Below are 288,358 nucleotides of genomic sequence, written 5' to 3'. Positions count from 1 at the left end.
GTTGCCCATTGAGAGCTATTGTACAGTGTCCTGTAACTCTGTGAAAGCTTTTTTGTTTTTTAAAAGAGGTACCGTAGTTGGAAGTCCATTTCAGTTTAGTGGATACCATTTATATTAATGAAATGGGAGCCCAATTTTGATTGCTGTCATCGCTAGATGTTACACATATATTTAATATATCCACTAAAAGTTACTAACATGATTTTAATTGAATGGGGAAAAGTGTGTTTGACTTTACTTTTAAATTACCATCACAGACTTCTAATGGATTTCTTAAAAGACATTGTTATTAACATGACTGTCACTGGAATTAAATCAGGCCATTAAACCCTGTGATCACAGTGCTAAAATGCTACTAATATACCTGGAAATAATCCACTGAGATATAAAGTGCTGCCTCCCCTTTCCCATTTAGGATGAGAACAAGGCTAGATTGAAAGAGAGAGAGTGACTGACTGGCAGAGATAATTATAATGATATCAACAAAGTTAATTAATTATCATATTGAAAGAAACAGCAACAGTGAGTTAAATGGGCCAAAATTCAAGTGTGTGTTGTAAAGTATCTGTTGCATTGAATCTGCTCTATGAGTGAAACAGTGGTTAACAGCTGTAAAATAATCTTCTGCATGATCAGCACTTGGTTTGTCAATTATGCATATTAATCATATAGTGGAGTGTACTGACCTGTGACCTATATTATCAGCTTATACTATGAGGGGCATGGATCAGCATTCATGTCACACTCCCTGTCAGTGCCTGGGCCAGGGAAGCCAGTGGACCAAATTCAGAGTTGAATCCTGGTCATGTGCCACCTGAAGCATGTTGCACATAAGCTAAGAAGAAGCAGCTTATTCTATGAAGTCTACATCTATTACCACATAACATACATGCCAACAGCCCCTACTTACTACTAGCACAGATTGCCAGGCATGCTCAGTGAGCCCCAGCCATGGAATAAAGCCACCAACTACTATTGGGCCTGCGCATGCTTTCTTGAAACACATGTACACACCCTATACTAACTCTGTAGTCCACCTCCCTGTGGGCTCAGGTGTGGAAACTCCCCAAGTCTCCTGTGACTCAGACCTGCAAATTCCCACCCCCAAAAATCCCAGAAACCAACATTTTCTTTGGTTTTACAAGCAAAACTTGCACCTCACAACCCGTTGCCTTGATCCATGTGGCTGGGGCCAGTTTGAAAGGAGTGCCAAGAAGATATCGTTCATGTTGCTAACATCTATCTTTCATCCGTCTGTGGAATCAGGGAGGGTTCTCTTGCTGCAGATTACAATAGTTACATACTGAATGAGCAGCAATCACTTTCCTCAGGTAATGTAATTCATTTCTGCTCAATTTTGCATCTATCGTCTTTAACAAGACTTCTGTGGTACCTGGGTAACTACAGTCTCCTCTTAATGGACTGAAGTCATTTAATGAAGCTGTGTAAGTATTGCTGTTGTTCCTCTGGTACCCCATCATTCAGTCTGCTGTGATTTTTGATATTGATGATCAATTGGGTATAAAATGAGGGACTTTTCCTTCATAATGAGGTTCAGCTCAGGAGCGTGATGGGTTCTCTTCAGTCACTTCATTCAGGGATGGGTGAGCTGTTTGAAGCCTTTCCAGTTCTTGTTTGTATCTGAACAGAGCACTAATACAAAGAGAAACCACAGTTCAACCAATTGAGGATGAGGGGAAAACCCTGGTCCTAGCTAACCTCCATCTATTGTTTTCTTAATCCTGCCTGGCTCTAGGGGTGATCCTACCTGTAGGGATGCCCTCCCATTCCTACTCTGCCAGGTCTCAGCATCTTCTGTGAATAAGCAGTATTCTTTCCCCTTGGAGAAGGAATGATCATATTGGAGTCTGAGGGCCTCTATTTATCGACAGACCAAAGTAGTGCATGCTTCCCTATACATCCCCTCCTGAAGAGATCATCTCTTGAGAAGAGTTAAAACTCTGTCCACAGTCATTGGCCTTTGCTGCTAAGAAGGATGCTGTTTTTGTGAAGTGCACATTTAACCTGAGACTACCATGGCATTTCATATAGCATTTTGAAACATCGAATGTCAATAACTTTCAGTTACTACTGCCTTAGGCCAAACCCAAACCAGTGATCTAACAGTGAAAGGCTTTGTACGTATTCCCAATCTCCTGAACCATCCTTTTACCTCCTCATGGTTCAGATGTAACATTAAATGTGTCCCATGCTGTGAACAGGCATTGCCACACTCATCACATTTGCTAAACTGACACCTTTGGAAGAAAAGCGTCTGAGCTGCGGACCAATTCATTTTCAGTTACCCTATCAGAGTGACTGACTGCCCCCTGACATGGCAGTAGCCATTCAGACAGTATATGCCTTTGTTTGATTTAATCTGCTAAATTTCATCTGATGAGCTAAAGTTACTTTTATAGAAATCAATGTATAATGGAGCATGTGAAACTGGTGAGCAATAGCAATAATAGCCTTGTGGTTAGGAGAATTCACACGTTGTTGCTACTGTACCATATTTCTCCTGCTGCTATTGTCTTTCCTAAAAGATATAGATATGCACTGACATGGTTTGACTGATTTCACACCCTTGTAATATTCCCTGTTCTCCTCTATCTGTCTTCTCCACACACGCCTGTTTACCAACCCCCTCCCCTCCTAAAAACACAAAACAAAACAAAAACATCGCCACCCCATAATTTGGTCCCATAGATGTAGCAATTTAGAAGGTTTACAATTTAATACTAAACATTAAACATTTGCGGATAATACTAAAGTGGGAGGAGTGGTTGATACGCTGGAGGGCAGGGATAGGATACAGAGGGACCTAGACAAATTGGAGGATTGGGCCAAAAGAAATCTGATGAGGTTCAATAAGGATAAGTGCAGGGTCCTGCACTTAGGACGGAAGAACCCAATGCACAGCTACAGACTAGGGACCAAATGGCTAGGCAGCAGTTCTGTGGAAAAGGACCTAGGGGTGACAGTGGACGAGAAGCTGGATATGAGTCAGCAGTGTGCCCTTGTTGCCAAGAAGGCCAATGGCATTTTGGGATGTATAAGTAGGGGCATAGCGAGCAGATCGAGGGACGTGATCGTCCCCTTCTATTCGACATTGGTGAGGCGTCATCTGGAGTACTGTGTCCAGTTTTGGGCCCCACACTACAAGAATGATATGGATAAATTGGAGAGAGTCCAGCAAAGGGCAACAAAAATGATTAGGGGTCTGGAACACATGACTTATGAGGAGAGGCTGAGGGAACTGAGATTGTTTAGTTTGCAGAAGAGAAGAATGAGGGGGGATTTGATAGCTGCTTTCAACTACCTGAGAGGTGGTTCCAGAGAGGATGGTTCTAGACTATTCTCAGTGGTAGAAGAGGACAGGACAAGGAGTAATGGTCTCAAGTTGCAGTGGGGGAGGTTTAGGTTGGATATTAGGAAAAACTTTTTCACTAGGAGGGTGGTGAAACACTGGAATGCATTACCTAGGGAGGTGGTAGAATCTCCTTTCTTAGAAGTTTTTAAAGTCAGGCTTGACAAAGCCCTGGCTGGGATGATTTAATTGGGAATTGGTCCTGCTTTGAGCAGGGGGTTGGGCTAGATGACCTCCTGAGGTCCCTTCCAACCCTGATATTCTATGATTGGAAAAATGCAGTGAGCTATGTACTCTGCTTTATATACTGAATTACTGCATGTAATTGCTATATATTATGAGGGACATATTGACAGGTACAAAAGGCACCCCCCACTCCTGTTTAAAATCATTGGGAGTAGTGCCCCTAACTCCCCTTTGTGCCTTTGGAAATTCCCACTGTGCTGATAACTATGTATTTTCTATTCAATGTATCCAGGCTCTTCTCTGGCCCTCATCACCTCCACCAAGCTCAGCAAAACTAATGACCATGATATCGTTTTTCCAAATGAAAAATGTACATTTTGATATAGTTTGAACTTTCTGTGATGAGCACTATGCATCAGATGAACAGTTGGCTGCCATTTTTTTTCTAGAGAGGCAAGATGGGTGAGGTAATATCTTTTACTGGACCAACTTCTGTTAGTGAGAGAGACAAGCTTTTGAGCTTTCACAGAGCTCTTCTTCACATCTAGGAAACTTACTCAGAGTGTAACAGATTATTTAGCATAAGTAGTTAACACATATTTCAAGGGACCATTCAAGGTGAAGTGGCCACAGAGAACTACAACCCATACTCGATGAGAACCCGATCCTAAAAGAAATATTTCCTGAACCTCCACTTCCGGACTTCAAACAACCCCAACCCCCTCCAAGCTCATCAGCAGAAGCAAGCTCCCCACAGACCAGGACACACCAATTCAAAGTGGCACCTGACCCTTCCAGCACAACAGAAGCAAAATCTTCAGACATGTCTCCACTGCTACGATGATCAAACCCCCCACAAAACACATTTCAAGGGTTTCCTTGGGTTCTATACATGCCTATCACAACATGTGGTGTACCTCATCCAGTGCACTAAATGCCTTAATAACAACTATGTAGGTGAAACCAGACAATCACGACATTCTTGAATGAACTCACATAGGAAAATGATTAAAAACAAAAACACCATATCACCTGTGGGGTAAACATTTTTTTCTAAGTTATTACAGTAAAAATTATCGCAATTAAAGCAATTTATTGTGGAGCAAACGTGGCACTCCATTGCTAAACCTTATGTGCACACACCTCACGTAGCTTCTCTGAAAGGAAATCTATCCCTGTTAAGTTCTGAATGTTGTATCTTAGCCCAGGAAAGAGCTTATTTTCTTCTTCTGTTAAGTTTGGTAAAAATCTGAAAATGGCTTTTGAAGTTTGAAGTTTTTGCTTTCTAATTATTTCCCTGTTATTGTGCTGGCCTTGCTGAGAAGTAATATTTACTATTTTGTGGGCCAGGAATGCATGTGTATAAGAAGGTACGGGCACTAGTGAGAGGGAGGATTAAAAATCATAATAAAAGCAGCATTATAATATAATAAAACTCAGTGAGCTAGGCAGAACAAGGGTCAACTAGGGATATAAATAAAAGACACAGGGGTGAAAGTCCTGAGAAGAGCAATAACAATATACATAGGGTGGCCTCCACCAGTTTTCTATTGAATCAGTTCTCCCTACCCAAGCCAAGGCCAGGTAACAAGGAGGAGCTGAGAAACTGATCATTTTGCTCCATTGCTTTAAACAGACAGTAAGGTCTGCCATTGTGTTCTCCTTTGCTAATTATTTTGCTGGGTTCCTGGACATTTTATTGGGACTTCTGTATCTATGTTTATAAAGTTTGGGGAGGCAGCATTAAGGTAGGGTGAGCAAAGATAGTGAGTGATGAAAGAGCATCTGGCTGTGTGGAACAAGCCGGAAACTTTACTGTTCATTTACAGATATGTTAGTATTGTCGCTTTCTGAAGAGTGTCAGGTTTTTTGTAAATAAAGTGGAGTATTATGTTTGGATATTAGCAGGACTATAGTGAAGCATCTGATGTTTGTCACTCTGAATAGATACACTGGACCCCTCCTAAAATGAACTTTTTTTTCTCATATATCAATTCAGCAGGAATTCACTACAACTGGAATTGCACTGCACGCTCTGGTATGGCATCACACTGAAACACTTTGGAACTTTAATTCTACTTCCCTAGAAACTGGGTCATCTAAACTATCAAAAGGATAACATTTGCAGATGGCACAAAAATGTGGGAGGGGTAAATAATGCACAGGACAGATCACTGATACAGAACAAGCTGGATCTCTTGGCAAGCTGGGGGCAAGCAAGCAATATGCATTTTAATATGGCTAACTCTATATATCTAGGAACAAAGAATGTATGACATACCTACAGGATGGGGAAAATCTATCCTGAGAAGCAGTGACTCTGAAAGTTTTCTTTTCTGGGAGCTAGGGGGTGCATAATCAGCTAAACAGGTGTTCCCAGTACAGGGCTGTGGTCAAAAGAGCTAATGCAATCCTTGGACGCATAAACATGGAAATCTTGAGTAGCAATAGAAAATGTATTTTACCTCTGTGTCTGGCACTGGTGAGACCACTGCTGGAATACTGTGTCTAGTTCTGGTATACTCAATTCAAGAAGGATGTTGAAAAATTGAAGATGGTTCAGAGGAGAGCCACAAGAATGATTAAAGATTAGAAAACATTCCTTATAGTCATGGAACTCCTTGTGTCTCTCTCTTTAGATTAGCAAATAGAATGTAAACAGGTAACTTGATTACAGTCTATAAGTACCTACATGGGGAATAAATATTTGATAATGGGCTCTTCAATATAGCAGAGATTTAGTTGGGGTTGGTCCTGCTTTGAGTAGGGGGTTGGACTACATGACCTCCTGAGGTTTCTTCCAACCCTAATCTTCTATGAAAGGTATAACACAATCCCATGGCTGAAATTTGAAGTGAGACAAATTCAGACTGGAAATCAGATGTAAATTTTTAACAGTGATGGTGATTAAGCATTGGAACAATTTACCAAGGGTCGTGGTGACGACCTCCATCACTGGCTATTTTTAAATCAAGATCAGATGCTTTTCTAAAAGACATATTCTAAATATTATTTGGAGCAAGTTTTATAGCCTATGTTATACAGGAGGGCAGACTGGATGATCACAATGGGTCACTTCTGGCCTTGAAATAGTCTAAAATAGAACCACTGAACTTTGATTGGAGTGGGAGGGAAACAGTGAATCTAGATATGAACTGTTGAGAGAGGTGCTATTTCCTAGGTCTGGATTTGGAATCACCAGAGTAGATGTTCTTATCAGATTATGACGGAGACTCTTCCATTTTGGCTGAATGAGAACAGCATCCAAGATTTGAGAGCAATAAAAGGCATAGATGATAGAGCTGCCCATTTCTGATCCAGGTCAGCATCACTGGGAGGCTTAAGCAGTTTCATTTGAAGGGAGTCTGTGAGAAGGAAGGATGCTTTCTACTGCTCATGCCAACAGAGAGTGCCATAACGCTGTTATTTAGGGGAAATCCCTTTTCTAGGTGACTGTCACAGATATAGACTATTTTTGTGAACAACTGCATAAAGGGCGCTCTATGGGAGGGATAGCTCAGTGGTTTGAGCATTGGCCTGCTAAACCCAGGGTTGTGAGTTCAATCCTTGAGGGGGCCATTCAGGGATCTGGGGCAAAAATTGGGGATTGGCCCTGCTTTGAGTAGGGGGTTAGACTAGATGACCTCCTGAGGTCCCTTCCAACCCTATGATTCTATGGTGGGGCTGATTTCAACATTTACCTAGAGATCCACCTTTGTTGCACAGGACTTCTGATGGCATTTTGCAGATTGCATTTTCATACTGAAATCTGCAATGTTACTGTGGGCTTCTAGTGTTCACTCTACTTCCAGTACACAGGCGCTGAATTTCATATTGTTACAAGGAGTTCCTGTGATGCTTTCAAACCAGCATTTAAATAACAGCTTGTTCAGAGATAGCAACCTCATTGGCAGAGTAGTTCATGTGGCAGTAAGAGGAAAAGAGAAATCCTCCATCTTCCAAGTGCACCACATCAGTTATACTGTTTGACAACACAGCCTAATTATATGACTCATTATCCCAAGCAAAAGAACAACTGCAGCCCGAAAATGTGGCAAATGGCCACCAGCTCACTGTAAGAATACTGGCAGCAGCAAAGACATTGCTAGAGGCAGAGTTGTGAAACAATGCAAATCCCTTGCAATCTGCACCCATAGTGGTCTGTCAGCCTGCATGTATTGTGACAGTTGATCTCGGCTCTGACAGCCAAAGCTGAATTGGCATTGAAAAGGAGTGTGGATATTTGCCCAGACCATCAGGAAGAAAACCTCTAAGGGAATCAAAATACAGATGAGGAATAGGATTTTCTGTTTGCATGTGACAAAATTGAGGTAAATCTGATGGTCAGTTGCTCAGGAGGGTACATCTGCCTGTCTGTCAGACATTTAAGCAACATTTTCTGTATTTCAGAGATGATCATGATTTATGACTTCAGTGTCATTGAATGCTGCTGTTCTGTCTGTTTACCAGCATCTACCTAACTACCGTTACTCATAGGTGTTGTGACGTTCACTCCATATGCTTTATGAAAATATGCTTATGCATGTGAATATGATGTAACTGGAATATGCTTTATGCAAAAGGTCTCTTGTAAGGTATCATTAAAAAGCTTATAATCTTCTGAGTGTGTCCATCCTATTTGTTTACATGTATTATTTCTACGTCTGAAGTTAGGAGAATAAGATTTAAACTTGTATCACTGATGTAAACATATTAAGTGGAGGCCATTAAAGGTGCTCCAGAAACAATCAGTTGTAAATGGCCTTAGTTACTTGAAAGCCTTCCTGTGTACATGTGAGCCAGCCCATGGGGAAAGAAGACTAGGGGTCTTAAAGTGACATGTGACCATGTCACCTAATAATGAAATCCATCTTAAATCTGGTACTTTTCCATTTAGAAAGAGGGGTGGGGACCCAGAAAGACAAAAGATTCCAGCTTTGTGCCAAAGCTATAAAATGGGGTGGAGCAGGACAAAGAGGCTGTCACTCATGAGAAAACCCCTGCTTACCACCCAAGATGTCTGCTGGAACTAACAAGGACTGTACCGGGGAAAGGATTGGGCCCAGACTAGGAAGGAGTCTAGTCTGTGAAAAGAAAAGGAGTACTTGTGGCACCTTAGAGACTAACCAATTTATTTGAGCATAAGCTTTCATGAGCTACAGCTCACTTCATGCATCCGATGAAGTGAGCTGTAGCTCACGAAAGCTTATGCTCAAATAAATTGGTTAGTCTCTAAGGTGCCACAAGTACTTCTTTTCTTTTTGCGAATACAGACTAACACGGCTGCTACTCTGTAGTCTGTGAAAGAAGCTTATTGGAACATCTCTGAGGGTGAGATATTACCTGTAATCAGTTTCTTAACGTATTAGGCTTAGACTTGCGTGTTTTTGCTTTATTTTGCTTGGTGACTTACTTTGTTCTGTCTGTTATTACTAGAAACTACTTAAATCCTACTTTTAAACTTAATAAAATCACTTTTGTTTATTAATAAACCCAGAGTAAGTGATTAATACCTGTGAGAGAGATATGCACAGCTCTTTGCTCCATCAGTGTTATAGAGGGTGGGCAATTTATGAATTTACCCTGTATAAGCTTTATACAGAGTAAGACAGATCTGTTTGGGGTTCTGGCTCCCAGAAAGGCTGAAAATTGGGCGCTGGGAAAGTCCTTGTTAACTGAGAAGCTCCTGGGCTAAGTGAATCTCAAGTCCACTCTGAGGTGCAGACCTCATGTCTGACACCCTTCTTGGGCAGTGGGACCCTGTAGTCCAGCTGCCTAGATCCCAAAACCAGTGCTGGAGCCCTCTTGAGGCCCCAATCTTTTTGACACATTCCCCCAGAGTCCATCTGGCTGTGGAAGCTCAAGTTCCCTAGTTATACCCTTTAGAGACTATGTGGCAGTGAAGACAGGAACACATGATTAGTAAATGAATGATTTAATTGGGGATCAGTCCTGCTTTGAGCAGGGGGTTGGACTAGATGACCTCCTGAGGTCCCTTCCAATCCTGACATTCTATGATTCTTATTCACAAACACTTCACTCTTGAAAAAGCACAAAAGAGCTACAGATTTATGCAAAACAACAAGTCAGTCCTCCTCAATCTGACCTCACCATTCCTATCAGTCCTGTGTTTGGTCCAAGCCCTTAGGCCACGTGGTTCTTCTTGCCTGCTTAGCCTGATCTTCTGCATGTGTGATAGAATTGCCTCTCTTGAATATAGAAGCATCCATTTTTAAAAAACAGTCTCAGTCCCTCCTGTTGACCATGTGCTTCTGCCAGGGAAATTCCAGGCTCTTCCTGCTACGCATCAGCTTCTGTGTAGACAGACATTCAAAGTCAGTGGTCCTGCTGGTTCCAATAGGGAAGAATCATTTAGCGTTCATAGCCTGGATTGCTTTGTCACAGCTTCTCAGACAGAGCCTGTCAACTAGAGGTCAAGCCTTTGCTACCCAATGGATGCTTTAACTCATAATGAAGGTTACAATATAAAAGGGCACTCACAAAACAAATTGAAATTCATAAACTGACACTGAAATTTCCCCCAAACTGTCATGGGATGAAGCATGTCCCACTGATGCACATGCCTGACAGCAAAAGCTGATGAGAATATCATACCTGTGACATACAAACAAAAGTTTCCTCCTCATTTGTTTAGAATTTCTAGTGCCTTGCTCCTGACGGATCCATGTCACATAACATACAGAATCACTTGTGTGAGAACCCAACCAGCAGCCACAGAGAGAGATGCCAACTTGGCACCTCTGCTTTATTCCACCATCTTATACTTGTGAACAGGAGAGTGCAATACATCACTTAGAGCTGGAAAGGAAGAGGCAGGAAGGTGCAGTTTGACAAGTCTTGTTAAAGTGACATCAGAACATTCATTACCAGCCAAAGATGCGTGGAACGAGACTGCTGCTACTTCAGCTGGCAGACGCTTTCAGTTCTCAAGGCAATATTCTTCATGCCAGATGCAGCGCCATTGCCTATGACCTAAGAAGCCCTGCACTGAGTGACAGGTGGGTGACAGGCCAACTGTGAGTCCTCTGAAAGATCCATCTGCCCCTTCACAAGGCCAATTCTGAAACAACTGCTAGAAAGGAGCCACAACTCAATCCAAATTACAAAATAAATGACAGTACTAAAAAGTAAGATATAGGCCATCAGTTCTTTTGCTTGACAGAACCTGTGGCTGCATTAACATATGCTTAGCATGCTAGGGGGACAAAAAGACAAATGCAATGAGGCTCTCTGGCACGTCTCCCAGTTGGAAAGTCTCACTTGCTCACATGACCATACTTCATTTATGTTTCATTGGTTTGTATTTTGCTGCTTTTCAAACATGAAAGATTAACTTTTGTATAGATAGGTGACAGTCACCCTATGATTTTCTTTTGAATCAGTTCATTATTATAGATGAAGCTGGTAGCACCACTCATTGTTAAGGTTGCTTGACGCATCTCATTATAATACCCTGATTTCAGTTGCTTAAAACTTTGCCAAATTTCAATTGTTTGGGCTGAAATTTCCATGCTGCGTGTCTGCCTCATGCTCAACTTTTTAAAATAATTCAGCCAAAATGGTTCACCTATTTCTGAGCCCAAGGTTAGGGGAAAATACATTGTCTTAATCATGTTAAAAAAAATCTGATCTTTTTTTTAACCAGCCCTAGTGCCCCCTGCTTTGGAATAGGGACTTGAGTTTTGGTAGTGAGTTACCCTTGTGTCACAAATGTGCCTTTTGTTGTTGCCATGAAAATCCCTCAAATTTTAGCCATGTTATAAGCCTTTGAAAAATCATGGGATTTTTCACTATGAATATGCTCAATAGACACTTGCTAGAGCTTCACTGCTTAATTCCCTGAAGATTCCATTTGCAATGAGTGTGCTCCAACCCAGAGCTGTAGAGAGATGAGCAAGATAGTCCCCGCAATTGCAGTTCCCAACTGATCTGGGCTGTATCAAGTCCAGACATTGGAACTGAGCATCTGTCTGCCCTGTGCTCTCAATACTCCTCTGTTGACATCCAGGCAGTGTGGAGGAGGCCTCTGAATCAAATGAAGGGACAAGAGCCAGACCTGAGGGGCAGGAGGAATAGACAGGGACAAAGACTTTGGAGGAAGCAGAAGAGGAGGCTGGGACTCGGAACCAGTAGGGTGAGCAGAGAAGCACTCGCAGCTGCAACTGAAGTCAATGGAATCTGTGCTTTGAACTCATAAAGTGCTGTATAATGCTAAAAGGCTAATGAAAAATTATGTCCTAAGTGGCTCAAATCAGGCACTACAAAATGGGAATAATACCCCCCTGATCTCACTGGAGTATTGTGAAAACAAATACATCAATGTTTGTGAACCACTCAGATACTATAGTCATGAGTGCCATAGAAGAGCCCATGAGATAATTATTAATTCTGTCTTCAGAGCAGGGTCAGAATAGCATTCAGTAAATAAGTCCTAGGGCCACATACTGAACAGCAAGGAGAAAACAAAATATTGATTAGGCACCAATATCACACAGGCAACCTTAATTCTGATATATCATAACTTTTGAGTGGTTGACTTTGCAATCATAAGATTTCTGTTAATGTAGGGGGTGCAATGTTAATTAGTCTATCCTTCACTATATGTGTTTCTGTCCCTGGCCAGCTGCCCACCTTCACACTTGTGCATATGGGAGCCCAGGTGTAAGAGCCTGTTGATGTTGCTTGTGCATGGGAAGTGCTGCATAATAATTTCTCCAATTTTTTTCTCTCTCTGTTGTTTCAAGTGATGGAATTCCTGGGGGAATTTGAACTCATTATATGTGTATATGCAAGAGATGAGGCTTGTGCCAAAGCAGTGTCTATAGCTTTCATAGCTAGGGGATGGGGTACGCCCTTGAGACCCTCAGGCATTCCAGAGATGGACTCTCACAATGCTGTTGCTTCAGATGCTGTCAGCTGCACTGGCCCTTCCCTCTTTCCGGACTGTTGTCCATCTATCTGCACTGAGCTAGTGTTTGTCCTATTTCCCTGTTCTCCAGCCAGTTAATTCACACTTTCGAGCTCACTCTCTTCCTTGAGAAGTTTGTTGCTTCTTGAACGTCCAGTATCCCCCCATTATGGTACCAACCTACAGAAGTCTGGGGCTTTCAGTGCTCCTTGTAGGCAATCAGGGCAGGCTTTAAGGTCATCAAGATGGCAGATGAAATATTCTCTCCCCCTCGCAAAAAACCTCCCCAGTCTTGCCACCATAGCCTTCCCCACTGCCCCAAACTGAAAGACTAATTTTACATTTAAAAGGGTTGGAGGGGGGACTTCTTCCCCTGCAGCAGATGTAAGTGGAGTCCTACTCAAGTAGTTCAGATACCACAGTGACGGGCACAATATAAGAACCTCAGTAAAATAGCGCTCCATGTGCTACAGACCATGCACAATTGTCAACACTTACATGAGATTTCAAGGAACAATCCTCCAATTAAGCTGGGGCTGTGAGGCCATCACACAGTACAGATCTGGGGGATTTTGGCCATGGATCTGCTGTCTTTGCAGAATTTCAAGGCCATGGCTCTGCTTCCTCAGCCTGGTCACAAGCCCCCTTCCCTGTGCTCGCCTGACTTAGCAGATGACTGTACCATTTATTTATTTTTTAACATATTTTCAATTCTCACAGGCTTCTCTGCAGGCCAAGTACATTTGGCCCAGAGTTTTCACTGTAGTCACCTGAGTTTTGAAACCCAATTATTCTGTGGTCTGAGTCCAGGATTTCAACTGCATTGTGCTTACTGCATTGAAAGTGCAAAGCACTGACAAAGCAATTCTTTTTCTATTTACTTTATGAAATTAAAGGACTGGAAAAAATCAATTTTCTTTCTGTTATAATATGTTTTTGGACAACCAGTGTATTGTAAATATCAAACACACACAGAAATACATTAAGAGCATCATGCTACTGGTGCTGGAGGCTTTCTGAGGGCGTGTTCCTTCATCCCTCATACAGCCAACCCCCTCCCTAACGTTAAGGTACAAGGGCCCAGATCAATGTTAGGTACTTAAAATACCTTTGAGACTCTGGGCCAAAATCTCCAAGGGCACTCTAGGTTGTACACCCAACAAGGACATTTGTTACACGTCTTCAGAGGGCTAGTTGGCATCCCCCACAGAACTGCTTTCCTTGGTGCATGCCAGCGCTCTGAAGACCAGGCCCCCCAACCCAGACCTGCCACCACCAGGATATGTAATGCTTATCGCTGTGCTAAGAGGCACCTAACCCTTATTTCAAGGAGTACAGACTGTTGCACTGTGGGATTGTTTCAGGAGTGAGGTGGGGCTCCCTTGCACCCAGGCAGGAGCAGCCTTCACTTCCTCCAATGCACTGTTTGCTGGGTTCATGTTGCTTTTTATTTATTTGGTTGGCGAATTTTATTGCTTACAAGCATGGGGCCATCCCAAGGATAAATCAGGGCTTCTATTTGCAAAAATCAAGACATAAGTGACCACATCCCTGATGCTTGCCTTCCAGTTCCCAAAGCTGTCTGCTCTCCCAGGAAGTGGCTCCCCAGAAAGCCCCAATTTACTCCATCCATTGGCCTCGGCAGGGGTGAGGGGCAGGGTTTCACTCTAAACTACTTCGTTTGTGCTAAATGAGACTTTTATGAGTCAGCAGCTCTTGGTTTCAGAGAGCTCCATCCAGTTTAGAATGAATGAAGAGGGAATATTACAGGATCCATGCCTATTAATGGAACCGGTGGAGATGCTTATAGCTGAATAAGTAGGTCAATGTGGGACTAACATAAAACAGATGTCCTGTCTTTGCACTCCCTATACATTTTTTTCAAGTAAATTGCAAGTGCAGGGTTTAAGCAAGTTTGTCATTTATCATTTTTTTTAGGAACTGTTCTACAGTTCTCATCTGCCTGTTTTCTTCCAGGATGGTGGGTCTGTTGTGATCCTGTAAAAAAACAACATTGCGTTATCTAGAAGCAGTGTAAAGGCATTTCTTGATTTGTAGGTGATGCTTCAAATTCCATCTGCTAAAAAATTGCATTTAGTGATGTTTTGCTAACTGTGTCGTGGTTTAAGTTGAAAATATTGGAAGGTGTTTTGCACATAATGCAGAATTTACAGAGCCAGAAAATACAGTTGCCTGCTATAAACAGAATGTATGCCAGGAATTTTAAAACGTGAATTGTCTGTGGTATTCTTCCAGCCTGACCTGTCTGTGGTTTTAGGTCTTGAGAAATGCTCTGCATGGACAAATCCAATGAAGTCACTGGGACTTTGTTCTGGTGTGGGGGGTCCACATGCATGGAACAGTTTGTAGGATTAGGACTTTAGGTATTTCTCATCCCTTCACTGTCTAAGCCAGAGGTGTTCTCAAATATTTTAAGCTGTTACAGAGCAATCAAGGGCTATGAACACTGAATTATTTTCCCTATTGGAATCAGCAGGCCACTGACTTTGAATGTCTGTCTCCACAGAAGCTAATGTGAAGCAGGGAGAGCCTGGAATTCAATGGTGTGGACCATACTGTAATATAGATTGACTGGTGATGTGATCCCCAGCCATTCTCCATTATATGGACCATCTTCCCTCACATTCAGGATTGCTTAACATCACCATGGCAACCACAGCAATTGCTGACATGGAAATGCAATATTAGGAAAACCTTTATGTAGTTTCAACTGGTTTTAGAGTGATACGTGTTTTGTCCATTTTGGAAGGCATTAATGATGCTGTTTACCTTTGCTCTTCATTTCATCTGCCCCTCCTAGCTGTTCTGTTTCTTTCTGCTGTAAACAAAAAGGAGAGCCAGCACCGTACAATTAACTAGCTCTCCTCAAGTGCTTAGCTGGCAACCGGTGTTCATTAGATCACTGTTCGGGAACCTTTGATCTAAGTGCTAGCATGCTACCTAGGGAGGTGGTAGAATCTCCTTCCTTAGAAGTTTTTAAGGTCAGGCTTGACAAAGCCCTGGCTGGGATGATTTAACTGGGAATTGGTCCTGCTTCGAGCAGGGGGTTGGACTAGATGACCTTCTGGGGTCCCTTCCAACCCTGATATTCTATGATTCTATGTAAGAATCCATGTGTACCACTGACCTCTATTGGGAATGGGTAACAGGGGATGGATCACTTAATGATTACCTGTTCTGTTCATTCCCTCTGGGGCACCTGGCATTGGCCACTGTCGGGAGACAAGATACTGGGCTAGATGGAAATTTGGTCTGACCCAGTATGGCTATTCTTATGTTATGTTCAGACCAGCTCAGTTCAGGCCTGCGTGAGCAGATTGCCTCCAGAATATAAACCCTAATGCTACCATGTTTACAACTGATAGAGATTATCCATTTTCTCAAGTGATAATGTCAAGGTCCTTACTTCTGTTCCTTCTGCGGCTGTGAAGTCCTGTAGAGAACTGTTACAAAGAACTAGTCGAGTGTTACAGTACATTACTTAATTTTCAGACAAGGTGTCAATTTTTAAATATACAGTATGTGGTTTGGAGGTTTGTTGTTAAAAGTAATTGTTATTATTTTCATATCAAGAGTCCAAGATAAATTTAGGAACTTCTGCCTTGCAGTCCATACCAAAGTCCTAAGTAATATAAAGCAGCTTTGCAGACAACATTACAACAGTCAATTACCGAAAACACATTATAAAATATTAAGTCATTTATATAACCATTTAATGGAAAAGGGAAATTATTAGAAACATGCCCACTAATTTAGAAATATAAAAAAAAATTCAAGGCAGATAACACAGAAATAAGATTTATGATCACTGGCTTCTATTATTTATAAGTAAAATCAAATGTCCCAGAGTTTCAATAGGAGGAGTGCTTTTGGGTGCCTCCATTTTTGGGAGCCCAACTTTAGTCATCTTCCAGGGCCTGATTTTCAGAAACTGCTGAACACACACTCCCTGAAAAGCAGCCCCATTTGGGTGTCTCAAACTGGGAGCCTAAACTTGGGGTACCCAAAATCACCAGTCACTGTCTCAAAATTGGGGCCAATGTATTTAAAAACACCCCCATATAAGTAATGTGTGGGCAACAAGGAAACCTTTTTTGCAGCATATTAGAAAAAAAAAGTCTATTTTGCAAAATCACTATTTCTGCACATGGCTGGGCCCCGAAACACAATTTTGTATTAACATAGGAAAGCCTTTTAGTATCGGGAAAAACCCACTAATTTTTTAACTCTTTGATGCTTTGTATCACTCCTGGCATGTTCCTGTGTGACATAGAGCCATCATAGCAGCTCCTATGCCATGTCCCCTCCACACCCCCATGGTGCTAGGAGTGTGACCAGGAGAAAAAATGGTAGCATGACTACAGTGTCTCCAGATTCTAACTATTCCTGGCTTCAGGGCAGCAGTTGTTCTAACCTCTTCATGGGAATGAATCCCAGAATCAGGAGATGACTTAAATAATCTTTGCCCCATTCCTTCCTGAACTGCACTGAGCACAGCTCTGAGTCAGCCCAGTATCCAGGTCTAATCTGTGCCTTGGCTAAATGAACCAAACTCTTAATTTGTTTTGACCCATTAAGAAGTCAATGGGGCCATTCATGTGATTAAGTGGGAAAAGTAATGGCTACCAAATCAAGCCTTAAGGCTGGTTTTGTGCCATTTAGAGGTGCTCAAAATAACATTTTTTGCTGTAACTATGAGATAACTACAGTGTTCCCTTCAGGAACTTTGGAGAATTCTCAATAGAAAATCTGAGCATGAGAATACAATAGGCCTGTTCTTCTAGGCATTTTTGTTATATTCCAGAAGTTTGCAATCTAAGGACAAGATTATGTGTGGCATATGATAACCTGTAGATCTGAATTAAAATTGTGTGTGGCTGGAATTGGGGTGTGTTTAGTTTGTGTCCTCACTTATCAATGGGATAAACTTTACTACTGGTCGGAAAAGAGAAATTATTTATAGTGGGAATTTTTTATTAAAATTTCCCGTAAACGGGTTTTAGTTTTTCAAAAGAAAGATAAAACAGAAATATTTTGGTTTTCACAAACAATTATTGGTTAAAATATTGTTTTCAGACATCACTTACAATAAAAAAAAACAGATTTCAGTTTCTTGTTTTATTAAACATGTTTTATGCATACATTTTCATTTTGAATGAAAATCTTGTTCAAGAAAACAGTTATGAGCAGCTTTAATGTCTTTGATGTAAAATAAAATTTGAGTCTATTCAGGAGCATTCATACTCAGATTATCTCAAAACAGTTTTCAAAGCAAGGAGTTAGAGCAGAGTTGAGCAAACATCGGGCCCGTGGGACCGTCCTGCCCGGCCCTTGAGCTCCTGGCCGGGGAGGCTAGTCCCCGGCCCCTCCCCCACTGTCCCCCATCCCCTGCAGTCACGCCGCCGTGTGGGCAGTGCGGCTGTCTCCGTCCCGGCAGCGCGGCTGTGAGCTCCTGCCGCTCTGAGCGGCATGGTGAGGGGGCAGCGGGGGGGTTGGGTAGGAGGTCCCGGGGGGCAGTCAGGGGACAGGGAGAAGGGGGTGGTTGGATAGGGGGTGGGGGGGTGGATAGGGGTCCGGGGGGCAGTTAGGGGACAGAGAGCAGGGGGGGTTAGATGGGGATGGGGTTCCGGGGGGTGGTTAGGGACGGGGGGGTGCCAGGAGGGGGCAGTTAGGGGACAAGGAGCGGGGTGGGTGGTTGGATGAGTTGGGGGTTCTGAGGGGGGCAGTCAGGGGGTGGGAAGTGGGTGGGAGAGGATAGGGGGTGGGGGACAGGCTCTTTGGGGGGAAAAGCCTTCTCTACCTGGCCCTCCATATAGTTTCACACCCACAATGTGGCCCTCGGGCCAAAAAGTTTGCCCACCCATGAGTTAGAGGATGCTAGTGTAATAATTATTAAGGCAGATTCAACTGCCATCCCCAATGTGTTTAGAAAGAGGTTAATATTTATTTTTAAATTTTCCAAGATATACTTTGACATATATCAAATCCAAATCAGAGTTCAAATAATGTGAAAGACCAGTCTTTTCTGTAATGGTTCTTCGATTATGTCTTACTTCCTCATGATCTTTGAATATTTTCTCAGATGCTTCCTCTCCTGTCTCGCAAAAAGAGGATTTCAATTCCAAAATGAGCTTTGTTCTTACACCACCTCCTCTTGGAATCTGGGAAAGTCAGAAGAAATAATATAAAGCTGCACACTATAGAACATTGTTTTTAAAGTAACCCAAAAAGAGATCCCGGAAAATATCTACTGTACTTGTATCTCCAACCACTTCCTCTTTTAGAAACAGATTACCAAAGACCCAACTCTCCCACCACTGCATACAAGCTTGGAACTTAATGGGTGTTGCTTGAATGCAATGGTGGGAAAATGGAGACAGAAGGACTCAGTTCAGATCTGTTAATCTTCAGACATTTAGATGTTTGTTTAGGAACATGAAAGTCCAACATGTGCTTTTATCAAGGGAGAAGGGAATTTACATCAGGCACGTACAAAAGCATTTATGCATTTAGGTGCACTTGAGGCTGAAAATTTTAGCATAACTCCCTACCTACTATGGACAGACTTGTGGAATGCATACAGGAACATGCCCTTTTATTTTGAAAAAAGTCAGAGGTGATTTTTTTAGTTATGTCATTTTCCCTGATTTTAACTGAAAAAAGGCTGAAGCTTTGATCAGTGAGTATAAGGATAAAACACAAAAACATATAAATCTGCATCTAGAAACTCAGCTAGTTCTATAAATTGACTTTCACCCTTAATCTGATTCTAATGACCAGGTTAAATACACCTGAAAATTACAGACTTTGATAGAAACACTGATATTGTGTGAAGCTTAACAACAGCAAGGCTACATGGGTTACTGCAATAAACTGCCTTAAGTCAATGGGCTCAATAAAAACAATGGTGCCTTTGGTCTCTTATGGAGATTTCAAAGTTCAGATTCAAAGAAAATGCATTTTTCTGCCTGTTTATGACTGAACTGATGATGAACTAGAGTTCTACACCATTGATGTGTTTATTGTACCTTCTCAGGGTTAGGAATTCAATCCCATTCAAGCTGAGGCTTGTACAAAGAACTGATGCTTAACATGAATAGGAGACCTTCTTATAAAAAGGAGCTTACTGAGGAATGAGCCATAGAATGAGCAAACATCATAATGAAATTGATAAAGCTATGAAACCAATAGCACACTTGCCTTCCAAAATTTCCTGCAGTTTACATGATAAATGTATACACAGCCTGAGAAAAGTAATGAGATGGGACTATGCAATTGTAACTTGATTGTAGCCTCCTAAATAGAGCAATGAAGAGAAAATCATTTCAGCTATTAACTGCAGAAGGGATAAGTGTCATCTGGAGTTTGGAGAATTAAAAAATGTTCACTTGGGGCCTGATCTTATCCCCACTGACTTCAATGGGCTAAACTGTAGGCAGAATTTTAGGCTAGATTGTAGCTTTTGTCACAAACCCTGAGTACGGGGCCATACACAGGGGTGCCACCCCAGGAGAACTACAGGGAAGGAGCTGTGCCTCAGAGGGTACCTCTACACCACCAGTTAAGTATAATTTTAGTACTAGTAAGCCTACCTGTGCTAGCTTTAATCTAGCTAGTGCAAGTGACAACATGAAGTGGCATGGACTTCAGTATGTGCTAGCCACCAAGCATTCACCCGCAGTGGGCTCGTACTGGAGTGGCTAGGCTGTGCTGCCATATCTTAACAGCTGTTGTTACTCATGCTCGGTAGAGCAAGGCATATATGCTTACCTGCACTATAATTACACCTTAATGAGCAGTGTGTAGACATACCCTGAGAGGCACGATTTTCTACCTGCTCCCTCTTGTTGCATGGATAAAGTACCTTTGCTGTTGGACCACACCAACCAGAAATTCTGACAGCCCCCATACCAGCTCAGTTGCTCCAGCTGACCTGCTGGGGGCAGGACCACTCTTCCCTTCAGAGAGGAGTAGCAGGTACACAATGCTTGCTCACTTCTGCATGCTGAGTCTTAAAATCAAGGTTACCCTCCGAGTGTAAGGGAGATTCTTATTCTTATCTAAGTCTTTGCATGTGTGCACAGACAAAGGTGCAGTCTAGAGAAAATATAGGAAAGGTGAAGATGACTTCTGTCAGAAGAGGCTGGAAGGTACCAAGAGCCATAGACTAGTTGGAGAGGGGAGGGAGAAGGCAAGTCAGGGCTCCTTCCCCAGCCCACACTTACCAGCCTGCAGAAAGAGGTACTAGTCTGTGCCCACAGCCTCCAGGTGTTCCAGATCTCTCAAATGTGTACATAGCGCTTAGTGTGTCCCCAGAGGTGGTGTGGTTTCACATTGCAAAGCTATGGCCATAATTGAGCCTGTGTTATGTATCTTAACAACCTACAGAAGTAAAAGAGAAATACCATGCAGATCTGTTTCAAAGCCTGCTATTCAGAGCTAGGATAAGAGGCTTTATGGTGTTATTTTGTTTGTTTTTTGTCTTGTATTGAGTGGAGGGTGACTCCAGAGAATTTCGCTGAAAAACAAAACACAATAACTTACAGAAGGCTAATTTCTTGCATACATTCACATGTAATCATTCCCAAATAAATGAATAGAATGGCAAATGCTAATCGAATAATTTAGTATACCTTCAAAATAATTCATGAAAAGAATAATTTATCTTTTCCACATCGTAGAATGATGTAAAAGAAACATCCAACCTACACAACAAATTCCCATTTCAGCATTCAAATTTGAGTCAAAAAGTGGATAATTCACCAATTTCAACAGCATTAACAGAAATTAATGCAAAATAAGTGTTAGGATAAAGATATTCAGGCCTGTCTGCTAAGGCCTGTACTTTAAGAATTTATGTGTATTCTTATCACTTGGCTAGTTCTAGAGGTATAAAAGAAGAATCACAATCACTGTCTGCTGGTGTAAGGGCCTTCTCTTACTGTGACAATCTGAGGCCCTGTTCTTAGGCTAAGGCTTTTGGCTAAGCAGCAGAGGCAGCCATAAGCTAGGAAGCGAACGGTCACATCCTCACATTCCAAACTAGTCACATTGAAATAAGGTGCTATTGGGCTGTTAGGCACTATCAGGACAGGATTGTATTCCTATCACCAAAGGGAAGTGCCTACAAAATGTAAAAGGAAACTTAGTTTGTTAGCATCCTGTCTGGTAAGAACTCACTTATCAATAGCTGGGATGTGAAATCCTCACTTCTGTATTGTTTTGTCATTATAGTTCCCACTTTGCTGTTGTTTGTCTGTATAATCTCTCTGGTTCTGTGATTGTTCCTGTCTGCTGTATAATTAATTTTGCTGGGTGTAAACTAATTAAGGTGGTGGGATATAATTGGTTACATAATCATGTTACAATATGTTAGGATTGGTTAGTTAAATTTCAGGAAAATGATTGCTAAGCAGAACTCAAGTTTTACTATATAATCTGTAGTCAATGAGGACGTGGGTGTGGGAGTGGGAGATGGGAAAAGGGAATGGGGGTAAGAAAATTGGAATCATGTTTTGCTAAAGGGGGAAATGGGAACAGGGAATGGGAGTAAGGAAGTTGGAATCATGTTTGGCTAAGGGTAGGAATGGGAACAGGGACACAGGTGTAAGGCACTGTGGTGTCAGAGCTGGGAAGGAGGATACTAAGGAAGGAAACTGGAATCATGCTTGCTGGAAGTTCACACCAATAAACATCGAATTGTTTGCACCTTTGGACTTCGGGTATTGTTGCTCTCTGTTCATGCGAGAAGGACCAGGGAAGTAAGTGGGTGAAGGAATAAGCCCTCTAACAATAAGTTCCACGGGAATTCACAAAAATGTCAGATGACAATAATACCTTCGTTAAATGGCAGAGTATATTTTATGCATCCTGCTCATTAGCTGTAAAGCCTATCTGCATGAATATCTTTTGTCGTTACAATTAATCACTTTACATCTTATGAGGATACCCACTGAACCTTCTAGTATATGAAACATTAAGAAGAAAAAAGTTATCATAAATTTCAATTACACATTTATGCAATTGTACTCATTGCTTTTCTTACTGCCATGATGCATTAGACAAAAAGACATTTGAATTTTTCTCATAGATGCACATTTCTAGCCATGTATGCATTCTATATTGTAGGGCTGCTTAGAAAAAGAGACATTACTATTCTTTCGGAAGGCTATTAATTTTTAAATCTAACTTACACAGCAGTAATTCTGCATAAGGTGGTTCATCAAAACATCCGCCAGGAAGTGCATATAGAATGTTCTCTACTTATTCTCAGTGATTTAGCTCTTGATAAGTACTATAGTTCTAGAACCAAAATGTAGAAATGTCAATTAAAATGGCAGGGAGAAGTTTTCAAAGTTTGATGTCTACAATTGGGCAAACCAGGAAAGCAAACATGTGACTGTAAAGTATGAGTACTGCCATTGACTTTGAAAGGACTACACAAGTTTCTTCTCTAATATGATAACCATCCATAAAACTGGTTGCTCACTGCTGACCAATTTACACTGCAGCACATATATAAATAGAGATGATTGGAAAATTGTTTAAAAATTAAATTAAAGTAAAAAATTGTTAAAATTGTTTCCAAAGGAAAATGTAGACAATGGGGGAGGGGAGTCACTCTTTAAAAAAATTTCCAGAGACGATATAAACATTTCAGTGAAAAAAAATGAAAATATTTGCCCCCGAACCAAAAGATTTTGATTCCAAAATGCCTCTATGGTGCCTCATAGGAGTTGAAATTTGTCTTCCTTATGTCCCCATTCTTTTCCATAATACACCAGTCTCCCCACTTGCTGAGCTCCCACTGTGCATCAAGGGAGATGTTGTCTGATGGGAAGAAGAAGGGGGAATGTCCGGGTTCCAGCAATGCGGACACAGGTAACTAACCGCTTTCATGTTCTCTCCACAGGTACCATTGTGGAGAGTGGACCAGATGATATGTCTGAGGGGAGAAAGCAGAAGGAGACGCCGCTGGTTGGAAGGCATGAGATGCACTGTCCTGAGATGGGGGGTTCCACGACCACCACTCCCAAGAGAAGGAGGCGGGTGGTGGTGGTCGGGGACTCTCTCCTCCGGGGGACTGAGTCATCTATCTGCCGCCCTGACCGGGAAAACCGAGAAGTCTGCTGCTTGCCAGGGGCTAAGATTTGTGATGTGATGGAGAGACTGCCGAGACTCATCAAGCCCTCGGATCGCTACCCCTTCCTGCTTCTCCACATGGGCACCAATGATACTGCCAAGAATGACCTTGAGCGGATCACTGTGGACTACGTGGCCCTGGGAAGAAGGATAAAGGAGTTTAAGGCACAAGTGGTGTTCTCGTCCATCCTCCCCGTGGAAGGAAAAGGCCTGGGTAGGAACCGTCGAATCGTGGAAGTCAATGAATGGCTACGCAGGTGGTGTCGGAGAGAAGGCTTTGGATTCTTTGACCATGGGATGGTGTTCCATGAAGGAGGAGTGCTGGGCAGAGACGGGCTCCACCTTACGAAGAGAGGGAAGAGCATCTTTGCGAACAGGCTGGCTAACCTAGTGAGGAGGGCTTTAAACTAGGTTCACCGGGGGAAGGAGACCAAAGCCCTGAGGTAAGTGGGAAAGCGGGATACCGGGAGGAAGCACAGGCAGGAACGTCTGTGAGGGGAGGGCTCCTGCCTCATACTGAGAATGAGGGGCGATCAGCAGGTTATCTCAAGTGCTTATATATGAATGCACAAAGCCTTGGAAACATGCAGGGAGAACTGGAGGTCCTGGTGATGTCAAGGAATTATGACGTGATTGGAATAACAGAGACTTGGTGGGATAACTCACATGACTGGAGTACTGTCATGGATGGTTATGAACTGTTCAGGAAGGACAGGCAGGGCAGAAAAGGTGGGGGAGTAGCACTGTATGTAAGGGAGCAGTATGACTGCTCAGAGCTCCGGTACGAAACTGCAGAAAAACCTGAGTGTCTCTGGATTAAGTTTAGAAGTGTGAGCAACAAGAGTGATGTAGTGGTGGGAGTCTGCTATAGACCACCAGACCAGGAGGATGAGGTGGATGAGGCTTTCTTCCGGCAGCTCGCAGAAGCTACTAGATCACACGCCCTGGTTCTCATGGGTGACTTTAATTTTCCTGATGTCTGCTGGCAGAGCAATACAGCAGTGCATAGACAATCCAGAAAGTTTTTGGAAAGCGTAGGGGACAATTTCCTGGTGCAAGTGCTAGAGGAGCCAACTAGGGGGGGAGCTTTTCTTGACCTGCTGCTCACAAACCGGGAAGAATTAGTGGGGGAAGCAAAAGTGGATGGGAATCTGGGAGGCAGTGACCATGAGTTGGTTGAGTTCAGGATCCTGACACAGGGAAGAAAGGTAAGCAGCAGGATACGGACCCTGGACTTCAGGAAAGCAGACTTCGACTGCCTCAGGGAATGGACGGGTAGGATCCCCTGGGGGACTAACATGAAGGGGAAAGGAGTCCAGGAGAGCTGGCTGTATTTCAAAGAATCCCTGTTGAGGTTACAGGGACAAACCATCCCGATATGTCAAAAGAATAGTAAATATGGCAGGCGACCAGCTTGGCTTAACGGTGAAATCCTAGCAGATCTTAAACATAAAAAAGAAGCTTACAAGAAGTGGAAGTTTGGACATATGACCAGGGAAGAGTATAAAAATATTGCTTGGGCATGTAGGAATGAAATCAGGAGGGCCAAATCGCACCTGGAGCTGCAGCTAGCAAGAGATGTCAAGAGTAACAAGAAGGGTTTCTTCAGGTATGTTGGCAACAAGAAAAAAGCCAAGGAAAGTGTGGGCCCCTTAATGAATGAGGGAGGCAACCTAGTGACAGAGGATGTGGAAAAAGCTAATGTACTCAATGCTTTTTTTGCCTCTGTCTTCATGAACAAGGTCAGCTCCCAGACTGCTGCGCTGGGCATCACAACATGGGGAATAGATGGCCAGCCCTCTGTGGAGAAAGAGGTGGTTAGGGACTATTTAGAAAAGCTGGACGTGCACAAGTCCATGGGGCCGGACAAGTTGCATCCGAGAGTGCTAAAGGAATTGGCGGCTGTTATTGCAGAGCCATTGGCCATTATCTTTGAAAACTCATGGCGAACGGGGGAAGTCCCGGATGACTGGAAAAAGGCTAATGTAGTGCCAATCTTTAAAAAAGGGAAGGAGGAGGATCCTGGGAACTACAGGCTAGTCAGCCTCACCTCAGTCCCCGGAAAAATCATGGAGCAGGTCCTCAAAGAATCAATCCTGAAGCACTTACATGAGAGGAAAGTGATCAGGAACAGTCAGCATGGATTCACCAAGGGAAGGTCATGCCTGACTAATCTAATCGCCTTCTATGATGAGATTACTGGTTCTGTGGATGAAGGGAAAGCAGTGGATGTATTGTTTCTTGACTTTAGCAAAGCTTTTGACACAGTCTCGCACAGTATTCTTGTCAGCAAGTTAAAGAATTATGGGCTGGATGAATGCACTATAAGGTGGGTAGAAAGTTGGCTAGATTGTGGGGCTCAACGGGTAGTGATCAATGGCTCCATGTCTAGTTGGCAGCCGGTGTCAAGTGGAGTGCCCCAGGGGTCGGTCCTGGGGCCGGTTTTGTTCAATATCTTCATAAATGATCTGGAGGATGGTGTGGATTGCACTCTCAGCAAATTTGCGGATGATACTAAACTGGGAGGAGTGGTAGATATGCTGGAGGGCAGGGATAGGATACAGAGGGACCTAGACAAATTGGAGGATTGGGCCAAAAGAAATCTAATGAGGTTCAATAAGGATAAGTGCAGGGTCCTGCACTTAGGACGGAAGAACCCAATGCACAGCTACAGATTAGGGACCGAATGGCTAGGCAGCAGTTCTGCGGAAAAGGACCTAGGGGTGACAGTGGACGAGAAGCTGGATATGAGTCAGCAGTGTGCCCTTGTTGCCAAGAAGACCAATGGCATTTTGGGATGTATAAGTAGGGGCATAGCGAGCAGATCGAGGGACATGATCGTCCCCCTCTATTCAACATTGGTGAGGCCTCATCTGGAGTACTGTGTCCAGTTTTGGGCCCCACACTACAAGAAGGATGTGGATAAATTTGAGAGAGTCCAACAAAGGGCAACAAAAATGATTAGGGGTCTGGAACACATGACTTATGAGGAGAGGCTGAGGGAACTGGGATTGTTTAGTCTGCAGAAGAGAAGAATGAGGGGGGATTTGATAGCTGCTTTCAACTACCTGAGAGGTGGTTCCAGAGAGGATGGTTCTAGACTATTCTCAGCGGTAGAAGAGGACAGGACAAGGAGTAATAGTCTCAAGTTGCAGTGGGGGAGGTTTAGGTTGGATATTAGGAAAAACTTTTTCACTAGGAGGGTGGTGAAACACTGGAATGCGTTACCTAGGGAGGTGGTAGAATCTCCTTCCTTAGAAGTTTTTAAGGTCAGGCTTGACAAAGCCCTGGCTGGGATGATTTAATTGGGGATTGGTCCTGCTTTGAGCAGGGGATTGGACTAGATGACCTCCTGAGGTCCCTTCCAACCCTGATATTCTATGATTCTATGAAATATTTTGTTCAAATTGTGAACAGACCTAGTTTTGAGACGTTCTCTGAAATCAAAGTAACAGTCCAAGAGGAAGGCAGGTCATAGAGCAAGGGAATGTTTCTGTTAAGCCAAACCGATCAAGAAAAAGGAAGAAAGAAGGCACCAGGAGGATATGTTTCAGAGTAGCAGCCGTGTTAGTCTGTATTCGCAAAAAGAAAAGGAGTACTTGTGGCACCTTAGAGACTAACCAATTTATTTGAGCATAAGCTTTCGTGAGCTACAGTCACTTCCTCAAGGAGTTTTGTGAGCATTCTCTGAGGCACTTGTACCTTAGCTTTTATACACAAACCAGACAAACCTTGAAAAACACTACTTGGCAAATGTAACTCTTTTGGGCTGTCAAAATAAAACATAAATAAAATAAACTGTTAATTTCATGCCTTTAATTTTTTTTCTGAGATAAATCAGTCATCAAGAAGAGCATATTCATTCTCCGAGGGCCTGATTCTACCACACTCACTCACTCTGACCAATATCTCACTTTGCAAAGAAGCTTAGATAGAGAGGTAATACCTAACACGTACTCCAGCTGAAGTCAGCTATCAGACAGATGCTGGAGTAGGGGCTTAGCAGATGTGCACAGGGAAAGGTAGGGGTAGGAACATTCCACCTTCTCCAAGCTGCTGTTGCAGTCTATTTCAGTGTGCTATTTACAGAGCAAGGTGCTATGCAAGCTGAGAGGGCAGCAAAATCAGGCTCTAAATGGATAAAATAGCAACTTCAGCATTTTCTTTCCTCATTCATTATTAGTGAATTTTAGAGCTATCAAGTAACCTCCCCCCCGCCCCGCAACTTTGTAAGCACTGAGTCATCTGTCAGCAGAATATTGCCATGCCTTACAAAATCACCCTTATAAATACAGGAGTCCTCAAAGGACAATACCAGTGGTTATGGACTTTGAACCACTCACACAGCAGATAGCATTCACATGGAAGGAGAGATATACAAGGTTAATGCCTTCTTAAGATACACATTTGGCTATTTGGATTAAATTCAGTAAACCATCAGGTATTGATCAGCAGCCCTATTTATAAAGGGTCAGATCTGTACAATGCTAGGCCGTTTTCTATTCCATGCAATTTATTCTCCATTCTCCATGTCAGAGATTTTGAGTAACAGAAATGTTGTCAACTTCCTATTAAAAATGAAACAGAATTTAAGATGATCATAAGAGTCCAACTGTAACAAAGAGGCCAGGAAATATAATATCTATATTGACATGTATCAAAAAGTCATATTTGTAAAAATATAAATTCTTAAATAAAGGACATCATCATCATGTGTGCAGGTACACCTAATCCACTCACAAGACCATGCTCCTCAGTTGCTACTGTAGCCAGAGTGGAGCAGAAGCACCTACAGTTGCTGTGCCCCCTATACAAAGGGGCTAAGGATGCAGGACTACCCATTGAATCCATGACTGTGTGCATCCACTAGCCCCAATACTCCCCCGGACACCAAACTTCTCCTCACTGCTGGGGCTCAGGGACCTTTGTTTCCCAGCACTGCAGCACTGTGAACTGCCTGCAGAGGGTCACAGCCCATAATGTGCAGTGGGATTGGAACGGACGCATAACATGCAAGGCTTTCTGTGTGGTGGGAGGGGCAGGTCTGGGCAGGATTTGTCCCTCCTGTAAATCTCTAAGAGTCTGTATGTGAATGTAAGGCGTACGCGTAATGAACAGGAAGAGTCTGAGGTACTGGAAAACTATCAGAAGAATATGACAGCTTCCACTATCATGGTTGAGAAAACTATTTCTTCACTTTGGAGCAAATCCTGCCCATCACCTGAGCCACAGAAGCTCCCTTGGCAGCTGAATCACTGCAGGAACAGGGCAGGGTCTCTGGAAGGATGCAGAGGGTATTCAATCTCTTCACAGATCCTCCCCACAGTTGCCAACTTTCACTCAGTAAATAAGCACTCGACTTTCACAATAAGCCAAAATTCAAGCTAACCCCATTTCAAAACAAGGCCAAAACATACCAATCCCTAAGAACTGCAGCACTCTATGTGACTAGATCCCCCTGGCATGCAGTCTGGGACTGTGGTGTGCCCGCTGTGCACCCCTGACTCTCTCTCCCCCCCTTGCCCCTGCTTGCTGGGAGCCTATGAAAAAAAAGAAGCAACAAGCTACAAGCCAAAAACTAGCCAACAAGCAACTCACAAGCCAATTAAGTCACAAACATTTTTTTCGCAGGTTTGGCATGTCTGATCCTCCCCCTTTTCCACGAGGGGCTGTGTAAACTTGCAAGGGGCCACAGACCTTACTCCAGCTACTGAGCCATAGCAGCCTCCACAAAATGGTTCCACAGCTATTGCATGGCATGGAAAGGGAGGATTTCTCCCACACCTGCACATCATTCCCGCCCACATGCACATCTACCTACCATTCTCCCCACCCAACTGCACATCAGTCAATCACTCAGCCTGCGATCCAGAGCAAACAATGGAGTATGGATTTGCCCCTAAACAGCTAATAAGAATGAAAGAGTATCTGTTGTGATTTTAAAATAACCCACATGGGTCCATGCTGGCCTTTAAATTCTTCTATTCATCAATATCAAAAAATGTAGGCTAAGAACCCCAGGTTGTGCCATCTTTAGCAGATCCCCTGTGTGCTGCTACCGGTTTAATTGGTGCTGTGGAAGCGTTTGCAGTAAAGATGGCTGCTTTTTTTTAGATAAGAATCATTTTACACTCCAGTTAAGTATGTGATCATCATTGGACTCACTAAAGACAGACTACATTGACAGGTTCAACACAGCTTCTAACCTATTATTTTCCTACACCATATAACTATGGTACTTGTCACCTAGGAAGTGTGTGTGTGTAATCTTGCATTGTAATATTTTGCTATGTATGTATCAATAATGTATGTAAAGTGGATAGATAGATACTATGTTATTGAAGTGCAAGATTGCATCTCTTCAGCTGATTTTATTTTGCAGTAGTGCCTACTTGATCATATGCACCCGCTATTCCTGTATAATTGCTTTAGCGTGTTTGTGCATGCATGCTATAGCGGAGGGTGCAGTACTGTATATTTCCATGCAGCAGAGAGAAAGGAATCAGCATCCTTGAGTAGTTACAAAATCACAAATGTATCACTAGGGGATCAGACTGGAGCCAGGATCTAGCTTTTATTGTACCAAAGCCAACTACCGCTAAATTATACTCTGTTTCACTATTACAAACAACTACTGCAGCAAATCCGGTCCCATATAAATCCCTAGCCAATCAGTTTTCTCCCTTGAGAACCATTCTCAGAATATTTTGAAGTAAAAAGTGCTGATGGATTAGCAGTGCACCCTGGAAAAAAATAATAACAATGCTGTCTTACATCTCTATGAAATGCAGCTTTAGGGCTCATTATTAGCTCTGGACAAGTGCAGAAATTCCTTTTATCACAGAGTCACTGTTTCATAGTGTAGACTTGAGTTCACTCTAAAAAGTGACTCTAAAAATAGCATCATGGGAAAGGGGGCAACATATTAATCATCTCTGTCACTTCCAGGTCAACTGTACCCTGGTTTCAAGTAAACTAAATGACTGCCAAATGCATCTTGGGAGATGAATGCCAAGCTGTATTCTTTTGGTTCGCACCTCATCCTCTGTAGAGCTGACCCAACTGAGGTTGTTGCTCAGAGGTTGGCAGTATAATCATTATAATGTTAAGTATCAGAGGGGTAGCCATGTTTGTATCCACAGAAAAAAAGAGGAGTCCAATGGCACCTTAAAGACTAACAGATTTATTTGGGCATAAGCTTCATAAGCATGGAGTGAAAGTTATAGATGCAGGCGTAAATATACTGACCCATGAAGAGAAGGGAGTTACCTCACAAGTGGAGAACCAGTGCAGACAAGCCATTATAATATTGTTGTTCCTAATAACTAGTACTACCACTGTACTGATAAGTGGAACAAAGGCACAAGGTTTTGCATCAGGGATTTGGTTTACAATTTTGTTGATGCAGCACAAGCTGAAACAGAGCCCAGCTCCTTCTCCCACAGCTGTGTTGACCCTGTGGGGCTAACAAGAATGAGCAGCACTAAATATCAATTTAAACAAAGTAGGGGGCATTAAGTATTGAGGAGGATTTAAGAGACTGCATCGTCAGTTGCCAGCTGGGTCTCATTGCTGCTAATGTGAGCCAAGTGCTCAGGATTCAGGGAGTTAGGTCCAGATCCACAAAGTACTGTGGTAACCAAACCTCAGATTTAGGGACATAGTCCCAGATTTAGGTGCCACTGTGATCCACAAAACTCCTGCTTTGCTGCTGCCAGCTCACCCTGTAGGTGCCTAAGCTCACACAGTGCTTAAATGTTCACTGTAAAAGTCCTCTGAGCACCTGTATTTCTGCCTCAAGGCATGCTCACTGCTGTAGATCTTCTGCCTAAACCCCAATGCAATCCACAAAGCAAGGGAAAATAGCTGTTCCTTCACCTGATTAAGTAAGGGAATGCCAAGTTTACAGTCACATTCCTAACCAAAGCCTCAACCTCCAAAGGCCAGAAAACTGTCTTACTGGCCCTAAGGCAAATCTCTACCTGGCATAGAGCCAGCTCTTTGCCAAACACCCATTTCTCCCCTCTCCACAGTATAGGGGATGGTAGGGGGCATGCTGGGGGCAGGAAACAAGTTATTACAAGGTAACGAAAGTTAGAGAAGCTGCCATCAGGATCATGGGGACAGAAAGATCACAGAAATCTATCTTTGCTCTAGTGCCTTGAGTCCCGTGCCTGAGACTGTCCCTTTAAGTCCGCAGGGAGAATGGTTGGTGGCTCCATTATAGTAATGGATCTACTTCCCACCCCCAGCTCATCTAACATTCACACTAGGACACTCAGAACCCTGCATAGTTCTGCTCAGTGGTAATCACGGGACTCTGCCCAGTACCTCTCCATTTCCACGGTATCCAGGGCTCTCTGTGCTCCTATTTAATGTTTGTGTATTTCCTTAGAGATAAATTCAAATAATTCAGTAAACATGGAGTTAGTTCTAGCAGTAAGTCTAAGCAGCATCTGCATTTCTATCATTGGATATACTGGAAATAAAGCCAATAGAAGAAGGTACCAGCCACCAGTTACAATTTACCTCTTTTTCATTGCACTCAAGTGAAACTAAGGAAGATTTCATTCACATGTCCTAAAGATTCCCACTGATGCTCTCCCATTATAAAAAACAACAGATGAGAAAAAAGAATCTGGTGCTTTAAGCCAACGTAGTAATGCAGCCTTTGAACCTCATTAATATTTGCCACCTATCATTTCCTCAACAAGTTTTCATAACCTCAACAAGTTTTATAGCTGTTTAACAGGTCTATATTAAAAGTCACTGACAACAGAAAACAATATGACTGAGGCACTATACAAAATTTAACATTGATCCATGTTTCACTTCATTAAGTGTTTTTTTACAAGGTTTGAAGTGTGCTACTTTCAAACTGTTTCACAACTTGTGGTTCCATGATCATTTCTACAGAGGCAAATGATGAGACTGTGTCCACTGGTGGTAGCTCTGCTAGTTTTTTTTTTTATATAGACCAGTAGCTATTTGATTAGCACATTTTGAGGGGGTTATACCTTGTTCACCTATACACACCACAAATTGCTATGCTATTAATGTATATCAATAATTCACCCATGAAGTTGCCTTGGAACTTATTGTATTTTTTTTAAAAATGAATTTTTAATACAAACATTTAATTAAAATAGAATGGAGATGCTGATGCAACCCAAGAGAAGCTATGGAAATCCTGCCATCCTTAACAGGCCTGGCATGCATAGGCAGTGCAGCCCATATGGCCAGGACGGGCACAAGATTTTACACATCTCACATGATGCCCACTACCCATTACAATTCATGCCCATTTCCCCAGAAATTCAATAGGTACCTGTGATTTGGCCTGAATATCCCGCACTGGGCAAAAAGGGCTTAACTCCACATGATAGGCAGAGGAAGTCCCACCCCCTAGACCATACTGGACATGATCCAAGTGCTGTGCTAGTATAAAAGGGAGCAGCCCAGCTCAATCTGGGTGGACTGCTGGAGAAGAAGTACCTTTGGTTGAGGCTCTGGCTGAGGAGCCATCTCAGCCTTTGCTGGCAGGAGCCAGAGATCCTGATGTCCAAAACAGAGATCTGTCACCACTAGCATCACAAGGAGTTACCTGCGCTGAGGAGCCCAGAGACCCCGATGCCCCATGGACTGCAGCTTCAGGAAGCTCAATAGGAAGTGACCCAGGGAGGGTGATCGAGTGGTATCTCCTATCCGTGTGAAGTCAGTGTGTTTGTTTCAGTGGGATTCCCCGCTGACCCATTGTCAGGGCCCTGAATCAGGGCCTGGTGTAGTTGGGTGGGCCTCGGCCACCACCCCCATGGCGATGGCCCCCTGGGTATTGGCCACTAGGCCGTGCTTCCCTGAACGCAAGGGCAGCAGTATTGTCTCTGGCTGCTAGGCCACACTGCCCTGAACCACAAGGGCTGCTGTGTCCTGTAAGTAGACCAAGCCCAGTTCCCCTGTGTCAGAGCAGATGGCCCCAACTGAGCCAATTAAGATGGGGCAGGGCTACAGCTGGGGCTAAAAAGGCTGTCAGAGGCCAGGAAGAGACCCAGCTATTGGAACAAGCTGTGCTGGGGGAAAAGGAACCCTGGTAGAATAGTATCAATGCTTGTGAGGGATTCCTGGAGCAATGGGCTAGGTGTCTAGGGAAATTGCCCTGGTACTGCTCTTTCACAAGAGTAGCAGAGCTGGCTGAATAAGGTCTGGCTGAGAAGGATGTCAACTGGAAAGCTGCAAGAAGCAGCAGAGACTCCTAGGAGGGACAGCTATGAAACCCTGAGACAACGGGTGAGCTGAAGGACTGGTTGGTTTGCTTGAACAATAAACCTATTTAAAGGGTGTGGCAGTGTATACTTCAAAGCTGGGGGAAAGCCCTACCATATCATAGATCCCATAGTGGGTGAGTCTGTACAAATGCTTTAGGTTAAACAGCAATTCAGCCACCTTTTTTAATTTCTGGATTCCAGTGAAGTCTAACCACCACAGAGGCCATGAAATGTAGTTCCATTGCTCGTTCTGCCATTGATTACTTGTATGACCATGGTGAAGTCCTTTAAACACGGATATTCAAAGAAGCCTAAAGGAAATCCTTAAGCTCTCTTGGACCCAGTTTACTCATGTAAAAATGGATATAGTAATCATAGAATATCAGGGTTGGAAGGGACCTCAAGAGGTCATATAGTCCAACCTCCTGCTCAAAGCAGGACTAATCCTCCATTTTTGCCCTGACCCCTAAATGGCCCCCTCAAGGATAGAACTCTCAACCCTGGGTTTAGCAAGCTAATGCTCAAACCACTGAGCTATTGCGTCTCCACCCCCATATTTGCTTATCTATGGTACAAAGCTGAACTTAATATAGTGAAGTCTTAACCATATCTTATTGAATAAATGGGATTCTTTCCATTGACTGCTTTGGATCAAATGTCTAAAGCTGAATTCTACTCTCACAGCTGTGTAATCCTGCTGAAATGGAAGTCGTTGCATGGGAATAAATGAGAACAGAATGTGGCCATTAGTCTTTGTAAAGCAACTTGTGATCCTTAGATCGATGGTGTTATAATTAATTTATTATTATTATTAACAATAATACCAGCCAATTGAGGACTGAAGATTTTTTCTGACTTTGATTTTTTTAATTATAAGCTACCAAGTCTTAAACTATTTCTATCACTGTGGATGACAGATTATTCATCTAGTGCTTTATTCTACAAGCAAAATACTGTACAGTATAAACCACAATGGCTGATAACAAAACATCGTTCTCCTACTGCTAATATCTTTTGGACAAGTTGAATATTTTACTGAAGTTTTGAAGACACTCATTTAACCATTAACAACCTGATAACCATAGCTAGTGACTCCTCTGTATAAGTTCAGACAAGTATCCCTCTTTGATAACTAAATTACATACAGTGGGGAAATTTTGCTTTGGCAGCAGGATTAGATACATACTAACTAGGCCATCCAGCTTTCACTGACAAAGTTGCTATTAGAACGCCTCTTGCTCGCACATTATTTTACATCTCCTGTCTTTCTGACAGATTTATTTCTGAGAGTTGCAGAAAGAATAAAACTACTCCAAAAGAAATCCCTCTGCAGTGATTGAATCCCATGTCTTGTCAGTCCGTTTGGGCTCCTGAGATCACAGCCTGTCCTGCTGGCTCATGACTGTTTGGATGACAGCAATTGGCAAGTGGTTTGTCTGCCATTGCAGCTGGCAGCTAAAATTTCCAGCAATAATACATGTTTGTTATCAGCGGTGTAAATGGTATTTCTTTGACGACTAAAATCATATATGGAATAAACAAATTATTATGACAGGATAAAGAGAATGGATGGCTGCTCCAGTCACAGATCAATGTGATTTTGCATGCTTTCAAGCCTTTAGTCAGACATATTTCAGATAACCTAAGGCAGTTCACTTGCTTTGAGTAAGCAACACTAAGCTGCTACTAGAAAAGGAGTACTTGTGGCACCTTAGAGACTAACAAATGTATTTGAACATAAGCTTTTGTGAGCTACAGCTTACTGCATCGGATGCAATGCTACCGTTTCAAGAAATCAGGCATACAAAAAATACACTGCACCCAGGGGCGGCTCTACCAATTTTGCCGCCCCAAGCAGTCGCTGCCAAAATTGCCGCCGCACCCGGAAGAGTGGCAGAGCTGCCGCCGAATTGCCACTGTGGGACACGGATTGCTGCCCCATTCTGAATGCTACCCCAAGCTCCTGCTTGGAAAGCTGGGGCCTGGAGCCGGCCCTGACTGCAGCATGCTAGCTTGCTTCTGTTCTTCAAATTGCTGCACCACTGTGTTCTAAGGGGTAGTATGACTGTAATAGTGAGCAGAATTTTCTCCATTTTAAGTCAAACCAAAGGGACAGATCCTTATAGGTGTAACTCCATTGACTTAAATTTACACTAGCTAAGAAGCTGGCCTATAGTGCCTGATTCTGAGCAATTATGTTGATGTTGATCGGCTGAAATCAATGGAGTTAAACCACTGTGAGAGCAGCTGCAGCCCTTGAAGCTTCACATGTGTTTTACAAAGCCTCTACTAAAATAGCTAGGCTTCCCTTTTCCTCCCCTGCACATCCCTAGTTACCAAGTAACCCCACTCTACTGTGGTTCTGGTTGGGCAAAAGCTTTAGCACCTGCCCAGTCTCTCCTTCATTCTTTCATATGACAAAACCGTCTCCCTCCAGCTGTTCCCTGTCAGCCCCTGCAAATGCCGTTGTCCTTTCACACGGTTAGGGAATCATTTTAGTGATCATTTTATTATTTTTATCATTGCATATATTCTTCCCTCTCTCTCTAAAAGAAATGCCTCCTACTGCTGGTACTACTTTGCCTCTATCACTGGGACAGCAGTACATCAGTTCTTGGCAACATTAGATGTATACTGGCTGGCCTGGCAAATTATCCTTGTGCCTTTGGTTCCAGATGCACCTCTCCACTCCTAACTACCAGTTCTACCAAGGCAGGAAAATTAGCTGCCTAGTGAGCAATGCAATCCTATACATGACACAGTGCAGAGCTTCCAGGTGCTCCTGGATTCCTTGCTGAATATGAATATCAAAATAGCAATTGCTGCTAGAAATACTTTCTGCCACCTGTCTGCTACGAGACTTCATCCTCTTCAGACAGAAGCTGATGGGATCAGCGATCTATGCCTCTTTGACCTCTAGGCTAGATATTATGGTGACCTGTACCTGAGAATGACCACAAAATCCCTGTACATGCCTCACCTCTATGTTTGGTCATTATGCTGGTTCCCGATAGAACAGTGGATCAAGGGACCAACGCTCCTTCTGTAACCAATATCTTCCATGATAGCTGAGATCCTTAGGTACATGAAACTATTCACAACAAAAGCAAGGGCTAGATTCTACAGTCTGACTTAGCTGTGCTTGGCACAAAATCAGGTGTCTGCAAAGGTGACTTTAGACCAGCTATTTGGCCCACCCAAACCTTGGCTAGCTCCATATTAGCTCTGTCTCCAAGCTCATATGAGTGCAATCGGAAGATTGCTGTAAACTACACTGGCTGCCAGTGGCTCAAAGGGGCCATTCTGGAAGCTAGGTATTGCTGGGGTTTAGGGACAATCCAACTATGCCCCCTTTTGTACTCTGACATGTCAGTATGCAAGGGAATGGAACTGCTGTATGAGCCATTACACCCACTTTGTGCCACCTGAGAATTCCCTTACACAGGGAGAATCCTACACAGGCCAGATCCACTTGCTTAAATGCAGCTTTGCTCTGGGGGCTGATACAAAGCTGCCCTACTGAACTATAGAATCTGGCCCAAAGAATCATGACAGCTGCAGACTGAGCTTTCTTGGAGGCTGGCCCACAGTAGTGGAATTCCCTCCTCAAGTGCTCAGGATGATCACCAATGTCACCACCTCCAGATACAAATACAGAATCCAACACTATACCCTAGTTTTACTCTAGCAATTAAAATAAATTCCCCAAACTTCAATAAGTGGAGCAAACGGCTTCTCACCACTATGGGATGGGAGGAGAGGGAGGGAAGCACTCAGCAAGGAGCTACCTGCTTATTTCTGATATCATAGTGATGAGCAAGGTACAGTCACTCTTGCCTATTGACAAACAGACAGATATCCCACTCTTTAGATCTCAGAGCCCAAGAGGAACAAGGTTGGAGCTTTGGTGAATCTTAAATCTTGGAAGGCTGAGAGCTCCCACGTTCACTAATGCTATAACCAAGAATATTTTGGTAGCCTCAACAAAAATCCTTTCTATATGTTTGACAGGAAGACCTGGAGCTCAGTTATTTTATGCCAAAATTATGCATAAACAATCAGTCACTAGGGTCATCTTTAGATAATTATAGCTCAATACCATTTCTTTATTTTACTCATTGTTTCATACCATGCTCTCTCATTAAGGAACTAGTCAGAAGGAAGTTGTCTAGATGCAAATGTCTTACTTGTTAGCATAATAAAGAGCCCATACCTTGGCAGCTCCTGCTGGTTTGGTTTGTATGGTTGTTCCTCAAGCAAACCTAGGGATTTTTTCCTCATGGCAGTGAACAAGGAGGGAAAACTCTGCTTTCATCTGCAGGTTTTTGCTCATTTTCGTATCAGCTAAAGACAGTTATTTTTCACATGTTGAAAAGTGTTTTCCACCTTGAAACCTAAACCGTGATTCACAGCGGAAGAGTGTGCTGAAGGACAAAGGGAGCATTCTGCTTGCTCTGGCACATTTTTGCAAACTGAGTCTTACCCCTGTAATCAGCAGCATTTGTTGATGAAAGAGGAGGAAGGGAGAACAGGTTAGGCAATAGAGTGGGAGAGGAAGAAGGAAAGTCACAAAATAAATCCCTTTGAAGAAAACTTGCAATAATCTATCAAGAAATACAGTGAAAGTACCACATAGCAAATGTTTCAGTACAACTGCCTGCATACAACAGTCATGTGCACAAATCTTGCATGTATATGTGCAAATGATTACTGTGTGCACAAATGGGTACTTCCATGTGGAAATCCTCAATATACCCTTGCACGAATGAGTTTTGCAGGTATGTTTTTTTTCCTGGGCAAAGCTTTGGCTTCAATGCTGGAAATGCAGCTGGCTCCTGATGTTCAGTAAAGGCCCAACACTGCATAGTGCCATGCATTTCGAACAGGTGCTAAGCCCCCTCAACTCCCATTGATGTTAGCGAATATTCAGTGGGCCCGGTACCTCTAAAAAACACTCAGCAGCTTGACGGGTTAGGTGCTTCATTTACATTCTGATTTAATGTTTGGGTTTCTTGCTCTGTTTTTGGCTTTTGGCGGGAGTATTTTAAAAGTTCTTCTCTTTGCTGGGAGGATCCTCACAAGATGGATAATGGAAAAGGAAAATCCTTTCCTCTTTTTCAAAGCCAAGATGAGGGAAATAATATAGGAACTCTTAAAGGTACAATAATGCCATGGAAAAAGGCCCACATCATTTCTCCCATGAGCTTTTCATTGTGCCTGAAGAGGCACATGACCAGGAACAGCCATGCCAGTCCCAAATGAGCTGTGATTATGGAATAGTGCCCTTCATGACTCTGCTGGTGAAATTCACTCTTTGCTCTAAGATGCAAATTGGAGAATTTGTTACACATAAAGAATCAGATTAGTTTACAATGACGAACTCAACCCAGTATCAGCTCCAGTCCAGACTATCAGACTAACTCCAAAAATCACAGATTATGCCTCGTGCTCCTGTGCAATTGGGGTGGTAGGCGGGGCAAAGAAATAAAATTACAGATATTGCCTTGTCCATTGCTGTGATTGCTTTTATAGCTGCTATTATGCACAACTGGAATTGCAGGGAAGTTAAACTGCACATGGTCATTTTGCTTTCTCTGGTAGTAATTCCTAATAACATTTGTGACTTGGGGGGTACCCTAGAACTAATGCATACATAATTTAAATTCATGTACTAGCTCCATAGGTGAGAAGTCCTCACCACTCCCTGCTCAGTGTTGGGAATGTTTCAGGATTGGGAAAGGGCTACAGTTTTGCTCTGGCACCCTTAAGTAACCTCCCATCCCCTGCAACAAGGAAAGATTGGCAAAGGAGGGACTCTAGGCCAAGGCACAGATCTTCTCTGAAAAGTACTCTAGAAAAATGGCATTGTGCAGCCCTATGCGTCTGTCAGTGATGCCATGTCAAATGAGCTCAGGTTAGAAGGAAAAAGAAGCATGTTTTCCTAATTGCCAGCCCTACCCACTCAACCAGGGAGCTGAGAATCAAGCTGGCTCTTTCCAGCTACTACATCCTCACCAGTTTAAAAAAAAATCTCACAGGCCAACGTAAGAACATAAGAATGGCCCTACTGGGTCAGACCAAAGGTCCATCTAGCCCCGTATCCTGTCTTCTGACAGTGGCCAATGCCAGGTGCCCCAGAGGGAATGAACACAACAGGTAATCATTAAGTGATCCATCCCCTGCCGCTCATTCCCAGCTTCTGGCAAACAGAGAGTAAGGACACCATTCTTGCCCATCCTGGCTAATAGCCATTGATGGACCTATAAACAAACAATGCACAACAGCCAAGCAATGCACACCAGCATAACACCATTGACTTCAGATTCTGCCCTAGATTTCATACATGTGATTTGTGCATTAGGGTTGCCCTGGTGTTACTGCACCACTAGAGCAGAAGTGGGCCCCTTGAATTTGAAATGAGAGCAGTTGCCAACCTGTACTCACTCCTGATGTTAGCACAAAGTTAGTACAAATTACATTGTTTGTATTTGCCAACATCTTATATACTGTCTTCATAAAACATATTTACCATGTAATTACCTGTCAAAACATGCATACATCATGTTTAGTTATCAGCAATTTATGTGCAGGGGAGCTGTATGTATAATGCTCAGCTACTTATTTGTGAAAGCAAAAAGTTGTAGCAAGACATTTGATGGATCTCAGTATGATGTGGAATGAATTTACGCCCTTGTAAGTAGAGGAATGACTTGTATTCAGTGCTATAAATTATTCATACACAAACTATCCCTGTTGTACCTCTACATTTTCAAAGAGCTATACAGGAATAAGACACAATAATTTCATTGAAGTCAATGGAAGTTCTATACAGTAGCTTCTCTAAATCAATAGTTTTCAAACTGTGGGTCGCGAACCAGTACTGGGTTGCGCAATGTAAGGCACGGAGTCACGGCTGCTCTGGTCAGCACCGCCGACTGGGCCATTAAAAGTCCCATCAGCGGTGCTGCCCAGCTCAGGCAGGTTAGTCCCTCCCTGTTCTGACACCTCACTGCACCCCAGAAGCATGCAGCAGCAGGCCCAGCTCCTAGGTTGTGGGGAGCACGAGGCTTCACGCGCTGCCTCCTCTTCGAGCATCGGCTTCACACCCCTATTGGCCAGTTCCTGTCAACCCCACACCTCAATCCCCTGCCCGAGCCCTGAGCCCCCCCCAAAACCTGGAGCCCCTTCCTACACCCCAAACCCCTCATCCCTGGCCCCACCCCAGAGCCTGCACCCCCAGTCCTCCTGCACCCCAACTCCCTGCCCCAGCCTACAGTCCCCTCTCACATCCTGAACCCCTCATTCCTTGCCTCACCCCGCAGCCCTCACCCCCACACCCCACCCTTCTGCCCCAGTCCTGAGCCCCTCCCACACCCCAAACCCCTCATCCCTACCTCCACTGGGTCATGGGATTTGACAGTTTTCTTCAACTAGGTCGCCAGAAAAAAGTTTGAAAACCACTGCTCTAAATCCCATGGAACACTTTGAAAATCTAAGCTAAAAGAACAACAAAATGTTGGGGTGTTTTTTTCAATCCTCTGAACATGAGAGAGGAAATGCAAAATAGTGAATTTCTCTGAGCCCTGGTCTACACTAGGACTTTAGGTTGAATTTAGCAGTGTTAAATCGATGTAAACCTGCACCTGTCCACACGATGAAGCCCTTCATTTCGACTTAAAGGGCTCATAAAATCTATTTCCTTACTCCACCCCTGACAAGTGGATTAGCGCTTAAATCAGCCTTGCCAGGTCGAATTTGGGGTACTGTGGACACAATTCGATGGTATTGGCCTCCAGGAGCTATCCCAGAGTGCTCCATTGTGACCGCTCTGGACAGCACTCTCAACTCAGATGCACTGGGCAGGCAGTCAGGAAAAGAACCGCGAACTTTTGAATCTCATTTCCTGTTTGGCCAGCGTGGCAAACTGCAGGTGACCATGCCAAGCTCATCAGCAGAGGTGACCATGATGGAGTCCCAGAATCGCAAAAGAGCTCCAGCATGGCCTGAACGGGAGGTACGGGATCTGATCGCTGTATGGGGAGAAGAATCCGTGTTATCAGAACTCAATTCCAGTTTTTGAAATGCCAAAACCTTTGTCAAAATCTCCCAGGGCATGAAGGACAGAGGCCATAACAGGGACCCAAAGCAGCGCCATGTGAAACTTAAGGAGCTGAGGCAAGCCTACCAGAAAACCAGAGAGGCAAACGGCCGCTCCGAGTCAGAGCACCAAACATGCCGCTTCTATGATGAGCTGCATGCCATTTTAGGGGGTTAAGCCACCACTACACCAGCCATGTTGTTTGACTCCTTCAAGGAGATGGAGGCAACATGGAAGCAGGTTTTGGGGACGAAGAAGAAGATAGCTCACAGCAAGCAAGCAGAGAAACCGGTTTTCCCAACAGCCAGGAACTGTTTCTCACCCTGGACCTGGAGCCAGTACCCCCCGAACCCACCCAAGGCTGCCTCCTGGACCCAGCAGGGGGAGAAGGGACCTCCCGTGAGTGTACCTTTTAAAATACTATACATGGTTTAAAAGCAAGCATGTGAAAGAATTACTTTGCCCTGGCATTCGCGGCTCTCCTGGATGTACTCCCAAAGCCTTTGCAAAAGGTTTCTGGGGAAGGCAGCCTTATTGCGTCCTCCATGGTAGGATACTTTACCACTCCAGGCCAGTAGCATGTATTCGGGAATCATTGTACAACAAAGCATTGCAGTGTATGTTTGCTGGCATTCAAACAACATCCGTTCTTTATATCTCTGTGTTATCCTCAGGAGAGTGAGATATCATTCATGGTCAACTGGTTGAAATAGGGTGCTTTTCTTCAGGGGACACTCAGAGGTGCCCGTTCCTGCTGGGCTGTTTGTCTGTGGCTGAACAGAAATGTTCCCCACTGTTAGCCCTGGGGAGAGGGGAGGGTTGAGGGGGTAGCCACACAGTGGGGGGAGGCAAAATGTGATCTTGTAACGAAAGCACATGTGCTATGTATGTAATGTTATTAGCAAGGTTTACCCTGAAACACAGTAGCCACTGTTTTATAAAATGTGTCTTTTTAAATACCGCTGTCCCTTTTTTTTTCTCCACCAGCTGCATGTGTTTCAATGATCACAGGATCTTCTCCTTCCCAGAGGCTAGTGAAGATTAGAAAGAAAAAAAAACGCACTCGTGATGAAATGTTCTCTGAGCTCATGCTGTCCTCCCACACTGACAGAGCACAGACAAATGCATGGAGGCAAATAATGTCAGAGTGCAGGAAAGCACAAAATGACCGGGAGGAGAGGTGGAGGGCTGAAGAGAGTAAGTGGTGGGCTGAAGACAGGGCTGAAGCTCAAATGTGGCGGCAGCGTGATGAGAGGAGGTAGGATTCAATGCTGAGGCTGCTGGAGGATCAAACCAGTATGCTCCAATGTATGGTTGAGCTGCAGCAAAGGCAGCTGGAGCACAGACTGCCACTACAGCCCCTCTGTAACCAACCGCCCTCCTCCCCAAGTTCCATAGCCTCCACACCCAGACGCCCAAGAACGCGGTGGGGGGGCCACTAGCCAACCAGCCACTCCACCACAGAGGATTGCCCAAAAAAACAGAAGGCTGGCATTCAATACATTTTAAAGTTGTAAACTTTTAAAGTGCTGTGTGGCATTTTCCTTCCCTCCTCCACCACCCCTCCTGGGCTACCTTCGTAGTCATTCCCCTATTTGTGTGATGAATGAATAAAGAATGCATGAATGTGAAGCAACAATTACTTTATTGCCTCTGCAAGCAGTGATCGAAGGGAGGAGGGGAGGGTGGTTAGCTTACAGGGAAGTAGAGTGAACCAAGGGGCGGGGGGGTTTCATCAAGGAGAAACAAACAGAACTTTCACACCGTAGCCTGGCCAGTCATGAAACTGGTTTTCAAAGCTTCTCTGATGCGTACCGCGCCCTCCTGTGCTCTTCTAACCGTCCTGGTGTCTGGCTGCGCATAACCAGCAGCCAGGCGATTTGCCTCAACCTCCCACCCCACCATAAACGTCTCCCCCTTACTCTCACAGATATTGTGGAGCGCATAGCAAGCAGTAATAACAGTGGGAATATTGGTTTCGCTGAAGTCTAAGCAAGTCAGTAAGCTGTGCCAGCGCGCCTTTAAACATCCAAATGCACATTCTACCACCATTCTGCACTTGTGCAGCCTGTAGTTGAACAGCTCCTGACTACTGTCCAGGCTGCCTGTGTACGGCTTCATGAGCCATGGCATTAAGGAGTAGGCTGGGTCCCCAAGGATAACTATAGGCATTTCAACATCCCCAACAGTTATTTTCTGGACTGGGAATAAAGTCCCTTCCTGCAGCTTTTGAAACAGACCAGAGTTCCTGAAGATGCGAGCGTCATGTACCTTTCCCGACCATCCCACATTGATGTTGGTGAAACATCCCTTGTGATCCACCAGAGCTTGCAGCACTACTGAAAAGTACCCCTTGCGGTTTATGTACTCGCCAACTTGGTGCTCCAGTGCCAAGATAGGGATAGGGGTTCCGTCTGTGGCCCCACCACAGTTAGGGAATCCCATTGCAGCAAAGCCATTCACTATGACCTGCACATTTCCCAGGCTCACTACCCTTGATATCAGCAGATCTTTGATTGCGTGGGCTACTTGCATCACAGCAGCCCCAACAGTAGATTTGCCCACTCCAAATTGATTCCCAACTGACCGGTAGCTGTCTGGCACTGCAGGCTTCCACAGGGCTATCGCCACTCGCTTCTCAACTGTGTGGGCTGCTCTCATCTTGGTATTCATGGGCTTCAGGGCAGGGGAAAGCAAGTCACAAAATTCCATGAAAGTGCCCTTACGCATGCGAAAGTTTCGCAGCCACTGGGAATCGTCCCAGACCTGCAACACTATGCGGTCCCACCAGTCTGTGCTTGTTTCCCAAGGCGTTTCACAGCATGAACCTGCCCCATTAGTACCATGATGCATGCATTGGCAGGGCCCATGCTTTCAGAGAAATCTGTGTCCATGTCCTGATCACTCATGTGACCGCGCTGACGTCGCCTCCTCGCCCGGTATCGCTCTGCCAGGTTCTGATGCTGCATATACTGCTGGATAATGCATGTGGTATTTAATGTGCTCCGAATTGCCCAAGTGAGCTGAGTGGCCTCCATGCTTGCCTTGGTATGGCGTCCGCACAGAAAAAAGGCACGGAACGATTGTCTGCCGTTGCTCTGACGGAGGGAAGGGCGACTGATGACATGGCTTACAGGGTTGGCTTACAGGGAATTAAAATCAACAAAGGGGGCGGCTTTACATCAATGAGCATTTCAGGCAGGACTTCACGGAGGGTTCCAATAAGAAATGGTGCACCTAAGTAATTGTTCTTATTGGAACAAGCAGGTTGGTCTGGCCTCTGATTGATACATGGCTAGATTTACCTCGCTGCACCTTCTCTGTGCGTGACTGCAGTGTGACCTAGAGGAATGAGTCCCCTAGACGGGGGAGGGGGAGAAGCAAATGAGTACAAAAAAAAATCTGGTCTATTTCTTGTTTTGATCCACTCCATCTATCTTTTACATCTTTGGCTGGCAGCAGACGGTGCAGTAGGACTGCAAGCCATCCACATCTCATGGCTGCTCGGCAGAAGATGTTAGAATAGGACTGCTAGCCATCCTCATGTCTTGCCTGCCCGGCAGAAGATGGTACAATAGGACTGCTAGCAATCCGTATCGCCTGCCTACTCACCATAAGATGGTTCAATAAGACTGACTGCAGGACTAAAGAGAATGACCTGGTCAAGTCACTTCTAATGTAGTCCCTGCACCCATGTCTGCCCAGGCGCTCCTGGCCGACGTGGCCAGGAGCACCTTGGACATGACGATGATGGCTACCAGTCCTATTGTACCGTCTGCTGCCACAAGGCAATGGGTTGCTGCTGCTGTGTAGCAATGCAATACCACGTCTGCCAGCACCCAGGAGACAAACGGTGACGGTTACCTGAGCGGGCTCCATGCTTGCTGTGGTATGGCATCTGCACAGGTAACTCAAGAAAAAAGGCGCGAAACGATTGTCTGCTGCTGCTTTCACGGAGAGAGGGAGGGAGGGAGGGAACGGGGGGCCTGACGATATGTACCCAGAATCACCCGCGACAATGTTTTAGCCCCATCAGGCATTGGGATCTCAACCCAGAATTCCAATAGGCAGCGGAGACTGCGGGAACTGTGAGATAGCTACCCACAGTGCAACACTCCGGAAGTCGACGCTTGCCTCAGTACTGTGGAAGCACTCCGCCGAGTTAATGCACTTAATCCACTTAGAGCATTTTCTGTGGGGACACACACACTCGAATATATAAAACCGATTTCTAAAAAACCGACTTCTATAAATTCGACCTAATTTTGTAGTGTAGACATACCCTGATAGTTTATAAAATTGTTATATCTATATGTTTTGTTCACTTGTAATTTAAGTAGACATGGGATTAGTGAGTTATTCTAGCCACCTAATGTTGAGGAATATCCAATTTTTCTATTGAGCACTACTGTGGTTACCTATGGAAGAGAATGTGTCTAAGTACAACAATTCTCTGATCACAGCAATTAGTCTTCTACAGTTTTGGGGGCCAGATGCTCAAGTTCATAGCAACTGAGCAGCTTCCTGGAAGGCAATGGAGCTACATCAATTTACACCATCTGGAATCTAGCCCATTCTGGGGTTTTTTTTCTGTTACAAATACTTCTATCGCTTTCCTTCAATCATGTTATCTTTGCTGATACTATTATATGCTTGTACTCTTTGGCTCCCTGTTTGGCTGCAACTGTGTCCTGTGCCCCTATGACCAGTGTCGAGGTGGCATTTTTTTAGGAATTGCTGTGCCCAATTGCTTTACGATAGGTACCACTTCCTCTGAATGTTCCCATTCCTCAGGCAATCAGAATAGATGCACTCTGTTAAGAATGAGCTGCATCATTTCAAGGCTATATTCTACTCCAGATTCCATGGATATTAATGGGAGGGGTAACAGTACTGAAGTTTATAGTGTTACATAAGACTAAAAACAGTGCAAATGTGAGGAGAATCAGGCCCTTGGTTTTTAACATTTAGTAAATCCCATATATTTGCATTTATTTATGTGTATTATACATCTTTTCAATTGTTAAAGATTGAGATACTGCATAGAAAATCCGCTAGACCTAGATTCAGATAACCTATCTTACTCTGTGACTAGTCCCACTGAAGTCATTGGGTGAGATTCTCACCTCTGGCCAGCCCCTGTGCACTTCGTAAAAGGGCTGGAGCAGCATGAAGGAACTCTAAAAGCCCCAGTCCCTGGATAAGAATTCTCCTGATGCGGGAACTGAAGAAGACATTTTCAGGCTGTACTCTGAGGACTCCCACGAAAACCTCTGTAAAAGGGGCATGCTAGGGGCAGGGCTGGGGTGGGAGAGACATGTTAGGAGAGGGCCCACAGTATGAAGGTGTGAAGCTATGCTATTGACTTATGAGGAGAGGCTAAAGGGACTGGGATTATTTAGTCTGCAGAAGAGAAGAATGAGGGGGGATTTGATAGCTGCTTTCAACTACCTGAAAGGGGGTTCCAAAGAGGATGGCTCTAGACTGTTCTCAGTGGTACCAGATGACAGAACAAGGAGTAATGGTCTGAAGTTGAAGTGGGGGAGGTTTAGGTTGGATATTAGGAAAAACTTTTTCACTAGGAGGGTGGTGAAACACTGGAATGGGTTACCTAGGGAGGTGGTGGAATCTTCTTCCTTAGAGGTTTTTAAGGTCAGGCTTGACAAAGCCCTTGCTGGGATGATTTTGTTGGTGATTGGTCCTGCTTTGAGCAGGGGATTGGATTAGATGACCTCCTGAGGTCCCTTCCAACCCTGGTATTCTATTATTCCATTCTTCATGCCACAAGATTTGAGACCCATATGACTTATAATAAAAACTATGACTATAGCTAATATGCAGTTTATACAGAAACCATTTAGGTGAAATTTAATTGTTCAGAATTCAGCAGTTTGCCTAACATTTTTCCCCATCCATAATGGATTTCATGAGGTAATTAGGCTAATTGTGTTTCCATCTTGCAATCATACTGATTTATGAGTTTGGCCATTCAGGTTTGTATCTATAATGACTGAAAATGTCTTAGAACTAAAATGCAGTAAATATGATTTAGAATAAATTTTTAATGATACGCGTTCGGTATTTTTTCTTGATCTTTGATTTTTATGGTTGCTGCACGCTCAATTAATTGTGTATAGTAAGATGCATAACACATGATTTATCATAGTGTTATTGAAGTTATTTTCAAGGGACTAGCCCTTTTCCTATGTGGCATTAAATGATAGAAAGTCCTCATGCCATTCTTTTTAAATGGCACATTCCAAGTTAATGAATAGAAATAGGTGCTAAAAGTCACCAATAAAACAAACTGAAAATCTCATGTTTTAATTCTTTGTGCATATTACTTTTGTCCCGTGCCTTTTATTTGTTTGGGTTCTGGTAATTGCAAAGTGTATATCTTATGCTGCTGTCCATCTTAAAGAAGTGCCTGCTAACATCTACCCTCTAATGCAGTTTCCACATTCATGGTGTAACTTCATTTTATATTGAAGAGAACTCCCACTAAAACATAATTCTAGTCCTGCACCTGTAGCACATTGGTTGGCATATTTGACATGTTAAATTTTAGAATATAATAGCGCAAGCAGAGATTGTGTCTGTGAAACATTCTGGTACCTCAATAATACAGAATAATATCTGCCTTGAATAAACTGCAGTTATTGAAAAGCCTACAATATCTGTGTTGCAATACACTTAAATGGATTATTTAAGTTAATCAAGTCTCAATGTGGGGATAACTATTGACTGAATGGCTGTCATATTTTGGAAGTATGGTCTGTAGTTTTAGGAAGGAAAGGTATCTAGTGGCTAAGGCACTGGACTACAACTCAGGAGCCCTGTATTTAATAACCAGTCCTGCCACAGACTTCTTCTGTGACCTTGGGTCAAAGTGATAAATAAGTCTTACCACAGCATGAATCACTCTGTTGACTTTCGAGAGATGAGATGCTGAGATAATATCTTTTATTGGACCAGCTTCTGTTGGTGAGAAGAGACAAGCTTTTGAGCTACACAGAGCTCTTCTTCAGCTCTGGAAAATGTACTCAGTGTCACAGCTAAATACAAGTGGAACAGATTATTTAACATAAGTAGTTAACATGTTTCAAGAGACCATTCAAGGTGAAGTGGCCTGTTAAATCATGGGGTGTGAGGGTGAGAAACCTGAGGAGGTGGGTGTTAGTGGGTTGTAGATTGTGCAGTGTTCACCCACACGTGAGATGGTGTTTTAGTCTTTTACCATTTTCTGTGTGAGTTTATTATCACATTGCCACTGGCAGTCATAAGAAAAAAGAATCATCTGACTGGACACCTCATAGTGGACGAAATCACACTCTTGAACATTACATTGATTGCTTCAGGAAAATATTGTCTGTGAAATCCTTAACAAATATCATATTCACCACAATCTCTCCACTACAGAGAGGACAGCTATTTAGTCCTTGAAATCCAACTACCAGATAGTGCTCAAGCCAGCAAAGGGGCACCATTGTAGTCCTCTACTGTGATGACTATGTTAACAAGGCCAACCAACAACTCTCCAAAACTACCTACTGTAAAGAACTCAGAGAAAACTCCATACCACAATTTATGGATATCATCAAATACTTCCCCAGACAACTCTACAACATTATCCCCCATAAAGCCACCCCAGGGATCTTCTACATGCTTCCCCAGTTATCCAAACAAGGGAACCTGGGCAGACCCATCATAGCTGGCCACGGCACTCTTATTGAAGGAATATCAGGACTCATATAAAACATCCTCAAACCACTCACCACACAAAGATCCAGCTTCCTTCAGGACATTGTTGACTTCCTCGAGAAACTCCACAACATTAACAACCTCCCTCAGAACACTATTTTGCCATAGAATCATAGAATATCAGGGTTGGAAGGGACCCCAGAAGGTCATCTAGTCCAACCCCCTGCTCGAAGCAGGACCAATTCCCAGTTAAATCATCCCAGCCAGGGCTTTGTCAAGCCTGACCTTAAAAACCTCTAAGGAAGGAGATTCTACCACCTCCCTAGGTAACGCATTCCAGTGTTTCACCACCCTCTTAGTGAAAAAGTTTTTCCTAATATCCAATCTAAACCTCCCCCACTGCAACCCCCACTCCCCCATCATCATCTCTATACACCAGCAGCCCTCACAATGGCAGCATCGCTGCCTCCCTCAAATATTTACAAGACAATGGACAACACTCAGATAGCTACCCGCAAATGCATCACCAAACTCATCTATTTCATCCTTACCCATAACAATTTTATATTCAACAACAAACACTTTGTCCAGACCATTGGAACAGCTATGGGTACTAGGATGTTTCCCTAATATCCCAGCCTTTTCATCAGCCACCTTGAGGAAGAATTTCTGGACATATGCACCACAAAATCAGTGATATACCTAAGCTACATCAGTGATATTTTTGTCCTTTGGACAGATGACCTAAATTCCCTCAGATTTCCATCACAACTTCAACAACTGCTACCCACCCGTTAAACTCCCTCTAGAGCACTCCCACATTAGAATCAAATTCCTGGACATCACAATCAGATTCAACAATGGAACCCTACAGACAACTATATACAAGAAACACACAGATCACCACATCTACCTTCACAGATCTAGTAACCACCTGATACATGCAAAGAAATCTGTTATCCAGAGCCAGGCACACAGATACCACCTAAACACCTGTATTGAAGCAAGTTCTTTCAAGTAATAAACCCCCCTTCAACCACACACGCTTAATTGTCACTTACACATCACACTGGAATCCATACAGGGTATCATCAAACAATTACAATCCATGTTAGATGGGAACCACATACTAAAAGGAATCTTTTCTTAACCTCCTCCTCTGGTTTTCAGACAACCCCTCCCCAACCTCATCATCAGAAGCAAGCTCCCCACAAACAAGGATGCACCAACTCAAAGCAGCACCAGACCCTGTCAGAACAACAGATACAAAACCTGTAGACATATCTCCAGTGTTACAATGATCATTACCCCCCACAACACACCTTTCAAGATCCATGGGTTCTACAGGTACCTAACACAATATATGGTGTACCTCAACCAGTGCACTAACTGTGCACCAACAACAACTATGTGGTTGAAGTGAGACAATCACTATTCTCTTGAATGAACTCACGCAGAAAAATTATAAAAGACAAAAAACACCCTATCACCTGAGGGTGAACACTTTTCACAAAGCGATCACTCTATATCTGACCTCTCAGTGCTCATCCTCAAAAGAAACCTGCATGACACTTTGAAAAGACAAGCCTGGGAGATTTTAAACTCATAACTTTGGTAGACACTAAAAATCATGGACTGAACACAGAAACTGTATTTATGGCTTATTACAACAATCTATAACCCACTAACCCCCCACCCCACCCTTCAGCTTTCTCCCCTTACACCCTCCATGACTGCATCGGTGGTAATGGACCACTTCACCTTGAATGGTCCCTTGAAACGTATTAACTACTTATGCTAAACAATCTGTTCCTCCTTGTATTTGCTGTGACACCCTGAGTACATTTTCCAGACCTGAAGAAGAGCTCTGTGTAAGTTCGAATGCTTGTCTCTCTCACCAACAGAAGTGGGTCCAATCAGATATCACCTCATCCACCTTGTCTCCCGAATATCCTGGGACCAACATGGCTACAACAGCACTGCATACAGCATTTGTTGGCCATAGGCATATTTCTTCTAGACACTATCCTTTTGTATTGGCAACTGTCTGGGGGTTGCCCCCGAGCTTTTGCTTGTTTTGTTCAGATGCCTCTGATTTGAAGAACTTAAGGAACAAGTTACAGTGCTAATATGGAAAAAAATATTCATTGCAGTATATGCAATTTCATTTTAAAATGTTTTATAAATGTACAGGCTGAATATTACCATTCTACAAAGGTTATAAATGTTTCATCTGTCCTGTATATATGGGACCAAATCTGGAGCTGTGTACATTGTACACATTGATATAGCTTCAGTGAGGATCTGGCCTGTGATTTTAAATGCAAACATGATGAAACAAGAATGATCATTCTTAATCTCGCTCTCTTAGATCTGAGAACCAATAACACCAGAGCTGTGCGTAAAGTTGAGGTGATCATGTTCCACTCCAAAATATACTGGTTATTAACCAATTTAAATTTAGTATGGGTGTGACCAGTGACACATGGGATTTGCATACCTCAGTGACTATTTTTGGGTTTATAACACTAGGCTGAATGTGGAAACCTTGCACAGGTATAAGAACTACACTCTAGATACACTGTAATTATATTTTTGATACAGGTACATATTAGAAAATCCTATGCAGTAATTATGAGGTAGCTGTGTGGCATTGCATTTACTGACATGCATGCTACTGCACTCCAGTTAGGTAAGTTACAGTATATAATAGGTGAATTTATCACCCAGTTCTGTTAATAAAAAGATGCAGTGTTAAGATTCTACATGGCAATGGTCTGTAGATGTTAGTAGCTGCTTTGCTTTGGCACTTAGGCTCAGAGTCTCTCATTGGGTTATGCTAGCTTCCTCCAGCACAACCAACGTGCAGCTGGAAGTCTGCCAGACAGGGGCACTAGCTAGTGCCACCCACATCCCAGCTCTATTTGAGTCAGCCAGCCCTACCCACAAAGTCAACTTCAATTGAAATGTATTCTTTTAGGTCCTGATCCAGAGCCCACCGGTCAAGAAAAACTCCCAAAAGAAAAACTCTCATTGATTTCAGATCTGGGTCACACTGCAATATTGTGCTCACCTTATGCACAAGTAGAGTTCTGCTGAAGTGAATGGGAGTAAGCCAAGCACAGTAAAACTGGCTGTCTTAAATTAGGAGTGCTACTGAGAATGTCCGACTAGCATTGAAAAAACATCAGCCTTCTCTTTCCCTGAGGCAGACATACAAGCATAACAGTGATACTCTTAGTTTACTGATAAGTAAGGAAAAGATTAAGACCCAAATTTCACTAGTGTCTGAGGTGAAGCTTCTCAAACCAACCTGAGCATGTTTGTTAAAGGACTGAAGGTACAATGGCCCATCTCCAAAACTCTGTAGTCCTTCTCCTGAGTTGTCAGCAGATTTATACAACCTGGGGGGAAAAAAGCTCCATATTGCTAACTGTACATACAATTACCAGAATCACTGCCATTTTAGCTGAATCAACAACTCAGACAGTGCAAACCAAAAGGCCATGTCCTTGATTAGCCCACATATGCACTTAAAAATGAAAAAGCCTTTTAAATTTACCGTATTCAAACAAATATTCACCTTCTTTGAGACCACAGAGATCCCTTATGCACTATGGATCATTTTATGAATAATTCTCACTGTGCGTCATGAATATAAAGTAAGAACCCTGACACTCAAGAACAGTATATGCTCTTCTCTTACAAATATGAGCTCCTTGTTTGAGTGTCTGATACTGCTCCCCTGGAAGTTAATGGGGGCTCTTCTATAATCCAAAGGGATTATAATTGGACCCTAAAATTCTTTCATCAGAGCAACCTTTGTCTGCAATAAAAACTGTCTTCTGTAGGCTGAAAAACCAGAGCATCTGCTGCAAATACAGAGTCTCACTTCAGATCAATTACTTGAATGAGGATTGTTTGTGTGTAAATTGCAGGACTGTGCCCACAAAGTTCTGAATATCAAGTATCAGAGGGGTAGTCGTGTTAGTCTGTATCCACAAAACCAACGAGGAGTCCAGTGGCACCTTAAAGACTAACAGATTTATTTGGGCATAAGGTACTCATGAAAGATTATTCCCAAATAAATCTGTTAGTCTTTAAGGTGCCATGAAGTTCTAAATAAACTTCACATGAAATTGCAGAACTACTAACTGAGGCATGTTTCAGAGTAACAGCCGTGTTAGCCTGTATTTGCAAAAAGTTTTTCGCCTTCCTCTGCAGCGTGGGGCATGGGTCACTTGCTGGAGGATTATCTGCACTTTGAAGTCTTTAAACCATGATTTGAGGACTTCAATAGCTCAGACATAAATTAGGGGTTTGTTACAGGAGTTGGTGGGTGAGATTCCATGGCCTGCATTGTGCAGGAGGTCAGACTAGATGATCATAATGGTCCCTTCCGACCTTAAAGTCTATGATTCTATGATAGCTTCTCTATGAGGAGAGATTCAAAAGACTGGGACTGTTCAACTTAAAAAAGAGACGTCTAAGAGAGGCTATGCAAGATGTCTATACAATCATGAATGATGTGGAGAAAGTGAATAAGGAATATTTATCCCTTCATATAACATAGAATCCAGGGTTACCAAATGAAATTAATAGGCAGCAGGTTTAAAACAAACAAAAGGAAGTACTTCTTCACACAATGCACAGTCAACCTGTGGAACTCATTGCCAGGGAATGTTGTAAAGGCCAAAACTATAACAGGATACAAAAAAGAATTGGGTTGGTTCATGGATGATAGGTCCATCAGTGGCTAGTAGCACAAATGGTCAGGGATGCAACCCTATGCTCCAGGTGTCCCTTATGCCTCTGGCTGCCAGCTGCTGGGATTGGATGACAAGGGATGAATCACTTGATGATTGCCCTGATCTGATCATGCTCTTTGAAGAATCTGGCATTCGCCACTGTTGAAGACCGGATAGCAGGCTAGATAGATCATTGGTCTGACCCAGAATGGTCATTCGTATATTCTTAAAGAGAAATCCTAGCCCCATTGAAGTCAATGGATATTTTGTCACTGATTCTAATGGGGTCAGAATTTTACTCCTAATGCACAGTACCAATGTGTAGGGTATGGTACTAGTGAACTACAAAAGGTACATTAAACTTTTGTATTAAGTGACTGAATGTTTTAGCAAAATATTGAATAATCTAGCAGAACCTTTTCACTGTGTCCTATTGGACTTTTTCTGACAGATTTGCAAAGACTGCTTTGAACAATGAAACTATTATCATAATTTTAATGGCCAATGGTATTTTGTCATATGAGAATGGCCTCTTGTGAAAATTATAGGGCTGGCTTCATTAGCGTGAGACTATGGAGTGGAGTAATTCAGTAAATGGTTATATTGAACATAAGAATGTAAGACCGGCCAGACTGGGTGAGACCAAAGGTCCATCAAGCCCAGTGTCCGGTCCTCTGGCAGTGGCCAATGGCATGTGCCCCAAAGGGAATGAACAGACGGGTTATCATCAAGTGATCCAGGCCCTGTCACCCAATCCCAGCTTCTGGCAAACAGAGACTAGGGACACCATTCCTGCCCATCCTGGCTAATAGTCACTGATGGACCTATCTTCCATGAATCTATCTAGCTCCCTTTTGAACCCCGTTATAGTATTGGCCTTCACAATGCCCTCTGGCAAGGCATTCCAGAGGTTGACAGTCTGTTGTGTGAAAAAATACTTTCTTGTGTTTGTTTTAAACCTGCTACCTACTAATTTCTTTTGGTGGCCCCTTGTATTATGAGAAGGAGTAAATAACGCTTCCTTATTTACTTTCTCTAGACCACTCATGGGGTCCACTTAACACTTTCTTATACTCTAAATGTCCAATTCCCTAAAGGATTCAATGAATAAATATTTCTACCCTCCTAGCGCCCTCTCACCAAAATCTTATTGAGTAGTTCCCAGTACTTAAGCTGTCACTTAATATGGTGCTGAGGGTGAGGTGAAGTGTAACAATTATTGAGCCAACTCCTATAGTCCTTATTCAGGTTCTGATTCAGGAAGGTACATAAGCATGGACCTACCCTGAAGCACATGAGCCATCAATGAGACTATATGTTTAAAGTTACTTACACGCTTAAGTCCCCTCCTGCATAACCGCCTCAGTCTTTACTAAGGAAATATACACACTGAGTTCACAGAATCTTTGCCAAAGATTTTCAGGCTCTCATCCACACTGCGACTGCATTTAAACAATTCCCTAAAAATATTTACATAATTAATCTAAATATATTCTTAACCAAATTAATACCGCTCTCCATAATACAAACACTATGAACATTTTGTTCTGTGCCATGTTTCAGGGAAATATATAGCTACATAGTCCATGATATGATACGTTAGCTGATGCATATTTTATCTACAGTACTTCAACATAAAAAGTTCAAAACCTTTTTTCATTCTTTACAACTAGAACTCAAGATTCAGCTAGAAACAATGATCCAAATGTATCCAGGGCAAATATGCTACAATTGGGGCAAATGTATGAGAGAGAGTCTGTACCTAAGCAAGTATTCCTGAGCCTTCTTATTGTGGATGCCATGGCACCATACTTAAGGCTGAGATGAGTTTTGCATGTAAAACAGCTGTTCACCCTCTTTATTATAAAGGAAAGATATAACTTATTGTCCCCAAAATTACATTTACTCTTTAAGCACTGAATGAATTTGTAAGCAAATCTTTTACTTTATTAAAATTAATTTTAGAATAAGTCCTTTAAGAACTTTTCCACTTGTCAGACTTTTTCCCCAAATGATCTTAATGGAAAAATGCGAACTATTCAAGCTTCCCATGTAATTAAAACACCCTGATATCTTGTGCATAAACTACAATGGAAAAAATCTTTTAAGGATTAATGGACAGATTTTTCTGTTTTTCTTCATAACTGAAAGTTTCTCCTTCAGTAGAGGCTGAAGAATAATATTCTTTGACCATTAATCCTAAATATTTCTGTTCAAAGCAACCCATTGCACAAGATCAACTCAAGAGGGAGGGCAAAAAGGAGGGGGAAGTTAGGGTGTGGAATGTAGGAAACAGGAGGGGAAAATTACAGAAAGTGAGTAAGGGAATGTGGATGTATGTTTTTAGTGCAGGACCAAGATGAAAGGGAAGTTGGACAGTGAAGGAGAAGACATTTTAAATGAAAACATGTCTGATAATTGCAAACATTGTGAAGAAAAGGCCAAATCTGTGTTTGAAATCTGATATGCTTAAAATTTCCCCTGATACAAAAGCCCTATACTGAGAACACCAAATCATAAATAAGGCTAAGTTTATGTCACAGAAGTCATGGACTCTGTGACCTCCATAACATTTTCCACTTCAGCCCTGGGGCAGCCAGGCTGGAGCTGTAAGCCAGTGGAGACCGCTGCAGCTCCCAGCCACCCTGGGGCAACCCAGAGCTCTGAGCCGTTGCAGGTGGCAGGAGGACCCGGAGTTCCCAAACGAGGAACCTGGAGCTCCCAGCTACCATAGGTGCTGGGGGGACCCCGGAGCTCCCAGACGCAGTAGCAGTGGGTGCTGGACCCTCCTCCCTTTCCTCCCGCAGTAAGGCTCAGGCTCATCCCATTTTGTCACGGATATTTTAGTAAAAGTCAGGGACAGGTCACAGGCTTCTGTGAATTTTTGTTTATTGCCCATGACCTATCTGTGACTTTTACTAAAAATAACCATGACAAAATCTTAGCTTTAATCATAAGTGAAAAGAGAAGGCAGCCATTCTATAGATTGTTGGGTTATCTGCAAGCTGTTGGGCTACAAGCAGGAATTTCTGTGTGTAATCTGTGTCCTGTGTTATGCAGACTTAATTATTATAAAGGTCCCTTCTGTCTTTCAAATAAATTAATCTGTTAATCTAATCTAGGTATGCTTGTACAAAGTGCTGCCTTCAGGGGATACTGCTCTCCCTGCAGTCAACAGGTGCAGGGCTATTTGGGGGTCTGCATGCTTCCAGTGTGGTCTGACCATGTTTCCAGTGTGCTTACTGGCCAAACATCCAAATGCATTCAGAGGAGCAGGCCTTCAGTCTGTACATGGAAAAGTAAGAACAGCTGGAGTCCAACATTCCAATATATAGCGTCACTAACATTATGTGATGAAGGGAGCAATCTGACTCCTGTAGGTCTGCTTGAAATTTATAATCTACCCCTCTTCTAAGTGCTTTTCTAACTCTGGTTGGAATGTGGTGCTGCTGACACATTTACCTAGTGTAGAAGATTACAAGTGAGTGCAGAAGGAAACTATCTGAATTAGCAACTGATCTGACAACATTGAAAAACATCATAGGAACAGCACCTGACTGATAGTGGTAACAGTCACAGTTCCAGGGCAAACTGCTACTTTGTCTGCTCCAGGATCTCCTCAATGGGACCTCTTTAGGACTCAGTCCTCCAGCTGTCACCTCTCTGTGGGCTGGAACCAGCATTCCTCTCCTGTTACGTCCCCTACAATCATGTGCTTATCCCAGCAGCTCTAAGTGTATGTGGAAGTAATTTTAAGAGAGACCTTTAGGGTATGTTTCTCAGGGAAGAATGGATCTTTCCTCACATAAAGTCTGGAAAAACTCACCACATGGGAATTCCTCTTGCAGGTGATGTAGAGACAGTATAGTGTGGGCACTTGCTGGATGCCATCAGAGCTTAGTTGCTTCATGGTGGCTCAGTGGTTTGAGCATTGGCCTGCTAAACCCAACGTTGTGAGTTCAATCCTTGAGAAGGCCATTTAGGGATCTGGGCCAAAAATTGGGGATTGGTCCCCCTTTGAGCAGGGGGTTGGACTAGATTACCTCCTGAGGTCCCTTCCAACCTTGATATTCTATGGTTGGAGAAAAAGATGTGAGGCTGGACTATCCCAATGCTCCAACTATTGCCAATTGCTGGAATGTGCCCTTATAGGCAATGGAACACAGTTAACAACAGTCCTGAGGGTGCTCTGGCCTATGCCAAGACTGCTCCTATGCCTAGCCAGCTCCAGAATTGGAGTGCCTCAAAGTTTCTGTAAAACCACATTTGCTTCTCCCCATTAAATAAGTACAGTTCAGCCAAACCTGAGGATTGGTGCCCTTTGGGGGTTTTTTCCACCATCTAATCCTTCAGCCCCCAATATATCTGCTCAGTCATAAGCTTTTATGAAACCAGCCACATGGTCCTTCTCCCAGGAGCATATGACTAAAATAAGCACCAGCTTTTTCTACTGCCCTATTAGTATCTCAAAAAGAGAGGAAAAGAAGGGAATGGAGTTGGGCACCAATTATTGCACTGAGATCAAAGATAACACCATATTTTCCACTATGGGTGTAGTCTCAATAGTCTTAACATTCAAACCATGGTCTGACCTTTCTATGAGAAGCCAGAAGGCAGAAGAAATGTCAGGTATATGGTCACCTGGAAGTTCTTCTGAGAAAAGTTCAAGAGATGGTTAGATGTTATTTTTTGACTTATTCAAAAAACAGTGGAAGCTGTTCACAGAATTTAAGGCAGCACTGGATTTTTAGTTCACAAAATGATTTTCCTTTTTAACCTTGTAGTTCTTTGATAATAAGGAATTATTTCACAGTTGAATCTTTTTGCCTAGTCAAGGCAGACTTTTTTGCCTTCTCTAAAATCCAGATTCCCAATGACAAGTACATAGGGTACCAACCAGAAAGTCTGTTGTTTGCCTAACTAAAAACTATCATGTTGATAATAATTGATTACTTGAATAGTGTGAATATTGGTCTAAACCCTGGAAACCAAACCTTGATCCTGCAATGAGCTCCACACACCAGACCCATGCATCCCCTCAAAGCCCACTGAACTATGCTGACACAGGGGGGTGCCCAAGCAGAGCTCATTGGACGATCCTGGCTTGAATGATTGCAAAGAGTAATTAGAAAATACTAGCCACTGAGTATTAAGAAGTGTAGGCCCCAAAATTAAATTAGGGAATAGACGTAGATGATATAGTGAAACCTTGCAATCTGCTTCTAGCATTTCAGCCAATCAGTGGCTGGATTTTCCCTTAGTCATGTGGCCTAGACAATATTTTCATTCACAGGCCTTGTAGAAACAAAACACAATAGAGTATTTTCCCATCCTTCTAGTGGTTTCTAATCTCCTAATGGTAAACTAAAAAGCTTGTTAACCCATCAAGCCCTTTGTTCAGACTTCAGTGTTACAAGTGAAACACTAACAGGTTCAGAGGATAGCTTAGTGTACCAGATTTCGCTGCAGGGTTCAATTTGTGTCTTTGCTACAGACTTCATGTAACGCACATGCTTTATTCTGCAGCATTTGACTTTATCTTTTTTCACAGAAAGGGAGAGAAACCATGGGGAAGAGACATGGATTTAAGTTGGAATACTCTGTGTCTCTATACTTGTGCAGAGTAGGGCAACTCAGCTAGAAGGGCCCAGAAACATCCAGAACGAGGGCCTGGTAGTTACCGGACACACTTAATATCTGTTCTGATTCTATATAGGAAGTTTTCATTGTGGTCAGCCAACCTGGCAGGTCATACTGGGTCAGACCAATGGTTCTACTGAGCCCAGTATCTTGTCTTCCAATAGTAGCCAATGCCAGGTGCTTCAGAAGGAATGAACAGAACAGGCAATCATTGAGTGATCTATACTCTGTCATCCACTCCAAGCTTCTGGTAATCAGAGGCTAGGGACACCCAAAGCATGCGCTTGCATTCCTGATCATCTTGGCTAACAGCCATTGATAGACCTACCATCCATGAACTTATCTAATTCTTTTTTTGAACACAGACTTCACAGGTTTCACAACATACCGTGGCAACGATAGTCTCACTCCAGTTCCTAGTGAATAGGTGATCATATCACAAAGATATTCAAAATTGCAACTAATCATTCAATGAATTTATTGTGATCAGGAAACATTGCCATCTCATGGTCATTCACTAGCTTATATACAAGGAGGTGATGCTTCTTGCAACCCACACTGTAATTGATATAAATACTTTCAAATGTTGTACACAGTTTGACACATATGGCAATTTCCTGCAAAGTCCTTGAAAGACCTTACAGTATTAAGTTTATATATAAACTATGGCCCTGCATTGTATGTAATGTCTCTAGAGGGGAGGTGGGACAGACATTGCAACCACATGCAGTATCTTTAGGGTCCTTTGTCGTAAAGGAATAGTTTATGTATGACTGTGTTCTAGTCCATGAGGGAGGGCTACCACAGCTCATCCAGGAACTGAAAACACCATGGTGATTAAAGCCAATCAGCCAAGTTGTACCATCCCCATACTCCTCCCAGGCCCTCAGAGGTACCATCCCCTGGGGAAGCTTCCATATACTAGTTCAGACTACTTTCTTCAGAGACTAATAGACAAATAAATGACTGTTGGATAACTATCCTGATTTTAAACTGACTCAGGGCCTGTTTCTGAGCCAGCAAACAGACAGGACCTTTTGTCCAAGGGTGGGCGGGGGGTGGGAGGGGCTCAATTCTTGTGGAAGTGTTGGAAGCACTTGACCTACTAGGGCCCCATAAGACTGATAAGTGACTTCTGGGAAGCTTTTTAGCATGCATGTAGGTTTGTGTATTGTTTTCAATATGTTTTCTCTGCAATGCTTTTATCTTTAGAGTAAATGTGCTTGCTTAGAAGGAGCTGTGCGGTAGCTTATAACTGTTGGCAATACCCTGGTCATAGCCCTTGGAGAGAAAGCGAAGTGGAAGCACTGCCCTTTTCAGGCAATCTGGTTTGCTGAGGATATTTCAGTGTAATCTAGGGAGCTGTGCAGCCTTAAAACACCAGTCAGAAAGGAGGGAGACACAGGAAGTGACCCACAGGAAGCGACAGCCGAGAGACTAAAGTGGTACCTATAAGGGACTACTGAGAGGGAATACAGCTGTAGGTACTCTGAAACTGTGACAAACGGCTACAAGAAGTTGTTTGCAGTGGAGCTTCTGTGTCAGACTATTACACACTTGGTGACAGCCCATTTACAGTCATGCACCTTTGTCTTCCTGCCAGTTAATCTACAGTGCTAATGATGGCGAAGAAGACAAACGATAGAGATTCTGCTGGTACGTTCAGGGTAGCAGTAAGTCTTTCTGATCCTCTTTGTGTCTAGTTTAAAGAATGGCCTCTCCATTAGTGTGACACCATACAGTGCTACATTGGTGCCTGTGATGGGCAGGCTACATTCAGGTCCCAAGGAAAATAAATCAGTATAATGGTTTCGGCCAAGTCTCTGTGGCTTCTCATCAGGAAACCAAGATGCGGTTGATTGTGGTTGCACTCGTGCAACACAAGAGGAAAGAAGTCATTCAAAGAATTTATTGTGACCAAAAGACATTACCATCTCATAGCCGGTCACTAGCTTATATACAAGGAGGTGATAGTCTCAGTCCAGTTCCAGTGAACAGATGACCATATCACAAATATATTCACAATTGCACTCAGTGATGACTTGTCTTTGCAAATTCAATAGAGCTGTTATGGTCTGAAAGTGTCTGGAGCCAGAGAGAGCCAGACTGACAAACTCTCACAGAGGTGCAGCTAGCCCATAACCCTGATAAATATAACATTCCAATCATTTTAGGACCAAAAACTGTCTTCAGTGTTTAAGTGGAAAGAATTTTAATTTTCAAAAGTGCCTAAGGGAATTAGGAGTTGGATGAAATTCAGTGGAGTTGGGGACCTAACTGCCTTAGTCTCCTTTGAAAATCTCAGCTTCACTTCATACATTTAATTTTAATTCTCAGCACAATAACACCCCATCTACTCTTTCTCCTCTTTCCCTCTGGTACTTGGGTATGACAAGAAAGTTACAGTTAGAGTAGGATTATGATGGAGTTATTTTATTCCAAGGGCTGCTCAGTTATTTCAGCAGCATGCTAATAGCTTTGACAATTCCATTGCTTTCAGGAATTTGAGTTCTGGATATCAGTGGCTTGAAACACTTCTCAGCAGCTTTGGGGCTTGCTTCTAGGCAAGCAGTAGCATGCATGTAAGGCTTTCTATGAAAGCCATGGTCTGAAGTCTCTTTGCTACAGTTCAAATCTCAGATGAACTGTGTGAAAGATTAGCTGCTTTAGTCGAGTGGGAATTGCTGAAGAGGCAAGGTGTGAGTTCTAGTTAAACACAGCACACATACTTGTAAGTATAATAATTTGTGTATATAGTCAAGGCTAGTGTTTGGGGGAAAATAACAAGTTCATTTTTTCCTTAACATTGGAAAAATCACTTGTCTGAACTTTACTTCAATCTCTGAGTCACATGAATTTTCTTAACTCCTCTGTCTATGTAATGTACTTATCTACATCAGACATCACCGTATACTGGACATCATCACCTGTATGCCACCCAAACATTTTAAAAAGACACAAGAATCTCTCTTTCTTCCTTCCCAGCGTGTAGGAGAAAGACGTTCCTTCATGTATAGGTATTTTTGTTTATTTGTCTGTGTGAGAGAGACAGTCCGGCAGAAGGGAGGGATTTAAAGAAGTTAAAGTCATTAGTTAAAGAAGTACAAGTTAAAGAAGTATGGGCTGGATGAATGCACTATAAGGTGGGTAGAAAGTTGGCTAGCTTGTCGGGCTCAATGGGTAGTGATCAATGGCTCCATGTCTAGTTGGCAGCCGGTGTCAAGTGGAGTGCCCCAGGGGTCGGTCCTGGGGCCGGTTTTGTTCAATATCTTCATAAATGATCTGGAAGATGGTGTGGATTGCACTCTCAGCAAATTTGTGGATGATACTAAACTGGGAGGAGTGGTAGATACGCTGGAGGGCAGGGATAGGATACAGAGAGACCTAGACAAATTGGAGGATTGGGCCAAAAGAAATCTGATGAGGTTCAATAAGGATAAGTGCAGGGTCCTGCACTTAGGACGGAAGAACCCAATGCACAGCTACAGACTAGGGACCGAATGGCTAGGCAGCAGTTCTGCGGAAAAGGACCGAGGGGTGACAGTGGACGAGAAGCTGGATATGAGTCAGCAGTGTGCCTTTGTTGCCAAGGAGGCCAATGGCATTTTGGGGATGTATAAGTAGGGGCATAGCGAGCAGATTGAGGGACGTGATCGTCCCCCTCTATTCAACATTGGTGAGGCCTCATCTGGAGTACTGTGTCCAGTTTTGGGCCCCACACTACAAGAAGGATGTGGATAAATTGGAAAGAGTCCAGCGAAGGGCAACAAAAATGATAACGGGTCTGGAACACATGACTTATGAGGAGAGGCTGAGGGAACTGGGATTGTTTAGTCTGCAGAAGAGAAGAATGAGGGGGGATTTGATAGCTGCTTTCAACTACCTGAGAGGTGGTTCCAGAGAGGATGGTTCTAGACTATTCTCAGTGGTGGAAGAGGACAGGACAAGGAGTAATGGTCTCAAGTTGCAGTGGGGGAGGTTTAGGTTGGATATTAGGAAAAACTTTTTCACTCGGCGGGTGGTGAAACACTGGAATGCGTTGCCTAGGGAGGTGGTGGAATCTCCTTCCTTAGAAGTTTTTAAGGTCAGGCTTGACAAAGCCCTGGCTGGGATGATTTAATTGGGTATGGGTCCTGCTTTTGAGCAGGGGGTTGGACTAGATGACCTCCTGAGGTCCCTTCCAACCCTGATATTCTATGATTCTATGATCCTATGATTTTGTGTTGTCGTGTGCATGAGAGAGAGAGAGAGAGAGAGAGAAAGAGAACAACATCTTGAGGTGAAGCTAAGTTAAAGAGATTAATTTTTTTTATTTAGTCCTGAAAGTGGTATAGTCTCTGCCCACCCTTATATGCTATATTAGGGAGTGAGGTGCAGGTTCTAGGTCCAGCTCCTGTGGAAGTCCAGTCTCTTGCACTCATGAGCCACCCCCACATTTTTAAACTGGGGGGAAATGTGCTCTGGAGAACTTGCTGCTACGGAGTGTAGTGTACCAATAAATCCAGCTGCAGATTGCAAACCTAGAGAAATGGCTCTGAAGCCACATGTCCAAGCTTTCCTACTCGGAGATCCAAAAGTAAAGCTAGAATTGCTACAGCAATGGTCAGAAAAAGGCAATGACTACTGAGTACAGGGTTTACAGAATATTTTTGCAAGGGACAATGGAGCACCAATGGAGAAAGGCTATTACTATGTAATTTACAAGTGTTCTTATGGTCCAGAAATTAACAGTGAAATTGGCACCATCATAGAATCATAGAATATCAGGGTTGGAAGGGACCCCAGAAGGTCATCTAGTCCAACCCCCTGCTCGAAGCAGGACCAATTCCCAGTTAAATCATCCCAGCCAGGGCTTTGTCAAGCCTGACCTTAAAAACCTCTAAGGAAGGAGATTCTACCACCTCCCTAGGTAACGCATTCCAGTGTTTCACCACCCTCTTAGTGAAAAAGTTTTTCCTAATATCCAATCTAAACCTTCCCCACTGCAACTTGAGACCATTACTCCTCGTTCTGTCATCTGCTACCATTGAGAACAGTCTAGAGCCATCCTCTTTGGAACCCCCTTTCAGGTAGTTGAAAGCAGCTATCAAATCCCCCCTCATTCTTCTCTTCTGCAGGCTAAACAATCCCAGCTCCCTCAGCCTCTCCTCATAAGTCATGTGTTCCAGTCCCCTAATAATTTTTGTTGCCCTTCGCTGGACTCTCTCCAATTTATCCACATCCTTCTTGAAGTGTGGGGCCCAAAACTGGACACAGTACTCCAGATGAGGCCTCACCAATGTCGAATAGAGGGGAACGATCACGTCCCTCGATCTGCTCGCTATGCCCCTACTTATACATCCCAAAATGCCATTGGCCTTCTTGGCAACAAGGGCACACTGCTGACTCATATCCAGCTTCTCGTCCACTGTCACCCCTCGGTCCTTTTCCGCAGAACTGCTGCCTAGCCATTCGGTCCCTAGTCTGTAGCTGTGCATTGTGTTCTTCCATCCTAAGTGCAGGACCCTGCACTTATCCTTATTGAACCTCATCAGATTTCTTTTGGCCCAATCCTCCAATTTGTCTAGGTCTTTCTGTATCCTATCCCTCCCCTCCAGCGTATCTACCACTCCTCCCAGTTTAGTATCATCCGCAAATTTGCTGAGAGTGCAATCCACACCATCCTCCAGATCATTTATGAAGATATTGAACAAAACCGGCCCCAGGACCGACCCTTGGGGTACTCCACTTGATACCGGCTGCCAACTAGATATGGAGCCATTGATCACTACCCGTTGAGCCCGACAATCTAGCCAGCTTTCTACCCACCTTGTAGTGCATTCATCCAGCCCATACTTCCTTAACTTGCTGACAAGAATACTGTGGGAGACCGTGTCAAAAGCTTTGCTAAAGTCAAGAAACAATACATCCACTGCTTTCCCTTCATCCACAGAACCAGTAATCTCATCATAAAAGGCAATTAGATTAGTCAGGCATGACCTTCCCTTGGTGAATCCGTGCTGGCTGTTCCTGATCACTTTCCTCTCATGCAAGTGCTTCAGGATTGATTCTTTGAGGACCTGCTCCATGATTTTTCCAGGGACTGAAGGGAGGCTGACTGGCCTGTAGTTCCCAGGATCCTCCTTCTTCCCTTTTTTAAAGATTGGCACTACATCTACTCAGTTTATTTGCTTTCATCCTCTGTCCTTCTGCTGCAGTGCCCATTGGTGAGGGGAAAGGATCTGATGAATTAGGCCTGAATAAAACCTTCAAATCTGAACACTCCTGAAGTTCAGATGCAAATCTGAACTGGGCTGCTGGGATCCATTCCAAGTTACTCTGAGACCAATTCTGCAGCCCTACACATAGTGAGTGGTGCTCACTAACACAAGCAGTCTGATTGACTTCAGTGGGATTACTCATGGGACTGCTACTCTGCATGACTAAAGCGTGAAGAATCAGCCTATAGAAGTCTTTATTTGGGGCTTGGTCCCAAGTCTTCTGAAGCCAATGGAAAGACTCCCATTGCCTTTGGATCAGGACCTAAATAATTTCTAATTTTCGTTGACACACTGAGCTTTACGAATCTGATATTTTCCTCCATGCAAATTAACTGTAATGCACTAATTATATATCTTTTCTTCTCCATAGTGAAGCTGGTAGAAAGACACAGCACTCTGTATCCTTTACTTTCCCCTAAATTTATTAATGAGTTCTGCAGAGATCAAGATTAATTATTCATCCTTATTTTTAAGGTTTTTCTTTTAAATCTTTTAGTAGGACAATTAAGTAGCACATGCATTTTTGTGAGAAACCTAATTTACAGTAATAAATCATTTCTGGGCAGTAAAATCTTTTATTGTTTTGGTTTCTTAAACCTGTACACACATTTTATTTACAGTACTGTAGCTAAATGCAAAAGAATTGGAGTCCTTTTAAATAGGGATTAAGGATTCCAGGTGTAAAGAATCCTAATTAGCTGCAGGTACTAGAATGTTCAGAAGGTGCATATGTTAAACTTGAATCAGTTCATAGCAGGCTCCACTGAATGCTACCATACAAATAAGCAGTATTGATATGAATAGGCAAGCTTTGTTAGCTTTTGATTACATTTTTAGAATTATTTTTAAACATTTTTGAGTGAATATACTGCTCAGAAAAGTGAAGAAGTAATAATGCTGTCTTGGGACATGTTGTTAGGGATCATATAAATGGAAATTCCCCTCTTCCCCCAAACACAAAAGCCAAATAAATAGGCTCTGTTTGGCATGCAGATAGGATCTTCCATATGCCTACCTGCCCAGGCATGGTGTTGGGTAGTTCTACATCCCCTCTGGGGCTGCTATTTCAGTTCCTCATTTGGAACAGTGTATGGAATCCTTGTGGATCCCCTACATAGAGATTTGTATCCACATAACCAAATACCCAGTGGTCTCACACTCCCAGACCTTATTCTAACCCACCTCACTTTCCGGAGAGCCTGCATGGAGTCCATCTCTGCCATCGGCAAAGAATGCAGAATTCCACACAAGGGCATCACACCCATTCTAGGCACAGTAGAGGCATTGGGGTTTTTTCTGCAGCCCTAGTGGCCATGGTGAAATGTCACCCCACATGGATCGTAACATATGTAAATCAGTTTATGGTGTGCTCAAGCCCTGGGCAAGCTTCTCCAAACATGCATCTCTCCTCCCCACCCTTTGTAGTTTTATTTTATTCTTGGATAAGAGATGAAATTGGGGGGAGGGATAGCTCAGTAGTTTGAGAATTGGCCTGCTAAACCCAGGGTTGTGAGTTCAATCCCTGAGGGGGCCATTTGGGATCTGGGGCAAAAATTGGGATTGGTCCTGCTTTGAGCAGGGGGTTGGACTAGATGACCTCCTGAGGTCCCTTCCAACCCTGATATTCTATGAAAGCCTATAAACACAAAAAACAAATCTTGCTCAAATTTTCCCACATAGCAATCCCATTCAAACCCAACAGAATGTGGTCCATTTCTTTTAATAGAAGCTGTTTTATATTTGAAGTGAGACCAGGTTCAGAGATAGAGAACAAAAGTACAAACTGTTACCTCAATTTCCCTAGAAACCAACCCAGGGTTACACTTATATTGTTTTATTATGATGCCACTGTTGCGTGGGTGGGTGGGGGGGGGGGGTCACACTCACACTCCCAGGACAGGCACGGCACTGGAGATGTCAGGATCCTTCAAGGTAAGTGTCCCACAGCGCAGCGATGGATGGGGTGATGAAGGTAAGTCTTCCCGGGGCATGATGGAATGCAACACAGCGAACCACCGGCCAAGCGGTCTGGGCAAAGGGCCTTCACGGGAGGTACAAACTTGTGAGTGTACTCCTGAGCACGTGGCCTCTTCCCCTTTTAAGGACTTGCTCCTCATGGCCTGTGGCTAGAGATGACTTGGCTGCATCTGGTTGGTCACACTGCACCTCAGTCAGTGTCCATGCAGTGTCCATGCAATGGGGGTGTGAGCACTGCCTAATCAGAGAGTAATGACCTGCGACTAGATATGACTTGGCTGCGTCCGGCTGGTCACACTCCACCTCAGTCAGTGTCCATGCAGTGTCCATGCATTGGGTGTGTGACTGCTGCCTAATTAGAGTCCCAGACATCTTGTCTACCTGGGAGTTCTTCTGAACTTCCAGCTGTTCAACCAGCCCATTCATCCCACAAGCATTCCAGGAAGGAGAGGGAGGGGGAAAGCCACTTCACAGACGATATAAAAAGGGCAGTGGGGGGAAGTGTAACTGAAAAGGTTACAAAGCTTAAAAGTCTATGCTAACAATAACTGAAGTTACAAAGTCTGCAAAAAGGTTGCAGAACTTAATGATACAAGTTACGGATCATAGAATCATAGAATCATAGAATATCAGGGTTGGAAGGGACACCAGAAGGTCATCTAGTCCAACCCCCTGCTCAAAGCAGGACCAATTCCCAGTTAAATCATCCCAGCCAGGGCTTTGTCAAGCCTGACCTTAAAAACCTCTAAGGAAGGAGATTCTACCACCTCCCAAGGTAACGCATTCCAGTGTTTCACCACCCTCTTAGTGAAAAAGTTTTTCCTAATATCCAATCTAAACCTCCCCCACTGCAACTTGAGACCATTACTCCTCGTTCTGTCATCTGCTACCATTGAGAACAGTCTAGAGCCATCCTCTTTGGAACCCCCTTTCAGGTAGTTGAAAGCAGCTATCAAATCCCCCCTCATTCTTCTCTTCCGCAGACTGAATAATGCCAGTTCCCTCAGCCTCTCCTCATAAGTCATGTGTTCTAGACCCCTAATCATTTTTGTTGCCCTTCGCTGGACTCTCTCCAATTTATCCACATCCTTCTTGTAGTGTGGGGCCCAAAACTGGACACAGTACTCCAGATGAGGCCTCACCAATGTCGAATAGAGGGGAACGATCACGTCCCTCGATCTGCTCACTATGCCCCTACTTATACATCCCAAAATGCCATTGGCCTTCTTGGCAACAAGGGCACACTGCTGACTCATATCCAGCTTCTCGTCCACTGTCACCCCTAGGTCCTTTTCCGCAGAACTGCTGCATAGCCATTCGGTCCCTAGTCTGTAGCGGTGCATTGGATTCTTCCATCCTAAGTGCAGGACCCTGCACTTATCCTTATTGAACCTCATCAGATTTCTTTTGGCCCAATCCTCCAATTTGTCTAGGTCCTTCTGTATCCTATCCCTCCCCTCCAGCGTATCTACCACTCCTCCCAGTTTAGATCTTACAATTGCATTTGAATGGAGGCTTTACATAACACAAACCATAAATGGAAAGACCCTAAATGAATCTACTATGGCACCTGAATTATTAACTTCCATTAAAGCTTATTACTTTCCCTGCTTGGTGCCTGTGGCTGTTTTCTCCTGCAGCCAGTTAAAGCAGCGTGATGAAGTCAAGTGTTCTGCCTCCACTGCAGCTCCTATGGCTAATGTCGTGCCCATCTTTAAAAAAAGGGAAGAAGGAGGATCCGGGGAACTACAGGCCCGTCAGCCTCACCTCAGTCCCCGGAAAAATCATGGAGCAGGTCCTCAAGGAATCAATTCTGAAGCACTTAGAGGAGAAGAAAGTGATAAGGAACAGTCAGCATGGATTCACCAAGGGCAAGTCATGCCTGACTAATCTAATTGCCTTCTATGATGAGATAACTGGCTCTGTGGATGAGGGGAAAGCAGTGGACGTGTTGTTCCTTGACTTTAGCAAAGCTTTTGACACGTCTCCCACAGTATTCTTGCCAGCAAGTTAAAGAAGTATGGGCTGGATGAATGGATTATAAGGTGGATAGAAAGCTGGCTAGATCATCAGGCTCAACGCGTAGTGATCCATGGCTTCATGTCTAGTTGGCAGCCGGTATCAAGTGGAGTGCCCCAAGGGTCGGTCCTGGGGCCGGTTTTGTTCAATATCTTCATAAATGATCTGGAGGATGGTGTGGATTGCACCCTCAGCAAGTTTGCAGATGACACTAAACTGAGAGGAGAGGTAGGTTCGCTGGAGGGTAGGGATAGGATAAAGAGGGACCTAGACAAATTGGAGGATTGGGCCAAAAGAAATCTGATGAGGTTCAAGAAGGACAAGTGTAGAGTTCTGCACTTAGGATGGAAGAATCCCATGCACCGCTACAGACTAGGGACCGAATGGCTTGGCAGCAGTTCTGCAGAAAAGGACCTAGGGGTTACAGTGGACGAGAAGCTGCATCTGAGCCAACAGTGTGCCCTTGCTGCCAAGAAGGCCAATTTTGGGATGTATAAGTAGGGTAATAGCGAGCAGATGGAGGGACGTGATCGTTCCCCTCTATTCAGCATTGGTGAGGCCTCATCTGGAGTACTCATCTGGAGTACTGTGTCCAGTTTTGGGCCCCACACTACGAGAAGGATGTGGAAAAATTGGAAAGAGTCCAGCAGAGGGCAACAAAAATGATTAGGGGACTGGAACACATGACTTATGAGGAGAGGCTGAGGGAACTGGGATTGTTTAGTCTGCAGAAGAGAAGAATGAGGGGGGATTTGATAGCTGCTTTCAACTACCTGAAAGGGGGTTCCAAAGAGGATGGATCTAGACTGTTCTCAGTGGTAGCTGATGACAGAACGAGGAGTAATGGTCTCAAGTTGCAGTGGGGGAGGTTTAGGTTGGATATTAGGAAAAACTTTTTCACTAGGAGGGTGGTGAAACACTGGAATGCGTTACTTAGGTAGGTGGTGGAATCTCCTTCCTTAGAAGTTTTTAAGGTCAGGCTTGACAAAGCCCTGGCTGGGATGATTTAGTTGGGGATTGGTCCTGCTTTGAGCAGGGGGTAGGACTAGATGACCTCCTGAGGTTCCTTCCAACCCTGATATTCTATGATTCTATGTCCCTCCCACTTGAGGGAAGAATTTCCAGGAAATTCTAGGAGGTTTACCTCAGAGAGTTTCTGGCCCAACTCCTCTCCAGAGGGTACCTACCCATGACATGATACAATTCAGCCCTATAATTCCATTGTTTGTGGAAGCTGTTGTGTAATAAAGAACTCCAGTACCAAGGGTCAGATCCTGAGCTGGTGTGAATCCTTGCAGCCCCCACTGTGTTTTTGGTACAATTCTGTATACTGTGTGGTAAGCTGTTGCTAACTTCCGGACTCTGGATATGGCAGGGTTCACTGTTTCTCTTAACTGTGCATGAATTTTGTAGTGGCACTAACAAATATCTCAGAATTGTCATAAACAAGCTCAGTGAGCATGATGTATTCAGCTATAAAAGCATCTCTAATGAATGTTCTCCTTCTGACCTTACTAGCTTTTGTGTTCTTAAACGCTGCAAGCAGTGTTGCTGGAAAAAGTATTTTTTCCCCTGACACAGAGAGGTGAAGTTATGTGGACCATTGATCTAACATTTCTGGAGGGCCCTAAATGACAGAGATGCTGTGAGACAGCATGTAATAGAAGATGGGATTGTAATTCAGTGAGACAGAAACCAACTCAGGTAGCCTGAGATTTAAAGGTCCTTATGCCATTTGTAACTTCTAGTTTCCATGAAGAGACCACTTCTTTACATTTCCTGGAAGACATCTTTCTTTCTGGTGCCAGCTCCAATCAGAAAACCTCAGAGAGGAGTGATATTTACACAGACAGTTTGCTGTGATGTTACAGAACTTCCACACCAGAGCCATAAGTGAGTATAGTGAAAGCGTGGAGAAAAAGACACAAACTGCTGAGTAATGGCATATGAGCATCAACTCCTCTCCTCACCACTCCACACTAAATCAGCTCATAGGCACTGCCCTTTTGTTACAGGGCTGTACAAACACCAACTCTGACACCAGATAATCCTGAAAACAACATAATAATGCTGTCCTTTCGGGCAGGCAAATCTGTTCAGCAATAGCATCTCACGGAAGGATACTCAACACCCCCCAGCCATATGGGATGGAAGCATTGAGCTCTCCATCACCCATTCCCACACTCATAAGTCCTGTTACCCCACTTTTAAAAATCATTTGTGGGCCTCTACTCAGTAGAGGAGATGATCTTCAAGTTCACCTCTCCTCGGTAAGGACGTACTTGAATGATCAATTCCACAACAGGAGATAGCTCCCAATCCAACAGACTTCTGCTCCTCTCGAGGGCCCTGGTGTCTGGTTTTGTAACCTTTCCTAACTCATAACTAGGTATCACTGAAAAGTCTTTCCTTTCTAGAACTCAAGCACTTCACAGTCTGGCATCAACATAAATCAGATCCACCTAGAACTGCTCTCTGATTCCACCCCACCTGTCTGCCATCTCCATCCCTCTCTGCTCCTAACCCTCCTTCGACTCATTTCCCCTGCCTTTCTGCTGACCTCTCCCCAAACCACTCCTCAAATCCTTCCCTCCCTCTGGCTCTATTCTCCCTTTAGTTTCTGTCTCTCATCTGAATTCCAGTAAGGCTGATCCTTTTCACTGCCTGGCCACCAGTACGAGAAACATTGAGAGCACACGAGAAACTCTAACAAGTCTTTACTGAGTATGTAAGAGCTGAGATTTTTTTCAGAGGCTTCTAAGTTGGACAAATTTGGGCAGACTTTCATGGGGATGACAAAAGGCATGGTCCTGATAGCAGGTGTAACGAAGAAGGCTCTTGAGGGGGACACTACTGAGAGTATCAATTCAGGACAAATTGCTTAGAGCAGGGCAGTCACAGCCCAAGGCTGGGTTTCTTCCACTTCTAAGGCACACCAAACCAGCCAAACAAAGTGAACTTCAGTCTCACCCCACTGGCTAACCAGAAGTCATACAAGCAATTCCCTTAGAAACTCCAGTTTCCCAGTATCACCACCAGCAGCCACTTCTTAAAACCAATACCCCAGTAAAAGAAAAAAGGTTCTCCCGATCTCAAAGGACCAAGCCCCAGACCCAGGTCAATATACAAATCAGATCTTACCCACAAATCATGCTGTTGCCAATCCTTTAGAATCTAAAATCTAAAGGGTTTATTCATAAAAAGAAAGAAATATAGATGAGAGCTAAAACTGGTTAAATTGAATCAATTACATACAGTAATGGCAAAGCTCTTGGTTCAGGCTTGTAGCAGTGATGGAATAAACTGCAGGTTCAAATCAAGTCTTTGGAGTACATCCACAGCTTTGTTCAGAGCTTCAGTTTGTAGCAAGGTTCCTCCAGTGGTAAGAAGCAGGACTGAAGACAAAATGGAGGGGTTTCCAGGGCTTTTTATATTTCATAGAATATCAGAATTGGAAGGGACCTCAGGAGGTCATCTAGTCCAACCCCCTGCTCAAAGCAGGACCAATCCCCAATTTTTGCCCCAAATCCCTAAATGGCCCCCTCAAGGATTGAACTCACAACCCTGGGTTTAGCAGGCCAATGCTCAAACCACTGAGCTATCCCTCCCCCCAAAATCATCCTCTGCCCTGTGGAAGGAAACCCCTTTGTTCTTACTGTGGAAAATCACAGCAGCAAGATAGAGTTTGGAGTCACATGGGCAAGTCACATGTCCATGCATGACTCAGTTTGCAGGTGGCATCCATTGCTCACATCCTATCTTGAATGTCCCTGGAAGGCTCCTCAGTTGTGGATTGGAGTCTCCCAAGGTCCATTGTCAGTTAAGTGTTTCTTGATGGGGCACTTACTCAGAAGTCCTTTCTCAAGAAGCTGACCAAATGCTTCACTGATGCTACTTAGAATCAAACACATTGAGATGTAAGTACATAATCAATATTCATAACTTCAAATACAAAAATGATACAGACAGCATAATCATAACCAGCAAATTACAACCTTTCCATAGACACCTTACATGACCTGTTTTGTCAATAATGTCACAGCAGGGTAACCCCAAATTTCAAGCACCTGCTCCAAAAGCATGGAAGTGCTAGGAGCATCTTAGTTAAACAGGTATCAGAATTTTTTAACCTGGGCGACAGTGTTTTTTTCCCCCCTAACCTCGTCCTTGGCAACAGCTGAACCATTTTGGCTGAGAACTTCAAAAAAATTTCTATATGAGGCAGACACCCACCATAGCTCTTATAATGAGAAGTGTTGGGTAACCTTAATTATAGGCATCACTACCAGTTCTGTATGTCACTTACTGACCCATAGGTAACAGGCAAAACAAAAATGCCTCCCTGTGAAGAATTTATGCTTGGCTGCCTAAAGCTGAAATCACTGGGTCTTATTCTGCAAGATTCCAAGAGCTTCCTGTAAGGGTCTGAGCATCCTCAACTTCTCATCACATTGTGGCATCGGGCCCAATGTGAATGGTATGCTCAGCACCTTTGAAAATCATGTCACTTAGGTTGTTAAATATGGAATTAGATGCCTGAAGTTAGGCAGGCAGATTGGAAAAATGTTGGCCTATGCCACTTTGTGTCTCCGTTTTCCCATCTGTGGAAATGGAAATATTATTTCCTCCCTGTCTGCAGGGAAAATCCTTCCTCTGTTCTTTGTTCTGAACCTACATACAGTTCTTCCCTCTAATTCCCTCTGAAGTTTTCCGAGTGCAGATTGGTTGTATGGTTGAATCCAATGAGGGGGGAAAGGGAAAAGAAATTCCCCCTGGTATATTTGGTACAAAAATTAGAGAAAGAAACAATAGAACCATATTTCACACGGACAAAGTCCAAAATGTCTGAGTAGAAAATTCTAGTATCTGTAATTAGAAACTAAGGGAAATTGCACAGAGTAAAATCTCAATGCAAACCAGGTTGTAAAAACAGGAGAATATCAAAATCTGAAAATGATGTGAGAGAAGAGAGCATTTTATTTAAATATTAATGCATGATGAGACTAGCCTCTTCAAAATGTAAGAATAAAATACTGGTTTAAAATTTGTTTCACAATTTATATAGGCTCTGATTCAAGAAAAAATCCCTACTCAGGACAGCACTTAAGCATGTGCTTAAAGTTAAGCATCTGCTTAATTGCCCTTCCTGAACCCCGGCCGAAGGGTCTAATTAATTTACAATATTGAAACTACAAATATTTTTTTCCAAGAAATGCAGTATGTGTGACTGTAAAGTCTACCCAATATTGCTATTTTGCAGATAATGTCAAATAAAATGTTAATTGTGTCCTTGTCCTAGTTTGTTTTGACTCAGCTAGATGGAGCAATTATTAAGACTCCCTCCTGAATACAGTTGATCTGGGTTCAAAGTTTCCTGCAGAGAATCAGAAAAACAGGCTGGCTGAATTAATACAGTATGTGGGGTTTGTATTGGCTGTATATGCTGAAATTAAAATGATTTTTTGAGGGTGGAGAGATGTATGTGAACATGGAAGGGGGCTCCAATTCCAAATTAATTTTACAGTTTAGCTGATTTGCTTCTCCTTTCTATCTGGCTTGCTTTTTAGTTTTCAGTTGTTTGTAGTTTGGTTGCAGAGAGAGAGACCTGTTACCAGTTATATTATTGGTCCATTTTCTTAGCTAGAGTACAGGAACTGTTCCCATGGAAACATTTTCTGCTACACTTTCTTTTGGCTTTTCAAGGCTGCTTTGGGTATGCTCTGTGGTGCTCTGTTAATCTTCATCAGGCATATGCAGCATTTCTACAAACTACCTGTTCTGGTTGTTTGTGGGGGAGGTTATTTGTTTTGTTGGGTTGTTTTGTTTTTTGTTTTTTGGTTTTTTTTTTGCTAATTTAGAGTCTCTTTAGAGTATATTTGCTTCTATTATTGTGAAGCTTAGTGCCAATGAAAGGGAACAGATTGACAGCTCTGCTCTAATGAGGTACAGCAGAGTTCAAGCATCCTCACGCCATCCTCCCTGTGAGCCTCATCTTAACCTGCTGGGCCACCTCCAGAGCTGAAAGAATTATTTAGCTTCTTCACCCATTCATTAGTTGGCCTCTCTACTGAGAACATGATGCCTGTTTTATGATGGGGGGCCCCGGTCAAGATTTTCCAAAGCGATTAGTGAGTTTGAAAGCCTCACTTTTTGGGTGCTTAGCTACAGACACCTTAAAGGAGCTTGAGTTTTGGATAACCGCTTTCTGAAAATCAGGCCTTTTAAGGTGTCTCTGTATGGACACCTGAAAACCGAAGCACCCTAAATCACTAGTCACTTTTGAAAATCTTGACCTAATGCACTGGGATAAGGATCAAGGTCCTGCAAACCAGCAACCTTATTTCACGTAGTCCATTGAGCAGACATCAGCATGAATTACATCACCTTCCCCACTTCCTCTTAGACAAGTTACAGGTATTTATCTCTTTTAATCTCTCTGAATGAGTCTTTCTCTCAGGACCCTCCCATTGCTCTAGCCACAGGTAACAAATTTAGAATAGAAATTATATTGCAACTGACAAAAAGACTAAGGAAGAATCATTAGTCTCTCTTTTAACTATCTGCAGTAATGAGTCTAGTAATGATTTTACCTGTCCCTCTTTTCATACAGTCCCCTTTTTTCATGCCATTTAGTGTGAGGTTTCCAGTGATGTGCTTTTTTTCTCACATTGTCCTAGTTGTCTGAAGACTTCTAAATACATTATTTAATCATTTACTTCAACATCTTCACCAGAGCCAAAATATCAAGGCTACTGCATTGAATAAGAACCTGACAGGGGTGGCCTTACTTACTGACCCTTTGAGTCACAAATAGTCTTCAGAAGTTCAAGAGCCGCAAAACACACACAACCTTTACACATGAATTTTTTAAAACAGTAACATCCTACTTACTGTATCAAAGCTAATTACTGCTAGTGCTAAAGGCTTTGTGGGTCTCCATCCTGGTCATAAATCTTTGGAAATCTCATTGATATGTTATCAAGGTAGTACAGAGGAGATGTTGATTTGTAAGGACTGCACAATGTTTCTATTTTATGAACTTCGTCACGGAGTAGAGTGATTCACAGCAGTATGTTGTGCAGAAAATTGAAATGAGTCACACACTAGTCTTCTTGAGTTGAGGATACTTCATTCCTGGCACTTGCTTCCAGAACTCAATTGTAGACTATGATTTATGCATCATCTTTAGATCCAATAGTTCCATTTCTACAGTAGATATTTCTGTACTCATGGTTTTGGGAATTGGACAGCTCTCATTGATCACATCAACCCTGAATGGGTTTACAGGAACGGCAAAGCAGGATCTCAGCTTCTGCAAGTTTTCAAACCTAGCCTGAAAGTCATCAAGCAGTCCTTGTAATTTACCTCTGTATTTCCTGAGTTTGTGATCTTCTACTTCAATTTCAGGGAATGTGTTAACCCTATTCTTGACACTGGCTCTTTGCAGAAGCTTTAACTTGTTCTGGAAGCTGAAGACTGTCTGTGTAAGGTAGGAAATAATCTTATTCTTCCCTTGGAGTGCCAAGTTGAGAGTTTGCAGCTGATGCATAATATCAGATCCTGCATTCATTGCACATCTTTCAGTTGTGGCTAGGGCTTCTCCTTTTCTTCAAGGAAAGCATTGCTAGGCTCCAATAGTTCCACAAACCTATTTAAGACATTGCTGGTTGATAACCAACTCACAATACAGTAGAAAGAGATGTTGTTAGGTTTGTCTTCAAGATCTAGATCTTCAATGAAATTTTTGAACTGTTAATGAGTCTTCCCATTTGAGTGGATGAAATTGACAATTTATAGGACCGTTTTTGTAACTCCCTCTGAGATGTTCATGATGGATGATACAATGAACAGGGAGAAACTCCGGAAATCTGGGATCGCTTTTCGAGAGTCCAATAAGGCCTACTTTCCCCCCCACCATTGCAGGTGTTCCATCCATTGCAACACTGACAAGTTTATCCAACGGTACATCTGCATTTGTCAATGCTTTGTCAAGTTCATTCGTTATGTCAACATTGCAAGTTGTTTCTTTTCATGCCAGTAACTCCAACATTTCTTCTTTCACAATTACATCCATGGAAACATAGAGAAAAAATACAGCTAGTTGTGGTTTATCTTGTATATCTGTGGATTAATAGACAGCGAGGCTGAATGCTAGAGAATTCTTCAGATCATTTTGCATCTTGCTTGTGACATCAGCACTGATCTGGGAGATCCACCTCTCCACAGTGTGGCACAAAATTGGAATGTGCTTTATTAGTCGCTGAAGTTTTGTGTTACTTGGCTCTAAAATTGCACCCACTTCTGCAATATTCTTCTTAATAAATTCTCCATTGCAATATGGATGTTTAGCACAAGCAACATTCCATGACATAACAAAACTAGCTTCTGTCATTGTATCAGCTTCCTTACTGAATGCCAAAAGTATGATTGTAGACTGTTTAGGTGTAATTTTAATGTGGTTAGCTTGTTTTGCCTTAAACAGGAAGCTGTTTAGATGAAAAGTTATTGTGATTCATTTCAAGTTGCTCACTTTGTAGTGAGAGAGTGATCCATTGCAGATAAGACACAGGGGTCTGCCACCTTTATCAGTGAATGCAAAAGCTTTCTCCCATTCTGGCTTAAAACTTCATTTTTTCTTCTTCATACTTGTATTTCTTATAATTTGAAGCTGTCATTGTCATCCACAAAATTAACATAGGGTAAACACTTAAATCGAAAACTATTGAAATCCAATTTATGAATAGTAAACACAGTCTGTGTTGTGCATAATGCAGGGAGATCCCAAGCACACGAGGTCCGCACAGCACTACATAATGTAATTTCCTGTTATAATATGCATGTGCAGCTGAAGCCCTGAACCCGGGTATATCGTGCAGGGATGGAACCTTGAGCACTGGTTCCTCACAAAGGGCTGCAGCCCTGTGCACCAGCTCATCCCTGCGGGGCTGCAGCCCCAACCACTGGCATGCCTCCTCCTGGGGGTGGAAGCCCCAAGCCCCAGCTCACCCAGTAGGGTTGAAGCCCTCAGCCCCTGCACCTCCTGCAGGGCAGAAGCCCCAAGCTCTGCAAGCCACATTTTAAAAGTGCCACATGCAGCTCATGAACTGCGATTCGACCACGCCTGATCTATGATAATTATCTCTTCTAGTGGAGATTAAATGTCCCATTCCAGAGAAACGGTAAATAATTCATTACTATTTGGGCACTTCTTTGAGAACCACGGTGCTAGGGAATGATTGTAGATGAACAAAAAAGCAACTAACTCCTTGCTTCCAGGCAGGGGATTTGTTAAATAATGAACGGGAGGCAATTGCCTACTCTTGGCCTGCCTGTCCATAGTGATGAAGGGATGTAGGTGACCATGATTGGTCAAATCAATTGGTAACTTGGGACTGACTCAGCTTGCAGCAAGGTCTGAAAGGATTCCTGCTTTTCATCTCATCTCCTGGAAATGTGGAGTCCTTTTTTATTTCTGCCCAGACACCAGAATGTCATGGGAACATATTGTCACTGTGTTAGTCACTGAATAGTCATATAGGAAGAGACAATTTCACATGCTGAGACCCTGAGGGCAAACAAGCATCCAACACACCAATGGCTCATTCATTATTCTTTCGTCAGGCTACTCAGGCCACTAGGGAACAGCAAAGAGAACACTGGCTGTGTCTGAGGTGTGACATTGCACTCCATATGATTTTATGAAAATATGCTAACAAGTGTGAATAACTGGCTTATGCTTCATGCAAAAGGTCTCTTGTAAGGTATCATTACTAAGCTTATAATCTACTGACTGTGGTCATCCTATTTGTATAAATGTATCATTATTGTATATGAAACTAGAATTATGAAATATAACTCTGAGGTTCTATTGTAATTATGCAAATTGTGGGCCATTAATGGTGGTTTGGAATCTTGATTGCTCCCATTAACCAGGACAATTGACTGTAGATGACTCTGTTTACTTGCAAGCCTTTCTGTCAGTCAGGCCAGGAAGAATGAAGGTTTGGGAGTCTCACAGGACATGTGACCATGTCACCTGGTACTGGAATCCATCTTAAACCTGGTGCTTTTCCATTTAGAAGGAGGGGTGGGGACCCAAAGAGACAAAAGATTCCTTCCTTGTGCCAAAGCTATAAAAGGGGGTGGAACAGAACAAAGGGGACAGCAGTCATGAGAAATCCCCTAGCTACCACCTGGGCTAACAAGAACTGTACCAAGGGAAAGGATTGGGCCCAGACTAGGAAGGAGTCCAGTCTGTGAAAGAAGCTTATTGGAACATCTCTGAGGGTGAGATTTTATCTGTATTCAATTTCCTACTGTATTAGGCTTAGACTTGCATGTTTTATTTTATTTTGCTTGGTAACTTACTTTGTTCTGTCTGTTATTACTTGGAACCACTTAAATTCTACTTTTATATTTAATAAAATCACTTTTGCTTATTAATTGACCCAGAGTAAGTAATTAATACTTGCGGGAGCATAGCTATCAGTATTATACAGGGCAGAAAATTTATGAGTTTACCCTGTATAAGGTTTATACAGAGTAAAACAGATTTCTTTGTGGTTTGGATCCCATTGGGAACTGGGTATCTGGGTGCTCGAGATGGGAGCACTTTCTAAGCCGTTTTTAGTTAAGTCTGCAGTTTTGGGGGGATGTGCTTCAGACCCTGAGTCTGTATTGGAGCAGACTGGCATGTCTGGCTCAACAAGGCAGGGTTCTGAAGTCCCAAGCTGCCAGGGAAAACGAGCTCAGGGGTAGTCTCAGCATATCAGGTGGCAGTCCCAAAGGGGTCTCTGTGACCCAACTCATCACATGAGGGTCACTACTTGGCTCTTTATCCAGGCCCATAAATCCACTGGCTTTCCACTCATGCTGGTTTTATGGCATGGCAGGAACAGATTGTTATCTTCCTACCATGCAATCTCAGTGCACTTCTGTAGGAAAAGAGGAAGGCCATTTTCTCTAGCCACTTAGCTCTCAGGCACCAGGGGATATTTAAATGTACAAAGTGAATCTGATTTGATCCTGAAAACCTTTCTTTTTGCACATAGTTTTTAAGCACACAAGTAGCCCCACTGCAGGGCAGGAAACAGCTCACCAAAATGAGGATGGCTCAGGTAAGATTTTCCAACTTCAGGCAGAGTCTATTTTCAGTGAATTTGCTTTTAAAAATTTGCAAAAATATTTCTATTTCTGTTAAATTATATGAAACTTTATTTGTTCTTGTTTCTGTGTTTAGGGACATATTGGAGTTTATAAAGTCAGCTCCATGCTGAGTAAAACTTGCAAAAGTAAGGCCAACTTTCAGAGGGGTATGGCAGTCATGAACGTGCCTGGGTAACTCCCAATGAATGGCAGCTAGGCAGGTGCAGTGATTAACAAAACTGATTCCTTAAGTATTTCCATCTATGAGCCTGTGTTTAATTGAACTCAGTGCTTGGTGGGCCATTGTGATTCATTCAATGTCTCTTCCCTTTGTGAAAGTGTCAGTCATATTATGATGTTTCCAGGACACAAACAAATCATCAAGAAACTGAAGCATTCCCACTCCCACCCCCCCCAGAAGAGTGTCCTTTAAAAGACATGGTGGGGGGGGGGACACAGAGAGAGATTAGCCACAGTAGGAGGATGGTGTGGATCTTCCCTTTCTGTCCTCCTGGTCCCGGGATCTCTCTGTTACTTAACAGGCTGAACTTTTGGTGAGGAAAAAAACTTTGACCCAACCCAGCAGCCACCTCCTTGTGGGCCACCATACTTGTTGAGAAACACTGTATTTAAAAAAAATGGCAAGGCATAGCAAGTATGCTTCATTGGGCATGTACTGGTATTCACAGACAAGGTCAGCTCCCACACTGCTCTCCTGGGCAACACAGTATGGGGAGGAGGTAAGTAGTCCTCAGTGGTGAAAGAACAGGTGAAGGACTATTTAGAAAAGCTGGACATGCACAAGTCTATGGGTCCAGATCTCATGCATCCAAGGGTGCTGAGGGAATTGCCTGATGTGATTGCAGAGCCATTGGCCATTGTCTTTGAAAACTTGTGGCGATCGGGGGAGATCCCGAATGACTGGAAAAAAGCAAATTTAGTGCCCATCTTTAAAAAAGGGAAGAAGGAGAACCCGGGGAAGTACAGGATGGTCAGCCTCACCTCAGGCCCTGGAAAAATCATGGAGCAGGTCCTCAAGGAAACCATTTTGAAGCTCTTGGAGGAGAGGAAGGTGATTAGGAACAGTCAACATGGATTCACCAAGGGCAAGTCATGCCTGACGAACCTGATTGCCTTCTATAACTGGCTCTGTGGATATGGGGAAAGCAGTGGACATGATATATCTTGACTTTAGCAAAGCTTTTGATATGGTCTCCCACAGTATTCTTGCCAGCAAGTTAAAAAAGTATGGACTGGATGAATGGAATATAAGGTGGATAGAAAGCTGGCTAGATTTTCAGGCTCAACAGGTAGTGATCAATGGCTCGATGTCTAGTTGGCAGCCAGTATCAAACGGAGTACCCCAGGGGTTGGTCCTGGGGCCGGTTTTGTTCAACATCTTTATTAATGATCTGGATGATAGGATGGATTGCAACCTCAGCAAATTTGCAGATGACACTAAGCTGTGGGGAGAGGTAGACAAGCTGGAGGATAGGGATAGGGTCCAGAGTGACCTAGGCAAATTGGAGGACTGGGCCAAAAGAAATCTGATGAGGTTCAACAAGGACAAGTGCAGAGTCCTGCACTTAGGACGGAAGAATCCCATGCACCGCTACTGGCTGGGGACCGACTGGCTAAGCAGCAGTTCTGCAGAAAAAGACTTGGGGATTACAGTGGATGAGAAGCTGGATATGAGTCAGCAGCATGCCCTGGGGCTGCATTAGTAGTAGCATTGCCAGCAGATTGAGGGAAGTGATTATTTCCCTCTATTTAGCACTGGTGGGGTCACATCTGGAGTATTGCATCCAGTTTTGGGCCCCCGAATACGGAAAGGATGGGGACAAATTGGAGAGAGTCCAGTGGAGGGCAACGAAAATAATCAGGGGGCTGGGGCACATGACTTATGAGTAGAGGGAGAGGGAACTGGGCTTGTTTAGTCTGCAGAGGAGAAGAGTGAGGGGGGATTTGATAGCAGACTTCAACTACCTGAAGAGGGGTTCCAAAGAGGATGTAGGTCGGTTGTTCTCAGTGTTGGCAGATGACAGAATAAGGAGCAATGGTGTCAAGTCACAGTGGGGGAAGTCTGGGTTGGATATTAGGAAACACTATTTCACTAGGAGGGTGGTGAAACACTGGAATGGGTTACCTAGGGAGGTGGTGGAATCTCCGTCCTTAGAGGTTTTGAAGGCCCAGTTTGACAAAGCCATGGCTGGGATGATTTAGTTGGTGTTGGTCCTGCTTTGAGCAGGAGGCTGGACTAGATGACCTCCTGAGGTCTCTTCCAACCCTAATCTTCTGTGGTTCTATGATTCTATAGTTGACATAAATAGATACACCTCATTATGTATAGAGCCAGGTCTAGTTCCTGCTGAGTTTACTGGACACACTTTTAGATTCTCAGCTCTCTACAAGCAATAGGAGTAGCTCCTTCTTTGTGGGTGTGTCTTTAAAAGTTATTAGGGGCATTCCCAGTAGTGGCTTCAAACAGGTCATGGCCTATATATCCTTAGCTGAATGTTTCACCTGAGCCTGTATAATAGTTTTTAAGGTTGGATCTTGCAGAAATATGCCTAGAAGATGTATTTGCTGTTCCGTTTTGTAGGAAACTGGTCTCCCTGAGCATATTTTTTCACATATCACAACCTTACCTCACCCACTTTGTCTCTCTTGAGATTAATGTGGATGTTTAGGTGATTTATCAATGTATATCCTGATACTAAAGCCAAGGAATCCGTAACTTTGAGGAGACTTACTTTGTTGGACTTCTGTATGTAGGCAGTTGCTCAGCACTACAGAAGAAGGTTTTGGAGTTTTATGAAATTTGGAGAATATTGTTATTGATACTGCATGAGAGGTTTTTCTTTTGTGAATTATCATGAGTCATAAAGCTTCTGTCTCTGTAGGTCAGTGGTGGGCAACCTGCGGCCCGAGGGCTTCACGTGGCCCATCAGGGTAATCTGCTGGCGGGCCATGAGACAGTTTGTTTACATCGACCATCCACAGGCACGTTCACCCACAGCTCCCAGAGGCCGCAGTTCCCGCAGCTCCCACTAGCCAGTAATGGTGAACCGCGGCCACTGGGAGCTGCGGGCAGCCGTGCCTGCAGATGGTCAGTGTAAACAAACTGTCTCATGGCCTGCTAGCGGATTACCCTGATGGGCCACGTGCATCCCGCGGGCCGCAAGTTGCCCACCACTGCTGTAGGTCATATTAAGATCTTTGGTTACACTTGTGTAACACTATTGTCTTCAGATTATAACCTCAGTCTCACCTGTGCTTTCAATGAGACACTGTAAGTGGGACACTTCAAAGTGGACTCAAGTTAATTTAAGGCCAGCAGGGACCATTACGATCACCGAGTCTGACCTCCTGCAGAACACAGGACATAGAACCTCATCAAGTCATTTTTGCATCAAGACCACATTTTCAGTTTGAGCTATAGCATATATTTTAGAGAGATATCCTGCCTTTATTTAAAACCTTCAAGTGATGGAAATTCCACTGCACCCTTAGGCAAGTTGTTCCAGTGGCTAATTACTTTCACAGTTGAAACTGTGTCTCTTATTTCTAGTCTGAATTTGTCTAGCTTCAGCTTCCAACCAGTGCACCTTATTAAACCTTTTTCTGTGAGATTAAAGAGCTGCCTTCTACTCCTCCATGATCTTGTCCTTTGCTTATGCAACCAAGGATTGCATCTCTTCCCCATGTAAATTCTTGACAATGTTATCAAATCACCTCTTAATCATCTCTTGGATTAACTAAGTAGCTTGATCTTCTTTAGTCTCTCACAATAAAACGTGATTTCTGGACATCAGATCATTCTTGTAGCACTTCTCTGAACCTTTTCCAATTCGTTAACATTATTTTTGAAGTGTGGGCACCAGAACTAGACCCAGGATTCCAGTAACGGTCTCGCTAATGCTGTATGCAAAGCTAATACCCCCTCCTTTTTACTCCTGCTTGATATCACCTCCCCCCACATTTATACATCCAAGGATTGCACTCACCTGCTTAGCCACACCCTTGCATGGGAGCTCATGTTCAATTGGTAAACTATCATAATCCTTAAGTCCTTTTCAGAGTCACTGCTTTCCAGGATAGTCAGCCAATTTATAAGTGTGACCTACATTCTTTGTTCCTAGATATGTGACCTTGCATTTGACTGTAGTAACACACATTGTTCAAATGAACCCATTTTACCAAGCGAACCAGGTCGGTCTGTAAAACTGACCTGTTCCCATCCATTATTTACCATTCTGCCACTTTTGGTGTCATATGCAAATTTTCTCCCAGCTCATTCATAAAGTCAATGAATAGCATTTGGCCAAGAACAGATACCTGTGGGATTCCACTAGAAACACCCCTAATGGGTAATAATTCTCCATTTACAATTAGTTTTTGGAATCTATCAGCCAGTTTTTAGCCCATTTAAATTGGCTGCATGGACACAGGAGAACTGTACTCTATTTCTGACTCTGCCACTCATTGCTTGGTGACCTTGGACAAGTCACTTTACCTCTCTGACTTGTTTTAATAATAAATTAGTATCAGGTGCAACTGTTAGAACCTCACCATCAATAGCATTGTTTGCTAACAAGAAAGAACAGAATTTGCACTTGATCCTGAAGTGGTAATAGGAGTAAAAAGCAGCAAAAATTCCTTTTGGCACTGAAGTCAGCAGATAGGACACTGCATACATATAAGGAGAATATTACTTCAATTAGGGCCATTTTTTACATAGTGAAGCACAGTTAAAGGCTAAATGATTCCCAAAATATATGTTGAAGTCTCTCAGATTAGAGATTAGGATAGAATAACTGCTCTTAAAATTCTATTAGTCTCATTACACACAAGTAGTAAGATGTTGCTCCTTCTGGACCTCAGCACAGATATGTAGATGGAAGATGGTGACCCTGATAAGTCCTTTCATAAAGGGAAGAAGCTGAAGCCTTTCAGTTTTACATTCTGGATTATGCTACTTTCATCCTAATTTTCTTCTTTGTTGACCAATGTATATTATGGGATTTAGGGCAATAGTTAAAAGAAAGTGATGAGCAATGAAGAACCTAAAAACCAGGGCAAAATCTATGACGTATTTTTCTTTCTGTTCAGAAACATTTCTGAGAGAGTGCTTATTACAGTGAAAAAGGATTTAGCCACAGTAGTTTTCTTTTCTCGATAGGAAGTGACTGTTTAACAAAAAAAAAAAAAAAAAACACAACAATTCCTATTCAGAAGCACTAAGACAATCTCACAGGACATTTGCCAAAAGATACTGATTTCAATCCTCAGTTATGGCCAAAGACTCCTGGAATAGTCTCAGAAGTGACCCTGGGCTCCTTTCATTCTTGACCAGCTGTATACCAATCTGAACTCATGCACAACAAGGCTGCTTTAAATTAAGCCATTTGCAAATGGAACCCATGGACCAACAGGGCAGAGTGGGCTCACCATCCCATAAAGAATCCTTGGCTAGTTCCTGTTGCTCATGGCAGCTCCCTATATGCCACCAGCAGGAAGGAGTGGATGGAGTAGAAGCCACCATGTTGGCTCTACATCACAAGCAATTATCCCTACACTGAGGTGATCTTCCCATGCCCAGCTATATCAGAATGATAAATTGTTCTCTGCCAGCTACCTGACATAAACCAACAGCACCACACAGTAGGATCTGGCCCAGTGTGTTTAAGCAGCAGAATCTAAGCAGTAGGGAGTAGTCAAGACAAGTTAAGGGGCCAGAATTTCTATTTTTGAGCATCCAGTTCTTCCAGTGACTGCAGTGGGAGATAGAGCTAGATAATTTATTTTTGAGCACTAATGTAACTACTATACAAGAAGTATTTAGAATAGAACTCTCAGTGAACAGAATTTGCTTTTGGCATCAGTTCACATATCTCATGAAATGCATCATTAAAAGAAAGCAAACAACTATGGGATTAAATAATTTATTACCGTTGCTAAAATGAACACAGATACTTGATACCCAGTTGTATGCAGAACTGTAAAAAAATAGTTTTAATACAGTATCAAAATTTACACAAGTGTAACGTCAAAAGACCAGTGTCCCTTGAATTAGCCCCTGCAGGTAAATACTACTCTTTTACTCCCCTCCCCCCCATGTTATAGGAATACAACAATTTAAGTTTAATGATAAAACTGCTTGAGAGAAAAATATGGAAATGTAACAAGCATTTTTTTTATATATAAGAACTATTTTAAAAATGCCATGTTTCAAAATTAAAAACCAGATTCTGCAGTCCTCACTCAAGGAAAAGGAATCAACAAGAGTTGTGCCTGAGAAAGGAATGCTGGATTGGAGGCCTTACATCTCTGTTGAATGGTACCAAATAAAATGACAGAACAGATATAATTACTGCCACAAATTAATCCATAACAGTTTTCTGAAGACAGGAAGCTGATTTTACACCACCATATAAAAAAGGTTGCACAGCAGCCCAACTACATTCCACTTCCAACAAACCAGTATACAACATATAACAAGCCCACAAAAACCAGAGAATATCACCTTTGAATCAAATTTTAGTAATCAAGAACAAACCCAAAACCTGGGGATTGTTGCATTCCTATTTTTTGATGCTCAGCTATGGTAAAAAGTTAAGCAACAGCATTCAGTCACAAGCCTGTCGCACATTCATACAAGAAAGTATTTGTTGCATTTAGATATACACGAAATACCTATCATAGCATTTCAATACACACAATCTAATGTTATACACACAGAAAAAAATTAAACTAAGCACATCTAGGGCACCTCCTGGTCAAAACTCAGGCAATCTGAACAAGAGCTTTTAGCCTCAGAATAAATTAAAGACATGCTTTGAGAAGAATAAAAGTTTTATTTGAAAGAACATTACAGTAGGCAAGGAAAGCTTTTCGTAAATGCAGTGCAATCTTTTAGACTCATATTTTTCTTAAATAAAACAGCATGTCTCTAAACTAAATGGTAGAAATAAGCATTGGCAATTGGATAATGCTCTCAGAAAAGAACTCTGATGGTGGTTTTGGTTTGAGGTCTTAAATATTGTTACCTCAGTGTTCTATTCGCAGGGTGCTGCCCATCATGTATGTTTCCAGGAGGCATGCACAAAAGAGAATGCAGAAAGTCTATCTTCACTTTCATTTAGAAAGAAATTGTGTTTTGCTACATGTACTGTAGTTTTTGCTACACTACTGGCTGGTTAGGAGATTTTATTGTCTTTTAGCACCTCAAATGCAAGTATTCTAAAAAAAAGTAATTTCAGCTGCAAATTGCCTAAGCACCATTAACTAATACTGTCGACTGAAGCGTGAGCTACCAAGTAACTGACTTTCCTGTAACTGTGATGACTCAAGGCACAGTTTTTTGGTGTCTCTCCACTCTGGTGAAAAACTCCTGCTAAACCTAATTAAAATTCATTCAGACTCAATGAAGGTTCACCATAACTGTCTTTAAAAAAAAAAACATTTTTGTGTATCTCCTGCAGAATACCAATTATGTTTTAAATAAGAAGCATTCAGATCTCTTCATTCTGAGCATGTAGTTTTGAATGACAATGCCATGGCTAAGAGGCAGAGTTTAACTCTACAGTATCCTGAAATGACAGTGCCAGGACTCTAGGGTACATAACTGTTGTCTGAAAGACTTTTATGAAGAAGCTGTGCCAATTTTCAAAGCAGTAGTGTAGTCAAGAGTAAACAGAGTTTACCCACTTCTCAGTCAGAGAGTATGGAGTTTAGGTCAGTTTATCCACTTTTTTTTTAACCACTTCACCACTGTTTCAAAGAAGTCATGTATACTGCATGTAGACATCCTGTTGTCAGCTGAGAAGTTACTGTGGATAGAGTAAGTTCCCTCTATCCGTCACTTGCCATTTAAACTCTATCTTCTGAGAGGGGTGACACTCAGGTCCTTTTACATAGGTCCTTTATACTGATTTCCTGACAAATGTTGTCTAATTCCAGGACATGAACCTGCAGCATCTCCAAGCTTCCGCCACACAACCTAAAGGCAAGTGATAAAAAGAGATGTCAGCTATATCATCCAACCAAAAGTGGATTTGTGTATCTGTATACATTATATATATATATATAAATATATATACACACACACACACACACACACACCATGCAGCATAGACAGAAATAGAGGCAGAGAGACAAAGGAAGAAGGAAGAATAAATTTGGAAGGAGATTCAGTATTTTCATTTTTGACCATCTGTTACTTAGAAGTCTGTTCAGGAGCAATGTCTGTCCTGAAAACAAGGGCCAGGTTTGGAAATCTTTATGCAATCATTTATTAGGCAAAACTCCCATCAAAGTCAATTTCAGACACACAGGCCCCAATGCAGCAAAGAGTTTAAACAAGTGCTTAGCTTTAAGAACATGAGTAGTCCCATTGAAATCAACAGAAGTGGTCCTATACTTAAAGTTAAGCACATACTCCAGTGCTTTTGCTGGATCAGGGTCACACATGATTTAGTAAGAATTTTCAAGTTTTTTCATAGTGTGGACTACATGTGAACAAATTTGCTCCTTGTCCTCACCTCTGTTCCCATTCATGATTGTATTAAATACATGCCACAACTACAACAATTGTTAGCACAGAAGGTAATATTAGGAAAGCATTTAGTGTATTCTTAGTTGGCTTTTAATGAAGTTTACAAACAGGAAACAAGAACAGTTAGCAACACATGACTTGGCATCTCTCTCTGGACCACCAAGAAGCAAGCAATGGACAAGATTGGTTATTAAAAAGAGAAATAGAAACAAGACAAGGTCAGAAGTAAAGATAAAACATGGGAGTACAAATTCAAGCACAGGGCTGTGAAGGGATTTGTCTTTGGACCAGTTGGATGGGCCCAAACCAAGACTCCAGACCCCATCACCCTCTGAATTTTGTGTTCCAAATTGCTCCCACATTATGGCCTGAGCTCATGTCTGATTTGAAGGAGATGGGTGGAATTAACAAAAAAGGCCATTCCTAACAAAACAGTAACAGTAAAAATCATGGAAAACATGTTGATAACCAGAGACCAGTGTCATACCTACAGCACAGTAATTGACACCTATAGGCTAGTTTCACAAAGGGACTTAAGTGTCCTGATGCCTCTAGAGTGAGGCAGCAGTGCATATGCTGAGACGCAGAAACATAGGTGACTTTTACTGCAAAAACTTAGGCGCCTGCTGGGTTAGGCGGCAGGTGAGTGGGAGGCTGCGAATCACAGTGGTGCCTACATCTGGGATTTAGGCACCTAACTAGCACTTTAGGTCCCAAAGTCCCAGATTTAGGTGCCACTAGGATTCACAAAATCCCCACTTAGCTGCCCCCTAACCCTCAAACGTAGTTGGTACCAAACTTTTTGCTGCAAAAGTTCCCTAGTCACCCAGCAATTATGAGGAGGGGGGCGGATTAAGAAGCAGTTCCCTCAAAACTTTTAGCCCAGTGGTTCGGATGTGAAAGATGCCCAATTCCTCTTTATTTTTCAAGAGAGTCATTGGAGCAGGGGGACTGGAATGCCCTATCCACCAGGATATAGAGCCATGCTCACATTGTCTCCAGCTCAGTGACTTCAATTATTTAGCAAAGTGGAACAGCTTCAACTGGCGAGATTGAGGGAGATTCACATCAGACTATCCCATAGCTCAGTGGTTAGGGCCCTCACCTGAGAGGTGATAGATCTCTGTTCAAAACCCTTTTCATCAGGTGCTGGGGAGACTTGAATGGGGGTTAATATCAGAATCTGAATCAGACAACCACATGGGATCTGTTGTTACCAGCAGCCACCTTTGCTTACGTGTAGAAAGCAACCTATATGCGGGCCTTGAAGCTATTCCAGCATATTGAGTTTGGTACTAGTTAGGATTTTCACTGGCACCTGTCTGAAGACATAGAGCAATGTGGGCCAAGCATCTCAGGAGTGGCCGCAAATACCCACATTTGTGCCCACAAAGGCACATTTCCCCTCAATCAAGTAATTGTATGTGGAACCTCATTTGTGTGGGCATGTCTAAACGAGCAGATATGCCCCAGCGTGCTACACAGCAACTCTACAGTGCTCCAGCAAGCCATGCACTAAATAGCAATGTTGACACTGCTGTGGCATGCTAGAAGTTTCCTAGTGAGCCCTGATATACTGTTGATACAAACAGTAGTATTTCAATAAGCACTACGGAACTTTGTGAGCAGTAGCATGGTTCACCTGGACAGTTAGCGTGCAGCACACTGGAGCACCTCAGATTTATGTTGCAGCAAGCTGGGCAGAAGTTCTGGCTTTTGAAAGCCAGCTCACAGTAGCTAATATGAGAGAATAACTCCAAATGTACCTATGATTGTTACTTGTGATAAGACAGTGGCTTGAGGCGCCAATCAAAAATCACACGTTTCACTGTACTAAGCACTGTACAAACGCAAAGTAAAAGATCTATTTAAATGTTATGTAGACACCCAATGTGAATAAAAAGAGGAATGTGTTAGAAATGGTGTCTTTTCCTCTTGAGGAACTGGCATAATTTCCATCATTAATGTGGAATGCAAATGCATCCTGAGGGGAGAATGTGCCCCTTCGTGTAAGTTAGGGGAATCCTTAAGGATGGAAAGTGTGCTGAAAACATTACAAGGCCTTCATATTCTGTGATGCAGACTTTTTATAAACTGAAAAACCACATAGTAGATAAATATTTTTAAAAATAAAACCAAACTTTTCAGACTTGACTATGACTTTGGGGTCTCAACAGTTAGAGTGCCCAACTTGAGATATGTCAGAGGGCTGACCACCTACCCTCTGAAAATCAGGTCCTTTTAAGATGTCCCAAACTGAGCACCTAAAAATTATGGTAACCTCCAAAAATCAACAGTGACTATTGAAAACCCTGACCCAGAACACAGAGGCAAAATGATCACATGACAAACATTTCACCTAACCCCGACTCTTCCCCCCCACCCCCCCGCCCAAAAAAAAACAAAACCAAAAAACCAGGAGCAAAGTAATGATTCTGTAAGTCCTAGGAAACTAGTGAGAATTAAAACAAAAGAATAATTAGCTAATCAAAGGCTTGCTCTTCATCTGAATACACAGGGATAACCTGAGGAGAAACAAAAATTTAAAAAGTTTAAAGAATATAAGCAATAATGGAGTAAAAACATTTAGCTTTTCCCTGCTGAGCAGATGGGAAAAAAAAGAAAAGTATTTTTAAACAAAAATATTAAATTTTAAACTCAAAACATAAGTGCATTGGGAAGAAGTGGTTGTGTCAGATATAATACATGAACATTTCAGATATGAAATTATGTAACTATTGGGAAGTTTTATGGATAACTATAACAATATTTATAATTTAGAAAATATTTTTATCCATAAATCGTAAAGCTCTATGTACAGGTGGGTAATTATTACTAACATTTTCTAGATGGGGAAACGAAGGAACCAAGATGTTAATATACCTGCCCAGTGTCACACAGAGATTAGCCATCTTTTAACATCCTAGTCTTGATGACAAAACTGAGAATAAAACCCAGGTCTCCTGAGTCCCATTCTAGTGTCTTATTCACTGGATCACTTTCTCTCTTTATAGATATATATTTATATATTATAACAAAACATGCTGACCAAAGTGTAACAATTATTTAGTTCATAAAAATTCAGTAAATTATATTATTGAAAAATCAGAGTATAAGTGGCTTCATTTTCAAATGAAAACTTTAAAGGCATATTGTCAGCAATTTTTAAATATTAATTACCTGGGTACAAATATTGTTTCAGGTTTCAGTACAGAATACAAAATTAAGCACATTAAACTTACATTGCACATTTCTCTGACTATAGCTTTTTCTGTCTCACTAAGGTCATGATCATATTCTTTACCATGCTGCCGATCTATATTTTCCTGAGCTTCCAAGACCTGGGTATGTTAAAAAAAAAAGTAAATTTTATTTTACAAATGGAATTTGTTCTTCAACTACAATAAGAACATTAAGAAATGTAATCTCTAAAAAGGCCTTTTCAGGGTAAGAATATGCATGTGTAATTGAATAATAGATTTAAGTGTAATGAAGCAGATCAGAGTATGTAGTCAGCACACGTTTCCTCCAGTATACAATGAAATTGGACTAGATTTAAAAACTTGATGCAAAAATTACTGGGTGAGGTTCTATTGCCTCTGTTATGCAGGAGGTCAGAACAGGTGAAACTAATGGTCTCTTTTGGCCTTAAGCTGTGAAAAGGGCTGTACCTTACATCAGTACTATAACCTACATGGAACATGTATACAGTAGCACCTAAAAGATATGAACACCAGAGTTACGGACTTACCGATCAACCGACACCCTGTGAAACTGGAAGTCATCAATCAGACAGTAGTGCAGAGAAAAAGAAAAAAAAAGCAAATACTGTACTGCCTTGGGGCATTAGACCCGAGGCTCTGGGCCTCAGCCACTGGGGGGTTGGTCTCCAGGCGGACGGGGGGCTCAGGGGTTCTAACCCTCGGGAGCCCTGTGACTCCGTTTCTGGCTTCTGCTCTGCAGGGGGTGTCAGGGCTCGGGGCTTCAGCCCCATAGCTCTGCTCCCAGTTTCAGCCCCGGGGGTGCTGGGGCTTGAGCTACAAGGGGAGTGCCAGTTTCAGCCCCAGAGCTCCCCCTGTAGCTAAAGCCCCAATCCCCCCCGCACACACACACCTGCTGAAACCAGGAGTGGAGCTGCTCGGCTGTAGCCCTGAGCCCCAGCGCCCTGCCCCAGCTGAAGCCAGGAACAGAGCTGTGAGGCTGAAGCCCCAATCCCTGGTCCCACAGGCACCAACTCCCTGGTGAAACCAGGAGCGGTCTGGCGCTTCGCACAGGGCAGCTTCGGGGCTGAAGCTCTGAGCCCCAGTGCCCCCCACGAGGCTGAAACCAGGAGCTAAGCTGCAGGGCTGAAATCCAAGTCCCAGCACTCCCCCCAGATCTAAAGCCCTGAGCTCTGGTGCTCCCGGGGGGTAGAAGCCCTGAGCCCCCTGCCGGAAGCCCTGGTGGCCCCTAAGGTCAGAAGCTCCAACACACACACCCTGCTGGGAGTCCTGACCCTCCGCCTCTACCCTGCAGTTTCAGCTCCAATTCCCCCATGTCTGAAATCCATCACGTCTTTTTCAGAGTTACTATAATTTCAGAGTTACAGCCCCCATTCCCAAGGTGTCCGTAACTCTGAGGTTCTACTGTATCTCTACATGGAAATATGGCTTTTGGGTGATAAAACAATACTGGCCATTACATAAAAGCATTTGTTTCCATATTAAATGTTCACAGAGTTATTTCATATGTAACCTAGTTATGTAGTCTTTAACCAGGCAAAACTCCCGAAGAAACGGTTGATTCTATTTGGGAAAAAACACTCAAAGGGAAGGATAACCACCTTTAAATCCCTCCTGGCCAGAGGAAAAACCCTTTCACCTGTAAAGGGTTAAGAAGCTAAGATAACCTCACTGGCATCTGACCAAAATGACCAATGAGTAGACAAGATACTTTCAAAGCTGGAGGGGGAGGGGGGAAACAAAGGGTCCTCTCTGTCTGTGTGATGCTTTTGCCGGGACCAGAGCAGGAATGCAGGTCAGAACTCCTGTAAAGAGTTAGTAAGCAATCTAGTTAGATATGCGTTAGATTCTGTTTTGTTTAAACTGCTGATACAATAAGTTGTGCTGAATGCGATGTATATTCCTGTTTTTGTATCTTTTTGTAACTTAAGGTTTTGCCTAGAGGGATTCTCTATGTTTTGAATCTGACTACTCTGTAAGGTATTTCCCTTCCTGTTTTTACAGAGGTTTTTCTTTTACTTTTTCTTTAATTAAAATTCTCTTAAGAACCTGATTGCTTTTTCATTGTTCTTAAGATCCAAGGGTTTGGGTCTGTGTTCACCTATGCAAATTGGTGAGGATTTTTATCAAGCCTTCCCCAGAAAAGGGGGTGTAGTGCTTGGGGGGGGGGGTAGACGTTTCCAAGTGGGCACTTCCCCTGTTATTTTTGTTAGACACTTTGGTGGTGGCAGCATAAGGTCCAGGGATGAAAGGTAAAACAGTTTGTACCTTGGGGACGTTTTAACCTAAGCTGGTAAAAATAAGCTTAGGGGATCTTTCATGCAGGTTCCCACATCTGTACCCTAGAGTTCAGAGTGGGGAAGGAACCTTGACAGGATTCAATTCAAATAAAAAAATCCATGCCATTCACTCAGCCCTACTAATTTAATATTGGTTACTAGAAGTTAACCTCTTCCCATTTAGGATTGAGGATTTAGTGCAAATGTTCTACTTGTCACAAGCAAGAGTGGTATCTATGCTTTCCATTTTACTGGCTAATTAGTCATCTTCTTCCTGTAAATATGCACAGAAACGATGGGCCCATTGACATCAATGTGCTTTGGACTAGGCCATTGGGATTTGGATTCAGGTGAGGATCGTGATTCAGCAGAGCACTTACACAAACACACTTAACTTTGAAGTCAATGGAATTTAAACACATGCTTATCTTAAGCATGTGCTCAAGTGCTTTACTAAACTGAAGCTTGGGGGGCACCTTTCTCAGATACACCACATAGGAGCTGATTTTTTGTGTGCTCTGGAGAATTGCATTTAAAATCAACTTAATGCTTAATAGATTTAAGTTTTGAGGAAAACAAAGTTCTAATTTATTTTATTTTTGCAAAATATATATGAGGTGATGGTGAAAGGTGCTACTCTCTTGTATGTTCTGAGTCACTGAGGTACAAACCCTCAGGATGTAACTCGCCCTATATAGACAATTGTTAAAGGGTCTGTGGGGGTTAAGTCACTCCTGGATGGAAAGTAAAAAAACTTTCCGAAATTCCTTTATGTTGCAGAGCATCTGCACAAAAGGAGGATCAGTGGCCAACTTCACCTTACACTGTGGGTATGTCTACATAGGAATAAAAAACCCACGGCTGGTCTGGGTCAGCTGACTCAAGCTCCCAGAGCTCACGCTGCAAGGCTGAAAAATCACTATGTAGATGTTCAGGTTTAGACTGCCGCCAGAACTTTGGTGATGGTGGTGGGTCGCACAGCTTGGGCTCCAGACCAAGCCTGAATGTCCACACAGAGATTTTGAGCTCTGACAGCCCAAGCTCCACAAGCCCGAATTGGCTGACCCCGGCTAGCTCTTGCCATGCCACAGGAGCTATCCCTATGTAGACATACCCTCAGTGATCCTAAGTCAGGAGCCTTAGGCCTGGTCTACAGTTAGGGCTTGTAAACCAACTAAAAGGTGTAACGGCAACATGCACAAATTAAAGTACATTACCCTCATGTGGATGCTCTCACTCAGAAGTAAAGGATTAAGTTACAGAAAATTAAGACCACTTTACTCCTGAGTGACATCAGCCAGACAGGGGTTTAATGTGCTTTAAATTGTGCACATGGACTTCACGCATTTAGTTGATTCATCTTAACTTTCCTTAGTGCAGACATTCCTGCAGAAGTTTTACCAGCATAACCATGTCAATTGAGGAGAGGCGGTGATTTTTTAATCAAATAATTATACCAGTGTGTACACACACACACACAGAGTTATATTGATCAAAAAAGACTAATACTGGTATAGCTTATTCCCCTTCCTGTGCTGGAATAAGCTACACCAGAATAAGCACTTTTATACTGCTATTGTAATGCAGTTATAGAAGTTTTTAATGAATTAACTAGACCATAGAATCATAGCATATCAGGGTTGGAAGGGACCTCAGGAGGTCATCTAGTCCAACCCACTGCTCAAAGCAGGACCGATCCCATACTAAATCATCCCAGCAAGGGCTTTGTCAAGCCTGACCTTAAAAACTTCTAAGGAAGGAGATTCTACCACCTCCCTAGGTAACACATTCCAGTGTTTCACCACCCTCCTAGTGAAAAAGTTTTTCCTAATATCCAACCTAAATCTCCCCCACGGCAACTTAAGACCATTACTCCTTGTTCTGTCATCTGCTACCACTGAGAACAGTCTAGAGCCATCCTCTTTGGAACCCCCTTTCAGGTAGTTGAAAACAGCTATCAAATCCCCCCTCATTCTTCTCTTCTGTAGACTAAACATCCCCAGTTCCCTCAGCCTCTCCTCATAAGTCATGTGTTCCAGTCCCCTAATCATTTTTGTTGCCCTCCGCTGGACTCTCTCCAATTTTTCCACATCCTTCTTGTAGTGTGGGGCCCAAAACTGGACACAGTACTCCAGATGAGGCCTCACCAATGTCGAATAGAGGGGAATGATCACATCCCTTGATCTGCTGGTAATGCCCCTACATATACATCCCAAAATGCCATTAGCCTTCTTGGCAACAAGGGCACACTGTTGACTTATATCCAGCTTCTTTTCCACTTTTCTGCAGAACTGCTGCCTAGCCATTCGGTCCCTAGTCTGTAGCAGTGCATGGGATTCTTCCGTCCTAAGTGCAGGACTCTGCACTTGTCCTTGTTGAACCTCATCAGATTTCTTTTGGCCCAATCCTCCAATTTGTCTAGGTCCTCTGTATCCTATCCCTACCCTCCAGCATAGTTTAAAAAAAAACAGTGTAGTTTTAAAAAAAATCAGTAAAAATGTCTAATGTAGACATGGCCTTGCACAGGGGCTGAGACAGCAACAAAGGACTGTGTTTAAGTACAGAGATTCCAGGAGAGTCCAAGGCTTATCTATACACAAAAGTTTCCCCACTTTATAGATACCAGTGTAGTTAAAGTGGAACAATCCCATTACTGAGTGTTGTTGGTATAAAGGGTTCTTCTACTGGTATAGCTATTCCTATATGGAAAGGGAATAAGCTCTACCTGTATGCTAGTATTATTGTGTTCATACTAGGACTTGTACCACCCCTAACCGAAACAGTTATACTGGTAAGTTTCCAGTACAGACCAGGCCCAAGACAGATAGAGGTCCAAGTGAGCAGCCTCTTGGAGACAGGGCAGTAGAGGGAGTTGCCTTGTGTGTTGTTTGTGACCACCTCTGTTCAAGGGATCAGGACTTGTGTACATTTTTCAGTTTGGCTGAAAGGAAGAAATTTTATTTAACTGGATAAAATGTAGCGCACACAGGGAAATGCCTAGCATCATTTATCTCTATTTTTGCCTGCTGATACAATTCCTATCAGGATAAAAGCAGGGGCAACACAGCACAGAAAATGAAATTTTGGATACATCTAACCATTTTAATAATCCTAATGAGTACTTTACCACTGTAAACACATCCACTTACACCAACTAGCTATCAGACACTGTCAAAAGCATGTTGATAATTGTTCCAATCAAAGCGATTTGTCAGAGGCTATACAGAGCTAACTACAATAATCTTATTTTGTAAATCCACATGATCTCTAGGCTAAATTGTTTTGTGCAGCTTTGTTTTCCATAATGACAGCAGGTGAAATTCACCCATCCTTGGAGGGCACACACAAGACCTTTGGTGCTGCTGAAATATGCACTTCTCAAGCACAGAGGAAACTGAATGGCTTCCCCACCCCTGGATACTACAGGGCTGGGATTTGTACTGCCCCCAAGCAGACTGGGTGTAGATGGTGGCAGGGCAGACTAGGGGAGCAGCCGCTTGAACCTCAATTATGTGCAGGTGGCAGGAGGCTAGTCCTAAGCTAGAGTCGTGGATGCGGGGAGACTACCCGAACCCTTATATTCTGATGAAGAAATGGCTTTTACTGCCACAACGCCTACACATTTCACCAGCATAAAAGCTGTTTACTCAAGCTTTATGTAGGATAATTAAATGTCACCCATCCACATGTAGGATAATTCTCCTTTCCACTAACCAACAAATATTGTCAAATCAATAATGCTCAGTACTTACATAGCATTTTTCATCTTCAAAGAGCTTAACCAATTCTGAGTCCAATATTGCTCATCTTACTCAGGAAAAACTCACGCTGACTTTACTGGCAATTTTGTCTGAGTGAAGAGTGCAAAACTGGGACCCTTAAGTAACTAATTTATCCTTACATCATTGCCTGGTATGGCAGGTAAGGAGTTACAGTGAGTATTATTCCTGTTTTCAAATGAGTAAGCTGTGTAAGAATGATTTGCCTACACCTCACAGAAGGTTATCACTATCAGACCTGGGAGTTCCTGGTTCGATGCTCAGACCATTAGGTCACGCCTTGTCCAAACTGCCCCGAAAGGACAAGAGATTTCTATTGCATAGCTGATGCATATATAGTGGTGGGAACATGTACTTGCACAGTTGCCATGTGAAATCTCATGATATGCTAGATACCTCCTGATAGCTCATTGTAACATTTTGTTTCATTAAGGGAAGTAGTTGCTGCTAAAGTCACAAAGGGCCAGACTGTGAGCCTTCTGCTCACATAATTCCTTAGAAGTCAACAGGACTACTTCCTGTGTGTTCACCAAAGTAAGTAAGAGGTTCACAATCTGGACCCAGGTTAGCATGAGAACTAAAGGGATTTACTCTACCTTCCAGAATGACTCTGAGATTATCGTGCATTGTTTTCAGCACTACATAGTAGGTACATCACACTCTCTGAAAACACATGACAAAGTCCACACCATTTTTGTGCATACTGTATAATTTGGTTTCATTTTTATAAAAAAATGTTTGTGATATTCATATTAATCACCTTATACTATAGCAGAGAATACATCTAGTTCACAGATCTCTTGTCGACCCTTCATCATAATCATTGTCATAAAAGAAAGTAGGTATAATTTACTACGGGAACACAATGGAACCCATTGTGCTAGACACTATACGCTCACAATGGAGAGAGTCCCTGACCCAAAGAGCTCACACTCTAAGTACATGAGTGAAACAAAAAATAATGTTGTATATGAAGATATTGCAGTGATATTGCTCTAAGTACAATGGAACATATGTCAAACAACATACGTAACATTCTGCATATACTGTATGGGAGTGTGTTACCTTAATAGCATTTACCACTGCTTCAGGCTGCTGAGAAGGTGAGACATGTCCACTGAAGCTAGCTGGATGGTTTGGAGAGCAGTAACTCCCATCCGCCCCTGATGGCATCCTAAGGGGACCCTTAGTAGAAAATTAAAAACTATTTAATAATGAAAGGTGTTTGCCACTAATTAAGCAGATGTAAATTTTTTAAAAAGTCAGTTTATCATGTGAGCATGGAGGGCATATTTCATTCAAAACCTTTCCCTATCTCTGTGCCATGCTTGTGCTACTTTCAATAATAAAAAGACCTGAATTAAGTCTAAAACACCTCAGCTACATTGAGCAAATTGCCTGAGTTTGATTCTCGAAAGATACTCGTTACCCTTGTGAGTGGTCACCTACTATCATGGAGAGGAAACCTGGTTAAGTGGTTAGAGCACAAGGCAGAATCAGGTGCTTTGGCTCTATTCTCAGCTTTGCCACTAACTTAACATCTGCAAGGTGTTCTACCAAGGTCTGTCTGTGCAGAGCAGCTTGCTGTCCTGGAGCCTCACTGAAATCTTGAGCATGCCACTGAACTTTTCTGTGGCTCAGTTTTCCCATCTGGGAAATTAGGATACTTACTGACAGTCTTCAGAAGGGTGTTGTGAAGCTTAAAGGGAAACAGTTTTGGCCCCAAATATACTTGTCACCGTTCAGGGCAACTGCACCTGTTTTCACCTCCATGGTCCAGCTCCTCAGCTGTCACCTCTCTTGGGAAGAGACCTGTGTCTCTCTCCCTCCTGACCAGGGTTTTTCCAAGCCGCACAGTTCCCTGCCTACACTGAGTTCCCAGCAAGTCAGACTACGCAGGCCTGCTTTGCTTTCTCCTCAGAGGCTATACACAGAACAATTGCCCTCAGTTAAAAGTTTCCACACAGCCCATTCTGAGCAAACACATATATTTTTAAGATGAAGGCATTACAAAGGAAACATATTACAACAATAAACAAAACCTACACACATGCTAATAAGCTTAGCAGAGATCATCCCAATTCCAGCAAGGGCTCAGGAAGGATTCAGTCCATGAAATCCCACCAAGGGGTTTTTCTGGGGTCACAAGTTCAGAACAGCCTTTGTTCAGAACAAGCACACCCAGGACTCAGAGTCACTCATTTATACAGTTTGGGTCTTTGGTCTTGGGACCCTGGGAACAGATAATCAGCAAAGGTCCCCTCCTCAGGGTGAAACTTCAAAAGATGAGCTCTTGTATACCCAGAGAAGGTATATTCCCCTGGAGATTTTCTGGGAGACCCACCTAGCTTTGTTTGTCCCATAAGTTCATTTTTGTCTGGCACATTGTTTTAAACAGCCCTTTGATGCTCATAACACTTCCCAGGGTTTACACTGGTCACATCTCCCCTACTGAAGTTACATAGAATTGCACATTAACACAAACTTTGCATTTTGAATACAATGGACTCCAAAGGTACTTAAACTTAATTCATTAAGGTTTTTTTCCCCCAGGATTTTGCAGGAAATCACTGTATCTGTCACAGTAGGTTTTGAGAATGCCTAACCTCAATCAAAATGTTTCCATGAATGGGGGGTTGGATTTTTTAATTCCAGTTAAATTGACTGGGAAGAGTTAAAATTTTGGAACATTCCCCTGTAGGGTTTGCAGCCCAAATACTGCTGTGTCTTATTTGGAGAGGAGCAGTGTGAGTGGGGAAAGATACATGACTCCTGATTTATCCTTTCCCCACTTTAAACATATGCAGTCTGCTGAAAATAAAGTGACAGGTGGTCCCTCGAAAGTCACCTGCATTCTCTCTCTGCTTGTGCAATGGCATCAAATGTTACCAGCCTTGGAAGCAGCTCCCATTTATGGAGATATGGCTCAGACAGCAGCCTGGCAAGTCCATCTTTTTCTTTACTTGTGGCCTGTGGCATTCAAAAATGCCATGGGTAGCTCAGTAGTGGATCTTCTGCCACTCTGAGAGGAGTGTAGATTTCAGGTGAGTAGGGGAATGAGGCAGTGAAGGAAAAGGAAAGGCGATGAGAGGAATTTTAAAAGTGTAACAATACAAAAACTCAAAAGAAAAAAAGAAAAAAAACACCACAGCAAACAAACAATGGAACAGAGACAGAAATGGATAGGGGAGAGGGAAAGCCAAGAGAGTAGCAGCTGTCCTGGGATGAGAAGATGCAGGATCCATCTACACTGCAATAAAAAACCTGTGGCACCAGGTCTCAGAGCCTGGGTCAACTGACTCAGGGTATGTCTATACTTACCAGATATCGACACTGTGGCGATCGATCCACCTGGGGTCAATTTAGTGGGTCTAGTGAAGACCCACTAAATCGACTGCAGATAGCTCTCCCATCAACTAAGGTACTCCACTGGAATGAGAAGCATAAGGTAAGTCAACAGGAGAGTTTCTCTCATTGACCCAGCATGGTGTAGACACCGCAGTAAGCTGACCTAAGCTAAATCCACTCCAGCTACGTTATCATGTTATTGTGTAACCTAGGTCGACTTAACCCTATAGTGTAGACTTATCCTCAGTCTCACAGGGTTTAGGCTGCAGGGCAAAAATTGCACTGTAGAAGCTTGGGCTCAGGCTGGACCCCAGGCTCTGAGACTCACCCTCCATATAGGCTCCAGCCCAAGCCTGAACATCCACACTGCAACTTTTAGCCCCACAGCATGAGCTCCATGCACCTGAGTCAGCTGACCTGGGCCAGCCGTGGCCATGCCACAGATCTTTTATTGCAGTGTAGATGTGCCCTAAGGGGATGCTCCAGCATAAAGAGTTTGGGGACCAGCATGATCTAGTGGATGAAGCACTGAGGAAAACTGGGTTGTATTCCTGGCTCTGCCATTAATCTGTTGTGAGTCCTTGGTAAGTCACTCCCCGCTCTTAGACAAAGGTCAGAAGGGACCATTATGATCATCTAGTCTGACCTCCTGCACAATGCAGGCCACAGAATCTCATCCACCCACTCCTACAATAAACCTCTCACCTATGTCTGAGCTATTGAAGTCCTCAAATCATGGTTTAAAGACTTCAAGGTGCAGAGAATCCTCCAGCAAGTGACCCGTGCCCCATATGGTAGAGGAAGGCGAAACCCCCCCAGGACCTCTTCCAATCTGCCCTGGAGGAAAATTCCTTCCCGACCCCAAATATGGTGATCAGCTGAACCCTGAGCATGTGGGCAAGATTCACCAGCCAGATACCCAGGAAAGAATTCTCTGTAGTAACTCAGATCCTACCCCATTTAACATCCCATCACAGGCCATTGGGCCTATTTCTACCATGAATAGTTAAAGATCAATTAATTACCAAAATCATGTTATCCCATCATACCATCTCCTCCATAAACTTATCAAGTTTAATCTTGAAGCCAGATAGGTCTTTACCCCCCACTACTTTCCTTGGAAGGCTGTTCCAGAACTTTACTCCTCTGATGGTTAGAAACCTTCATCTAATTTCAAGTCTAAACTTCCCGATGGCCAGTTTATATCCATTTGTTCTTGTGTCCACATTGGTACTGAGCTTAAATAATTCCTCTTCCTCCCTGTTATTTATCCCTCTGATATATTTATAGAGAGCAAACATATTTCCCCTCAGCCTTCTTTTGGTTAGGCTAAACAAGCCAAGCTCCTTGAGTCTCCTTTCTTAAGACAGGTTTTCCATTCCTCGGATCATCTAGTAGCCCTTCTCTGTATCTGTTCCAGTTTGAATTCATCCTTCTTAAGCATGGGAGACCAGAACTGCACAAAGTATTCCAGATGAGTTCTCACCAGTGCCTTGTATAATGGTACTAACACCTCCTTATCTCTACCGGAAATACCTCTCCTGATGCATCCCAAGACTGCATTAGCTTTTTTCATGGCCATATCACATTGGTGGCTCATAATCATCTGTGGTCAACCAATACTCCAAGGTCCTTCTCCTCCTCCGTTACTTCTAATGTATGCGTCCCCAGCTTATAACTAAAATTCTTGTTATTAATCCCTAAATGCATGACCTTACACTTCTCATTATTAAATTTCATCCTATTACTATTACTCCAGTTTACAAGGTCATCCATTCCTTTCCACCTCCAGGACTTCTGGGTTTTCCATTCACTCTCCCTTGGACAACTTTCACAATGCTAGCTGGACCTACACACAGCTGTGAAAGTCTGCCCTTCCCTGATTCCTCCTTTCCCGCCAAGCGTCTGTGTGTTTGCATGTGCTGTTGCTTGTGCAATAAAAGCAAACTTTTATAATGGTAAATCGTCTTTATCTTTTTTCTACAGGGTGAGATTGCAGGCACTGCCAATACATGCACAGGCATTTTAATCACTTTATTACAAGAATATAAGGCCCCAAATGTCACCATTGCCCCCTAGGAAAACTATATGTCATGTACCATTGAAGCAACTCAGACAGAGATATATGTTACTGGTGGTCATTGTCAAAGTGCTGCCACAAAGCCTCCCTGATTCGAATAGCTCCCCTCTGGGCTCTTCTGACAGCCCTGGTATCTGGCTGCTCAAAATCAGCGGGCAAGCAGTCTGCCTCTGCACTCCACCCCTGAGAAAACCTTTCACCTTAGCTTCACAGAGCTTATGCAATGTACAGCACGCAGCTATGACCATAGGAATATTATCCTCAGTGAGGTACAACATGTCATAAAGGCATCGCCAGCGCACCTCTAATTTGCCAAAGGCACATTCAACTGTCATCTGGCACCTACTGAGCCTGTTGTTGTACAGCTCCTTACTGCTGTCCAGGTGTCCTGTGTAAGGTTTCATGAGCCATGGCTGTAAGGGGTATGCAGGGTCCCCCAGGATCACGATGGGCATTTCAACACCCCCCACAGTAATCTTCTGGTTAGGAAAGAAAGTCCCCGCTTGCAGCTTTCTCTACAGGCCCATGTTCCTGAAAATGCATGCGTCATGTACCTTCCCAGACCACCCCAATTTGATGTCAGTGAAACGCCCTGAGTGAACCACAAGAGCCTGCAACACCATGGAGAAGTATCCATTCCTATTGATGTACTCCATCGCAACGTGGTCTGGTGCCAAAATTGGAATATGTGTGCCATCTATCACCCCTCCAAAGTTAGGAGAAACTATTTCTGCAAAGCTGTCCACTATTTCATGCGCATTGCCCAGAGTCACAGTCCTTTGTAGCAGGATGCGATTTATTGCCCTCCACACTTGCATTAACACAGCCCAACAGTCGATTTCCCCACTCCAAATTGATTAGCAACCAACTGGTAGCAGTCTGGAGTTGCCAGCTTCCACACAGCAATTGCCACACACTTCTCTACCGAGAGGGCTGCTCTCATTCTGGTGTTCTTGCACCGCAGATCTGGGGTGAGCTCCGTGCACAGTTCCAGGAAGGTGGCTTTCCGCATCTGAAAATTCTTTAGCCACTGCTCATCATCACACACCTGCATGACGATACAATCCCCCATTTACTGCTTGTTTCCCAAGCCCAAAAGTGATGGTTTACCCTGTGCACCTATTCTGTGAATGCCAAACGCAATCTAAAGTTGCTCCTATCCACACCACGGAGAATGTCAGGTGCCTGCGAGTCTTCCATAGTTAGGAACTTCACGATTAACTGCACTGCCATCCGTGATGTCTTCATAACAGTTAACAGAGCATAGGAGAGCAGCACGGGATCCATCCCTTCTCACAAAGATGCCGGGGTTTGGAAAAATGCAGTGAAAGAAAGCCGGAAGCCCATGGAGTACATGGACAGAAAGCAATGCATCACGGGACATTTAGCACTGTCCCAAGATGCGCCGCGATCCGCTCCATCATCCCACAATACCTAGTGACAGAAGGAGGTACCCATAGTACATTGCTCACTCCGTCGATGATGGTGCTCCGACTCTGGATGCGATCTGTCAACAGACGGAGCAAGTGTGAACAGGAAATTGCGATTTTTATTATGTTGACATCACTTTTGTCGAAACAAATTGGTAGTGTAGACATGGCCTAACTGTCAGTATCAAAGCAGGCCAGTCAGACAGCCTGTTACCCAGTAGACTGACAGACTCATAGAGTTAAGGCCAACAGGGATATTAGATTATCTAGTCTGACTTCCTGTATATCACAGGACATTACATTTCACTGTTAGCCCTTTACAGAGTCGCATAAATTGTTTGGCATCTCTTCCAGAAAGGCATCCAGTATTGACATGAAGAAATCAAGAAATGGAGAATTTACTCATTCCCTAGGAAGTTTATTCCAATGGTTGATCACCATTAAAAAATAAGGCACTGTTGGGCCTTATTTATAATTTGAATTTATCTGGTTTTAACGTCCAGCCACTGGTTCTTGTTCAGCCTCTCTCTGGTAGATTAAAGAGCACTTTAGTATACGGTATTTTCTCCTCATGAAGGTACTCTTCTTCTGTTTCCCTTCTCACCCTTTGTCTGTCCTGGCCATTTACATTGTAAACTATACAAGGCAGGGACTGTCTCTCACACTGACCATGTCTACACTATAGACTTCATCCAGCATAGCTATGCCAGCCAGAGGTGTGAATCTTGACTGACACAGCTGTGTAGACAGAAGCCGATAAAAACTGCATCAACACTAGAAGAACTTTGTATACTGGTACTACTATAGTATACTGGAAAAGGTATCACTAGTGTAGACATGGCCTATGTGCTTAGCTGGGGCTTTTAGGTACTTCTGTAATAGAAATAGAAAAATCATAATAGCCCCTGATCTATGCATTTAACAACAAACAACAACAGTTAGTTATTCTTTTCAGTATGGACTTGAAGTTACAATGCCAACTCTACTAGCTAACTACACATTAGCTGTTTGAGCACCTGAACTTGCAGTATTCAAAGTAGTTCCTTGAGCGATGATAGGGAGTACAAGGCAAAACTGCTGTGCTGAGGTAACCTTATCTAGCAGCCTACTTTGGTGAAATGCTAAAAATACAGTCTTGCAATAGCAACCCACTAACAACAGAGAGAAACAGCTATGTAATACACTTATGAGGTGCTGATGATGTTTTCAACTGGACCTGTTCTAATATGATCCCTTGCTGTTTTCATTCTTCACCCAGAACTTAATTTAAAAAGGAAGAAAACCATGCAAAGCAAAGCAAAGCATTTAGAAGTTGCTAAAATAGAGGAAAACACGTCTCCTTCCAGCATTTTTTTCTTGGAAATACTGTATTATATATAAAATTCCCTAATTATTTGTTCTGTAGAAAGGGAAATGCATTTCTATAATAAATAATAATAATAATAATAGTGCCAAGAGCCTCCAATGAAAATCAGTGCCTCATTGTGCTAGGTCCTATGCAAACACATAGTATGAGACAGTCTCTCTCTCAAAGAGCCTGCAATCGAAATAGAAAATACAAAGGGAGGGAGGGGAAACAGGCACTGGAAAGTGATATGCAACTGAATTCTCTGACAATATTGCATAAGAAACAGCCTGAGTTTGTATGTTCTGAGTGATTTCATGAAAACATTTTGGGCCTGCATCTCCATTATGTTACACCTGATATAGATATTTACACCAGTGCAAAGTGTAAATGACTGCACAAGATGAAGGGAACAGAGAATTGTCTGATAATTACAGACAAGGGGGCCTGATCCTGAGACTTCCTGGGAATTCACAGCACACTGAGATTGTGGGATTGAGCCCCATGTGTGAAAAATCCTAGAAATAAAGGCATAGCTACAGAAATGAGAATGCTCCTATATAGACATCATAAATTGTATGCTGAACACATGTAAATGAGTGTTTAGATCAGCATTTGAAACTAGTTTAGGTTCTCAAGCATCTCATCCTGTACCGTTCATCTTTTCAAAGGATGTTGGGGTTTTTCTTTTTTATAAGGAAGTGATTAAAACAATTGTAACTGATGGCATATGAACCTAGTAATTGGGCTGATAACACTGACGTACAAATGTATTTACCACAATATATAGTGAATCTTACAGTTCTCCAAAGTGATACACTGGTATCAATTTAGGAAGGGAGTTTAAATTTTTATTTTATATAACAGAAAAATAAATCCATAGATCTGGACAAGCCTAAAGCTACCCTTCTGAAAAGGAAATAACTATACAAGGGGGCGGGAGGAAAGGAGTAATAAAATAGATTGGAGCAATTCTGTTTTGGGAAAAATTCTCTCAGGTCCCTTTGTTTTCTTATGAGTCAATATTTTCAGTTTCTTTAAAACTCTGGCCAATTTCAAATTGTGTAAAAATATTGATATTAAAAGCAAGGAAAATACAAGACTTTGCACACACATCTAAAATCTCCCAAATGCCAGAAAATATGAGTCCTGCGAGTTGTGCTGCTTTCAGAGTCCACGCCTTCCTGCAGGCACTGTGCTTTCTTCCAGGAAGTCACTTCTGTGTACGCACAGAATGCTTACCCCCCCTTATTGCCCCTGACTGAACATGAGAACTAGTTGTGAATATTCATGGTTCAAAGCCACCACTGTTCTCAAGGCAAATCCAACGCACACGTTCATAAGAGATGTTTGAAAAATTAATCTTTTCCCCTCAGGCGTCCATCCCCTTTTGTCCTTTCACAAGAGGCAACAGCTTCCTATGTGCTACAAAATGTGCTTTGCTGCCCCTGATTGCCATACATCTGAGCAGCTCAATGTGTTTTACAAAGACTCTCCCAAAGTTGTTTACTTTCTGAGGGTAGACTCTAAAGATAGTCCTTAGCTTTTCATTTTGGATCTGGACATCAAGCATTCCAAAGCTGGGACTTTTTGGAGCTCAGGTTTTGGTTTGGCCCATTAAGTAAATAACAGTTCAGAGTCAAAGAACTGGTGGGGGATCTCAGTGCCACCAACTTTGGTGTACTTCCTTATCAGGAGTTTTGGTCTGGGCCATCTCTGGCAAATAGTGGCAGTGCTGTACCATGAGACTGATCTTCTGCAGCAGTACTGAGAGGAGACAAGCATCCCGCTTGTGAACTAATAAATAAAGGATAAGGTCAAGGTTTTCTAAAGAAACTACAGTAAAAGCTGTTTTATCTGGCACTTCACCAACCGGAAAGTTCTATAAACAGGTATTTCTGATCTTCCTTGAAATTCCAGTTTATAGTCTGGTTGGCGCGGAGCTGGTGCGGTGCTGGGGCATGGAAGAGGGTGTGGAACACGGGTTCTGGGAGGGAGTTTGGGTGTGGAAGGAGGCTCAGGGCAGTGGATTGGGAAGTGGGAGAAGGTGTGCGGTGCCGGATCTCGGGGGTACTCACCTCGGGCAGCTTCCCACAAGTGGCGACTTGTCCCGGGTGCTCCTAGGCAGAGGCGCAGCAGGCAGCTCTGCGCACTGCATCTGCCCACAGGTGCTGCGCCCGCAGCTCCCATTGGCTGTGGTTCCCAGACAGTGTGAGCTGTGGAGCCAGTGCTCGGGGCAGTGGCAGCACATGGAGCTGTCTGCCATGCCTCTGCCTAAGAGCAGCTGGGACAGGTTGCCACTTGCAGGGAGCTGCCCGAGGTGAGCACTGCCCAGATCCGGCACCCTGCACCACCTCCTGTGCCCCAACCTGCCGCCCCGAGCCCCCTCCTGCACCCAAACTCCCTCAGAGAGTCCGCGCTCCACACCCCCTCCCACGCCCCAACTCTCAGCCCCGCATCCCCTCCTGCACCCAAACTTCCTTCATTTTAGTTAACTGGCATTTTTCATTTACTGGCACCCCCAATTCCCTCAACATGCCGGATAAAATAGGTTTTACTGTAGTAATTGGAGTGCCTCCATTTTTGGGTGTTTAACCTGAGACCTCCAAAAGGGGACCAATTTTCAGAAGGAAAGTGCTTAGCACTTTTTGAGAATCAAGCCTCTTTGAGGTGTCTCAAAAGAGACACTCCAAAACGAGGCAAACAAAACCTATAGTCACTTTTGAAAATCATGATCTGTGTTTGGAAAATGTAAAGAAAAATAAAGCTGATTCTTATATTGAAAGTGAAACTGGGTAAAAGTCTTGGTATTCTGATGATTGATGGATGCCAAGTGAAGTCTTGGATGATTCTGCAGCACAGCACTCTATTAAATACCCAAAAGAAGTACCTACATAGTTACTAATTACAACATGAACTTCTTAGGGTGGTCAGGAGCCTGCCACATGAGAGGAGTGGAGTGGCTGAATTCCACCCCCATTGAAGAAAGCATTTAGAAACAGGTCCTTGCCTCTTCATTAAAATCAGTGCACTCAGGGTTCCGTCACCCCATAACTGCAGGACCTCTCACACCTTATTCTGAGGCAGCTAGTTCTGGCTCCTGACAAGCTCCAGCACACATACAGGTAGGGACACACCCAGCTGCAGATGCTGTGATCAGCTCTGCATGGGGAGGCTACAGCTAAGGAGCTGCCCAGCTGCTCGAGTGCACACCCCCCTCAGGAGTTTAAACCCAAAATTATACCGTCTTGTGCTGCACAGAGATCTGTACAGTGTAAGCTCATGAAATTTGCCCCCTCCCTCAATGTGGAGAAGGATATGCAACAGCTTTCTGCCCAAAGTTATGACTCTCCCACACTGGTTTTAGACAAAGCAAAAATAAGTTTATTAACTACAAAAACAGATTTTAAGTGATTATAAGGGATAGTAAATAGATCAAAGCAGATTACCTAGCAAACAAACAAATCATGCGAACTAAGCTTAATATACTCAAGAGATTGTATATGAGTTGCAAATTCTTACCCTAAATGATGATTCAAGCAGGCTGCAGAGATTCTTAAGGGGCTAGCTGCACTTGCTTACAGCTTAAAAACACCAGGTGTTCCTTTCACAGGCTAAAAATCCCTTTAGCTTGGGTCCAACACTTCCTCCCAGTTCAGTCCGTGTTCCTCAGATGTTTCCTAGAGTCTCTTTGGGGCAGGAGTCAGTGAAGAACTATGATGATGTCACTCCCCTGTCTTAAATAGCTTCCGCATGTGGCAGGAACCCCTTGTCTCAAAGTTTGGTTCCCACACCAGTCAGTGGAAAAACAGTGGTATTCCAAGATGGAGTCGTAACCAGGTCACCTGGTTACATGTCCCTGTAGTGCCACAGCAGCCATTGCTCAGAGGCTGTTTGTAGCGTCCTCAGAAAGATTCCCCGTTGGGAGATGAGCTTCTTCTAAAACCTACTGTTTTCTCCTAATGGCTCATCAACCTGAATGGGCCCTTCCAAGCCAGCCATCTAGACTCAACATCCTCTGCCTAGTGGGCGTTTCCCAGGTGTAAACACATTTGTCAATATTCATAACTTCAGATACAAAGTGACATCTGTATACAAATAGGATAATAATATTCAGTAAATCATAACCTTTCCAATGGTATCTCACATGACCTATCTTGCATAAAATACACCATAGTTATGCCATAATCATATCATAATATCTCTATGAAGAATATGGGGTGCAGTGTCCTACCCACCCTCCCCTGTTACCCTCTCATTCTTGCAAGACAGAGGGTATATTTGCTGATATTTGATAAACTCCACTTACAAGACCATGCTGTGAGGAAAAGGCCATTAAGACAAACCAGCAAGGAGTTGGTTGGAAATAATCCTCTTGATTAAAATGTACATTATGTCATTTTTGTTTACTACATTTCTTGCTTTTGTAGATCTCAGAAAACCTCCATTTTTTTCAGGTTTTTTAAAAATTTCTTCAATGAAGAAGGCATCTTAAAACTATAGTCTCTGAATTCCCATCTGATGGTCAAAAACCTTTTCAGATGGATATTTCCAACTGCATTCACTTGCTGTTTCTGAATCTTTACTTAGAGCAGATCTCATCCCTAAATAATGATATAACTAGACTAGCCTTTCACAACCCACAGCACAGAGCCTGAAAAAGCATGCACTAATCTCCAGCTAAACAGGACATTGAACAGCAAAACTGAGGACTGCATGTGCCATTTTTTAAAAAAATCAGTTTACAAAATAAATAAATCTCAAAGGTAGTGGATACTGACAACTGACATGTGACAGGGGCATAACTTTTTGTAACCATGACCCAGTAAATGAAGCAGTCTCTTATTAGCAATCCTATATGCCTCCTATATCATGTAATATCAGAAGGGAAGTAAATCTCTGGCAAAAAACACACGATGTCAAGACCCTATTATGCACAGTTGAATGGATAAACAGAAAAGTCAGAGCAAGCAAAGAACTTGAAAGGCCTGGCTGGGATCCATGCTGAGCCCTGCTAGAATACCACAACACACCTCCTAATGCTCTATTAATATTGTCGGTTGAGGAACTGAGGCAGAGAAGTGAAGTCAGTCAGCACAAGGCCACAAGGGAAATCAGCATCTGATCTGGGATTAGAAGGTTGGAATTCCTAGCTCCTAGTCCTATGCTCAGAACATTAGATCACATCTATTTTCTGCTTTATTTTTTACTATAACTATCAACCACTTTCAAACAGCATATTGATGAAGCAAAGATGATTCAAACTTCACATTCTGGACAGTCCTTTAAACTTCATTGGAAAAAAAAACAATTCCCTCTGAATTGTCATCTGATGTAATTTTAAAAAAACATATGCTTTCACCAGGCAATTTGACAGGAAATTATAACATATACAATTAAACCAATTGCGAGATCAACATATTAGACAACTTCTAAAAGTTCATTTAGTGCATATTTTGTCTAACATGAGCATTTTTACTATATGAAAATCTTGCAATACCTTATTAAATATCTAGATGGTGCTTGACTGTACAAGAAGAAATTTGGGAGTTCTAATTACAGGTAGTACAATAGAGAAGTCTCGAGTGACTGCAGTGAAGTTACAATAAAGTAGTGTGAGAGTTAATCAATTCTTATCTGTATGTTTATCTTACATACCTACTCAACACAATGGAAATACAACTCACTCCAGATAGTACTATATTTATAGACAGGTCTTTTAAGTGTTATTGTACCACAAACCTTCTTAAGAGCTAAACAGAATATATCTATGACTTTCTACAGACCCTTAAAATCATATTTGTTATTTCCTCCAAGAAGGTAAATATCATGTCTAGTTGGCAGCCGGTATCAAGTGCAGTGCCCCAAGGGTCGGTCCTGGGGCCGGTTTTGTTCAATATCTTCATAAATGATCTGGAGGATGGTGTGGATTGCACTCTCAGCAAATTTGCGGATGATACTAAACTGGGAGGAGTGGTAGATACGCTGGAGGGGAGGGATAGGATACAGAAGGACCTAGACAAATTGGAGGATTGGGCCAAAAGAAATCTGATGAGGTTCAATAAGGATAAGTGCAGGGTCCTGCACTTAGGACGGAAGAACCCAATGCACAGCTACAGACTAGGGACCGAATGGCTAGGCAGCAGTTCTGCGGAAAAGGACCGAGGGGTGACAGTGGACGAGAAGCTGGATATGAGTCAGCAGTGTGCCCTTGTTGCCAAGAAGGCCAATGGCATTTTGGGATGTATAAGTAGGGGCATAGCGAGCAGATCGAGGGACGTGATCGTTCCCCTCTATTCGACATTGGTGAGGCCTCATCTGGAGTACTGTGTCCAGTTTTGGGCCCCACACTTCAAGAAGGATGTGGATAAATTGGAGAGAGTCCAGCGAAGGGCAACAAAAATGATTAGGGGACTGGAACACATGAGTTATGAGGAGAGGCTGAGGGAGCTCGGATTGTTTAGCCTGCAGAAGAGAAGAATGAGGGGGGATTTGATAGCTGCTTTCAACTACCTGAAAGGGGGTTCCAAAGAGGATGGCTCTAGACTGTTCTCAATGGTAGCAGATGACAGAACGAGGAGTAATGGTCTCAAGTTGCAGTGGGGGAGGTTTAGATTGGATATTAGGAAAAACTTTTTCACTAAGAGGGTGGTGAAACACTGGAATGCGTTACCTAGGGAGGTGGTAGAATCTCCTTCCTTAGAGGTTTTTAAGGTCAGGTTTGACAAAGCCCTGACTGGGATGATTTAACTGGGAATTGGTCCTGCTTCGAGCAGGGGGTTGGACTAGATGACCTTCAGGGGTCCCTTCCAACCCTGATATTCTATGATTCTATGAAATAGTTTTGTTAGGCATGTTTATCAGCAATCCATGCTGAAATTGTACTGGTGGAGGTCTTCTCCCATTTTGTCCCTACTATGTGTTTTCAGTGTTTCCCTAAAGCAGAAATCACACTTAATGATGGTGAAACCTGTCACTTAATGATATGGAATTTCCTAGGTCTTCTCTAAATCACTTATTAGATATTAGTGTCAAATTAGCAACTCTTTTGGAGTAAGCTCATATTTTCATTCCGGCTCCACCTGTCTGAAGTTGCTAGTACTAGAGTATCTTCTGAATCTGTGGTAATAATGATCTCCATTTGCTCACTTTTTCTACTAGAGCCATTCCATGGCCGCTTGCTTGCAGCTCCTTTTCACTACACAGTTTGGTCAGTTCCTGGTCAGTTTTATGCCACCAGGAAACCAAAGCCTCTTGAGAAGTTTTGTCTCTGTCTCTTTGGATAACTTGTTCTGATCTAGCCTGGTTGTAGCAGAGGAGAGGCAACTGTAAGAAAAAGCTGAAGAGTCCCATTTGCAATCTGAAGCATCTTTAAAGGACTGACAGTGGGGAGGTCACTGTGAATTTGTCATGGGACCACAAGACAAATAATGCTGGTTAATTAGTGATCCCCTGTAAAAAGCCTACAATGACTGCAGGAAGATGTCACTTGTTTGTGACCCTTGTACTGAGTGCTGTGACTGAGTTCCAAAAAAAACTTCAGGGAGTTCTTCAAAATCTCTTTTGCTGGCTATTACAGCAATAGAAGAAAAGAAGACTTGAGGCTACAAAAACAACGAGGAGTCCAGTGGCACCTTAAAGACTAACAGATTTATTTGGGTATAAGTTTTCATGGGTGAAAAACCCACTTCTTCAGATGCATGGAGTGAAAATTACAGATGCAGGAGTAAATATACTGAAACATGAAGAAAGGAAGGGAGTTACCTTACAAGTGGAGAACCAATGTTTACAGGGCCGATTCAGTCAGGGTGGATGTAGTCCACTCCCAATAACTGATGAGGAGGTGTCAATACCAAGAGAGGGAAAACTGCTTTTGTAGTGAGCCAGCCACCCCCAGTTCCCATTCAAGCCCAAATTAATGGTATTAAATTTGCAAATGAATTGTAGCTCTGCAGTTTCTGAAGAAGAAAGAAGTGTTAGAGGAGCAGCAACAACGCATGGTGGCTGTGGAATCTGGGCAGAGTGTGGATGGGGAAGGGATAAATAGTTACACGGTCTGTACTTTAGACAGATGCTTATTTGTTGTTTGTCTGTCACCGTCTGTGTCGTCTATTTAGATCATAAACTCTTTGGGGCAGAAGTTGTCTCCTTCTATGTGTCTGATTAGCATCCCACACAATGGATCCCACGCCTTAACAGGGGGCCTTTGGTAATATGATAACAATAATAAAGAAAGAAAGAAAGAAAGAAAACAAACAAAAGGCCCAAGAATCAAGAAACTGAAGAGAAAGGACAGAATGCACAGAAGGAAACACAGTGCTAGATAACCTCATAGATTCTTTCACTGACTCGTTGGCTAACCTGTGCATAAGCTCTGCTGTGTCAGACTTATGCTGCGTTGCCATGGAATTTGAGAATTCAATTCCTCTAGCTCTTGCACACTCATATAAACTTCTGGTAACGACAACATTCTTTTTGTTTGTTCAGACTTGGTTGTCCTGGCAATATTTGCCTCTGGCTTCGTATTTCATAAAAAGTTGGGACTTGTAACCAGATTACATAAACAGAGTCTTTTTTCCATTCTAACCCTAACACGCTTCCTTCTCTCCACCATACAACTTAAAATGGAACTAATTGAAGAAGAAAAGAGTGGCTCACCAGGAATGTTCTTACCAAATACATTCATTGACTACATGGCACATGTACACTTGTGTTGTTTCAACGTATGATGTTATCACCCCTAGAAATATAATCAACCTGTTCAATTCACAAGCTTCTTTTTCATTTAACTGACTTTTGGAGGCCTGATTCTGATCACACACCAGTGTAGATAAGGAGTCAATGGGACAGATTTTGTTCACAGTTACACATGAGGGCAAATCTGGAATAACGATTGCCTAATCAGTGGAGTTATTCTAGATCAGTAGCTCTCAATCTTTCCAGACTACTGTACCCCTCTCATGAGTCTGATTCGTCTTGAGTACCCTGAATTTTGCCCCACCGAAAAAACTACTGGCTTACAAAATCAAACATCAAAATACAAAAGTGTCACAGCACGCTATTATTGAAAAATTGCTTACTTTCCCATTTTTACCATATAATTATCAAATAAATCAATTGGAATATAAATATTGTAAACTCGCATTTCAGTGTATAGTATATAGGGCAGTATAAACAAGTCACTGTCTATATTAAATTTTAGTTTGTACTGACTTCACTAGCGCTTTTTACGTAGCCTGTTGTAAAACTAGGCAAATATCTAGATGAGTTGATGTACCCCCTGGAAGATCTCTGCATATCCCCGGGGGTAAACGTACCCCTTGTTGAGAACCACTGTTCTAGATGTCCACCAACATAACTGAGATCAGAATGTGGCCTAATGGATTTACATCAATATAATATTGATGTAAATGAAGTATGAATCCAGTTTTGTCTTTTAAGAAGCTTTTTGACTACTGCAAAATGTCTCAGTACAAGCAGACATTATGTCTCTGCTAACTGCAGAATATACTATCAGAGATAGCCTAAAATTCTATGCACAAGAGCCGATCAATAGGTAGAGACTAACAGCAGAAAAGGCACACGAAAAGGGTGATGCATAGGTTGTTTTCGTATAATTTATCTTATAACATATTGCATTGTAATACAGCCAGCTCATTAATTGCAACTCTTTGGTTAAGGACTCTGGTTACAATATGACGTATGTTATTTACTGCATGCAACAAAAATGTGAGGTCAGATCACACCCTCTGCTTTTATGCATGGGGACAAAAAACGTCTGCAAATAAGGGCCTAATTTTTGTAGCAGCCACTCCTTCCAAACGTTCAGAAATTTCCCAAGCGGATTCCCACTCTATGCTCTCAACTACCCCACCTTTCTCACCTACCCATTAATTAAAGAGAAGGGGACTTCTGTTCAACCACTCATTTTTTTTTTATCCCTTCTATTCTGCTGCTTTATTCATGTCCTCTAACCACCCAGATTCTTCTATTTCAGTCCAAGAAAATTCAGTCCTAATTTACTGGAAACTTGTCTGGAACAGAGAGACATGAACACTGCTGAAATGAATCAAAATATAAGTCAAATAAATATCAGTGGAAAATCTTGGAGAACTGATTTTAGGATTAAGCAACTGCAACTCTCTCATACGGTAATTAGAACAATTGGCTGAGAATTCCATAATATAAGTGACAAATACTAATAATTTTAATGAGAGTTGTGTTGGTCATCACATTAATGAAAAAAGCTTTTCTTATATAAATAATTTTATTCTTAACTTTACAGCCAAGTGATAGTAGACAAACCAGAGTCAGCTTCTAGCTGAAACAAGCAACTCCATTCTGTTCAGCATTCACAGAGCCATGTACTGTCATGTGAAAGATGGCCATTAGAACTTTCAATCCACCTCCCACAATCTGACATAACAATAGCGGCTATTTCACACAAGAGCTGTGCCTTTTTTACATACGGACTGAAACTAGTCTCTACAGGAAGGCCTAAGCTACACTAGAAGAGGTTTGCCAGTATAACTACTGGTACACTGGCAAACCCTCCTAGTGTAGATGCAGTTTACACCAGCAAAGGAGATGCTTTTGCCAACATAGCTTATCTTGGTTTTCTCAAACAAAATAAACTATCCCAGCCAAAGCACTTTTTTGCTGGTATAACACTAGGGCTTCGCCAGTATAAAAAGGTTTTTAAAAATTACACCCCAACATTATCATAGTGACAAAAGTTTTAAGTGTAGACCTGGACTAAGAGAAATTCCTTGCACTGAGATATTAAAATAAAGATAGACAAGAAACAAAAACATGAAATAAAACTTTAGGTAAGAGGGTGCAGAGATATTATTCTTCGTGGCCAGTGGCCAGTAAGGCTTAACCAAGAATTCTAAACATGCCCTGAATATATAGGAGAAAATAATCACTGTATAAACCAAGTTGCTTAAACATACATACATACTGGATACACTCTTCCAGTCGTATTATATCTAGCCATGAATCTCCTGAAAAGAAGTCTGACATTACTGATTCTAAGTCTGCTTTCTTTCTGATCCACCAAAATCATCATAAATATTTTGTGCTTCTGTGAATTGCGCAGAACAGCCAGGGGCCAAACTACAGATATCTTAAAGAATCTTATTATATGCCAGATCTTTCTTGGTTCAAATTACACCACCCACAAACATCCTTCCCCAAATTGTGTCTCTCTGTGTACACCACTAGCAAGCACTGTTACATACTTTTGTGTTTGAGAAGCACTGATATTAACCAATAATCTACTGTTTCCTCATGCCCAGCCAATGTAGTTTGGCAACTGGTAGGAAGACCCTGTTGCATGCTGCATGTCTTGGAAAACGTCTGCTTTCTTTCACAAAACTCATATCTGTGGCCATATATTGAATGTGCTTGGATTATATCTTTTGTTTGCCATCTGAAAACAAATATATGCTAATTGCTGCCCCCATCAACAAAGCAAATTTACAACTTGTCTGCAGCTTCTCATAACTCTTAAACCTAGTAGAATGCAATCAACCAGCACACGAGCAAATGTTGGGAGACTTTTGCAGTCTTAAATGAATAGGAGCATTTTTATACCGTTTCTATTCCCTGATCAGACTGAAATATTGACTCACTGTAGCTATTGGTTTTTCCCCTAGCCATTGTAATTTCTTGTCATAGTGCAGCAAACTAGAGCTCAGAATTCAATTTGAACAGTGAAGATGTCATCACTGAAACACTTTTTTCTGAAAAGGTGCCTGCTGCTAAATATTAATAAAACCTTTAAGTTACAGGTAGTGGGGGGTTGAAATAAAAACTAATATGTAAGAAAAAGACAAAAAAGGCAAAGGAAAAGGGGAGATAACTAGTCGGTTGCCAAGGACTTTTGTTCTCTATGCAGGGTATAAATGGTCACACCATTACACAAGTTGGTATGAGTAATGCATATCTGGAAGAGGAGAAATAGGGCAGGGTAGGAAAGGGCTTAAAGAGGAAGAAAGAAGGCGTAGCAGAAGAAGAGAGGTGAGCAGACAGGAAAAAGTAAGCATTGTAAGTAGCACTGATCATACTCACTCAGGGATAGAATAGCTACTAACAAGTGTATCAATAACAGTTCACCTCTCTCACTCTCTTCTAATATGTACAGTCCTGGAGCTTTAAAATCCCTGCTGTTCTGCAGGGTGAGTGCCACTGAATAACAGGGGGGTTTGTTGTTGTTTTTTGTTTTTACAAAAAGACATTCCCTTCCCACAACACAGGTGGAGTTTTCATACCCATAACAGAAAAGGAATTTCATTTGATGCTCTACACTTGGGCCTGGTCTACACTGGGGGGGAGGGGGTCGATCTAAGATACGCAACTTCAGCTACGAGAATAGCGTAGCTGAAATCGACGTACCTTAGACTGACTTAGAATCACTTACTTTGCGTACTCGCAGCGCGGGATCAACGGCCGCTGCCGCTCCACCGTCGACTCCACTTCCCCGATCACTCTGCTGTCAACTCTGGAACTCCACCAGAGTGAGAGGTGGATCGATTTATCGCGTCTACACTAGACACGATAAATCTATCCCTGATAGATCGATCACTGCCCGCCAATCCGGCAGGTAGTGTAGACGTGGCTTGGAGTGGAACTGTCAAAAGCACTGAGAGTCAGCCTAACCCTCAGAAAACTCCCATCGCCTTCATCAGAAAGATAGTTAAAGCAATGTGGAGAGAGCTTTTGAAAATCAAAATCCCATTCTATGTCTTTCTACTTCTGTTTCAGCCTGACAAGTGTCCAGAGTATAGTTACGATGTTTCCCATAATGACAACCAACCCAGACAACAGAGAAGGTTAGCCACTACTCCCCTTTTTAACCTTAGTAACTTTGAAGGTAGAAAAACAGGTCAGATAGAATGTTGCCTGAATAAGTGTCTTTCACCAACTCACCTGAAAGCCCCAGAAAATTCTTTATAGAACATGCTAGCCAGGTCCCCACTGTCTCATATAAATGAAACACTAACATAACTGAGTATGACTTCAGAATAGGCTAGCTGTTGACTATACTTCCTTCCTGTACTGAAAGCAATGAAATTCCTAGGATGAGCAGACATGCTGTGAAAGGCCAACACGTGTCATTCTCATAATTTCTAATGATAAAGTGTTTACAGGTGTGTGGTTAGCTTCTAGAACCAATAAACCAAGCCAAGATATAGACACACATTTGGCCATAAAGCATATATTTATGTCAAGATGCAGACTTTGTTGCCTACTTAATTATTCCCTTTGCATTTCCCTCAGCTTCTGCCCCCCCCCCCAAAAAAAATACACCACTGCCCCATTGTAGACTTTTAGGCACTATTTTTAGAACTGATTAGTGACTTTGGATACCAAACATGAGAGACCTTAAAGGGCCATGATTTTCAGAAGTTGGGCGTTCTGCACTTTCTGAAAACTCAGACCCCTCTACAGTGTCTCAGGTGTGCACCCCAAAATGGAGACAAACAAAATCACTAGTAACTTGAAAATTTTTGGCCCTAAAGTCTTTCCTGAATGATCTATCATACCAAGACAAATCAGAGATTGTGTTTTTGGTCAATCATTATCATTTGCCTTGCTTGGCAAGACAATAATACTCCGCATCACAGAGTATCTTGCATCTCAAAGGCTCAGCAAATGTGATTTTATATATGATAATCCTCATTACCCCTTGCAGGTGGTGAATATTATATGCCCATTTTTCAAATGAATAAACTAAGGTACAGAGAAGTTAAATCACTTGCTCGAGGTCACATAACTAGTTAGTGGCAGAACAAAGAATAGAACTATTACCCCCTTTAACTATTAGGCAAAACCTTGCTTAAAATCTGCTTTACCAAGGACATCACCAACTCTGATCCTGAGCCATCCCTGTAACTAATTCATTTGTCTCTATACTTTATAAAAATGATTAAATCTGAGTCTATGAATATCATTGCCCCTTCCCTTCACCACTATCTTTGATTTTTACACACAAGTCATAGTATTCCGAGTCAGTACGACGAACTAGCATTACATGGCTCTTTTTTAAAAATGAACAAGATATTTCATTTTGAAAAGGTACTAATTTCCACAGTATTTTTAAATTAAATATAATAGCAAGATGCATTAGTCAATACAAAATTAACATATATTTGAAAAATGCAAATATTATTAATTCATTGCTAATAAATAAAAATAGTTAAAATAAAAAGAAAGGCATGTACCCAGGAGAGCTTTAACTCCAAATCATTTGATGTTTGTTTATTTTTAAAATGTAATTTCAGTCTCCCCATTAAGCACCTAATACATCCCCCCAAAAAATTACAATAACAAATGTATTATTTTAATTGCTTGACAAATTTCCATTTTTGAATCAAAGTAATGTTTTAAGTTGTCTGCACAATAGCATTTGAAACTTTATATTTTAGAAAGATATGAAGAGAGAAATTCACTCTTAAGATGAAACTAGGACTGTCAAAGGTCAGCTGTTTGTAATTTTAAACTTCTTAATTGTTAATTATAACATAAGTTTCAGCCTCCAGTGAGTTCTTACAAGGTATCAACACTTGTAAAGGTGAAAAAAATGCTCTGAAGTATTGTCATGATCTCAAATACACCAGTAGAAATGCTCCACTATAATCAGCAATGAGAAATGAAAATAAAAGATGCTAGAGGCTTTGATTACTGTAATGAGAGCCTTTGATCACTGTAAGAGTTCAAATTATATCAGTGTCTCACTGCAGAAAACACGGATGTTAAACACTAATACATGAGTGTTACTATCTAGCTAGGAGCTACTGTTCCTATCAACAGGAAGTCACCCACCTGGGGTAGCATGCGATTTTCCTCCTCCAGCTGTCTTACTCTTGCCTCCAGCTGCCTAACATAGGACAAGGTTGAGTCTAAAATTAAAAAGAAAAAACTCGCATTATACACACAAGTCTGCTTTTGTGCACTAGCATCAGAGCCTATATAAGACAGGAGATTTCTGATTTGGTGTAATCACAGCAGATATCTCCTCTTAAGTGTACCTTACAACACCCAGTTCTGTTTCTCTCTAAGATAATACCAGTTATTGTTGATACTATAAGTCGTTTAAAACGTTAAGACTTGGCAGAATCAGCCTAATTCCTTGTTGATTTTGAGTCTAAACTACTGTAAATGACAAGGCAGTTGCTTCTCTACAACACAATAAAAGTCCCAAAGAAAGGCAATGAAGAACAATTTCTGCTAATCCCTACCCTAAACTTCCTGAATTTTCTGTGCTATGTAACTACATACAATTTTAGAAACACAAGAATAATACAGTGAACTATGGGGTCACTTTTGTACAAGATAAAAGAGTTTGTGCTATAGCAAGAGCCAATCACAGAGGTAAATCCTGCTCGCCCCATCCTGCTCACACAAATATTTTCATTGGCCTCAGGTGAAGAAGGAGAGCAGGATTTCCCTCAGATATGAGATTCAAAAAATAAGGATACATCAATTCCATGGGCTCACTTCCACCCTTGAGAGAGTCATATATGGTCAATTATCCTCCCACTGAAGCAAACAGTTTTCCTAATGACTTAAATGGGAGCAGAATTTGGTCCATAAGGAGAACCAAAGCCAAAAATCAGAATTTTCCAATACAGATGACCATGCATATCTTGGCCCACATGGAAGCTCTGCAGGTAGAAAAGTGCCTCTAAAGAAAATGTGCATGGAATGGGGAGTAGTTTAATTGTAATACAGAAGACTACTTCTCCATACAAGACCATAACTGTGACTCTACCAGCCCCTATTAATTCAACAGAAGTCAGCCCTTCTCTGGGGCCTGATTCATTAATTCTCTACACCATTTTTATGCTGGTGTACTCTAGTGACTTTAGCTGGAATTACACCAGCCATCTACTCATGGAATAGAGTGGAGAATTAGCTATTTGGTCTCTAAAAGGTGTATCTGTTGACATGCTGGGTCAGGTGTTCAACTGGCATAATCCCCATGGCTCCACTGACTTCACTGGAGTTCCTCAGCTGAAATTAGCTGGCACTCTAGATCTCTAATATATCCAAGTCACTTCACATGCCAGCCAGTCCATGAAATAAAAATGATAGGAGACTGGGAATGCAATGTAGTTGTAGCTATGTTGGTCCAAGAATATTAGAGAGACGATGTGGGTGAGGCAATATATTTCCAACAAAAGCTATTACCTCACCCACCTCGTCTCTCTAGTAGACTAGGTTTCACTTAACACTCTTATGGGGAGATGGTAGACTAAGGGCCATTTTAATTCTGAATTAGAGTGTCCACATAGGGGTTTAATATAGTTTAACTAATCCACTTTAAATTCATACCTTTATTTAATTCTGATTAACTTTCCTGAGTGTCTCCATGAATACAAGCCCTAAAACAGCAGTTCTCAAACTGTTGGTAGGGACCGAAAAGTGGGTTGTGACCCCATTTTAACGGTGTTGCCAGGGCTGGCTTAGACTTGCTGGGGCCCCGGGCTAAAGGCTGAGCCCCACCGCCTAGGCCGAAGCTCGAGGGCTTCAGCCCTAGGCGGTGGGGCTCAGGTTACAGGCCCCCTGCATGGAGCAGTGGGGCTTGGGCTTTGGCTCTCCTACCCAGGGCAGCAGGGCTCAGGTTTCAGTCTCTCCTCCTGGGGTTGTGTACTAATTTTTGTTGTCAGAAGGGGGTTGCGGTGCAATGAAGTTTGAGAAACCCTGCCTTAAAATATGCAAACATATGTAGTGCACATGAAGTTATAGAACATGAAGGCAATATATAGTCATTTGTCAGAAATGATTAGTACACAGTGAAGTAGTGGATTATACATAGAAACAGAGGGAGAAAGGTAATCTGAGGTTTTATATGCTGTGCTCTGCAAGTCTTGCATTAACTAGTCCTGGATGAGTCTCTTTGGATTCCCAAAGTTTGGTATAGATAAGCACTGAAGTTGCAAAGCTTATCCAAAACTAACCACATTCTTTAAGAGGACCTCCCATCTCATGACCCTCCTTCCTTATCTGTAACCCACCCCTGGTGGTAACAGCACTCCACAACAGTCTCCCACACTACCTTCCCCACCCTAAGGGCAGTTATTTTGGGAAACAGTTCACAGTCCATCCTTCCCTTCCAACATTCTTCTAGGGGAAAGACTATGTACTCCTCTCCCTCCTACAGTACCATCTTCTCAACGGGGTTGATTTGCAGATTTCCACCACCAAGAGGAGGCTTCTGGACTCAAAGCTGCTCCTTTTGAACTTCATGCTTTTGCCAACCCATGCCATTATCTTTTGAATTCACTTTTACACTTGATGCTTTTGCTTCTGCCATTTGCTCCTCTACCACCGTCTAGCGTCACATACTTACATGTTATATTTGTAAAAGATTTTCACCTCTCTTATATATTCCTTTGTATTATACTTTACAGCTTAAGGACCAGAGCCATAGTTGGTGTAAATCTACATAGCTCTAGTGAAGTCAACGCTGATTTTACACTATCTGAGCATCTGGTATAAAATCTCCTAGTATTTCAATCCTTTCATAGTGTGAAAGATTTATTTTAATCTCCCTACCAATCCCATTAATACTAACACTTAGATCAGATACCAAGGGCCTGATCTAGCAAATGCTAATTGAAATGAGTAGTCCTGGTGTCCTTCATTATTACAAATATATATATATATATATATATATATATATATATATATATATATATAGGAGTATAAATTAATATACTCAAGTTATGTTGTAAAATGGATACCATAAATTACACAAATTTTATCTCCATTGAAGTCAGTGGCAAAATTCCCAATGATTTCCATGGAGCAGGATTTCATCCAACCTATATTCACTGCAGCACAGCCAAAGGCATTACGAGAACTGTAGCAGTAACACCTACCAGATCTATATTAGTGTTATTTCCCAGTCTAGCATCTTGCAAGATGCTCCAATATATCTGTCAAGAGGTAAGCCACGGCCCTTTATGGTCCTTCCAGGGCACTCCACCCTCGTATTCTTTCAATTACCAGACTTTAATTGGCTCAAGAACATGTACCCCCTTCCTGGGGTCTGATTTATTAAGTTTTCTACAATGGATGATTTACTTCATTGCTCCAGATCTCCCTGCTGGGGTCCCAATAAAAGACCTGGTCAGCTCTTTGTCCCAGTTCAGGAGCCCCCGTCCTCCTTCCTGGAGCTGGTGCTGTGCTTCAGTCACTGCCTCTCCTTATGGCAGGAGCCCCCCCAGCTCTCCTCCTTGGGGTCGGGTTATAATTTTTCCAGCTGTAGGGCCTTAACTAACTTCTCCCTCTGCTGGCCCCTTTATCCTCAATTAATCCTTAGGCTAGGAGGATCCAGCAGGCAGCCTTCTCCTGCTGATGCCTTCTTGCTCTTTAGGGCCCTACAGGAGTCCTTTTACTCCCTACAGTGTCTGCAGGCATCTGACCTGCTATGAGAGAGGCAACAGAATTTATGCTGGACCTCTTTTCCCAGCTCATTCCCAGTTGTTTGGAGGGGAGAGAGGAGCCTTTCCTGCCCTTTCTGAAAGACTCCTGGCCTCAGATTCTTAAAGATATAATGACAGGATTTCCTCCCAAGCATCATTTATTCCCAGGACTACTTTCTCTCTGTCCCCATTAGGTTCATATAATGAACCCTTAAAGACTTAAAAGGGCATGTCACATGGCAAGGTGGCCCACGGCCTTTAAGGGGCAAACTACCCCACCACAATATCAGACAATAATTGCTTTGAAAGACAAATTGATAATCATTGGACAAATAAGATGATTTTCACCTGATGTAATTAGTAAAGCCATTTGTATTTTATGCTTCTCTAAGTAGATTCATTTATTATCCATGTAGTTCTTAGGATTTCAAATGCATCGCAAAAGACCTCCATTTACTACAAAACAAATCTTAATCTTTGGTTGCACAGCTGCTTACATATTGTGACAGAGCAAGGCCAGATGGCTATAGAAAAGTAGTGGGAGATAGATATATTAGCTCCAGGCTAAACTAATCCCTGGTACCAGGTTAAGTGAAATGGAAGCTGCTCCAGGTCAATTAAGACACCTGGGGCCAATTAAGAACTTTCCAGAAGGCAGGGAGAACACTAGGTTGACTGGAACACCTGAAGCCAATCAGGGGCTGGCTGAAACTAGTTAAAAGCCTCCCAGCCAGTCAGGTGGGTGTGCATGTCAGGAGCTGTGGGAGGAAGTTCTGCTATTAGAGAGGCTGAGTAGTATGCACCATATCACAAAGAAGGAGGCCCCAAGGTAAGGGTAAAGTGGAGCTTGAGGAAGTGAGGGCTGCTGTGGGGGAAGTAGACCAGGGAATTGTACAGGTCATGTTTCTAAAAGGTCAGCTACCATAGCTGATACTATTAGGGTCCCTGGGCTGGAGCCTGGAGTAGAGGGTGGGCCTGGGCTCCCCACACACACATTTGCCCCCTGATTAATCACTGAGACTGGGAGACAACAGCAACTGTGCAAGGAAGGATAACTTCTCCTCACCTCCCTTGCTGGCTTATGATGAAAATGGTTCAGTAGACTGTGACCCTTGTCTCTAGAGAGAAGGGTTACATTGAGGGTCATAGTGAGCCCCTGAGACTAGTAAAATCCGCCAGGAAATGCGGGACCCACTGAGGCAAGGACAGAGCTTTGTCACAATATAGAATTTTAACTCCCAAACACATCTCATCTGAGCTCCCTCAGTCTTAAACAACTAATGAATGATGGAAAAATATTTGTATTAATACCAGTAAAAGCTCTATTGTCATGTTCTGAATATCAGCATAAACCTGTCAGTGATGTTACGGCCAAATGAGGACTTGGATAAGACCAAACAACTTGTTTTTGCTCAAGAACTGAACAGGATTTGGACCCAGAGACAGGATACTGGACTAGATGGACCACTTCTTTCTTAGTTTGTGCAACGTGCCTCAGGTGGCACATGACCAGGATTCATTACTGAATTTGGTCTGCTGGTTGGATCATTAGCTTCCCCGGCTTGAGCTGAGTACTGATAGGGAGTGCGATGTGAATTCTGATCCATCTCTCCCTGCTAATGGACCACTGGTCAGATCCAGTGTGGGAACTCCTAGCTTCATATTTGGCTGCATTACTTCTGCTTCTCCCATGGTCCAATATTCTGTTTTTAGATATTTGTTCTACTGAAGCAGCAATCTTGAACAAGTTCCATTCTACTTCATTAAATATGATCTCTGTCAAATAAATGTGTATTTTAAAATTATAGTATTATTCATTAAAGCTATAAGCAGAAAAAATAGCAACCTTTTCCATCTCTGGGTCATATTTTGTCTCAGCCCCCTGAAGACACAGGATTGTTTCCTTGGTGTATTACAGGGTATGTCTACATTGCAATAAAACATCTGTTGCTGGCCCCTTGTCAGTTGACTCGAGCTCGTGGAACTCTGACTGTGGGGCTATAAAATTGCAGAGTAGATGTCCAGGCTCAGGCTAGAGCCCTGGCTCTGAGACCCTGTGAGGTGGGAAGGGTCCCAGAGTCTGAGCTCCACTTGAGCCCATATATCTACACTGCAATTTTATAGCCCTGCAGCCTGAGTCCTGTGAGCCTAGTCAGCTGACACAGGCCAGCCTGGGTGTGTTACTACAGTGTAGACAGACCCTTAAGAGTCTCCTTCCAGTCTGCAAGTATATTCAGATATACTGGATCTGATCAGTGAAGATGAAAGTCTTTGTAGTTATACCACACACAGTTCCTCAAATCTTCCCTTTTTACATCAGTTCCACATGCAGTTAACATAGTTGGAAGTGTAGTCATTGTGCCTCACTCCATTCTGGGAATTAAACTAAAATTCTTGATTATTTGTATAATAACAGTGTAGTATTTGTGGTAGTTTATCATCCTCAAAAACTTAATACCATGTTTTTATAGAAATACTGAGACAATCTGCCCTCATTCTGTATCAGTTAGTCTAACTTTATTAGAGGACTTCAGTATTTATGTAGCTGATCATTTTTCTCTTATGACATCAGAATTCTTGAAACTGCTAGATACTTTTTGTTTGTGTCTAACTATGTTAGAGCCTGATTTTGTTCCCACATGCATATACTTGTTTTATCACACTGATATCCATTTTCAGTGTGTCTGTGACTGATCTCCCTACATCAAATACTTTTGTAATGTTCTTTAAACTGGATTTCCTCCTCTATTTTAGAATGGTTGTGGATGTCACATTAAAGTCTCTTTTCTTAAGACGTTTCCCTTTGTTCTATCTTTTTCCACTAGGGCTTTCTCATACTATGAATATGGCTTAGGCCCTGGTTCAATGCTAACTGAAGTCAATAGTAGGTTTTTCCATTGACGCCAATAGGCCTTGGATAAGCCATTACTGCATATGATCATGTTTCCTTTTAGTGACTGGCCCAACTGACTCTAACAGTCTGCTAATTAGACAGCAAAAATCATCATCTTTAACTCAAGCATTAGAGCTCTGGTTTTTGGGACTTAAGGTGCTGAGTTTGAGTTGCACTGACAACAGTTGTGGCTATAAATATGTGACCATTGTTCATTACGTAGCTCCTTTTTGAATAGAACTTTTATTTTTTTACAGCTGATAGAACTGCACATCAGTGAAGGAACTGTTAAATTGGGAGGCATCTCATAATATGGCTGGCCAGAAGTGGAAAAATAAAATTTTATGAAAAATGTTAATCTTGTTTTGGTTTTCATCAAAACTTTCTGATAGCTCTATTTGGTAATCATAATTTACATGGAGTGTGCCAGGATCTATATAAGCCTTGTTATATTCTGATGAATGGGGTGACCATATTTTAAATACAGTGAGAAATTCTCAAGTGGTATAAATGGGTAAAATTACAGTGAAGTCAACTGAGCCATCTAGTTACATCAGCAAAGAAGTTAACCCATTGTGTGCCAAGATATATAGGTAGCTGATGAATTTGGTTCAATTAAAAACATTTGCAGAAGGTTCAAACAATAGGGAAAGGCCTTTAAGATGCTGCCTGTAGTCTTTGGAAAGCTATTTCAAAAACATGAAGGATATGTGTAACCTTGCTTTCACTGTACTACTTTCAGCAGGAGCATAAGATTTGCAATATTATATTAGACCAGGTCACTTAAGTCCATCGCAAGATGAAAGGTGAGAATTTGCGCATAGCCAACTATCTAGTATTACAGAATATAAATCTTTTCCCTTGTACCTTACAGGGACCAAGTAACAGCTCAAAGCATGATTTGAGTACTCCTATATTAAGTCATAACTAGAAATATTATAACCGCATCCAGCCCATTTTTAAATCTCATTACTGTACATTGTCAACATACTGTTCTTATTTACACTGGTGAAGCTACTCATTGAAGCTACTCTGTATTTCCACTAGCTCTATTAGAGTTGCATCCCTTGTATGACATTTTTAAATCCTAGAGAGCTTCTTGTTAAACTATGGTGAAATTCCTCTGAAACTTAACAATATTAAGGTTAGCACTATCATATAGATAGACCTGATGTTTGCCTAAGGGAAATTGTATTAAGCTCAGCAAAACGTTTAACAACTGTTTATTGTGAAAGTGACTGGTAAAGCATGTCCTCTAGAACACCTATGGCAGCAAAACCCTTAGAGTAGGGTTTGTATCACTCAGATTATTGCTTTTGTGACCAGAATAATTATTTGTCTTACATTTTGTTGCAGCAAAACTGAGCGCTCTCATCTGTGATTATTGGTCACAATTATACAGTTTTTTTCCTGTAACTAACAATATAACTTCTTGTGGTGGTTTTTGGTTTTGTTTGTCAATTCACTAAACTCAGCTCCATGGATACTGCTCTGATTATTTCAAATTAGATCGTAGTGCTTGTAAGCTTTACACTTTTTTAACTAGAATGTACCCTTCAGATTATTATTCTTTCAATCAAAACAGTTATTTTTGTTTCTTGGGCAACAGGTGCTGTACCTCCTGTTTTCAACACACATGGGATCCAGACTTAAGTAATTATGTCTCTGGAATTAGACATTTATCCAAATTTTCTTACACAACTAGTGTTTTCTCAGTTGCAGCTTTTAATTGCAAATTATGTCTATTTGTTGCAGTCAGAGGTTTGTATTTTTTCATAGTCTTGACTCTACTATAGTCAAGGCTTTAATGGTTTATTGATGAAGTCTGACTGGGGTTGTCTGTGTGTCTGCATTTGTCTGGACTTAAGTGCTACTTTGACACTATAGATGATGACCTCCTTTTGAACTGGGGCTGCATTGACTAGGGCCAGAGTGCATTAGTTTTTCTCCTACTCCAACTTGATGACATAATTCTATTTCAATAGCAGACTTTTGTTTGACTCCTGCTGATGTCACTTAAGGAGTCCCTCAAAGATTTGTTCTAAGCCACACTCTTAATCACTATTTAGATGTTGCCTTTGAGACAGGTTATTTAAAAATACAGGCTTGGGTTTCTACTATCTGAGGATAAGCAGATTTATATTTTACTTAAGAACAATATTGATTCTACTCCATGCTCTCCTTTGCTCTTTATCAATGCTTTCCTACCTCAAGATGAATCCTACTGCACTTGGAATGCAGCAAGAAGGACTGGTGCTAAGAATGGGCTTGATCCAAAGCCCACTGAACTCAATGGAAAGACTGACAAAACTGAGCTTTAGAGCAGCCTCAGTAAGAGAAGAGCTGAAGAAGGAAACGAGGATGCAGTCTGGGATGAGGGATAGTGGAATTAGGAGTATGGGAGGATCACTAAATGGGAAGGGCTACTAAATCGGAGATAGGATTAAGAATTGGTCCAGGAGCAAGAGATAATCATGGCAGACTCCACAACTAGGGCATGGAGAGAAGCTCATGGATGGGAGAAAAAGCATCAGGTCTAGAGAAATAATCTTCAGTTTATGTCACAGCTTTAAAATTCCAATCTGTTTAATTTGTATTTATTATTATTAATAAACAACTCCTTACTGAAGACCCCCACCCCGGGCTCTACAAAAGCTATTAACAATACAGAAGCATAAGCCAGTTCCAAGGAACCAGCTACTGACCACCCTCCAGCAACAAGTCTTCCTTCTCCCACCCAAGTGTACAGAAACAGAATGCCATTGTTCCATATGTTTGTCATATAGCATGACTTTGCAAAAGAAAACAGGGTATGTCTTAACATCTGATGGCCAAATCCGCTGAGGTGCTGAGCTCATGCAATTGTGGTTGCTCAGCACCTCACAGCACTGGGTACAGAAGTAATAGCTACACCTCTGATCAAGGAAGGTACAGGTTTTCAGACTCTGAAATCAAAAAGCCACTTGCTGGACTTAATAGCCTGAAGAAGCACATAAATCTCCAAAAATGAGATTGGTTGAGAGTCTAACTATTGATAGAGTAATCCAAGTGGATTATCGGATATTTTTGGGTTTACAGAGCTAAACACCAGCCTCTTCCATGGCGAGGGGCAGACAAACAACCCGACCCTTAAAGGCAAAATTTCACTCCAATATAAGAATAACTTGGGCAAGGAAACTTGGGCCCAATACAATTATTTTGTGTAACAAAAACTCTCCTTTGTAATAAAAAGCTTTTGAAAGGGACAGGAATCCCAAACATTCACTTCTGAACAGAGTTTTGTAAATTAACATATGCCATCTGATCCAGAACAAGAAAGTGTTTGGGTGTGGCTGAAAATACCCATTAAATAGATTAAAACACACTGTGGAAAATGCCTTCTTAGGTGAATTAAATATATCTGCTGGCATTCTAAACCATACAACAGTAAAGTAATCTCCTGGGACTTGAAGAGGGCTTTCAAACACAGATCATACCACATAAAAGAAACTAGTATATAAATGTATTAAGTAGAATATTGATGGTAAAATTTTCATCTGAATAAAAAATAATCTTAGCAACTGAGGTCAAAGAAAGATACTGGGATGGGTAGAAAGAAAATGACAAGCAGAACACCAAAGGCTAGTTAGATCTGATCTTGTTCATGCAACAGACAAAAAACCTTTTGTAATTTTAAGTTACAGTTCAGACTTACCATTATAATTAAAATATGTCCTAGACACCAGGGAATCTCACAGTAACTAACAAACCCTACAAAGAACACCACCCACTTAGCTACCTAAAAGGACCCAGTTAAAGAGAAATATTCCAAAATATCCATATAGTTCATATAATCTCTAACCAAAATGTACAATTATAAAATATCATAAAACACATTCAAACAACAACCTTATATTCTTCCCCATGATTCTAACCAAGACTCAACTTCCAGATCAAAAACCCTCTTATGCCTACCCATCATACACCCGCCCTCTAACACTCACCCACCGCAAGCATAGAATCCTTCATTCAATAAACCAAGCCAGTACATTACTTATTTGCCATGTTTGTAGAATGTTTACATTTTATTTGTAGTCAATGACCTAAAACAATTATATGATGTTGTAGTTTTTAAATAATCATATCACTATTAGACAAGCGATGGGGAGGTGGATGAGGAGATCACTCCTGGATTGCTTTTCTTGCTTAATTACCTTATTTGACAATGGTAGCGCTTGCTCACAGAATTTGCAGGGATGTTCCTTCTGTGACATTTTAAATCCTTATCTCAATTCTCAGTCATGGAAACATAGACCATTAGTAGTAAAAAGAAAAGCTATTCTGGTTTATGGTCAGACATTTCCAAGAGTTTCTTACTAGCTGCATTACAAGCATTGACAATACACAATTTTGTATTGAAATAATGAATCAGACTTTCTAAAGAGCAGTAAAAATTAACTCTGAATTTCAGATTTGTGCTTCATTTCCCCCAAAGCTTTGGGTTACAAAAGATGAGTTGATTGGAGGACCTCAAAATGACTCCTTTAGTTAAAGTTGCACAGACATCTCTAGTCTTAACAGGAAAAGACTGTTGTTCAGACTCCCTCAGACTTTTTTTACCTTTTGGATTTAATTTTCCAAGTTTGTTCTTAGTCTCAGAATTTTTTTTAAAGAACACTGAGCAAAAATGATGTAGCCATTTTAACAAATGAGTGGAATAAACAAACACTTTTACCATTATAAAAAAATATTTTTTAAAAAAATCTAGTGCTTCAACATTTTGGGGATAGAAACTTAGTTTACCATAAGTAATTCCATAGCTCACAGACATGGTCTGGTGTTAAATTGAGCTAAATTATAAGGCTTTTATAAGCATTGCACATGTCCAGTGATTTTAATCACATGAAAACAAGAGAAGTGCTAGCATATAAAAATTCAAACACTGGGGTTTTGACATATAAAATGTAATACATTGGCATCTGTGACAGAGGACCAAGTAGTAATGATGAGTTATACTAATACCCTTTTTAATACCCTACCAGGGCTTCAGCCACACCCCACTGAAGTCAATGGGCCTGATTCTCATTTACACTAAGGTCCGTTGATACCATTATGGTAGTGCCAGAACAGTACAGAGGGAACTTAGCGCAAATAAGAATCAGGCCCCAAAAGTCTTTCCATTGACTTCAGTGTGTTTTGGATGAGACTGAATTAATAGATATGCATGTACAGAAAGTTCAAAGTGTAAAGCATTGTTGGATCTCATTTACACCAAGGCTCCTTTACATTGCACTAGCAGTGTGCCCCCTTATCTGTATAAAAGGCCTAATCTAATGCCCATTAAATCCACGGGAAAGAGTCCAAGGGGCAAAATGAGGATACTGGCTGAAAAGCAGTTCATGTAATTAACAAAGTGACACACACTGGGTCATAAAAGGGAGAAATGATTCAATCCTAATGGATCACATGCTACAAACCACTCTTAACAGAATCAGAATGTGGTTGTGAAATGAAACTTTAAAAACACTGTCTCAGGCCTCATATATCCACACAATTTTGTACCAGTATAACTATTTCAGTCAAGGAGGTGGGGGCGGAGGGGGGCGGGGGTGATTTTTTTTATTTTGACCAAAACATTTAGTACTTGTTCAACCTCTGGAGTGAACAGAGGTATATCAGCATAAAAGTACTCATACCAATACAGCTTATTCCCCTTCTCATATAGGAATAAGCTATACTGCTATAAGAAGGTTGATAGTGATATAACTTCATCCACACTAGGTGGGGTTGTATTATTTAACTCCTAATGATTTCAGTGGGAATTGGGCATCTAGGCACTTTCAAAAATCCCACTAGATGCCTATCTGCATCCATTAGATGCCTAAATTCCTTCAAAAATGTGGCTTCTAGTGTCACTAAAAGAATCATAGAATATCAGGGTTGGAAGGGACTTTAGGAGGTCATCTAGTACAACCCCCTGCTCAAAGCAGGACCGATCCCTGACTAAATCATCCCAGCCTGGGCTTTGTCAAGCCTGACCTTAAAAACTTCCAAGGAAGGAGATTCCACCACCTCCCTAGATAACACATTCCAGCGTTTCACCACCCTCATAGTGAAAAAGTTTTTCCTAATAGCAAACCGTGAACAGTCTAGAGCCATCCTCTTTGGAACCCCCTTTCAGGTAGCTGAAAGCAGCTATCAAATCCCCCCTCATTCTTCTCTTCTGAAGACTAAACATCCCCAGTTCCCTCAGCCTCTCCTCATAAGTCATGTGTTTCAGTCCCCTAATAATTTTTGTTGCCCTCCGCTGGACTCTTTCCAATTTTTCTACATCCTCCTTGTAGTGTGGGGCCCAAAACTGGACACAGTACTCCTGATGAGGCCTCACCAATGTCAAATAGAGGGGAACGATCACGTCCCTCGATCTGCTGGCAATGCCCCTACTTATACAGCCCAAAATGCCATTGGCCTTCTTGGCAACAAGGGCACACTGTTGACTCATATCCAACGTCTCATCCACTGTAACCCCTAAGTCCTTTTCTGCAAAACTGCTGCTGAGCCATTCGGTCCCTAGTCTGTAGCGGTGCATGGGATTCTTCCGTCCTAAGTGCAGGACTCTGCACTTGTCCTTGTTGAACCTCATCAGATTTCTTTTGGCCCAATCCTCCAATTTGTCTAGGTCCCTCTGTATCCTATCCCTACCCTCCAGCATATCTACCTCTCCTCCCAGTTTAATGTCATCTGCAAACTTGCTGAGGGTACAATCCACACCATCCTCCAGATCATTTATGAAGTTATTGAACAAAACCGGCCCCAGGACCAACCCCTGGGGCACTCCACTTGATACTGGCTGCCAACTAGACATGGAGCCATTGATCACTACCCATTGAGCCTGATGATCTAGCCAGCTTTTTATCCACTGTATAGTCCATTCATCCAGCCCATACTTCTTTAACTTGCTGGCAAGAATACTGTGGGAGACCGTGTCAAAAGCTTTGCTAAAGTCAAGGAACAACACGTCCACTGCTTTCCCTTCATCCACAGAGCCAGTTATCTCATCATAGAAGGCAATTAGATTAGTGAGGCATGACTTGCCCTTGGTGAATCCATGCTGACTGATCCTGATCACTTTCCTCTCCTCTAAGTGCTTCAGAATTGATTCCTTGAGGACATGCTCCATGATTTTTCCAGGGACTGAGGTGAGGCTGACTGGCCTGTAGTTCCCAGAATCCTCCTCCTTCCCTTTTTTTAAAGATGGTCACTACATTCGCCTTTTTCCAGTCATCTGGGACCTCCCCCGATTGCCATGAGTTTTCAAAGATAATGGCCAATGGCTCTGCAATCACATCCGCCAACTCCTTTAGCACTCTCGGATGCAGCGCATCCAGCCCCATGGACTTGTGCTCATCCAGCTTTTCTAAATAGTCCCAAACCACTTCTTTCTCCACAGAGGGCTGGTCACCTCCTCCCCATGCTGTGCTGCCCAGTGCGGTAGTCTAGGAGCTGACCTTGTTCGTGAAGACAGAGGCAAAAAAAGCATTGAGTACATTAGCTTTTTCCACATCCTCTGTCATTAGGTTGCCTCCTTCATTCAGTAAGGGGCCCACACTTTCCTTGACTTTCTTCTTGTTGCTAACATACCTGAAGAAACCCTTCTTGTTACTCTTGACATCTCTTGCTAGCTGCAACTCCAGGTGTGATTTGGCCTTCCTGATTTCACTCCTGGAAGCCCGAGCAATATTTTTATACTCTTCCCTGGTCATTTGTCCAATCTTCCACTTCTTGTAAGCTTCTTTTTTGTATTTAAGAGCAGCAAGGATTTCACTGTTAAGCCAAGCTGGTTGCCTGCCATATTATTCTTTCTACACATCAGGATGGTTTGTTCCTGTAACCTCAATAAGGATTCTTTAAAATACAGCCAGCTCTCCTGGACTCCTTTCCCCCTCATGTTATTCTCCCAGGGAATCTTGCCCATCAGTTCCCTGAGGGAGTCAAAATCTGCTTTTTTGAAGTCCAGGGTCTGTATTATGCTGCTCTCCTTTCTTCCTTGTGTTAGGATCCTGAACTCTACCATTTCATGGTCACTGCCTCCCAGGTTCCCATCCACTTTTGCTTCCCCTAGTAATTCTTCCTGGTTTGTGAGCAGCAGGTCAAGAAGAGCTCCGCCCCTAGTTAGTTCCTCCGGCACTTGCACCAGGAAATTGTCCCCTACATTTTCCAAAAACTTCCTGGATTGCCTGTGCACCACTGTATTGCTCTCCCAGCAGATATCAGGGTGATTGAAGTCTCCCATGAGAGCCAGGGCCTGCGATCTAGTAACTTCCATGAGTTGCCAGAAGAAAGCCTTGTCCACCTCATCCCCCTGGTCTGGTGGTCTATAGCAGACTTCCACCACTCCATCACCCTTGTTGCTCACACTTCTAAACTTAATCCAGAGACTCTCAGGTTTTTCTGCAGTTTCATACTTGAGCTCTGAGCAGTCATACTGCTCCCTTACATACAGTGCAACTCCCCCACCTTTTCTGCCCTTTCTGTCCTTCCTGAACAGTTTATATCCATCCATGACAGTACTCCAGTCATGTGAGTTATCCCACCAAGTCTCTGTTATTCCAATCACATCGTAATTCCTTGACTGTGCCAGGACTTCCAGTTCTCCCTGCTTGTTTCCCAGGCTTCATGCATTTGTATATAGGCACTTGAGGTAACCTGCTGATCGCCCCTCTTTCTCAGTATGAGGCAGGAGCCCTCCCCTCTCACGCGCTCCTGCTTGTGCCTCCTCCCGGTATCCCACTTCCCCACTTACCTCAGGGCTTTGGTCTCCTTCCCCTAGTGAACCTATTTTAAAGCCCTCCTTGCTAGGTTAGCCAGCCTGCTTGTGAAGATGCTCTTCCCTCTCTTTGTGAGGTGGAGCCCATCTCTGCCTAGCACTCCTTCTTGGAACACCATCCCATGGCCAAAGAATCCAAAGCCTTCTCTCTGACACCACCTGCGTAGCCATTCGTTGACTTCCATGATTCGACAGTCTCTACCCAGGCCTTTTCCTTCCACAGGGAGGATGGACGAGAACACCAATTGCACCTCAAACTCCTTTATCCTTCTTCCCAGAGCCACGTAGTCTGCAGTGAACCGCTCAAGGTCATTCTTGTCAGTATCATTGGTGCCCACGTAAAGAAGCAGGAAGGGGTAGCGATCTGAGGGCTTGATGAGTCTCGGCAGTCTCTCAGTCACATCGCGAAACTTAGCTCCTGGCAAAGAGCAGACTTCTCCGTTTTTCCCGGTCAGGGCGGCAGATAGATGACTCAGTCCCCCTGAGGAGTGAGTCCCCAACTGCCACCTCCTTCTCTTGAGAGCAGTGGTTGTGGAACCCCTAACCCTAGGACAGTGCATCCCATACCTTCCAATCGGCAGAGTCTCCTTCTGCTCCCTTCCCTCAGACGTATCATCTGGTCCATCCTCTGCATTAGTACCTGTGGAGAGAACATGAAAATGGTTACTTACCTGTATCTGCCCTGCTGGTACATGGACGTTCCCCCTCTTTTCTTCTGGAGGTCACATGATGCCAAATTTCTTCACCATCCTTCTGGCCCCGATGTGCAGCCTGCTCTGAATCTTCATAACCTTGTGTCCATAGAAGCCTATCCTGACATCCATCCAGGAAATCTTCAGTTTCTCTTATGCAACGTAGGGTCGATACCTGTTGCTCCAGACCTTGAACTTTCTCTTCCAGTATGGAGACCAGCTTGCACTTTGTACAGTGCACTTTGTACTCACATCCTTTCAGACAGTTACAGAGTAAATTTGTTCAAGCGATGTTTGCTGGTATGGTTTATTCACTCATTCTACAAAGGGTAACTCACTGTTTAATCACTCAAGTTCATATCTATCCTGAGTCCATGAAAATACCATCTGACCCTAAGCAAACAGGTTAGGTGAGATATATCAATGGAGGATCAAAGCACAAATCAGAAGACCACTTGATGGTATCATACAAAGAACCAGCAAGACCACACTAATTGTATTGTACAACGTTGTGAGTGCCATATTACAGGAAGCATGTTGAATAAAGTATACAAAAGTGCACCTATAATAAACTTAATAAAAGTAAAATAACTTCTGTGTTAAATACAGGCTCCCTGTGCCTTTAACACAACTACAACTTCTGTCCTGAAAGTTAGGCATAGACTAAGCAATGGATTTAATCATGAGCACCCGCTGTCAAGCATTGCATATGACACTCATTCATTTGGCAGCCCTGTCATGCCAACCGTCAGCTCAGCTGCAGAATTTCATGCATTTGGCTCAGCTGCAGGCAGAAACTACAGCCGCTGTGGCAGCTAGGGACCACGGTGGCACACCCTGCCCCACCTCTCCCTCTTTACTCTCCCTGCTGGGTCCAGGCAGCAGCTGGAGGAAGGGGTGTCAGCAGCTGCACAAGGTATATTCCTTGTCTTCCCCTGCCCTCCAAAACCATACCGCAACAGCCATCCCCACTTCTGTACTGGCACCGGTACCAACCCCAGCCAGCCACCCAACACCAAGGACCTCGTGCCCACCCTCAAACAACACCCAACCCTTGACACCTCAGCAGTCACAGGAAACCAGCAAACATCCCCCCCGCCATTACCAGCTACCCCAGCACCCACCCAACTTCTCCCTTCGTACCACCCAAACAGCCACTACCAAATTTTCCACAGCTCCTTGTTCTGACCCTGCCACTGCTTAGGACAGAGTGTGTTGATCATAAGCTAAATTGTATTATGTGCAAATAAGTGAATATGCAAATTAAATTAAGCAATTTGCATAAATGCCACATGGAGCTGCACAAAATCAGCACCTTACGGGAAAACAAAATATATAAACATAAATATTAGCTAGCTGGGTTTCCTGGCCCGCTTTCACAGAGAGATATCTCAGTGATACTGTAATATGTTGCTGTTTTGTTACTGTGGTGCTGATTAAGACATTGCTTCAAAAATTTAGAGGATGTGGGCAAGACTCACCAGCCAGACACGCAGAGAATTCTCTGTAGTAACTCAGATCCCACCCCATCTAACATCCCATCACAGGCCATTGGGCATATCTACCGCTAGTAGTCGAAGATCAATTAATTGCCAAAATTAGGCTATCCCATCATATCTTCTCCTCTATAAACTTATCAAGCTTCGTCTTGAAGCCAGATATGTATTTGCCCCCACTGCTTCCCTTGGAAGGCTGTTCCAGAACTTCACTCCTCTGATGGTTAGAAACCTTCATCTAATTTCAAGTCTAAACTTCCTGATGGCCAGTTTATATCCATTTGTTCTTGTGTCCAAATTGGTACTGAGCTTAAATAATTCTTCTCCCTCCATGTTGTTTATTCCTCTGATATATTTATAGATAGCAATCATATCTCCTCTCAGTCTTCTTTTAGTTAAGCTAAACAAGCCAAGCTCATTGTAGTATCTGGCTGATGAATCTTGCCCATATGCTCAGGGTTTAGCTGATCGCCATATTTGGGGTCGGGAAGGAATTTTCCTCCAGGGCAGATTGAAAGAGGCCCTGGAGGTTTTTCGCCTTCCTCTGTAGCATGGGGCACGGGTCACTTGCTGGAGGATTCTCTGCTCCTTGAAGTCTTTAAACTACGATTTGAGGACTTCAATAGCACAGATATAGGTGTGAGGTTTTTTTTGTTTTTTTTTTTGTAGGAGTGGTGGGTGAAATTCTGTGGCCTACATTGTGCAGGATGTCAGACTAAATGATCATAATAGTCCCTTCTGACCTAAATATCTATGAATCTATGAGTCCCCTTTCATAAGACAGGTTTTCCATTCCTCGGATCATCCTAGTAGCCCTTCTCTGTACCTGTTCCAGTTTGAATTCATCCTTCTTAAACATGGGAGACCAGAACTGCACACACTATTCCAGATGAGGTCTCACCAGTACCTTGTATAACGGTACTAACACCTCCTTATCTCTACTGGAAATACCTCGCCTGATGCATCCCAAGACTGCATTACCTTTTTGACAGCCATATCACATTGCCGGCTCATAGTCATCCTGTGATAGACCAATACCCCGAGGTCCTTCTCCTCCTCTGTTACTTCCAAGTAATGCATCCCCAGTTTATAACAGAAATTCTTGTTATTAATCCCTAAATGCATGACCTTGCACTTTTCACTATTAAATTTCATCCTATTACTATTACTCCAATTTACAAGGTCATCCAGTTCTTCCTGTATGATATCCCGGTCCTTCTTTGTATTGGCAATACCTCCCAGCTTTGTGTCATCCACAAACTTTATTAGCACATTCCCGCTTTTTGTGCCAAGGTCAATAATAATAAGATTGGTCCCAAAACCGATCCCTGAGGAACTCCACTAGTAACCTCCCTCCAGTCTGACAGTTCACCTTTCAGTGTGACCCGCTGAAGTCTCTCCTTTAACCAGTTCCTTATCTACCTTTCAGTTTTCATATTGACCCCCATCTTTTCCAATTTAGCTAATAATTCTCCATGTGGAACCGTATCAAATGCCTTACTGAAATCGAGGTGTCAAGGTTCCTTCCCCACTCTGAACGCTAGGGTACAGATGTGGGGACCTGCATGAAAACCCTCCTAAGCTTATCTTTACCAGCTTAGGTCAAAACTTCCCCAAGGTACAAAATATTCCACCCTTTGTCCTTGGATTGGCCACTACCACCACCAAACAAATACTGGTTACTGGGGAAGAGCTGTTTGGAAATGTCTTTCCCCCAAAAATACTTCCCAAAGCCTTGCACCCCACTTCCTGGACAAGGTTTGATAAAAAGCCTCACCAATTTGCCTAGGTGACTACAGACCCAGACCCTTGGATCTTAAGAACAATGAACAATCCTCCCAACACTTGCACCCCCTCTTTCCAGGGAAATGTTGGATAAAAAGCCTCACCAATTTGCATAGGTGACCACAGACCGAAACCCTTGGATCTGAGAACAATGAAAAAGCATTCAGTTTTCTTACAAGAAGACTTTTAATAGAAATAGAAGTAAATAGGAATAAAGAAATCCCCCCTGTAAAGTCAGGATTGTAGATACCTTACAGGGTAATTAGATTCAAAACATAGAGAACCCCTCTAGGCAAAACCTTAAGTTACAAAAAAGATACACAGACAGAAATAGTTACTCTATTCAGCACAATTCTTTTCTCAGCCATTTAAAGAAATCATAATCTAACGCATACCTAGCTAGATTACTTACTAAAAGTTCTAAGACTCCATTCCTGGTCTATCCCCGGCAGAAACAGCATATAGACAGACACACAGACCCTTTGTTTCTCTCCCTCCTCCCAGCTTTTGAAAGTATCTTGTCTCCTCATTGGTCATTTTGGTCAGGTGCCAGTGAAGTTACCTTTAGCTTCTTAACCCTTTACAGGTGAGAGGATTTTTTTCTCTGGCCAGCAGGGATTTTAAAGGGGTTTACCCTTCCCTTTATATTTATGACACGAGGTATATTAGATCTACTGTGTTCCCTTTATCTAAAAAATCTGTTACCTTCTCAAAGAAGGAGATCGGTTTGGTTTGACACGATCTACCTTTTGTAAAGCCATGTTGTATTTTGTCCCAATTACTATTACCTCAATGTCCTTAACTACTTTCTCCTTCAAAATTTTTTCCAAGACCTTGCATACTACAGATGTCAAACTAACAGGCTTGTAGTTACCCGGATCGCTTTTTTTTATCTTTCTTAAAAATAGGAACTGTGTTAGCAATTCTCCAGTCATATGGTACAGCCCCGGAGTTTACAGATTCATTAAAAATTCTTGCTAATGGACTTGCAATTTCATGTGCCAGTTCCTTTAATATTCTTGGATGAAGATTATCCCAGGCCCCCCGATTTAGTCCCATTAAGCTGTTCGTGTTTGGCTTCTACCTCGGATGTGGTAATATCTCCCTCCATATCCTCATTCCCATTTGTTGTCCTACCATTATCCCTAAGCTCCTCATTAGCCTCATTAAAGACAGAGGCAAAGTATTTGTTAGATATTGGGCCATGCCTAGATTATCCTTAACCTCCACTCCATCCTCAGTATTAAGCGGTTCCACTTCTTTCTTTGTTTTCTTCTTATTTATATGGCTATAGAACCTTTTACTATTGGTTTTAATTCCCTTTGCAAGGTCCAACTGTACATGGCTTTTGGCCTTTCTCACTTTATCCTTATGTTCTGACCTCAGTAAGGTAGTTTTCCTTGCTAATTCCTCCCATCTTCCACTCCTTGTAGGTGTTTTCCTTTTATTAATCACCTCTCTGAGATGCTTGCTCATTCACCTTGGTCTACAACTCCTGCCTATGAATTGTTCCCCTTTCTTGGGATGCAGGCTTCTGATAGTTTCTGCAATTTTGATTTGAAGTAATTCCAGGCCTCCTCCACCTTTAGATCCACAAGTTTTTCAATCCAATCCACTTCCCTAACTAATTTCCTTAATTTTTTAAAGTTAGCCTTTTTGAAATCAAAAACCCTAGTCACAGATCTATTTTTGTTTATCCTTCCATTTAGTTTGAACTGAATTAGTTCATGATCGCTTGAACCAAGATTGCCCCCTATAATCATTTCTTCTATGAGGTCCTCACTGCTCACCAAAACCAAATCTAAAATGGCATCCTCTCTTGTCAGGTCAGCAACTACTTGGTGAAGGAATCCATCAGCTATCATATCCAGGAAAATCTGAGCCCTATTGTTATTACTAGCACTTGTCCTCCAGTCTATATCTGGGAAGTTAAAGTCCCCCATGATCACACAATTCTCATTAATGTTTTTAAAGAAGTAAATACTAAAGAGGTCTCTATCCATGTCCACATCGGATCCCGGCGGACTATAGCAAACCCCAAGCACTATCCCAGGACAGGCTCTAGTAGCTTTCTTCCCCAATGTGATTTTTGCCCAGACAGACTCTGTCTTATCCATTCCATCACTTCTTATTGCTTTACAGTCTACCTCATCATTGATATACAATGCTACACCACCACCTTTGCCTTTATTTCTGTCTTTCCTAAATAGCACGTACCCTTCAATACCCGTACTCCAGTCATGACTACTACATGTTTCTGTTACCCCTATAATATCTGGTTTCACTTCCTGCACCAGTAGCTCTAGTTCCTCCATTTTATTATCTAGGCTCCTCGCATTTGTGTACAAACATCTTAATTTTTGACATTTGGCTTCGCTCACATTCTTTACCGAATTGGGCACAGACATTCTACAGCCAATATTACCTGTTAGATTGGTATGTACACTGCCCTTCTGGCTTATGTCCATTCTCCTACCCATGGCTATATCCTTTCTTACTTCATTTTCTTCCCTCTCAAAGAGAATAACTGGCATGGAGATTACCTGGACATCTCCCACCCATCTCCCACAAATTCCTAGTTTAAAGTTCTCTTGATCAGTTGTGCCATCCTCCATCCTAGAAGTCTATTTCCCTCCTTACTCAGGTGAAGTCCATGCGAAGAGAACAGTCCTCTGTCCATGAATGCTTCCTAGTGGAATGCTTCCCAAAGCCCTCATTATAGCACCACTGCCTCAGCCATCTGTTGAGCATCATAATCTTGTCACACCTTTTGTTGCCCTTCTCTAGGAACAGGCAGAATCCCACTGAAGATCACCTGAGCCTCGATATCCTTTAGCGTCTTCCCTAGCCTGGCATAGTTTCCCTTGATACGTTCCAGCAAGAATCTAGCTGTATCATTTGTTCCCACATGAAGGATAATCAATGGATTCTTTCCCACTCCCGTTAGTCTTGTTCACATGCTCAGGATCATGCTGACTACCAGATTTGGGACGGAGAAGGAATTTTTCCCCAAGTCAGACTGGCAGAGACCTTGAGGATTTTTCTTCTTCCTCAACAGCATATGGTAGTTCATCAACTGGGCATATCTCACTTAATCAATTCCCTGCCAATACAGGGGCCTAGGGATTGATGGAATGTCAGTGTCTCCCATTCTCTGTCTGTGGCACGCAGTTTAGTCTCCTGAGGAGTGAAATGCTTGAGTCCAACTAAAGTCTTTGGTGTTCAGGTAAGGGTACATAGGTGAAATTTTGTGATTTTGGTTTGTCCTGTCCATGAGCCAATGACTTCCATATGCTCTGCCAGGGCCTATAACTGAATGTCTGCGTATCCAGCTAATGGAGTCAGAATAGTTTGAACCATCCTGCTGCACTCATAACATACCTCCAGCAGCCTCCATGGGTTGCATGCTGTCATGGATTCCCCTAGTTGCCATTGCCCCCATGGATACATCCTTCAAAGGGATTTCCCAGCACAATCAGAGGTTCAGGCTGTGTTAAGGCCCTGATTCAGCAAAGCAGATAGATTCTGATCCAACAAAGCAGATAAGCACTTGCTAACTCACCTGTTTTTCCAATGGTGTCCAAAAGGGAGATGATCTGCACCCTCCACCTACTCTTCTGTGCCCAAGTGCTTGCTATGATGACTAGCGTGACCATATTTTCCTAAGCTGAATACGGGACTGAAGGCCTCCCCCCTGCCGATTTCTGCCATGGGGGAGGCATGTGAACCTGCGTGCCCTCCCCGCTGCATATCAGAATGTGACCAGCAGCAGCCTTTTGGCACTGTGCAGAACAGAAGGGATGGGAGCTACTTCCAGCCATGGGGTGGGTGGTGGGTAGTAAAGGATGACCTGGCCCATGTCTTTGCAGAGCTCATCTCTTCCCCCCACACACACTCCCTGCTGGCTGGAAGCAGCTTCTTCCTTCCTTCCCACACAGTGTCGAAAGGCAGTTAACATAACCACCCACAAAACGCAGCCACCTCCTGTCCTCCAACTACAGTGTGGGCAAGAAGGGGTTAAGCCCTAAGGATGCATTGTGCACCAGGGCCCAGGGAACCTGACTGCAGGGGATTCAGTGAACCCAGCCAGAGAGGTGGCTTAGCAGGGGAGGGTGCCTAGGGGACTGAGTGGGTGAAAAGGGTGCTAAGCCCTTGCCTGGGAGACAGCTGTGGAGCCTGCAGGGTCAGGGCGCAAACAGGCTGGAACTCCCTTTCAGGTAGTTGAAAGGAGCTATCAAATCCCCCCTCATTCTTCTCTTCTGCAGACTAAACAATCCCAGTTCCCTCGGCCTCTCCTCATAAGTCATGTGTTCCAGTCCCCTAATCATTTTTGTTGCCCTCCGCTGGACTCTTTCCAATTTTTCCACGTCCTTCTGGAAAAAAAACTGGACACAGTAGTCCAGATGAGGCCTCACCAATGTCGAATAGAGGGGAACGATCACATCCCTCAATCTGCTGGCAATGCCCCTACTTATACAGCCCAAAATGCCATTGGCCTTCTTGGCAACAGTTGCACACTGACTCATATCCAGCTTCTCATCCACTGTAACCCCTAGGTCCTTTTCTGCAGAATTGCTGCCTAGCCACTCAGTCCCTAGCCTGTAGCGGTGCATGGGATTCTTCCGTCCTAAGTGCAGGACTCTGCACTTGTCCTTGTTGAACCTCATCAGATTTCTTTTGGCCCAATCCTCTAATTTGTCTAGGTCCCTCTGTATCCTATCCCTATTTCTGGAGAGTGAGTAAAAAAAATAAACAAACAGAAGAAACTTCCATCTGACTTAGAGCTATATTTGGTGGTAATAGAAACATAAGGCTCTTCAAAATACACAAGGGACAAGGAGGGAGTCCTAAATATAGGAGCTCCATGCCAGAATATGAGAGGTGGCAAGTATATTGTTTACCAAGTGCTTGAGGCCAGATCCTCTGCTGGTTAAATCAGCATTACTCCACTGATGTCAATACAGCTATGCTGATTTACACCAGCTCAGGATCTGACCCCTCAATGAATAAATCTTGTTCACCAGCCAGTCCAGTCAGTGATAGCACTTTATTAAGGAGACTGAGATATTAGTATAACCTTTTAGTTTGCCACCTCTGTAAACCTTAAATCCAAATCACAGACCCTTGTGCAGTTTTCTCTGCAGTGTCATGATTTAATCAGAAATAGTTTGGTACAGATCCAAAGGCAAATGAGATCAGTCATAAATAAAACACAGCTATGTTTCTCTTCTATGTATAATTTCAAATTGTAGAGCAGCTAGAGGGGAAGATTTATTGAAGCTGGCACAGGAGGGATGTAAATTGCACCTCCCTGAGCCAGATATGGCCTCTGCACACTAAGGGAATTCATCCCAAGGGAGAGCAGGTGGTGATGCTGTCGCCTGCCCTCCCTCTGTTTGTCTGTTGGTTGTAGCAGCTTTAATTTCCACATAGTAGAGGTTGCTGAGATGGATATGCTGACTCACATGTCCCCCAGCCATGCCCATTTCTTGGCCAGCACCACCCGCTTTTCAGGCTGCACTGGCTCACTACAGACCACAAACCTCCCAGCCGAGGGCAGGCTGCGGCCACCTTATGTCAGCACTACATCTTCCCCTAGAAGCCATCCTGCTGCTGCATCTCTCTGCCAGCCGTCTATCAAACCCAACCAAAACCCCAGGTTCTTTAACACAGATTATCATCTCCTCCTCCTTACTATTCAGCAGCCAATAGTTTATCTAAACAATCCCTCTAAGCTATACCATGTACTGCATAGGAGATGACTCTAAATAAATGACTATGAACTGATACATACAGATCTGTCAGTACATACTTTTTTGTAATGCCCAGCCAAAAATAACCCAGCTAACAATTTCTGACTGTACCATCTGTCTGCAATGAGCTGTTTCTGTTGAAAGCTTTCCGAACTGTGGTACATTGCTACCTACTGAGGACTGGTGAGTTGGTCTCGACCACCTTCTCAATCCCTTATGGAAAAGTGCAATTTAATTCAATGGGGATTAAGTCAGTAGGATTTTACCGAAATTACTCTTAAACCTATAAAATTTACGACAAAATTATTTCCATTCTGGCTTCTCTAGGTTTTATTGTGTACCTTTTTTGTACCTTTTCTATAATCAGGGATTAAGTCCTGTATTAAACGCTACTGGAGGCTTCCAAAATTCTAGACAAAGGCTATAATTTTCTCTTACATTATACAGGACTTTTCCATAAGAGAGATGACAGCTGATTACCTATATTATCCAGCTGACACAAACATATATTTTAAACAAAGTCTCTCTTCTTTATGTCCTGGTTCTTTCAATAGTGGGCAAGCAGCACCCTTTCCTAAATAATTGAACTCCACTTTAAGCTACAATTGATATTGGAAACAATAATATTCTTCAGAGTTCAATGTAGACACAACAGAGACCCATACCTGCCACAATCTTCATGGAGAAATAGCCATTTTTAGAGTGCTGTTACCAGCAGTACAGAACTATTATTATTATTTTTGAAGTTTATATTACAGTAGTGCCCAGAGGTTCCATTCAAGATAGGTGCCCCATTGTGGTAGGTGTTATACAGCTACATAGGCCTCAAGAATTTACAGTCTAAGAAAAGAGCTCAAAGGGCCTGACCCAAACCATAGCAGATTCCTCACATTACATGTAATGACACAAACCTAAGCAGCAAGGCTAGACACTTCTACATATTAGATTGCTTTATACTTCACAAAATACATTTCAATAACTGTGGTTTAATAATTTGGGAAAATACTTTAGGATGATAGAAATGCTCGTAGCTATCATAACCATTTTATTAATATGTATGGAAAATATAGTAATTTTGTAAAAAATGAAAGTTCTAGAAAAAACAAAAATGCTGACATTTTACTCTCCCAACAGCTACATGGGATAACATGATTTTGGCAATTAATTGATCTTTAACTATTCATGGTAAATAGGCCCAATGGCCTGTGATGGGATGTTAGATGGAGTGGGATCTGAGTTACTACAGAGAATTCTTTCCTGGGTATCTGGCTGGTGAATCTTGCCCACATGCTCAGGGTTCAGCTGATCGCCATATTTGGGGTCTGTCATAAATATAAAGGGAAGGGTAAACCCCTTTAAAATCCGTCCAGGCCAGAGGAAAAATCCTTTCACCTGTAAAGGGTTAAGAAGCTAAAGGTAACCTCGCTGGCACCTGACCAAAATGACCAATGAGGAGACAAGATACTTTCAAAAGCTGGGAGGAGGGAGAAAAACAAAGGGTCTGTGTCTGTCTGTGTGATGCTTTTGCCGGAGACAGAACAGGAATGGAGTCTTAGAACTTAGTAAGTAATCTAGCTAGATGTGTTAATTATGATTTCTTTAAATGGCTGAGAAAATAGCTGTGCTGAATAGAATGAATATTCCTGTCTGTGTGTCTTTTTTGTAACTTAAGGTTTTGCCTAGAGGGATTCTCTATGTTTGAATCTAATTACCCTGTAAGGTATCTACCATCCTGATTTTACAGAGGTGATTTCTTTTTACTTCTATTAAAAGTCTTCTTGTAAGAAAACTGAATGCTTTTTCATTGTTCTAAGATCCAAGGGTTTGGGTCTGTGGTCACCTATGCAAATTGGTGAAGATTTTTATCAAACCTTCCCCAGGAAGTGGGGTGCAAGGGTTGGGAGGATTTTGGGGGGAAAGACGTGTCCAAACTACATTTTTTCAGGAATCCAGATAAAGTTTGGTGGTGGCAGTGGAAATCCAAGGGCAAAGGGTAAAATAATTTGTACCTTGGGGAAGTTTCAACCTAAGCTGGTAAAAGTAAGCTTAGGAAGTTTTCATGCAGGTCCCCATATCTGTATCCTAGAGTTCAGAGTGGGGAAGGAACCTTGACAGGATCGGGAAGGAATTTTCTTCCAGGGCAGATTGGAAGAGGCCCTGGGGGTTTTTCGCCTTGCTCTGTAGCATGGGGCACAGGTCACTTGCTGGAGGATTCTCTGCACCTTGAAGTCTTTAAACCATGATTTGAGGACTTCAATAGCTCAGACATAGGTGAGAGGTTTATTGCAGGAGTGGGTGGGTGAGATTGTGTGGCCTGCATTGTGCAGGAGGTCAGACTAGATGATCATAATGGTCCCTTCTGATCTTAATATCTATGAATCTATGCTGGAAAGACATCTCCAGTGAATTTTTAGGATTAAGACAAAAATATATCACTATTCCCAGAGTCCTGTATGATAAAAGGTAGATATGACTTCAAGGATGAATTGCAATGGGTAAAACAGAGGGGAATTGCAAATCAGATGATGTCATATACATATATCCACCATGACTCTATTAAAAAGACAATAAAAAGACAATCCCTTATTTTATTAAGTAAGTTTGAGCTCAGATAGTACAGTGATGAAGCTACAGAAGTATCTAAATAGAAAGGTTCTGTAATTGATCTAGCAGGGTAGGTACTAGATCAGAATGCAGATAGCACCCTGAGGAGCTTGAAGGTAAGGGGGGAAAGCAATTATAAGGATTCAGATATTTTAAACCAGAAGAGACCATTATGATTTGTTAGTCTGATCTTCTGTATATCACAGACCACAAATTTTCACTCTCATAACTTTTGGTTGAACTAGAGCAGTTAGACTTCCAATCTTGATTTAAAGTGATGAATACATTTTTCCATCTCTAGGGGAATCAATCACATCCCTTGGTACGTTGTTCCAATGGTTAGTTACCCTCACTGTTAAATCTGTGCTTATTTCCAATTTGAACTTTACTAACTTCAACTGCTAGCCATGGGAGCTTATTATACCTTTTGTACCTTCAGGATTAAAGAATCCTCTACTATCAGAAATCTTCTCTTAGAACTTATAGACTCCGTTCAAGTTACCTTTTAACCTTGTCTTGATAAGCCAACTATTTTCTGGGTTGTCCCTCCTTCACTGACAGAACTAGAGCTGGTCACAACATGGGGGTTTTTTGTGTGGAAACTTTTGACACCCCCCCCCCAAGATCTAAAACCCAGTTTTCCATCTAAAAATAGATTTGACAGAAGATTTTCAACCAGCCCTAGCCACAACCCAAAGGAGGGGTTAGAGGCAGCAAATTACTGAACCAGGGACATACTCACCCTATGCCAGGAATACCCAGATTAAGAATTATTGCAATTCCCATTACATCAATGGTTACTGTGGTGTTGTCAGGTTTGACTACTGGCTTTGGTCTTCCTACATCACCTCCGCTTGTCTCTGTGAGTTCACTGGTAGGGAGGGCCTTGATACTATGCTCATCTACAGAGTGTGCTGTAGTTATGGGATAGCACCAGGAAACCCATTTCTCTCATTCCCAGCCACTTGGTCTACATCATGTTTTACACAAGAAGGGAAGAGACGGCTCTCAGTACAGGGCTGCAGGGCTACCTGTCAAGAAGTAGAGCACTAAATTTCCTGTTTTTCTGGCTCGTCAGCAATAGAAATTTGCCTCACAGTACAGGGATTTTTCATGCTCTGGTAATAATTTCATATGTATCTGAAAACATCCTGAGAAACGTAAGAGGCAGCAGCCCAAGCAAAAAAACTCCTCCACAGAAATTCACTGTGGACTTTTCCTGCCCAAAAATAAACCTTTCCACCTAAATAGGGGTCTAAATGGGATCTGTTTCTGACTCTACAGGGGCAAAAATTGTGGGCATAAACTCAGGGGCAGGCTTTTGCGTGGCCCTGGTCTACTCACCAGGCGCAAGATAGCCTTTTGTTGAGGACTGCTGGTCAAGAGCTCAACAGAGAAATAAAGATTCCTAATGCAGACAAAAAAATAATCTGTATGTAGTGATGGGAGACTAAACAAATGTCCTTCTCTCTTATTCCTCTAATAGTAGCAATTACTACACAATGAATCCCTGAGACAGTTGACATGCAAACACTCTTCTTCCTGGAAACATGCCAATGTCTGAGGAAGAATACAAGCCTACTTTTTTCTGGTAGCATAAATAAACTTCAACTAGACTCTGCAATAACAACCGAAGCAGAAGAATTATCAGGCAGAACAGAAGCTGACCACCACCTCCCACTCTGTCGAAGACTAGATTCTTAGCTGTCAGCACTGACAGACCAGGTCTGAATGAGGGACTGGCCCTTTTATGGAAAACTGCAGATTTACAGATAGCCAGGATTTCCTTGACTTGAGAATTCAGGACTTGCTCCTATAAGGTGTTGAGCTAAGTGCCCTCAACTCTCATTAGAGTACTCAGCACTTCATAGGATCAGTCCCAAAGGAAGCAAGTGGGACTAGAAAGTAGTAATCTGAATTATGTTTGCTTCTTTTATTGAAAAGAAAATGTCAGCTAGCACAAAAGGGTATAAGAGAACAGGCATCTCTGACACCTCTCTTTAAGACACCACATAGGCTGCAAAGCTTAAGTAAGTGGCAGACAGATTTTCCACCTCAATGTCTACTTCTACCCATTCCTGACTGTTACAAAGGAGTCCATGGATGGATTCTTTCCAGGTTCAATAACTCACAATATTCCTGGGCTTTACTTTGCTCCTTTTGTTAAGGGAATGCCCACTGAGACAGTCTTCACAGATGGCTGAGTTTTCCGACAGTACTTGTTATACCATGACTGTGTACTTAGCCACACACACAAAACATAGGAAGACACTCCCTGCTCTATGGAGTTTAAAATTTTAATGGACAGACAAAAATAATACAGACACAAAATATACTTTGTAATCAGAAGGAAATTATTACAGGAAGATGGATTCTTTTTCTGACTAGGAAAAAAGATTATTTTTCTGACGAGCACAAGATCCTTGAATCCTTCACATCATCCTTATATCAGCTACAGCTAACTTCATTGTTCAAAGTTACAATAGATTCTTTGCACACCAAGCTAAACGGTAGCATTTACCCTTTGTGCGCAACGGGGCCTATTAGCTATATATTTAGCAAAGTGGCATTGTATTGTGTTCTATGGCCTTTAAGTCCTTCATAGAATATCAGGGTTGGAAGGGACCTCAGGAGGTCATCTAGACCAAACCCCTGTTCAAAGCAGGACCAATCCCCAACTAAATCATGCCAGCCAGGGCTTGGTCAAGCCTGACCTTAAAAATATCTAAGGAAGGAGATTCCACCACCTCCCAAGGAAACGCATTCCAGTGTTTCACCACCCTCCGAGTGAAAAAGTTTTTCCTAATATCCAACCTAAACCTCCCCCACTGCAACTTGAGACCATTACTCCTTCTTCTGCCATCAGCTACCACTGAGAACAGTCTAGATCCATCCTCTTTGGAACCCCCTTTCAGGGAGTTGAAAGCAGCTATCAAATCCCCCCTCATTCTTCTCTTCCGCAGACTGAATAATGCCAGTTCCCTCAGCCTCTCCTCATAAGTCATGTGTTCCAGACCCTTAATCATTTTTGTTGCCCCCTACTGGACTCTTTCCAACTTTTCCACATCCTTCTTGTAGTGTGGGGCCCAAAACTGGACACAGTACTCCAGATAAGGCCTCACCAGTGTTGAATAGAGGGGAACGATCACGTCCCTCGATCTGCTGGCAATGCCCCTACATATACATCTCAAAATGCCATTGGCCTTCTTGGCAACAAGGGCACACTGTTGACTCATATCCAGCTTCTTGTCCACTGTCACCCCTAGGTCCTTTTCTGCAGAACTGCTGCCGAGCCATTTGGTCCCTAGTCTGTAGCGGTGCATGGGATTCTTCCGTCGTAAATGCAGGACTCTGCACTTGTCCTTGTTGAACCTCATCAGATTTCTTTTCGCCCAATCCTCCAATTTGTATATGCCCCTCTGTATCCTATCCCTACCCTCCAGCGTATCTACCTCTCCTCCCAGTTTAGTGTCATCTGCAAACTTGCTGAGGGTGCAATCCACACCGTCCTCCAGATCATTTATGAAGATATTGAACAAAATTGGCCCGAGGACCGACCCTTGGGGCACTCCGCTTGATACCGGCTGCCAACTAGACATGGAGCCATCGATCACTACCCATTGAGCCCGACAATCTAGCCAACTTTCTATCCACCTTATAGTCCATTCATCCAGCCCATACTTCTTTAACTTGCTGGCAAGAATACTGTGGGAGACCTTGTCAAAAGCTTTGCTAAAGTCAAGGAACAACATGTCCACTGCTTTCCCCTCATCCACAGAGCCAGTTATCTCGTCATAGAAGGCAATTAGAATAGTCAGGCATGACTTGCCCTTGGTGAATCCATGCTGACTGTTCCTGATCACTTTCCTCTCCCCTAAGTGCTTCAGAATTGATTCCTTGAGGACCTGCTCCATGATTTTTCCAGGGACTGAGGTGAGGCTGACTGGCCTGTAGTTCCCAGGATCCTCCTCCTTCCCTTTTTTAAAGATGGGCACTACATTCGCCTTTTTCCAGACAACCGGGACTTCCCCAGATCGCCATGAGTTTTCAAAGATAATGGCCAATGGCTCTGCAATCACATCCGCCAACTCCTTTAGCACTCTTGGATGCAGCCCATCCGGCCCCATGGACTTGTGCTCATCCAGCTTTTCTAAATAGTCCCGAACCACTTCTTTCTCCACAGAAGGCTGGTCACTTCCTCCCCATGCTGTGCTGCCCAGTGCGGTAGTCTGGGAGCTGACCTTGTTCATGAAGACAGAGGCAAAAAAAGCATTGAGTACATTAGCTTTTTCCACATCCTCTGTCATTAGGTTGCCTCCTTCATTCAGTAAGGGGCCCACACTTTCCTTGACTTTCTTCTTGTTGCTAACATACCTGAAGAAACCCTTCTTGTTACTCTTAACATCTCTTGCTAGCTGCAACTCCAGGTGTGAATTGGCCTTCCTGATTTCACTCCTGGAAGTCCGAGCAATATTTTTATACTCTTCCCTGGTCATTTGTCCAATCTTCCACTTCTTGTAAGCTTCTTTTTTGTATTTAAGAGCAGCAAGGATTTCACTGTTAAGCCAAGCTGGTTGCCTGCCATATTTACTATTCTGTCTACACATCGGGATGGTTTGTCCCTGTAACCTCAATAAGGATTCTTTAAAATACAGCCAGCTCTCCTGGACTCCTTTCCCCCTCATGTTATTCTCCCAGGGGATCCTGCCCATCAGTTCCCTGAGGAAGTCAAAGTCTGCTTTTCTGAAGTCCAGGGTCAGTATTCTGCTGTTCTCCTTTCTTCCCTGTGTCAAGATTCTGAATTTGACCTTCTCATGGTCACTGCCTCCCAGGTTCCCATCCACTTTTGCTTCCCCTACTAATTCTTCCCGGTTTGTGAGCAGCAAGTCAAGAAGAGCTCTGCCCCTAGTTGGTTCCTCCAGCACTTGCACCAGGAAATTGTCCCCTACACTTTCCTTGACAACAATCACTCTTTTTAGATAATTCCTTATAACTGTGAGTGAATTTAAGTATTGTCTTTTCAACAACTGCACCCAGCTCCCAAAAAACTACCCAAGAAGTGCTTTTTAAAATCAGAGAAGGGGCAGGGGCTAAAGACCCTATGAAGCCCACTAGAGATTTCACTATGCCATTCTACTTAACTTGTGAGGCACTCAAACTGTGGTGACCAGTACACAACCCTGAACAGATAGATAGATCTGAGGGTTTTTTTATAAGGCACCTACCACTGTGATATCGCAACACCAAGGCTAAATGCTTGTGAAAGGTGACGTACTGTCAGCCCCGGAAGTAACATCCTCTATTGACCAGAGGATAAGTACAATTTTGGCACCATGACACGCTATTACTGTGCCTCAGTCTCCAAGCTTATTCAGCTCTTGGCTTGTCTGCTGAAACTTCCAGCAAGGGTGCCAAAGCTTGATGATGCTTTTTGCTACACGGACTCTTCTCTATTGATATAACAAGCCTGAGACCAGCCTTTCGTTTCACAACCGCCACTGAGAAGACACTGGCTGAACAGCAATGGCTTCCAGTCCCAGCTGACACTTTCTGGATTTAAACTAGCAGTCTAAGGGCGAAAAGACCTGTCTCCCCTTATCAATTTCCTGGGCCATCCAGTCCCTGACATACGAACACTTATCTTCAACTGATCTCTATTAGCTTGACGTACTGATATTCCATAAGCAATATATGCACTGTAATCACTTGATCATTGCTGTTGATTTTATGACAATCACTGAATTATTTTACACATTAATAAAGACAGGTTTTTATTTGTGTCTCGAGTGCATATATCAGTCCTTGCTCAGCTCTTGTCAGAATATAAAGTAGGGGAGATATCGCAGGAGCAGCTTTCAATCTTTTGTCCCTACATGCTTTTGTTAGGAAGCAACTGAGAAATAAGCTCATATTTGTCTTTGAAGCTTAGAGAATGGGAAAAAAAGAAAACTTGACCTCAAATTAAACTATCAAATGAAACAAATCTGCTACTATGGAAGCCAGAGGAATGTACATATGTTTGAAAAAAGTAAAAGCAGAGAGGAAATAAGTAATAAATAATAATTTTTTTACTTTGGGTAAGTCATCTTGTCTAGTCTATCTCATTTTTAATCACTGAGCAAAATGCTTCTTATGTTAAAATTGGTAAAGAATTGACTATAAACCAAAACTGAAAAATTGATTTTTTTTTTAATACGGCCACCCTCCTCAAAACAGTCATTACTACAGACAAGAGTTTCTTCTGAAGTATTGTGATCCCTCAAATTTAGCATCAAAGCATTGGCTAATAAAATTGTTAACTGTGGGTAACAAACATTATTGTTTCACTGTAATTGATTATGCAATGAGGTCTCCTAATTTTCTAAAGTTCTTATAGTGGCTCATGTAATAGCTAGTCTAATACTGGCTGTTAACAATGCCACATAGCCAATTCATTCCTTTAGCTAGTAACTTCCTTTCAGAGTATGAAATTAGACATTAAAATCACAATTGAAAATATTTTAGTTTGAAAGATGTATCATAGCTGACTTATAGAACTTATGATGTCACATTTATTACAGCACGATATTTACTGCCTGTGTGATATTTTACAATGTTTTATTTAAAATACTGGCATTAGTATATGAAGTATTTTAGAAACCTAGTCAACAGTGTCCCTAATCAGAGTCTATGAAACTTACTGTTATTAAGCTGTCAACATATGTTGCAAACTGAAACATATTTCCATACCTGCTGTGGTCTGACAAGCTGCATGTTGTGCTTACAAAAAGTGTCACATCCAGATACAATATCTTTGGCATCTTTGCAATCCTTTTCTTTTCACTTCTTTGCATGTGTGTGCATATAAATAAAAGTACAGCATAACTAAGGGGTTTTCAACCTTTTTCCTTCTGAGTCCCCCACACCCCCACATGCTAGAAAAATCCCACAGCCCACCCGTGCCACCATAAGTGTTTTTCAGTAGATTAAAAGCCAGGGCTGGCGTTAGGGGGTAGCAAACAGAGCAACTGCCCAAGGCCTCACGCCACAGGGGGCCTGTGAAGCTAAGTTGCTCGGGCTTCAGCTTCAGCCCTGCACAGCGGGGCTCAGGATTCAGCTTTCTGCCCTGGGCCCCAGTGAATCTAACGCTGGCACTGCTCTCTGGTTTATTTTGGAGGACCACCTGAAACCTGCTCACAGCCCCCGGGTGCGCCTGGACCCCTGGTTGAGAGCCACTGGCCTAACTGACTACACAACTGGAAAAAAAGTCCTCTCTTTAGCCACAAAACAGATAAGCCTCTATGCTTACTTCTCAATGCTATTGTACAATATGTGCCTTAAAGCCTGACCTGGAGGGGGCTTCTCTAGTAGTGAGAAGGTAGCTCTCCGCATTTATTTAATCCTCGATTTCTCTGCAGACACTCCAGCAAGGTGACCATGTTAGAGCTAAACATGGTGGTAATTTCATCATGCGATTAACCATCTATTTCAATGCGCTCTGCCAAATGACACAATCGCAGCCCTGAAGTCTTCAAATTCCACCTGTCTTGCAGTGGATTTCCTGGCCCATAAGATGAATCCCACTGACATCAAGGCCTGAATTTCTGAGGAGTTGCAGACATTCAGTATCTACGAAAATCAGCTTCAGATTGTCCTGCTTTGAGCAGGAGGTTGGATTAGATGACCTCCTGAGGTCCCTTCCAATCCTGAGATTCTATGATTCTAGATGTCTCAAGTCAGGCACCCAAAAACAGATATTCAAAATTAACTGAACACTGAAAAATGTTGGCCTCTGTGTATCGTACTGTGCTCTCTTATCCAGTAGCAATTACATTACAATGTTTAAAACACTCAAAGGGTATAGAAAGAAAAGTCTTTCATCACTAAAGACAGGGAACCACAATTATTCTTGTAAAAATCAGCCTACAGTGCCTATAATTTATACATTTACTTAGTCTTTTATCTTCCAGCTGTAAAAGCATTCTACCAAATCTGCTGATTCAGAAAACTGCCTTTATATGAAAAAGAATGCAAATTTTCCAATTCAGAATCCAGAAATATTATAGCAACTCAAGAGTGCATGGAATATACATTAAGTTTTAAAATACTTTGTGTACATTTCCTTGTAAAACTTGTTTATCACACTGGAAAACAAATACTGGAAGAGTATCACATATGTCACCGAATATCTCATACTACAAATCCTCTAGAAGTCTTCCTCCTTTAAAATCTTAATGTATACAGTCCAAAATGTCTAAATCCTAAAGTTGTTGCTTAATGTTGTCGAGTATGTCACTTATCAAACCGATAGCATTTTGTTATTAAATCAGAAAAATTGACTGTTGAATCAACTGCATCATATACTGTATTAAATTTAATAATAATCTAATAAGAATACATCACCTACCAAATATTGCATGTTAAGCATACAACACCGAATCAAACAAAGACCACATATTTAATTAAGTAATGCTGGCATATCATTTACTGAAATGTAGTAAGGAATGAGCCTTCTACATTTTGAAACAAAAACATCAAATACCAAATCTTCCACAATTTTCAGGAAATCCCCATTCTGGATGAAGTCTCATGAGGCATTTTGGAGGATTTTAACCAAGATAATGTTTTGTAATGATCTGAGAACTACAGAATATTCTGTTTGATAGGGAAAGTCATAATGTACATAAGACACTGAAACACAGGCAACGATCCCAGTAAGAAGTTTTATCCCTTGAATCCCATCATACACTATAGTAAAACCAGCATTAAAGTGTAGCAAAAATTTTCATGCTCAGCAAAGTTTGCCTTTACCATGTTAGATATATTAAGGAAAACCTCTAGAAGAAATATGTACTTTGCTATATATGTAGGAAAATACCTATAGATTCAACACATTAGAGATATTGTTTAACAAGTTAACTGTACTTTTTTCCCCCTACAACAGGGATCCAATTCTGCAAGAGGCCCATTTTTATGGTGTGTGCATGTGTGTATTCTTTTCATTAGCGTATTCACTGTACACTGCAAATGTAGGTTTACAATAAATCAACTTGTTAACAGACTATGAGCCAAATTATGCCCTTTAGACCAGTGGTTCTCAAACTTTTTTTTTCCCACAGACCACTTGAAAATTGCTGAGAGTCTCGGTGGACCAATTAAGGATCTTTCCAAATGCTGTTTGTACCATTAGCTAACTATTGTAAAGCGCTTTGGAGAAAAGCACTATATTAAAAAAAAAACATAATAAACTTTTTTTGTTCTATAAATAAAAAGCGTACAACTCATATTTTCATATCAGTAGTTTAACCTTTCTAATGCGATAGATGTGCCCTCTCTACCCCGCCGCAGCAGTCCCCAGGCTGGGGCTGGAAAGGAGGGGGGTCTCTCCCTCTCTACCCTGCCGTGGCAGCCCCTGAGCTGAGGGTGGGAAGGAGGGCTGTCTCTCCCCAGCAGCCACAGCCCTGGAGCTAGGGAAACTCACCTGTTTCTCCATCCATCGCAGCCCTGCACATCCCAAATTCCTCCCACCCACTCTTCTCACCCCAGTGCCCCCTCCCAACTAGTCCTATTCCCCCCAATGCCACCACCTCACCTTACATGTGCATCTTCTCCAGGGTCCAGGCACCTAATTACTGGAGCCACACCTGCGCGGCTCCACTAATTAGGTAGGTGACCCTTCATTCTCTTGTGTGCGGCTGCCCAGTCGCACACCTTTGAGGGAACTATCCACAGACCTCCTGAATGGAGCTCGCAGACCACTGGTGGTCCACGGACCACAGTTTGAGAACCTCTGCTTTAAACTTTAAAAGTAGGTGCATGCATACATCTGAGGGCAGACTCAGTCCCTCTGTTGATACTTTTACCAATATGAACCAAGTTTTTGTTCGGAATTTATCGTTAAACATGTATATAATATAATTAAACATGTATTCTATTGTTAGCCTACTTTCATTTATGATTCCCTCCCATAACAATTAGTATAGTGGGAATTTATTGAACTATGGCATTTTGCCCTAAAAAATTCAAAGCAGATATAAAATTTTGTTTCCCCTTGTTTATAGGTCTGTGTTCTCCTCTTTTATCTCTCTGTCCAATATGCATCAGCATTAATAACTACCTCCATATTTTTCTAAGTACAAAAATGGGTCATATTATTTTAAAGATCAGTGTCATGGGCAAACGTGTAATCTAATTAGCAGCAAACTGTGCCCAAATCTTCTAATTATTCTGTATCTTACTCTGCACTCCTGCACCGGTGGGTGGCAAGTAGGCAGGCAGGACAGGAAGTGGATACAGCTCTGGGTTTCAGGATGCAGTCACCAACCGGCACAGCAAGGCTGGTATGGAGAGGGAAGTAATCTGGTGCTGGTATTTTGACTCCGAGTCCACTCTGGGGGCATCACAGCTACATACAGCTCCTTAGAGCAGATTGTTCTTAACAACCTTGCTCTTAGTGTAGAAATAGAAAGATAAATAATATAAAGAACTTGTGATGGGCTCTACTCCTCACTAGGAAGGCAAGGAAGGGATTAAGTAGGAGCCCATTAGGACAAGGACATAAAGAGGAGGCCAGAGAGGACCTGTGCCTGCTGACTGGGAGGTGGGGCGGGGGGAAGAAGGGAAGGAGAGTCAGGGCAGAATTTAGAATTTCAGCAGAAATTTGGGGTTTGCTATATTCAACTCAAATGCACTACTGCAATGATTGTATGGCTGAAGACAGCAATCAATCACAGATCATTTAATTCTTCTGAAAATGTGTGTGTAATTAAACTTAATATGCCTGAGATTTTCAAAAATGGATTTTTAACCTGTACTGTATGTGGAAGGAATTCCAGCTTAGAATTCTAATTCAATTTCCGGCATGCAGGCAGATTGTTGAGCCCACGCTGAGTCCTAGAGAAGTCAATGCCATTCTGTGCAAGAGCAGAAGTCCACTGATTTGCAAGAAGTTGAAGAACCAGGCCCTAGATCTGTATTGTCAAATGTGATCATGCCAATATCTATTACACAATATATATCTTAACAAAACAGTGATTTCTTAGCGTTTGTCTGGACAAATTATTTTATAATAAAGTACTCTTTACTCATCAGTCTCTTCAGTTCTACTAGTCAATATCTACAATCCTTTAATTTTAGATAGACAGTTTCACCATATGGATACATTTGAGCTGGGAGGTGTGATTCCCTGCTTGCGTAGACATTTCTGCACTACTTCTCCTCGATTTAGTATGCTGAAAACAGCAGTGTAGCCAGAGTGGCATGCCCAGAGCCCCCAGGGATTTACACCACTGAGCACGTATACGTACCCTAAGTGTGAAACTTTTTATGCAGCTTTAGAATAGGAGACTGTAGAAAGACTAACGATTTTAGTAATAATAGTGTAACCTGTGCCAAGATTAATTTTATATTAGGGATCTAATTTATATGTCCCTTTCATTTAAGGGCCAAATTTTGCTCTCACTTGCAATACTATTCATCTATAGTAACTCTATTGAGCTTTGGCCATTAAAACTGACATAACATTTGGCCTTACCTATTTTTTGCCATTTATTTTATCTTTACCTGTCATTCACACCGAGTTTTCACTGTTTTGGCTGTTTCTCTGCCCTTCCATTTGCAGTGAGCTGTCAACCAAAGATTCATTTTTTGCAAATGCTGCTCTGCCCAACTTTGAAGTTTCAGCTTGAAAACTGTGCCACTGAATAGCAGAGATGCTAGAAAATTTCACACAGTTTCCAGTGAAAAAGCCAGTGGTGAGCTGATGGAAATCACAAAGCTACTTTCCCACATAAGTCTCCTTTGTGACACTACTCTGAAGCAGAGCATGCTAGTTTTCTTATGGTGTGGATGTGAGCAAGGCTTGAAGAGAAGAAACACTGATAGGATAAGACAGGAAGTGGAAGGGAGAATCTGGACCAAAGCACACTTTCAAAGGGCACACACATGGTTCAAGCTCCACTTTTAACTTACCTTTACAGGTGTAAGCAGGGGAATAGTCCCGCTATTGTGGGGAAATTTCCTGGCTTCTGTACTACCCCGGTGAAGTGGGCTAGCAAAAGGATCTGAGTCCTCACTCCCACTTCCTTTACCCATTGGCCTCCCTGCTCTTGAGGACTCCCCTTCCACTCTCCTGTCTGGCAGAGTCCTCGTAATCCCAACAAGGCTGGGCCCAGGATTCCTGAGGGGCTTAACCCCCCAATGCTGCTGTGGTCACCTAGAGTGTCCCCACTCCGGGGTACTCTCTCTGCACTAGGCACTTCTCTGACCCACTGACCATTACATACAAGTTAAAGCAAATGCAAGTTATTTAATCAACAATTAATTTTAAAAAGAATAAGGAAAAATGGGAACGGTTAAAGGAAACACATCAACCCGCTTTGTGGTGGGGAACATCACAAACAGTGTCTCTGGAATGTCAGGGCCATTCACAGTCTGTTCCTTGTAAGTCCCAGGCCTTCTTCTCAGGCCGTGGCTGTGCTGCAGGGATGCTGTGGGTTGGACACTTGCTCTGGTGATGGCCACACGCTCTCAGGCTCTAAGTGGTAGGACCCTTCTTCCCAGTGTCGCCCCCGCCCTGTCGGGGTTATGATCCAAGCCTGGCCTGCAGAGCCTTGTTGGCTGAGGCGTCTCTCTGTGGTGGGCCTGCTGCCCAGGGCCCCCCTCAGTCTCCCCAGCTGCTCACCGCACCCAGCTCCAGACTGCTCCAGCCCCAGTTGCACCACTCTGTCTCTGCACTACTGCTGCTGCTCTGCCTCCAGCTCCCTGGGCTGCTTCTTTAGCCCCTCTGGCTCTGGTTGCTGCAGCTCTGCTCCCAGCACTGACCTGCTTCCTGGGCTGCTTTTCTGGCCTCTCTGGCTCTAGTTGCTGCAGCTCTCCTCCCAGGGCAAGTTTGCTCTCTCTGGGCTGTGCCTCTGGCTTTGGGGCTGCAGCTCTGCTCCCAGGACAGGGTCTGCTCTCTCTGGGCTGCTTTTCTGGTCCCTCTGGATCTGGCACAGCTCTGCACCCCAGCTTAGCTTGGGCCCCTGCTTTCTCCTTAGCTCGGCCCCACTCTGTCTGAACCAGGCAAATCTACCTCACACAGAGGACGGGACCCCCCCGGCCTCCCGACTCCCTGATTAGCCTGCTTGCACTGTCATTCAGGCTGACCTGGAGCACTGGCCTCTCCCCATTGTTCCTGGGGGCTGTCAGTCTCAGGGTCCTGATTCCGCATCGACCCTTCCCCCTTTTTAGTACTGGGAGCTAGCCAACCAAAACACCCCCACTGAATGTTAGTAAGGGGGCAACAGTCCCCTTACACAGGGACACTTTCAAAGTTCATTGTCCCCTTATGTAAGTGCTCCTCTTCTCAAAATTTGTTTCTCAGTTTAAAAACACTTCTGTTTTGGGAAATAATACTGCCCCTTCCACATGTGGATAACAAAAGGTCAAGGTGCTCCCTTGTGCTGCACAGTGCAAAGGGAATAAAGGACAAACTAACAGCCCCAAAAGCAAGGAAAGAAGGTGATAACATCACATTTTGCCATTTGGGGAATGTCCAGAAGCCACTCCAGACTAACACCATGTGGCTAGGTGTCCTTGGACTGAAGTGGGGCTTTGGGGCTAGAGAGAGGAAGAGCTCCTGCATGACAGACTTCTCTCCCGCCAACACCTTCAGAGACCCAACCATAAATCTATGATGTATCTCACTGCTTCCTCCCACATCAAAGGAAGAAGTAATGCATCGACACAGAGTTCACCTCACTAAATCCTACATGGAAGGGAGCCATTTAGGCCAAATATTTTAGACACCATAACTTAAACATGAATGACCTAAACATTTCTTAACCTTTTTATACCTGGAACTGGCTTGTTGCCTTCCTAAACTGTCACAGAGATCTTAGGGACTGGTGCCGGTTCATAGACCGGTCATTGAGAAAACACTGGTCTAAGGAACACTTGACTGCTCCAGCCCTACACAATAAAATAGTTCAAACAATGGTCCAGTCATAAATAAACCATGATGGGAATCTGCACGGACAGGTTTATTAATATGCAGTGACAGCAGAGAGGTGCCAAATTGGTTTTGATTAGTTAATTTGAATTATTTAGTGCGGGCAGGTGTGAGAAACAGCATCTCTCCTCTGAGTATAGAAAGTTCTGTGTTCTTTGTTTTCTTGCTTGTTTCTGTTTTAGAAAACCATAAGAGCTCTACAAATTACAGCTATAGTGAAACCAGTGATTGAAACAACGTGATGATGTCTATTGAACAGACCAACGGGACTGTTTCTTGATTAAGGACTTGGATTGGGCTGAAGTAGCTTCTTTGGATATACCAGAGTGGCTCTACACTAAGGAGAGTAAGGTTTGCTCACACTACCCACTGAGCCTCTCCCCCCAGCTACTCAATCTGGGGGCTGTAATGAGTTCTGGGCCTTGCTGAACCATTAACTATTGTGTTCTTCATTTATTTTAATGTGATTGCCTAAGAAATCTTAAATACCATCATGTAAAACAAGCAGAAATGTGTTTATTGTAATGTGTCCTCCACTCAAACACATTTTGTCAATAAATACTACAGGCAAATATTGTCTCACTCCAGGAAAAGCAGCGCTTGCAAGATTTTTTAGTATCTGTTTTCCAAGAATGCACTGATTAGGGCTCTCATAATATACAATAAAAATGATTAAATGTAAACACTACTAACACAGGATAAATGTTTTATACAGTTATATATATAGATATAGCTCTGCCACATTACATATACTGAAATACTCTGTGTTTCTTTCCCCCAATAGATCATCTGCAGCTAGTGTGATGAAAGTTTCTCTGTTGAACTTTTGACCCACTACTGCTAAAGTTCCTACTGATTTCAATAGGAACAGAGTTAGACTAACACTGAGCAATTTTGAAAACCTTGCCCTTTATGTGGATATAGTTCTTACCAAACCAAAATTATAGCACAAAATGTAAATTGCTTAAGAATTTTAATTCTTTTAGGACAAATTTTGCAGGTCTTTCACTTTGAAGCCATTAAAGACAGGAAACTCAAAACAGGCAACAGGACTGCGAATTAATAGAGATTCATGCCTATTTTTCTTGTTAGAACTGGACATTATGTATAATGTTTTAGTATTAATCTTGCCCTCAATACAGTACACTTCAGCTCAATATTATTAGGGAGAAGGTAACTGCATATTGTGGCAGAGTACATTCAGTAACATGTAAAATTAAAGTAACATCAATAATGTAATAATTAAGAAATGATTAATAGAAATTTTAAATAAATAAGTTTCTTTAGAAAATACTTTAATCATGTATCAATTATTTTAAAATACTTAACAGATGAGATTATAGCAGATACAAAGCACCTATAGAAAGCAATTTAAACACATGTCCACAATGTGATCCAACACAATTGATATTAATGCATTTACAGAAGTGACTATTAAAAAGCCACTATTTATCCAGAGTTTCCACATCACAGCATCTGATATACTCCAGGTATTTTCCTGAGAATAGGATATATCATGGTCATGTGGTGTGCTAACTCTGGGTAAATGTTTTTACAATTTTATTTATAGCAATTTTATTTATAATTAATTAATAAGCCCAGATTTTGCCACTTTTACTCATGCTAAGCAGTACCTTCTGACCTGATTCTGTAAGTAAACCAAAGTGGATTTCAGCGGTGCTTTGTATGGGTACAGAGAACCAACTATCTGTGCAGGATTGGCACCTTTCTGCTCAAGTAGTCCCGCTGATTTCAGTGATATTCCTCTCAAAGTAAGTTTCTATTCAACATGAGTAAGGGCATCAGAATCTGGCCCTAAGTACCTAAGCATGTAGAGGAGGCATATTCCATGAGTCCAGGTCAATTGAAATATCAGTGCATCTTATTCAAAAAGATATGATACTGAAATACAAAAAAATACATCAAGGTCAAATTACTGCATCTCGTAAGGGACAAATTCACTGCTGGTGTAACATCACTAAAATCAAATAAACTAGTGCATCTTATTACTGTATGGAATGGTTGACCACTATATGCTGGCTAGCATATGTATATATTATATTGATAATATCTACTGGCCACACCCTATATATGTTAGTATGCATTCAGCACAAATAGCATTAAGCACAAATAGTATAGCAGTTCTAAATTGGCCTGTACCTTTACTACAATCCTGTTCTCTTATGCGAAATATCCCATAAAACCTTTAAGTAAGCTTTGGCATAAGCAAACAGGAAACTTGTCAAAATCAAGATACATTTGTTCTATGTCTTAGTACAAGCTATGGCAGTACCTCCATGGATCAGTACCTGAAATGTTAGTATCCAAAACAAAGATAAGGAAAGAACAGAACACCAAGTTAGGGAACTGGGACAAACAGGTTGGATTTTAGTTACATGTCAAGAGATGTGTGTGATGTTCCCCTCTAGTGTTATCCAGACTGGTGATCTGCTAGGTCACTCAAATCCTTGACTCTGGGAGCCAGCCTTACCCTGCTCTGCTGTGAGAACCCCCATTCCTGGGCTGTTCACATACAGCCTCTGGCATGTATGCTGCTCCTTGGATTGTGCAACTGAATGATACTAGCCAAAATCTCTGGTCCCAGACACAACCCTAGGAACCTCCATCTTGCAGTGTCCAGTTATGCACTGGACACTAAGCTTATATGAGTTCGTCAATTTAACAAAGAAATTGATATGTACCAGGCTTCTTATTCCAAGGAGAGTCTCTGAGATGCTTCAAACCAAACGCACTGCTCCAGGAATAATAAACAAACAAATTTATTAACTACAAAGATAGATTTTAAGTGATTATAAGTCAAAGCACAACAAATCAGATTTGGTCAAACGAAATAAAAGCAAAATGCATTTTTCTAAGCTGATCTTAACACTTTCAGTGCCTTTACAAACTTAGATGCTTCTCACCACAGGCTGGCTGGTTGCTCTTCAGCCAGGCTCTCCCCTTTGATCAGCGCTTCAGTCACTTGGTGGTGATATCTGTAGATGGAGGTGGAAGAGAGAGGAAGAGCATGGCAAACGTCTCTCCCTTTTATCATGTTATTTCTTCCCTCTTGGCTTTGCCTCCCCCCTTCAGGGTCAGGTGATCATTACCTCATCGTAGTCCCAAACTGACCAAAGGAATGGGGGTGACTCACTCGAGAGTCAAACAGATCCTTTGTTGCTGCCTAGGCCAGTGTCCTTTGTTCCTGAGAGGCTGGGCTGGATTTGTCCCATACATGCCCTGATGAGGTATGAACTGCCTCTCTGCTCTTGGAGAGTTTTGCCTGGGCCTGTTTTAAGCTATGAGGACACATTTTCAGCCTCATAACTATATACATGAAATTACAACCTATAACATTACCATAACAACAATTACTATGACATCACTATAACAACATTACTCAGTGCCTCATGAGCCTTTTGAAGACACACAACTTTGCATTGGATACCACACAATCATTTTATAAGGGTGAACATGGCGGTGCTGGGTGTTCCCCTTAGGTACAGAGTGTCACAATGTGTAACTAGTAAAACCATCATATAAATAATAACAGCTGAAATTTATAACTTGGGGAACACACCTCCTGTATAAGGTGAATGTAACATTGCTGCAAAAGAGGCTTCCTGGAGATTGGTATTGTGTAGAATCTTTGTCCTGTAACTATATTATTATTGGCTTAGAGCAATAAACCTGACTAAAATTGGTTATTTGGCCTCTTGAGTATGTTTCATACCAAACCAAACTGTGGTCAAGTAATTGACTATGCAATTTATCAACACAATTCACACTGCACTCACAGGCTTGCTTTCAGGCAGACAACAGTTCTAAAAACCTATTAATTAATGATTACCAAATTACTTCTTACAGGAGCTGCCATTAAAAAGTAAACATTTACACAAGTGAAATACCAGTTATTTTCCATTCTAGATATATTGAAATACCTGCAGTTACACTAGGTAAATACTGACTTTTCAACAGCAACTACTGTAAATGCATTTTTATATTATTACAGAACGTGTCATGGAACTGATTAAACTGGCCCAATGCATCTAACTGAAGCCAGCTATAGGCCCTGATCTTTCAAATAGCACTTGTACTCCAGCAGAATCCCACTGACTTCAGTGGGACTGATCATAGTGTACCTTGTAGAACTGGGGCTATGGTCTGAAGAACAAGGAGACATAAATTAATTTCTGTCTGTGATTCCCCTGATTTCAGCAGCAATCTGTTTTGAGGCATATCAGTTACCATATGTTCAAATAACCCTGTGCTTATGCATAATGGGATGAACTGACTTTTTCATTTTAATCCATCTTAGTCTCGTTTTCATTTCCCTTCCAGATAGTGTAATAATGGGGAGAGAGGAAAAGAAAATCATTCCTGTATGTCCTCTTTCAAAAGTGTACACTATCCAGTGTGTGTGGATGGAATTCTAAAATGTACCTCATATTATTGATTTGATAGAACATAAGAGCTCTTCCAAACCTTCAAAGACTATCCTGTAAATGTAAATTTTATGAACTTTTTATCCCATGTATGGTGACAGCAGCTATAATGGCTTCTTTGTTTTTCAATATACATATTTAGAGTTTGCTTTAAATGGGAAATAGTCATCTGAAGGACCATGACATCTCCGCAACTACTGCCCATGAGAACTGAATGCTAACAATGCTTATGTCATTTTTGCTAGAGGAAAACAATTGCTGAATATACATAGTAGCTACTTTTTAAAATGAAAATAAAGTTTGTGTTTCTGCAGAGCACTCAATATAGCTGGACATTCTGAAGGTACATAGGCACTTCCAGTGGCCTTCATTGGTTAGTGGAACTGGAGGCTATCAGGAGCTAGACTGTGCCTGGCTGGTGCATGGATGTGCAAGGGGGTAAGTGCTAAATGTTTTTCCTTCCTGCAGCACAATCATGACTCCCCGGAGACAAACTGAGCAAAACAAGAGAAGCCAAACACTCATGGAGGAATGTGTGAAGAGTACGGTCCTTTCACATAATAATTGTGTTATAAAATTATAAAGCCCAATTATTGTCTGACAGGACCATATATACAGTGCCTAAGCTCTGTTCTGATGTGAGTATATTATAAATTTAAAAATGCTTATACGGTAAACATCACTCATTAAAGGTTCACAAAATATATGGACTAATAAGTAGTCTTGACACATGCATAGTGCAAGTTCCCACATACTATTCTGCCAATGCACTAGATAATCCTTACTTGCATCAGTCCTTCCCCTGTAGTCTAACACAAACTGAAGATTGTTTAGCACTTTATTGAACTGCAGAGTGGTTTTAGGATGTGCATAACTGGAAATTAGGAAAAAATTCAATTTACTCATAAGTATGAGAATATAAATGTGCATATAGGTCAAAGTCAAGTGCACCAACAACCCCTTAATAAATTAACATTAGTAGCTATAAGCAATGTTATTAACATATAACATTAATGAGGCATGTAAATATCCAGCTGTTAAAATGGAAAACCTGTGATGATGATTTGGAATAATTTAATGCTGCAGTTTGCTTCTGGAAATGTTACTTTCATGTTAAATTAAATGCAAATACAATTCTATTAAAAACCAGAAGTCCCTAGCTTAGTACATTCTGTATGTATTACTGAGGCAGGCACACAAGCCCAAGTTTGACGAGATAACTGGCTCTGTGGATGAGGGGAAAGCGGTGGACGTGTTGTTCCTTGATTTTAGCAAAGCTTTTGACATGGTCTCCCACAGTATTCTTGCCAGCAAGTTAAAGAAGTATGGGCTGGATGAATGGACTATAAGGTGGACAAAGTTGGCTAAATTGTCGGGCTCAACGGGTAGTGATCAATGGCTCCATGTCTAGTTGGCAGCTGGTACCAAGCGGAGTGCCCCAAGGGTCGGTCCTCGGGCCAGTTTTGTTCAATATCTTCATAAATGATCTGGAGAATGGTGTGGATTGCACCCTCAGCAAGTTTGCAGATGACACTAAACTGGGAGGAGAGATAGATACGGTGAGGGTAGGGAAAGGATACAAAGGGCTCTAGACAAATTAGAGGATTGGGCCAAAAGAAATCTGATGAGGTTCAACAAGGTCAAGTGCAGAGTCCTGCACTTAAGACGGAAGAATCCCATGCACCGCTACAGACTAGGGACCAAATATGAGTTAACAGTGTGCCCTTGTTGCCAAGAAGGCCAATGGCATTTTGGGATGTATAAGTAGGGGCATTGCCAGCAGATCGAGGGACGTTATCATTCCCCTCTATTCGACATTGGTGAGGCCTCATCTGGAGTCCTGTGTCCAGTTTTGGGCCCCACACTACGAGAAGGATGTGGAAAAATTGGAAAGAGTCCAGCAGAGGGCAACAAAAATGATTAGGGGACTGGAACACATGACTTATGAGGAGAGGCTGAGGGAACTGGCATTATTCAGTCTGCGGAAGAGAAGAATGAGGGGGGATTTGATAGCTGCTTTCAACTACCTGAAAGGGGGTTCCAAAGAGGATGGATCTAGACTGTTCTCAGTGGTAGCTGATGGCAGAAGAAGGAGTAATGGTCTCAATTTGCAGTGGGGGAGGTTTAGGTTGGATATTAGGAAAAACTTTTTCACTCGGAGGGTGGTGAAGCACTGGAATGTGTTACCTAGGGAGGTGGTGGAATCTCCTTCTTTAGATATTTTTAAGGTCAGGCTTGACAAAGCCCTGTCTGGAATGATTTAGTTGGGGATTTGTCCTGCTTTGAGCAGGGGGTTAGACTAGATGACCTCCTGAGGTCCCTTTCAACCCTGATATTCTATGATTCTATGAAGTTTAACTTATTTTACATTAAGGGGACTGACTAACTTACCTTATATCAATAATCCCTATACAGATTCATTTGGAATATCAATGGGAATGAACATTCTGACAATGAGTAATCAGCGTTAAAATGAGCTAACTGACTCATTACTGTGTGGCAAGCTCATATTCTCTACAAAATAAGACTTCATGGAACATCTAGGCACTAACACTACCCAGAAAGTACAAGAATCTCTATATGTGAAATTGGTCACTGGTAAAACACTGAGCTTGGTTAAAAAAAAAAGTGCCACAGTTGATGATGGAACTGTAGATTTCTACATTATATAAAAATTTCAATTCACAAGGTTAAGAGTTGTTTCATTCTCCACCTACTGCAAAGCACAAAAATCTGAGCTTCACATAAAACACTTCTGCATGAATTTTAGTGCACTAATGTACTCAAAATGTATCCTTGTTCAGATCATTATTATTCACTATCAGTGGCTCTAAAAGTATTTAAATATCCAACTGGCTTTGGCTGAAAGACTATGAAAGAAAAAGTTAAGGAAGGGCTATCTGAGCAGTGCAGGCAAATCTGATGAGTCATGCTCACCATATGTAAAAGCATGGAGCCTTTGATGCAGAATTTGAGTAATATAGCTAAATACCACCCTGGTTGTATATTTATTTTGTGCACCTCTGCACAGAACTCAAGTACCTAAGGACTGATGTAAACATCAATATACTGACATAAGCATCAATATAAAGTTCCCTCTTTAGTCCTTCTAGTATAAAAGGAAGTCATAATTAGCAATGAGTTAACTTAAATGGTTGAAAGTTAAGGTTTGGGTTTGAATAAGAATCCTTAAGAACAAACGTTTATCTGAAACATCTCCAAACTAAGCAAACGTTGAGTCTGTAAAATTAAGGTGAAAATTTCAAGAGAACAGGCTCCTTCCCAAGATTTTTATCACTTACATTTGTGAGCCCCGCTGCAAAAAAAGTATCTAAAAATGAGGTCGGTGGAAGTTTGCTGCCAAAATTTTAAAAAACAGCTGCTGATTCTGGGCGCATCTGTCTTTCAGTGCCCACGCTAAGCCATCTTGAACAGCCAAGCACTGAGGAACCCAAAATCAGAGGCAACTTTTGAAGACGTTGGCTTTTTTCTTTTCTGAACCAATTTTGTCACAGCAACCAATTTTTTGATTAATCATCTGACCAGACAAGGAGCATGTTTTCTGCCTCTGTAGCTTTGTGTGGGATTTTCTCTTTTAAATCAAGCTGAACTGAGCCTTAAATGAAAGTTACCTGCTAACAGGAACTGCTTTTTTGAGGATGAGTGCTTACATCTGCAATGTCTATGCCATCTCCTACTACACATAAAGAAGCATTTAGAGCCTTACAAACCACTGTATACAAACAATATACTTCATTCAGGTTGAATCAGTGCTATGTTTTCCTTTAGAAAGTAATAATAGGTTATTACCTCCCCAATATGTAAGTTAAGAAACTTTTTTGGAAAAAAGAATCTTAAGATCTGATCCAAAGCCCTTGGAAATCAACGAGTGTCTTTCCATTAACTTCAGTGGGCTTTGGATCATGCCCTTCATTTTCTCCTTAATCACATCAACAAATTTGAAAAATCCCTCAGAGAAATTCCTGCAGTTGTTTTAAAATGTCTAATCCAGGAGGACCAAAATTTAATGAGTTTCTAAATTTACATTTTTAGAAGTAAAAAAAAAAAAAGTGACCTAATATCTATTTAACAACAGCTTTCTGTTTTTGATATTTTTAGACTCTGATTTCTTGCAGTGAAATAGTCCTGTCAGAGACATTGTGTAGAGCTGAGTGAGATGACAGAAGGAATTAATTATTTTTGTTGCAACATGAAAATATTGCTTTTTGCATTTTTCATGCTCCCAAGTGGGAGTTCCACAGAATATACATGTTGTGGCCTCATGAATCTCCAAAAGGAGGACTGTGTGGGGACAGTTTAACTCACTGCACTGCAACTCTGGATTCTGCTCTCTTGAAAGCTGACAACAGTGTTCAAATTCAGGACTTGCTTAAGTGGGCACAACCCCATTGATTAAAATTGTGTTATGGTTTCTGATTCCATCAGTGAATTTAGCCCAAGAGTGAGAGGGCTAAGAGTGAGAGAGAGTTTCTTGCAGTTTTGATAGTTGCTAATCTTGATCACTACCACAGAAAAAAGTGTTGTTTGTAGCTTCTTCCCAACGTTAACCAAAGTAGTGGCCCTACTGAGCAAGAGCTATCATATCAAACAATGCTAAGGCAATACATATCACTTTGATTTAAGAATCTCTTTCACCCCAGAAACAGATTTCAAAAAAATCACATTGCATCAAACAGACTTATGAACCATAATATCCTATTGTCTCCAAGCCAATGTAATTTGTCTGGGGAAATCTGACCGAATCAGAATTTTTGATCCTTGTAAAAGCAGATGAACAGTGAAACCCTGTAAACTGGATATGAAACTGAAATTTAACACATATGATCCATATCACTGGAACAGAAAAAAATGCAAAATGCTCTCTATCAATGGCCACTTAATGGCATAAAAATTGTTTGCCTACCTCAAGTAAATTAATGAACTCACCCCACCACCAGAACAGAAAGCTTAGATGAAAGAATCCATCACCCCCAAGCAAGTACTGCAGTCAAAGAACCAGACCCTCCTCATAGTCTGCCAGTCACAGTAGGATGCTGTTCAATTTCCCAAAGGCAACATGTTATGTTTAGAGCTAGTTGGGAACTTATCAAACAATTTTTTCTTTGGAAAGTGTCAATTCATCAAAATAATTTCTCTGGTCTAGGATTGAATTTCTGGTCAAAACCAGAGAGACAGTCCACTCCAACCCAGAATAGCAGATAGCCCAGTGGTTAGAACACTCACGTGGGATACTCAGGTTTTAAAAGGATCCTTTGGTGATTATTAATTTTAAGATGGATTCACAATTTCACATCATCCAATGGCTTACACAGCTGAATACAGCTAGACATGCCTCATCATAGCAGCTTCTTTTACCTGATAGTTCTTGAAGTGGAAGTGATTTTCTCTTCACGTGATATTCCTTATAAAACGTTTCCCCCCATTCGTATTTAAGAAAACTGCATCTTTCTGCATTGACCATTTTGTGACATATCACATTCACATCCTTTTATATCAGTCACTTTGTATTAACATTTATATGCATTTTCATAGAGACAAGCAATGTATCCCAAGTATAGCATTCCATTTAGTTGATTTAGCTATTCATTTCATTCTGGCAACAAGATTGAGCTATTCTCTACATACTATTCTGTCAAAGTGCTATTTTCCTTAAGACTTTATTTGGGTGAAGGGAAAATCTGCTACATTAGCTGAAAAACATTTACTGCCTCCATTAAGCAGGGTAAATTTGTAATAAAAAATATTTTATTTGTAAATTATATTAATGCTGATAATTACAACCCTGTAGTGTATGTATGTGTTCTTTCTCCCATACATACCACAGCAGTTTCAGCTATGAAATAGTAATGGTGGAATGCATTCTAGGATGATCTAAGGTTCATTAAGCCTGACTTCACAGCCTGTATCAACACTATAAGGAATAATTTATTCAGAGGGAAACACACATGACTCTTAAAGAGCCTGATTCTTTCTAGCCCTTTTGTAAGTAACAGTGGGAAGCAAAGGTGACTGTCTCAGTGGGGTTGTCCAGGAGCTCTGGGAGGTATTTTGCCTTCCTTGAGACAGAATGCTCCCTAGTGCTCCTCCTGGACTCACATTACTTCCAACACAGTGTATAAATGCTACAGGAAATCCAGATCAGACTTCAGGAGATTACAGCATATGCATTAGAGCTCAGAGCTCCCCAAAGCACATTAAATTATTTAAAAAATTAGCACCCTACATTGCCAGAAATAGTCAAAGGCCACAATCCTCACTGAGGACCAAAAAAAGACAAAAAGACAAAAATTCCCACCCCACGCACATACCAGTATGATGTTTCTAGGCCCCTTCTAAAATTAGAATAATTTTACAAAATTGAATTGCCTCTGAACTGAAACTGTCTTATCCAATTACCCCCTAAATCTACCTCCCCTGTCACAAAACTGTCCTCTGGCAGAGAACCACCCATAAAAAATATTCAGGTGATTTATTTCTGCTCCACCTGGTGAGGGGGTTGAGAGTTAAATTTGGGTTTACAACAGAAAGATAACCACAACCTTAACTATGGAGAGACACACTGACAAATACCACTTGGAGTTGTCACAGATCTGGTTGAGCTCCTCATGCTGGACACTCAGACTTCTGTGAGAGGATCCAAACACTGAATCCCACATGCCCTTAGCTTGCTAGAACTGGCCAGAGTTTATACACTCTTTCTGAGCTGGGCCTCGAGGCATTCATTCCAGGTGCAGGTGTAACGCCAACAGACCCTGGTCATCAGCAAGCAGGATCAAACCTGGGATCTCTGGAGCTTAGTGCATGAGCCTCTACAGCATGAGCTAAAAACTAACCAGCTGTTAGCTAAGGCTGTAGAGCAGACTCATTAATCTCTCTCTAAGTGGTTTTGGTGCCACTAGATGGGACAGAACACCACACCCAGGAGGTGTGTGGGTTACACAGGCACCCCTCTTGGCAGTGGGGACCCTACAGTATAACTACCAAGACACTGAAACTAGTCCCATCTATCCCAAGCCTCCCCAAAAGCTCTTGTATATTCCTCAGAATCCCACCAAACACATGGGCTTCGCAGTTTATAGTTTACCTCTTCAGAGGCACATGACAATGAAAGTAAATAGACAGAGGCTTAGCAAAAGGTTTCTGACTGAATTACTCCTAAGAGATAAGGCACAATCATGTACATAACAATGATCACCCTGAACACAATGCCCCTCACTCTAGCTCACCTTTTCTCTTATGAGGGACAGACAGACAGACAGGATTCCCTCCACCTGTAGCCAGACAGCCAGCCCCCCGCCCTCAGACCAGCATTGCTGGAAACACAGGAGGAAGCCGGAACAGGGCACTTAACATATATTCCAGCACAGCCTTTGAAGCTGTGAAAGCACAGGTGTGCTGCTACAATGTGCCTCTGGGAACAGATAGGATGATTAAGCTCACAGCAGGCAGAGGCCCTGTGACAGACATGGCTCTTAGCCCCTACTAAATAGCGTGATGCACACACACACCAACATCCTAGGTGGGAAAATATTTACCCTGATAAAAGAAATGTCCAGTAGTTGACACTTATTGTTTCTGTCCCTTGCAAGTGTAAACTACTCTTGCGAAAGCTGGCGTCACCCAGACAGACCAGCCTCAATTTGGCATAAGAAAGGAGAAAGAGAATAAAGGAGTACAGAGGTATAAGTAGGGGACCTACAGCACCATGATTTTTGGAGTGCTTTTTACTATCTATCTGCTGGTCAGATAAGTGACAGCCTCCCAAGGCTTCTGCAGCTAAGAGGGTCCCTACGCCTTGTCCCTTATTCGTCCTTCCGCGGAATTGAGTGACCGATCCTGGCTTGGCACCGCTGGAATGGAGAGATGCAAGGAGGGTAAGAAGCACCCACACCTGATCTCCTATCTTTAGTGTACACATATTTTGAAATAGAGCTCTATACTTTGTTTTCTTTCTTTGGGATTGTGGCTTCAGTTTTGTAACTTGTTTGTGTGTGTAACATCTCTACATTTAAATAAGTAGGCACTAGCAATTTTGTAACCACATGATTAGAATCTAGCTTAATAAATTTTGGTAACCATTTGTGCATAAGCCTGACTTGTTTTCTCTGGTTTACTGTAAAGCAGCCGACACAATTAAAGAACCTCAGCCGTTTTGGCTATAAAGCCTGGCCATTAGGTGGGAGTACTAAGAGCCTAGCGTTGAGTTGTGCCGCCTCCACGGGGCAAACTCTTGGGGCACCTGTCAGTCAATCCTGGCTGCCCGCTGCGAAGGAGCTCTGAGCTCTAGCAGTTAAAGTCACGGGTGTGGAGAGGCTCTTAGTGCTGCCATTGGGGCACCTGTCAGTCAGTATTGACTGCCCGCTGCGAAGGAGCTCTGAGCTCTAGCAGTTAAAGTCACGGGTGGTTAGGACCTTGGGACATCCGTCAGCCTAGCCCGGGCTGCCCGCCGCGAAGGGACAGTGCGTCCTAGCGGTTAAAGTCATGGATGGTATAAACGGGCATAGCTGGCACCTCACCAAACATCCTTGGCCGTCGGCTAACAGAAATTGGCGTCACGAACAGGATTGTGATATAGGCTGCACTACAGTAACACAATGAAACCAGTCATGATAAACACCACAGAATTCCCTGAGCTAGAGAAAAGTTTGACCCAAGAGGGATGGGGAAATCACTCTAGCTCACCTTTTCCCTTATGAGGGACAGACAGACAGACAGGATTCCCTCCACCCCAGATCAGGCCCCTGCAACAACTTTCATCAGCTTGAACAGGTGAAAATAACCAAAAACCCAGAGTAGGGCAGCTACTGCCCTTTTATAACCTTCCAGTCTCCTCCCTCATATGACGTCCTGATCAGTCTCAACAGGTGAGAACTGACCCTTGCCAAGCAACTTCATTGTCAGGCAACCTCTCCCCTAAGAAACCAATTTTCCAAGATAGAAGTCAGCTTTTTGTCTAAGGTGCTTCTATTTGAATAGAGGATCATCAAGGTTTAACTACTGTTAGTCCTGTGCCACTACCCCTTGGAACTCCAGTCCAATATGGCGATAAGAGCACAACAGAGAATGCAAACAAACCCCCCAATCAAAATGGAGCATGCAGTCTGACACAGATCCATATAAAGAGTCCCCAATATTAAACAGAATTCATAAGTTGTACATAGATACCCCAGATCATCACAGGAGTCTTATACAATCTTCTGCTTCCAGATAGGATGACCAAATAGTAAGTGTGAAAAATCAGAACATAATTTTTTTTTTGGGGGGGGGGGGGAGCAGGAGGGCATAGTTCATAGAATTATAAAATAATAGAATAGCAGGGTTGGAAGGAACCTCAGGAGGACATCTAGTCCAACCCCCTGCTCAAGCAGGACCAACACCAACTAAATCAACCCAGACAGGGCTTTGTCAAGCCAGGCCTTAAAAAAACCTCTAAGGAAGGAGATTCCACCACCTCCCTAGGTAACACATTCCAGTGCTTCACCACCCTCTGAGTGAAAAAGTTTTTCATAATATCCAACCTAAACCTCCCCCACTGCAACTTGAGACCATTACTCCTTCTTCTGTCATCTGCTATCACTGACAACAGTCTAGATCCATCCTCTTTGGAACCCCCCTTCAGGGAGTTGAAAGCAGCTATCAAATCCCCCCTCATTCTTCCCTTCTGCAGACTAAATAATCTCAGTTCCCTCAGCCTCTCCTCATAAGTGACATGCTCCAGCCCCCTAATCATTTTTGTTGCCCTCTGCTGGACTCTTTCCAATTTGTCCACATCCTTCTTGTAGTGTGGAGACCAAAACTGGACACAGTACACCAGATGAGGCCTCACCAATGCCAAATAAAGGGGAATAATCACGTCCCTTGGTCTGCCGGCAATGCTTATACTTATACAGCCCAAAATGCCGTTAGCCTTCTTGGCAACAAGGGCACACTGTTGACTCATATCCAGCTTCTCGTCCACTGTAACCTCTAGGGTCCCTTTCTGCAGAACTGCTGCCTAGCCAGTTGGTCCCTAGTCTGTAGCAGTGCATGGGATTCTTCCATCCTAAGTGCAGGACTCTGCACTTGTCCTTGTTGAACCTCATCAAATTTCTTTTGGCCCAATCCTCCAATTTGTCTAGATCCCTCTGTATCCTATCCCTACCCTCGAGCATATCTACCTCTCCTCCGAGTTTAGTGTCATCTGCAAACTTGCTGAGGGTGCAATGAACACCAGATGTTGAAGAAAACCGGCCCCAGGACCGACTCTTGGGGCACTCCACTTAATACCGGCTGCCAACTAGACATGGAGTCATTGATCACTACCCGTTGAGCTCGATGATCTAGCCAGCTTTCTATCCATCTTATCGTCCATTCATCCAGCCCATACTTCTTTAACTTGCTGGCAAGAATACAGTGGGACACCATATTAAAAGCTTTGCTAAAGTCAAGGAATAACATGCCCATTAGACAAAGCCCATAATATTGGGATGTTTGGTCACCTTACCTCCAGCGGAGATGAACAGTGGCACATGCCAGCACACATTTTCATCTCAGTAAATGGACATTTACTAGAGTTATGCCTTGGGCGTTAAATAAGAATATGCCTGTGAGGCTAGAATGCCATCCCCTGTATTAATTAAACCATGGAGAAGGTTCTTGAAGGTCCTAAGAGTTTTTTTCTAGTGAGAGATAAGGTTGGGGTTAATTTATTGTTTGACGTTCTCTGTTTATACACAGAACCATCAATGGAAAGTATTTGCCCACAACAGGTATATCAATGTATCTGTTTTCTGTTTTGAGGTACCACAATGAGGGGTTAGGCGGGGGAATGCTTCTGGAAACAATGTCTGACTGATACTAACATCATTCCCAGATAGTAATTTTAGGCATAATGAGAATTCAGAGAACCCAGGGCTGTAGCAGGTCTTGGAGAATGCCAATAGATTCAGGTTTAATTTTTATTAGCCACGTTTCAGGTTGTTTAATAATGGATAGGATATTGCACATCATAAATGAAAGAGATAAAAGTTATAAGAACTTGCCTTCCACATGATTTGTTTATAATGCTGCACATTTGTACTTTAAAGGTGCGAGCAATGCTTTCTGTACAGGCTTTATCAACCTGAGGATAGTAATATCCCAGACTTTTACCTAGAGTTCATTACATTTCTAGCAAGATGACAAATAACAATGAACATCGAGCTTTCATTTTTCCAGCCAAGAATTTAAATCCCTCCTGAAGACCTATTTCCACAGCACCTACAAGAAACTAGCTGAAAAAGTCATCTACTTATCTTCTTTTCTCTGTGGTGAACTGCAGGGACTAAACCTGGGAACAACTGCAGGGCAGGGAAAGAGGAAAGGCAAGAGCTGATTATGGAGGAAGAACGGGAATTTAGTGTATTTAACTTTTAAAATATATACAAAATTAGAATCCATAACAAACGTGTAACTAATATGACATGCACTTATCATCTCCCTGACCACTTTGCTTGTCTGCTGTATACCTCTCCACTGCCCTTCTTCTGTCTCTGTCTTTTAAACTGTGCATTGTTCAGGGCAGAGACTATGTCTTCCATTGTGTTTGGCAAGTGCCTGGCACATTCTGAGCACTGCTAAAATTTAGCTAATAATAATACATCCCATTATCCATAGGGAACTCCAACAAGGCATCTATGAGCAAGAAGCAACAGCAAAGGCAAAAGGTCAGAGAGACACACACAGAGGATGGCAGAGGAGCAATAGCCAGTGCAGCAGAAAATGACACAATGTGACATCTGAGTAATTTAGTTTTCACCATTCCTCAGCATGTTTGGATATTGCTCTCAGGCTCTGACCTTCAGTAAGTTGTGACTATAGCAGAAAAATAGTTCAGGCCAGGGTTCCATAGCACATACATCAAGAGGACATACCTGGAAGTCATCATATAATTTGATTTGCAACCAACATAAAATAGCCACAACTAAAGTTATGTCCTCACTCCATCTAGTGCCAGTCCGAATCCCAGAGGAATCCTGGCTTTTGTAACAGCTGTAATCTTTTCAATGTGCATGCAGAGGGCCAAATTCTGCCCTCAGTCACGCTTCAAGACAATAGGCCAACCCCGTCTCTGGGGTAAGGCCACTGAAGTCAGTGGAGATACCCTATGGGTGAATTTGTCCCAATACGGTTGCACAGGTCATACCGAGAACAGATTTTGGCCCATAATGGTATTTTTAAAAATAACCAAATTAATATATTTACTTTAATAACAATAAACATTTTTGCCTGCTATTCACTGTCTGGGCAGAACTCTAATGGGTTTAAAAGGAAATCTCAATGCCAAATTCAGCATGGCAATCTGGTAGAATAGGTACAGAACAGGTGTAAATCACTTAGTAAAATAGGATAAGTGGTAATACTGGAACTTTCCCTGTTTAGCTGGGGTGGGGGGATTCTTTACCTCCTGGTAGTAGCTTATTCTACTACACCCCTCTGGCACCTGAGACTTACATCACATTGTTTTTCATGCACACTGAATGCCAAATCGGTGCACACTATCCTACTTTACCATTTACATCTGTTTTATAACCAACTTATGGCTGACATGAAATGTCAACCACCATTTGTTTGGCTGCTCAATCTGACTCCCTGAATGCAGCTTCTGCGAAGCCACTCCAGGCTAAGTACTCACTAGGTTCCCAATTGGTCTTTATTTTAGAAGTTTGAAGTACTTGAAGCTGCCCACTTCAGCCCTAATTAACAACATTCTCAAGTGCTGTTATTTTTCTCCTCACAGCTGCCAGATGGAGCAGTGCAGATTACTCTCTGCCTCATCATTTGAGTGTATATTTTTTTTAAAAGCATCTGTTGCCATAGTGTACTTCTTCCTTCCCCTTTGATCTCAGCACATTTACCCCGTTTGATCCTAACACATAATAACCAAGTGTAATGAATGCTGCCTTCCTTCTGAGTTTCAGATACTACTACTGGGCCATTTCACTGTTTTCGTTATGTGCTTATTTTTATTAAAAATATTTCTCATAACAATTAACTAACAGGCCAGTGTAGCAGGTCGGTCTGAAACACAGCTGGCCTAGTGGTCAGGCTGTAGCTCCACAGTTCTTTTCAATCTCTCTGTCATGGAGGGCCTCAGCTCCCCTTCCTTTTCCTGCAGGGTTCTGTCATGACAGAGGGAGGATGGGAGCAAGGTAGGAGACCCGGGCCCTCCCACTCCACTGGGTCCAGAACCAGGCCCTAAAAGAGTATTTCAGTGCCCGGACCACTTGTTGGTCCACCCTTTTAGAGAACTGTGTAATGAATTGTGTTACTCAAACATACAGCTAACAGAATGTTACTAACCATTAGGAAAGGGATAGATAATAAATCAGAAAATACCATAATGACACTACATACATCCATGGTATGTCCACACTTTGAATGCTGTGTGCAGTATTCATCACCCCATCTTATAAAAAATATATTAGAAATGGAAAAGGTAAAAAGAAGGGCAATACAAATTGTTAGGGACATGGAACAGCTTCCATATGGGGAGAAATTAAAAAGACTGGGACTGTTCAGCTTGGAAAAGAGACAACTAAGGAGTGTATGATACAGGTCTATAAAGTCATGAAAAGGTGGAGAGAAAGTGAATAAAGAAGGGTTATTTACCCCTTCACATAACACAAGACTTAGGGGTCACCTGATGAAATTAATAGCAATTAAGTTTATAAAACACAAAAAGAAATTCTTCACACAACACTCAGTCAACCTGTGGAACTTCTTGTCATGGGATATTGTGAAGGCCAAAAGTATAACTGGGATCAAAAAAATAATTAGATATTTTCATGGAGGATCAGTGGCTATTAGCCAAGATGGTCAGGGACACATCTGGTTGGGTGTCACTAAACTACCATCTACCAGAAGCTAGGACTGGATGACAGGGGATGGATCACTCAATAATTGCTGTGTTCTGTTCATTCCCTTTGAAGCATCTGGCACTGGCCACTGTCAGAAGACTGGATACTGGGATAGATGGACCAATAATCTGACCCAGTATGGCTGTTCTTATATACTGAATGTTAGAAAAATTAATATTATTTATAGTACTATAAGAAAATATAATGGAATGTTTGCTTTTTTATGCCTCTCTGCTGCTGCAGCATTTCAGAACTTAGCAGAAACAGCTTCAGGGCTGCGTACTATAGGCAACTGGTCTGTGTATCTGAACTATAAAATAGCACGGTGAAGCAGAGTGTCAAGAGGAAGTTGTTAGCTCCAGGTATATTTCCCTCCCTCTCAACAAGACAAGCTAAAAAGTAAAAACCCAAGGATACATAAATAGACCAATAAGAATAAACAACTGCTGTAAGACAAGAACAACTGGATGGAGCCAGTGGGGTTGATAGCAGAGAAGAGATGGGTTGGAAATCAGACAGATAAAAGTAAGTTTTAGCAGGATAGGGAAAAATGAGAAGGTTACTCACCTTGCAGTAACTGAGGTTCTTCGAGATGTGTGTCCCTGTGGGTGCTCCACTCCAGGTGATGGCGCATCCCAGCGCCGTTGATCAGAGATCTTTGGTAGCAGTGCCTGGTTGGGATGCACGCGCTCAACTGCTGTCTTGCAGCCTTATTAGAGTCTGCCTAAGCATGCGTGTCCCACACCCCCCTCAGTTCCTTTTCTACTGTACAGATGGAGCACCTACAGGGACACGCATCTCGAAGAACCTCAGTTCCTGCAAGGTGAGTAACCTTCTCTTCTTCTTTGAGTGCTGTCCCTGTGGGTGCTCCACTCCAGGTGAATGTGAAGCAGTACCCACTATGGCTGGTGGGACTTTGGGGTTGTGGCAGTGACAACTGTAGACAGTACTGTGTGGCCTACTATGGTGTCTGCCGTAGTATCCTGTGTGATAGCGTAATGTTTGGCAAATGTGTGGTCAGATGTCCATGTGGCCACCTTGCAGATGTCAGTAATAGGTACGTTATGGAGGAAGGCAACAGATGTTGACATCGCCCACATTGTGATCCACTTGGAAAGGCGTTGCTTAGAGATAACCGCACCCTTCGATCTCTTGGTAGTGGAGACAAATAGCCAAGGGGATTTACGAAATGGTTTAGTCCTGTCTAGATAAAAGACAGTTGCCTGTCTGATGTCGAGGGTATGTAGTGCCACTTCGTGCGGAGTCTTATGAGGTTTGGGATAGAATGCAGGTAAGTATATTGGTTGGTTAAGGTGGAAGGTTGACACCACCTTAGGGAGAAATTTAGGGTGGGGTCGCAAGGTAACTTTGTCTTTAGAGAAGGTTGTGTACAGAGGGTAGGCCATCAGAGCTCTTATTTCCCCTGCTCTTCTTGCTGATGTTATGGCAACCAAGAAAGCTACCTTCATAGACATGTGGAGAAGGGATGAGGTAGCTAAGGGCTCAAAGGGATGTTTCATAAGACCACGAAGAACTAGGTTGAGATTCCAGGCAGCTCCCAGTGATAATAGCATTGTCTTTAAAACATACATCATAAGAACTAAAAGAAACTGTTTAAGCCTAAATTGAAGTGAATTTCATTTGTCATCCAGAAACCCCAAGCTATACTCCCTGCTGGATCTCTTCCTACTGGGCAGGAGCACCTCTATTTGGGGCGTGGTCACAGGCTGTAGCAGTTTAGCCTGCCAGCGGATAACGTTCCACTCCTCTGGCCTCTCCTTGGTTCCCAGCTCTAAAGGGTGAAGGGTCCTGATCACTGCTGGCCTCACAAGTACTGCTGTTGCTCTTCCCACAGCTCCAGGCATCTGCCTCACTTCCTGGCACATCCTGTAGCTCCTTTCCCCCTCTCCTCACCTGGGCTGCCAGTGCCCTTTTAAACTGTCCCTCCACCTGCAGCATGCCCTGCAGCTGCTCTGGGGTGGGGGCTACCCCACCCAGTACTGCTCCAGGGCTTGCTCTGGTTTAGCTTGGGGTCTGTAAATCCCATCACAGTCAGATTGTTAACAGATGCTGTCATAAATATAAAGGGACGGGTAAACACCTTTAAAACCTCTCCTGGCCAGAGGAAAAACCCTTTCACCTGTAAAGGGTTAAGAAGCTAGGATAACCTCACTGGCACCTGACCAAAATGACCAATGAGGAGCCAAGATACTTTCAAAAGCTGGAGGGAGAGAGAAACAAAGCATTGGTCTGTGTGATGCTTTTGCCAGAGACAGAACAGGAATGGAGCCTTAGAACTTAGTAGGTAAGCTAGCTAGATATGTGTTAGATTATGATTTCTTTAAATGGCTGAGAAAATAAGCTGTGCTGAATAGAATGGATATTCCTGTCTTTTTGTAACTTAAGGTTTTGCCTAGAGGGATTCTGTATGTTTTGAATCTAATTACCCTGTAAGGTATTTACCATCCTGATTTTACAGAGGTGATTCTTTTTTACTGTTTCTTCTATTAAAATTCTTCTTGTAAGAACTGAATGTTTTTTTCATTGTTCTTAAGATCCAAGGGTTTGGGTCTGTGGTCACCTATGCAAATTGGTGAGGAGTTTTATCAAACCTTCCCCAGGAAGTGGGGTGTAAGGGTTGGGAGAATTTTGGGGGGAAAGACGTTTCCAAACAACGCTTTCTCAAAAATAAACCCGGTCAGACGTTTGGTGGTGGCAGTGGAAGTCCAAGGACAAAAGGTAAAATAGTTTGTACCTTGGGGAAGTTTTAACCTAAGCTGGTAAAAGTATGCTTAGGAGGTTTTCATGCAGGTCCCCACATCTGTACCCTAGAGTTCAGAGTGGAGAAGTAACCTTGACAGCTGCATACAAAAATAAGTGCACACTTTCAGGAGTCTGGTCTTATGTTTTTCTGTAGATGGATCCTACAAAAAAAATTCCAGCACCCCTTAAGTTTGGGGACATCTATACAGTGATGCTAACATTGCTGCAGCTGTCCATAGACACTAAAAGAGTAACATTTAGCACTTATGACTGACAATCAAACTGCTTCAGGAACATAGGAACTGCCAGACTGGATCAGACCCAAGATCCTTCTAGTCCAGAATCCCATCTCCAACAGTGGCCAGAAGCAGATGCTTCAATGGAAAGTGTGAAAACCCTGCAGTAGACAGATGTTGGATAATCTGCCTCCCTCCATAGATCTGCTCCTGATCCTTAATACTTAGAGACTGGCTTATTTATATAAAAGCGTTACAATATTCTCCCATTCTAACATCTTGCTAGCTTTTTTTTGCCACATTGAGCAGCGTTCTTCACTGAGTTATCTACAGTAATATCCAGGTATTACCAAAGTTGATGTAGTAAATTTATAACCCTATAAGGTATATAAGTAGTTTACATTTTTCTCCCAATATTCATTATTTTGTATTTATCAACCCTGAATTTCATTTGCCATAATGTTGCCCATTCATCTAGCTTGGGTAGGTCTCTCTGAAGTGCCTCTCCCCCTTCTAGATTATTAATAAATGTATTAAATAACACGAGACCTAGTACAGAATCTTGAGGCACCTGCTGTTGACCTTTTGCCATGATAAAATTGACCATTTAATCCTACACTTTGCTTTCTGTCTCCTAGCCAGTTTTTGATCCAAGCCAATACTCTGCCTCTCACATCATTAGTTTATTCAATAGCCTCCTCTGCAGGACCTTTTGGAAGTCCAAATAAATTATGTCAACCAGTGCTCTTTTATCCACTACTTTATTAACACATTTAGAGAACTATAAGAGATTAGTGAGACATAGTTTTACTTTGTATAAAACTTGCATTATCTCATGATCTTCCAGGAGTTTTGTTGTTTTATTTCTAATTAGTGTTTCAACCAATGGGCCAGGTGCAAACCAATGGGCCAAGTGCAGATGTAAAGCATACTGGTTTATAATTCCCAAATCAACCCTAGAAACTTTTTTAAGTCTAGAAACAATATTTGCTACTCTCCGGTTCTCTGGAACATTTAGATGAGTGATTGGATATCTGTATTAGTAATTAAGCCTCTTCATATTTCTCCTAGATATACCACCTGTGCCTGGTGACTTATTCCTTTTGAAATTATCAATTCTCTCCTGTACTACTTCTTCTGACACTTCAGTTTCCAAGAGTAACTCATCTTTATTATCAGAAAAGTGCAGGTCTTCAGCAGGTATCTCCCCAACATCCTCTGTGGTGAAGACTGATGCAAAGAAATTGTTTAGTTTCTCGGTCATGTCCTTGCCTTCCTTAATTATTCCGTAGCCTCTGAAGATTCCAGTGGGCCCACAGGTGGAACTTCTAATTTCCTTCTTACATATTGCCCACTATAATTTATGCTCTTGCTTCACTAGGTCAGATTTCCAAATTTTGAAGGATTACTGCTTGGCTTGAATTGCCTCTCAACTTTTGCCATTTAGCCATATTGATTTACTCCTTGCCTTCATTGTTCCCTTTTTGTTCAGCATTACACATGCTTTGTGAGACTCTATTATTGTTTCCTCAAGTACTATCCATGCCACTTCTACGGATATTACTTCCCTTACTTTTAACTTTAGGGCCTATTAGACTAGCCTCATTAAAATGAAATCTCCTTTTCTGAAGTTTAGTCAATTGTCACCTTTTTGGTTCCCTACCTCTTGGTTCCCTTGGATGGTCAACCTAATTACATTGTGGTCACTATTACTCAGTGGCTCAGCTACTATAACTTCTTAAATTAGCTCCTGTGTTACTTATGATTGTCAAGAATAGCTTCTCCTCTTATGTGCTCTAGAACTTGCTGTTCCAATAAGTGAACACTTAAAGTATTGAGAAGTTGTTTCACTAAATTTTGTCCCATTCTGCCGTTTGACTATTTTACAGGTGGGTAGTTGAAGTCCCCCATTATTGCCATTTTATTAGATTTTGCTGCCTCATTGGTTTCTTTCAACATTGTGCACTCAACTTCTATTTCTTGAACTGGAGGCCAATAGTATAACCTTACTAATATATTCACATTCTCATCACTTAGGACTTGTTTCCATTGTGACGGGGCAAGGCCAGATGGCTATAGAAAAGTAGTGAGAAACAGGTATGTTAGCCCCAGGCTAAACAAATCCCTGTTACCATGGTAACCAAATGGCAGTTGCTCCAGGTTAATCAAGACATCTGGGGCCAATTAAGATCCTTCCAGAAAGCAGTGGAGACAGCTAGGTTGATTGGGACACCTGAAGCCAATCAGGGGCTGGCTGAACCAGTTAAAAGCCTCCCACTTAGTCAGGCGGGGGGGAGGGTGTGTGTCAGGAGCTGTAGAAGGGAGCCATGCTGCTGGAGAAACAGAGCAGTACAAACCTTATCAGGCACAAGAAAGGAGGCTCTGAGGTAAGGGTAACAGATATTGAGGAAGTGGGGGCTGCTGTGGGGAAGTGGCCCAGGGAATTGTACTTGTCCTGTTTCCAAAAAGTCAGCTACCAAGAGCTGCTACCAAGAGCTGCTACTATCAGGGTCCCTGGGCTGGAGCCTGGAGTAGAGGGTGGGCCCAGGCTCCCCCCTTCCCTCCCTGACTAATCACTGAGACTGGGAGACAACAGAGACTGTGTGAGGAGGGTTGCTTCTTCTCACCTCCCTTGCTGGCTTGTGATGAAAATGGCTCCGTAGGCTGTGACCTTTCTCTCTAGAGAGATAAGGGCTATGTGGAGGGTCACAGTGAGCCTTTGAGGCTAGTGTAATCCGTCAGGAAGCCCTGAGACAAGGTCGGAGCTTTGTCACACCATATAGTTTCAACAGTGTGGTTCTCTCCACTCACAATAGTTATCTCATTAGATTCTATGAAATCCTTTACATACAACACTAGTCCCCACCTCTTTGGTGTACTTTACCTTTCTCATATAGTTTGTAAACAGGTAGTACAGTTTTTTTGTTGAATTTTGCCATTCCACCAAGTTTCTAATGCCTGTTATATCAAGGTACATTGGAAGATATTCTAAATCACCTATTTTTGCTTTGAAGAGATTGTGGCCAGCTGCAGCATGGTGGGTGAAAGGGTAGGACATATGGGGCCTGAGTCACTGTCCCAAGTCTTCCCATGTGCCTCTCTGGTGGTGCAAAGACTATGGAATCTGGATTACCAACCCTGTTGGGAAATCCCTTGTATGGGGAAGTCTCCAGGGGATATAGATCCAGCTCCTTCCCCATTCTTCCCCAAACCTTCAGAGCAGAGAGCATATCAGGTTAGGAAATGGAAGGGGCTCCTTGCCCCCTCTGACCCAGCACATACAGACACAGTCTGGCCCTCAGAAAGTAACTTGAATCTGTTGATCCAATTCCCAACAATATGAAGTTGAGGGAAAAAAGTTAGGGAGCAGAATATTATGTGTAATTTGAACCATGGCTTGAGGGCCCAAACTCAAATCTCTCAGGCAAATAGTGGGAAGCGAAAGTTATAAGTATGGACCTGGCTGCTGGAAACACTAGAGCAAATGAAGGAGGATGGGAACTGTCATTCAGCAAGCCTGTGCAATTAGAGATTATAGTTGTCTCCCTTAGTCAGGCAGCAGGGCAAGGAGAAGGGAAGAAAAGGGTGAAAGTTTGGCTCAGTAACACAAACATTATTGATTACAAAGCTGTGAGACCAGCGACATCACTTGCCTTTCAAGGGGACATGGCAAACTATTTAAATGTATGTGGTATAAAAGTAAAAGCAAACAACATTACGTTAACAAATCAGTCAGATATGCATGGAAGGATTAGAATAAAAATAATAAAATAATAACCCCCGGACCTGCCCAGCAGTGTCACAACAAACATGCTAACATGGGGGTAAATCTGAGTTTGTGACTCTCACACAGTCCTAAGAGGAAGGAGTGTCTTGTATGACTCCACAATGAGCTGTGCATTGTTGTCTTCCCTTTCCACAGAGGGTCCCTGGTTCCAATGAAGCTCCCCTTGATAAGAAAGGGAAATATCACAGACCAAACATGCTTCTCAGAAAACCCAGAAGATTCTGTGCCATTTTAGGATCTGATCCTGAGCCCAATGCAGTCAGTGGCAAAGCTCCCACTGAATTCAATAGGCTCAGGATCAGACCTCTAGTGCAGGGGTTGCCAACCTGAGCCTGAGAAGGAGCCAGAACTTACCAATGTACATTGCCAAAGAGCCACAGTAATATGTCAGAAGGCACAGTAATATGTCATATGGCAGAGCAAGGGGTTGAGCAGTGAGCACCTCCCAGCACATTGGAAAGTTGGCGCCTGTAGCTTCAGCCCCAGAAGTCGCTGCCTATACAAGGTGCCACATATTAACTTCTGAAGAACCGCATGTGGCTCTGGAGCCACAGGTTGGCCACCCCTGCTCTCATGGATTAGAGGATTATTCCTAGGTACCCTATGAGACAGCTGTACTCAGCCGCCCATAATGAATGACTACACTTATTGTCACAATTCTAACTTAATGAGAAAATGGAAACTAATATCAGTCACTTTCTTACAAGCATGTCTAGTACATGACATGCAGCATTCTTCATTTCTCCTATCATCTAGCTACCATAAGTAATTAGCTTCATTATTGACAATTCAAAGGTGCCACTCTTTTCCCACCACCACATACCCTCATAGAAAGGGGATGATATTGACATATATTTCTTTGAATCACCTGGTGGATGTGAAGCTTCTATGACAACAGAGAATAGTATGCATATCTCCACTGAATGCATTTTACAAGTCATGGAAAAAAAAAGAAAAATGATTACTAGCACTGGCAAGATATGAAACCCATAAGTCATTATACTGCAATATTTAAACCATTTAATTCCTGTTGGTTAATAAAATACCATGACTCCACATCAAATTCAAGTGAAATTTGACAAATTTACCATATTCAGGTAAGCTGGTTTTGAATAAATTAGTGCTGATGATTTTTTTTCAAGCATACTTCTGCCAATTTAAGCAAACACTATCAAGAATGTGCATACTTTACAGCCTTATTCCTAAGGATATTTGCTTGTTTTTCACAAAGGTCCCTAAGACACATGTTTTACATTTCCTCTTATTTATTGGTCTTTATTTCTTTCTTTAATTCTTCATATAGGTTTTATTGTTACCTCTACACCCCCAATATTCAGCTTTGAGTTATATATATATATTTACCCTTGTTTTGCCGCTACAGAATGCCATTTTCTTTGCATGCTTTTGTCATTTATTTTAAAAGACACTTTTTCTTATTTGGCCAAAAAATATTGAAATTGTAGTTTACAAATGTGTTCCTATCCCATATCCTGTTGGTTTAAATCTTGTCACTACACTTTGCCTCTATTCATATCCCCTTTATCCTTCTGGTTTATGAATTTTCAGACATGTGACAATTATTATCTGGAGGCAGATAGAGAAGTGATATACTGTGCTCAGCACTGTGCCAAGTGAAGTTTACAAACAAAAGGTAATGTATCTTAGACCAGAGATAATACACTATGTTAAGTACAACACCAAAATATGCTGAATACAAATAAGCAGCACTTTCTACGCAAATATATACAAATACATAGCCTCCCAAATGAGACAGAATACCTAGGAATATTGGGCTAAAGTCACATTTGTATAGATACTCTTCCAAATCACACCTCCTGGTCTCAAGTCTGGCTCTGTGCCCCAAGAGAAGATTCACTGAGGAAGCATATACCATGATGCTACCATTTACATTCCTCTTGGTTTTCTGCCAATGAGTGCATGGTTGCAATATCCACTGGGGGAGAGGAAGTCCATATCATATGGAGCTAGGATATGCTGAATCAGATATTCCTCCTATTACCCTGACTGCACCGTCTTTGCCAGCCAGCTCTGCTCACATTTGTTGGCTGTTTGCAAGCCCCCTGGCAGAGGGGAAGTTGTGACCCATTAGTCTTATCAAAACTTTCCCATGGCCAACATTTCACTGCTGGGGGCCCCATGTCTTGGGTATGCTAGCAGAATCCAACCTAGACCTGGACTGAGTCTAACCCATTACCTGTAAAATACTGGCTGATCTGTTAATTAGGGCTGTCAAGCGATTCAAAAAAATGTGATTAATCGCATAATTTAAAAAATTAATCACTGTTAAACAATAATAAAATACCATTTATTTAAACATTTTTGGATGTTTTCTACATTTTCATATATATTGATTTCAACTACAACACTGAATACAAAGTATATAGTGCTCACTTTATATTTATTTTTATTACAAATATTTACAAAACAAAATAAATTGTATTTTTCAATTCATCTCATACAAGTACTGTAGTGCAATCTCTTTATCATGAAAATTGAACTTACAAATATAGAATTATTTACAAAAAAACTGTATTCAAAAATAAAACAAAGTCCACTCAGTCCTACTTCTTGTTGAGCCAATCGTCCAGACAAACAAGTTTGTTTACCTTTGCAGCAGATAATGCTCCCCACTTCTTGTTTACAATGTCACCTGAAAATGAGAACAGGCATTCGCATGGCACTGTTGTAGCCAGCATTGCAAGATATTTATGAGCAGGTGTGCTAAAGATTTATAGTTCCTTCATGTTTCAACCACCATTCCAGAGGACATGCATCCATGCTGATGACAGGTTCTGCTCAATAACAATCCAAAGCAGTGCTGACCGACACATGTTTATTTTCATCATCTGAGTCAGATGACACCAGGAGAAGGTTGATTTTCTTTTTTGGTGGTTCAGGTTCTGTAGTTTCTGCATCAGAGTGCTGCTCTTTTAAGACTTCTCAAAGCATGCTCCACACCTTGTCCCTCTCAGATTTCAGAAGACACTTTAGATTCTTAATCCTTGGGTCGAGTGCTATACCTATCTGTCATAAATATAAAGGGAAGGGTAAACACCTTTAAATCCCTCCTGGCCAGAGGAAAAACCCTTTCACCTGTAAAGGGTTAAGAAGCTAAGACAACCTCACTGGCACCTGACCAAAATGACCAATGAGGAGACAAGATACTTTCAAAGCTGGAGGGGGAGAAAACAAAGGGTTCTCTCTGTCTGTGTTGTCTTTTGCCAGGACCAGATCAGGAATGAAGGTCAGAACTCCTGTAAAGGGTTAATAAGCAATCTAGTTAGATATCCGTTAGATTCTGTTTTGTTTAAATGGCTGATAAAATAAATTGTGCTCAATGGAATGTATATTCCTGTTTTTGTGTCTTTTTGTAACTTAAGGTTTTGCCTAGGGGGATTCTCTATGTTTTGAATCTGATTACCTTGAAAGGTATTTACCATCCTGATTTTGCAGAAGTGATTCTTTTACTTTTTCTCTAATTAAAATTCTTCTTTTAAGAACCTGATTGCTTTTTCCTTGTTCTTAAGATCCAAGGGTTTGGGTCCGTGTTCACCTATGCAAATTGGTGAGGATTTTTATCAAGCCTTCCCCAGGAAAGGGGGTGTAGGGCTTGGGGGCATTTTGGGGAGAAAGACATTTCCAAGTGGGCTCTTTCCCTGTTATATTTGTTAGAAGCTTGGTGGTGGCAGCAATAAAGTCCAGGGACAAAAGGTAAAATAGTTTGTACCTTGGGGAAGTTTTAACCTAAGCTGGTAAAAATAAGCTTAGGAGGTTTTTCATGCAGGTCCCCTCATCTGTACCCTAGAGTTCAGAGTGGGGAAGGAACCTTGACACTATCTTTAGAAATCTCAGATGGGTACCGTCTTTACATTTTGTCAAATCTGCAGTGAAAGTTCTCTTAAAACGAACAACATGTGCTAGGGCATCATCCGAGACTGCTATAACATGAATTATATGGTAGAATATGGGTAAAACAGAGCAGGAGACATACAATTCTCCTCCAAGGAGTTTAGTTACAAATTTAATTAACATACTATTTTTTTATCAAGCGCCATCAGCATGGAAGCCTGTCCTCTGGAATGGTGGCCAAAGCATGAAGGGGCATACAAATGTTTAGCATATCTGGCAAGGAAATACCTTGCAATGCCAGCTACAAAAGTGCCACGCCTGTTCTTACTTTCTAGTGACATTGTAAATAAGCGGGCAGCATTATCTCCCATAAAGGTAAGCAAACTTGTTTGTCTTGGCGGTTGGCTGAACAAAGAAGTTGGACTGATTGGGCTTATAGGCACTAAAGTTTTACATTGTTTTGTTTTTGAGTGCAGTTACATAACAAAAAAAATCTACATTTTTGGGTTGCACTTTCATGATAAAGATGCTGCACTGTACTACTGGTATGAGGTGAAAAAAATATTTAATACATTTCAATTGGTATTCTATTGTTTAACCATGCAATGAAAACTGTGATTAATCGTGACTAATATTTTTGACTTAATCGTGTGAGTTAACTGTGATTAATCGACAGCCCTAGTTTTAACCAACATAGGTGTTTCCTGTCTTGTGTGAAGTTTTCCTTTATCATTTTTGAGAAGTGCTAAAGTGCCCGCCCTCTTTTATTAACCACTACTTTTAAACCTTTAAGGCATAAAACTGAATATGAATGGTGTTAACTCACCAATCCAATAAAACAGCAGCTGATAAAAAATCCCTGTAAAAACGGACACATAGCTCATTCTTCTTGCAAGTTTGCCTGCAGCTTATAAAAACGAAAGTGACACTGGCATTTTTTCATAAATCCTCTGAAAAGGCCGGGATACAGCCTATCTATCAGAAAACCATCAAGCTAGATTTTCAAGTCAGGCTAAAATGATCCCAAATGAGCAGATTACTTAAAACTATATTACCCATCAAGAAAGTTTTTGTATTGAACTACCTTAGCTTTAATACCCCAAAGCTAAATGCTGAAAAATAGGAAGCTATGTCCTCAATTTGACTCCCCTTACCTTTAATGTCCATATGCATTCCTGCTGCAGCATTAATCAGCTTTGCATTTATAATAAGGCCTATCTTGTTTATCAGGCTACACAATATGCACATAGCCTTTTTTAGTCTACCTGCACATTATGGACCAAATCTTCAAAGCTGGGGTACAGCTAATGCCCCCAAAAAGCCACATATTTAGATGAGTCAAGGGGCATTTGCACACACTCAAAAAGACAGGTGTGCAGTTACCTGATCTGTATACACAAGTACCTCTTCATTCGTGGGTGGAATAGGCAAGCATGACTTTGGGGGCCCATCAGTTGTACCAGCTTTAAAAATGAGGCGCCACATGGAATAAAGCTGTTAAAGTCACTCCAAGATTAACGTGTAAATTTCTGAATTTTAAAACCAGCAATTTTCACATTCACACAAAACATACATTCATTGTGGGCCTTTCAGAAATGCTCAGCATTGGCCAAACTCTGCTCCCATTGACATTAAGGGGAATTTCAACATTGACATTCAACATTCTACAAATACATTATAAGCAAGATGAAGACCAAGGACAGAGAACAGACAGTGAGGTGGGAAAAACAATAATAAAAAACACAGCAATGGCCAAAGTGTTAAATGGCTTTAGTGTTTCAGAAAGGTTAGCAGTGATTGGAATACTAACATAGTGAACATCAATGTAAATTAAGTAGGATCTGAGGCAAAAATAGGGAAAGAACCAGTTAAGAATTATGTAGACAGGTTAGATGTCTTCAAGTCAGCAGGGCCTTACAAAACACAGAATACTTAAGGAACTTCCTGAAGAGATCTCTGAGCCATTAGTGATTATCTCTGAGAACTCATGGAAGACAGAAGAGATCCCAAAGGACTGAAAAAAGGCAAATATAGTACCTATGTGTAAACGGGGGAATAAGAACAATCCAGGGAAATATAGACAAGTCAGCTTAACTTTAGTACCCAGAAAGATAGCTCAGCAAATCATCAAACAATTTGTAAGCACTGTGAGAGACCCAGGCCAGTTGGGTACTGCAGAGTAGTAGAAGGCAGATATACTGGTCACTGGATAAGTAGTTTTCTGTTCCCTGAGTGACCAGAGTAGGGGTTGCACTAGCGCAATCAGGAACCTGCTAGAACCGATTAACAGGCAAGCTAATTAAGACACCTGGAACCAATTAACAACATACTAGAATCAATTATGGCAGGCAGACTAATCAGGACACCTGGTTTAAAAAGAACCTCCCATCAGTTACTGGAGGGCGTGCAAGGAGCAGGGAGCGAGAAGGCGTGCTGCTAGAGGACTGAGGAGTACAAGCGTGATCAGGCTTCAGGAGGAAGATCCTGTGATGAGGATAAAGAAGAAGGTGCTGGCGGGAGGCCATAGGGAAGTAGCCCAGGGAGTTGTAGCTGTCACACAGCTGATACAAGAGACATTGTAGACAGTTGCTAACCATAGGGCCCTGGGCTGGAACCCGGTGTAGAGGGCGGGCATGGGTTCCCCCCAACTTCTGAACAGACACAAGAGGAGTTGACCTGGTCTGTGAGCAACACCAGAAGGGAAGGTCTAATTTGGAAAGGGATCTGGCCTGTCCCCAACCCACTAGGTGGGACAGCAGGGACTGCAGAGATTGTTCTCTGTTCCCCCCGATGCTGGCCAGTGATGAGGTTAGCTGAGAGAATGGCAGGTTTGAGCCTCTAGCAGTAACAGTTAAACTGAGGGCTGCTGTGAACCTCTGAGGCAAGCAAATCTGCCAAAAAGTGCAGGACCCACTAAGGCAGAGGAGGAACTTTGTCACAGCACCTAGAAGATAATAAGATGATAAATAACAGTCAACATGTATTTGTCAAGAACAAATCATGTCACACCAACCTAATATCCTTCTTTGACAGGGTTAACAACCTTTGTGGATGGGGGGAAGCAGTAGATGTGATATATCTCAATTTTTGTAAGACCTTGTCTACACTACCAAGTTTTGTCACCAAAAACTGCTTTTTGTCAACCAAACAGTGAGTTCGTACACACTGCGATGCGACTTTTGTCAGGAAAAATGCCCGGTTTGGTGACTAAATACATCCATCCCAACAAGAGACTTATGTCTTTTTCCTCTACGTTTTTCTTGACAATGTGCCAGTGTAGACACCATGCTTGATTTCATCACTTTCATGGGCCTCCAAGAGGTGTCCCACAATGCCCATCCTGACCGCTCTGGTCAGCAGTTTACCTAGCTGCAGGGCAGTGGAGTTCAAACAACCATCTGCCCCTCCCCCTTAAAAGCCCCGGGAATTTTTGAAATTCTATTTCCTGCTTGCTCAGTGTGGAGAGGCCTCAACGCATCTTCCTAGGTGACCATGATGGGTTATTAAACCAAACGCTCTCCCGCTTGGACCACTGCGAAGCTGTTGGATCTGATCGGTATACGGGGAGAGGAGGCTATGCAGTCCCAGCTGCGCTTGAGCCGTAGGAATTGGGATACCTATGGGCACATTTCTCTAGACTTGTGCTAAAAGGGCTATGATCAGGACATGCTGCAGTGAAGAGCGGAGATAAAGGAGCTGAGGCAGGCGTACCAGAAAGTGAGGGAGGCAAACCGTCACTCCAGTGCTTCAACTTCACGCTGCCGGTTCTATAAGGAGATGGATGCTATCCTCAATGGCAACCCCACCTCCACCTCCAATACCCCCATGGATACTTTGGAGGGAACAGAGGCAGCAGAAAGAGGACCTAACCCAAAGGATGAAGAGGTGGAGTTAGATGAGGATGTGCAGCTCCTGGCAGAGTTGCTCAGTGAGGCAGGCAGTCAGGAATTGTTCTCCACTCCTGAGGTGTCTAGCCAGTCTCAGCAGTCGCTCTCTGGGGAGCAAGAAGCAGGAGGTCAGACGCCTGGTAAGTGGCTGTGGCTTGTGTAGTGCAGAGGTGCATTCAGTGTATAGAAATGTGGGACGCTGACTATGTTTCTCTGAGGTGGACATTTTCCTGTGTAGCTAATCAGTACGGTGTAATAGAGTGTTGATGCACAGCGAGATCTCATGGGAATCCTTCAGAGAGATCTCCAGGAAAGTTTCCTGGAGGTACTCAGTAATCCTCTGCTGAAAGTTCCACTGCAGAGCATCTTTGTTCCTTCCCCCATTGTATGAAACTTTCCCATGCCATTCAGCAATCACTTGTACAGGGACCAATGCAGCACATGGGCAAGCAGCATAATGAGCAGGGTGGAAGCCACAAGCGTGGAGTAGATGTATCCTTGTTTCCCTGCTTACCCTTGGCAGTGAGATGTCTGCTAGAATGACCCCTGCCTGTGGAAAAGTGTGGGAGAATTTTAGATTTTTTTCCCCATAGAATGCTGCACCATGACCCTTGGAGAGAGTGCAGGTTCTTTTCCCCATGTGGAGCATTGCCCCCAACCCCCGCAACACTCATCATGGTTTGGCTGTTCACAGAGATGTGTGCCCAGCTTGGGTCAGTGAGACAGTGATTACAATGTTGCAAAAGGTGTACTTAACTGAAATGTTACAATGCTGTGTGTGAATTTAACAATCCCACTTCTGTGCATTGTTCCCTGTACTTCTCCAGATGAAGCCTTCAGGAACACCCCACATACCCCTGCTGAGCATTTCTGCCAGATAAAAAAGCGCCCAAGACACAGCAAAGAAGACATGTTCCAGGAGGTCCTGCAGTGCTCCAATGCAAAAAAGAAAAGAAAAAAGGAAACATAAGGAGTGCTGGGAAGCTGAACAGCAGGACAGAAAAGAGAATCAAGTGTTAGTTAAGGACACAACTGAGAGGATGATTAAAGTAATGGAGGAGCACACACAGATGTTGCAGGCCTTAATGGTGCTGCAGACTGAGCAGATCCATGCACGCCCTCCCATGCAGCACATTCAGAACACTTTTCCATGCCCCCCCCAAACTCTGCCCATACATTCCTTTCCACTTTCTGGGATTTCTCGGTTTCCCCTTCACTCCACCCCCTCAGACAACTTTCACAATGATAGCTGCCCTTTCCTGGTTCCTCCTTTCCTAGCAGGCATCTGTGTGTTTGTGTGTGCTATTTCTTGTTCAATAAAATCAAAGTTCTTTAATGGTGAATCACCTTTATTTTTTTCTACAAATTGAGATTGCAGGCACTACCAATACATGCGCAGGCATTGTTATCACTGTCTTACAGGAACATAAGGCCCAAAATGCCACCATTGTGTACTGGGAAAAGTAGCACCTTTGACAGATATATACATTACTGGTGCTCATTCTCAAAATGCTGCCTCAAAGCCTCCCTGATTCCAGCTGCCCTCCTCTGGGCTCCTCTGACAGCCCTGGTATCTGGCTGCTCAAAATCAGCAGCCAAGTGGTCTGCCTCAGCACTCTACCCCGAACAAACCTTCCAGCCTTAGCTTCACAGAGATTATGCAACATACAGCACACAGCTATGACCATGGGAATATTATCCTCGTTAAGGTCTAGCCTGCCATAAAGGTATCGCCAGCACACCTTTAATCTGCCAAAGGCACATTCAACTATCATCTGGCACCTACTCAGACTGTTATTGAACCTCTCCTTACCGTTGTTCAAGTTTACAGTGTAAGGTTTCATGAGCCATGGCTGTGAGGGATATGCTGGGTCTCCCAGGATCAGTATGGGCATTTCAACATCCCCCATGATAATCTTCTGGTTTGGAAAGAACGTCCTCACTTGTAGTTTTCTGTACAGGCTGGTGTTCCTGAAGATGTGTGCGTCTTGCACCTTCCCAGACCACCCCACGCTGATGTCAGTGAAACACCCTCAGTGAAACACAAGTGCCTGTAACACCATGAAGAAGTACCCCTTCCTATTGATGTACTCTGTTGCAAGGTGGTCTGGTGCCAAAATTGAAATATGTGTTCCATCTATCACCCTTCCATATTTAGGGAACCCCATTTCTGCAAAGCCGTCCACTATTTCATGCACATTTCCCAGAGTCACGGTCCTTCGTAGCAGGCTGTGAATAATTGCCCTGCATACTTGCATTAATGCAGCCCCACTCCAAATTGATTTGCAACCGACTGATAGCAGTCTGGAGTTGCCAGCTTCCACACAGCAATTGTCACATGCTTCTCTACCAATAGGACGGAGCTCTCATTCTGTGTCCTTGCACCTCAGGTCTGGGGCGAGCTCCACACACAGTTCCAGGAAGGTGGCTTTCCACATCCAAAAGTTCTATAGCCACTGCTCTCCACCCCTCTCCTGCATGACGACATGATCCCACCATTCAGTGCTTGTTTCGTGAGCCGAAAAGCGACTGTCTACCCTATGCAGCTGCTCTGTGAATGCCAAAAGCAATTTAAAGTTGCTCCTATCCATGTCACGCAGAATGTCAGATGCCTGCGAGTCTTCTTCAGTTAGGAACTTGATGATTAACTGCACTGCCATGCGTGACATCTTCATGACAGTTAACAAAGCACAGGAGAGCAGTGTGGGATCCCTCTCTTATCACAAAGATGCCGAGGTGCATAGCAAAGAAAGGCTGTTGCAAAAATGCCGCAAAAGAAAGCTGGAAGCCCATGTACTGCGGGGACATAAAGCAATGCATCACATTTAGCCAGGTCCCAAGATGTGCCGCGATGCAATTCGCTCTGCCTTCCATAGCAACAGAAGGTGTCGAGCTGGACTGTGGGATAGTTACGCACAGTGCAACACTCACACTGTTGATGATGGTGCCCCCATTGTGGGTGCGATCTGCCGACAGAGGGAGCAAGTGTGAACATGAGATTCCGATTTTTATTATGTTAACTTTTGGGTGTTGCCATCACTTTTGTCAACAAAAATTAGTAGTGTAGACATAGCCTAAATCTTTTGATACTGTCTCATATGACCTTCTCATAAGCAAATTACGGAAATACAGCCTAGACAAGACTACTATACAGTGGTGCACAACTGCTTGGAAAACTATACACAGAGAGTACTTATCAATGGTTCACAGTCAAGCTGGAAGGGCATATCAAGTGGGGTCCTATACAGACATCTGTCCTGGGTCCAGTTCTGTTCAATATAGTCATAAATGATTTGGAAAATGGCATAGAGAGTACACTTATAAAGTCTGTGGACAATACCAAGCTGGGAAGATTTGCAAGAATTTAGGAGGACAGAATTAGAATTCAAAATGATCTTAACAAACTGGAATAACTATGAAATAAACAGAATTAAATTCATAAGGACAAATAAAAAGTATTTAATTTAGGAAGGAAAAATCAATTGCACAAATGCAAAATGGGAAATGACTGCCTAGGAAGGAGTACTGCAGAAAAGGATCTGGGGTTATAGTGGATCACAAATTAAATAGGAGTCAACTATGTAATATTGTTGCAACAAAGCAGACACCATTCTGGAATGTAAAGCAGGTGTGTAAGCAAGACACAAGGAGTAATCTTCCACTCTACTCAGCACTGATCAGGCCTCAGTGGGAATACTGTGTCCAGTTTTGGGCACCACATTTCAGGAATCATAGAATATCAGGGTTGGAAGGGACCTCAGGAGGTCATCTAGTCCAACCCCCTGCTCACAGCAGGACCAATCCCCAATTAAATCATCCCAGCCAGGGCTTTGTCAAGCCTGACCTTAAAAACTTCTAAGGAAGGAGATTCTACCACCTCCCTAGGTAACGCATTCCAGTGTTTCACCACCCTCCTAGTGAAAAAGTTTTTCCTAATATCCAACCTAAACCTCCCCCACTGCAACTTGAAAGTGGACACAATGGAGAAAGTCCAGAGGAGAGCAACAAAAATGATTAAAGGTCTAGAAAATATGATCTACAAGGAAAGATTGAAAAAAATGAGTATGTTTACTCTGGAGAAGAGAAGACTGAGGGGGCACATGATAACAAACTTCAAGTATGTAAAAGGTTGTTATAAAAAGGAGAGTGATAAATTGTTCTCCTTATCCACTGAGGTCAGAACAAGAAGTAATGGACTTAAATTGAAGCAAGAGAGATTGAGGTTAGACATTAGAAAAACATCCTAACTGTAAAGGTAGTTAAGCACTGGAACAAATTAACTAAAGAAGTTGTGGAATGTCAGTCATTGGGGGGCAGGGTTAAGAATAAGTTAGATACACACCTGTCAGGGATGGTCTAGATCAGTGGTCCCCAGCATGGTGCCCGCAGGCACCATGGCGCCCGCCGGGGCATTTATGTGCGCCTGCCTCCTGACAAGGGAGCACTTCCGCTGGACAACCCGCCACTGAGGAGCGCGGCCACCGGACAACCAGCTCCAAAATGCCACCCAGAAGTGGCAACGCCAACAAGTGTCGCCACCGAAATACCGCTGCTTCTCGGCGGCATTTTGGCGGCAGCACGTCTTGATGACGCCACTTCTCGGTGGCATTTTGGCAGCTGGTCGTCCGGCGCCCACCACACTCTTCTGGGAACATGAATATGCTATTGCAACAGAAAGGTTGGGGACCACTGATCTAGATAATACTTAGACCTGCCTCAGAACAAGGAACTGGACTAGAGGACCTATTGATATCCCTTCAACTCCTGCATTTCTATGATGCTATAGTCTCCTCTCATTCTACCCTTTCTCATAAATGTCTCCCACCAATTCAGAAGTTTCAATTTTAAGAATTATTTACATTACAAAAAGTAATAATATATTTATATATTTTCCTTATAACACATTATGTACTTGTCCAAAAAGTTATTTTTCCTATTACAGTTGCTTGACCTGTTGGACCCATATAAACTACATTGAAACTTTCAAACCAGTTATATACAAGGGGCACATCTACAACCACTGAAGTACATCTAGAGTAACAAATGGTACCTCCAGCTGTACAGAACCTCTTACCATCTTACTGGGGAACTGGTTCAGCCCTGACTCTGATAGACCTAAAAACCACCAGTATTGCTTCATGCAGCACAGAGATGTTCCATAGAGATTGGGCTGGTTGCCAGCCATCTTGATTTTGCTGAGATGATCCCGCTTCCCAAAGTGCTGTTTGCAGGATGGTAACAAGTCATAAAATTACTTTTAGAGATGAAGGAATATTACTAAGGTTCATGCGGCTGGATGACATTTTAACACATCATGTTGAGTATGATGCAAAATTGTTGTGGTAATCAGTATTAAGATAGTACCTCGATCCTCAGCTGAGAGCAGAGGCCCATTTTGCTAATCACTGTCAGAACGCCTATTAAGAGATAGTCCCTACTTTGAAGAGTCTAAATAGACAAGACAATCTTAGGATAGGAGAAAGAAAGTATTATTACTCTTGTTTTACAGATGGGGCACTGATATACAGTGACTTCAAGGGAACACTTACAAAAGCATTCAGTGTTAGCCTGACTCTGCTCTTCTTGGAGTTTTACCATTGATTTCAAGGGAAGCAGCATTAGATCAATGTTGGATGCTTTTGAAAATCCAACTCTGAGTGATTTGGTCATACTGGGAGTCTATGATAGAGTTAGGAAGTAAACCCAGAACTCCTAAATCTCAGACCAGTGCCTTAACCTTAAGGCCATCTTTATTCCCAAACAGAATGATGTCTTGATTCCAGATGAGTTTCCTCCAAAAGGACAAAAACATTCTACTGTTCAAGTACTAGCATGGCTGAACTCAGTTTAATTTATGAGCTCTCCTAAAGTAGCCCATAGGCAAAGACAAAGAAAGCTGGATGTAACCTGGGATTAGTTTCTCTAATATAGAATTTTTTTTCATAACTTACATTTCATTACTTTGCACTTCAGAAGTCAATAATTTGAAATCATTGTTTTGTGACTGCACAGCTAAGTCGTTTAACACACACAGGAATTTACTGCACTATCAATTCACTTTTTACAACTTTTTTCAAGGATAAAGACCAGAACACCAAGGGCTCGTTAAGAAAACTGTCTCTTTCATAAGTACAGCTGTTCATCAGATAGGCAAGCCAAATGTAGCCATGAAAGCCCAAACACTAATCACTCAGATAAATTCAATGATGACAGTAAAAAAATCATGAGGGGTTTTAACCGAGCAGAACTGGGGTGTGTTTTTTTTGGCTTGTTGGGTTTACTGGCTATTAAACAGGAATGATGTCAATAATTTACAGTGATCAGTTGTGATATACCATCAGATCAGAGTCAGATGGAGGTACATTGAGTCATATAATTAGTCCACGGGGATTTGCATAATTACAGTATGTTTATTTACTTTACCAGCCATGAAGGACAGAGACCCTACTCACAAATTTTGAAAATAATTTTTTAAAAAAGATTTTTCAGAAGCTTTACATCTGTGTGGGAAACTGTGCTTTCAAGACAGAGAAAGAACAAACCTGTGCTGTGCATTTACTTCAGTGAGGGACCCAGTCAAAGAGAATGAAAAGCAATTAGTTCAGGAAGGTGGAGTTCTCCTTCGGACACGGTCAAGGACAATTTGAAGCCTCAGGTGACACTTTACTTATGGTTATATAAAATCTTTAGAAGTTAAAATTGATAATGGATTGTGGCAGGGAGTTGGGGATGGAACAAAAGTATCTTTATTTTTAACATAAACACTATCTCAGATGATTAAGATATTGTAAAGATTTGTAGCAACACAACTGCAGGAGGCTCAGTGTCTCAGCAGAACCTTTTCTGATAATTCACATTGGCCAATATAAAGAAAACTAGTATCAAGCTTTACCTGGCAAATTCTGCTCTTATTTACAAACACGACTTCAATGGAGTTGTAACCAAGAACAAAATTTGGCTAGTTAGATATAGCTGAATAATTTTGCCAGCCTTTGGCATGAAAGTAACCGTTAATAGCACACTGCTGCACTACCCAACAGTTCATGACAAGAAGTGCATGATAATGTACCCAGTTAAAATTTACAGGGGAACTGTGGATAAGCAAAATGTAATACCCATGTTAACGCATGGAACAAAACATTGGAAAACTCTCCCATTCTCATAAAAACTGCCTGGCACGTTAAACAAGTAAGAAGGATTTCAATTTAATCTCTCATCCTCAACTCTCACCATGTTTATTACTGACTCAGAGGAAAAATGCTGTGTACTGCATTACCAACATCACTTCCTGCAGCCCTCGGGTTTTCCTTAGAGGATGCCCATCCAAGTAATGACCCTGCCTTTCCCTGCTTAGCTTATAAAATGAGTACAGTATAGCTTGAGATAGTATAGCTACACTAAACATAAGCATATTCGTCTGCTCACAAATGTTCATTTCACTGCACACTTACACATGGGCATACTGAGTTCTGACAAGATCTTGCTTTCTACTGAAGTGCACAATTAAATAATTTTCAGATGCTTAGAAATGCCTTGATTGTGATGGACACAGTACTCCAGATGAGGCTCACCAAAGCCAAATAGAGGGGAATGATCATGTCTCTTGATCTGCTGGCAATGCTCTTACTTATACAGCCCAAAATGCCATTAGCCTTCTTGGCAACAAGGGCAAACTGTTGACTTATATCCAGCTTCTCGTCCACTGTAACCCCTAGGTCGTTTTCTGCAGAACTGCTGCCTAGCCACTTGGTCCCTATTCTGTAGTAGTGCATGGGATTCTTCCATCCTAAGTGCAGGACTCTGCACTTGCCCTTGTTCAACCTCATCAAATTTCTTTTGGCCCAATCCTCTAATTTGTCTAGGGCCCTCTGTATCCTATCCCTACCTTCCAGTGTATCTACCACTCCTCCCAGTTTAGTGTCATCTGCAAACATGCTGAGTATGCAATCCACGCCATCCTCCAGATCATTAATGAAGATTTGAACAAAATCGGCCCCAGGACCAACCCTTGGGACACTCTGCTTGATACCGGCTGCCAACTAGACATGGAGTCATTGCTCATTACCTGTTGAGCCTGATGGTCTAGACAGTTTTCTGTCCACCTTATAGTCCATTCATCCAGGCCATACTTCTTTAACCTGCTGGCAAGAATACTGTGGGAGACCATATCAAAACCTTTGCTAAAGTCCAGGAATAACACATCCACTGCTTTCCCCTCATCCACAGAGCCAGTTATCTCATCATGGAAGGCAATTAGATTAGTCAGGCATGACTTGCCCTTGGTGAATCCATGCTGACTGTTCCTGATCACTTTCTTCTCCTCTAAGTGCTTCGAAATTGATTCCTTGAGAACCTGATCCATGATATTTCCAGGGACTGAGGTGAGGCAGACCGGTCTGTAGTTCCCCGGATCCTTCTTCTTCCCTTTCTTAAAGATGGGCACTACATTAGCCTTTTTCCAGTCGTCCGGGACCTCCCCCGATCACCATGAGTTTTCAAAGATAACGGTCAATGGCTCTGCAATCACATCCGCTCTGCAGGGGGTGGGCCCTGGGGCTGTCTGTTTGTTTGTTTCAGGGAAGCCTGGCTGTTTAAAAATAAGCCAGAGATTCGCCAACCAGCTGAGCGGCGGCAAACCAGCTAAGCAGCAGGGAACAGCAGAGCAGCACACAGCAGGAGTTTGCCTGGGATTGGTGAGCATCCGAGTGCGTGTTTGCTGAGTAAGTATCCGAGTGTGTGTTTGCCGGGAGGGCAGTGTGAGAGCCTGAGTGACTGCCTGATTGGCTGGTAGCCTGCAGGGGGCGGGCACTGGGGCTGTCTGTTTGTTTGTTTCAGGGAAGCCTGGCTGTTTAAAAATAGCCAGAGCTTCGCCAACCAGCTGAGCGGCGGCGAACCAACTGAGCAGCGGGGAACAGCAGAGCAGCACACAGCAGGAGTTTGCCTGGGAGTTCGCCTGGAGTGAGCCCAGTGAGGCTTACATCTTGCCAACTTCTCTGAGGAAGCTCATAGTAGGAAGGTGATATGGAAGGGGGGGGGCTTCAGCTGTTGTGACCTGCACTGGATGTGCCATGTTTGTCTTTCTTCCACAGGACAGAAGCGACTTTGTGTGTACAAAGTGCAAGCTGGTCTTCATACTGGAAGAGAAGATTGAAGGTCTGGAGCAACAGATAACGACCCTGCGCTGCATACGAGAAACGGAGGATTTTCTGGACAAAAGTCAGGATATGCTTCTACGAGCACAAAGCTCTAAAGATTTAGAGCAGGTTGCACAGCAGAGCCAAGAGGCCAGTGAAGAAGCTTGGCAACATGTGACCTCCAGAAGAAGAAGGGGGAATGTCCGGGTTCCAGCAACGCAGACACAGGTAACTAACCGCTTTCATGTTCTCTCCACAGGTACCATTTCGGAGAGTGGACCAGATGATATGTCTGGGGGGAGAAAGCAGAAGGAGACTCCGCTGGTTGGAAGGCATGAGATGCACTGTCCTGAGATGGGGGGTTCCACGACCACCACTCCCAAGAGAAGGAGGCGGGTGGTGGTGGTCGGGGACTCTCTCCTCCGGGGGACTGAGTCATCTATCTGCCGCCCTGACTGGGAAAACTGAGAAGTCTGCTGCTTGCCGGGGGCTAAGATTCGCGATGTGACGGAGGGACTGCCGAGACTCATCAAGCCCTCGGATCGCTACCCCTTCCTGCTTCTCCACATGGGCACCAATGATACTGCCAAGAATGACCTTGAGCGGATCACTGCGGACTACGTGGCTCTGGGAAGGATAAAGGAGTTTGAGGCGCAAGTGGTGTTCTCGTCCACCCTCCCTGTGGAAGGAAAAGGCCTGGGTAGGGACCGTCGAATCATGGAAGTCAACGAATGGCTACGCAGGTGGTGTCGGAGAGAAGGCTTTGGATTCTTTGACCATGGGATGTGGGTGGGCAGAGTGCTGGGCAGAGACGGGCTCCACCTTACGAAGAGAGGGAAGAGCATCTTTGCGAGCAGGCTGGCTAACCTAGTGAGGAGGGCTTTAAACTAGGTTCACCGGGGAAGGAGACCAAAGCCCTGAGGTAAGTGGGAAAGCGGGATACCGGGAGGAAGCACAGGCAGGAATGTCTATGAGGGGAGGGCTCCTGCCTCATACTGAGAATGAGGGGCGATCAGCAGGTTATCTCAAGTGCTTATATACGAATGCACAAAGCCTTGGAAACAAGCAGGGAGAACTGGAGGTCCTGGTGATGTCAAGGAATTATGACGTGATTGGAATAACAGAGACTTGGTGGGATAACTCACATGACTGGAGTACTGTCATGGATGGTTATGAACTGTTCAGGAAGGACAGGCAGGGCAGAAAAGGTGGGGGAGTAGCACTGTATGTAAGGGAGCAGTATGACTGCTCAGAGCTCCGGTACGAAACTGCAGAAAAACCTGAGTGTCTCTGGATTAAGTTTAGAAGTGTGAGCAACAAGAGTGATGTAGTGGTGGGAGTCTGCTATAGACCACCAGACCAGGGGGATGAGGTAGATGAGGCTTTCTTCCGGCAGCTCGCAGAAGCTACTAGATCGCACGCCCTGGTTCTCATGGGTGACTTTAATTTTCCTGATATCTGCTGGGAGAGCAATACAGCGGTGCATAGACAATCCAGGAAGTTTTTGGAAAGCGTAGGGGACAATCTCCTGGTGCAAGTGCTAGAGGAGCCAACTGGGGGGGAGCTTTTCTTGACCTGCTGCTCACAAACCGGGAAGAATTAGTGGGGGAAGCAAAAGTGGATGGGAATCTGGGAGGCAGTGACCATGAGTTGGTTGAGTTCAGGATCCTGACACAGGGAAGAAAGGTAAGCAGCAGGATACGGACCCTGGACTTCAGGAAAGCAGACTTCGACTCCCTCAGGGAACGGATGGGTAGGATCCCCTGAGGGACTAACATGAAGGGGAAATGAGTCCAGGAGAGCTGGCTGTATTTCAAGGAATCCCTGTTGAGGTTACAGGGACAAACCATCCTGATGTGTCGAAAGAATAGTAAATATGGCAGCGACCAGCTTGGCTTAATGGTGAAATCCTAGCGGATCTTAAACATAAAAAAGAAGCTTACAAGAAGTGGAAGTTTGGACATATGACCAGGGAAGAGTATAAAAATATTGCTCGGGCATGTAGGAATGAAATCAGGAGGGCCAAATCGCACCTGGAGCTGCAGCTAGCAAGAGATGTCAAGAGTAACAAGAAAGGTTTCTTCAGGTATGTCGGCAACAAGAAGAAAGCCAAGGAAAGTGTGGGCCCCCTAATGAATGAGGGAGGCAACCTAGTGACAGAGGATGTGGAAAAAGCTAATGTACTCAATGCTTTTTTTGTCTCTGTCTTCGCTAACAAGGTCAGCTCCCAGACTGCTGCTCTGGGCATCACAACATGGAGAATAAATGGCCAGCAGTCTGTGGAGAAATAGATGGTTAGGGACTATTTAGAAAAGCTGGACGTGCACAAGTCCATGGGGCTAGACGAGCTGCATCTGAGAGTGCTAAAGGAATTGGCGGCTGTGATTGCAGAGCCATTGGCCATTATCTTTGAAAACTCGTGGCGAACAGGGGAAGTCCCGGATGACTGGAAAAAGGCTAATGTAGTACCAATCTTTAAAAAAGGGAATAAGGAGGATCCTGGGAACTACAGGCCAGTCAGCCTCACCTCAGTCCCCGGAAAAATCATGGAGCAGGTCCTCAAAGAATTAATCCTGAACCACTTACATGAGAGGAAAGTGATCAGGAACAGTCAGCATGGATTCACCAAGGGAAGGTCATGCCTGACTAATCTAATCGCCTTCTATGATGAGATTACTGGTTCTGTGGATGAAGGGAAAGCAGTGGATGTATTGTTTCTTGACTTTAGCAAAGCTTTTGACACGGTCTCCCACAGTATTCTTGTCAGCAAGTTAAAGAAGTATGGGCTGGATGAATGCACTATAAGGTGGGTAGAAAGTTGGCTAGATTGTCAGGCTCAACGGGTAGTGATCAATGGCTCCATGTCTAGTTGGCAGCCGGTGTCAAGTGGAGTGCCCCAGGGGTCGGTCCTGGGGCCGGTTTTATTCAATATCTTCATAAATGATCTGGAGGATGGTGTGGATTGCACTCTCAGCAAATTTGCGGATGATACTAAACTGGGAGGAGTGGTAGATATGCTGGAGGGCAGGGATAGGATACAGAGGGACCTAGACAAATTGGAGGATTGGGCCAAAAGAAATCTGATGAGGTTCAATAAGGATAAGTGCAGGGTCCTGCACTTAGGACGGAAGAACCCAATGGACAGCTACAGACTAGGGACCGAATGGCTAGGCAGCAGTTCTGCGGAAAAGGACCTAGGGGTGACAGTGGACGAGAATCTGGATATGAGTCAGCAGTGTGCCCTTGTTGCCAAGAAGGCCAATGGCATTTTGGGATGTATAAGTAAGGGCATAGCGAGCAGATCGAGGGACGTGACCATCCCCCTCTATCATAGAATCATAGAATATCAGGGTTGGAAGGGACCCCAGAAGGTCATCTAGTCCAACCCCCTGCTCAAAGCAGGACCAATTCCCAGTTAAATCATCCCAGCCAGGGCTTTGTCAAGCCTGACCTTAAAAACCTCTAAGGAAGGAGATTCTACCACCTCCCTAGGTAACGCATTCCAGTGTTTCACCACCCTCTTAGTGAAAAAGTTTTTCCTAATATCCAATATTCAATATTCTACCTCTATGGTGGTAGAATCTCCTTCCTTAGAAGTTTTTAAGGTCAGGCTTGACAAAGCCCTGGCTGGGATGATTTAATTGGGGATTGGTCCTGCTTTGAGCAGGGGGTTGGACTAGATGACCTCCTGAGGTCCCTTCCAACCCTGATATTCTATGATTCTATGATCTGCCAACTTCTTTAGCACCCTCGGATGCAGCGCATCCAGCCCCATAGACTTGTGCTCGTCCAGTTTTTCTAAATAGTCCTGAATCACTTCTTTCTCCACAGAGAGCTGGTCACCTCCTCCCCATGTTGTGCTGCCCAGTACAGTACTCTGGAAGCTGACCTTGTTCGTGAAGACAGAGGTAAAAAAAGCATTGAGTAAATTAGCTTTTTCCACATCCTCTGTCACTAGGTTGCTTCCATCATTCAGTAAGGTCACTTTCCTTGACCTTCTTCTTGTTGCTAACATACCTGAAGAAACCCTTCTTGTTACTCTTAACATCTCTTGCTAGCAGAAAATCCAAGTGTGATTTGGCCTTCCTGATTTCACTCCTGCATGCCTGAGCAATATTTTTATACTCCTTCCTGGTCATTTGTCCAAACTTCCACTTCTTGTAAGCTTCTTTTTTGTGTTTAAGATCAGCAAGTATTTCACTAAAAGAAAAGGAGTACTTGTGGCACCTTAGAGACTAACCAATTTATTTGAGCATAAGCTTTCGTGAGCTACAGCTCACTTCATTGGATGCATACTGTGGAAACTGCAGAAGACATTATATACACAGAGACCATGAAACAGTACCTCCTCCCACCCCACTCTCCTGCTGGTAATAGCTTATCTAAAGTGATCACTCTCCTTACAATGTGTATGATAATCAAGTTAGGCCATTTCCAGCACAAATCCAGGTTTTCTCACCCTCCGCCCCCCCCCCCCCACACACACACAAACTCACTCTCCTGCTGGTAATAGCCTATCCAAAGTGACCACGCTCTTTACAATGTGTATGATAATCAAGGTGGGCTATTTCCAGCACAAATCCAGGTTTTCTCACCCCCGAGAGTGATCACTTTAGATAAGCTATTACCAGCAGGAGAGTGGGGTGGGAGGAGGCATTGTTTCATGGTCTCTGTGCATATAATGTCTTCTGCAGTTTCCACAGTATGCATCCGATGAAGTGAGCTGTAGCTCACAAAAGCTTATGCTCAAATAAATTGGTTAGTCTCTAAGGTGCCACAAGTACTCCTTTTCTTTTTGTGAATACAGACTAACACGGCTGTTAATCTGAAACAAGTATTTCACTGTTAAGTCAAGATGGTGTCCTGCCATATTTACTATTCTTTCTACACATTTAGATTCTCTCCCAGACGATTGTCTAAGCTAAATGCAAATGCTGATTTAAGCATCATTTGGAAATGTCCCTTTTCATCATGTCAGCATTTTCTATAGTGTGCTATTGAGAAAAAAGGACTGTGTTTTGATTAGTGAAATAAATGAGACCTAGAATACTAAACAGGAAAGTGGAGAAGAAGAAGAAGAAGAAGAGGTGGTAGTGGCAGCAGCAGAAAGATGCACAAGATTTTACCACCTTCAAATTGTAAAGAGCTAAAACATATTTCCTGATCCACTAAACTGTCAGATGAGAATGGTGCCATTTTAGCACACTCTCAACCAGCTTATTTCTATTAACTGACAAACCATTCATTAATTTACTTAAAGTAAAGAATAAGGGCTAAATTGTGCCCTCGGTTATTCATGTGCATGGAACTTGTGTGTGTGTGTCTTGGGCTAGAGTCTGGCTCCAGGTATCCACATTTGTGTAATTCTGACACTTCTTTGTCTAGATCTTTGTTTCACAAACCATCAATATAAAATATGTAGAATGGAGCCACAAAAATAGTTTTCTCCACAGTACAGTATAGAGCGATGCAGCATTCCATACCTCATATTATTACTATTACTACAGTTGGAAAGCTCCTCTTTCAAGGTATATATGCCAGCAAGCAAAATGCAGAGCCCTGAAATCCTGTTTCAGGAAAGAAATTCAATTTGATCCATATGACTTCTGTGATATTTAAACTCAACACAGAGAAGTTAATTAAACCTCTATCCAGTTAAGCAGAGTTTTTAAGAGTAGTAGTGAACTGAATACAAATAGTAGAGATCACAGAATCTCAGACAGCATGACCTGATCCTGTTCCAGTGGAAGCTAATGCAACACTCCCAGTGGCCTCAAAGGGAGCAGAAACAGTCCCCCATATCTTAAATTTGCCATTCAGTTTTATTTTCATTTTCTCAAGAGGAGTTTTGAACATTTCCCAAGTTCTTGTATCCCTTCTCCCCATAATCATAGAATATCATGGTTGGAAGGGACCACAGGTGGTCATCTAGTCCAACCCTCTGCTCAAAGCAGGACCAATCCCCAATTGCCCCAGATCTCTAAATGGTCCCCTCAAGGATTGAGATCACAACCCTGGGTTTAGCAGGCCAATGCTCAAACCAGTGAGCTATCCCTCCCCTATCCTAAGGGTCATTCTGTATTTGTCACAAGAGGAATACAAATAACACCTCATTAGGAGCCAGGAAATATCCCCCCTTGATCATACCTATGATTTTACAGTTCTAAAGGGCATAACAGGCATGTGTTTAGAATTGTCACTGTTTTCTTCCCTCTCGTCCTTCTCTACTTACCCTAATCTTTTCCCACACTGGTAGTAACCACTAATGTGAGAAACAAAGAATATGATGTCCCTTTTCAAAAGCCCATTGTCAAGAACAAAGCCCAGACCCCTATGCAAACAAATCACAAAAGATTTCTACCCAACAAGCTCTTTCTACCCAACAGGGTAAATTTCCTCTCTACTTTTGCCATTCCATGTCTCACAGAAAACAAAACCAAAAAAGAGGTAATGAATAACCTAAGTAAAACATTCTAGAACTGCCAGTGTAGTATTCCAAACATACATCACTCTCATTCCCAAGGAGTCAGTTGCATGTTGAGTAGTAATTTTATTTCTGCTTCAGAGACAGTGATGATCTTTTGAATGTTTTGTGAAAATACATAGCCCCACCCTCTATCCTTTTCAGTACCTTCAGGACTATGTTCTGGACATATCACTTTCCAAATACGATTGACAAATGTGGTGCATGCAAAAGACTAATACCAGACTCAAATAACTGAGAAGTCCTCTCAGATCTTCAGCTGGTGTAACCAGAGTAACTATACGGACTTCAATGGAATTATGCGCATTTACACCAATTGAGGATCTGGCCTACGCTGTTTTCTTTTGCTGCCCAATCAATTCAGCTAAATGACTGTATTTCACATGCATCACTCTGAGCAACCGTGGTTTATAGCATAAGGCACCTGAGATATTGCCCAAGGTGAGGCCCAAGGTCAACATAGGGGAGTCTGTGGGCATTCGCTACAAGAAATATTTAGAAAAACTATTTTTAAAATGGGGACTTCTTTGCTTAGTTCAAGCACTGGTATCATTACATTTTTATTTCTATGGCAGACTCGTTTGCTTTCATTTTCCCCTATAAAGCTGAAAATTCCTCAGCACAGTTGGCTCTCCCCATACCAATATTCACGAACTCCTTCATGGGAATGTTTAGGAAAGGGCTCATAGCCCCTTTCGCTCTTGTCTGAGAACCTAGTCCAACAACCAGTGAAGTCAGTGGCAGTTTTTTCCATTGCTTCAATGATCTGATAGATGATCCATTACTCCTGTCGTGACTTAGCCTTCACTGAGGTCAGAGCCCTTCTCTCCAAGGCACCCAAGAACAGGTATCCCGAACATGACATTTCCTCATCCAGCACCATTTGTTTGAAATACACGGACACCAATACAAAGAGAACACCTATCTGTGCAACCTCATGACTTAGGAGCATAGTATTTCCAAAAATCTGCCCTCAGTTACAGTATTCACAGCTGGAGTAAATGAGATTTCAGTGGAGTTACACCAATGGCACTGGGGCTGGGAGCTGAATTTGATCCAGGGTGCACAATACAGTTCTACTCTTGGCAGAAGACCACGTCTCAAGCAATTCAATTATGTTGGTACTTTGAGCAGGTGCTTAAGAAAAATATTAAAGGAAAAGTAGAGACCACCCTTGCAAACTAACAGGAAATTATTCCAGCCCCATGAAATATGACTCATAGACTCATAGATATTAAGGTCAGAAGGGACCATTATGATCATCTAGTCTGACCTCCTGCACAATGCAGGCCACATAATCTCACCCACCCGCTCCTGCAATAAACCTCTCACCTATGTCTGAGCTATTGAAGTCCTCAAATCATGGTTTAAAGACTTCAAGGTGCAGAGAATCCTCCAGCAAGTGACCCGTGCCCCATATGGCAGAGGAAGGCAAAAACCCCCCAGGACCTCTTCTAATCTGCCCTGGAGGAAAATTCCTTTCCGACCCCAAATATGGCAATCAGCTGAACCCTGAGCATGTGGGCAAGATTCACCAGCCAGATACCCAGGAAAGAATTCTCTGTAGTAACTCAGATCCCACCCCATCTAACATCCCATCACAGGCCATTGGGCCTATTTACCATGAATAGTTAAAGATCAATTAATTGCCAAAATCATGTTATCCCATCATACCATCTCCTCCATAAACTTATCGAATTTAGTTCGATAGGTCAGAATAGGTCTTTTGCCCCCACTGCTTCCCTTGGAAGGCTATTCCAGAACTTCACTCCTCTGATCATTAGAAACCTTCGTCAGACTATGACATATGACACCAAATGCCTTAAGTGCTTACTCAGCCACTTCAAGTTTTATACACAGATTGGTCCATCAGTGTCTGTCCAGTACTTGTTTACAAACTGACTTATTGCACACACATGGTCTTCTGCCTATCACTATAACAACGTCCTGCCTACATCCTTGTGTTATTTCTTCTTTGCATCACTAATTTATGTAATTTCAAATATACCCTGTGTATCTGGTCACAATGTTTATTTGTTTAACCAACAGTATAGTCTATGTATCTAACTGCTTACTCAGTTGTGTACTTTCTTATACTGGTAACTATCCCTTTGAAGCACAAATAATTTGTTTTAAAAAAAACCCCAATCTTCTTTATGGGGAATTCCAAATCTACAATACTTGGAGCACAAACCACCTATAATGCAGAGGGGATTTTTATCAATACGGCCCCTCTGTGGAAGCATATTTTATTTTACATTCCAATCTGAGTTACAAAAAAACCTTAATTATCCCTTTGACAAGCTATTTTTTGTCCCTCATCAAAGGGGTTTTTTATGTATCTCCAATCCTCATTCACTAAACTAGTTTCTACTACCACAGTCTTTTCTCCAGGCAGAGGTTCTGCCCTCTAAACTTTAATTTTTAAGAACTGAAAATAAATTTGTTTTTAATTTTGTTCATTTAACTCAAAAATCCATTTCTCTTCCTAGGCAACTTCCAGGAAAGGTTTCCACGCCCACGGTGTCTTTGGTTGGTGTTAAATTTATCAGAATTACCATTTAGAGAAGATGAGAGATTAGAGGTAATCAGGCTGTGTGTTAGCCTTTAGCCTCATGACTTTTTCTATGCATTACAATTTTTTTAAGAAAGCTTTCCAACTTTCTGTCTTTGTAAGATTATTTAGTTAGTTTCTGATAATTTTTAAAGAAACATTCTTATAATAAATGACTGGAAAAATCCTCAATCTGTTTTCTGAACTGTAGGGAATTGCTTTTCAGACCTTAGCTAAACACCTAATCTGTTAAGCGACTGTATCACTAAGACACAGTACATAATAAGAAGCTTTCATTATTTTCAAAATGTATTGTCAACGCTGGATTTTCCTCCTAATCAAATGTGGACGGATGTTTCCACAGTACGTGCACAAACAGCAAATCTAAACAAATCTATACTGCTTTGTCACAGTTTTGTGTAGTCAGGATTTTTCCTACTGATTGTTCTGACCCTTTATGTCATAGTGCCACACGAACAATGTGACAGTTAATAGTGAGGTGGCCCTTCCAATCCAAACAGCCCTTTTCATTCATTTTCTCAGAACTTTTTTGGAAAAGTCCATGAAAACCTGTTCAGTCATTCTTGTGTTATCCAAATATGGGGGACAGTTAGTTTTCAACTGTTAAGAAACTTTTCAGATTTTCTTTTTAATTACACCCTGCTAACTCAAACACAGAATTATTTGAAAAACTCATCGGAGGGATGACCTAGACAAATTGGAGGATTGGGCAAAAGAAATCTGATGAGGTTGAACAAGGACAAGTTCAGAGTCCTGCACTTAGGAAGGAAGAATCCCATGCACCACTACAGGCTGGGAACCGACTGACTAAGGAGCAGTTCTGCAGAAAAGGACCTGGGGATTACAGTGGACGAGAAGCTGGATATGAGTCAGCAGTGTGTCCTTGTTACCAAGAAGGCCAACAGCATATTGGGCTGTATTAGTAGGAGCATTGCCAGCAGATCGAGGGAAGTGATTATTCCCCTCTATTCGGCACTGGTGAGGGCACACCTGGAGTACTGAGTCCAGTTTTGGTTCCCCCACTACAGAAGGGATGTGGATATTTTGGAGGGAGGGAGTCCAGCGGAGGGCAACGGAAATTATTAAGGGGCTGGGGCACATGACTTACGAGGAGAGGCTGTGGGCACTGGGGTTATTTAGTCTGCATAAGATTCTATGATGACTTTAAGGATGACTTGTAGGTTTAGGCACAGCCTTCAGCAAGGGGTGGTATGAAGTGGCTCCATCTGCCAAGTAATCTTGCTAGGTATCATAGAATATCACGGTTGGAATTAACCTCAGGAGCTCATCTAGTCCAACCCCCTGCTCAAAGCAGGACCAATCCCCAACTAAATTATCCCAGACAGGGCTTTGTCAAGCCTGTCCCTAAAAACCTCAAAAGGAAGGAGATTCCACCACCTCACTAGATAACGCATTCATCACCCTCCTAGTGAAAAAGATTTTCCTAATATCCAACCTAAACCTCCCCCACTGCAATTTGAGACCATTACTCCTTGTTCTGTCATCTGCTTTCATGATTCAGACACTCCTCTTAGTTCCGCTTCCAGGCAGGTGGGAAGGGCGTAGTAATCTACTGCTGGCATATATATCACCCGATGCTGGCTCGATCACTCTGGCCTCAAGAAGAAGAGGTGCAATCGAAGGTTCACCATTCTGTACTCCTCCCCACACAGGAAGTAGTAAACAGGCAACTAGCTCCACTTATTCCTAATGTTTGAACCCAACGCTTGGGTAGCCTGTGCAAGACTGTAAGGGGGTTCTTATTTCACCTTACTCCTTTGTATAGTCCAAGTCACAACCTAACCCAGAAATGAGCACTATGATCTCAGTTCTGTGAATTGTGGAATGTCCTTAGCTCCCACTGATCCCAGCCCTCTGCAGTGGACACAGCTAGGCCTTAGTGCTTTTGCTCTGCCTGAAGTTTTTCCTGTGAACTAGTGTTAAGGAACGGACACTTGATAACAGTGTTGCTTAGTGCATTATCTTCAGAAAGCCTCACCTCTTTGCCTCTCTGAAGAGAGGAACATTTGTAGGGGCTGAAATTTTTGAAAAATTACAGCTTACAATATTCACCCCCTACCTCTATTTCAGCATATAATTATTTTAATAGCTGAAAGTACACCCATTTGATTGGACAGCTCAAAGGAAAGATAAGAGGTTAGGAGATGTCTGAAGGACCTGAAACTTTTTCTCAGAGTTAGTGCTGCTCATTTCTCTGCTAGTGCACCAATAAGAGTCTTTATTTTTCAACCTGTAACAAGTGCAGCAGCTTATAACTACTTTTAAGAGTACTAATATAACTGGATGTGGAAGTGCACCCAAGGATCAGCAGAATGAGGGAGTCACACTGAGATGCTGTTAAATGCTGTGGTCAATTTTCAGTAGAGTTAGCATTAGGTTTGCTGCCTATCTGTAATAAAAAAAAACAGTAGAAAATCATTGATCCAGCCTGATAACTCTAAAGGTCAAATTCAGAAAACTTACTCACACTGAGTAGCACCTCACCTCAAAAGTAGCCCCATTGAAGCCCATGGAATAAGAATAGTAATAAGTTCTATTCAATGTCAATCAAGATATCAGAATCTGGTTTTAAGATTTTAAGAGTTAAAAAATAATAGGCATGGTGTTAGGATATAGATATTCAGGCCTGTCTGCAAAGGCCTGTACTCTAAGAATTTAGGTGTATTCTTATCACTTGGCTAGTTATAGAGGTATAAAAGAAAGAATCAAAATCACTGTCTGCCGGTGTAAGGTCCTTCTCTTACTATGACAGTCTGAGGCCCTGTGCTTAGGCTAAGATCTTTGGCTAAGCAGCAGAGGCAGCCATAAACTGGGAAGCGAACGGTCACATCCTCACATTCCAAACTAGTCACATTGAAATAAGGTGCTATTGGGCTTTTAGGAATACAATCCTGTCCTGATAATGCCTATCGCCTCCAGAGAAAGGGAAGTGCCTAGAAGATGTAAAAGGAAACTTAGTTTGATAGCATCCTGTCTGGCAAGAACTCACTTATCAATAGCTGGGATATGAAATCCTCACTTCTGTATTGTTTTGTCATTATAATTCCCACTTTGCTATTGTTTATTTGCATGGCCTCTGTCTGGCTCTGTGATTGTTTCGGTCTGCTGTATAATTAATTTTGCTGGGTGTAAACTAATTAAGGTGGTGGGATATAATTGGTTACATAATTATGTTACAATATGTTAGGATTGGTTAGTTAAATTTCAGGAAAATGATTGGTTAAGGTATAGCTAAGCAGAACTCAAGTTTTATTATATAGTCTGCAGTCAATCAGGAAGTGTGTGTGTGGGCGGGAAATGGGAACAGGGAATGGGGGTGGGGAAATTGGAATCATGTTTTGCTAAGGGGGGAAATAGGAACAGGGACACAGGTAAGGCTCTGTGTTGTCAGAGCTGGGAAGGGGGACACTAAGGAAGGAAACTGGAATCATGCTTGCTGAAAGTTCACCCCCATAAACATTGAATTGTTTGCACCTTTGGACTTCGGGTACTGTTCTCTGTTCATGCGAGAAGGACCAGGGAAGTAAGTGGGTGAAGGAATAAGCCCCCTAACACATGGGACTATTTAACCCACCAGTTAAAGGGTATAATCCACCTTTTATATATTAAAAAAATACAACGATATGATTGTCACTCAATACAAGATACTATTTCAATAGTTTAAATCCATTTATAAGTTTTATTTGACCTAATCTGACTAGGCATTTGTGTCGTACCAATCACCGTGACATCAGAGTGTTTGTGCATTTTCTATTGGACTTCAAACAAAAAATGAGCAATACCCTGAATGTACTTAAGGCCACTGGATAGGATGGGTCCATTGCATCATCAGATTCTAATTTGCCTGGACTGGAAATATTTGCTAAAATTTGCAAAACATTACTGAAAGCCTAAAACACAGGAGTATCTTTCATGAATACTCCCACAAGTATTCTTTACTGGTGTCTAGAGCCGGTCCTGATTATTTTAGTCACTGGCAGATTTGCAGTAATATATTCATCTCCATTACGCTCAGGACCAAATTCAGCCCTGCCGCAAACAAGCATGATGCTGTTGAAATCAGTGGAGTTACATCAGTCTGAAGCTGGCCAGAGTTTATGTGCCAAGGTTGGTTACACAGTGATAAAAAAAAAAGTGCGCTAACATAGCCCTGTCTATGTAAGAAATGAAATCTTGTTATGTTATTACAGTAAACACTATAGAATGTTGCATTAATCTACTATGCTAATGATTTATGCTAAAAAAGTCAATAAACTACAACTAAAACTGAAAACACCATATAAACTAAGCTTTGCTTTCAAGATAGTACTCGCCCTATAATCTTTCTTACAATTAAATTTGCTACTTTGACTATTGGGTCTGTGCTTTTTACTAGAGCTATACAAGGCTGGACCATTTCTCTTCTCAGGGATTCTCACAAATATTTTCTGTGGTTTTGATCCACATGAATTTGTTTTACATTTCATGAGATACAGATTCCAAAAGCCAAATTTGATCGAAACCTTTCTGTGAACATGGCCTGAGTTTCAAGCCAGAGACAAAGCCTCCAGTGCAGGTGAGTCTCTTGTGATTCCAATTTTGTTATGAATATTTTGCACAGTTCTGCCTTTTAAAACAAGACCAAGGCCCCAATCCTGCAAACACTTACATACATACTTAATTTTAAGCACTTGAGCAAAGTCCCATTAAAGTCAATGGAGCCACTCATGTGCTTAAAGTTTGGCACATACACAAATGGTTGCAGGACTGGGGCCTAAGACACTAGGCAACTTGCACTGTAAGTTTAATATATTAGAAAAGAGGGCCATAAGTAAAATGTAACTACTAAGCCATTTTTGACTTTTGAGTAATGTGTATTGTCTCTGGCTTGATGGATCATTCTGATTATGCTTAGCAGCACATTGCTAAGCTTTTAAGCAGCTCTACAATGCGGAAAGAACAAGGCAGCATGAGCCATCTGGATCCTCCACTAAATGCCTCTATTCTGTTCTTTTGTACTGTTGCACTCAACCTGTTTTGCCATGCTCTAAATCATTCTAGCTACACTGTACTTCTTTTCTTACATAATCCAAGGGAAAAATTAAAAAAACCCTAACAACTAACCATGTGGTGAGGCTGCCATGTAAGGGCAACACACACCCCTCCCTGTGTACAGGGCCCAAGTAAATTCCCAGCTCTGCTGCATAAGTAGGCTTATATAAGGTACTCTGGAGTCTATGGTCAATATACCTTTGCAATGTGGGGTCTCCAGCCAAAACGAGGAAAGTGAATAAGGTAGGTACAGTGGGTTTTCCAGTCTGTATAGGGATGGCTGACAAACTTCACTGGGATCTCTGGCTCTTTCCTAAAGTTATTGTTCCGACAAAAAAAGATTCCTGCTTCATCGCCCATCCTTCGTCTGCCTTGTCTACTTAGAACATAGGCTTTTCAGGGCAGGGTCTGCCTCTCACTAAGGCAGTGTTTACACTTACAGTGGCGTGTAAAGTATATGCACTGCACACCCACCTAGCCTGGGTATAAACAGCAGTATAGACAGTGTGGCATTGCTTATGTGAGTAAAGACATGCCATAACCTTAGAATATATGCCCAGCACAACTCTCTACGCTCCCAAGCAGTGCCTCCCCATCTACACAGACATTTTTAGCAGTGTAGTGTCCCATTGCATCCCCACTGCCACAACCTTTCCTCGCCACAGTGAAAGGCCCCAGCAGTTGGGAGGTGCTGGAGCCTTTCCCCGCTGCCTCCCCATTTTCATGTTCTCTCATTTTGTGGATTCTGGAGTGACTCTGAAGTCCAAAGCGTGACGCGTATGCTTGTGAGCAGATTGGGAAGACAAAGTCATTGGTGAGCATCTTGGTAGCTATAACAGTGGTATGATGCTTTTCTCTTACAGCTAACAATCAATTATTTCTGTCCTCTTCAAAGGCTTGGAAAGCTCTGAGTGCTGTGTGTCACCATGCTGATCTATTTGACACAGCCTTCTCAAGATAGTCTGGTTTTATTGTATCAAAGTGTATGATGTTCTTGATGCTGTCCTTGTAGCGCTTTCTGGGGTGGCCTTGATTCCGACGTCCTTGTGCCAAGTCTCCATAGAAAATTTTTCTAGGGAGTCGATGTTCAGGCATCCTAATGATGTGTCCAACCCAGCACAGCTGGTCTTTTATCAGCGTGGCCTCGATGCTTATGGCATTTGATTTTTGGAGAACCTCATGGTTGGTAATTTTGTCTGGCCAGCGGATCCCTATAATGGCCCACAGACACCGCATATGGAAGGCTTCTAGCTGTTCTAAAAAAGGTTTAAAATACTTTCATCCCCATGTGTCAAGACCTGAAGAGAAAGTGTTGGAATGGGGACCAGCAGCAGCATATGGAATGCAAACTTCTCTATGAATCTGTTCCATTTTCTCCAGATCCATAGTGAAGGGAAAGCCATCTTTTGAATGTCAGTGGGACTTGTGGTCCTAAGTCACGTAAGATATGTCTACATTTAGGGCGGCATGTAGAATACGGACACAGCATACCCAGCGATCACGGGTATAAATAGCAGTACAGCTGGGGGAGTCCTGACATGCCTGAACCCTGCGGGTATGTAGCCTACACAGTTCTCTACCCACCCAAGCAGGGCCTGCCCTGTCTACACTGTTATTTTTAGCAGTGTAGTGTCCCATTGCCTCCCCACAGCCAGAATCTTTCCTCGCCACAATGAAAGGCTCCAGCAGTGGGGAACTGCTGTAGCTTTTCCCCGCTGCCTCCCCCTTTCAATACTACGTGTAGCTACACACTACAGTGTGGACACTGCCTGCTTTTTACTACAGCATGTTGCTACACATGCCCAACATGCTGCCGCAATGTAGACAAGGCCTATGTGTTTGGTACAGAGCCTTTCTTGCTTGATGCCTTTTGGAGTCCTGTAATATAAATCTTTTTTTAAATAGCAATAAAAGTCAGAGGACCCCTGGGCATGGGCTTCACAAGCCCCAAACACTAACCAATGATGAAAAGGGTTAGAAAGGAAAGAGACTTTTCTTCCTTTTTTTTAAGTGAAAGTTTAGATGCAATAGAGTTAGCCGAGTTTTGTAAACATATCCAGCCGTCTCACAGAGGTAAAACTGAGGGAGATGTTACAAAATTAACCCTCTAATACCAAAGACTTTGCATTCCAACTTGGTAAAAAAAATTGTTCAGTGCATCACCTCTTAATCAGGGTTAGTGTGTAAAGACACAAGTCTGAAGTTTTTATAGTTAGCAAACAGGAGCAGCAATGGAGAGTTTTGCAAGGGAGTTTCCCAGCCAAAGAAGAAGCAACTATGTGACCCTTGGGGTGAGTTTGTCATCAGTTAGTTTGTTGTGTGCTTGCTTGCCATGTGTCTGCTCGATTGAAATGTATAGTGTGTGCAGTTTGGGTGGCTGTGTGCTGAGCCTAGTGGTGTGCTAGGCAAGGCTGAGAGCTTCGTAATGAGGCTCTGGCTTGCCATCCTTTGATCCCTAATCCCTTTAGGATTCTTTGACATGGTGAACTGCCTGCCAGGTGCAAAGGATGCAGACCTCTCGAGATATCTAGTCAGACTTATGCACAGTGCTGGGGGGAGCCAGTGATTGTAGTACATGTAGGTGACACAGGAAAGGATAGGAGAGATGTCCTGGAGGCCAAATTCAGGCTGCTAGATAAGAGATTCAAGTCCAGGACCTCCATGGCAGCATTATCTGAAATGCTTCCAGTTCCACTCACATGGCCAGTTAGACAGATAGAATTGCAGGGTCTGAATGGGTGGATAAGATGATGGTGTTTGGAGGAGGGATTTAGGTTCATTAGGACCTGGGGAACTTTTTGAGAAAGGCGGAGCCTATACAGGAAGGATAGGCTCATCCTAAGCCAAAACAGAACCAGATTGCTGGCATGTAAAATTAAAAAGGTCATAGAGAAGTTTGTAAACTAAGGGCTCTGGGAAAGCCGACTGGTGCTGAGAATCACACAGTTTGGAGAGAGATATCCCTTAGGAAAGGATTTATTAAAAGGGATTCTCTATATTCTAGGAAAGAGGAAAGGACAGATGTTGATAAAGTACAGGTAGAAACTGAACAGAAACAGTCAAACAAAAAGGAGTCCCATGCAACTCCATCACATGAAAGCAGAAAATTAAATATTGACAAATTTTATAAGTGCTTGTATACAAATGCTAAACGTCTAAATCCTAAGATGTGTGAACTTGGGTGACTGGTATTAAATGAGGTATCAATATAACAGGCATCACAGGAACTTGGTGGAACAATAGCAACCACAGACACGGTAATACCAGGGTACAAAATATATAGGAATGACAGAGTAAGTCAGGCTGGTGTGGGAGTGGCACTATATGTGAAAGAAAGCATAGAGTCAAATATAGTAAAAATCTTAAATGAATCAACCTGTACCATAGAATCTCTATGGATAGAAATCCCATGCTTGAATAATAAGAGTATAGCAGTAGGATATACTACTGACCACCTGACAAGGATGTTGGCGTGATAGTGAAAAGCTCAGGGAGATTAGAGAGGCTACAAAAACTGAAAGCTCAATAATAAAGGGGAATTTCAAATATCCCCATATTGACTGGGAACATGTCACCTCAGAATGGTATGCTGCCATAATATTTCTAGATACCATTAATTACTACTTCTTAGAACAGCCAGTCCTAGAACCCACAAGGGGAGAGACAATTTTTGATTTAGTCCTAACTGGCACACAGGATCTGGTCCAAGTGGTGAAGAGAACTGAACAGCTCAGTAGTAGTGACAATAAAGTAATTAAATTTAACATCCTTGTGGAGGGGGGAAATACCAAAGAAACCCAGCACACTTCAAAAAGGAGAACTACACAAAAATGAGGAAGCAAGTTAAATGGAAAATAAAGAACAATCACAAGAGTGAAATGCCTGCAAGCTACATGGAAACTTTTTTAAAACACCATAATAGAGGCTCAAATTAAATGTATGCCCCCCCCGCCCGAAAAACAGTAAGAGGGTCAAAAAAATGCCACCGTAGCTAAACACAAAAAAGAGGCAGTTTGAGACAAAAAGGCATCCTTTAAAAATTGGAATATAAATTAAATTAAATTTAAATTTAAATTAATTTAAATTTAAAAATTGGAAGTCACATCCTAGTGAGGAAAATAAAAAAATGCATAAACTCTGGCAAGTCAAGTGTAAAAGCATAAGTAGGCAGTCCAAAAATAGAATTTGAAGAGCAACTAGCAAATGACACAAAAAATAAAAGCAAACATTTTTAAGTCCCTCAGAGGCAGAAAGCCTGCCAAACAATTAGTAGGGTCACTGGACAACAGAGGTGCTAAAGAAGCATTCAAGAAAGACAAGGCCTTTGCAGAGAAGCTAAATGAATTGTTTGCACTGGTCTTCACTGCCAAGGATGTGAGGGAGATGCCCATCACTGAGCCATTCTTTTTAGGTGACAAATCTGAGGAACTGTCCCAGATTGAGGTGTCAACAGAGGAGGTTTTGGAACAAATTGATAAATTAAACATTAATTCATAGATTCATAGATTCATAGATATTTAGGTCAGAAGGGACCATTATGATCATCTAGTCTGACCTCCTGCACAATGCAGGCCACAGAATTTCACCCACCGCTCCTAAAAAAGACCTCACACCTATATCTGTGCTATTGAAATCCTCAAATTGTAGTTTGAAGACCTCAAGGAGCAGAGAATCCTCCAGCAAGTGACCCGTGCCCCATGCTACAGAGGAAGGCGAAAAACCTCCAGGGCCTTCCAATCTGCCCTGGAGGAAAATTCCTTCCCGACCCCAAATATGGCGATCAGCTAAACCCTGAGCATATGGGCAAGATTCATCAGCCAGATACTACAGAAAATTCTTTCCCGGGTAACTTGGATCTTACCCCATCTAAAAACCCATCACAGGCCATTAGGCCTATTTACCATGAATATTTAATTACCAAAACCATGTTATCCCATCATACCATCTCCTCCATAAACTTATCGAGTTTAATCTTAAAGCAAGATAGATCTTTTGCCCCCACTACTTCCCTCGGAAGGCTATTCCAAAACTTCACTCCTCTGATGGTTAGAAACCTTCATCTAATTTCTAATCTAAATATCCTAGTGGCCAGTTTATATCCATTTGTTCTTGTGTCCACATTGGTACTGAGTTTAAATAATTCCTCTCCCTCTCTGGTATTTATCCCTCTGATATATTTATAGAGAGCAATCATATCTCCCCTCAACCTTCTTTTAGTTAGGCTAAACAAGCCAAGCTCCCTGAGTCTCCTTTCGTAAGACAAGTTTTCCATTCCTCGGATCATCCTAGTAGCCCTTCTCTGTACCTGTTCCAGTTTGAATTCATCCTTCTTAAACATGGGAGACCAGAACTGCACACAGTATTCCAGGTGAGGTCTCACCAGTGCCTTATATAACGGTACTAAAACCTCCTTATCCCTACTGGAAATACCTCTCCTGATGCATCCCAAGACGACATTAGCTTTTTTCACAGCCATATCACATTGGCAGCTCATAGTCATCCTATGATCAACCAATACTCCAAGGTCCTTTTCCTCCTCCGTTACTTCTAGTTGATGCGTCCCTAGCTTATAACTAAAATTCTTGTTATTAATCCCTAAATGCATGACCTTACACTTCTCACTATTAAATTTCATCCTATTCCTATTACTCCAGTTTACAAGGTCATCCAGATCCTCCTGTAGGGTATCCCTGTCCTTCTCTAAATTAGCAATACCTCCCAGCTTTGTATCATCTGCAAACTTTATTAGCACACTCCCACTTTTTGTGCCCAGGTCAGTAATAAAAAGATTAAATAAGATTGGTCCCAAAACTGATCCTTGAGGAACTCCACTGGTAACCTCCCTCCAACTTGACAGTTCACCTTTCAGTAGGACCCGTTGTAGTCTCCCCTTTAACCAATTCCCTATCCACCTTTCAATTTTCCTATTGATGCCCATCTTATCCAATTTAACTAATAATTCCCCATGTGGCACAGTATCAAACGCCTTACTAAAATCTAAGTAAATTAGATCCACTGCGTTTGCTTTATCTAAAAAATCTGTTACTCTCTCAAAGAAGGAGATCAGGTTGGTTTGGCACGATCTACCTTTTGTAAAACCATGTTGTATTTTGTCCCATTTACCATTGACTTCGATGTCCTTAACTACCTTCTCCTTCAAAATTTTTTCCAAGACCTTGCATACTACAGATGTCAAACAGGCCTATAATTACTTGGATCACTTTTTTTCCCTTTCTTAAAAATAGGAACTATGTTAGCAATTCTCCAATCATACGGTACAACCCCTGAGTTTACAGATTCATTAAAAATTCTTGCTAATGGGCTTGCAATTTCTTGTGCCAATTCTTTTAATATTCTTGGATGAAGATTATCTGGGCCCCCCGATTTAGTCCCATTAAGCTGTTTAAGTTTCGCTTCTACCTCAGATATGGTGATGTCTACCTCCATATCCTCATTCCCATTTATCATGCTACCATTATCCCTAAGATCCTCTTTAGTCTTATTAAAGACTGAGGCAAAGTATTTGTTTAGATATTGGGCCATGCCTAGATTATCCTTGACCTCCACTCCATCCTCAGTTTTTAGCGGTCCCACTTCTTCTTTCTTTGTTTTCTTCCTATTTATAGGACTATAGAACCTTTTACTATTGGTTTTAATTCCCTTTGCAAGGTCCAACTCTACTTGACTTTTAGCCTGTCTCACTTTATCCCTACATATTCTGACCTCAATAAGGTAGCTTTCCTTACTGATCCCTCCCTTCTTCCACTCCCTATATGCTTTCTGCTTTTTCTTAATTACCTCTCTAAGATGCTTGCTCATCCAGCTTGGTCTACAACTCCTGCCTATGAATTTTTTCCCCTTTCTTGGGATGCAGGCTTCCGATAGCTTCTGCAGCTTTAATTTAAAATAATCCCAGGCCTCCTCTACCTTTAAACCCATAAATTCTTCAGTCCAATCCACTTCCCTAACTAATTTCCTTAATTTTTGAAAGTCAGCCCTTTTGAAATCAAAAACCCTAGTTGCAGATTTATTTTTGTTAATCCTTCCATTCAGTTTGAACTGAATTAGCTCATGATCACTTGAGCCAAGATTATCCCCTACAACCATTTCCTCTATGAGGTCCTCATTACTCACCAAGACCAAATCTAAAATGGCATCCCCTCTAGTCGGTTCAGCAACTACTTGCTGAAGGAATCCATCAGCTATCGCATCTAGGAAAATCTGAGCCCTATTATTATTACTAGCACTCGTCCTCCAGTCTATATCTGGGAAGTTAAAGTCTCCCATGATCACACAGTTTCCATTAGTATTTACTTTATTAAAAACATTAAAAAGGGCTCTATCCATATCCAAATTAGATCCCGGCGGTCTATAGCACACCCCAAGCACTATCCCAGGGGAGGCTCTAATAGTTATCTTCCCCAATTTAATTGTTGCCCAGACAGACTCAGTCATATCCATTTCATCGCTTCTTATTTCTTTACATTCTATCTCATCATTGATATACAGTGCTACTCCACCACCTTTACCTTTATTTCGGTCTTTCCTAAACAGCACATACCCTTCAATACCTGTAGCCCAGTCATGACTACTATTCCACCAGGTCTCTGTTATACCTATAATATCTGGTTTCACTTCCTGCACCAGTAACTCTAGTTCCTCCATTTTGTTACCTAGGCTCCTTGCATTAGTGTACAAACATCTTAATTTTTGCTGTTTGGCCTCACTCACATTCTGTACCCTATTAGGCACGGTTATTTTACTACCAGTATAACCTATTAGACTTGTATTTACACTGCCCTTCCTCCTACCTACAGCTGTATCCACTCTTACTTCATTTTCTTTCCACTCTATGCTAAATTCTGGCGTGGAGATTACCTGGACATCTCCCAACCATCTCCCCCAAATTCCTAGTTTAAAGCTCTCTTAATCAGTTGTGCCAGCCTCCATCCTAGAAGTCTATTTCCTTCCCTACTCAGATGAAGTCCATCCCGAGAGAACTGTCCTCTATCCATGAATGCCTCCCAATGGCCATACATCCCAAAGCCCTCCTTATAGCACCACTGCCTAAGCCATCTATTGATAGTCATAATCTTGTCACACCTTTGTTGCCCTTCTCTAGGTACAGGCAGAATCCCACTAAAGATCACCTGAGCCTCAATTTCCTTAAGCGTCCTCCCCAACCTAGCATAGTCTCCCTTAATACTTTCCAGCGAGAATCTAGCCGTATCATTTGTTCCCACATGAAGGATAATTAGGGGATTCTTTCCCGCTCCCTTTAGAATCCTTTTCAACCTCAGGTCTACATCCCGTATCTTAGCACCTGGAAGACAGCACACCCTCCTATTTTCTGGATCAGCTCTGGTTACAGGCCTATCTATTCTTCTCAGTAAAGAGTCCCCAATCACATAGACCTGCCTTTTCCTAGTGACGGTGCTATTCTCCAGTCTATCCCCTGTTCCCTCTGGCTGCAAGTTCTTTCCATTCCCATTCTCCCTTGTAATCCTTTTTAACCCATCCTGTATCCTCCTGGGGCTCATATTTGGTGTAATCTCCATTAACTCTTCCCCTTTTCCTATAGGACTAACCGCTCTTCTCTTCTTCCTTGCCCTGTCACCTTCAGTGACTACCTGCTGAGCCCCTTCTTCATTTTCCAACTCTGCAAACCTATTCTGAAGCTCTATTTCTCCTTCACTAGCCCGTCTTTTCCTCTGCCTAGTTCTTTTAGTCACATGCTTCCACTGACCACTTTCCTCACCCAGTCTCCCCTCAGAATTCCCTAGTCCTGCTTCCATCTGCAAGTCTGAGCTTTTCCCTTCAGATACCTCATGTCTTTGCTCCATAATCTGCTCAAACCCCTTCCTAAACTCTACCAGACTTTCCACCTGCATCTCCAAACCTCTGATCTTTTCCTCCATCAGCTCTATCAGTCAGCATTTCATGCAGACAAAACTCTTACCAGGTGCCCCCTCCAGGATCATGTACATACCACAGCTTCCACATCCAGTCATCTTCATTGTGTCATCTGCTACATGGGTCACTCCCACTGCCACCTCTGAATCTGTCATAGCCTTCCCACCTAAATCCTGTTAATCTGGGAAACACAAACCACACCAAAACACCACCACCCACAGCAAAACCAAACCCCACACAAGCACCACAAGACAAACTCCCCTTTCAAACTCCCACTCAAACTCCCCTGTTTACAGCTCTGTTTGCTAGCTCCTGTGCCGCTGCCTGACTGGCTGCTACCTTTATAGGACCCCTAGTCAGTGAAGCCCCGCCCCCTAATCAGGGCTCAGCTTCTCTCCCAGCACAAAGCCCCTACAAGCCTCTACACATACAGATACTACCAATACAAAACCAAACACACACAAATACCTTCTCCTCCAACAGAACTCCCACTCAAACTCCCCTGTTTACAGCTCTGTTTGCTAGCTCCTGTGCCGCTGCCTGACTGGCTGCTACCTTTATAGGACCCCTAGTCAGTGAAGCCCCGCCCCCTAATCAGGGCTCAGCTTCTCTCCCAGCACAAAGCCCCTACAAGCCTCTACACATACAGATACTACCAATACAAAACCAAACACACACAAATACCTTCTCCTCCAACAGAACTCCCACTCAAACTCCCCTGTTTACAGCTCTGTTTGCTAGCTCCTGTGCCGCTGCCTGACTGGCTGCTACCTTTATAGGACCCCTAGTCAGTGAAGCCCCGCCCCCTAATCAGGGCTCAGCTTCTCTCCCAGCACAAAGCCCCTACAAGCCTCTACACATACAGATACTACCAATACAAAACCAAACACACACAAATACCTTCTCCTCCAACAGAACTCCCACTCAAACTCCCCTGTTTACAGCTCTGTTTGCTAGCTCCTGTGCCGCTGCCTGACTGGCTGCTACCTTTATAGGACCCCTAGTCAGTGAAGCCCCGCCCCCTAATCAGGGCTCAGCTTCTCTCCCAGCACAAAGCCCCTACAAGCCTCTACACATACAGATACTACCAATACAAAACCAAACACACACAAATACCTTCTCCTCCAACAGAACTCCCACTCAAACTCCCCTGTTTACAGCTCTGTTTGCTAGCTCCTGTGCCGCTGCAGCTGTCTGTGACTAATAAGTCACCAGGACAAGATGGTGTTCACTCAACAGTTCTGAAGGAATTCAAATATGAAATTGCTAAACCCCTTCGTTTTCAGTTTAAACCGATTTTTACTGAAAAAATCCCAGGTTTTACAGAAAGTATTATTTATTTTTTTCCAATTTTCACCCTACTTTTGTATCATTCAAATATATAAAAAATAATGTGTTTTATTAGGAAAATACAATACATTGCAGGAGATATATGTATTTCGATAATACATTAGTCCGTGTGTATATGCAAAGCTGCCTGTTAAAGTAAGGCTATGTATTAGTCTAGAAGATACGCACAATAAACAAATAGGCACGCATACAAGCTCTAAAGTGCGTGTGCATCTGAACATACTGATGAATCTCACACCCACCACGTACACATTTCAAGCTGCTAGCAGATAATGGTTTCAAGATCTGACACATTAAAATGGGAAGAAAATTAAAATCTGTATCAGAATACATTTCAGAACACAAGGAAGTATTTGAAAGTTTAAAAAAACAAACACAGGAGAAAAGGATGAAGTTGAGTGCATGGACTGCAAATGATGTGACCCAATTATTAGATGCAAGTATTTACAGGCTAATAGTTCTAAGTCTACAACAGTAAACTGTTTATTCAAATGAAAAGTTTTATTTGGGGATTAGAGAAATATTGTTTTTTTAAACTCAGAGGTGGCATTGTGTTTTGAGCTCTGTTTTAGTTGTGCAGCAAACCACGATGAATTCCATTCATCAAAGCATTAATCTACTGAATACTTTTTTCTCCATCCTTCTGTCCACCAAAATAAACCCCGAAATATACTCAGAAAAATTATTAATGTTTTTTCCCACCAATTTTCACCTGTTTTTGTTGTTGTAGTAATAAACATGGATAAATTCCCAGGAAAAATTAAATAAAATAAAAATCAAAAATGAAAGGCCCTAGAAATTGCAGACCTACTAACTGGAGTATGTAACCTATTGCTTAAATCAGACTCTGTACCACATGACTAGAGGATAGTTAATGTATCACTGATTTTTAAAAAAGGCTCAAGACGCAATTCCAGACCAGTAAGCATAACTTCAGTACCAGATAAATTGGTTGAAACTATAGTAAAGAACAGAATTATCAAAAGTTTCAGAATAGCAGCCTTGTTAGTCTGTATCTGCAAAAAGAACAGGAGTACTTGTGGCACCTTAGAGACTAACAAATTTAATAGAGCATAAGCTTTTGTGGGCTACAGCCCACTTCATTGGATGCACAGAATGGAACATATAGTAAGAAGATTATATATATATACATACACATACACACACATACAGAGAAGGTGGAAGTTGCCATACAAACTGTAAGAGGCTAATTAATTAAGATGAGCTATTATCAGCAGGAGAAAAAAACTTTTGTAGTGATAATCAAGATGGCCCATTTAGACAGTAGACAAGAAGGTGTGAGGATACTTAACATAGGGAAATAGATTCAATATGTGTAATGACCCAGCCACTCCCAGTCTCTATTCAACCCCAAGTTAATGGTATCTAGTTTGCATATTAATTCAAGCTCAGCAGTTTCTCATTGGAGTCTGTTTTTGAAGCTTTTCTGTTGCAAAATTGCCACCCTTAAATCTTTTACTGAATGGCCAGAGAGGTTAAAAAGTGTTCTCCTACTGGTTTTTGAATGTTATGATTCCTGATGTCAGATTTCTATCCATTTATTCTTTTGCGTAGATACACACATAGATAAACACAATATGTTGAGGAAGAGTAAATACAGCTTTTGTAAAAGGAAATCATGCCTCACCAATTTATTTGAATTATTTGAGGGGGGTCAACAAATGTGGACAAAGGTGATTCAGTGCATATAGTGTACTTGGACTCTTAGAACGCTTTTGACAAGGTCCCTCAACAAAAGCTCTGAAGCAAAATAAGAAATCATGGGATAAGAGGGAAGGTCCTCTGGTGAATCAGTAACTGGTTAAAAGATAGGAAATAAAGAGTCGGAATAAATTATCAGTTTTCAGAATGAAGAAGGGTAAATAGCAGGGTTCCCCAAGGATCTGTCCTGGGACCAGTGCTGTTCAACATATTCACAAATGATCAGGAAAGAAGAAGTAAACAGTGATGTGGAAAAGTTTCCAGATGATAAGAAAATTACCTGAGATAGTTACGTCGAAAGCTGACTGGGAAGAGTTAAAAAGGGATCTCACAAAACTGGGTGACTGGGCAACAAAATGGCAGAGGACATTCAATATTGGATAAATGCAAATTAATGCACATTGGAAAACATAATCCCAACTATACATACAAAATGATGGGACCTAAATGAGCTATTACTACTCAAGAAAGAGATCTTGGAATCATCATGGATAGTTCTCTGAAAACATGCACTCAATGTGTAGCAGCAGTTAATAAAACTAACAAAACGTTAGGAATGCAGTGATCAGTTTTGGGTCTGGGTCTGTTTGATATCTTCATAAGTGATTTAGATAATGGCATAGCATACACTTATAAAGTTTGCGGACGATGCCAAGCTGAGAGGGGTTGCAAGTGCTTTGGAAGATAGGATTAAAATTCAAAATGATCTGGACAAACTGGAGAAATGGTCTGAAGTCAACAGGATGAAATTCAATAAGGACAAATGCAAAGTACTCCCCTTAGGAAGGAACAATCAGAATGGGAAATGACTGCCTAGGAGGGAGTACTGCAGAAAGGGATCTCAGGGTCCTAGTGGATCACAAGCTAAATATGAGTGAACAGTACAATGTTTCCAAAAAAGCAACCATCAATCTGGGATGTATTAGCAGGAGTGTTGTAAATAAGACACAAGAAGAAATTCTTCCACACCACTCCACACTGATTAGGCCTCAACTGGAGTATTATGACCAGTTCTGGGCGCCACATTTCAGGAAAGATGTGGACAAATTGGAGAAAGTCCAGAGAAGACCAACAAAAATTATTAAAGGTCTAGAAAATATGAGCGATGAGGGAAGATTGACAAAATTGGATTTGTTTAGTCTGGAAAATAGAAGACTGAGAGGGGACACAATAACAGTTTTCAAGTACATAAAAGATTGTTACAAGGAGGATGGAGTAAAATTGTTCTCCTTAACCCCTGAGAGTAGGACAAGAAGCAATGGGCTTAAATTGCAGCAAGGGAAGTTTAGGTTGTAGATTAGGAAAAACTTCCTAACTGTCAGGGTGTTTAAGCACTGGAATAAATTGTCTAGGGAGGTTGTGGAATCCATCTGTCAGAACCACAGGGGTAGCCTAAATTCCTCCTTACTTGTAAGGGGTTAAGAAGCTCAAGTAACCTGGTTGGCACCTGACCAAAGGAACCAATGGGGACAAAAGATACTGTCAAATCTGGTGTGGGGGAGAGGTTTTGTTTTGGGTTCTTTGTTTCTGTGGCCTTGGGTCTAAGAGGGACCAGACATCAATCCATGTTCTCCAAATCTTTTTGAACAAGTCTCTCATATTTCAAACTTGTAAGTAACAGCCAGGCAAGGTGTATTAGTTTATCTTTGTTTTCTCAACTTGTGATTTTTCCCTTTGCTAGAGGGAGGTTTATCCCTGTTTTGCTGTACCTTTGAAACTAAGGCTAGAGGGGGTTCCTCTGTGCTCTTTGAATTTCTGCTACTCTGTAACCATCCTGAGTTTACATAGGTGATTCTTTTACCTTTTTCTCTTTAAATAAAATCCTTCTTTTTAAGAACCTGACTGATTTTTCCATTGTTCTGAGACCATGGGGTTTGGGTCTGTAGTCCCTTTGTAACCAATTGATGAGGATATATGCTCAAGCCTTCCCCAGGACAGGGGGTGTAGGCTTGGGGGAATAGGACTCCAAGTGGTCCTGCCCCTGATTGTTTGTTAAATCACTTGGTGGTGGCAGCGATCCCAAGGCAAGAAAGGAATCTGTGCCTTGGAGAAGTTTTAACCTAAGCTGGTAAGAATAAGCTTAGGGGGTCTTTCATGCTGGTCCCCACATCTGTAGCCCAGAGTTTAGAGTGGGGAAGGAACCCTGACACCATCATTGGAGATTTTTAAGAGCAGGATAGATAAACACCTGTCAGGGATGGTCTAGATAATACTTAGTCTTGCTACGTGTGCAGGGGACTGAACAGATGACCTCTCAAGGTCCCTTCCAGTCCTACAATTCTATGAACCATTAGGAAAAGGATAGATAATAAAACAGCAAATATCAAAATGACATTATTTAAATCCATGATACACCCATACCTTGAATACTGTGTGCAGTTCTGGTCACCCCATCTCAAAATAAAAAAATATATTAGAATTGGAAAAAGTACAGAGAAGGGCAACAAAAATGATCAGTGACATGGAACAGCTTCCATATGAGGAGAGATTAAAAAGACTGGGACTGTTCACTTTAGAAAAGAGACAGCTAAAAGGTGATATGACAAAGGTCTATAAAATCATTAACTCTCTGTAGAAAGAGAATAAGGAAGTGTTTATCACATGACAGAAGAACCATGGGTTACCAAATGAAATTAATAGGCAGCAGGTTTAAAACAAACATAAAAAAGTACTTCTCCACGTCACACACTGTCAGCCTGTGGAACTCATTGCCAGGGGATACTGGGAAGGCCAAAAGTATGAGTAGGCTCAAAAAAGAATTAGATTAATGGAAGACAGGTCTATGGCTGTTAGCCAAGATGGTCATGGACACAACCTCAAGCTCTGCTTGTACTAACACCTCTAACTGACAGAAGCTGGGACTGGACAACAGAAGATGTATCACTCAATAATTGCCCTGTTCAGTTCATTCTCTCAGAAGCATCTGGCACCGGCCACTGTCAGAAGACAGGACACTGGACTAGATGGACCATTGGTCTGACCCAACGTGATCATTCTTATGTTCTTATATTGTCATTTTTCAGTTAGGAAAGGAGGTTTTCATTAGGTGAAAAGTTATCTGGCTATCTAAGTCTCATGACTCTAATGTAGCTTAAGTGACAACATCCCCTTCCCACCCATCAGAGATAGAATCATAGAAGAATCATGGAAGATTAGGGTTGGAAGAGATCTCAGGAGGTCATCTAGTCCAAACCCCTGCTCAAAGCAGGACCAACATCAATTAAATCATCCCACCCAGGGCTTTCTCAAGCCTGACCTTAAAAACTTTGAAGGAAGGAGATTCTACCACCTCCCTAGGTAACGCATTCCAGTGTTTCACCACCCTCCGAGTGAAATAGTGTTTCCTAATATCCAACCTAGACCTCCCCCACTGCAACTTGAGACCATTGCTCCTTGTTCTGTCATCTGCCACCACTGAGAACAGCTGAGCTCCATCCTCTTTGGGACCCCCTTCAGGTAGTTGAAGGATGCTATCAAATCCCCCCTCACTCTCCTCTTCTGCAGAGAACAAGCCCAGTTCCCGCAGCCTCTCCTCGTAAGGCATGTGTCCCAACTCCCTGATAATTTATGTTGCCCTCCGCTGGACTCTCTCCAATTTGTCCACATCCTTTCTGGAATGGGGAGCCCAAAACTGGACGGAATACTCCAGATGTGGCCTCAGCAGTGCTGAATAGAGGAGAATAATCACTTCCCTCAATCTGCTGCCAATGCTCTTACAACTGCAGCCCAATATGCCGTTAGCCTTCTTGGCAACAAGGGCACATTGCTGACTCATATCCAGCTTCTCGTTCACTGTAATCCCCAGGTCCTTTTCTATAAAACTGTTGCTTAGCTAGTCGGTCCCCAGCCTGTAGCAGTGCATGACTTCTTCCATCCTAAGTGCAGGACTCTGCACTTGTCCTTGTTGAACCTAATCAGATTTCTTTTGGCCCAATCCTCCAATTTGTCTAGGTCACTCTGGACCCTATTCCTACCCTCCAGCGTATCTACCTCTCCCCCCAGCTTAGTGTCATCTGCGAACTTGCTGAGGGTGCAATCTATCCCATCGTCCAGATCATTAATAAAGGTGTTGAACAAAACCGGCCCCAGGACCGAACCCTGGGGCACTCCACTTGATTCCGGCTGCCAACTAGACATTGAGCCGTTGATCACTACCCATTGAGCACGATAATCTAGCCAGCTTTCTATCCACTTTATAGTCCATTCATCCAATCCATACTCTTTTAACTTGCAGAATACTGTTGGAGACTGTATCAAAAGCTTTGCTAAAGTCAAGATATATCATGTCCACCTCTTTCCCCACAGGCACAGAGACAGTTATCTCATCATAGAAGGCAATCAGGTTGGTCAGGCATGACTTGCCCTTGGTGAATCCATGTTGACTGTTCCTTATCACCTTCATCTCCTCCAAGTGCTTCAAAATGGTTTTCTTGAGGACCTGCTCCCTGATTTTTCCAGGGACTGAGGTGAGGCTGACAAGTCTGTAGTTCCCCGGTTCTGCTTCTTCCCTTTTTAAAAGATGGGCACTATATTTGCCTATTTCCAATCGTCCGGGACCTCCCCCGATCACCACAAGTTTTCAAAGATAATGTCCAATCGCTCCGTAACCACATCAAATCTGGACCCATGGACTTGTGTATGTCCAGCTTTTCTAAATAGTCCTTAACCTGTTCTTTCACTACTGAGGGCTGCTCACCTCTTCCCCATACTGTGTCGCCCAGGACAGCAGTGTGAGAGTTGACCTTGTCTGTGAAGGCAAAAAAAGCATTAAGTACTTCAGCTTTTTGCACATCATCTGTCCCTAGGTTTCCTCCCCCATTCATTAAGGGTCCCACAGTTTCCCTGACCTTTTTCTTGTTGCTAACATACCTGTAGAAACCCTTCTTGTTACCCTTCACATCCCTTGCTAGCTGCAACTCCAGCTGTGTTTGGCCTTCCTGATTATACCCCTGCATGCTCGATCAATATTTTTTATACTTCTCCCTAGTCATCTGACCAAGTTTCCAATTCTTGTAAGCTTCCTTTTTGTGTTTAAGCTCACCGAATATTTCACAGTTAAGCCAAGCTGGTCTCTTGCCATATTTGCTATTCTTTCTACACATCGGGACGGTCCATATGATTTCTATAAGGTCTTCCTCAGAAGTACCAGCAGCTCCCACAGCCAGGGGCACTCACAGAATAGCACAGTGTTAAAAAACCTGATTCTCAACTACACCAGTAACTCAGTACCATTTTTATCATTGGTGGCAGTGGCTATAATATAGATATTAACTTTTCTAAGGGGCGGTTCAGGCTACCTATCCGGAACCTGTCACAGACACTACAATTTGTTTATTTAATAATACTAAAACCTTCAACTATTAAATATATCACACACTGAAAAAACCTATATTAAACCTATCTTCGAAAGTTAGGAAAAGCCAAATTCATGGATTCCTATTCAACCTTAATTCTGCTCCCTTGCACATCTATCCTGTGCACTGAATAAGGCAGGAGTCCTGTGGAAAAAGTAGCATGTGCTCATGTAATTAAAGACTGTATCAGATGCACCAGGGGTCCAAATTAAGGTACCTTACTTTTAGTTTTTCCTAGCTTTTGCGTGTTTGAGTTTTCAATCTAAATAATGTTATTTATTGTAGGTTTGTGTATGTAAGTGTTTGTGTGATTTCCTTTTTTAAAAAAAAAAAAAAAAAGATAAAACAAATTCTATTATGTGCACCTCGAACAACCCTCTATTGCACATCATCATCAGGCTAGAGGCATGAGCCGTTAGTACTGCAGCACTTGAGCTACAGGACTAACCAGATGAGCAGGCAGCAAGAGAACATTATTTTCCCAGAGGTGACAATTGGTTGCTAGATCCTGGTGCTGGTCCCAGAGAATAGCCAGGACTCAGGAATAAGTCCAGTCCAGCCTGACTCTGTCCTCCACCGCTCTACCGCCATCCTCACACCCACAGTTTGGGGAGTTCCTCTCCCATGTGTTGCTGTTCTGAGAGCTCTCTGGTCTTCTCCATGTAGTAGGAGCTGCTGCTACTGCTGCACTGGCGGTGTCATGAGTCTGACTTCAGTATGTTCAAAGATTTGGGCAGGCTGGCAGAAACTCAACAGAGAGAAGGAAATGGTGATTTTTAACACTCAGGCAAACCTGAGTAGAGTTTCATAGGATAAAGAAAAGGCAATTCTGTAGAACAAGGAGATGTTCCCTGCTGAGTATAACAGGCCTGCTGAAATCAATAGGAATGCAAGACCTTCTCAAAGAAAAGGTTCCAAGCTTCCTTTACACTGGAAAATATTAGGCAACCTAAATATAGGAGTCATTACCAGGTTCCCCGAAAATAAGCAGTTTAAAGCCCAGCCCATTAGTATTTCTGTGGTGTCATGGAGTTAACATTGTTTCTAGAACAGTCTAAGACAGGGGTCCGCAACCTTCGGCACGCGACCCATCAGAGTAATCCACTGGCAGGCTGCGAGACATTTGGCTTATGTTGACCATCCGCAGGCACGGCCCCCCACAGCTCCCAGTGGCCACGGTTTGCTGTTCCACTTCCTGTAGCTCCCATTGGCCAGGAACAGCAAACCACGGCCACTGGAAGCTGTGGGGGGCCGGGCCTGCAGACGGTCAATGTAAACAAAATGTCTGGCAGCCCACCAGCGGATTACGCTGATGGGACGTGTGCTGAAGGCTGCCGACCCCTGGTCTAAGAGACTGTGGACTCAATGGGAATCCTCAAATGCATAAAGTTACTTACATAAACAAATGCAGGACCAGGCCCTAAATTCTTTCACTAACTAGATTAGCTGATCGTAGATAAGTGAGTTCTCCTGTTCTCAGAGGAAGAAAAACTACAACATTAATATTAATTTTTATAATTTTGCACATAATGAGAAAACAGTCCAGGTAAGAGAGGAAAACTGTTGGTCCTAGGAAGCAGCAACAGGAGCTTTCTGTGTTAAGTTTTATATTAATTGTGCATATTCCTAAAAGGTCAGTGCACATTAAAAAATGTGCATTACATAGGGTTGCCAATTTTGGTTGGATATATTCCTGGAGAATTCATCACATGACACAATCTTTAATTAAAAATTAATCTTTAATTCCTGGCGACTCCAGGCCAATCCTGGAGGGTTGGCAACCCTGTCATTACAAATCTGTGTTTCCATGTAAGCCTTTGTGCATTATGGGAGACATTTTCTGGTTGCTTGTCTGCCTAAGTTTGCCCAGTTCAATCAGTATGTACACTCAAAAACTGCAGCAGGTTGCTGGATAATGTAACTGCTATAAAGCTGCAGAGGAGCATTAGGCCCTCTCATCAGTCTTCTATTGTGTTAGGCCCTGGAGCATTTCCTAATACAGTAATGCAAGTGATGCTAATCAGATCCCCACATCTTGATGCCTTACAGAGTTTCTAGAGAGCCATATTGATCAATATCATCACTTTCCCATCATTGTGCAAGGGGAGTAATTTTATATATGCATCATTTGTTGAGATTAATATTTTTGCCCACCTTAACTTTAATAGGCAATCTGTTTTACAGACTTTGTCCTTTTACTAATTTTTGCTCATGCTGGGTAATAGTTTAACAATATGCTGAAGTATTCCCGATTATCTACTTTTGGGGAGAAAAATGAATGACTAACACAAACTTTTGCCACTAAGGCCAAGATCTTCATTCTTGATAACATTTTCAATTTAATATTTCCTTTCACAGCACATTGATTAATGTACTGCTAGTCTACAGTTTTCTTCAAATGAGATATTTTGTACATTTCAGAATAAACAACTAGTTAATATATTTGCTGACCTTTTAAGGCTGTTAGAGATCAAAAACAAAATTTCTTGTCACATCCACTGCAAAATAAGTCACTGTTAAAAAATACTATTGATATTCTCACAAACAAACCAAAGCTATTTGAATAATATATAGGGGACATGGAAATGTCCGAAAGAGACTGATTAATAGACTTTTACGTGTTGTTTTTAAATTACAATCCAACTGCAGAAGAATACTTTAAAGGTCAAACTGATACTAAAGACAGGCAAGTAATCTGAATCATCTATGATGAATGAGCTGTTAATTATGTATAATAGTTCAATAGGCAGCTGCTAAAAGTTTCTGAAACTACATAAAAAGAAAAGGAGTACTTGTGGCATCTTAGAGACTAACCAATTTATTTGAGCATGAGCTTTCGTGAGCTACAGCTCACTTCATCGGATGCATACCGTGGAAACTGCAGCAGACTTTATATATACACAGAGAATATGAAACAATACCTCCTCCCACCCCACTGTCCTGCTGGTGGGGTGGGAGGAGGTATTGTTTCATATTCTCTGTGTGTATATAAAGTCTGCTGCAGTTTCCACGGTATGCATCCGATGAAGTGAGCTGTAGCTCACGAAAGCTCATGCTCAAATAAATTGGTTAGTCTCTAAGATGCCACAAGTACTCCTTTTCTTTTTGCGAATACAGACTAACACGGCTGTTACTCTGAAACCTGAAACTACATAGCATCTTACATTTATAGTGAAGATTTTAAAGTAAAATTAATAAATTTTAATCAAAGAACCAGCATGCTGAAAAGTACAATCTGCACACTTTATTCATATGCGTAGAGTATCCGCTGCTGTAATGGGCATACTTTGATTAGTAAAACAAGTAGGATTTGGCCCTAAGTGATTCACTATTTAAGAGCGAATTTAACACTCACTGTTCTGTTCATTTAGCTTTTCTTTAACAGATCAGATCAATTTTTAAATAGGAAACGTGTAGTTTATTTCTTCTTAGTTTTTTTCTGAGCTAGAAGACAATTCTACTGATACTCAGGGCCCAATTATGCCTCCTTTGAGAAAGGAATAGGGAGAAGGCACATGCCTGAGTTTCACAATGGAAGAATGATGTCTCTGAAACAGATAGTGCTACCTGGGCATTGGGAAATTACCCCTTATAACACACACACACACACACACACACTCTCTCTCTCTCTCTCTCTCTCTCTCTCTCTCTCTCTCTCTCTCTCTCTCCCCCTCTCTCTCTCCCCCTCTCTCTCTCCCGTGCAGACATACCAAATCTTGGGGATAACACTGCTTCTCTACTTCTCACAGGTGTATTGTCAGGATATATTCATCACTGTTTGCAAGGTGCTCAGATTCTGCAGTGATGAAGGCCATACTAAGTTCCTAGAAACACAAAACAGTTTTTAACTACTCTTTGCTATTCATACTGCAGAGCCCATACTGCTAGGGGAGAATAAGCTAATTCTTTTCTGACTTGCACATTATCATCAGAATTGTTAACCAGGTTCCAGTTGGCAAATTTTTATTACTTGTGATGTGCAAGCCAAAAAGAACCAAGTCTGACACTGGGATACTCCATGCTGAGTTCACAGGGCTAGCAGTTAGAAAATCCAATTTTTTACATGTAAAAAAATTGATCTATGTCACTTGGGGGTCTAAAGGAATGAGTCACTTGGTGGGGTATAACTTGGGTTACCACCTTTGAAATGCAAAAAAAGGCAACACCGCAACCTTCCTCCTCCTTCAACAGCCATGTATAGAATCCAGAGAGAACACACATATAGATAAGATTGATAACATCATTTTCTTACTGCAGACATGGGAACACTGCAGCATCTTTACCTGGACACGGAAACTTTTAATATTAGATATCCCAGTGCATTGTGATAATAATGCAAATCTTTAGACTCACATAAATAACCCAGCAGATTTAATTATTTTTCTGGCAACTGGCAAATCCATAGAAAAGCAGCCAAGCCGGTCAAATATCGGTCAGGTGGTAATCCTAGGTATAACTGTGCTCCAAAATGCTAGCGCCCCACTCTGCCCTTTCCTAATGATGCTGGAATTGATAGTTCCAGTGGAACAAAAGAGTAACTGATCACCTGGATGGAATTTTCTGGAGCAAGTCACTCCTTAATTCACTTGATCAGCCTCTGAGGCTTCAATTCCTGTAAGCTTTTTCAGCTTTAGGCTACTCCTCTGCTAGGGCTACTAATATAACAACAGAAATTGACCAGCTCCTACATAGGGGTAAAGGGGGCAACAAGAGCCCCCTCTCCATACCCCTGCACAGGAGATGGTCAGAGTTCTAATGGGAGAGTAGGACCTCCTCTTTCCTAGCACTCCCACAGGTACTAGGGATCAGGGAGAGGTAAGGGGCATGGAGAGGGGGCTCTTGTTGTAACCTCCCGCTACACTGGCCAACAGGGAATGTCCATAAAGGTGGTAAAGCAGTGTGTGCTGGCTAGAAGCCCCTAAGAAAGAACCTAGCTGGGTCTCTCCATTCCACTTCCTGCACTCCTAGAGCAGAAAACAGCCCATAGTTTGGAATTCCCAACTGCTAGTGGTCAACACGGCTTCTAACTCCTCTTTAAATACTAGACACCTATTTCTAGGTGGCCTTATGAAAGACTGTGGAACAAGGCAGGGCCAGGAGTGCAGTGTTGAGGAGGCTCCGCTCTCCTTTATACTCCTATTTATCGAGGTGGTAAGTCAGTTCAAGCATCGTGTCACATTAGATTACCCCTTTCTGTGGCAAGCCACCCTGGGTTGGATGTGATTCGGCAACGGAGCTTTTACAGTTGAACTGCTACATCCCTCTTTATCCTGTGAGGACCTCACAATCGCAACACATGTCCTCGGGACCACATGCCTCAATTACTGTAATCCTCACTTAGCAGGGCTTCTCCAGTGCTGGCAGCTTGTTCAGAATGCAAGGAGGCCAGCACATATGCCCTCTGGCTGGAACTACTGTTTCCATGGAAGAGCCACCACTCTGTGTGCTTCTCATCAGCTGCCTGCTGCAGTGGATTGATTTTAAGATAGCATCCTTGATTTTTAATGGTGTCGAAGTCAGTTATAGGAGATATCTCATCCTTCAGCCTCAGCTTGGTGGATCTCTGCGGTCAGGCACTATCCATCATTTAAGTTCCCTACCTCTGCTTCTTAAGATGGGTCTAAAATATGAGAATTGCTTCTCCCTAAAATCCATTTCCATCAAGCTCTCCCTGACTTTTATAAAACACCTTAAAACTTTTTGCTATGAAGGTTTATTTGTTACTATAAGAATTGTGGGCCCTATATTTACGCCTCTCTGTCCTTCTACCCATTTTTGTCTTTTGTTTTTTCTAGATCCCTTTGACTAGTTTTATTTTTTCAAAGATAGTTTTACTATTTTAATGCTTTCAATTATTGCAATGTTTTTAATAAAGTACAGTTCTTTAGTGCTATTACACTCATTATTTTTCATTATCATCGTGAGATGGGGCAAAAGCCAGTAAGTAACACAATGTAACATTTCTAAATGGTTCCAAAAGGAATAATGGTTTTCAACGGCCCTAGGCAAATGCAAGATACCTCTGAACAGGGAGTGCCTGCAGTAGCCCTGTTAAAAACAAGTACTGTATCTGCACTGTGGATAGACAGGTTACAATGAGAGAGAGAAAGAGCATTCAGCTCTGCTTGTACAATAACAAAATGAAGTGTGTTGGGAAAATGCCATAGTCTCCAGATTTACACATACTGCATTAAGATCTATGCCTACATTAATATGAAGTTTGTTTTGTTATTATACAAGCACAAACACACACCATGTTAAGGCTGTATTTTAATAACTTTAGAAAAAAACAGAAAAGTTAATTATATAACAATATATGGTCAACATACAATATATTGCTTAACACTTAATTCCATAGTTAAATATGTAACAATATGCATCACAACAGTATAATTGTAATTCCTTATTGTACATGACCAAAACATCAATAATTGAAATCCTCCCTCCAAAAAAACCCAAAAAATCCACACCTGAAACGAACATTATAGCTGGTGGCTAGTTCCAAACAAACCCCTTCCTGCACATAGGGAATGAACTAGGCTCAAGTCTGTATTCACTAACAATTCAAACCTCAGAAGCTACAGGAGCATTGTCTGTCAGCATTTTCGAGAGAAACTGATATAGTCCCACCTACTGTTTAGCTGTGCTAGACTTTCTATACAAACGGTCCTATCACATTATTAAGAAGCAAAATAATATCTCATCAAGTACTGGAGCTGCTCAATCAGAGGAAAGCACTTAATGCCATTTCCTTTACTATGTACAGCTTTAATTTTTAAAACACCAGGCAGTGCCCATCCTAGAAATCTTCATAAGAAGCATGGCAATCACCAAGTCTCTTTACACCTCCACTCTGAACTACCATATCTCCAAATCGATCCCCTTTCTCTATCAACAGGAAACTTTCCTGATATCACTCAATTTCCCCTCTCCACCACTGTGAGATTCCTGCCGTTCCCTTTTTCTGCCCTACCCCTCAGACAAAGTTCCCACCTGTACTCCAGCCTCAACCTTCCCACAGCTTTTGGCATTGTTGATCACCCCCTTCTCCAGGACATTCTGTCCCCCCTTGGCTTTCATTGCCTCCACCCCCTTCCCTTTGCCATTTCAGTGTTTCCTTTGGTGATTTCTCTCTCACTCCCTCTGCAAAGGACCTACAGGGCTTTGTCCTTGTCCATTCTGTTGGTTGGCCTTGGCCAACCTCATCCATTCACACAAATTTAACTATCATCTTTATTCTGATGGCTTTCAAATCTGTTTCTCCATGCCTGACCAGTCTCTCCCTGTCCAGTCCTGTATATTTAAATTTCTTTCTCCGGGGTTTCAACTTGGATGGCTCACCGACAACTCAAGCTGAACATGCTCATGCAGCGCAGAAGCATTATCACTTGGGATATTTAAAACTAGACTGAACACAAACCAAGAAGGAATCTCTTATGGTGTGGTTCTTCTCTAATAAATGACATCGGGGGTCCCATGGTTGTTGTCTCTCAGTGATTTCCGTATCAAATGCATTTATCTTAAAAGTAAAATGATGAGATATGAGCCTTGACAGTTTGACTCTTAGAGAATTTCTTGTGTGTGTTTTGCTAAAAATAATTGATTTCTTGTGCTATTTTCACTGTCTGTATTAAACTACTTATTTTTTGATTAGGCACTTGAAATTTCTAACCACTTATTGCTCATCTTATCTTAAATTGGGGCAACGATTTAATTATTTGACCTATACCCAGTAAAAGGTTTTTAGTGGCACACATGCTTTAAGCCCAAACTATTATTATAAAATTGGCTAAATACATTAGGAATATTTTCACAGGAGAAAATTATATGTCTCTGCAGAATGTTTTACAGCAAAGACCTTTATACAAGAGTGTTACATCATAAGTGACACCATATGTTCCTACACTTCAGCTTGCAAGAAATACTGACTGTAAAACAAAACGTAATGAAGTCTTTCTGAAAAACTACTGCCCTGTGATCCTTGAAATATGTGCATATTTTAAGGAGCCAAGAATCAGACCAATCTAATTAAGAAATAGATAATTAAAAGACCATCAAAAATGTTGGCAAATCATGCTCAGGACACATAACCTGATGTTTGCACTAGTTTTTATGTAGGATTAAAATAGTAATGGAACCTCATCTGAGATTTAATCTATGGATGATTTAGAGAGATTGAACTGCACTCAAACAGGCTTTATAATAAAAAATCCCATTAAAAACTCAACATTAAACACCACCAGAACCTGCAGTAATTGTGGTATCTTTCTGTACATATAACAGGAGGTGCTATAGTACCAATCACTACAGAGTGAAAAATGTTTAGGCTAAGATTTGTAAAGCCACCTAAGGGATTGGATACCCATGTCACAACTGGGTGTCCAAATTCCTAAGGCTATGAAAATCTCAATCTTAACTGCAAATGGTGCCCATTGTAAGTGCTTGTAGAAATTAACATTTGCACTACACTTCACATAGTCATTCTGTACAAAATGGACTGTGGGTTCTCTTTCCGAGAGCTTCTTTCAAATGTATGGTCACTGCTTCATACAAGTTTCAACTAACCGGTCCACCAAGTTAGTGCACGCAAGAACATCAAAAGCAGCAACCTACCTGCCTGAAATAATGTGCCTAATATGCAAAGCACACTAACCCACGCCAGCTTCGAAGAGGCTAGTTCACCAGGGTGCCACCCTCCACATCTGCCAAGTCACACTGCCCCACAGTTTAGACTATGGGGGGGTATGAATTATAGCATGCACCCAAGTGCCGTGCTGTAACTTACCCGTGTAGACGCTGAAGGCGCGAACAAAAAGGTACCCAACTTCATGTTAATGCAGAAGTGGGCAAACTACAGCCCACGGGCCATATCCGGCCTGCGGGACCGTCCTGTCCCGCCCCTGAGCTCCTGGCCCAGAAGGCTAGCCCCCGGCCCCTCCCCTGCTGTTCCCCCTCCCACGCAGCCTCAGCTCACTGAGCCGCCGGCGCAATGCTCTAGGCAGCAGGGCTGCGAGCTCTTGCCGGGCAGTGCAGCTGCAGAGCCGCGGCCTGACCCGGTGCTCTGTGCTGCACGGTGGCGTGGCTGGCTCCACCCGGGTGGCACAGCTGCCTGGCCTGGTGCTCTGGGCAGTATGGCTGTAGCGCCACCAGCCACCAGCGCTCCAGGCAGCGCGGTCAGGGGGCAGGAAGCAGGGGGGATTGGATAGAGGGCAGGGGAGTTCGGGGTGGGGGTGTGGATAGGGGGCGGGGCGGTCAGAGGGCGGGGAACAGGGGAATTGAATGGGGGCAGGGGTTCCGGGGGGACAGTCAGGAATGAGAGGAGGGGTTGGATGGGGCAGTGGGGGGCAGTCGGGGAGAGGGTCAGGGGCAGTCAGGGGACAGGGAACAGGGGGGTTGGGTGGGGCAGGAGTCCTGGGGGGGGCAGTCAGGGGGCGAGAAGCAGGGGAGGTCAGATAGGGGGCAGGGGCCAGGCCATCCCTGACTGTTTGGGGAGGCACAGCCTCCCCTAACTGGCCCTACATACAATTTCAGAAACCCGATGTGGCCCTCAGGCCAAAAGGTTTGCCCGCCCCTGTGTTAATGTATTCCTCTTTGAACAGTACTCCATTAACACAAAGTAGGTACCTTTTCCTTCGCATCCAAGGCGGACACATGGGAGAGTTACAGTACTGCACTTTGGTGTGCTCTGCAATTCACATCCCCATAGTACAAACTACAGGGCAAGGGAGATATAGTCTTGGACACCCATCAGAGAGGATTAAATCTGCTATGCACCACTTCCTCCCACCCACCAGCATGTCTGCAATGATATCAAGGTACTGACTGAAATCAGTGGTCAGGCTGACCATCCTGTCACACAGTCTTATACTAAGTCAGGGGTTTTTTAAGTCTACCAATCATGACTGAACAAAGAATTTTGAATTCTGATCACAAAGATTTGTGCTCTTTTGTTTCTCCTCAGGTTAGCAATCTCTGGCTAACAGCTGACTGCACCACTGATTAATATAAACAACTTTCTTAGCCAGAAGTTGTCTATAGTAGTAATACAAAAACTAAGGTTGTTGCACTACACTGCAACATGAAAAACAGGTCACAAGAAACAAGATTAGAAATTAAAGCTGCCTTTGCAAACGTGATCATAGCATGTAATCCCTTCATCAATTTTTACTTAAAGCGTCAATCCTTTGTTATTAAGATTTTGGGGGGAGAGAGGACCTTAAATTGCATTTTTTACTTGTGAGCAAGGATCTTTAAGACAATCTCATTACAAGCACATTGTCATCTATTAATGGGTTTTCTGCATCAAAAATTAAAAAGTAGCTTAGTTTCCCTTTGGCCTAGCAAAAAAAGAGATCTCCCTAAGAAGCTAATTTTAAAAGGAAACACACTGATAATGTTGATATCATGATAATGATTAAAATTAAAAATTTTCTATGCATTATAGTAAAGCTTTATTTCCCCTAAGATATTATCTTTAAAAGACCTAATAGGAGATAGTGTTGCCTAGTGGGCAGCGCACTGGCCCGGGACTCAGGATATCTGGGTTCCATGCCTAGCTTTGCTGCTGGGTGCCTTGGGCAAGTCACTTCCTATCTCAGATTCCCCATCTGTATAACACAGATAATAATACTGAACTCCTTTGTAAAGCGCTTTGAAATCAACTGATCAAAAGGGCTATATCTGAGAAGCTGGCTAAATTCGATTTATCAGTTCACCAGCAGCTCTATCAAAACATCAAGCTTCGACCTTGCAAAGACTTACGCATATACATAATGATATGCATGCAAGCAGTCCTACTGAAATCAACACTCACAAACCAAAGTTGTGCAATCCCGGCGTGATGGCCACCTTCTTGGGGACTTAACAAGGGACCTCCAGAGTTGAAAGTGTGAGTTTCTCCAGCTGGAGTTTAGAAGCCAAGGCTCCCTAGGTGACACTGTAATCTTCTTTCATTCAGGCACAGAGGGGGTCCTGAAACACATATGCACCTTCAGGTTATGTCTATGTCAAGTCTTTGCGGACTGTGGCCTGCAACTGAAAGGTGTAAAAGAGGAGAGGATTTTCTGATGGCTCTTCACAGCATCCAAGCCACAGGTGTAAAAAAACAATCAAAGATACAGTGCCCCAATCACCCAGGCCACTGCAGCTGTTTCCATCCAGAAGACCACAATGTTCACTTGAGCCTGTCAGCAGTTCATAGAATCATAGAATCATAGAATATCAGGGTTGGAAGGGACCCCAGTAGGTCATCTAGTCCAACTCCCTGCTCAAAGCAGGACCAATTCCCAGTTAAATCATCCCAGCCAGGGCTTTGTCAAGCCTGACCTTAAAAACCTCTAAGGAAGGAGATTCTACCACCTCCCTAGGTAATGCATTCCAGTGTTTCACCACCCTCTTAGTGAAAAAGTTTTTCCTAATATCCAATCTAAACCTCCCCCACTGCAACTTGAGACCATTACTCCTCGTTCTGTCATCTGCTACCATTGAGAACAGTCTAGAGCCATCCTCTTTGGAACCCCCTTTCAGGTAGTTGAAAGCAGCTATCAAATCCCCCCTCATTCTTCTCTTCTGCAGGCTAAACAATCCCAGCTCCCTCAGCCTCTCCTCATAACTCATGTGTTCCAGTCCCCTAATCATTTTTGTTGCCCTTCGCTGGACTCTCTCCAATTTATCCACATCCTTCTTGAAGTGTGGGGCCCAAAACTGGACACAGTACTCCAGATGAGGCCTCACCAAAGTCGAATAGAGGGGAACGATCACGTCCCTCGATCTGCTCGCTATGCCCCTACTTATACATCCCAAAATGCCATTGGCCTTCTTGGCAACAAGGGCACACTGCTGACTCATATCCAGATTCTCGTCCACTGTCACCCCTAGGTCCTTTTCCGCAGAACTGCTGCCTAGCCAGTCGGTCCCTAGTCTGTAGCTGTGCATTGGGTTCTTCCGTCCTAAGTGCAGGACCCTGCACTTATCCTTATTGAACCTCATCAGATTTCTCTTGGCCCAATCCTCCAATTTGTCTAGGTCCTTCTGTATCCTATCCCTCCCCTCCAGCGTATCTACCACTCCTCCCAGTTTAGTATCATCCGCAAATTTGCTGAGAGTGCAATCCACACCATCCTCCAGATCATTTATGAAGATATTGAACAAAACCAGCCCCAGGACCGACCCTTGGGGCACTCCACTTGATACCGGCTGCCAACTAGACATGGAGCCATTGATCACTACCCGTTGAGCCCGACAATCTAGCCAGCTTTCTACCCAACTTATAGTGCATTCATCCAGCCCATACTTCCTTAACTTGCTGACAAGAATACTGTGGGAGACCGTGTCAAAAGCTTTGCTAAAGTCAAGAAACAATACATCCACTGCTTTTCCTTCATCCACAGAACCAGTAATCTCATCATAAAAGGCGATTAGATTAGTCAGGCATGACCTTCCCTTGGTGAATCCATGCTGGCTGTTCCTGATCACTTTCCTCTCATGCAAGTGCTTCAGGATTGATTCTTTGAGGACCTGCTCCTCAAAGTTCAACGGGTCTCTGAGGAATGCAGCAGTCAGTTTATACAATTAGAATCAGAGCAGCAAATTTCAGGTCAGGCGAAGTGTACTGGGGCTGGAGGGGGCAGACTTACTACAATTGCTGATTGCCACAATATTCATTAACGAGATTAGTCTGATGACCAGTATATTAGGGATTTCCAGTTCCTTCTCTTGCCAGCTGTTCTGCTTAAACACACTGTAGACATTACCCTGGGGATGATACGACATTGTGTGTTTATTTCAGTAGCTGCTTAATCTTCTAGATTTTTTTTCAGTTTTCTGCACAATACTTTTAAAAAAAGATGACTTTACAAAAACAAGGATAATTGAACAAACAGAAGATACAGGAGCTGAACTGCTATAATGGCCCTATCCTTCCAGGTAAGGCATGCTTCCTGACTGGTGTGCAGTGCCCTGATCTTTCAGAGAACTGAGGCACTCAAGGAGCTCCTAGGAAGTACACAGCACCTTGAAAGAGCAGCCCCTAACAAGCCTGTGCAAAATAACAGCACACAGTAAAATGCCAAGCATTATCGAAATAACTATCAAGGACAACTGACTTCCTTGCATCTACTATTGAACAGATGGAAAGAGAAACTATGGCAAAACCTGTAATATAAACCGATATTGGCCTCAGCAATCTCTGTTACAGGAAACAGACAGACCATCACACCAATATTTTAACAGAATTTCGGCTCACAGTGCAGGATTAGATGACATCACTACTTACAGTATTAAATGCTCAATCCAGCTGAAATTAACCTAGGCAGCTGCAGTCTCCCAGAAGCTCCGTAAAATTCCTATTAATCCAATAGCTAGACTCAGCTCTGGGTTAGCCAGAATAATCCAGGGTGGTTGAAAGTCCACAGTGAGTTCTGCAGGTGGCTAGCATGTCCCCAAAATGGGCTGCACAGATCATGGTTGGGGCACTGATCCAGCACACTGATCCACCATGCTGGAGCCTTTGCCAGTGAGCTCCTCTGCACCCCGCCCCCAATTTAATTTAAAGTTTCCTTCCTCCAAAGGAAACCTTCCTCCAAAGTGAATCCCTCTGGGGCACAGCTGTCCATGCTGGCACAGGCAGGAGCACGTAACTTTTCCCTATACCAGTGAGGGTGAATTGAGCCCAATAGCTGCCACTGTGACAGGGAGATTGATGGGAGAAATACCATCTTTTATTCACCAAACCTACATAACCCCTTCCTTTAAAGCAGACTCGCTGGGCCTTATTCTCATTTACACTGCCAGCGCAGTCTAAATAAGAATCAGCCTTCTGACTGCCTGGCTTCATTGTCATGCACGGGAATCAGGCTCATGATAATGACATTGGAGGATTTGTACAACAGATACTCAGGACATATCCAGACATCCTGCTGCAAGGGAAGCTTCATCATGAACTGAGGAAGAACTTTAAGAAGAGTCATGGCCAAACGTTCCTATTCTGCTCTGGCCAACCTGGGAAACCCTTTCCTGAAGGGAACTAACAAAAGCAGCTTTGATAACCACAGGTAAAACTGTCTACACCTGTAAAGTTCCCAGAGTTAGCCACAAACTCCTGTGTTCCTGACTTATTCAAACCATCTCCTGATTTTGGCCTGCTGCCGCCCTCCCTAGGAGGCTGGCCTGTGTGCCACCTGCCTCTTTCCTCACTTATGCTGTCTCTCCATTCCTCTACCAGCCTGTCACAGTGCAAAAAGCACTGCAAGATCAAAAGAGACAAATGAAGAGACTGTTATCTGTCTGCTGTCTGCCTATCTAGCAGCTTCACATCAGGAACGCCCCTCCCAATTATGATGACAGTAATGGGGAGATTGGTTAGAGCACCATGAGAGGGAAAGAAGAAATACTGGATGAGTCTCAGTGCTTTGATTTAGGGAGCTCCTCATTCTCTGAGACACAACATTTCTCACTATTAGTGCTGTTTGTTTTAACTCTTTGTATTTCTCTCATTCAGGACAATTAAAATACACTCAGTTTCACTCTGGGATGTAGTCTCCTTCCAGTCAATTTCAAGTTCTCAGTCATTAGTACTATGCATTTTGGGGTTGCAAACAAGGTAGAGAATTTCTGGGGAACAGGGGAGATTAAATGTATTTCTACTGGAATTTCATGTAAATTCACTGAAATGTTAAATGATTTGAGGGTTTGTAAAAGCATGTTATTCAAAATATTAAATTTGGGGGCAAATTTCACCTATTTCATCCTATTTTTCCATTATGCAGATATCTGAAATCTTATAGCAAGGAAGTGATAAGACTGATATCTAACAGCAACCTTGTGACAAATACATCTCTTCCAAATGTAACCACACTAAACAAGAAACATACAAAGCTGAGATCTGCCACATTAATAAAACAGAGAGCTCTTGCACATTAGTACATTCAAACCAATATTTTGTTCTCGAAGCAAAAAATAGTGATTTCATATTGGATATTATGCAGTCACTCAAACTATCCTCTTGTCCAAATGGATATCAGAATCCTTCCAGCAACTGAGTTTGCTGGCTTTAAAATAAAAAACCTTCAGATGACAGAGTACCAGAATAAAAATGTGTTGTCCTGGAAACAGACTCCTAGTTTCACAATCTACAGTATGCATTTCCAAGTGGCTGTTGATAAATGTTTACGTGTGTATTAAAAAAAAACCCTCTGTTTAATTTGAATGTTTTCAGAAATGTCAAGAAAGAGGATAACGCAGCTCCCTTTATGCAGAAACTCTTTTAGAGTTGTTAGACTTCCACTAGTATCTTTTCTCTGTCCCTTGGATCTGTAACCCTGGATACAACAGCAGGACTGTGATCAACACATTGAGTTGGCACTATCCAACTAATTTTCAACAAAACCGGGATGATCGGGTGTCTTGAGGTGATATAAATCTGAGGGCCATGATTCCAAAATAGTCTGATCAGTCATTTTCATGCTCTCAATTAATCCAATGATTCATCTTTACTAGCTTGAGTACAATTTTTCAGTAGGTTCTAAAAGATGAGTTCTCTTCATTTTCCATTTTAGTACCTTGATATGGAACTGAAAAGAGATATGAGTCCAGATACCCAAAAGCTAACAGAGTTTGGTTGAATATATCCAAGATGCTCTTTTTCTAACTAGCTCTCCAAACTATACACCTGCTCTGTAGTAGCAACTAAATGAAATGTAGCATTCAGCATATTGATTGCAGAGTGTATCAGGCCTCATTTCTTATCAAGTTCCAAAAAGGAATAAATCAAAGAATACTAAGCACCTGTACCTGGAGGAGACACTGATTCTGGTGTCTTCTGCTGTTTAGTTAAGACTGCAGAGCCTTTGATCTTGGTGGTTCGAGATCTGGTTAGGAAAAAAAACGTTGGAATGCTTTGTTTTATGTTTCATTATTTTTATGGATTTAATAATATAGAAAACCCTAAAATCATAGAATATCAGGGTTGGAAGGGACTTCAGGAGGTCACCTAGTCCAACTCCCTGCTCAAAGCAGGACCAATCCCCAATTTTTTTGCCCCAGATGCCTAAATGGCCCCCTCAAGGATTGAACTCAAAACCCTGGGTTTAGCAGGCCAATGTTCAAACCACTGAGCTATCCCTCCCCAAATCGTTCAAAGTCCCACAACAGAAATGAAAACAATGTACTAAAATAATAGTTAAATTATGTCTTTGAAAAGAGCATTGCAGGAACTAGCTTAGAATGTTCCAATTTTAGCCCCACCACATTTGTTTCAACAGGTTTAGTTTTACTGGTTTTCTTTAACTAACTCCAGTGAAATACTACATAATCCATGGCTGGGCACTATGTTCTGAAATCTATCAATCTTTTCAGTACTGACCTCAGACAAGAAAAATCATGGGATGCATTTTTTAAATCCTTAGATTCATCCACTGTAAAAGTCTCTACTAAAAGAGACTCCTAAACCAACACAGGCTGTGAGTCACCAAGCAATGTAGTACCCCAGCTGTAAGTAAGGTTTATTTAAATGTGAGTAACTTGGTAGCAAATCACTCCAGGAATGTTTCAAAAAGCACTACAGATGTTAGGTCTTAGTTGTAAATTCACATTTCTAGAACTTGCAGGCAATGATCAAGGGAGAGCGTTACAATTCATAAGCCCATAAAAACAGATGCACTAAAAGAGACACGGCTATGCAGTCTTAGCCATTGGGCCATGAAGCCAAACATTTGGAAGCACATGGAAGGCAAATCTGATTCTGCTGATTAAATGGAACGAGTTGGGCATTCTTGGTTCTATGTCATTTAATCTCTTAATCTAAACTATGTCATAGGAGTTCTGGAAAACTTATTGAGTGCTTCCCAAGATCACAAAGTCTTTTAAATGTCTACTGGGTCTTGTTTACTTACTATATTAGTTCATGTTTGCTTTGTTGTACTGTTTATCTCAGGGTTCGCTTTGATTAGCCTTTAATTAACCGTAATAAATCTCTTGTTATCCCTAACAGAGTTTTAAATGCTGCTGTGTTTGACTAATTTAAACAACCACTTAAAATCATACTAGATTTTTACAGAACTGCTCTATAAATGTTGCAGTCTGTTCTCCTCCAGCAGCCAGCATTATTTGTAATACCCTTCAGGATAACCTAGTGCAAATTTCATACAAATCAGATGTAAGAGAAATATACGCCAGGCTTTCTAAGAAATGTACTCACTGAATCACAGAGGTAAAAAATGAAACAGTGATCCATCCCATCCTCTTTTCCAACAGTCTTTTCCAACAGTCCAACAGATTTTTCCAAAAGATTGTATAGCAAAATAGGCAAGTGAAAATGCACTAGAAGCTCTGTCGCAAACCTGATGCAGTCGGAACCACAGAAATGTTTCAATTCACAGCCAATCTGCCCATATCTGTTTATATTTTATTAAAGTGACAAGGTACATGAGGTAATATCTTTTACTGGACCAACTTCTGCTGGTGGAAGATACGAGCTTTCAAGCTTCGCAGAGCTCTCCTTCAAGTCTATACTGAGACAAAATAAAAGACAAATTGCTATCCAAAGGTTTACAAACTTTTTCATATAGTAGACTACATCTTGAGATCAAAATCATTTAGTGAGCACACCGCCAATCCTGATCTCACATCTTCTTGGAGGCTACTATTGTGCTCAGTTACCTCAAAAAGTAATATCAATATATATACAAGATTTAAACAAACTAATTTTAAATGGGATTGATACAGCTACTTGACTAAGTCTCTTCCCCCATCTTCCCTCTGTTAATTTCCTGGAAAACACTCTACCTTTATTACTACTGAAATGTACCTCATTGCCTTTCAACCCTCATTGCTCTAAGTTCCAGGTTTCTTTGCAGTTTGGTTCTGTCCCCCAGTATACTTGCTACAGCTCCAGTTTTGAGACTGTCTGTAATGTGATCACAACTGAACTTCCATCACAGAAAGGCCATGCAGTAGCACAAATGGTGAGGAGAGGGTTGTGTTTTGTTTTGGGGATGAGTTTTTACGATTTTTGCCATTTTAAGGTTCCTTGATCAAAAAATGCCTGGAAAATCTAAAAGAATCTGGACTGATCTACAAGTATTCTTAGGCAAATTCTCCGCCACTGTGCAAAGCAGAATTTGAGCAGAAATTAATGTTGTGCATGAAGAAATTCCCTTCCTCCCCGCCCCAAAAAAGTAGTACAGAACTGCTGGCCGCCACTAGAAGCCACTGAACCCAGCAAAGCCCAGCTCACAAACAGAAGACACTGCCAGGGAGGGGGAGAGGGAGCTGGTGGGTTTTGGGCAGCTGCAGTACTAAGCACGACCTGAAGGAAGGAGACGGCATGGAGGAAACTCCGTACAAGCCAAGGACCCAGCATCAGGCTGTTTCTACCCCTGGGGATCAGGGGTGCAGGTGTCTGGGCTGGGGGATACCCCATGGCTGGGCTCTGTGGGAGAGGAGGCAGAGAAAAAGGAACTGGGTTGTCGTAGGGGTTTCTTTAAATCTATTCCTGGGGCATTTTTTGTGTGTGTCTATATTGTCACAGACATACTTGCTGACCGGTATTTTTAAATAAATTACCAAAATAATTGAAACTGGCATGATTATATAGTGTTATTTTGACAAATAAAAGTTGCAGAATTTTAAAATATTGTGCACAGAATTCTTAATTTTTGGTGCAGAATTTTTAATTTTTTGGCGTGGAATTCCCCCAAGAGTATCTATAAGTAACCAACTCATCACTGCTGAATAACTTACAAATGCTTTTACCTTTATAATAGAGGGCTCTAGTATCAGCGTTCTAGTGGCCACAGCCAGAAAACCAATGTGTAGACAAATCACAAACATGCATGCAGTATGGTAAAAGAAAGAGACATTTTTCAAAAACTGTAACCTAAAAACACAGGAATTGCCATTGTGGCTCCATCTAGTCCTACAGCCTGTCTCAAACAGTGACAAATACCGGCTATGTTAAAGGAATATGCAAGACACCCTGCAGTAGGCAGTCATGGAATAACTTGCCTACAGTGAATTTTCTTCCAAACCTCCATTAGCAGAGGTTGGCTTCCAGCAGGAGAGTTTGGTTTCTTCCAAAACCCTTAAAGTCCTGGTTTGTTTGTTTTCATCTTTACTATTGTAGCTCTGTATGTTGTCAAAATCCCAAGAAATGGCAAATCCTCTTTTTAATCGTACTAAGCGATCAGATCCAGTGTCTCCCATTCAGTCCATGCTGGAGCTTGTTTGCGATTCTGGGACTGCATGATCACCTGTGCTGCTGAGCTCACCATGCTGACCAAACAGGAAATGAAATTCAAAAGTTCCCGGGGCTTTTCCTGTGTACCTGGCTAGTGCATCGAAATTGAAAGTATTGTCCAGAGTGGTCACATTGGAGCACTCTGGGATAGCTCCCGGAGGCCAATGCCGTCGAATTGCACAATGCTGCATCTGCACTACCCCAAATTTGACCCAGGAAGGTCGATTTTAGCGCTACTCCCCTTGCCGGGGAGGAGTACAGCAGTCGATTTTAAGAGCCCTTTAGGTCAACAGAATGGGGTTGGTTGTGTAGCCACATTACTTATAAAATCGACCTAACACAGCTAAATTCGACCTAACCTCGTAGTGTAGACCAGGGCTTAGTCTTAATGGTATCTTGTGGAAATGAATTGTGTTAACTGTAAGAGATTAAGGAGTCTCATCCTATCAAAAATATTTTCCCAAAATGCCATTGTACAGCATTTTACCCTTTTCCATTTGAGACTCCAAACTCCAAAGTACCTTCAGAAAGACAAAAATATTGACGGTTAAAAAATATATCTTCCTACAGTCTTAAAATACAAGTTGCAAGCTTGCACACAGACCCATCATAGCATGGGTCAGTTTTGATCCTGTGACAGTTAGAACATGGCATTTTGAAGATGTACTACTCTCTGGAAAAAGCAGCAGCATTCAGAAACTGAGCAGCTTGAGTTCCAAGTTGATTCTCTTCATGGAGACCACACTGTAACTATTCAAGTAGCACCACCTGGACGATGTTTATTTCAAGACCACTAATTGAACATAATGCTGAATGCTCTCTTGGTAGGGAAAAAAATCTTCGTATGTGACATGAAAGAACTAAATTCAGCCTAGCAGTTCTCTGGCTCAGTAATAAAGGCAATGCTTGCTAGCTCTAAAACCAATAAACAAAACCACTCTAGCAATGAAAACAAGGCATGCACAGTTTTATTACACCTCACAAAACAGATATAACACCAGAAAGCATCTGTACAGCAAGATTTCTACATTTGAATGGTAAACGCAGGCTGCCGGTATTTTCATTTCCACTTTACCTGACCACTTGGGCTCCTCATTACTCATTGTTAACCCATTCTACTCCAGGTCCTATTACATCTGGCAGTCATTCTTTTAAGGCTCTATTATTTCAACAGGGCAGTAAGAAATATTCTGTCAGCACATGCAGAAGGAAAGAAAAGAGGCTTTTTGATTAATGTGTATTATAAATCTGAAGAGAGTGAAGAGGTTAAGCAAGCACCACTTATGAAGAATTATGATAATATTGTTGATCTGCATTAAAACAGCCAGACCTCAGACAGTCAGACAATTTAATCACCAAAATATATCTAAAAAGCATGTTTTACATTGCAACAATATTGCAATACAGAAACCCAGAATTCAGTTTAACGTGATGCATAAGACCCAATTCTGAAATCAAAAGGAGCTTCCTTTGAGTAAAGGACTGAGTTAAGAGTTCAAGAGCTGTGGCAGACCTTTCCTCCCAGCCACAAAATATTACTGCATAATGTGGTGTTTAGATGCTGCTTGTAATTATTAGAACTGGGAGCATTGGCTGTTGAGAGTCTGAAAGGACAGAAAACAGGAAGGAAAGGGGGGAAGTTGAGGAGGCGAAGTGAGAGCTACTGAGGGTGCAGCAACTGCTTGATAAAGAGGTTTCCACTTAAAAAAATAAAGTTATGTTGAAGTTTGTTAGTACCTTGCCTGGTTGATACAACATTTTGGCGACGAGATGGATCTTCTGCCTCTGAACCCACCTGCACCCTTTCTGCAAAGCCCAGGTGAGCCTCCAATAGCTTTTACTACCTTGATCCATATGTTCGAGACTTACCTGCTTGCAATCAGTTCTCCAGAGATTTCTGAAGTAAGAAAGCGTGCTCTGCTAATCCACTGCCTTGGAGCAGAAGGGCAGCGTATATTTTACACTTCTCCCCTTGCAGATGATAAATATGAGACTGCGCTCACTGCATTAAAGAACTTTTTTGTGCCAAAAGTGAATGTAGTAGCTAATAGCTACAGATTTTGCCAGTGTGAGCAGAAACCAGGGGAAACTATAATGCAGTATATTGTTTCCCTGAGAAGTCTGATTGTAACTTTTTTCAGAGTAACAGCCATACTAGTCTGTATCCGCAAAAAGAAAAGGAGGACTTGTGGCACCTTAGAAACTAACAAATTTATTTGAGCATAAGCTTTTGTGAGCTACAGCTCACTTCATCGGATGCAACTTGTGACTTTGGGAATATGGCAAATGAGATGATTAGAGACCAGCTCATTGAGAAAACAACCGTGCTTCGTGTAAGAGAACGCTTACTTCTAGAACCATAACTTACACTAGAAAAAGCAATAACCGTTGCTACTCAGATTGAGTCGGCTACAGCTGAAGCCAAAATAATGAGCATGGATACAGGAAGCACAGTCCAAGCTGTGACTCCTTTGCAGAAAAGTTCACTATTGCTGTAGACAAACGATTACAAGAGAAAAACTAATGGAAAACCACCAAATCAGCAAATTCAAAATACAGTAAAAGCATGCGTTCACTGTGGATCCCCATAATACCTTGCAAGCTACACAGGATGTCCGGCAAAAGTAGCTCAGTGCAATGACTGCAAAAAGATTGGGCATTTTGCTAAAGTATGTCACAGTAGCCAGTTCAATCAACAGGTGCATGAAGTTACAATACCAGATGTTATGGTGCTGAGCGTGGACAAAATCACCACTGCACATATTCCAGACCAGATAAAGTGCACTGTAAATGTTTCCACCATACCCTCAGGCAAATCACATTCTATTCAGCTAATGCTGGACACTGTCTGAGCAGTATCTATACTACCTGATTCCATCTATCTGCGTTACTTTAAAGATCTGCCTCTTCCTGAACCCAAACTTCACTTGGTGTGCTATTTGAAAAACCATATTCCAGAACATGGCTGCCTGCCAGCAATAGTTACTTTTGGTGATTGCTGTGTAACTGCAGAGTTCTACATTGTCCACAAAGGCACTCCTATCCTTGGCAGAGATTTATTGGCTGCTTTAAATCAAGGTAGTTAATGGACGAATTGATCTTCCTCAGCAAAGCACTCTTGCAGTACACACACCTGTTTCAGCTGGGACCCAACACCAGGTTGAGGAGAAACTCAGCTGTGCTTATGGGTTTTTGCATAAAGTTAAAATTCAGAATAATGTGATGCCTGTACAACAGAAGTAACGGCGCTTACCATTTTCAGTCAGGGAAGCTGTGTCAGAGGAACTTAGAAAACTTGTTCAAAAGGACAATATTGAAGAGATTGACTCCTCGGAATGGGTTTCACCGATAGTAGTGATGCAGAAGAAGGGTGGAGGCATTTGCCTTTGTGTGGACTTAAGGGAGCCTAGTAAAGTTATTGTGATTGACAGCCATCCTCTTCCTCACATAGAAGAAGTATTTGCAGAACTCCGTGGAGCAAAGATGTTTTCTACTCTTGATTTGCAGACTGCATACTACCAGGTTATGTTGCATGAAGATAGCAGAGACCTCACAGCATTTATTACACACGAGGGACTATTTTGTTTTAAACGTGTTCCATACGGTCTCGCATCTGCCCCAAGTGCCTTCCAAAAAATGATGTAATTGATTCTGAAGAATCAACATGGAGTTCTGTGCTATCTGGATGATATTATCGTGTTTGGAAATATTTCTGTGCAGCATGACAATAACCTGCAGTCTGTACTAAACGGCATCAGCAAAACAGGCCTCAAGCTCAATAGGTCCAAATGCAAATTTAGACAAACTGAACTCTCCTTTCTGGGGCATACAATTTCAGAGGCTGGACTAAAACCTGATCCAGATCATATCCTGGCAATTTCAAATGCTCCTCCTCCAACAGATTTGCAAACCTTACGTTCCTTCTTGGGTCTTACCTCCTGGTATGAAAAATTCATTCCCAGTTATGCTTCTGTCATTGAACCATTATGAGAATTACTACAGAGAAGTTCAACCTTAGTGTGGAAAACGGATGCACAAGCTAGTTTCAAAACGGTGAAAGACTTGATTGTACATCATCCAGTACTTGCACTATTCACTCCTTCATTGCCCGCAATTGTAACTACTGATGCTTCTGATTATGGACTCGGGGCTGTCCTCACACAACTTTCATGAGGACAACACAGAGAGGACTGTTGCATTTGCTTCAAGGACACTAAGTAATGCTGAGAGGAAATATTCTACAGTCGAAAAAGAAGCACTTGCTTGTGTCTGGGCTACTGAAAAATGGAGAACTTACCTATGGGGCCACACGTTCAAGTTGCGCACAGACCACAGCCCTTTGACGAAGTTGCTCACCACAAAAGGACTGGGAAGAGCAGGATATCGTATTGCTAGATGGTCTGCAAGACTACTCTCTTTCAATTATTAACTGGAATATAAGCCTGGAAACCAAAATGTGGTAGCTGATTGCCTTTCTCGCCTGCCTTTGCCTTCACCAGATGATCCACCAGAGGATAAGGATGTAGTAGTTGCGCTTATTACAAGCACTCTCACTGCAGTTACAAAAGAACAACTTCAAGCTGCTCGTTCAGAGTGTCCAATTCAACAAAAACTACGGGAATTTCTGACAAAGAGATGGCCCAGTAACCCTAAAAACCTTGACCCGGTTTTGCTGCCTTATTTTAGATCTTGGGATGAACTTTCTTTGCTTGATGGCTGTGTGCTACGAGGTATATACCAGCTACTTGTGCCAGAAGAATTAGAGTCAAAACTCATACACCTGGCACACAATACTCATCAAGGAATTGTCAGAACTAAACAACGACTACGGGATCTGAATTGGTGGCCAGGGATGGACTCTCAAACTGGAACACTCATAAAATCCTGTGTCACTTGCCAAATGCATGATAAAACAGCAGTGACATGTACCCCTCCATTATAGCCTGTTCCTCTTCCTGAATCTGCATGGGAAAAGTGGCGATTGACATTGTAAGACCCTTTGATACTGCTCCAAGTGACTGCCATTATGCCATCACTTAAATAGACTATTTCAGTAAATGGCCTGAGGTAGCGTTTACATCACAAATCTCTTCTGCTACAGTAATTACGTTTCTCTCTTCAGTTTTTAGCAGGGAAGGTAACCCCAAAGAACTAGTTTCAGATAATGGCTGCCAATTTACTTCCCTGGAGTTTGAAACTTTTCTAGCAGAGAGGAACATTTTACACAGAAGGTCATCCCTATATTACCATCAAGCCAATGAGGAAATCGAACGGTTTAACAGAAGTTTGAAAGACAGTTTGCAAATGGCTAAACTGGAAGGGCGATTGTGGATAACTTTCACTACTGATTTCTTGCAAGCATACCAGGCTACACGACATGCCACAACGCAAAGATCACCAGCAGAGTTACTGCATGAGAAACAGATGAATACTAAACTGAACATTGCTGGATTGTTAAAGGCACGACCTGATGCCCAACCGAAGGTGATGTGAGAAAAACAGTTGAACGGAACCAAGCAAAGTATAAAGCTTTCACAGACAGCAGGGTGCTAAGGAACCAAAGTTTGAGTGTGGTGCCTTCATCAGAATTCCAAAAACCTGGAATTTTACACAAAGGGGACCATAAATTCACAGCTCCTCTTAAAATCATAGAGAAGAAGGGACCTTACACCTATCGACTTTCTGATGGGTGGGTATGAAATGCTTCTTATCTTGCACCTGGCTATGCACCAAGAGGAGATTATGCCAACACCCAGTCTGCACTGGATGACTTCACCGCAGTATCAACACAACAAGCCATTGCATTGGAACCGGGGCTTGGGAGACGGCCTGTCAGACCCAGAAAAGCACCTGTCTGGACTAGAGACTATGTTATGTAGTATCTACAGTGTTTTCAGTGTAATATTTCTGCCAACAGTATAGTGTCTTGTTTCATATTTGTTCCTGTGGTTAGAACAACAATGTTTATTTTAATTGGGAGAGTTTCTTAAGAGAGGAGGGAATGTGGTGTTTAGATGCTGCTTGTAATTATTAGAACTGGGAGCACTGGTTGAAAGGACAGGAAACAGGAAGCGGGGGGGGGAGTTGAGGAGGCGGAGTGAGAGCTACCAAGGGTGCAGAAGCTGCTTAGTAAAGAGGTTTCCACTTTAAAAATAAAGTTCTGTCGAAGTCTGTTAGTACCTTCCCTTGTTGCTACAACACATACTTCAAGTAGACAAACATTCTGAGATCCTCCACGCTCCTGATAGTTCCCACTGAAATCAATTATCCTTTCCATTGACTTAAATGGGTGCTGAAACAACCTCCTAGTCACTAATCTAATTAATCAAAATATAACATAAAAATCAATTAAGAAACTATAGCTCAAATGCATCCCAAGTGTCATCCCAGTAAAGTCAGTGGATTTGAGTGAGAATTGGATTGCCTAAGTATAAAGGTGCTACTAAACATGGCACAGTGATTTAATATGCTAGCTTTTCACCTCTGCAAGTATGTCTTCAAACCTCATTTAAGTTCTAATATATACTTGAAATGAGTTGGATAGTCACACATCTCAAATGACCCAGACAATCTGGCACAGCTGTTAGATTCTGTTCTGCAAAAGTCAAATACTGGGAACATCAGGGCACTTGCTGGTCTGGAATTGATAGAACTGTGCAGATACCTCTGTATAATTGCAAAATGCCTAGCTCTAGCCATACCCACCTGGGGAAAGTGACAATGACTCAGAGGGTCCACTGGTCATGAAAGTTAATTCAAATAAAGCATACTTTTTAAAAGTGCCAGATAACTTGCCTGCAGTAGTTATCTCCTGTTTTCTTGATGTGATTCCCACTCATTCTAACAGTCAGTGATTCCACTTTGGTGCCATTGGACCTTTACAGCAGTTGCTGGATACAGTAATAGTTCACAGTGAAGAACAAAGCACATGCAGAGCAGAGACCAGAGTGGCTGTATTGCTACAGGACAGGACTACTGTTGAAGCAGCCCATCAAGAAAAAGCAGATGGATACCAGGAGCCCAAAATATTTTTTAACTCTTATTCAGCACAGCAACGGGTGAGAAGGAGTGAGGAAGGAGGTCTGACAGGGACACATATGAAAGCAGAAAAGGATGGGAGAGAAGCAGAAGGAAAAGAAGAGGAAGGGTGGAGGAAAAACATATGTATAAGGTTAAAGGAGTTTCAAATATTAATGTCCTCAGGACCTAGGAATTCTCATGGACACCTTGGGCTCTAGCAGATGTTACTGGCCTTTTACTCATGAGATATACTAGGTTTAACATTTGCTAAACTCCACTCTCCAGATACACAAGCACTTGTTTTTTTAGTTCCCCTACTGCTAAACTCTCCTGTTAAACTGGTGGAGCCCTAGGACTGTTTGTAAATATTGCTTAGGTGGCATTTTCCCATCACATACAGCATAGACCGTGGAAAGTTTTCTAGGATATAGGATTTGTCACACCAGTCAGACAACTGGGCTAACAAGCTGAGTTATCTTGCCTCTGGTATTGGTCTCATGTCTGTGTTTTCAGAGAAATTTCAACAAATCCATCTGACACCTGCGTGCCAAACCAATTCCCAAGAACTTCCATTGCGTTCAATGGGAGTGGATCAGACCCCTGGCCAGTTGTACAGTGCTGTACATGGAGGAAGAGCAGATTTCTTTCCCAATGCCTGAGACAATCAGCATCATGATGCCCTGAATCACAAAGTGTAACTACCCCTATTTTAACATGCATAACAACATGTATAATGGTTGGTCACCCGGCTCCTTTTAAACCCAGATAAGGTATTACACTCTGTGAATTCCTGTGGTGAGGCTGATTACACTCTGCATGAAGTAGCATTTGCTTTAATGGAAGGTTCATTTTATGTGGTTTATGTTCTCCTGCCATTCACTTCACTGAGTGACCTGGCACCTCAGAGTGTGGGGCAGTTCACAACAGGAGGAGTGTTTGTTTTCCCTCGGGGAAAGATTTACAAAGACATAAAGGGCAGTTAAACCCCTACCACCAATTAGAAGTCCATGAAGATTGGACACCTAACTCCAATTTGTGCCTTTTGAAAATCTTTTCCTATACGCTTTGTAATTTTATCTACCTCAATATTGGTAAGTCCCCTCAACTCTTTTCCTTACAAAGCGAATTAATCCTAGCTTTTTACAGTCTCTCCTCCTATGTAAGTTCTACTCCCCCCGCCCCCAACAATCTTTGTTGTCCTGCCCCTGTTCCTATCTCTGCTGTACCCTCCTCAAGGTATGGGAACCAAAATTAAGCACAATATTCCATGTGAGCACATGCCATTGCTTCATATCATTTATTTATATTATGTTTTTACCATATTCCTTCTTTATTAATGCACCCAAGCATACTAGTCACTTTTTAAACATATAGGGAAGAGACAGTGTCATAAAATATAAAGGGAAGGGTAAACCCCTTTAAAATCCCTCCTTGCCAGAGGAAAAATCCTTTCACCTGTAAAGGGTTAAGAAGCTAAAGGTAACCTCGCTGGCACCTGACCAAAATGACCAATGAGGAGACAAGATACTTTCAAAAGCTGGGAGGAGGGAGAAAAACAAAGGATCTGTGTCTGTCTGTGTGATGCTTTTGCCGGAGACAGAACAGGAATGGAGTCTTAGAACTTAGTAAGTAAGCTAGCTAGGTATGTGTTAGATTATGATTTCTTTAAATGGCTGAGAAAATAGCTGTGCTGAATAGAATGAATATTCCTGTCTGTGTTTCTTTTTTGTAACTTAAGGTTTTGCCTAGAGGGATTCTCTATATTTGAATCTAATTATCCTGTAAGGTATCTACCATCCTGATTTTACAGAGGTGATTTCTTTTTTACTTCTATTAAAAGTCTTCTTGTAAGAAAACTGAATGCTTTTTCATTGTTCTAAGATCCAAGGGTTTGGGTCTGTGGTCACCTATGCAAATTGGTGAGGATTTTTACCAAACCTTCCCCAGGAAGTGGGGTGCAAGGGTTGGGAGGATTTTGGGCGGAAAGACGTGTCCAAACTCCATTTTTTCAGGAACCCAGATAAAGTTTGGTGGTGGCAGTGGAAATCCAAGGGCAAAGGGTAAAATTCATTTGTACCTTGGGGAAGTTTTAGCCTAAGCTGGTAAAAGTAAGCTTAGGAGGTTTTCATGCAGGTCCCCACATCTGTACCCTAGAGTTCAGAGTGGGGAAGGAACCTTGACAGACAGAAAAACAGAAGCAGAGAGAGAGGGGGGTGTATAACATTAATAAACCTTAATATAAATCTCAAGATTAAATTTTTACATGATCTTAAAAGGTGTGGTTAAGATATACTGTAGCACTGCAGAGAACACTGTTCTCTTATTCCCAAGACTGATAAGACAGGAATCATTACAGCACTTACAGAACAATTCCCTAGATCCGATGCTCAAATTAAAAGGGTTACTATTTAAACCACAAAAAAACTAAATTGGTGAGATTTCTGCCACCAGTCATGAGCACAACTATCATACAAACAAAATGGAGATGCGAAAACTGATGGCAAACAGGCTTGATGTAGGTCAATCCAGACTTCACTGGCCCTGTATGGGTGTGCAAAGGTGCACAGAGACAGGTGGAATAAGCTTTCTCCCATCCTTTATGTCCCATAGGAACCAGCCAAAATCCAATCCCTTACATTCCCTGAACACAAGGAAAGTGTAGTGTCGCCACTGCTATACTCCTGAAGAAAACAAGAAGGGCCAGGGGAGAGGTCTGGGCCCTCTTCCATACTAGCCTAACAAATAAGACCACAGTATGCATGAAGAAAGTGTACTTCACCCATTCAGACATGGGCTATTCCAAAGGCCCAGCACAGGAATTATTGCTGGCTGCACCAAAATACCTTGGTCGCATGGCCACATCTCCTTAGAACAGCAGTCTGTAGGCCTAACTCTGCTTCCACTGAAGCCAATGATGAAACTGATATTGATTTCAATAGGAGCAGAGTTAGGTCGCCAATGAGCGCTTATGAAAATCTCACCAAAATTTGTCTTTGCATGACTATCCAACTTAAACAATAAACTTTGAAATTTGGCCAATGTTGGCTTAAAATGGGTATTTCTCATTGGCTTACAGTAAAGCCAGTCTTAAAAGTTTACACACTTTATTTTGTGTCTCTTCCATAGTGCTGAACTTTTAGCTGAACCCTTTCAGAAAAGGTTACTGGCATTTCAGAAATACAGGCATACAGCCTGAACATTGCGCATTCATACAATGAGCATGTTTCGATGTCGTCTGCTCTTACCTATACTGGTGTAAGGGTGGAGGGCTGTTAAATGCAATCATTTGTAGTCATTCCCACTTTTATGTGCATTGTTGTATCAGCTATTGTATGATTCCCAGTTCAATCTTTCGTTAAACTTTTAGTAATCAGAGTGGTGATATGTCAGTACATACAGACAACTGTTTAAACTAGATTAGGCTGCTTTATAAACCGACATTAGTGCACCTATTAAGATATGGAGTCATTTTTGGAAAGATGATTCACCAAATACTAAAATATTTAAAGTATAAATAAAATATTCCCAGTGTGGTTAACAATATGTAAGGCAGTACTTACAATTCTCTCCAAAGAGTTCAGACACAAATTTTCCAGTAACATGAAGCTAACCAAAAGCTTCAAACTTCATATTACAAACTGCACCTCCAGCATTAACCACACTTGCTCACAAAAATGTTTTTGTTGTTATAACAAATTCAGCATATTCTAGTCATGTAGATACCCATATACTGGAGTCCAGTGGAAAGACTCCCACGGACATCAATGGGCTTTGGGACAAGTATGTCTCAATCTTGTATCACTTCAATGAGCACACTTCCACTGCAATCAATAGGAGATCTACAAGTAGACATTCTGTCAAACTGGATTGATCCTGAAACTCTTACTCATGTGAACCATCCAAATAGTCCCACTGATGTCAACAAAACTATTCGCAAGAGTAAGGGTTACCCACCTAGATTAGACACCTATTGACAGGAGTACAGTGGTTTCCATTAAAAAGGCTACATTTACCAACAAATTACCACACCATCGTATTTGAGAGACCAAAATGATTATCTGTTCTCCGTATAGGAAAATAATTGTTGCATCTTAAATACCACTGTGTGCTGACTCTTTGATAAAACTTTGACTTTTTAAAGGGGGTTACTTTACCTTAAATAAACCTGCACAAGAACATATGTCATTGCTTTGTTCTTTGGCCATTGCATACTACCCAGCAGACAACAATTAAATCAGTGCAGTATTGCCATTCAACCTTTTCTCCCTGAAGACATAGAGCAATTTCTTCTGTGCTCATTCACATACAAAGAGTATGTTCTGCTATGCACTGTCTTTCCTTAAAAAGCAACACATTTATAACAGTAATTGTTCATAGTTTAAGATGTGTGTCCATTTAACCTACAAATATTTTTGCTTGAGAGAAATACTGCTGCACTTGTTCTGTACATGAGTTCCCATACCTCCAGCAGTATGTACCAGTTAGTGCAAGTCAGCACTTTTACTTTAGCTCATTAATAACCTCAACAAGAAGCAAGAGGCATCTCTAAAAGCCTCTGATATTTTCCTTTGACACAAAAATCAAATTCCAGACTAAAACAAAATCAGAAAATTGGAGATTTACAGTAAATTTAGAATAAAAAACAACTCAAAACACTAGCCCTCAAAGCATATTAATTTTTATATAGAGGTACATATACAATACCTATACTTATGTCAGAGTTAAAGATTGTCATACCTTATTTCTAGATTCCATAAATGTTCACTATAAAAATTATTTTACCATTGCATTTTGTCCTATAATTTCTGCAGTCTTCTTATCCCCAAATAGTTCTGTGCTCATTAAGCAGAACACTTTAAGAGTGATCACTGTAAAATATTATTAACTGTTACAACATAAGTTGTATTCGGTTAACATCCTTAAGATGAAATATATGTTTTCAGTTACAAACACTGGACCAATTTCTACTCTCTGACCTCGATTCAGCAGAACATTTAAGCACACAAAACTTTTGAGCAGATGAGGGAACCCATTTCAGTGGAATGTATAGAACATTTTCCTATCTTCTACTTTTTAAAACTTTTACAATATTATCATTAGAATTTGAAAATTAATACATAAAAACATATCAAAATGCAATCATACTTTTGGCATAAAGAGGGGGGAAACAGAAATTTAAACTTAAAGCTGACACCTAACATCCTTTACTTACCCAATTGTGCCTACAAATACTGCTCTCAGGTGCAAGCAGCTCCCATTAACTTCAGTAGGAGCCCTAAGCATGCATCTGAGAGAAAACTAGGACTTAAGTATTACAACACATATCATTCCACACACTGCAGCATATTTACTTAATATCATACAATTAAGATACACCTATAATAGCCTACTAAAACAGCCTTAACTCCACAGTCTTTGTCAGTTTCAATCAAATGCTTAAGCTATTTTTATACCTTTTGTATTTATTATAACACATATAGTAGGGCAAAATTCTGTCATCATAACTGTGCTACTAACTATACTGAGGTGATGCAAGTATTAATGACGGAAGAATTTTGGACAGCAAGAAAAGTACCTTTATAGGAGCTTCCATTTTACTAGAAATGTCTTGATTGTTTACAAAAGTGCTTTCCAAATACCAAGAGCAATTAGTCCATTTCAAGTCTGCATAATAGGATTTTTTTTTTCAAAATAATGTTCAGCAAAAAAAGGAGCACCTCAAATTCTAAGCATTTTCTATTTTTTCACAATTTATAAATTGGAAATTGATTTGTATCCACCAAAAAACCAACTCATTTTGTGTTCAGGCTCTAACTGTCACATAAGAGTGACATGACCATAGTCTGCTATGCTGCTTCAGGCCCATGTTATTTGAAACTGCCAAGTTAGAAGTCTTAGACAAACCTTGTAGTACAAATGTGAAAGATTAACAACATCCAAAGCAAGCAACACAACTGTAATAAGGAACAAACATTTGTGCATGTGTTAGGATTTTTCTCTTTTGTGATTTTACAGAAATAATGATGTTCATGTCCCCACTGCAGAAAAATTCCACAAAATGTTAATGCACTATCTTATTAGAGTAATATACATACCAAATTTTTCTTTCTCTCTCTCTCATACACACACACACACACACAACTTCTAGCCCTACATAGGGCTCAATCTTGCAAAGCACTAACTACCCTCACCTCCCGCTGACATGGGGAGTAGATGGCCAGCCCTCTGTGGAGAAAGAGGTGCTTAGGGACTATTTAAAAAAGCTGGACATGCACAAGTCCATGGGGCCGGACAAGTTGCTTCCGAGAGTGCTAAAGGCATTGGCGGCTGTGATTGCAGAGCCATTGGCCATTACCTTTGAAAACTCATGGCGAACGGGGGAAGTCCCAGATGACTGGGAAAAGGCTAATGTAGTACCAATCTTTTAAAAAGGGAAGAAGGAGGATCCTGGGAACTACAGGCCAGTCAGCCTCACCTCAGTCCCCGGAAAAATCATGGAGCAGGCCCTCAAGGAATCAATCCTGAAGCACTTACATGAGAGGAAAGTGATCAGGAACAGTCAGCATGGATTCACGACGGAAAGGTCATGCCTGACTAATCTAATTGCCTTCTATGATGAGATTACTGGTTCTGTGGATGAAGGGAAAGCAGTGGATGTATTGTTTCTTGACTTTAGCAAAGCTTTTGACACGGTCTCCCACAGTATTCTCATCAGCAAGTTAAAGAAGTATGGGCTGGATGAATGCATTATAAGGTGGGTAGAAAGTTGGCTAGATTGTCGGGCTCAACGGGTGGTGATCAATGGCTCCATGTCTAGTTGGCAGCCGGTGTCAAGTGGAGTGCCCCAGGGGTCGGTCCTGGGGCCGGTTTTGTTCAATATCTTCATAAATGATCTGGAGGATGGTGTGGATTGCACTCTCAGCAAATTTGCGGATGATACTAAACTGGGAGGAGTGGTAGATATGCTGGAGGGCAGGGATAGGATACAGAGGGACCTAGACAAATTGGAGGATTGGGCCAAAAGAAATCTGATGAGGTTCAATAAGGATAAGTGCAGGGTCCTGCACTTAGGACGGAAGAACCCAATGCGCCGCTACAGACTAGGGACCGAATGGCTAGGCAGCAGTTCTGCAGAAAAGGACCTAGGGGTGACAGTGAATGAGAAGCTGGATATGAGTCAGCAGTGTGCCCTTGTTGCCAAGAAGGCCAATGGCATTTTAGGATGTATAAGTAGGGGCATAGCGAGCAGATCGAGGGACGTGATCGTTCCCCTCTATTCGACATTGGTGAGGCCTCATCTGGAGTACTGTGTCCAGTTTTGGGCCCCACACTTCAAGAAGGATGTGGATAAATTGGAGAGAGTCCAGCGAAGGGCAACAAAAATGATTAGGGGTCTGGAACACATGACTTATGAGGAGAGGCTGAGGGAACTGGGATTGTTTAGTCTGCAGAAGAGAAGAATGAGGGGGGATTTGATAGCTGCTTTCAACTACCTGAGAGGTGGTTCCAGAGAGGATGGTTCTAGACTATTCTCAGTGGTAGAAGAGGACAGGACAAGGAGTAATGGTCTCAAGTTGCAGTGGGGGAGGTTTAGGTTGGATATTAGGAAAACCTTTTTCACTAGGAGGGTGGTGAAACACCGGAATGCGTTACCTAGGGAGGTGGTAGGATCTCCTTCCTTAGAAGTTTTTAAGGTCAGGCTTGACAAAGCCCTGGCTGGGATGATTTAATTGGGGATTGGTCCTGCTGTGAGCAGGGGGTTGGACTAGATGACCTCCTGAGGTCCCTTCCAACCCTGATATTCTATGATTCTATGATTCTGTGAAGTCAGTAAGAACTGAGAGACCATGGCACCTCACAGGATGGTTTGGTATCAGGCAGAGCTACACCCCTTCAGCCCAGCCCAAAGCCCGCTGCAGTCAATGGGTATCTTTCCATTGACTTCAAAGAAGTTTGGATCAGGCCTTTGATGAATAAGATAATATTCTGATTACATATTTAACACATACTATAAATTGAAACAATTTTAAACCTTCCTATTCATCATACGCTAACATGAACATTTCATTCCTGTTGGTCAAACAAATGACAGCCACAAATAATATCGCAATGAAATTGCCAGTACATCAGGGGACGGCAACCTTTCAGAAGTGGTGTGCCGAGTCTTCATTTATTCACTCTAATTCAAGGTTTCGCGTGCCAGTAATACATTTTAACATTTTTTAGAAGGTCTCTTTCTATAAGTCTATAATATATAATTAAACTACTGTTGTATGTAAAGTAAATAAGGTTTTTAAAATGTTTAAGAAGCTTCATTTAAAATTAAATCAAAATGCAGAGCCTCCCGGACCGGTGGCCAGGACCCGGGAAGCGTGAGTGCCACTGAAAATCAGCTCGCGTGCTGCCTTTGGCACACGTGCCATAGGTTGCCTACCCCTGCAGTACATCATAAAATGAACACTATACGTTGATATTTGATCAAACACATGCTGTCTTGTAGTACCTGAATATATACTGAGGTGGAAATTTATCTAGATTTTTATCTAACCCACACAGGATCCCAAGTACCTATAAAAAGTTTGATTTTTTTTAAATGCAATGGTTATAGCATTATTTTTATTCTATTACACTATGTTTTGGGCCATGTTTTCACAAGGGACCCCTACATTAATGCTTATAAATTGCATCATCTTTGCACATGTAAAACCTGAGTTTGCACTCAAATTCTGGGTAATGTAATTCACAATTCTCTACTCAAATCATAGAATATCAGGGTCGGAAGGAACCTCAGGAGGTCATCTAGTCCAACCTCCTGCTCAAAGCAGGACCAATCCCCAATTTTTGTCCTAGATCCCTAAATGGCCCCCTCAAGGATTGAACACACAACCCCGGATTTTGCAAGCCAATGTGCAAACCACTGAACTATCCCTCCCCCACATTTTTTCTGGTGGAGGAGGGAAGAACACAGGGAGAAAAATGTGCAGGCTTTTTGCACATGTACCAGTATGCGTAGAATAGCGGAAAAACAGATTTTCAGGCCACTTATGAAAATGCAGTTCTTTATTACCAATGTCTATCTTGCAAATTTTTTAGCGTAATTGACAAAACAGTTACAGTATAGTTCGGAAGCAGAAAAGTTACCTAAATTTTAACTTAGAGGGTTTAATCCTAGACTACTGAAATCATTAGGAGGTTTGCCATTGATTTTACTGGGCCCAGAACTCACGCTTAAGTCATATTATACAAAAACAAAGGAAAAGTACAGTGAAGGCCCTTGAGCACCCAAAGGCCTCCACTAACATGATTACATAATGGGCAGGATTAAAGCAGCATTCTGAGTGGCCGTAAAGTCTTATCCAGCTCAATAGCTAATAAAGAGACTCCCAAATTCCTGGCTCCTCCCTTCAGCTCATTATGACTTCAGCCCAAATTGTGTAAAGCTGGAATACTTTACTCAAGAAATGCCAATCACTTCAGGTTGAAACCTGCAACTTCTCTAGTTTCATTGGAAATAACATGTCCAAATTTTCAAGGGATCTCATTATTTGTATGTAGAATATTAGTTAGCGGGCCCATTTGCACACACAACCTGCATCTATGTCTGCAAGCATACAAATATATATTTGTGTGTGCTAAGAGATGATTTAAGATATCAAAGTGGATAGATTCATGAACAACGTGGTTGCAAATAAGGAGGCCCTTTGAAAATGTATCACTACAATAAGATATTAAGAGGTTCAATGTTTTTCATTAATCTTAAATTAAATAAACTAAATGAAAACGGAAATATACTTTAATAAAGCATAAAACGTTTTTAAAATGTCTATATCTTAAAATCTACATTCTCATTTTTCAAATATTCACTTTAATTAATTGTTTTAAAAATCAATTAGAAATCTCCATATTTTAACTATCCTTCAGGGTTTGGTGGTGTTGTGAATCCACACTTCACTAGGAATAAGCCAGTCAACAGGCCTGAGGAGTAGATCATCTCATAACAAAACCCTCTTGTAAGTCATGCATTATTTATAAATGGATTGACTTGAGGGAGCAATGTCACAAGCTGATGAAGATTGCAACCCAGGCATGTAATTCATTATGGCCTTGATCCTAAAAGCAGATCCACACAGGAAGACCTTTATGCCAGTGCAGAGTTCCATTTTAGTCAATGGGCTCCATGCAGGTGCAGGGATCTGGCCTTGCAGAGCTGGAGCCTATAAAGCCTATCCTCAGCCTCTTACTCAGGTAAAATTTCCATTGTTGGCAGAGTTGTAGGATGCCCTACTCCAAATCAGAGTGAGAAGAGGTGAGGAATAGGTTTTATAACTGCATAACTAAGACTCAGGTGCTCCCTTATGGAAACCTTATAAAGAATGTAAAAGGAACTAAATCAAAGCAGACTCTATGGAAATTACTGTAAAAATCTACAGAATTTATAGGTGGGTTTTTCATCCATTCTATAAATATTCTACAACAGAAGTAGGCAATTTTATTGAGTTCTATAGGTTGATTTTAAAAGGTATTGTCTATTAATTTCTATAGGATGCTTCCCTAATGTTTCTCTCCTGCCAAAATACCAAGGCCTCAATTCAGGAAAATACTTAAGCATGTGCTTGAAGACAAGCACATGAGTACTCCCATTGCTAACTTCCTGAATCGGAACACTAAAGAGCAGAAAAAAAAATACTTAAAATTCTCCCTAATCCTGTTCATTTTATTTTCAATTCATTAATAAATATATACCAACTATAGGGTTTGGGACACTGTAGGGGCCTAAGGCCAAGTAACGGCCTTCAGGCAGCTATCTGATTCATCTTTTAACTAGAAGACAGGGTGGCTCAGGAAACTGGCACTCAGATGGAGAAGCTTTCAACTTTAAGTAGGTGGTTCATATCCGGCCAGCATCAGACCTAACCAGAAGTTATTATTATCTAATAGCTGACTTCAGTGTAATTCCACATAGGTATAAGGGTCTGTCTATATAACTATCATTGTAGGATCAGGGCCTAGAATTGTTAATCTGTCACAGACATGACATTTACACACTTAAGTGACATGATTTCATTATCCCTTACTTATCTATTAAGTCTAACTGCCAATGGATGTCTGAATGGCTACATTATGTCTGCCTCACTTAATAATGAAATAAAATAAAATAATAATAATAATATCTAGCTCTTATTGGCTTTACCATTACATGTAATTGTTCTTTTCAAAAGTGGCTGGTATAATTTTACATCTACTTCAGTAGTCTTTGTAAATGTGCTTTCAGTAAATATATTGACCCACCATTCATTCCATTGTATACACTCCTGTGATGAGGTGACATATCATCTGCTACTTGTCTCCTTAGGGTACCTTCTCTGCTGCCCCCACTGAGATGTTTGAGATGCTCCGGACTCCCTCCATAATGTTGTTTGAGATGCTCAGGGCTTGTCCCCCTCACTTTCTGGAGATGTTCTGTGCTTCCACTCAATGTGTGTTTTTGAAGATGCTCAGGGCTGCTGCTGCTGTGCTTTTGATGCTCTGGGCTACTACTAGGCCTATGTTTTTGAAAATGTTCAGGGCTACTACTTAAAATGTGCTTTGGAAGAGTTTCTGGACTACTACTGGAGTGCTTTTGCTGTTCAGGACTACCTTTGCCAACATTTTTATGATGTTCTGGACTTGGTCCTTTTAGATGCTTCTGGTGATCGGGACTTCCAGAACTCTTAGGTTTTTGGAGATGCTCTGGGCTAAGACTCCTATGTTTTTGATGCTCAGGGCTTCCTTCGCCCCTACTTTTTTGGAGATGTTCAGGACTAGTATTTGGATGGTGTTTATGATGGTCTGGACTGTCCGTACTTCCAGTGCTAGAGGTGCTGCTCCCATCACCAACATCTCGTATGTAAGTACTTGTTGCATTTAGCTGGCAGAGGCTGATTTGGCTGTCAATGGAACTCCTGCTGCCTGCTCCACCACTTTTCTCTTCATCAAGCAAAACACACAGTTCTTTCAGTTCCATGTTTTCTTTAACCACTTCTTCTTGTCTCACTTCCAATTCTTTCAGTTTCTGTAAATATAAGGCAACCTCTTTGTGCATAACCCCAGCACTGTACCTGCCCAATCTCTGCCACTCTCGTGATACCTTCTTGCCTTTCTGCCTATCATCGTCCAGAAAACAGCAAAGGTCTCTCAGTTCTTGGTTATCTTCTTGCAACTTCTGATTGATATCCTTTAAAAGAAAGAAAATAATTAGAGAGAAGTGTCTAAATATTAACATTCATTCTAATGTTAACAGTACATAAGCCAATTAACAGAGCTGTTGTAGACATGTCATCTAACTTCCCCATCCTGCTCTAATCAGCATACATCAATCAATTTTGCACGTACAGTTGGTCTACTATGACTGCATAATATTTCTGTAAAACAAAGACATTAAGCAGCACAAAACTAAACATCACACTGAATGAATCTCAAAGGTTCATAGGTTAATTTCAGATATGGTGTGAAGAGTTCAGTTTTTTAAACCAAAACTCATCCATAACCTTTTAATCTCAAACTGGATAGAAAAAAATATATTTTTCATAGCTTCTCTCGAAAGATTTCCACTGTCGTGAAATGTCCTCTTGTCTGTTATTGCTGAATAAAACCAGGAAGTGTAGAGACACTAATAATTATATATATGATCATACTTTGATGTTATTATATCTATAATCTAATAGATAGATAGATAGATAGATGGATGATTGAAGGTTATATATATATATATAATACTTTTCAGAGCCCAAAAGAGTTTGGGGTTTCATTTGCTTTGGTTCCAATTTTGGACAAAAGAATCTGGTCAGGTTTGATTTAGTCCAGACTGGTTCAGCCATTCTGAAATTAAATAATTTCCTATAAATAACTTACTAGAGTCTCAATTCAAAGAAGACTAAGAAGTACATACCCCATGCCCTTCTCTAACTACTGAACATTCATGCTCTAAAGTAAAAACATTCAAGATATTGCTATAGCAGGACATGATGCAAAAGAAAACTTTTTTTAGCATTTGTTATGGTTGTTCCCAGTTTTAACAATCTGGCCTGTGATCATATTCATCATTTGCAACTCCGGGTATTCTTTTCCACCTTTTAATGCTTTTGTAACATTCTGTGTATTTGTGACACATATTTATTTTGTAAATGCTCACACTTTAAATACATTTCCTATACTTCCCTTTTCTTCCTCTCATGTCTTATTTGAAATACAGAAATTAATTACACATATGATGTTTTAGCATTAGGGAAAATCCCTTTTCTTTTTGTTTCTTAGAAGCAAAGATGGATGTTTATTCAGCAGTGTTTATACAGGCTCAGATTTTCAAAGGAACATGTAGGAGGTAGGTGCCCAAATCCCATTGAAATTCAGTCGAGTGTAGGCACCTAACTCCATTAAACACCTTAGAAAATCACAATCGTGTAGCCTTCTGGAACTAAGCTCAAGTTTTTAAAAGAGAGAATGAGGCTTCTGAAATGAATAACATCTACAATTAATACTTAAAACATTACACAGCAGGCCTATGAATTATTAGAAGAAAATTCATTTTCAAGTCCCAGTTCAAAAATATGAAGAAGAAAAAAAGAGGAAATAAAAGTATCGCTTAGGAAGTTCAGAGTTAAAATAGTAACTTATCACTCATTCCCTATCACAGTCCAATGTGGTTTCTTAATTAAATTTACCTAGTATATAAACCCATACTCTCTAGCCACACCCCTGCAATACCAAGGGAGAGAGCAGCAGAGAGAGTGAAAGCCTAAACTCTTGATTTCCTTGCATTGCTGTTGTAATTTAGAACCTTAGCTTTATTTTTACTAAGATAATTGTATCATCAGATGGGACCCTGGCACCTCCTGAAGTGCAGACAGATGTCATTTATCGCCAAAGCAGAAACAGGTCTAGTCATGCTTTGCAGAACAGGACATATGAGGAGGGGAATGAAGTCTTCTATCTCTCACTGATTTTCTGTACATAATAGTACATAATATGAGCTAACTGTATGCACCTGCTCTACTTTGTCAGACAAGAACTTCCCCAGATAATATTTCATAAGTCCATACCTGTCCCTATGTGTCTCTTCTCATTACCCCCTCATAATCCTGCAGTTTCAACTCAGTTATTGAACTCCCTGAGAACTTCATCCCTCAGAGCAACAGGATGGAAAGTGTTGGTGAGCTATATAAACTATATAAATCCCAACTGGAAATTTTTGGAAATTTTTGTTCCATATAACAGCTTTGGCATGCTACATCATAGCTGTAGCTATCACACAGCCCCAGTTCTCAAAGGCAGGGTGAGCATCCATGAGTGATTATGCCTCACACCCAGAAAACATTAAAACAATTAGGAATAAATAATTAGAGGCCTGAAGTCAATGGAAATATTCCATTGAGAATGGTTGGATCAGGTCTTAAAACAGAAACAGCATGTCAAAAAGTGGAAACCCTCTGAAGATATGCCCAACTCATAGATTTTATTAAAACATCTTGCTTGAGAAGAGTTTCAACTGCAATTGGCTTTTTTAAAAAAATTAAAGGAGGGAATTAGGAAAATATTAGTGTTTAATCAGAGGACATGCTCTCACTAAAGAAATTAAAGCATAGTATCGGTGAACCCAAAATCAGAGAGGTTTTCAACAATCTGTCCCAGGACTGGAAAGCATAAATACTACCTGCTGCACACTGAAAATGATCAAAGCTTCCCAGAAGCCTGGTGAGAAGCTGTATTGGTAAATTAAGAAACAATCTTAAGACAGCAGCAGAGTTTAACACCACAATCTTTGAATCTATCCAACATGATCATATATTTTATCCTTTCACATGCACTGGAAATGAGAACATTTAAACCTACTGAAATCTACACGTTTTGAGGGCAAGAATTCAAAGAATCAAAGGTACCCATCACCACAAAAAAGTTTTTGAGGTACATTGCACCATATACTCGTTCTACACCCTGCACACAGTTTGCCACTTCTGTTTCTGCACATTTTAGGGAGGACATAAAAGTAGAGTGATTTTTTTAAAAGATTTCAATTCCTATTCATTGTGGGCTGAATCCAGCCATCCTTATTCAGGTTTTACTCTGTCCTCACTAAGACAAACTGCTGTCAAGTCCCAGTGAGAATTTACCTAAATAATGACTGAGTAAAAACATTTGAGGAGGTAGGGGAATTGTCCCTGGATGATGCACATGCAGACTGGAAATCCACCCTCTGATGGAAAGCGCAGATCCCTGAACCCACCGAGGGCCCTCTGCCAGTCCAGGGATGTGGGGGAGAAAGACACATTCATCATTCCCCATCCCCCTAACCTCATGGGGAATCCGTGCTTCTCTTCTCCAAACCTTCCCGCAAAATACCACCAGGAGACTCTTGCCCCAAGCACAGAACAGCCCAACAGACCGCGCGGGCAGCGGGCTCAGCTCCGCAGCCAAACCCCTCCAGCAGCGCCCCTGAGGTGGGCTCGGTGCTGGGGGCGCAGGAGAAGCGCCCCGCCCAGTGCCTGGCGGCAGCGGCCCCCTCTCCCGTGCCGGCCGGGGCTGCCCCCGCCCCTCACCTTGAGGCCGCGGATCTCGCCGAGGTGGAGCTGCAGGCGGCGGTTCACCTCCCGGATGAGGTTGCTGTGGTCCAGCATCGCGCTCATCTTCTCCGCCTCGGCCCTGCGCAGGCTGCGGATCAGCTCCTCCTTGCTCCACTTCAGCAGCTCCTCGTCGGACACCTTGGACAGGTCCTCGGCTGGAGCCGCTCCGCCGCTATCCGCCGTCTTAGACATGGTGGCAGCCCAAGTCCAAGCTCCCTGACCGCGGCCGCCCCGGCAGCAGATGGGGGGACCCCAAAGCCAGCCCGGGCTCTGCCTGCTCCCCAGCAAGTCAGCCCGGTCCAGCTCCCGGGGCTGGGTGCTGACTGCAGGGGCCGGTCCGTACAGAGCGGGGAGCTGGGCTGCGCTGGGGGATTCCCCCAAAGCCAGCCGGGGCTCAGCCCGCTCCCCAGCAAGCCAGCCCTTGGCTCTGCTGCCGCTGGGTTCAGGGAATGGGAGCTCCTCAGCCAGGACAGCAGCAGGGACGGCTCTCTCCCAGCAAGTTGGCCACGATGTGCTGCTGCTGTGCTGATACAAGGCGGGGTCCGGACCCGGACCGCAGATCCTGACAGAGCGAGGGAGGTGGGCTGAAGTCTGGGGGGACTCCCACAGCCAGCCTGGGGATCGCACCCTCCTCACCAAGTCAGCTGCAGTTGGCTCTCCTCCTCCTCGCCGCTCCCGAGGTTGTGCTCATCCCCCAAAGCCATCCTCCCTAATTAGGGCTCTGACGGTACCGAGTCCTCCTCCGGCACGCGATGGAGCCATGCGCAAGAACAGGAGTGCAAAGTCCCAAGCTGAAGCACCATAGTGGATGGGACGAGGAGAGCAGGAGGCTGGGGAGCAGGATCCCGCGGGAGCGGGGGGAGCGCCCCTTAAAAGCAGACGCAGCTTCTGGTGCCTGGCTTCTCGCCCCCTCTGTCTGCGCAGCAGTAAGAGTGAGGGGTGCAGGCAGAGGGCAGTGCCGCTGCCGCCGCCCCGCTCCGTGGCATGCCTCCTCGGCGCGTACCCGCTGGGCGGCACTGAGGCTGCATCGGACTCGGGGCTGGGAGGGGGAGGCGGTGGAGCTTTGCAGCGCCTGCAGCTGCGGCCGGAGACTCACGCGCCGCTCCTCCCGCTGAGGCTCTCCCGGAACAAGTGAGCTGACCCGGAGCGGCGCGCGGCTTTTCACAGAGGCGCGTGCCATGTGCGAGCCCACTGGGAGGGAGCCGCCGGCCGCAGCGGCCGCAGTCCAGCGTGGCTCCCAGGCGCCACCTGCTGCATGCCACTGGCTTCGCTGCCTGTACAACTAGCTTCACACAGCGGGCTCCTCAGCCTACTCCTCTTTTCTCTCAGCCCTCTTGAATGCCCTGCCTGTACAATGGCAAGGTAGGGGGACGGAGGGAGGGGCAGCATTCCTTATTTGGGAGCTACTAGGAGCCTGGGCACTAGCTAGGAGAGATAGAGGAGAAAGTGGTGGAGTCTATGACTGACCAATTCCACTTAACCTTGCTGCCTTATCGCCTCATCCCAACCCTGGGCAGAAGATATCTTCCCCCCAAAGAGGTGGGAAGGAGTCATTGGTGTTCAAGGAATGATCGATAGTTCCAACCCAGAAGGGACCATTGTGATCATCTGCTCTAGAACAGGGAGTGGGCGAACTATGGCCCACGGGCCGCAGCCGGCCGCAAGCTGTTTTAAGCTGCCCTGCAAGCTCCCGCTGGGGAGTGGGGTCAGGGGCCGCACCAGGCAACTCAGCCCTGCTCTGGCGCTCCAGCCGGGGCACTGGTCTGGGACTGCAACACGCAGCTCAGCCCTGCTCCGGCGCTCCAGTACAATAAATACAAGTACAATATTTATGTTCCAGTTGATTTATTTTATAATTATATGCTAAAAATGAGAAAGTAAGCACTTTTTTCAGTAATCATGTGCTGTGACACCTTTGTATTTTAATGTCTGATTTTGTAAACAAGTAGTTTTTAAGTGAGGTGAAACTTGAGGTGCATAAGACAAATCGGACTCCTGAAAGGGGTACTGTAGTCTGGAAAACTTGAGAGCCACTGTCCTAGAGCACATCTTGTAGAAAGACATCCAATCTTTATTTTAAAATCATCAGAGATGTTGATTCCAGCAGGACCTTCGATAAATTGTTCCAATGGTTAATTACTCTCTCAATTAAATATTGTACAGCTGATTTCCATGAACAAGACTGTGTAAGTGCTAAAGATTAATTACTATTGTTTGTTGCTGCTGCATCTATTCTTGTTACCCAGCTCAGCTCCCTGGCCAAGCAGAACTGTTCTCTACAGTACATTACAAACTATATCAAGATACTCAGATTTTGCAACCTTGAAGCCTAATGAACAATTTGATGAGAGGGTGAGTGTCAAGGTTTCCCCACTCTGAACTCTAGGGTACAGATGTGGGGACCTGCATGAAAGACCCCCTAAGCTTATTCTTACCAGCTTAGGTTAAAAACTTCCCCAAGGTACAAACTTTGCCTTGTCCTTGAACCCTAGGCTGCCACCACCAAGCATGTTAAACAAAAAACAGGGAAAGAGCCCACTTGGAGACGTCTTCCCCCAAAATATCCCCCCAAGCCCTACATCCCCTTTCCTGGGGAAGGCTTGGTAAAAATCTTCACCAATTTGTACAGGTGAACACAGACCCAAACCCTTGGATCTTAAGAACAATGAAAAATCAATCAGGTTCTTAAAAGAAGAATTTTAATTAAATAAAAGGTAAAAGAATCACTCTGTAAAATCAGGATGGTAAATACCTTACAGGGTAATCACATTCAAAACATGGAGAATCCCTCTAGGCAAAACCTTACGTTACAAAAAGACACAAAAACAGGAATATACATTCCATTCAGCACAGTTTATTTTATCAGCCATTTAAACAAAACAGAATCTAATGCATATCTAGCTAGATTACTTACTAAGTTCTAAGACTCCATTCCTTTTCTGTTCCCGGCAAAAGCATCACATAGACAGAGAGAACCTTTGTTCCTCCCCCTCCAGCTTTGAAAGCATCTTATCTCCTCATTGGTCATTTTCGTGAGGTGCCAGCGAGGTTATCTTAGCTTCTTAACCCTTTACAGGTGAAAGAGTTTTGCCTCTGGCCAGGAGGGATTTTATAGCACTGTATACAGAAAGGTAGTTACCCTTCCCTTTATTTTTATGACAGTGAGATTTGAAACCAATGTTCAAACACATTTATATAAACTATTTTAAATTGAAAAATAACTACCCAAAACCATCCTACCTGTTAGCACTCCTGTTTTCTCTAATGGAGCAAATGAAATTGTTTGTTTAAGATTGTGAGCAACAAAAAGCTCCATTTCATACACTTTGTCCTGACCCTTCATTTACAGACAGAGAGAATTTACCTTTTGGGGCCAAATTCAGATCTGATGTAGTTGGCTACAACACCATTTTGCAGAAGGTTATGTACACCTGCAATATGTTGCTGGCTGGGATTTCAGATTCCAAGTGCCCAACATTGTGAGAGTGATTGTAGAGTTGTGAGGGGCAAACATCCTGTACTAGGACTAATCTTCTTTGTGGATGACTTGAAAGTGTAGCCTTATAGTCCATCAGTGTTTCTCACTAAGTAAGGTGATCTGATGTATCTCAATTTTACCATTGGCAGAAATGGATGAACTGAACCAGTTTGGTGGATAATCTACTGGATTCACTGTACTAGGTCATCCAGTCTCTCCAGAACAATCCTGCATAGGCAGGGAAAGGAATGATAAGAGGCCTTTACCTCCTCTAATTCTGTGATTCAATACTGCTTGGGACTATAAAAGGGGAGTTCTGCCCACTGCTCCTGAACGCACACTGTATGTACTTTAGACCCTCTCTGTTCTCTTTGCAAATCATGGTGGATCATGAGGTTACAGTCTCAAACTGTCACAAGCAAGATTGGCTATGGCATAAGGCAGAGTCCTGCAATCACTGTCACAGTGAAAAGAAAAGGAGTAATTGTGGCACCTTAGAGACTAACAAATTTATTTGAGCATAAGCTTTCGTGAGCTACAGCTCACTTCATCGGATGCATTCAGTGGAAAATACAGTGGGGAGATTTATATACATAGAGAACATGAAACAATGGGTGTTACCGTACACACTGTAACGAGAGTGATCACTTAAGGTGAGCTATTACCAGCAGGAGAGCGGGGCGGGGGGGAGATCTACCCCCAGGGAACCGTTGCAGCTAGTGTAGCTTATAGCAGCCACTCAACCACCAGAGGGAGTGGAACAGGTTTAGCACTTTCTCTTCAGGTCCTGTGCTGAACACAGGTCAGCCAAACTTCAAAAGAAGAAAAAGATTGGAAGGTGCTGTAGCAGCTTGTTTTGTCTCACAAAAGCCTCAGGACTGGCCTCACTTCTGAGAGCCACAAATTGAGACTTTAAAAAAAAATTCTGGGACATTTTCATTAAAAACACAAGCGCTAATCAGCTTTGAAGTGTGTTCTTCTCCTCCACAACACATCTGGAATTCCTGTGGTCACATCTATACATACAGTACCTGCCACTGAAGAGGAAAGGCAACTGTGACACAAATAGCCCCAGAAGCCACTTTCAAAAACGTTGGCCTAAGTTTTCAAACCTATTTATTCATTCCAATGTGGCACATTTAAATCAATATATTTAAAACTCCTTTCAAGGTTTAAAAAATGGATTGAGTAATTAGTCCTTACATCAAATTACAGCATGGTTCTAGGAAATGACATCTTTCCAGCTCAAGAGAAAACCTATCTGGAACAATAACATGAAGGCATCCAAAGATGTTAAACTAAAATTGCTAATGATAACATTTTATGGGGTTGATGTTACCCTGAAGAGCTTGGCAAGATTTTCATACAGCTGACAGTTTATCCTGGCCAGGGTCCAAGAGAGCCTCATCTCTCTAACATCTGTGGGTTTGTTTTAATTATACTTCTATTTATCATTTTGGGACCCTTTAACTTCATTTTGTCTTCATATTTGATTAGTAAGTTAATGAGGAGCCAGATGCTTCCCTCCATTTATGCTGATGGAGAGAAGCAAAGCAGGTGGGAAGGATGAAGGGGCTATGCTCCTCAAAATGCTTTCTTCCCTCCTCCAAACCCCACTACTAATATACCAAGCAATAGGGGTTCCACAGCGTGGGAAGAGCTGAAGATGGAGAACAGCTGATCTGTATGCATGCTCCTCTCCTAATCAGCCTGGAAGTGAATGCAGCTTTACCACTCTCTCCATGGCTGCCTTTGGAGAGGTGCCTTGGGCATAGGTACTGGGGGATAACCAATGGATGTATAGCTCCTGAGGGAGGTGCGTGGAAAGTCAGGTAACACAGAGAGTGCTCTGTACCCATCACTACTATTCTGGGATCCAAGGAGATAGAGCCAGGTTTTTGCATAGCACCTAAGAGTCCTCCCAGTCGCAGGTTCCAAACATTACCCTCTTGAAGAGAAAATATGGAGGAAACTCCAAACTTGCTGACATTCCATTGTTCTTCTACCTTTCTGTTCCTCACCCCAGCTTCTTCTCATTTGATCTCTGACCTCAACATTGTGAGTTAACAATTTCCATACAAGTTCTTGTAACAAGCTGATGAATTTGGGAAGATTGTTTTAACTGTATTAATTTGTACTGATAATTTTTATGAATCTTTTGAAGCGTTTTAGTAGAATTCAGTCTCTAAAATGTAATTTATTGTCACATTGCTTGGATGGTGATCTCAACTTAGGCAGAACGTAGTTCAGTTAATTCAGGGTTCATGTAAACAGGATGGATTGAAAACTTCAGTTTATTCCCCAAAGAGGTGCAGTGCTAGTTTTCTTCACCACTTTGCCAGCAGGCTACACATCTGCCCTAGAAAGACAGTTGGCCCAATTCTTGCTGCTGTGCACCACGTGTTTTCAGTCAGACCAGCACAAAGTGATGGCAAAAGGCTAACAAATGCATGTTGCACTGGTGTAAATGACTACACAAGAAGCAGTCCAACAGGCCCGCTATCTAGAAGTGAGGGTATAGTTCAGTTTCCATTCACATTCGCTCCTTCACTTCTCTGCTGAGATTTCCATGAAGTTCATACAGACAAGCTACATTCTCTGTAAGCTGCGCAGCCTCACGGCCACTCACAAGGCTTACAAGGGCCGTGCAGGCAGGCAGGGAGAGGTGCCCCTTCCCCAGCCCGTGCCAGGCTCGGGCCACACAGGCAGGCAGGGAGAGTTGCCCCTTCCCCAACCCATGCCAGGCTCAGGGCCGCCGGGCTGCCGAGGAGAGGAGCCCCTCCCCCAGTCTGACCCAGGCCCACCGGAGCTGCCGGGGAGAGGAGCCCCTCCCTCGGCCTGACCAAGGCCCACTGGAGCTGCCGCGGCTGGGGAGAGGTGCTCGTCACCCGGCCCAAACTGTTGCGGCAAGTGAGGGCTGGGGGGAGTCCTCTATCCCCACTGCAGCCCTGGGGCAGCCTGCACACCAAACCCCTCATCCCTGGCCCCACCCCAGAGCTCGCATCCCTAGCTGGAGTCCTCACCCTCTGCATCCAACCCTCTGCCCCAGCCCTGAGCCCCCTCCTGCACTCCAAATCACTCATCCCTGGCCCCACCCCAGAGCCTTCACCCCTAGGCAGAGTCCTCACCTCCTGCACCCAACCTTCTGCCCCAGCCCTGAGCCCCCTCCTGCACTCCAAACCACTCATCCCTGGCCCCACCCCAGAGCCTTCACCCCTAGGCAGAGTCCTCACCCCCTGCACCCAACCCTCTGCCCCAGCCCTGAGCCCCCTCCCACACCTCAATCCCCTCATCCCTGCCCCGCACCCCAGAGTTTGCACTCCCAGCCAGAGCCCTCATCCCTGCCCCGCACCCCAATCCTCTACCCCAGCCTTGAGCTCACTCCCACCCACCAAACTCCTCAGCCCCACCCCAAAGACATGAATTTTGTTATGTGCATCAATATGAAGGTGATGTATCACATCACCTCCATACTGGTGCACATAACAAAATTCATTCTGCACATGGACATAAAAAATTAGAGGGAACACTGCGGACAAGGGTTGTAGCTTTTTCAATATGCACATATATCCACTAAGAACTGGACTAATAATCCTTACTCCACATGGGCAACCAAACCACCATTGCATAGTAACAATTTTCAGCCACTCTGACTGACTACTTGGATTCAAACTAGAAGTGATATGTTCCATATCCTGTCGTCATCACTGCCCTGACACACAAGACATAGTATTTTTATTCTTTGCAGACCCAAAGTATTGTTTTTTGAACTAGTGTATTTCATGATGAGGTCATTATCTCTTGTAGATAATATTGTTATGCATAGCTTATTTTTGCATAGGTTTGTAAAGTTGAATTTTAAATAAAATTACTTCATAGCAAAAGTCAGCAGGAGAGAGCCTTGGCTAGTTAAAGCAGCATAGCTCCATTCAGTTCAGTGGAGCTGTGTCCATTCGCACCAGTAGAGAATTTGGCCCTATATGTTTTTTGTGTGATATAGCTAAAACAAAGCATTTTCCCCGTTCTTCACAGATATAGTGTTTTGTAAGTAGGCTCTGCCATTCCAATGAATACCCACAAACGTGGCATTTGCTAACATCTTTGTTTATAGTCCTATCAAAACTATGATACAAAGATGGGCTCAGAAGTTCACCTGAAAGGCACAGATTAAAATGCACATAGAAACAGACTCTTAGCAAAGCCATTTACAGTTTAAGGCTGTTCATCCTGGAAGGATTCCTGAGTAGCAGGTACCACAGATCAGCCATTTTGGGGTGGGGGAATTAGAAACACACACAGCAGGAATAGAGTTCATTTCAAGTTCAGATTTATCATTGATTTGAGAGTTAAATCCACAGAAGTAATATACACATAAGATCCAGGCTATCTTAAGTGTCGTCCTGAAAATGGGAAGCTATGGTTCAGAGGGGACAAACCCATGTAATAACCATTCTCCAGGGATCCTTCAAATGCAGCAGCTGCTCTTGGAATCTCTGAATTTGCACCCCCTGTTCAATCAGCCACTCAGAAGAAGGGATGGGGCTCTCCAAGGCACAAAATAATCAGCTTTCTCCTGCAAAGGCACAGAAACTTTTCAAGGATATTGGTCTGAAATGGTACCAATACTTCTGTACATCTTTAAGGGTGTGCTCCCCCCTCATCAATTTTAAGTACAGCTTTGAAAATAGTATATGCAAATAAGACATTAGAGCTGGTTGGAAAATGGGGTAAATTTTCCACAGAAAATTTGACAAATGAAAAAAAAGGTCTTCTATCCATTGAAACGGTCACTGACTTTTTGTTGAATTAACCAAAAAATGCAAAAATTGTTTGGTGTTTGGCTAAACAATTTTGGTTTTTACTTTTCTGGTAAAGAAAGGAGCACTCTGTGAGGGAAGCAAACACCTTCCATGAAAATTTTCATTTTACCAAAAACCCAGTCTTCCGTCAAAAAAACAAATGTTGAGAGAAAATGTTTGACCAGCCTTACAAAGATACTTTAGGGGAAAAAAGAAGAAAAGGTAATAGTATGTTGGTTAAAATGGTTAATTTGTAGCTAATGTTGCAGATGTCATGTAGGTTTACTGCAAAGAGCTTTACAGCTGCCTTCCTCTTTAAGCTATTCAGCAATTGCAACTAGTGTAGACTGAAACTGCCCACTAATAAATAGACTTGTTCACACTTATTGTCTTCATTGAACTGCCATAGATACAACTGGTTGGAGTTTAGTTTAGCGATTCTGATGATGTTACACAAGTGGGAGTAGAGTCTGAAGCTTGTTTAGTCTTAGACGTGTGTCCTGCCAGGTTAACAGAAGTAAACAGCAATAAACACTCATTTTGTCAACATACTCTGAATATACCTAGGGAGAAGATCCGTTGAGTAAGACAGTGCCATTTTTATATCATAATTTTTCATAGTAAAGCGATATATTAAGCTAGTTAAGGAAAACCCACATAAGAAAGGCAGAAAGTAGCAGATAGTAAAGTAGCTTGAGACTCAGTGAAAAGAGAAGATTTACAGGGAAGAAAGGACAAAATGGAAGTAACAAGACAAAAATTTTAAGTTCCATGTTAGAGGGGATTCTG

General features: G+C 42.4%; 1 protein-coding gene across 4 annotated transcripts; it reads right to left on the bottom strand.

Moving 5' to 3' along the window:
- Nucleotides 1-87,437: 87,437 nt before the first annotated feature.
- CCDC85A (coiled-coil domain containing 85A) lies at nucleotides 87,438-280,474 on the bottom strand. Of its 4 annotated transcripts, XM_073339340.2 has the most exons (6): nucleotides 279,269-280,474; nucleotides 274,986-275,910; nucleotides 122,367-122,443; nucleotides 100,400-100,519; nucleotides 93,298-93,396; nucleotides 87,438-89,500 (listed from the first exon to the last, which is right to left on the bottom strand). In XM_073339340.2, the coding sequence occupies exons 1-6, from the start codon at nucleotides 279,482-279,484 to the stop codon at nucleotides 89,411-89,413; spliced, it is 1,527 nt and encodes a 508-aa protein (XP_073195441.1). In that variant the 5' UTR covers nucleotides 279,485-280,474; the 3' UTR covers nucleotides 87,438-89,410. The 4 variants fall into 4 exon arrangements, with proteins under 4 accessions (XP_073195441.1, XP_073195442.1, XP_073195444.1 ...); XM_073339341.2 differs by lacking the exon at nucleotides 93,298-93,396 and having other exon boundaries at nucleotides 279,269-280,473; XM_073339343.2 differs by lacking the exons at nucleotides 93,298-93,396; nucleotides 100,400-100,519 and having other exon boundaries at nucleotides 279,269-280,472.
- Between the last annotated feature and the right edge of the window lie 7,884 nt (nucleotides 280,475-288,358).

This window comes from Lepidochelys kempii, chromosome 3 (assembly GCF_965140285.1).
Source record: "Lepidochelys kempii isolate rLepKem1 chromosome 3, rLepKem1.hap1, whole genome shotgun sequence".
NCBI classification, from domain to species: Eukaryota; Metazoa; Chordata; order Testudines; family Cheloniidae; genus Lepidochelys; species Lepidochelys kempii.
This window is presented reverse-complemented; position numbering and strand designations above follow the sequence as displayed.

Excerpts from the sequence above, each read along its gene's own strand:
- CCDC85A (XM_073339340.2), bottom strand. The coding sequence starts at position 279,484 with ATGTCTAAGACGGCGGATAGCGGCGGAGCGGCTCCAGCCGAGGACCTG. Across the intron at positions 122,444-274,985 it reads TGTATACAATGGAATGAATG|ACTCAACCTTGTCCTATGTT; the intron begins GTGGGTCAATAT and ends TTTTAATTTTAG. Across the intron at positions 93,397-100,399 it reads CAGTGGTAAATGCTATTAAG|GTCTTGGAAGCTCAGGAAAA; the intron begins GTAACACACTCC and ends TAACATACCCAG.